This window comes from Cervus elaphus, chromosome 10 (genome assembly GCF_910594005.1).
Source record: "Cervus elaphus chromosome 10, mCerEla1.1, whole genome shotgun sequence".
Classification (NCBI taxonomy): Eukaryota; Metazoa; Chordata; class Mammalia; order Artiodactyla; family Cervidae; genus Cervus; species Cervus elaphus.
This window is the reverse complement of record NC_057824.1, coordinates 40903568-41179118: the sequence shown is the minus strand read 5'-3', so window position 1 is coordinate 41179118 and position 275551 is coordinate 40903568. Positions and strand designations below refer to the sequence as shown.

Below are 275551 nucleotides of genomic sequence, written 5' to 3'. Positions count from 1 at the left end.
AAGCACTGCAGCCATGAAATTAAAAGATGCTTGCTCCTTGGAAGAAAAGCTATGACTAACCTAGACAGCATGTTAAAAAGCACAGACATTACTTTACCAACAATGGTCCTTCTAATCAAAGCTATGATTTTTCCAGAAGTCATGTATGGATGTGAGAGTTGGACTATAAAGAAAACTGAGCATCAAAGAATTGATGCTTTTGAACTATGGTGTTGGAGGAGACTCTTAAGAGTCCCTTGGACTGCAAGGAGATACAACCAGTCCATCCTAAAGGAGATCAGTCCTGAATATTCATTGGAAGGACTGATGTGCTGAAGCTGAAACTCCAATACTTTGGCCACCTGATGTGGCCAAAGAAGAAGTGACTCGTTGGAAAAGACCCTGATGCTGGGAAAGATGAAGGCAGGAGGAGAAGGGGATGACAGAGAATGAGATGGTTGGAAGGCATCACTGACTTGATGCACATGAGTTTGAGCAAGCTTCAGGTGTTAGCGATGGACAGGGAAGCCTGCTGTGCTGCAGTCCATGGGTTTGCAAGGAGTCAGACATGACTGAACAACTGAACTGAACTGAAAAGAGAATAATGTTCCCATGTGGGAGTCACGGGTGAATGCCAAAGCTGTCTCATTTAAACCATCAAGTTATCGTTGGAGGACATCCTTTCCAGAGACGAAATTTACTTCATGGCCTTGAGGTGTAAAGTAGCTGTGAGTCAGACAGACTCTGCTTTGCCCCTTCCTACTTGTGTTACCTTCTCTGAGCGTCAGTATCCCCACTGGTTTGGAAAAGAAAACCTAACCTAACAGAGCACTAACAGAGCTCTGCACCTATCAGAGCACTTGGATGTGGTCCCCTGAGCCAGCTCTGACTCCTCTTCCTTCCACCTTGCAGAGACCTAGATGACACCTGCTCACTAACAAAAATGGGAAGACGGCAGAGAAATATAAAGAAGAAAAGTTAAATCACCAGGAATCCTGTCGGTGACATGTTTTGATGTTACTTTTGTCTGTTTGTTTTTGGAGATTTTAAGTGGTTTTTTTAAAATTCTTTAAATATGCTTCCTGCATTGGGAAGTTGCTCTATAACACAGGGAGCTCAACCTGGTGCTCTGTAACAACCTAAAGGGTGTGATGACCTGATTGGGTGGGGTGGGAGGGAGACTCAAGAGGAAGGGGACATAGGTATACTTATGGCTGATTCACGTTGTTGGATGGTAGAAACCAACAGAGCATTGTAAAGCAGTGTTCCTCCAATTAAAATTTTCTTTCAAAATATGGAACTCAATGAATTTGCTCATCATCCTTGGGCAGGGACCATGAAAATCTTCTCTGTATCCTCCCAACTTTAGTGTATGTACAGTAGAAGCGAGCGCTGCTTTTGTCTTCTTTTCAGAGAAATTTTTTTCTCACAATTACAGCCATGGTGGATCTAGAGTTTGATATGATGCTTTGCTTGTTGTCTCTCACTTAGATCATGAGTATGTCCCACTTCATTCAAAACTCCCTGACATTATATCTCATCTCTTTCATTCACAGTGTTTCATGATGGTTTGAAGGAAAGGAACATACATTTGCACTGAGGGAACTGTTTCTCTCTATTCATCCAGGCCTTGGGCAACCGAACAGGGGGTCTCCTGGCTCTCGAGTTCTTTGCTGAAACCTCCAGCTCCACCCAGCCTTGTTAAATTCTTTGCTCAGACTCTATTCTCAGAAAAAAGCCCCAAAACCAGTAGCAACAATTTAGGTTGGCTATGATTACCTTCACACCTACACATTACCTATACACCTTCCTTCCACGGATCTCAAAGTACCTGTCACAGGCGCCCAAAGTCTTCTTCAGATGTTTTATAAGATGAGGATTAAATAAGGACTATATAGGATTAAATATATAGGACTTAATTTAATATATATATAGGATTAAATGAGGACTATATAGGGTACCAAGTCAAAAACGGCCAAGATCTGGAGAGAAAGACAGGCTCCAAGTCTGGCCTATCAATCAGCTGCCATCAGGAATGATTGAGAAGCTCAGTTTTCCCCAATAAGATATAGACATAGTTTCAGTCACCCCTAACCCTCCAAGAGGATCAGATAAGATAATAGATTCAAAAATACTCTACAGTCCTAAAACACTAACTAGTTATGGTGTGGTTGCACTGAAATCAGGAGGTTCTAAACAAGGTCAATAAACACATGCAATGAGAAATACATAAGTTAAAATAAAAATAAAATAAGTGGGATACTATTTATTTGGGGGGTTTTGTTGTTTTTACTGGTTGGCAGTGCTGCAGAGTGTGTGGGATCTTAGCTCCCCAACCAGGAATCAAACCTGCATCCTCTGTATTGAAAGCTCAGAGCCTTAACCTCTGGACCTCCAGGGAAGTCCCAGGATGCCATTTATTTATTTCTTACCACACTGGCTAAAGAAAAAAGAATTTGAGTTTGATAATATTGAGTGCAGGAGAAGATTTAGGGAAACTCTATTCTCGTATTGGTGCTGTTTGGAGCATAAACTGATGGAGACAATTTTTGTTTAAAGTCCCAACACTCAAGACAGTACATGATCTCGATCAGTATTCTGCCCCGTATTTTAAAGAGAGCTGCAGAGACACTCTTTAGAACTTCCTAGTGAGAGATCAGGTCCGGCCCTGCTAATTCCACCCTCGTCTCCCACCTGAATGGACTAGAGAGCTGTGGGATTTTTCCCACTTGTCTTCCAAAGAGGGCTCCTCACACCTGAAGGAGTGGAGGTGTTGCATCAAAAGAACCCTTCACAGAGAGGTACCTCTCCTGCCCGGGACTGCAGGAACTAGAAGGATGAAGGCTGGCAAGAAGTTCTTAGGAGAACCTGGGCTTGGAGACCTACGTGAACATGAAAGCTGATGCTGGCTTCTCACCTGGAGTGTCCCAAAGGAGGGACAGAGTATACTGGAGCAGCCCAAGACGGCCAGGCAAGGAGAGAGATAGGATCACACCCTTATCTTTATGTGAGAAGCCCTAGGCCAAGTGAATGCTGGGCTCAAGTTTTGACAGGCCCGTGCCCAGGACAACTACCTACCTGCCTTGGCAGAGGGACCCAGCAATAATATAATCACGGCAGGAGTGTAACTCCAGGACGGTGACGTGAGCTGTTGGGACAAGAAGGCCTGCCTACATCACCTCTAAAGAAGCCAACAATGCCTCCTGTGAAAGCAATAGTATCTGGATTCCAGTCACAACAGGGTTCCCACACTAGAGTCACCAGCAGTCCTATGTCACTTTCTTCTCCTCTAAGTGACCTAACCCGAAGGAGCCAGCAGAGCAGGGGTGGGGAGGGATTGGGGGAAAGAGGAGGAATGAAAGGAGAGTGAAAAACCAGATCCTCACCCCCTTTTCCACTTCAGATCACTTTATTTTTTTATAAAAGTAATACATTGTTTCACTGGGTTTTTTTATTTTTTATTTTTTTCATGGAGGAGAAAGAAAGAGTGGCTTTAGTACTTTGCCAGGCAAAGGGGGAACACTATAGGCTAGTGCCTCAAGAATTATGCCCCCAGTTGTTTTTTTATTTTTATTTATTTACTTATTTTTGGCTGCACTGGGTCTTCATTGCTGTGTGCAGGCTTTCTCGAGTTGTAGCATGCAGGTTCTAGAGCGAGAGCTCAGTAGTTCTGGCACACGGGCTTAGTTGCCCAAGGCTTGTGGGATCTTCCCAGACCAGGGATCAAACCCGTGTCCCCTGCATTAGCAGGTGAATTCTCAACCACTGGACCACCAGGGAAGTTCCCAGGTCACTTTAAATTGGCAGTGATGTTGAAATTTTGAATCATGCTGGACTGGACATTTTCATACTTGAAAATGAGACTGTTCTAATAGCTGAGAATGACCCCAAAGCTATACAATCCTCCAGAACATGGCTGAAATTGGTGATAAAAGATGGTTTCCTGATGTAATTCTTCAAGTCCAGCCTCTGGAATTTTAACCACTTCACACCCATGTAACCTTTCTAGTCCACCCCTTTTTCAAGTCCACAGTTTAATGGCATCACCATTAAACTGTTTAAGGTGCCCATGCTAGGGGTTTCCCAGGTGGTGCTAGGGGTAAAGAATCCACCTGCAAATATAGGAGACACAAGAGAAGCAAGTTCAATCCCTGGGTCGGGAAGATCCCCTGGAGTCAAAAATGGCAACCCACTCCAGTATTCTTACTTGGAAAAGCCCATGGACAGAGGAGCCTGGTGGACTACAATCCATAGGGTCACAAAGAGTCAGACACGACTGAGCACACACACATGCTAAGTCTTAGGATCTCCACTACTCAGTACCTACCCTAGAGAAGCCCTTGCACGTACGTGTGCACACAGAGACACATCCACAGATGTTCACAGCAGCATCGTTTGTGATAACAAAGGTTAAAGATAAAATACCAGTTAATCAGGGAATGATGAAGTAAGCTGTCACATTCACACGGTGAAATACTACATAGCAATCAAAAAAGAGAAGGTTCTTTCTGCCTAGTAACGTGGACAAATCTCCTGACTCTGTGACTGAACTGAAAAAAAAAAGACATTGCAGAATATGCAGAATAATGTGTCATATTCATGTAGAGTATGACATCATTTATATAGAAAGAAAAACACTATATTATATATTATCTGTGGGACACATAAATGCACAGAAAGTCCTGGAAAACGACTCATCAAACTGACAACAGGGATCATTTCTGATGAGCAGGCTAGTGAGATGCTAGTTGTTGTGAGCCCTAGGGTTATGAGGATAAATTAGATAAAGGAAATACTGAATATAAAATTACTGAGGGGCTTCCCTGGTGGCTCAGTGTTAAAGAATCCACCTGCCAATGCGGGTGACATGGGTTAAATCCCTGATGTGGGACAATCCCATATGCCACAGAGCAGCCAAGCCTGGGCACCCTGACTATTGAGCCTGTGCTCTAGAGCCCGGGAGCTGCAGCTACTGACGCCCGCATGCCCTAGAGCCTGTGCTCCACAACAAGAGAAGCCACTGCTATGAGAAGCCTGCACACCCCAACTAGAGAGTAGCCCCTGCTCACCCCAACTACAGAAAAGCCTACACAGCAACGAAGACCCAGCACAGTCAAAAATAAAGAAAATTTTTTAAAAATAAAAATAAAGTTCTTGACACATAATAAGCTCTCAATAAATGCTTTTACCCGCAGTTTAGCATGGCCCTGGCAGGTGCTAGTTTTCTTGGACACTCAGGAGTCAGGAGGCACCGGAAACCTCTCTGCAGCCAGTTGTGATGGGTTCCCAGGGTCTCCACGAAGGGGAAGAACTCAGGGAGGAGGTTCTGGTCCTTTTCTGGAGGAATCCATCTCTGTGTCCCCATTTCACCTTCCTCCAGCCCCAGGGAGATTCTGGCTGAACCAGGCGGCCCCCAACCAACAAGGAACACCCAGATGAGGCAGGGTTTCCCATAAACTTGCCCCTTGCTGACTGCCTTTGGCTCAGGGACTCCATCTGTCACAATCAGCCAAGGGCAAGGTCACCGGGTCATTCCCCTCAAGGCACACAGCCCAAGCCAGGATAACTTTCCATAGAAAGAACCTGTGAAGATTGTGAAAAGAAAGTTCCCTGCTGTAACTGCAACTCATGGAACAATGGCTGAGGGCAGCAGCAGAAGAGTGGCGAGACCCTTCCCCGACCTTCTGTGCAAAGCCCAGTTCCCAGCCAACAACCACGCGTGGGAGGGGCACAAAGGTGGGCTCGCGGACACCCAGGGCTCCTCTCAGGGGCAGCTCTCTGGAGGAGTCCCCACAACAGTCCCTCCAAACTTCCCTCTCTCCCTCACTCCGGGTCAGACAGGCACCATGATCTATGGCCCCATTTTCTCTTTCACAGGAGTCTTCCCTCAAAACAATCAGGCACATTGAATCCTGTCTTGGCCTCTGCTTCTCACAGTCCCTTCTTCCTAGAAAGGGCCTGGGACCACTTGGGTACCAGCCGCCCTCTGCAGACACCCACGACGGGGATTCAGTCCAGTGGTTGCACATTGTACGGAGGTGCTGGAGTCGAGAGAGAATAAGCATGGTGGTGCTGGGACTTCCCTGGTGGTTGAGAATCTGCCTCCCACTGCAGAGGACACAGGTTTGATCCCTAGTTGGGGAGCTAAGATCCCACAGGCTGCCGAGCACCTAAGCCCACGCGCCACAAGTACTGAGCCCGAGTACCACAAATAAACACCCCATTTGCCACAACTAAGATCAGATGCAGTCAAATAAACAAATGAATTTTTTTTAATGTGATATTTCTGGAGAGTATTGTAGGATGAGTAGGGAGGGCAGGGAAAAGCCATTCCTAGCAGAGAGTTGTGCAATGCGGGGGATACAGGGACCCCAAGAGTTCAGTAGGGTAGACGTATGTGTACAGAAGGCATAAGATGAAGCTGGAGGGGGACCTCCCTGGCAGTTCAGTGGTTAGGACTCGACTTTCACTGCTGAGGGCCTGGGGTTCAATCCCTGGTGGGCAAAATAAGATCCCACAAGCCTCCTGTAAGCAATCTTGGAATCCTTGGAAGTTTCGAGCAACTGAATCACGTGACCATATTTGGATTTTTAGAAAGATTTGATGGGTCCATCAAGACTGAAGGCTGCACAGGCAATGAGAAGATTGTTGTTGTTTACTTGCTCAGTCTTGTCCCACTCTTCGTGACACCATGGCATATAGCCCGCCAGGCTCCTCTGTCCATGGGATTTCCCTGGCAAGAATATTGGAGTGGGTTGCCATTTCCTTCTCCAGGGTATCTTCCTGACCCAGGGACTGAACTCACAACTCCTGCATTGGCAGGCAGATTCTTTACCCCTGAGCCACTGGAGAAGCCCACATGAAAGAAAGTGAAAGTGTAGTCGCTCAGTTGTGTCTGACTCTTTGTGACCCCATGGACTGTAGCCTGCCAGGCTCCTCTGTCCATGGAACTCTCCAGGTAAGAATACTGGAATAAGTTATCATTCCCTTCTCCAGGGGATCTTCCCGACCCAGGTATCAAACCCTGGTCTCTGGAACTGCAGACAGATTCTTTATCATCTGAGTCACCCATACTGCCTAGCAATAGATCAGTCATCTCTTGACACAGATTTAATACGGGAGTCAAACTATAATCGTGTTTATTCATGCTGCTGGATTTGACCACCAACGAATCCCTTCACTTAACGGTTTTATTTTCTAACAAGAAAGAGCTTCTCAGACGAATCCTCTCTTCTGTGTCCCGGAGCCAGGGCACAACAGGCCTTCCTCTGGGAGATGCGGCCAGAAGCACACCCCCAGCCAGATCCTGAGGCCTTTCTTACCCTACACCTTCCTCTCCCCTCCACCCCCAGAAAATTCCCACACTGGCGTCAGTTGCCAGGGGGCCCCAGACCTCACATAGCAGCAGCAGCAGCGACCCCACTGGTGACAGCAAATGGCCCCAGGTCTTCATCCTTCCTTAGGATGGGAGGGGCAGCAGTCCCACCTGCCTGAACCCCCAAAGCCTCTCCCTCCAAGGAAGAGGGGCTCCCACTCTTGGCTTCAGTGGTTATTTTAGGCCCAAAGGCCTAAAAAAAATGTTCACACGTAAGGAAGCAACTCGGGGAGGGAGGGTGATGAGATGGGGGCTTCCTCTCCTTCTCAAGCATCAGGCCCCTGGGGCAGGGCTCTTTCTCTTGGTTAGCAATTGGGGGGGGGGGGTGTCCTCCACGTCTGAGACATTCAGTCAACATAATCCAGAGGCAAAGGGCAATAAATGGGGGGGTCGGTTTATTCACCCAGCAGAGGCTCTGGCTTCCCAGGTGGCACTAGTGGTGAAGAATCCGCCTGCCAATGCAGGAGACGCGGGTCCGATCCATGGGTCTGGAAGATCCCCTGGAGGAGGGCATGGCAACCCACTCCAGTACTCTTGCCTGGAGAATCCCCATGGACAGAGGAGCCTGGCGGGCTACAGTCCACAGGGTTGCAAAGAGCCGGAGACAACTGAAGCGATTTTGCACACAGGCTCTGACAGTTTCTAAATGGCTGTGGCCTGGAGGAATGTATTTTGGGTTTTCTATGCCTCGTGGCTGACAGCTTCGTGATAACTCTGTGTAAGAGCGAGCTGACTGAACAGAAGTCCAGCTGAGTCAGCAACGCTTCAGGTGTGATCCAGCTTGTGAGAGGCAACGTCAGCTGTCCCTGAGGACTTGCTAGAAAGGCCCACTTTTGACCCACCCTTGACCTACTGAACCAGAAATTCTGCCATCTGGGCTTTAGCCAAAGCATTGCGAGGTGCTCTGAAAAGGTGATTTTGGTGCATATGCTCCAGTTGGAGAATCACCCCAGTGGAAGGCCCTTGCGGTGGTGAGACCAGAGCCGACTTCAGAGGCCCCGCAAGGCGGAAAGGAGCGGGAGGCTTCCGGGCCTCCTGACTCCCGCAGAGTTCTCCAGCTCCTCCCCTCCCACCTCCCCAAGCGCCCCCGACCCTTCCTCAATCTCAACTCTTCCCCGATCGTTGGGGCTTCCCGGTTCCCCAGCTAGAGTTTCTCCATTGACCTGACTTCAGGTCTTCCCTTCCCATCACCACCCCAACCCCTGGCTGGCGGTCCCCGGCACATGCCAACCCCCAACTTCTCAGAATGTTTGGAGTCCCGTCCCCAACCCCCTCCGCCCTGCCTGCAACCCCGGCGACCCCGACCAGCCCGGCAGGGCCCCTCACCCCTCCCCGAACCCAACGGGCAGCTTAAGCCTCCGAGCCGCCGCCGCTGCCGCCGCCGCTGCCACCGCCGCCGACGTCTGGCCCCACGAGCAGCAGCGGCTGCGCATTTTTGCCCTTGTCATGCCAACACACGTCGAAGAAGGGGTACACGGGCCCCGGCAGGCGCTCGTGGAAGGCGAAGAGCAGCTCCAGCGCGTCGGGGTCGCTGGCGTCGTAGAAGGAGAGGACGCCGTCGCCGAAGCTCAGGTAGATCCCGATGCGCGTGGGCCGCCTCTCCGGGGTGCGCAGCGCGCGCGGCTCCTTGGCTTCGACGTGAGCCTCCAGGATCTTGCCGTCGCGCAGCCCGAGCAGCCAGAGCCCCTGCGAGGGCACCGCGTGCAGCCGGCCGCGGCGACCGGCCTGAGCGCCGATCACGCCCAGCGCCCAGCGAGGCTTGTCGCCCACCTCCACCTCCCAGTAGTGCTCGCCCTCGGAGAGCAGCTGGTGCGTCACCACCGCCACCGCCTTGTCGAACTGGCGAGGGTCCTCTCCGGCCGGCGGCGCCTTCTGCTCCGAGCACTCCACGCGGCGGCCCGAGTTGGACAGCACCAGGCTCGGGTGGGCCGTGCTCGGGTCAAAGGTCAGCTCCTGCAGCGCTGCCACCGGAAGGAAGCGGGTCAGACCCTGCGGGTGGGCTTCCCTGCGAGCCTTCTCCCAACCCGCCTGTCGGGGGCGCAGCTCTTCTCATCCTCCCAGCATCTCTGGGCAGTGATCCCCGCCTCGGCTTACAGACTCGGGCCAAAGGCCACACCTCTCAAGGCTTCAGTTTGTTCAGCTGTAAAATGAGACCATAATTCCCTCCTTCCAGGGCTGTGGGGAGGACTAAGTGGATACAGGGCCGTGGCACTCACCATCTAAGGCCTTAGAGCAGGAGGTAGTCAGGAAGCCTGGTCCTAAGCTAGTCTCAACCTCACCCCGCTGTGTGACCAAGTCAGGTTTGACCAATCTCTGGGCCTTAGTCTTCTCTTGGCTAAAGCAGAGGTCCCTCCATTCCCCCCAGTGAGGCCGGGTATACATCTGCTGGAGCTCTAGCTCCCCAATGGGCTCTAGCTCTTGCGGAGAAGAGGATGAGTGAGCCCTTGGGTCTCCCCGGCCACAGGCCAGAGTCGGTGTCTGACCCCAGGGTTCCAGCTCCACAGGTCCTCAGCTCCCAGTTAGCAGCGGGTATCATCCCCACTGGCCAGCAGGGGCAGGGATGGTCCGTGGGTCATGCAGGGCTCAAACCCAGGCCCCAGCTTCACCTGCTGCCGGCAGTAGCATCCTTTCAGTAAGCAGGACTTACTGTCAGGACTTCCCTGGTGGTCCAGTGGCTAAGATTCTGCACTCCCAATGCAGGGCACCTGAGGTTTGAGCCCTGGTTGGAGAACTAAATGCCACAGCCAGGAAGTAAAGATTCCACATGCCACAGTGAAGATGGAAGAGCCTCCATGCCCCAGCTAATATCCAGTGGCACAGCCAAAAACAAAGCAATGCCCTCTCCATGTCAATCACCCACCTGAAAACCCCATGCCCTTTAAAGTCCTTCTCTGAGCACAGGTTACAAGGGTGCTAACCCCGAGGGAAAGGGGCAGTGGGCACCTTCTAGGGTGACCTCCCCATTTGGGATTGAGAGGCCTCTCTGTATGCGGCTGGGGCCTCCCATCAACCACACCATCACAAGCACAAACCCAGGGTGAGCCCCTCCCAGTACCTGGCATCAGAGCCCGGAACATCTTCCTCCACACCTGGAATTTGAAGTCATCTGAGATGATGGGCAGCTGGATGTCCAGACGGGCCGGTGGTGGTGACTCTGCCAGGATCTTCTGCAGCCTGGGGGTGGGGAGAAGGGAGGAAGGGTCGGTGGAGGGACTCCCTGGAAGAGGCACAGAGCTGGGGGAGGGCAGGGGCAGTGCCCAGAAGACAGGAGGAAGGAGCTGTGGTCAAGTTCCAGGATGTGCCCCCATCACACCCTGGTTTAAAGCCCTTCTGTTTTCATTAGTTTGGAAAGATGAAAAAGGTGTGAGATGGATGGTGCTGATAGTTACACAACAATGTGAATGTACTTAATGCCACTGTACTTAAAATGTACTCTTAAAAAAAAAAAAAAACCAGGGTAAGATTTCCTGACAGTCCAGTGGTTAGGACTCTACCCTTTCACTGCCGATCCCTGGTTGGGAAACTAAGATCCTGCAAGCCACGCGGTGAGGGAAAAAAAATTGGTTAAAATGGTAAATTTTATGTTATGTATATTTTGTTGTTTTTGTTATTTAGTCTCTAAGTCATGTCCAACTCTTTTGCGAGCCCATGGACTGTAGGAGATCAAACCAGCCAATCCTAAAGGAAATCAGTCCTGAATATTCATTTGGAAGGACTGATGCTGAAGCTGAAACTCCAATACTTTGGCCACCTGATGCGAAGAGCTGACTCATTGGAAAAAAACACTGATGCTGGGAAAGATTGAAGGCAGGAGGAGAAGGGGACGACAGAGGATGAGATGGTTGAATGGCATCACTGACTCTGTGGACATGAGTTTGAACAAGTTCCAGGAGCTGGTGATAGACAGGGAAGCCTGGCTTGCTGCAATCCCTGGAGTCACAAAGATGGACACAACTGAGCAACTGAACTGAACTGGACTGCAGCCCATCAGGCTCCTCTGTCCATGGGATTTTCCAGGCAAGAATACTGGAGTGGGTTGCCATTTCTTCCTCCAGGGGATCTTCCTGACCCAGGGATTAAACCCACTCCCCCTGCATTGGCCAGCAGATTCTTTACCACTAAGCCAGATTTTACCAAAATTTTGCCAAATTTTACCAGAATTTTTTCAAAGCCTTCTCTTGGGATAAGGTCCAGCTCCTACCCCCTTCACAGTTTGACCCCCTCCAGCCACACCAGCTTCATCTTCGCTTCTCTTAGCAGTCTGCACTTGCTGTTCCCTCTGCCTCCAACGCTCTTCCACCAACCCTCTACTTGCATGCTACGTCGCTTCAGTCATGTCTGACTCTTTGCAACTCTATGGACAGTAGCCCACCAGCCTCCTCTGTCCATGGGATTCTCCAGGCAAGAATATTGGAGTGCGTTGCCATGCCCTCCTCCAGGGGATCTTTCCAACCCGGGGATCAAACCCACGTCTCTTACGTCTCCTGCATCGGCAGGCAGGTTCTTTACCACCAGCACCACCTGGGAAGCCTGTTCACTCCTTCAGCATCCAGCTCTAACGTGCACACCTTTGGAAAGCCTGGCCCCGCCACCACCCCCCCGACAGCAGCACTGAGTGACGCCTGTGTCCCTGCCCGCATCTGTCTCCAGCGCTGGTCTGGGAGGTCCCTGAGGACAAAGACAGGTCAAGTTCATGTCCACACAAAGGGCAGGGGAATCCCCATCGACTGAACGGGAGGAGAGGGTGAACCAGCCGGTGTCCCTGGCAGACAAGGGCAAGGTGGGAAAGCGGGCAGGGCCAGGCTGATCTCACCTGCTGGTCACCAGGCAGTATTTCTGGAAAGAGAGAAAAAGAGAATGGAGATGAGCAGGCAGTGGGGACACTGGGGGCTTCTGAGGCTGGGGCAGAACACAGAAATGCTGGGTGCGGGGTCAGGAAAAGTCAGAAAAGGCAAAGGAAACCCAGAATTCAAGGCCACCCCTAGCCCTTTACTGTATGAATTAGAAAAAACTACCACCTTCCTCAAGAAACTAATTCTACCTGATAAAAAAGTATCCTAATAAATATGCAGATCTACAACCTCTATGATACAAATGATGCCCTCTTAGGTACAGCGTCCTTGTGCAGTGCCCCACCTAAACAAGCATAAAGGCCATCCTGGGGCGCACCCCTCCTCGGTGTGTGACCCTGGCTCATCCCTGCCTGTCTCTGGATCTCGGGGTCCCTATGTGACAACAGAATGAGGTCTCCAAAGCCTAAACCCTGGCTGAGGGCCAGAGGGAAGCCATCCAGTGCTCACCATGAGGAATTCTGTCTGTGGCTTGTCTGCCACCTCCTCCAGCACCTTCTCCATCTGCCGCAGCTGCTCCAGGTAAGAGTTCAGGCTCCCCAGCTCCCGCCGCAAGGCGACCCCCGCCTCACCCCGCACTCGCTCAGCTTCACGGTCCAAGGAGCCCTCCAGGGCAGCCAGGAACAAACGCATCTTGCCCAGCTGTTCCCCCACTGCCCCCCGGAACTGACGCACTGTCTCCTGGGGCGGGGGGCAGACAAGAAAGAGCATTTGACTGGGGGCCCCCAGCCTGGACCCCCAGTCCCCGGGCTCTGCTGGGACGAGTCCCTCACCTCCACTTCCAGCAGCTGATGCTCCAGCAGGGCCACGCTCTTCTCCTTCCGCATACATGCCTCCTGCAGCTGCATCTTCTGCTGTGGGAGCTGCGTCTGGTGGGGGGAGGGCAGATATAAAGAAGTGATGCTACCGCCCACCTCCCCCACCAAACCCACACCTCCCCGCCTTAACCCACCCTCTCTGGCTCAGCCTCAATGCCAGCTCCTCTTCCAGCCAGGCTGGCAACTTATCATCCCCCAAACACACTTGCTGGTCTCAGGCACTTGCCAGTACCGGTTCTGAGATCTGGAATGTCTCACCCTCCATTGTCTGTCTCTGTTAAGTCCTCCCCAGCCTTGTCTTCCCTGATTGCATCCCCCCAGCAGGCAGCCCCTCAGCATAGATCTTTGGGAAGACGATGATCACAGATGTAGTTGGGTCTCCTCCCCCGGAGAGGTAAGGGCTTGGCACAATAGCCGGTTTCAGGGGTTAGTGGAGGATGTGTACAGGAGACAGGCAGCCTCTTCCTATTCCTGCCTTCACCCTGTACCTAAAAGCAGAATCTTAGCAAAACCCTCTAACCAGCCTCCCTGCACACTTGTAGGCTCTGAGGATAGTAGTGTAGTATGAGTTGCTCAGTTGTGTCCAACTCTTTGTGACCTCATGGACTGTAGCCCACCAGGCTCCTCTGTCCATGGAATCCTCCAGGCAAGAATACTAGAGTGGGTAGCCATTCTCTTCTCCAGGGGATCTTCCCAACCCAGAGATTGAACCCCAGTCTCCTGCATTGCAGGTGGATCCCACGGCAGTGCATGGGATCAAGCATGGCCAAAAGCTTAAAAACAATGTCTTCTGCATGGACAAACCAAACAAACCTGTGGGCCAGCTCCTATTCTGTCAGTTTGGGATCCTGAAATGCAGGCATAGGGGAGTTCCTAACACATCCAGCCAAAGCCAGTTTGCTGGGAGGTGCACGGCCCTGGAATCAGACTGTTCCAGTCCTGTCGCCCTTACTTCCAGCCTCAATTTTCCTCTTTTGCAGAATGGGAACGGTTATCCCCCACCTACCTTATCTGTGGTCTTGGGGACAAATTGGCAGCCTCTTCCCCACCTCCTCTAAAGGAAACTAGGAGACCCTCTAGGCACTGTTTGCTATGAGTCCTCCCTGAAATTGGACCATGGGCTACTGTGGCCAGCTGCCAGGTCAGTCTCCATCCCCAGACATCTTCCAGGGCCACAACCCTGTCTGCTGCAGGGCAGCGTGGCCTTGGAGGCTCTCAGCCGTCTGATGTTCATGGGTGACAGGGCTGAGCCATGGGGACAAGCATGATGGCACCCTAGAGGCTGGGGGCTGAACAAAGAAGGCTCTTGGAGCATCCCCTGGTGAGGAGGTGTGGGGAACAGTGCTCAACACAGTGCATGATGGGTCTCACCAAGAGGCTAGTGTCCTTCTACTCCGAGGCAAGCAGGGGGAGGCCGCATGACTTTGGGGGTTGTGAGTCCCTGGTTGCCCAGCAGATCCCATTCAACCACTCTTGAGTCTTGGCACGTGGTCTCTGGACCTCTTCCTCCCCAAGGACCCAGGTGTTCTGCCCTACCCCAGGTTTCTTGTCCCCCATGTGGCTCAGATAGTAAAGAATCTGCCTGCAATGTGGAAGTCATGGGTTCGATCCCTAGGTTGGGAAGATTCCCCGGAGAAGGAAATGGCAACCCACTCCAGTATTCTTGCCTGGAGAATTCCATGGACAGAGCAGCCTGGTAGGGTACAGTTCATGGGGTCACAAAGAGTCAGACACACTTTCAGTTTTCCCCCTCCTTCCAGGGATCTTTACTTCAAACCTCCAGCTACCCCCTCCCTGGGGCTTAGGGTGGACTGATGCAGACTCTGAAAGACTGTATCCCAACCCGCCTGCCCCTTTGAGGCTCCTGGGCTTCCTGGTGCCCCGTTCCACTTCATGGACTCTCTTCTCTTTTTGCAGGTAAAGATGGATGAGGATAGGAGTTCTAGGGTCACCAGCAGAGGGGAGTCTGGGTTGGGTGGGCTCCTGGGAGGTGGAGCCTCCTGCAGTTGCCTAGGAGACTACCAGAGAGCACCCCGAGGGACTGGCAATGCTGGAGCGGGAGGGACGGTGAGGCTGGGCCCCTGGAGGATTTGATGGGCTTAAGGGCGGGGTCTACCCCATCTAGAAGTCTGGAGACCAAAGAGAAGTGTCTTGCAACGCTGACGTTTATGGGCAAAGATTACCACCACCACCACCACCCTCAACAGCCGCCTGGAGAAGAGAGTGGCAGCTTCTCCATCGCAGAGATCGTGGACTGCTCCAAGCCTCCGGACCCCGCCTCCCCCAGGCCCTGCACCTGTCGTTTATTCTTCCAACAACCCTATAAATGGCTTCATGACATATCTCCCTGGGCCTGTGTATACACATACACTCCTGTAGCTCTACACGAGTGTGATCTACCACACGTACGCCAGGCGAGCCAGCGTGTGCCTGCGTCTGCATTTGCCAGTGTCTGGGCATCCGCGGAGATGGCAAACCTCGGGGCGCGCACAACCGTGTGTGGAGTCTGGAGGCGTTCAGAACCTCCAGCGCCAACCACAAAAACAGCCTGCACCTGGGTCTCGGTACCACCCCGGGGCTGTGCACAGAGTTGCGTGCACAGGCTTGCCTTGGCCTCCCAGGTCCCTTTGGGTGAAGCTCCATCTGGTAACTGTCAGGCCATTACAAGTTTGGCAGCTCCAGGGGCGCGGGAGCGTGGCGGTCCCGGCCAACGAGGCCCCTCTTATCCAGGGCTACGCCCAGCACCAAGCCTGTTCGCGTGGGCCGCGGGCACCTACCCTGTCCTCCGCTCGGGCCCCAGCAAGGCAGACTCCGCTCTGCCGCTGCGCTCCTCCCGCATCCCCGCGTGCGCTCCAGCGGCCGCGCTCGTCTCGCCGAGGCCAGTCTCGGAGCGCTTCTTCCAGGCTCTGGTCTCCGCCAGGCTCCGCCTTCAGCTCATCTTCCCTAGCCGCCCCGCCCCGCCCGCGTCCCTGGCACCTCCAGGCGCCCCGGGCCCTGAAGCTCCGAGGCCGGATCGGCCCGACCCCGACCCGTCCAACCATCCCATCCGACCCGGATCCCCGCTGGAGGGGCCCGCACCTTGAGGCGCGCGTGGGCTTCGGCGGCCGGCAGCAGGCGGTGGCCGCGGTGAGAGCCGAGCGAGGCGCACACGCCGCACACGAGCGCGCGGTCCTGCTCGCAGTAGATGCTCAGCGGGTCCAGGTGCTCCTCGCAGTGGCCCTGCGGCACCTGCGCCAGCCCCTCCACCAGGCGCGCCAGCTGCAGGTTGGTGCTGAGCGCCTGCGGCCGCGTGGGGGCCTGGCAGCTCGGGCAGAGCACCGTGCCGTCCGCCGCCGGCTCTCCGGCCACGCGGCTCAGGCAGGCGCGACAGAAGCTGTGGCCGCACTCGGCCGTCACGGGCGCGTCGAACAGCTGCAGACATAGCGGGCAGGACAGCTCCTGGTGCAGGAGGCCGGGCGCGGCCGACATGGCGGGCCTGCGTGGAGGAGGGGTCTGTCAGGGAGACTCGGTCGGGGGCCGCGCCCCGGGCCCAACCTCTAGAGGCCTCTCATCTCACACACAGAGGGACCCTGGCTCAGGCCAAAGGAGAAAGGGAAACTCCCTTTCAGGCCCAAAGGCAGTCTCAACCGCAGTTCTCAGCCCCAGCCCCTGTCAGGGACCTGGCTCAACCCCCACCGTTCCTAAACTTGAGGCTGGCTTTCCAACACCGTCCTACCCCCAAGTGTCTTTCCCCTGACTTGGCCCCTGGCCTCAGCCCCAACCCCAAATTCTCCAGAGTCCCCGCCCTCTCCTCTTCTCTCATGCCTCCAGGACTCGCAGCAAGCCCCTGTCCCCCTGTCCCCCCCCTTCCCCTTCTCCCCAGCCACCATCCCCCACCAGGACCCCAGGACTCACAGGTCTGGTTGGAGGTCTTGGCTAAAAAGAGACTCCCAAGAGGCCCAGTTAAGGTCAAGCCTAACTGTAGGCGGCTCAGAGCTGTGTCTGAAGAGAAGCAAGTACCAAGCTCAGAGCAAGGATGGTGATGGGTGCACGGTGAAGAGCAGACAGACAGACCCTCCCAGGCTGAGCCCCAGGACTATATATAGCTTGCCTGGCCCATCCCCTCTCATCACTTCTGGAAACCGCTCTAAAAGTGAGGACTGAGCGGTCAGCGGACAAGCGTCACATGGTAGGGCCACCTGTCCTGGCCCATCACACTCTGCTGTCCCCGGCCCAGCCTGGAGCCAGAACTCAGAGCTAGCAGAGAGACAGGGCCTCTGAAACCACAGAAAAGACAAACATGATTGGAAGGAGTCTCCGCTTGCTCCCCAACTTCACCATTTCCAGCCTCCCCTCTTCCCTGCCTGTGGCCCCCTCCCCAGCTTATCACCCACTTATTCCCCAAAGTTAAGGCATGGAGTGGCACAGGACAGAATCTCCTCCAACCCCTAAAGCTTTCCTTCCTGCAGGACTGAGGGGAGGGTCTTTCCCCATTTGGAGTCTCCAGTGCTCAGCACAAGCCCTGGGGCCACGTGGGCCTCCCTAAGTGCTCAGGAAAGGAATGACAGAGGGACAGTTGAATTAATGAATGAACAGAATCCAGAGCCGGAGGTCAAAACTCAACCCTGCTCTGGGAGCCTCAAGGCTTATCCTTCAGATCTCAGTGTAAATTGCATTCAGCATAAAAACCAAAGTCCTCTTAACCTGTTCATCGCTCACCTCTCCCCCTGCTCACTCCAGCCTTGCCCTTTGCACTTCTAACCCCTCTGCATGGAACATTCTTGAAAACCCTGTTATTGGAAGCTGCTGCATAGCAAGGGAGCTCAGCTTGATATTTTGTGAAGACCTGGAGGGGTAGGATGAGGGGATGGGAGGGCAGCTCAAGAGAGAGGGGATGTATGTATAGTTAGAGCTGATAAACTTTGTTGTACAGCAGAAACTAACACATTAAAATATAAATAAAACACAGTTATGGCGTGACCACCTCCCCCCCGCCCCGATCATTCCCCCATGTCACCATTTTCAGTGGGGCTTTTCCTAACTCCCTGATTTTAAATCTCACATCTTCCTTCCTCAATTTATTTTTCTCCATAACATTTATCACAATCTGACACATACATATTTCATTTGTTAGTTTCTTGTCTTGTCTTCTCCTACCAGAAGATAATTTTTGTTCACTGCTCCTCTCCAACTTCCAACAAAGTCTGGGGCACACAGCAGTTGCTCAGTAAACACTCAATGAATGAATAATCACAAGGACTCACTCTGTCCTTCTCTTCTGACCTCTCAGCCTTTTCCTGGACTTATTTCCCCCTCGACCACTCTCTGTCTCTGTTAGTCTGAGTTTCCATAACAGTCAGATCAATTGTCCCACGAGAGTAACCAGACACCCCCACCATAGGTGAGAAACAAGGTGGAATTATTTCCCCTGATTATAAAGGAGGAGGCAGCTGTCCCCTGCTCCCCTTCTTCAAGGTCATCACACTTCAACTTTTTGGCAAGTAAATAAATCTCCACAGAAGCCAGAGAGCTCCTAGCACACCTTCTCTTTTGTGACTCACCTCTTAAGTTCTGCGGCTCATTCCTTCTATTTTTTTAGTTAATTATTTGGCTACATCGGGTCTTGGCTGCTGCATGCCAGAATCTTCCGTTGCATCATTTGGAATCTTAAATTATGGCGCACTTTAGATGTGGTGCTTGGACTTAGTTGCTTCGCAGCATGTGGGATCTTTCTCCTGGAGGAGGAAATCGCAACCCACTTCATTATTGTGCCAGGAAAATCCCATGGACAGAGGAGCCTGGGGTGGGGGGGGGGGGCGGGTGGTGGGTACAGTCCACGGGGTCGCTAAGAGTTGGACACGACTGAGTGACTGAACACACACACAGATGGGATCTTAACTCCCCAACTAGGAATCAAACCCATGCCCCCCGCACTGTGAGACAGTTTCTTAACCACTGGACCACCAGGGAAGTCCCTCATTCCTTAAACACTTGCATGTTAAGTTCTTGCATGTTGCATGCTGGCCATCTTAGGAAGCTGCTCCAGGCTTCCTGGTACCTTGGGGGATTAATCTGGGAACTTTGTTCAGGCTGTAATCATTTGGGTGTCTCAGGAAGAGATAAGTGAGGTTTTATGATTCTTTTGGATCAGAGCAATTAACTATATTAATAGCTGTATTATATAGCACCATCCTTATGGCAGAAAGTGAAGAGGAACTAAAGAGCCTCTTGATGAAAGTGAAAGAAGAGAGTGAAAAAGTTGGCTTCAAACTCAACATTCAAAAAACTAAGATCATGGCGCTGGTCCCATCACTTCATGGCAAATAGATGGGGAAACAATGGAAACAGTGAGAGACTTTATTTTCTTGGGCTCTTAAAATCACTGCAGATGGTGGTTGCAGCCACGAAATTAAAAGATGCTTGCTTCTTGGAAGAAAAGCTATGACCAACCTAGACAGCATATTAAAAAGCAGAGACATTACTTTGCCAACAAAGGTCCATCTAGTTGAGTAGTTATATATGGATGTGAGAGCTGGACCATAAACAAAGCTGAGCGTCAAAGAATTGATGGTTTTGAACTGTGGTGTTGGAAAAGACTCTTGAGAGTCCGTTGGACTGCAAGGAGATCCAACCAAGTCCATCCTAAAGGAAATCAGTCCTGAATATTCATTGGAAAGACTGATGCTGAAGCTGAAACTCCAATACTTTGGCCACCTCATTCGAAGAACTGACTCATTGGAAAAGCCCCTGATGCTGGGAAAGATTGAAGGCAGGAGGAGACAGGGATGACAGAGGATAAGATGGTTGGATGGCCTCACTGACTTGATGGACATGAGTTTGAGCAAGCTCTGGGAGTTGGTGATGGACAGGGAAGCCTGGCGTGCTGCAGTCCATGGGGTTGCAAAGAGTCGGACACGACTGAGCAAATGAACTGAACTGAACTCAATTAACTATATACATGACTACAGATTTAATTCTCCTGGTTATGTGAGTAGCCATAGGGAAATAGGGTGGTAGGGCTTTTTCCCAGAACCCTGAGAAATCCAAGAAAGTTCCACTTCTCCAAACAGGAAGCAGGTGGAGATGAGTGCATACCTGCAGCATCTTTCAGCTACAATATAAGGATAAGTAGGATAATAAACCCTCATGCCTGGAAGTTTGTTATGAGGATGAAATTATTATCTAGATGAATAAAAAACTAAATAGGTAGTAAACTGAATGAACACCGAGGAGAGTGTTCTGGCACCAAGGATTTAGGAAGCTATGACTGCCACTCTGTGTGTGTGTGTGTTCAGTGATGTCCAACTCTTTGGGACCCCATGGGTTGTAGCCCGTCAGGCTTCTCTGTCCATGGGATTTCCCAGACAAGAATACTGGATGGACTAGGTTGCCATTTCCTCCTCCAGGGGATCTGCTCGACCCAGGGATTGAACCCTCATCTTTTGCATCTCCTACATTGGCAAGCAGATTCTTTACCACTAAGCCACCTGGGAAGCCCCCTGACGACTGTCCCTACAACATTCAAATCTTGACTGCTCTTTCCTCATTGTGTGACCTTGGGCAAGTCATTCAACCTGATTTTCTTATCTGTAAAATAGGGATCACATCAGGATTACTATCAAGACTATTGGATTGTTATGAAGATTCAACAGGCCAATTCATAGAAAAGTTTTTGAACAATGTCAGGCCCATACAAAATGTTCAATATTGTTGACATTGATATTATTACAATTATTACTATTAATTTTTCCAATGTATCTTCCTTACACTCCAGTAGGGTCAGTAACACCATCCCCACATCACTGATTGGGAAACTGAAGCTAAAAAACTGTAACAATGACAAAAGCACAGACTCTGTACTAGCCCTGTTCCAAGAAGTACACAATTCTTAATCCATTTATAACCTCATAACAATCCCATCATTGCTCCTATCTTAACTGAAGCCATGAGGCACAAAAAGATTAAATGCCTTGCCCCATGTCTTGGCAGTCTGTGGTCCTTCTGGCCCCAGGGGTGCAATCTGGCTCCAGCAATCAAAGAATTACTTCTGTTGGGGGCAAAGGGGGTCAGGTCACACCCAGGAAACATCTTACCAACCCCAGCTGGTCTGGCTTAGTGCAGGGGGCAAGAAGCTTGGCCTGAGGTGAGACCTGGTGGTTCTTTCCTGCCAGGAGTCAAAGCTCAGAACTCTGAGTACTTCCCCCAGAAAAGGAGGGTCAAGGGAGCAGGGATTCCCATGGCTTCCCAGAGAGTTGCCCAGGACTCCTATCCCCCATCCCCACAAGGGAAAGCCACCCTCCAATCTCCAAGAACAAGCCCGCTCTGGGTCTACCTCCTGGGGGTTCCCTAGAGAAGTCACTGTTCTCAGAGCACCAATACCTGTGGCCTGGTGAGTGCAGACTCCAGAGAAGGGCTGTGACCACAGAGTCACACAGAGAAGAGGCAGAGGACTTGGGAGCCAAATCTGAAAGGGTCTGATACCCCTTGTCACTTGTTTTTCCCACTATTCCAGGGTCTTCTGAATGTGCTCTCTAAGTTTCTGGAGCATTCTGCCAAGTGGAGAATAGTAACATTATCCTTTCTAGTATTGCAACATCTGCCCTCCTAAGGGCGTGTCGGACAGTGTAGAGGAGGCTTATGTTCCCAGATGCATTATCTCTCTAAGCAATCTATCATTTTTTGTCATAAACATACAATTTTTTTTTCCTTTTTTATTGGAGTATAGTTGCTTTACAATGTTGTGTTAGCTTCTGCCATACAGCGAAGTGAATCAGCTGTATGTATACAAACATCTTTTCGGATTTTTGGATTTTCTTGCCATTTAGGTCACCACAGAACACTGGGTAGGGCTCCCTCTGCTATACAGTAGGTTTTCGTTAGTTGTCTATTTTATACATAGTAGTGATTATATGTCAATCCCAATCTCCCAATCCACCTCACCATCCCTTCCCACTTAGTATCCATACTTTCATTCTCTACGCCTGGGTCTCTATTTCTGCTTTGCAAATAAGTTTATCTATACCATTTTTCTAGATTCCACATATATGCGTTAAGATATACTTGTTTTTCTCTTTCTGACTTACTTCATTCTGGGTGACCATCTCTTGGTCCATCCACATCTCAGCAAATGGCACGATTTTGTTCCTTTTATGGTTGAGTAATATTCCATTGTATATATGTACCACCTCTTCTTTATCCATCCCTCTGTTGGTGTACGTTGAGGTTGCATTGCAATTTGTCAGTTTTTGAAAACAAAAGTGGTACTTTTAGGACGTAGTTTGGAATTTGAGCCCAGGAGTCAGGTGGCTCCATCTGTATTCCCTCATGTTACCACCAGGGCAGGCTTCCAGAGGGCTTTCTGAAAACTTGTTTCCTCCTCTGTGTAGGGGGATAGACACACATACCTCATGGGGCTGTTGGGAGGATTAAATGAGGTTATGCATGTTAATTGTTTAGCACATGCCTGGAATATAGTAAATTTGAAAAATGGAACCTACTGTTACTTAATCTTCTACAGCACCTACCATGAGGTTGAGTATATAGGAGATCTTTAATACTATTTTTTTCTTAATTTTTAAAGTTTTTATTTTTTACTGACGTATAGTTGATTTACAATGTTTCAGATGTACAGCAAAGTGATTCAGTTACACGTGTGTGTGTGTGCATGTGCATGCATTTGTGCTCAGTCGTGTCTGACTCTTTCGACCCCCTGGATGAAGAATAGGCGTCTATGATTCTAGACTCTCGGATTTGTTTGTCATTTCATGAAGTCTCATTGAGGTGGAATCTGTTCAAAGTCTTGTGCTGCCTGCTGTGGACCTGAAAGAATGTTCAAGGAGCCCGCCGTCTGGTGAGGAAAGCAGAGAGACCAGACACTGTACGACAAACAGTGAGAAAGGGGTCATGGGGTCGCCAGCCAGTGTGGCCAAGGAATAATTCATTTCGCACAGAGAGGACAGAAAAGCCAACTGGGAATAGCAGACAGAGGCCAGGCCCAGAAGCCAGCCAGCCAACCTGCATGATCCCTCAGTTATGTGACCTTGGGCAAGTCCTCCAACCTCTCTGAGCCTCTTCTCACTTGTACAATAGGGCCACTGTTCCCTATCCCAAGGGGACTGTTGGAAGGCTGAGAAATACTGCATATGAAGGATCACAGACTATATATAGGGCTCATTTTTTTTTTTATTATTTCTTAGACAAAGTGACTCCTGATGCATGTTGGAGGAGAGCAGGAACATATCACGCAGACCAGGAGGGAAAAGAGGCCAAGCAGAGAGCAACTGCTGCACATGCAGAGGTCCAGAGGCCAACGGTGCTGCTGAGGCCGTTAGCGAGAGTCGTAAAGGCCAAGCCAGAGAGCTTGGACTTGATTCTGGGGGCACTGAGGAGGTCATAGGAGGTTTTCAAGCAGAGGAGGGACACGATCAATACGTGGACTAGGAAGATGTAGCCTTCTGGCCACAGTGCACAAAAATCAGTGAAGCGGCTCAGGGAACACTGGCTTCTGGACCATAAGTGCCACCCATGGTGAGGATATTGGTACATAGTACTCCCCAGTCCAGCCCATGGAGGGCAGCATGCACAGGGATGGGGAGCAGGCCCTGCTACTCTGCCGGAAGCTCTTGAATACAACGTGTTGCACATAAACACAGCCTCAGTCATTTCTTCGTTCAGCACATCTTCACTGAGCATCTGCTGTCTCAGGCACTCTTTTTTTAAATCAAACTCTATTTTATTTTTAATTCATATTTGGCTGTGCTGGGTGTTTGTTGCTGCTCGTGGGCTTTCTCTAGTTGTGGCAAGCAGGGGCTAGTCTCTAGTTGTGGCCAGCAGGGGCTATTCTCTAGTTGCTGTGCGTGGGCTTCTCCTTGCAGTGGCTTCTCTTGTTGCAGAGCCCAGGCCTGAGAGCACATGGGCTAGCTGCCTGCAGCACGTGGAATCTTCCCAGACCAGGGATGGAACCGTGTCCCCTGAATTGGCAAGTGGATTCACCACGGGACCCCCAGGAAGTCCTCCCAGGCACTCTCTTGATGCTGAAGATTCATCAGTGAACCAGGCAAGGTCCCTGCTCTCCTAGAACTCATGTTTTGGTGGGGAGATGGGTCCCCATTAAGTGAATAAATGTCTAATAATGTCAGGATCACAGCACTAGGAGGAATGGCAATCGTTACAACCCAGCTGAGAGGGGGAAATGTAGGATTCCCATACCCACCTAGGAAAGACAGCCAGGATTAAAACTGGAGACTGTATGGCTTCAAGCCCACAGCAGTGAAAGCGTCAAGTCCTAACCACTGGACTGCCAGGGAATTCCCAAAACTGCCTCTTTTTGAAGAGCTTGTGTGTAAGGTAGGGCTTCCCTTGTGGCTCAGCTAGTAAAGAATGCACCTGCAATACAGAAGACCTGGGTTCGATCCCTGGGTTGGGAAGATCCCCTGGAGAAGGGAACGTCTCCTCACTCCAGTATTCTGGCCTGGAGAATTCCATGGACTGTATAGTCCATGGGTGTCACAGAGTCAGACACGACTGAGTGACTTTCACTTTCACTCTGTGGAAGGTACACCTTTAGTTACTGGTATCTCCCTTGAGCCATGAGGCCTATTCCACTCACTACTGATCCCACAAAAAAATTATTGAGCTCCTATAGGCCCAGCACTGTTCTGGATGCTGCATATTATAACAATGAGCTGGACAAGCACATTTACAGCCTATCAGGGAAGTCTGATACTAAACAAATACACAGAGCTAGTTGCAATTTAGTCACAATTGTTATAAGAGTTACAAATAAGTAGCAGGTGTTTTGAATTGGAGAGCGTCTGAACTTGGTCTCCAGAGAAAGTAACATTTACCTTAAGACCTAAAATCTGAAAGTTTGTTAGACAAAGAGTGAGGGAAGAGAGTTTCGGGTGAAGGGAATAGCATATGCCAAGGCTTGGAGAAGCAAAGGACCCTGGTACATTTGCGGAACTGAAAGGACAATGTAGCCGGAACTCAGAGACGGAATTGGGGCAGGATGTGGTACAAGACAGGCTGGTGTGGTCCACAGGGGCAGGGGAGCAGGGCCCTCCCAGCCACGTGAAAGGCAAGTGAACGGTTCCAGCCTCGGCTTGGCCTCCAATGCCAGCCCGCACCACCTTGCATGTACTCTTCTGGGTCAAGTCGACCCCAGAATGACTCTCTACCCATGACTTTCCCTTCAGTAAAGAATTTTCTCAACCATTACAAGTGTCTCTTGTCATCAATCCCCAAGAAATTCAGTTTCTGGGGGACCAAATCCTAGCTCTCCCAGGAAGTATTTGGCAAGGTTTCAGACACCATCAGGCTTCCCTGGTGTCTCAGATGGTAAAGAATCTCCCCTCAATGTGGGAGACCCGAGTTCATTCCCTGGGTCAGGAAGATCCCCTGGAGAAGGGAATGGCTGCCGGGTGGGCTACAGTCCATGGGGTCGTAAAGTGTTGGACACAAATGAGCAACTAACACACTTTTTTCAGGCACCATCAGGTAGCCCATGTTATGTTGGAATATTTACAAAGTGGACAAAGGAGTGTTATCATCCCCATTTTGTAGATCAGGAAACTGAGGCTCAAAGAGAGAAAACACAGTTACCTCTGCCCTCTTTTTGACACGTCATTTCTGCCCAATTTGTGGAATTTGGGAAGCTACCTGGTTCTGGCTGTTAGGGTTCTGATTCTATGACATTTGAGTGGGGATGCTAAGATTTAGGGAAACAGGGAGATTTCAGGGCTCTAAAATTCCATGATTCAAAGCCCTGATGCCCCAGTAAACCAGGTTCCTGATCTGGCTAGCTAGTCCAAGCCTAGAGAGGCAGGCACCACCCATGAGCCCTTTTCCACTGGTCTCCTGGGTCACTCCTCAGAGATCAGCCAAATAACGCGATCTGGGCACCCCCCCCCCCGCCCCGCCCCCCCATAGATCAGCCAAAGGATGCGATCTGGGCGCCCCCCGATGGCCAGGAGAGGATGGGAAGGCGCAGGGTAGTCGGAAGTCAACCCAGGGCAACGTTCTGGGGCAGAGACAGGAATTGGGAGAAGGCGGGGAGTTTCTGGTCCCGCCCCAGAGCAGGCTTTCCAAACTGCAGACACCCGGAGTGAGCGGAAGTGGCGGCTGCAGCGGAGGACCCCGGAGACATGGGGTGCACGCGCGATGCCATCCTGGATGCGCTAGAGAACCTGACCGCAGACGAGTTCAAAAAGTTCAAGATGAAGCTGCTTTCAGTGCCGCTGCGGGAAGGCTTTGGACGCATCCCCCGGGGGACCCTGCTGCCCCTGGACGCCGTGGACCTCACCGACAAGCTCGTCAGTTACTACCTGGAGGCTTACGGCGCCGAACTTACGGCGCTTGTGCTTCGCGACATGGGCATGCAGGAGGTGGCAGAGCAGCTGCAGGAGGCCATGAGCAAGGGTAAGCGTGCCCCGCCACACTCCCCGAGGTCTAGGCCACTCTCCCCTCATCTGCACCCTCCTCCCAGCCCCAACTTTTGCCTCTCCTGGCGCTTTCACTTCCTGTTCCTCCTACCCCTTCATAAAAGCTTCTGCGAGGGAGGCTTCCTGCCCTGGGTACTGACCTTGGCTTCCGGGCCGAGACTTCAGAAAGACTTGGAGACACCATTGAACATTTTCTTACAGGCCCTAGAAACGTGCCAGCTGAGGTCAGGGCCCCTCTCCAGAAGACAGCCAAGCCAGGTAAGGCCTTCAATCCCTGACCTCACCTACCTGGGCACCTCACCAGCCCCGCCCCACCACACCCCTGCACAGCCTCAATCTGTTGTCAAGGCCAAGAGCATTCAGGGCGTGCAGTTAGGCCAACTCTTCCCACTCACCTACTCACACTCCTGGGGCCAAGTCTGGCTGAAAAGGAGGTAAGGTTAAGCGCATCCCACTCTATGTAGGTCCTGTTGAGCCCTGCCCCTTAGGGTTGCATTCAGGGCAATTTGAAGGAAAAGTGTTCAAGAGGGACAGACAGGCTCCAGTGCCCACCCTGGGTGCCAGCTTTGCCCCTCTCCTCCCTCTCACCCCAGGACTACACTTTGTGGACCAGCATCGGGCAGCCCTCATTGCACGGGTCACAGTTGTGGATGGGGTGCTGGATGCCCTGTACGGGAAGATCCTGACAGAGGATCAGTACCAGGCAGTGCGGGCGGAGCGCACCAGTTCGGACAAGATGAGGAAGCTCTTCAGCTTTGCTCCAGCCTGGAACCTGGCCTGCAAGGATCTGCTCCTCCAGGCCCTGAGGGACAACCACCCCTACCTGGTGGACGACCTGGAGCAGAGCTAAGGCGCCTTCTCCAGCAATGGCTCCCACATACCACCCCTGGCTGTTCCAGCCAACTTATCTGGAGTCTCTGATTTTCTCATACACAATACATGAAAATCCCACTTGTATGTGGTGTGTTTTCCTACTTGCAGCCTGGAAGCACATGTGGGCCTGAGCTACATATCCAAGCGCAGGACAGCAAGCTCCCCAAACACTTCACCCTTCCCGCCTCAGTCACATGGAATAGTCCCTCACTCACCATTTGGTGGCTCCTTCGATGCCACCCTAAAGGGTCTGCCCTTGAGACGTGTGAACTGTGAGTCAACCTTGTGGCCAAGGTCTAAAAATTAAAATAGGTATGAACAAAGGGCCTGGAATTGTGGGGGGCTGGATTTGACAAGGAAGTCTGGCATCCTGAAGTCCATGGGGTCACCAAGAGTCAGACACAACTAGGGACTGAACAAGATCTGACAGATGCATTTAGAAACAGACTGGTCTACAAAGCTTCTCTTTCATTTTTCATAGGGAAAAAACTGCAAAATTAGAGCCATTTTCAGGAGAAATGATGAGTATCGTCTAAACAGAACACAAAGCAAGTATTCCTAGGGTTCCTTCAGGCATAGACACCAGTGGGCTTGGCTGCTCCCTCCCACCCCATGCCAAAAGGGATTATAGGTTACACTTTGCCCAGAAAACAAGCCAAACACAAAAGCAAAACTTCAGGAAATGACTTCCAGCAGCTGTTTCTTCTCTTGATGGAATTGTGTCAGCAAAAGAAAATAGTATTTACTTCTAGAAAACAGCACCTTAAGGAGTCTTTCCAGAGGCTGTTACGGAACCAGCATCCTAAGACCACATCCTGGGTACACTTTGCACCCCAATTCTTTCTGGCTTGGAGGGGTGGATGCAAAGCAACAGGCAGACACCAAAGTCAGATAGTCCATACACAGGAGTCAGATCATCAGACTTGGGGATCCAGGTATGACAGTCCAGGGTGTGCCATTCACAATGATACACCAGTGCAGAATGAACAAAGCCATATGAAGGCTTCACTTGGAATACCCTCCCTAGACACAAGAACTAGTAAATGCAGTGTTTATTCTCCAAGCCCACCCCACCCCCACCACACACACACACACACAGTCTGTGAAACACAGTCTGTTTCCCTACTCTGATTGCCGAATCACTACAGCAACAGGAGAAAACAAGTGGTTTGCTATAGGAGGACGCTACCAAGAAGCTAAGCTAATGACCACTGTCAAGGCTATGCAGTCACGTGAGATTGCTCCTAATGCTATTTAGGACTCCAAGAGGAAAGCCGAGCTTCCCCCAGTGTCCCCCTCAGTCCCAACACTCAGGACCCCATGGACTCATCTTCTGTCGCTAGCCACCCCATAAAATGAATGCAGGTGCTCCCCATTCCACCTCAGCCCATTTCTGCCAAGTCTTCTTAAATCTATAAACCAAGCTTTATTCAACCTGAGACGTGTGTTCACTTATGTTCTACAAGGACCTTACCATTTCCCAAACCGGAAGTTGTCTTCCTTTTACTATGCCTGTACCCTGACATATGCCAACAGCCGCAGCCTAACCAGAAAACAAGAAACCCTACCACGTTCCGTAAGGCCCAGATGTAGTCATTCTTCCAGCTTACATCCAAACACCTTCCTTTTCAACTTCACTGCCCCCATCTGGTTTATTCCTTCATGTCTTACCCACAACAGGCCTCCTGACCTCCCTGCTTCTAGTCAAACACCGTCAAGGGCCTGAGTGATCAAAACTGATGATGGAAATGGACTCCCTCCTAACACTAGGACACCCGAGCCCGCCCTCCAGCCTGACCCTGAGTGACCCCATCCAAGCTCTCCTTTGTCACACACCCCCGAATCCCAACACTGCTTCCTCACACTCCATGCCCTACCTAGCACACGCTGGTCCCTTAGACCTGGACACCTTGAAACCAGCCCCCGGTCCTAGCGTGCCCACAGGCGGCCTTCCTCTGGGCTCCAGTGGCGCTCCCACCTAGTGTCCCTGTGGTAAAGCGAACCAGTCATATTTCTACACTGGACTCCCCCGTTACAGTCAGCTTCCCCCAAAAGACATCTTTTCAACCTGTGTCTTGCTTTGAATTTGAAAAATAATAAACAGCTGTTACTGTGTATGTCTAGTAACTAATAGGTAGTTTTTTTTTAAAGACTTCATAGAAACTTAATGTTTCAGAGATGGAGCCATAGCTAACACTTCCCTGCACAGCAGATGCTCAGAGCAGCTACAAAATCCAGTGCAGGCCTGAGGCAAGACAAGGTTCTAAGAAATGGCTCCCCTAAGTTGAAAGATTTCTTGGGGGCTTTATTTTTCCTTTTTATTGGGGTGGGGACGGAGAGCAGGGTGAGGCTCAGAGTTCTACCAGCCACAGCATACTAGTTAAGGACACTTCTACAGCCAAACAATATTCAAATCTCTGGTCCACCTCACTCACCAGTTATGAAACTTAAGGTCAGTTTGTACCTCAGCATCTCCAGCTATAAAGTAAGGCTAACAGGACATAATTCATCACCTAGCAGCAACTGGCCCACAAAGAGTACCCATTAGTGTCAACAGGGATCTCCAGGATACTTTTGTTCCTAGTTCATGGCTTCAACAAGCACCTGAAAAAATGGACATTTTCTGCCCAACCTCTAAGCATCACAAGACTGAAAAAAGAGCAAACGGAACAAATAGTCTATGTTCGCTGGGCCTGTGCTAACTAGAAAAACCCATTTGCAGGGCCCAGCCTTCCCTGAGTGACCTTTTTCTTGGGTCCTGGCTCAAACTGTCCACAGAGAAGTTTTATACAAAATCAAGTTCCCCTTCACAGAGAAGGTGGGGAGGAGGGTGGGATGAGCAGATGAGTCCCTGCAGAACTTCAGAGTCTGGCTCTAAGGGTGTGCTGCTCAAACAGCACCATCAACATTGCTAGAGAACTTGTGCCCCACGGGGGCCTACAAGCTGAATCAGAACCCACTGCCAAGTGATTCAGGTGCATATCCAACTTAAGACACACATAGCCAGAGAGGATTTTGCTTTGCCACCTTGGTCAGACTGCCAAGGTTTGCAGAAGCAAGCCTTCCTCGTGGCTCCGATGGTAAAGAATCTGTTTGCAACAGAGGAGACCCGGGTTTGATCCCTCGGTCAGGAAGATTCCCTGGATAAGGAAACGGCAACCCACTCCACAATTCTTGGCTGGAGAATCCCAATGGACAGAGGAGCCTAGCTGGCTACAGTCCATGGGGTTGCAGAGTCACAAACTACTGAGCAACTACACGGTCACTTTTTTCCTCCCCATGTAGGGATTTGGCTTGCTGGTGGCTCAGACAGCAAAAAATCTGCCTGCAATGTGGGAGACCTGGGTTTGATACCTGGGTCGGGAAGATCCCCTGGAGAATGGCTACCCACTCCAGTGGGCTTCCCTGGTAGCTCAGCTGATAAAAAAAATCCACCTGCACTGGAGACCCCGGTTCAATTCCTGGGTTGGGAAGATGACCTGGAGGACGGAACAGCTACCCACTCCGGTATTCTTGCCTGGAGAATAGCCATGGGCAGAGGAGCCTGGCGGGCTACAGTCCATGGGGTCGCCAAGAGTCGAGACATGACTGAACAACTAAGCATACATACACCCATTCCAATCTTGCCTGGAGAAGTCCACGGACAGAGGAGCCTGGTGGGTTACACCCCATGGAGTCAGAGTCTGACAGGACTGACAGACTAACACTTTTCACTTTCATTCAGGCAGAGAGCACACAGGATGGGGCCACTCCCCTTCTAATTCGGGGAAACAAAACAAAATACCCATTGCTGATGTATGGCAAAAACCATTACAATATTGTAATAATCCTCCAATTAAATTAATTTTTTAAAAAATAGCCACCAGGCTAACTCTAAGACAAGTTCTTAACGCTGAGCGGGCTGCACTGCAGAGCCCCAAGGACCCTGCGGGAACAACTACAGGGAAGCAGCACGGATGCAATACTACCGCGCCCCCCCCCCCCCCCCCCATGGCACGGCAGCAGGGCGCGGTCTGGACAGCCTGGCTCCCTGCTCCCCTTCCCTCTTCTCCCCACTTGGCAGTCTCCATCCAGAACCACCTGAGCCTGGCTCCCCGCTACACACAGGAATCTCCAATCAGACCCCATAGTCCCAGCTCCTCCTCTGTTTCCAATCTCCATGTTGGTGGCTCTCAATCGTCCTTCCTGTTCAAAGAACCCTCCTCACTAGCACCATTACCCCGATTTAAGGTTAAGACCACAATCCAGCAAAGAACACAATCCATCCAGAGCACTGTTCCCAGACCCAATCTCATGACACTTCTGTTCCTGCCTCTAGAGTGTTAAGTTTTTAACCAACAAGGACCGACCTATGTATAGTAAAGGGAACTCTGCTCAGTGATGCCCCAGCCTGGATAAGAGGGAAGTTTACGGGAGAATGGATACGTGCACCTAAAATTGAAGCTACACTTCAATATTTAAAAAAATATATATAGAAGCCAATTTAAAAAAAAAAAAAAAAAGAAGCAATTTTAGATTCAATGGTCTCCTAAAACTCTAACAGCCAACACCATAAGGATTAGGAGCCAAACAACTTCTACAAGCCCAGAAGTCAAACCTGATGGGAGTTCCACCTGACACTACTTCCTCAGCTTATATACCCAGCAGCTCGAAGATCACTGCACGGGGGAGGTGAACGAGATTTTTGTGGAAACCTGTTGTCTAAAATGATTAACAACACAAAAAGTTAAAGATGGAGAGTCAAAGTTTTGAGGGCCCAAAGGTAGGAGAAGTATGAGTTCTAGAAAGGCTGGAGTGGAATGGCTGCGATGGACCTACACTGAGCCTGAGACTACAGGCAGCTAAGACCTGGTAGGAAACCCCTGGTAGGGAACTCCCGGGCAGTCCAGTGGTTAAGACTCCATGCTTCCACTGCAGGAGGCACATGTTCGATTACAGGTCAGGGAACTAAAATCCTGCACAACTCATGGTGCAGCCAGATAAATTCACTTAAAAAATGTTTATTAAACCGATGGATGATTGATTCAATGACCTAACCTCTGCACTATTAGCTACTGAAATCCAGTGCGTGATGTGGGGCAAAGGTGAAAAAGATTGAGAAATCAGGCGGTGGCAATCAGACCTCCAGCACACTTCTCCCCACCCACCCATAACATTCTCCCCTTTCTTCTTCCTAAGTTAGCCTGTCCCAATTCAAAAACGCCAGATGCCTAGTGCTTCAAGACTGCAGGACATTTTTAGTAACTCAGTTAATAATCTATTCTTTAGAACTCAAAAGACCAGCCTACAATCCTCATCAGATAAACATGACTGGCTATCACTAGCCAGGTGCTGCTTACAGGGGAATACAGCAAAGAGCAGAGGATCCAAAGTCCAAACCCCTCAGGGTCTATTTTTTCAACAAAGGATGAAAGGATGAACTGGCCCCGGAATCAACCACCAAAACATTCCCTCAGTTGCTTGTCTTCACCCACCTCTACCCAGCCTCCTGAAAGTCCCCCAAACTAATCTACCCACTAGACACTTGGGACTCTTTTTTATTTGACCACGTCAGGTCGTAGTTGTGGCACATAGGACCTTCGTTGTCACATGTGGATCTTAGTTCCTGACCAGGGATCAAACTCAAGCCCCTTGCACCGGGAATGCAGTCCTTAACCACTGGACCACCATAGTCGTCCCAGTACCTTATTTTCTTACTGAAGGGTGAGGCCAATCACTGAAGCCTTTTTAGGACAAGAACTAAATGCTAATAATCCCACTTACTCCCAGAGCCTGGGTGAGACCCCTAACAGCAGGGATAAAGGAACCACAATCTAACCCTAACACCAGAACCCTTCCAGGTGAAGCACCCATAAACCTCTCAGACGTGGTTTGTGCCATTCAAACCAAACATCATTTTAAGATAGATCAAAAGCAGAAGAGGGCAGAACCACCACTGCCATTTCCTTGGCTCTAAATCTGAGGGCTTCTGATAAGTACCAAGTTCCACAAGCCAAATAAAAGCACTGCCTGGAGAACCTCAGCCATTCTCCACCTCCTCTTGACAGAACACCTCCCCTCAGCAGGGAGGGTAGCTATTCCTTTGGACAAAGCCACAGCCTCCGTCTCCAATCACCAGAGGTTTGAGGATGTATCAACTCTTTTTTTTTTTTTTTTAATCAACTCTTAAACGGAACAATTTCAGAAAAAGAAAAGCACTTCCCACAAGGGGTCCCAGGCACTCTGATGAGCTGTGCTTCTAACAAACACCACTGTTTACTGTTGGTTATGATTTTAAGTTCTATGTAACCAAAATTCAACTGCTTGGCAAGAATGGGCAAGTTTCCTAAATTCAAGTTTTGAGTTGAAAGGGTAGTTTTCTGGGGTCAGGAAAGGTATGTCAGGTTAAGGGGCACTATTGAGATGGCAACTCATCGGCCCAACCCCTTCCCTTTCTCAAAACACCAAAGACTTTTGAGTACTGGCAGATGTGAATGTGACCTAATTACACCACTGTCTCAGCAGACAATACCCAGAGCCCCACCTTCAGGAAAACTAGTGTTGTGGGGAGGGAGCCCACTCACTGAAATATCAAAAGAATTGCCTTACCTTACTTTTCCAGCTAACCTTTCCCTTTTACCATCTTATCTCATTCCCAAGTGTTTTTCCCTAAAATCCAGCATCCTCTTAAGTCAGGCCTAAGCAAATAAATGTTTAGGATACGAATTTGTTTCAGAAAGAAATGCCAAGAAATGAAAATCAAGTTGGAAGATGACAGGGACTGCATCCTGGCATTGACCATTTCCTGACTGTGAGAGCCACAGAACCCAGGCACTTCGTTCTCCACCTATGAAAACTTCTGAGCAAGGCCACAGCATATCTGCCATTCGTTAGGTGCTCAGCTTCTCCCCTTCCTGGAAAAAAAAACCCAACTGGTTAACTACATGATCTAATCAGGGTCAATCAAGCTTGAATAGTCCCCTGGAAGTTTAATTTGTTTGAGCCCCACCCTTAGAAAAGTGCCAGAACTCCTTGAAAGGAACAAAACTGCTACAAATAAGCCCACAAAATTCAGCACATCAGGGTAGAAGAAAAATTTCCACATGGCTGGACAAAAACCGGGGGCAACACACGATCTTTTTCATTTACCCCTTTCATTCATCCAATTTTTACTGTGACAGAGGAAGTTTAATCTCAAGTAGTACTTTCAAGGATACACTTGACCTTTGCTCCCCTGAACCAAGTATCAAACACTTTATTCTAGTTCCTGCTGAGCGGGAACAAATTATTCCAGTTCCCACAAGGCAGGTTAGGTTGGTTGATCTGAATAGAGGAAAAACTCCCCACGTTCTTGACCTGGACATCCACGCTCCAGGAGAGTGAAGAGGGGGAAAAGGAAGAAAATTTAACTAAAATGATGGTTTTTAATGGGAACCAGAGGTATGGTTACAGTTACATAGTCCAACACAAAAAACCCGTGGGTGATCAGGAGGTGGAAGGTTACAAAATAATGAGGGTAGTAACACTGGGTACAGGAAGAAAGCTGCTCCAAGGCCTCAGGAGCCAGGCTAGTACGGCCTCTCCCTGCGATCCTGTCTGTGCTCACCCCTGCAAGAAAGAGCATCCATGAGGTCTGGGTTCCAACCTCTCTACCCACCCACCCCCAAAACCCAATCTGCCCTGCTACCCACCCCAAGAGACAGCTCGTCTCCCTAGGCACAGAGTGCATGTGGGCATCCACAGACTAGCTCCCCCAGATAATTTTCCTTCCCTCATTTCCTATTAGTCTCAGCTTTCCAATCCCGCCCTCAAAATGAAACCACATTCCCCAAACCCTGCAATCCCATGGAATCTGGTCAACCGCTCTAGTTCCCTTTCAATTTAGTCTTACTTACCTGGAGTCCATCTTGCCAGGGCCGAAACCACCTCTGTCCCCACCACCCCGGCCCCCTCGGAAGCCCCCACGGTCCCCTCCTCGGCCTCGGTAGCCGCCCCGATCATAGCCTCCTCTGCCACCACGACGATCATCTCCGTAGTTACCCCCTAGAAAACAAGAAACATGATTCAGCCCTCTATCACATCCCCCAGACTCCTCCTCCCTCCCCTTGTCTAGCCTCCCTGCAGATCCCAGCACCAGCTCTGCCTCTTCCTTACCCATATGAGAACCTCCTGGTCCCCCTCCTGGGCCATCTGGTTTAGGGGCCTTACACTGGTTACATTCATTCCTCCAAGAGAAGTTCATGTTCTCACAGGTACTGAGGAAAATAAGACAATTAATGTGTTGGGGGGGTGGAGAGGAGGTGTGGAAATGGCCAAGACCTAGAATTATGAAGATTCCAGTGACCCTAGGGATACGTGAGGAGAATGAGGCCTCGGAAAAGCGAAGAGGCCTGTTTCTCAGGAGCAGAGACAAAGACTGAAGGTTACTGAGCCCAGTCTAGATGACTCCTGGCCAAGCCTGTCCCTGTTAGCGTAGCTTTGACATTAGTCAGAAACTACAAACTCTTGTCGTTAACATCAAGGTGGTGCTAGTGGTAAAGAACCTGCCTGCTAATGCAAGAGACAGAAGTAGTTTGGGTTTGATCCCTGGGGAAGGGAATGGCAAGCCACTCCAGCATTCTTGCCTAGAGAACCCCCATGGACAGAGGAGCCTGGCAATCTACAGTCCATGGGGTTGCAGACAGTCAGACAGGACTGAAGCAACTTGGCACATACTTTAACATCAAAGGGCACACGTACTAGAGGGTGGAGAAAAAAATGAAGCCGTTCCACTCACGGATTAGGACACTTCCAATCCCCTGCTCGCTGCTGTCCTCCGCCACCGCCGCCGCCACTGGGGAATCCTCCTCGGCCACCGCCGCCGCTGCCACCTCCTCCATAGCCTCCACGGCCCATGGGTCCTAGAACAGAGCCAAGAACAGGTCTGCTCCCCTTCCAAGTGTGGCCAACCTGTCCTTCCCAAACAAGCCCATACCATCCTCCTCCCCCCTTCTCTCCCCATCACTTCTTTATAGCAGTAGAAATAGCTCCTCACCTCCTCGCCCTCGGCCTCCACGACCATTGCCACCACCCCGATTGAAGTCTGCTCGCCGAGTAGCAAATGAGACCTTGATAGGATTCCCAGAGAATTCTTTACCTAAAGAAATAGAGGAGGTATAAAAGAGACTTATTAAGACCTATGGCCTGTGGGTCCAAAAGTATACCTGGTACAATCAAGAGAAGACTGCCTTCTTACGAATGTTTACACTCTCATGAAACGTAAGCAAATATAAGACTACACCAACAGTGTAGTGCTGTTAAGTCTTCGAAGACTCAAAGAAATCCTCAAAATGCAGCCTGTTTCCCCAAGCTAGCTGCCTTCTCCCCCAGCCTCCTCAGACTTACCATCAAACCAGTCAATAGCTGCTTTGGCGGAAGGTGGGTCATCAAATGATACCGTGGCCTCTCCCTTCAGTTTGCCTGTTTCCCTGTCTGTGTACAGATTAATCATGGGCTGTCCTGTTTTCTTATTTGTCTGAAGAAAGCAACATGAGATCACATCAGTCTTAAGAGAATACAGCACTATCAAAACCATACCTTCCTATTTCACACATAACTTGAAAGAAAGCCATTGATTGTTAACTGCTTCTCCCTTCAATATTAAATGATAAAGATTACAGACTACAAATTCAAAAGTCTTAATCACTTTTTTAACCAATTGTGCCTCTTTGTGTTAAAATGTGATTCCCTTTGGAATGGCAACAGTTAATGCTTTTTCCTCAACAAATGAAGCAGGCAACCATTAAGACTTCTATTTCCACTAAGGTATGAAATCCCAAAGCCTGCAGCACCGATAAAAAGCACCCACTCTGCTTCAGAAGTACCTTTCCTTTGGGGATGGGGGGACACACAGTGCAGCATGTGGGATCTTAGTTCCCCAATGAGGAATCAAACCCGTGCCCTTGCAGTGGACGCAAGACAAGTTCCCGTAAGTACCTTAATGATACCAATCTGCTTGAAGTAATCAGCTACAGACTCAATTGTAACATTCTCGCCCAGCCCTTGCACGAAGATGGTGTTGTTGTCTGAATTATCCTGTTCTGCTTGCCAAACACAGCAGCAAAAGTGGAGAGGAAACAACCAAAGATAAAACAAGTCAGTGACACTTAATAACCTGAACTTGAATACTTGACAGTTAGCTTTCAAAGAAAAAAGATTTCTAAACCAATTAAGATAAAGTACTGGTGGTGTAGGTCCGACAGATCTCCAACTCTACTTCATTATCTGAGTGCCTGTATGCTAGCTGCTTCACAAATTAAAATTAGGTTTTACAACTACCCCTTGAAACATGTTGATATTCATAAAAGAAACCAGGGCTCAGGAGTTAATTGCCTAAGACCACACCAGTGTTTGTCAACTTTCAGTTGAAGACCCCCCAAGAAACGAATTTTACACTAAGATGCAGCATACAAACATAATCAAAACGAGCAGCACACTAAGTGCTTCCCTGTGTCTTTTTTGTTAAATACACTGTCAAACACAGCTACACCTGAACTCTCTTCCCCACATCTTCCTTCTCTAGCCCCGCTCTTCTTCAGATTCCCTTAAGTTTGAACAATATCCAAGAAAAAGTCCTGCTACCACTTTAGCCTTTCTTTCCTGCCACTGTGGACTTACCAGAGTCATGACGTGATCCTTGGTCCCGAGGGCCTTAAGTGACATAGAAAAAAAAAAAAAGAAACAAAAACAAAAAAACAAGGAAAGAGGAGCCGTTAGTTAAGAGGCTGAGAAAGACCAGGAAAAAAATTAACACCAAATTCAAACTTTTGCAAAACATCAGGTAAGTGCTCACAGCCAGCCTCACTCCAAACCCTGGTTCTGGGTTGCCTGCCCAGAGAAAACCCTAGGCAGGTCTGGGAAAGACACAGGCCCCTTTACTTAAGGTCTGCATGTAACTTGAGTCCCCACAGGGACAACTCCACACTTCAGAAAATGCTGCCTCCCCCAGCTCAGGCTGGGAAATGTCCTCAGCACAGACTGGGAGGGCTAGGAGGGAGACCCATTGAAGTTAACAAACCAACTCATAGCTTGGCCCTCTTCTCTCGCCCCAGAGAGAAATGGGCTCATCACCAGCAATGTGATATGCATCCATACAGTTTCTCCAAACTTTAGCACCAAAGACACTTATCCTTTGTGGAACAATTTTTAATGTCATCTTTCGAAACCAGTCTTAAAACCATGTTGTTTCCCCAAAAACCACATGAAAATAAAAATCATACGTAATAGCTATTGTATGTTTTAAGCATGTCCAGGGAACAGACCAGAAATCTCATTTCCATAATGCAGCCTCTATTTTCTTTTTTTCCAGAGACCATCTTTGCCCAAAGTTTATCTGAATTCACCATATATAAATGTTGTACCCACACTCAATGACACCTAAATCATGAACCCAAGCCTTTGGCTTTACATGTTGAGACAAATCAAGAAACCTTTTGTTAGTTAACCAGACCAGAAAAGTTCCAGCTTACTGGGAGACTTCTCAAATTTGCCATTTTTCCATGAATTCAGTTTGTGCTGTTATTAAGACCTGAGAATTTCCCATGAGAGCCACACATGCTCCCAACCTTTCTTGGAAGCAGTTCACACCTTCCTGCCCAGAACTAGTTGCTATTTAGCCCATCTGAGTTGAGTTTAAATACGTGTATGTAGGATTGCATTGACACCATTCAGTATTTAATACATAAATATAAACCAACTTCACCATCCTCAGGGCAGGGCAATACTTCATCCCTCGTCCAGAATTAAAACGTTTGGAGATTGTTAAACACACTCACACACACACACACACAAAGCCTCGGACACACTGATCAAAGGATCGATCCTAAAGCCAAGTTGGCATCACGTGTTCCAGCACACACTCTCCATTTTCTCATAACGGTGGTCACTAAGTGCCGGGTGTGGTGAAACTCCTGTCAAGAGGCCTCCTAAACACCTCTTATTAACCTGGGTCAAACCAATTTGGTACCAGACGACTGCTGAGTCTTACTCCCTGCCTGCCTCCAGGTTAGCACACATCTGGCAGCAGGTGGCATTCCACCCCACCCCTTTCTGGAGGTGGTTATGGACACTCCAAAACTTTTGACACTTAAAACACGCTAAGACAACTGCAAATGAACAATCAGACAAAGCATTGCTGGGAGTTGGGAATTTTGGAAACTCTGTTCACTTACCACCAAATTTATTGAAGCCACCACGGTCACTTCCGCTGGAGAAGACAAGTTAGAAGAAAGGACATGAAGCTTCCAACGGCTACAAAAGGGCGGTTTTTGGTTTTGTTCAACATTCCCCAAACATAGGTAGGTGTTTTGGGAAAATGATAATGCAAGTGGCTACTAAAATACATTCCCCTTCCTGACCACCCCTTGTCTGACCTGTGAGCATGTCACACACACGTGTGCAATTTCTCAGACACAACTGTTAAGGATTTTGCTTAAAAGGTTATATATCTATTTCCTCTAGGAAAAAAAAAAAAAAAGACCCATTTTCCTTGGTCGTTCTTCCGATGTAGCAGATGTTTTTTCCTCTTGTCGCAAGCAGTTGACAACCCAGTAGTTGGTTTAAAAAACCCTACCCCCAATTTACCCAGAAGACATTTCACACCAGGCTGGGGTAGCCCTGAACACATTTTTGTGATTTTTTTTGCTTTGAAAGCAGCAAGCAGACCCAACCCCATTCCATAAAAAGTCAAAACCAAAGGCAATTTCCCCTTAAAGCGAGACAAAACTTAGCTAAGCCCTACCCTAACTACTGAGCTGGTTTTGATCTCTCCCCACCCCCGGGGTCACCCCTTCTACACTGCGAGAAGAGCGGAGTATTTTGCAATGTCACCTTTCATACCTGTGGCACATAAAATGCAGAGCAAGTTAACAGTCACATAACAGTTGCTTTTCTTTTTTCAAAGTTTTGCATTAAACACACGCACACAACAGAGTTTTCCTTATTTCTGTAAGGTTTTTGGCACTGCCCCCACCCCCCCTCTGAATACTTACCATACACAAACTCTTTTTATAAAACTTACTTTTTCCCCAAAAGGAGTAACACACTGACATTCCTCCCCTTCTCGAGAGAGACAGAGAAGGGTCCCTCCAATGGTTATTTACCAACAGACAAATGCTCTAACATCAAATCTAAGGTTTTGCTTCAGCAGGAAGGGGAGGAAAGAAGGTCCAGCTGGACAAGTAACCGGAGGAAGGGGGACAGTGGAGCAAGTGGGGGGAGACCACTGTCAAGTGTACTGTACTTTGTCCAAAAGGTCTGCACACTTCAGAGAGCCCCAAGAACCAAGTCACACAAGAAATCATTACAGTCCGTCAGATTAGTACAAGTCAAGCTCGTGGATTCAAGTGGCTATAGAATACAGGAAGAGAAAGTAGCCAATTCCTGGAAGCTCAAGTCAGGTTAACCATTGACAACTCCTTTAGAGGACACATGGGAATACAAGTAATAAGTTTCCCTATCACCAGGAGTGGGATCATCGGTTTCCCTTGCAGAGAAAGAAGCCTTTACTTCCATGTTTCTTGTCTAGGATATCAATGACTCCAATCCACATATACCCCTACATTTCTCCTTTTTCTTTACAGATGGAAGTTGTCAGTACTCAAATCTCTGTACAGAGGTGTGGGTAGAAGTTCAGGCTTCAAAGTTCTCACAAAAATAAAATGGGGATGGATGTACGAAAAAGAAACAGTCAAGATCCCAAATCAAAGTCCTCACAAATTCCCAGAATCAGACTAACCATGCACTACAGGACTAGGCTTCAAGGGAGACTCATGCAACCCTCCACCCTTCCCACTGATGGTACTCCCTGGCTCACAAGACACCTACCCCATGCCGCCTCTGCCTCCACGGCCACCTCCACGACCTCTGGGTTCATAGCCACCACTGCTGCGGTTGTAACCACCGCCACCGCCCCGGCCACGGCCCCCACGGTCCTGCTGGCCTCCCCCGTAGCCACCACTCTGGTCCTGATTGCCATAACCACCGCCGCCGCCGCCACCACCGCTCATGGAGGACTGATCTTGGCCATAGCCACCTGTCAGGAAAGAAAAGCATGCCTTTATACAGGACAAAACAGACTGTGAGGTGGCATAAAACAGTTCAGGAGTGCCAGGGAATAAGTGTCACTACAAATACTGATAAAGCTAGGACACAAAAATGCAAGGTTTTTAAGAACCCTTTCAGGGTAAGGGCCTAAGAGAATACAATTTCTTGCGAAAAGCAGGCATGAGACAGAGCAGAAGAAAACCTCTAACCTCCGCCACCCCCTCCACCACCTCCACTGCCACTGTTGTACTGGTTCTGCTGTCCGTAGCCCTGAGGGGGGTTATAGCTTTGCTGCTGTCCATAGCTTTGCTGCTGTCCACCATAGCCAGACTGCTGGCCATAGCCTCCACTCTGGGGCTGCCCATAACCGCTGCTTTGAGAACTGCCACCGTAACTAGGGGAAAAGAAAAAAGACAAGAGTCACAATGCCAGTGTGTCCAGGACTTCACTTCTGGTACATCCCGTTCTCTGTCCCCAGCAGAGACCACCTCTGCCCCATTACCCCTCATAGTTACTCCCACTGCTGATCACATTATCATTCCTTAAGATTCACCCCTAATCTTTTCAGTCCTCTCCACACCCACTCCTTACCTTCCTGAGGTGCTGCTAGGAGCTGGCTGCTGGCCATAGCCAGGGTACGAGGACTGTTGCCCGTAAGACGACTGAGAACTCTGGCTACTGCCATAGCCACCAGCTGAGCCATATCCCTGGGGAGCTGACTGCGTGCTGTAGCCTGCTACAAGGAAAGGAAAAGTGAAGTCACAAAAGCTATGAGGAAAGACAACAGGCAGCAAATGCATTGAGAACACCACTGTATACCACTTAATGCTTCCCATACGTGATAAGTCAACATCTTATAAGATGCTTGGCAATCTTGCAACTCATAGCTAAAGAGATTACCTTTCTACCTGAAAGCTGTGTTTCAACTTCTACTCAAGTTCTGAGTTCTAATCCCATCCCACACACCCCCAAAGCCAGCCTCCAGGACCACCACTAGTCACGGCCCAAGAGATCTCTGTTTACTAACAGCACTTTAACCTCCCCAACCATGTGCACAACAAATAAAGACAACGCGTTACTATTTACACTTCAGGGATCTCAGGGCAAAATTCCACCTCCTGGTGTATCATGTGATGCCATCTGACTTCAAACATCTTCAAGCAAGTCATTTTCCCTCTTTAAAAACCTAAAGCATTTCTGCCTCTAGAGAATATTCCTCCCGCCTTTATTTCACTTTCATGCTTAGGAGAAATTGGGAAAATAACAGCATAAACAGAAAAGTAAAAAGTCACAGAAAATAAAAGGAAACAAGATTACAAACTAATTAAGTCTTTAAAACGAAAAGGACTCAAAACATCAAAGAGCTTTAAGGGTCCAAGACTGGTAAGGGGAACTTTTCAGCACTGTTTAGGTTTAAGAAAAGCAACATTCACAAAGAGCTGAAGAGGTGGGGTGACCCACTAAGACTCACTGTTCTGGGTCTGTCCATAAGAACTACCGTAGCTGCTCTGGCCATAGCCCGAAGTGTCCGCAGACTGGCCGTAGCCACCGTAACTCTGCTGCCCGTAGGGCTGACTGCTCTGCTGGGAGTAGCCCTGCCCAGGCTGAGATGGGTAGGCCCCGTAGCTGGAGAAAAAAACAATGCTCTCAGGAAAAGAAACCTTAGCCACCCTCTCCCTCTACAAACTCTGGAAGCCCAGAAGGGACACTCACCTTTGGGTTGCTTGTTGGGTATAGTCTGCAAAAGAAAAACACGATTATATTACCTTCAGCCATTCCTCAGAATAGCCTAGAGCGAAATGACTTAAGCTTCCTATCCTCAGATAAGAAAATCAACAAAGGAGGCATAAATCCCCTCATGAAACTCTACTGGCAAAGGGCAGTCAGTGAGACCCCAGTCAAGTTTTCTTACAATAAAAAACACAAAGAGGAAGCGCATTTCCACAAAACCAAGAAAGCAGCCTTAAGTAGTTGAAAAAGCAAGAGTGCTAACGGACAGCAGCAACTGTCCGCAACTTCAATCGATGTCAGGAACTGCAAAGATTTACACATTTCTTTCTCACGCCCCCTCGAGGAGGAACACATCGCCAAGAGTTAGGCTGAAATCACACAGCTGTTTCAGCAAGACAGGTTTTTAATTCAAGCCAGAGGCAGAGTTGTTCCGAAAGGAGCCTCCGCTTTCTCAATCCAAAGAACAAGAGTATCTCACAAAAGGCCACGCTTCACCCTTTGCCCCATCTTGGAGCCTGGAAATGGGAGCTTTTGGTGCAAAGCCAGCTAACCAAGGGAAGAGAGCACTCTGATCAGCACGTTGGCTGGTACTCAAGCCCCCAGCCCTGCGGCTCCCAAAGGAGTGCGTTTTCCTATCCCCCTTGCCTAACTCGGGGCTGCGGGAAGACTAGGCGAATCCAAAGAAGCCAAAGTGCTTTTTTAAAACGCCACATGGAAGACGCACGGGCCTGATCGGCTCATCTTCTCGATACAGGAAACGAGGCGCTTCCCCCGCAGGAAAGAGCCAGAGCACCGAGAGAGGGTGTGGCCTCAGGCGGCCGTTCTTTTCAGTTCCCACCTCGGTAAGAGGAAATTTAGGCGGGAAAGGCCTCGGTCCCGGTCCTCAAGACCGTTGGATCACTCCCCAGCCCCCCACCCACAGCCGTTAAGCGGGCGCGCGGCCCCGACCCCGAGCCTCCGCCCCCGGCCGCGTGGCAAGCGAGGCGGGAACGAGGCGGTCCCGCCCCTTCCCGAGGGACCCCGGGGGCGCGGCCCACACCGGACGCGCGCCGCGGAGCCTCCAGTCGAGGGTCTCGCGACAAAAAGCAGGGCCGAAATGAGACCGGAGGGGGGGGCGGTTCGCGCCGCCAGAAAGGGGGGAGGGGCTACCAGAGCGCGTGCGCGCTCCTCCGAGTGCCCGGATGCAGCACTGCGACAAAGCGGGCCCGAGCGCGCGGCTGGGGACGTGGGGGAGAAGCGGGTACGGCGACCGAGCATTTCCATCCGTGCCTCCCATTCCCAATCAATAAGCCGCGTCCCTCCCAATCCTCACCTCAAGGAAGGGGGCAGCGAAGGGACGACCTCCCGCCCCACGCGAGGAGCCAGAGGAGCAAAACAAAATGGCGACATCGGCCTCCCCCTTCCACCCCTCTCCGCTGCTTCCAGCCACTGGTGCGAGGAAAAGATCCTGCACTCGATAGCCGCTCGGGTCCCACAGAAAAACAAAAGCCGGACTGGGAGGGAATGAGGTCTGAGGCCGGCGCGCCACGACCGCCTCGCGCCCTTACATACCGTTTGAGGCCATGTCCGCGCACGCGCGCACAGGCCGACAAGCAACAAGGTTCCAACACTACAGAGCACCGACGCCTCGAGGACTGAGCAGCCCCGCCTCCTGCGTCGAGGTTTATGTACGCCTCCCCGCCTACGTCTCCCGGGGGAATGTACCAACTACGTAAAGGAAAGGGGGAATCATGGACGGACTCCTGGCATGCTTCAGGGAGTATAGAGGATCCTAGCAGGCAGAAAGGAAATGTATTAACTAAGAACCGTTCAGATCATATAGATAATCCTGTTTTTTCTGACAAAGAACTATTTGCTTTGCAAGACTAGCCCACGTTTCACCTCCGCCCCTATGATGGCATAATGGTACGATCCGATTAACCCCTGGGGGCGGGGCAAGGGGCCCAGGGCTTCTGCGGGCGGAACTGTAGTCAAAGCCGGGAGTCGTAGGGCGGGAACCGAAATTCCTCAGGCTGACCCCTTTCACTGGGCCTCACTTTCACTCGGGGTGTGGAGTTCCTGCGTTCCGTTCCCCTTCCACTCTTTCAGACGCGAACTCCCTCCGGCACATCCTCCCTCTCTGGCTCTGATGTTCCTCCCAAGACAACACACACACACCCTCTCTCTGAGTCTCGGTTTTCACTCATCGTCTTTCTGGCTTACATCTCCTGAGTCCTTATCAGGGTTTGTAGATTGTGACTTTTGACATGAAAGAAATAAAGCAGGGAGTTTAGCCCGGACCCTTCAGTCCTAGTCTGATCAAGCACTGATCGCCAACCCAGCGTCCTCAAGGCTTGGCCCCTGAATAGCAGTTGGACGGGAAAGTCCAAACCCTCCGGATCTCAAAGAGAGTTGAGATTAGATCAGGTATCTCCCACCCTTTCACAGATATTTTCCTGAAACTCTATCAAGAAACCAATGTGGAGATCCAGTAATAACTGATATTTGTATAGAGCTGAAGTGGTTTCAAAATGCACATAAATGCTTTCCCAGCACAGTCTTATGAAGAAAGTAAGCTATCCCCGTTTTATAGATAAGAAAAATAAGACTCGGGCCAAGTACAATCCGTGATTATAGAACAGGGATCCTGATTCGATTCCAGGTCTGTGCAGCTGCAAAACACTCCTTTTGTTGGTTATATAAACACTTTGCAGTGTTCTGAAGTCTTTTCACTCTGTATAAGAACAAGGACAAAACGTGAAATTCAAATTAACTTGCAACTTGCACTCTAGTCAGCCTTGCCTAGAGAAGGAAATTTGAAAGTATCTACTAAAACAAGACAAAGGAGGTTATTCCTGGTACATGTGCCATACAGATTTTCCCTCCCAATTTACCTTTGACCTGAGTTACCAGAACTTCATTTGTAGGTTAGACACGTTTTCCTAGAGAAATACTTGTGGACTATGCCCACAAACTTCTAAATTTCTGATTTAGGCCCTAATGGCACTTGAACACCCTGTCACCCACCCCACCCTTACTGGAAGGCACTGTAACACTAGAATGAGGACAAACAGAGGGAATTCCATCATTCATTCACTCATTCATTCTGCAAATACTTAAAAAGTATCTACAGAGTTCCAGGGACTGTTCTGAGTAACAAGGATGCTTTAGGGTACAAAATAGATGTAGCAATTTAAGAAAGATAACATCTAATAATAATAATATTTATAGGGTTTCCAAATCCACCTGCCAAGGAGAAGATACGGATTTGATCCCTGATCTGGGAAGATTCCACGTGCATCGGAGCAGCCAACCCTGTGTGCCACAACTATTGAGCCTATGCTCTAGAGCCAGGAGCCCTAACTACTGAAGCCGTGCGCCCTAGAGCCCATGCTCCACAGCAAGAGAAGCCACTGTTGTGAGAAGCCCATGCACCATAACTAGAGAGCAGCCTCCACTCGCCACAACTAGAGAAAAGCCTGGGCACAGCCAAAAATAAATAAATACTAATAATAGTTATATATAGAACATATTTATAATAACATAGCACTTTGATAAGACTTTTTGAGTATTAAGCACTGTTCTGAGTGCTGAGTATAGCTTGTTTAATTTTCTTCTTCACAATAAAATGCTGACCTGAGGATTACATTTTACAGATGAACAAATAGGAATGGAAAGGTTAAAAACTGTGCCCAGGGCTACACAAAAAGTGGAAAAGCTAGGTTCCTAGCCCAAGCAACCTGGCTCAGAATTTCTGCCCTTAACTCCTGTGCTTCAGCAAACATCGCCTGAGCACTGCATAGTATGTATGTACCAAGCCTGGGGCAGACCTAGAGAGGGAAGGATAAAAAAGGACCTTATAGCCTGTGGGTGAGATGCGGGTGAGACCCACCGAATCCAAAGTGTACTTGGACCAAATGTGGTAAGTGATGTGACGTGAAATCAAGGACTGTGGAGACTTCCCGAAGAGTGAGTTATCCATCAAGTAGACAACCACAGAAGAGGAAAGAAAGGTGGAAACACTGGAGCCAGGGTAAGGGGGAGTTCACGAATCAGCCAAGGAAGTGCTGGAACAGGCAGAAGGGATGGTGGGGAACAGCCCTCAGAGCAGCACGCTAGGGAGTAGCAGGCTCAAACTGTGACTTCTGAAACGCTCCCTGCTCCCTCGTGTGACTCTTTCTCCAGGCTTATCTCTCTCCGTGAACCTCTTCTGAAACAAAGGGGCCTCTCACTTCTTCTTAAAAGCCTCCTTACTGGCCATCCCTGCTCCCGCTCCAACCTTTCCCTTTGGCCATTTAGCTTCTTCCCTGCCTTCTCCTCCTCTGCTTGCCCTGCAGATAGCAGTGAACCCCAGTACTTCAGAGTTCTGTCTTTTTTTGCTTCTCCCTAAAAGCCCCAAATGCAGTCTGGTGGTGTGAAATGCAGGAGCTCTCAGACCGGTTCTCTGTAGCCTACATGTTGCTTTTAATTTTTTAAATACTTACTTATTTGGCTGCACAGGGTCTTAGTTGCAGCACTCGGGATCTTCGATCTTAGTTATGGCAGGTAGGATCTAGTTCCCTGACCAGTGGCCTTCTGCATTGGGAGTGAGGAGTCAGCCACTGGACCACCAGGGAAGTCCCTCAAGCTTGAACTGTTAACTTTTTCAAAAATGTTGTTACCCCCATGATAATCCCTTTCTGCTTAAACTAAAATAAATCATATTATCTGCAACTAAGAACTCCAATTTATACCATTGTCACTGCAGCAGGGTCTATATATTAAAATATTAGAAACCACCTAAATGCTTATCAACAGAAAATCTGGTTAACTGAGTTATTATGCAGCAAAATTTCTCAGTCTCAGCACTATTGGCAATTGAGGCCAGAAATTCTTTGTTGTGGGGACTGTCCTGATATTGTTTCAGTTCAATTCAGTTCAGTCACTCAGTCGTGTCCAACTCCTTGCGACCCCATGGACTGCAGCACGCCAGGCTTCTCTGTCCATCACCAACTCCCAGAGCTTGCTCAAACTCATATCCATCAAATTGGTGATGCCATCCAACCATCTTATCCTCTGTTGTCCTCTTCTCCTCCTGCCTTCAATCTTTCCCAGCATCAGTGTTTTTTCCAACGAGTCAGTTCTTTGCATCAGGTGGCCAAAGTATTGGAGTTTCAGCTTCAGCATCAGTCCTTCCAATGAATATTCAGGACTGATTTCCTTTAGGATGGACTGGTTGGGTCTCCTTGCTGTCCAAGGGACTCTCAAGAGTCTTCTCTAACACCACAGTTCAAAAGCATCAATTTTTCAGCACTCAGCTTGCTTTATAGTCCAACTCTCACATCCATGACTACTGGAAAAACCATAGCTTTGACTAGATGAACCTTTGTTGGCAAAGTAATGTCTCTGATTTTTAATATTGTTTGTTGTTGTTTACTGTGTATTGTTTATTGTTGTTTAAATCCTAAGTCATGTCCAACTCTAGCCTACCAGGCTCCTCCGTCCATGGGATTTCCCAGGCAAGAATACTGGAGCGGAAAAAAAAAAAAAAAAGAATACTGGAGCGGATTGCCATTTCCTTCTCCAAAGGATCTTCCCAACCCAGGGATCGAACCCGGGTCTCCTGCATTGCAGGCAGACTCCTTACCATCTGAACTACCAGGGAAATCCTGTGTTTGGTATGATATTTAGCAGCATTCCTGGCCTTTACCCGCATTGGATGTTTGTAAAAACCCCAGTCCTAATAACCAAAGTCTTCTCTTGACTGGAGAGGGTGGGATACAGAGTCACCCTAGATTGGGAACCACTGTGATATAGCTATACCATGAGATTAAGAGAATGAGGTGAGGGACTTCTCTGCTGGTCCAGTGGTTAAGATTCCATGCTTCCATTGCAGGGGGCGCAGGTTTGATCACTAGTCAGGGAACTAACTGAGGTCCCGCATACCTCGCATCGTGGTATGGCCAAAATTTTAAAAAAAGAAAGAAAGATGGATCTACGTGTACCAGACACCACACCTTGAGACTATTTTCTAAATGAGGTGGATCTAAACCCACAGATATAAAGACTATTTAATCTCCATTATTAATGGGAAGGGAGGAGCAAGTACTAAACAATATATCTGTAATATATTATTTAGGTTTTAAAGTAAGCGTTACTGATGTACATGTTTGTTTATGCATAAAATATCTCTGGAAGAAGAAAAACAAACTAGTAACAGTGGTTATTTCTGGGAAAAGAAACTTGGGATTGAACGTATGAAGAAAACTCACTTTTCCCTGGATCTTCCTTTACCTTTTAATTAAAAAAAAATTTGTTAATGTATTTATTTGGTTGCACCAAGTCTTAGGGCATGTGAGATCTAGTTCCCTGACCAGGGATGGAACCCAGGCCTCCTGCCTTGGCAGTACAGAGTCTCAGCCGCTAGACCATCAGGGAAATGTATATTGACCAAAAAAGAGATTGACTCTTACAAAGTGACATAGCAGTAAGTGGTAAGAGGATATTGTAGGGTGAGACCAGTGGTGGGTAGTAAAAGGGTATTATAGGAGGATTAGTTTGGCAGTGGTGTGGAATGGATAGGCCTTCTGTGATGACTTTTCAATTGGGAGTTTACCAGATGAACAAGCCCAAGAATGACAGGAACAGAGGAAGGGGGAGGAGCCAACTTGACTGAGAGACTGTCTTCTGGGCACTGTGATGGGGTCCCTGTCCATAGGGCCCCAGCAGAAGAACAGGCAACATCTGTCTTCTTAGGGACTTTGACAGGCATGGAGTGGGGCTGTGAGCCAAACCTCGGCACTTCTTACCTGCAGTGCATCTTTGTGTGAGTTGAGAAGGCATTCCTTCCTCCAGGCCAGTACAGGCCTTCTGGGTCCAAGGCTTAAGTAGTAAAGTAGGAGCTGAACTTCACTCAGGGTGGGACAAAACCCTCACCAGTCTAAGCAGAAACCCTGAGGTGTGAGAAGACCCCACTACTTCCTATAACCCAAGATAAGAATGAAAGAAAACGACATGGTAGGTCTAATGTCAATATCAAATGATATTTCCACCTGCAAATCACCTGTGCCTCGGCCTAGAACATAATTGCATAAATAAATATTCTTTTTCTCTCTCATATGTCCTTCAAGATGCCTAGCTTCAAGGCTTCCCTGGTGGTCCCGTGGCTAAGACTCCAGGCTTCCAATGCAGGGGGCCTGAGTTCCATCCCTGGTCAGGGACCTAGATCCCACATGCTGCCGTGAAGATGGAAGATCCCACATGCCACAACTAAGAAATAAGAAATAATTGCTTTATTATTTCCTTGGGCAATGCCCAGGATAGGGAGTATCTCTGTTGGCTACTCTGGTTTTGTATCTCCATCGGAAGTTGTCATGGTAAACAGTTGTTGTTCTTCAGTGGCTAAGTCAGGTATGACTCTTTGCAACCAGCTAGAAAAGGGCCACGTGGTTCACTGGCTCTGAGCAAGAATGGCAGAAGGCCTCCAAGGAGGCAGAGCCAGGAGACAGAAGGGACACGGGGTGAGAATTTTGGTGGTTCTGGTGGCATGAAAGGGCAAAGCTGTCCCACTGGAGCAGTACATCCACTTCCAGATGGGTTAGCGGCCCCGGGGGAACAAGCCAAACCCGAATACTGCTCCCCAGTTCATGAAAGTGAAACATGAAAGGCTCTGGTGGCATTTCCGCATCATTGCCTGTCAGGAGGGTCTCTCGCTCTGAAGACAAGGGAGAAAAGAGAAGGGCCAAGAAAAGGCAGCAGTACAGGGGCTTCCGGAGAAACAAGCAGAAACTCTAAAGAAACTTGTTTTTGCTTGACTTGTTTGTGCAAAGACCTGAACCCTGACATGCCAAATATATTTTTTTTCCGATTCATTTGCATGTTTTGACAGGAAGTAAATACAAGTAAAAGTTCTCCTTACTTTCTTTGTAGGGCAACTGAAATGAAAACTACACATATAAAAATACATCTCTAATGAATGTGCAAAGGAACTATCTACAGCCTTAAGATCCACTTCTGTACTTTAAAATTTTCTAGGCCATATTTTAAGAAGTAAAGCGAATCAGTGAGATATGCTGCACTATTATTTTTTCATCCTGTCTTCAGACCTAGTGGGTTACCACTAGAACCTAGGCAAACTGCACTTACCAAGAATGTACAAACCGTCAGACACACACACACACACCTAGAAGGGCCTCTGTTATAATTTCCACAAGGAATTCTATTTCCTACTAAACAGCTTTTCTTTAAAATTCTTTTTAAGAATTTTGCTCTAAGGCTCTCTCCTCTTAGCTGTCTAGAAACCAGAGAACTTAGCATCTCCTTTCTTTAGTGAAAGCTTCATATGAAATAACTTAGGAAAGTCTTACTTAAAAAAAAAATGTGGGGACTTCCTGGTAGTCCGGTGGCTAAGACTCTTTGTTCCTGTGCAGGAAGCCCAGGTTCAATCTCTGGTCAGGGAACTAGACCCTACATGCTGCAACTAAGACACAGCCTAGCCAAATAAATACATATCTATTTTTAAAGTGTGAAAAAAAAAAAAAACATGGCATAATAGAATTAGATTTGCTTCTCATTTCAGGGTGTTTCCATTTTTAACATTATCTGTTTATTTCTTGGCTGCATCGGCTCTTAGGTGTGGTAAGTAGGCAAGCTCTTTGTTGGGGCGCTTGGGCTCAGTAGTGGTGTGCAGGCTCAGTCCCCACCTCCATCCCCCCACCCCAACACGTGGGATCTTAGTTCCTCAACCAGGGATTGAGCTGGCATCCCTTGCATTGGGAAGCAGGTTCTTAACCACTGGACCACAGGGAAGTCCCTCAAGGGTATTCTTACCTACTGCTCCCTACTGAAATAAGAAGACATTTCTATGGGTAAATTTTTTTTTAGGTTTTTTTTTTAAATTTTTGTACATTACATTTTGGTTTTTTTTGGCTACACTGGATCTTCATTGTGGTGCCTAGGCTCTCTAGTTGTCCAGCTTAGTTGCTCCGTGGTATGTGGGATTTTAGTTCCCTGATGCAATGGAACCTGCACCGTCTGCATTGCAAGGTGAATTCTTAACCACTAGACCACCACGGAAGTCCCTCTGTGGGTAAATTTGGCTTTAGCAGTTTTTCAGTGGAGCTGTATTTCTTCTCTGCAGTGGAAGAAACACATCATTCCATCACCCAGAAACCTAACCACCATGGTATGTAAAATTGGAGATAACAAGCATGGTCACCCAACTGTATTTAATTGAGGCTTCTGTTACTTTTTTTTTTTTTTTTTTAACAGTTTCTCCTTTTGACCAAGTTGTTTCTCTGAATGCATTGCCGGTCAAGAGTCAGGTTTTCTAGTTTCAGCAGTTTTTGTCATGAAACACCAGGAAGGACCTTTCCTGGGTATAGTGTCTCTTGTCAGAGGGTACACAGATTGGAAACCTGTTGAGGTCACATTTGGGTGACAAGAAGAGGAAGGAGGGAGAACGCCCAGACACTTTTAATCTAAAGTCCACATGTCATGCCTCGGAGCAGCTAAGCCCATGGCCCACAGCTGCTGAAGCCCACCCATGCCCCAGGACAAGAGAAGCCACTGCAATAAGAAGCCTGTGCATTGCAACTACAGAGCAGCCCCCGCTCACCATAACTAAGAAAACCCTCTGCAACAAAGACCCGAAGAGCCTTCAGGGGTCTTCCCTGGTCTCTGTATGGGCCACCAAAACGTTGACCTAAAATAAACCCACTGCCAGATATTTTTGCAGCAAAGATGGGTTTATTTAGGATCAATGGCAAATTGCAGTTGAGGGTCCGCAACCACTGGGAGCCACATACAAGTCCCGGTACAGCAGGGGAAGGAGAACTCTTTTTCTAGAGGGGAAAAGGAAGTTGGGAGGGCTGTAGTAATCAAAGAATCCGTGGCTTTTCATTGACTAAGTCTTTGCCAGAAAAGAAGAGGGGTCTTTCATCTTTCTGATGGGCTCTCTTTCCTGTTGCAGACTCTTCTGGTCTCCCAACTCTATTTAATTGAGGTTTCTGTTTATTTTTTTAAAACCTGAAATAATGTGCTTGTTCTTTATTAATATAGTCTGAATGGGTTTCTGTTCCCTACAGCGTCTCCCCTCATACACACTCTCATTTTGTATGTTTAGAATTCAGAAAACCCAAAGAATACACAGGGAAACATCTGCTCTGGTATGATTACCCAAGGTCCCACCTTGCTTCATCCCTCATCTTTACAGAAGGGTCCAGTGAGCTTTCAAACTCAGACCTCCAAGTCAAGGCCTTGTTGCCATGGTTGTTTCTCAAAAACCTTGCCCTCGGCACCTCCCCCATCATCTCCTGGCCTCCTCTCTATCCTCAAGGGCTAAACCCCGCTCAGCCACACCCATCCAGTTTGGAGAGCCTCACAGCTGCTCTCCTCAGAGGCGGAGGATCTCTCTCCCAGACCCCAACCCAGATCTTTTCCTCTCTCTCAAAAACCACCCTACATGTGGCATATAGCGCATCTCACTGAAACAAGTACTCTTGAATTAGGACTGCTTGTTTGAGACCAAAGTACTGAGTCCTGGGACAATTTCTGTCTCCAGTACTCCTCGGCTGCTTGGGGGCTATATTGGAGACAAGGATGGGAGACTGTGGTGGTGACTTTGTGTCAGCGTGGTCCCTGGAGACCAGGTGATAGAGGCAGAGGTGGGAGGGAGGGTGTCTGGCAGAGTGAAATGGAAAGCAGAGGGGTTATGCTTTCCTGCCACAAGGGGGAGCTTCAGGAGACTTCTTGACCACACTGTCAACTGGGCTTCTGCTGCAGATTGAAGTCAACCGATCAGACTTGATTAATGATCTTTCAAATATTCCCACTCAGAGGAACACTCCCTCCAGTAATATGGCATATGCATTTTAGAACCCACCTCAAGTTATTTTGGAGCACACTCCAGAAAGTCTCATTCTTCCGAGTAGAGAGGCAATAACACAGTAACTTAGCCAGACAATGTTATAGCCAAGGGAACAGGATTGCCAAATTTAGCAAATAAAATTGCAGGACGCCTAATTAAACCTGAATTTCAGATAAACACAAATAAGAATTTCCCAATATTGTATGGGACATAATTATACAAGAAATTACTCATTGATTATCTGAAATTCACATTTAACTGAACATCCTCTATTTAATCTAACAGTCTCACCAGGGGTTACATCTACTTTTAACAGTTTTCCAAACTACAAAATGTTTGCAGCCTTGCTCTGTGATGGCATTCTTCTGGTGTGCATTAGAGCAGACACACCAGATTCTTTTCCAATTTTTGCACTTCATCTTTTCACAAGATGGCTTAGTCACAGTGTACATGGCCCTATCCTTAACCTGTTGAAACAATCTCCTGCTCCTTCTGCTCAGTTCAGTTCAGTCACTCAGTAGGGTCCAACTCTTTGCAAGCCCACGGACTGCAGCACGCCAGGCCTCCCTGTCCATCACCAACTCTCAGAGCTTACTCAAACTCAGGTCCATCGAGTCGGTGATGCCATCCAACCGTCTCATCCTCTGTCATCCCTTTCTCTTCCTGCCTTCAATCTTTCCCAGCATCAGTGTTTTTTCCAGTTCTTCACATCAGATGGCCAGAGTATTGGAGTTTCAGCTTCAGCATCAGTCCTTCCAATGAATATTCAGGACATATTTCCTTTAGAATTGACTGGTTTGATCTCCTTGCAGTCTTCTCCAACACCACAGTTCAAAAGCATCAGTTCTTTGGCACTCAGCTTTCTTCTCAGCACCTTTCAAAAGCTTGGCTGAGAGAAACAATATTTTTTAAAAGATTATCTCAAGAATGTCTTTTTTTTTCTAGGTCAGTGATTATCAAGTTTTTTAGTGAGAACACTGATTCAGAAAAACAGTAACTTGTTACCAAAATTTTTAAAAAGAAGCTATCCTCTTTACCAGGAATGGAATATCAACAACTTTGTTTTTGTGTGCTTTTATTCTTTCTCCAATCACTACAGGGCTTCATTCTTTTGGTTAAACTTTCAGAAACTGCATAGTATGCCAGCTCTGGTGTATCTGATGGAATGCGCCACCTTTTACCAAATTCCATGATCTAGGCAAGAATTTTTGGAGCTGACTCGGTTGTTTTTCCTTAACTGACCCTGGAATCCACTTAATTGTCAAATGTGTTTTGTCATTGTTTATTCAGGCTAAATGACCATACAGTAAAAGTGCATAAAGTATGCTAAGTTTAAATCTCGATGAAACTCTACATTTGTATACATCTGAGTCACCACCACCTAGATCACGATATAGACCTTTCCTGCACTCCAGCAAGTACTTTTGTGCTCTTCCTGGTCAATACTTCCACCAGAGGTCACCACTCTTCTGACTTCTATAATCATTGATAAGTTGTGTTTCTTCTGAAATTGAATATCATTGGATTCATACAGTATGATACTGATAGTCACTGAACATGGTTTCTGTGAGATCCATTCATGTGGGCGCACGTATTAGTAATCCATCCTTTTTATTGCTGCATAGTATTCCGTTGTATGACAATATCACAGTTGATTTACCAGTTTTCCTGTCACTGGGCATTTATTTTGGTTCTCAGGTTTTGCTGTTATGAATACAGCTTCTACAGACACTCTACTATGCTCACATCTCTTGGTGTACTCATCTCTTAAATCTAATTATCTAATTATAAGAGTATTCTTATTGGGTCGTGATAGAGGTATACATTCAGCTTTACTGAATACTACCAAACAATTTTCTACCCACCCTCCCCACCCCACAGCAATGTATGAGAATTATACTCAGTCTGCATCTTTTTTTTTTTTTTTTCCAATTTATTTGGCTGCACTGATCTTAGTTGTGGCACATAGGATCTTCAGTCTAACTTGGGGCATGTGGGATCTTTAGTTATGGCATGCTAACTCTTAGTTGCAGAATGTGGGATCTAGTTACCTGACCAGGGATTGAACCAGGGCCCCCTGCATTGGGAGTCTTAGCCACTGGACACCAAGGAAGTCCCTATTTATTTAATTGAAGTATTTTGCCTCCCAGGTGGCACAGCGGTAAAGAATCTGCCTGCCAATGCAGGAGATGCAAGATTGTTTCAGGGTTCAATCCATGAGTGGACAAGATCCCCTGGAGTTGGAAATGGCAACCTACTCCAGTATTCTTGCCTGGAAAATTCCATGGACAGAGGAACCTGGCAGGCTACAGTCCATGGGTCAGAAAGAGTCAGATACAACTGAGCACATGAACGTGAGAGCACACAGCTGATTTACAGTGTTGTGTTAGTTTCAGATGTACAGCAAAGTGATTCATTATATAATATATATATAACATATATATATTATATAATATATTAATGTATGTGTTATATATTATATACAATATAAATAGTATAAATAATATATATTGTATAATTATATTATATCATATGTATATAATAGTAATAATATATTACTATATAAACAATATGATTATAATTATAACAATATATAATATAATATCAGTTCAGTCATTCAGTTGTGTCCGACTCTGCGATCCCATGAATCGCAGCACGCCAGGCCTCCATATCCATCACAAACTCCCAGAGTTTACTCAAACTCATGCCCATCGAGTCGGTGATGCCATCCAGCCATCTCATCCTCTGTCGTCCCCTTCTCCTCCTGCCCCCAATCTCTCCCAGCATCAGGGTCTTTTCCAATGAGTCAACTCTTCGCATGAGGTGGCCAAGTATTGGAGTTTCAGCTTCAGCATCAGTCCTTCCAATGAACACCCAGGACTGATCTCCTTCAGGATGGACTGGTTGGATCTCCTTGCAGTCCAAAGGACTCTCAAGAGTCTCCTCCAACACCACAGTTAAAAAGCATCGATTTTTCGGCACTCAGCTTTCTTCACAGTCCAACTGTCACATCCATACATGACCACTGGAAAAACCATAGCCTTGACCAGACAGACCTTTGTTGGCAAAGTAATGTCTCTGCTTTTTAATATGTTATCTAGGTTGGTCATAACTTTCCTTCCAAGGAGTAAGCGTCTTTTAATTTCATGGCTACAGTCACCATCTGCAGTGATTTTGGAGCCCCAAAAAATAAAGTCTGACACTGTTTCCACTGTCTCCCCATCTATTTCCCATGAGGTGATGGGACCAGATGCCATGATCTTAGTTTTCTGAATGTTAAGCTTTAAGCCAACTTTTTCACTCTCCTCTTTCCCATCTATTTCCCCATCTATTTCCGATTCTTTAAAACAAGAGTTTTTCCACTGCAAATAAGACACACAGTCATATCATAAAAATCAATACCCTTGGGACCTCCCTGGTGGTCCAATGGCTAAGACAAGGGGCCCAAGTTCAATCCCTCATCAGGGAACTAGATCCCACATGTTACAACTAAGAGTTCATGTGCTACAACTAAAGCCCCGGTGCAGTAAAAAGTAAAAAGATAAATACAGTTTCCCACATGTGTGCATTAGCTGTTTCATAAGCCATCCTCCCAACCTCCGAAATGCCTGGAATGAGTCAGTATGTTTTCATAGCCTGCATGGTCAAGAAGTGCAAAATTAGGCTAATATTGGTGCCATGTGAGTCTCAATTTCCCCATTGAATATCTGGGACTTCCTAATATTTGATCTTGGAATACATTGGAAAGACAAGTGACATAGTGGTCACCACTTCTCTGGCTGTGATAGTCAGGATGATGGACCCCAAAGAGGTTCACACTCTAATACCCCAGAAGCTAAATATTGTACATTACATGGCAAGAGAGGCTTTATAGATATGATTAAGAGTGAGGCTTTGAGGACTTCCCTTGCGGTTCCGTGGTTAAGACTCCACACTTCCACTGCAGGGGGCACAGTTTCGATTCCTGGTTGGGGAAATTCCACATGCAATATAGTGCAGCCAAAAAAAAGAGAGAGAGTATGGCCTTTGTGACAGGGAAATGGTCTTGTATAGTGCAGGTGGGGCCAGTGTAATCACGTGAATCTTTTTTTCTTCCAGTTTTATTGAGATATAACTGGCATATAGCACTGTATAAATTAAAGGTGTACAGCATAATGTACACATGAAACAGTTATCACAATAAGCTTAGTGAACATATCCATCATCTCATATAGTAAAGAAATAGAAAAAAATACTTTTCCTTGGGATAGGAACTCAGGATTTACTCTCTTAAATTTCATATGTAATACAGGGCACTGTTAATTATATTTATCATGTTGTATGTTACATCCCTTGTACTTATTTATCTTATAAGTGGAAGTTTATACCTTTTGACTACCTTCATTCAACTCTCCCCACCTCCACCCAATCTCTGGTCACCACAAACCTGATCTCTTCTTCTATGAGAAGTTTTGTTTTTGAAGTATAATTTACCTACAACACTATTTTAGTTCCTACTACACAGAATAGCTGGACTTCCCTGATGGCTCAGATGATAAAGAATCTGCCTGAGATCAGGAGACCTGGGCTCGATCCCTGGGTCAGGAAGAGCCCCTGGAGACGAGAATGACTACCCACTCCAGTAGTCTCACCTGGAGAATTGCATGGACAGAGGAGCCTGGCAGGCTACAGTTCATGGGGTCAGAAAGAGTCAGATATGACTTAAATGACTAACACATTTCAGAGGCAGCCTACATGAATTCATAAGGTACTTGTCTTTCTCCGTCTGGCTTATTTTACTAAGCATAATGTCTTCTAGGTCCATCCATGTTGTAAATGGCAAGTTTTCATTCATTTTTATAGCAGAGTAATATTCCACTGTGTATAATTACATTATATATATATATATATATACATTTTCTTTATCTGTTCATCTACTGATGGGCACTTGGGTTGCTTGCATATCTTGGCTATTGTAAATAATGCTGCAGTGAACATAGAAGTGCATATGACTTTTCTTTTTTACTTATTTCTTTACTTATTTTGACTGCCCTGGGTCTTTGTTGCTGCATTCAGGCTTTCTCTAGTTGCGGTGTTCGGGATTCTCATCATGGTGGCTTCTCTTGTTGCAGAGCACAGGCTCCAGAGCACAGACTCAGTAGTTGCAGCGCAGGGGCTTTGTTGCCCCGAGACATGTGGAATCTTTCCAGACCGAGGTTGAACCCATGTCCTGTCCACTGGACCACCAGGGAAGTCTGCATATACCTTTTCTAATTAGTGTTTTCACTTTCTTTGAATGAATACCAGGAGGAGAATTGACAGATCATATGGTAGTTCTGGGCTGCCCCAGCAGCTCAGTTGTTCTATTTTTAATTCTTTGAGGAACCTCCATACTGTTTTCTATACTGGCTGCAACAATTTTAATTCCCACCAACAGGGCACAAGGGTTTGAGTTCCCCTTTCTTTACATCCTCCCAAATCACATAAATCCTTAAACTCAGAGAACCTTTCCTGGTTTTGGTCAGAGAGAAAGATGTGAAGACAGAAAAAGGGTCAGAGAGATGCTACAGTGCTAATTCTGAAGATGGAAGAGGGGAGCCATGAGCTGTGAATACAGCCTCTGGAAGCTGGAAAATGCAAGGAAATGGGTTTTCCCTTAGAGCCTCCGGGAAGGAACTCAGTCCTGATGACCTGGTGATTTTAGCCCAGAGAGACCCCTGTCAGACTTCTAACCCTCAAAACTGTAAGATAGCAAATTTGTGTTGTTTTAAGCAACTAAATGTATGGTATTGTGCTACATCAGTAGTAGAAAACTAACACACTAGTTGATCTGTACTTTCCCCGTCCACCAAACACATCAGCAGTGAACCATGTGTCCATCCACTGCCTCTCTTACCAGAGGCATCCCCGTATAATTATTTTATTGATGATATTTGATCACGGTGCTATTGACTGACATTCTGCAGTAGTATAAAAGTCAACCTTCTGAAACTCCTTGCTGTTTTTGCCAGAATGATACTGTTGAGGGAGATTTCCTTACACCAAAGTGTCCTCTCCATGAGGACCTACAGGAGAAATTTATATTCTGTCCTAGTCGCTTGGGTTTCCCTCTCTGTATTGGCTACTAGGAAACTTAGAGCAGTGATTCTCAAGCTAGGGCATATTGGGGTGGAGGAACTATCAGAATCATCAGGGTAGCTTTTGCAAACTGCACGTGCACTCCCAGAAATTCTAATCTGTCTCCCTAGAGAAAAATGTTCCCTCTACTTCCCACGATATACGTTGCTTTGGTGAGTTCCTGTCCTATTTAGAGAGGTAAGTTCTATTCCTTGGGCCTTTTGGGTTGGGGAAAGGGTAAGAATTATTGTCTTTTGGAGGGGGTACATCCTGTGTCAGGGAATTTTAGTTCTGCGCCCAGGGATTGAACCCACACCCCCTGCATTGGAAGCATGGAGTCTTAAACATTGGACTGCCAGGGAAGCCCAAGAATTAGTCTTTTTTTTTTTTAAGAATTATTGTCTTTAAGCAACATTTCTGAAGTATTCTTGGTAACCCCTGGAGAGACCCCAAGACCGTTTCAAGGGGTGCCCAAGAGCAGAACTATTTTCATGACATCAAGTATACAGTGTAGGTTTCCAAAGGATTCTTGACAATGATAAACCAATAGACGGGATGCAGAAGCAGATATGGGGATCCAGCTGTATCCTATTAATGGAGACACTAAGGGGAATTCCACGCAGTCCAGTGGTTAGGAGTCTGCACTCTCACTGTTGAGAGCCGGGTTCCGTCCCTGGTCAGCCAACTAAAATCTCACAAACTGCCCAGCGTGACACTCTTATTAAAATCAACTCTCACTGGTTGAGCTGTTGCAGGGAGAAAATCTTTCTTCCTCTTGCTGGGGGTAGGAAAGTAGGGTCCCCTTCTGCTGGAGATACAAAGTACTCTGGTATCTCTTCTGGTTGGGACCTGTATAGACATCAAGGAGTGTTTGCATGGGGCTTCCCCGGTGGCTCAGATCATAAAGAATCTGCCTGCAATGCAGGAGACCCGAGTTCAATCCTTCGGTCAGGAAGATCACCTGGAGAAGGAAATGGCAAGTCACTCCGGTATTCTTGCCTGGGGAATCCCACGGACAGAGGAGCCTGGTGGGCTACAGTCCTTGGGGTGGCCAAGAGTCGGACATGACTGAGTGACTGGAAAACAGTAACAAAGTATGTGCGTGAGAGCTCCCCCTTCTGGCCTCCCAACTCCATTTCAGTGAGGTTTCCCTTTATTAATTTTCACACCACCTCATTTACCTTCATTGCCAACCATGGATTAGCTAAATTTAGCAAATTATCAGTTGAATCCAGTCAATTGTTAGGTCTCTGTATTTGCATTTCCTCTCCCTGATCACTTCTCATTTTCCCTAACTCTTGCCACCCTGGGATTGTACCTCCCAAAAAATCAAAAGTACTTAGGCTTTGCCTAGACCTCCCAAAGAAAGTCAATGCCAAAGAATGTTCAAACTACTGCACAATTGCACTCATCTCACACACCAGTAAAGTAATGCTCAAAATTCTCCAAGCCAGTCTTCAGCAATATGTGAACCATGAACTTCCCGATGCTCAAACTGGTTTTAGAAAAGACAGAGGAACCAGAGATCAAATTGCCAACATCCGCTGGATCATTGAAAAAGCAAGAGAGTTCCAAAAAAAAATCTATTTATGCTTTATTGATTATGCCAAAGCCTTCAACTATACGAATCACAGCAAACTATGGAAAATTCTGAAAGAGATGGGACTATCAGACCACCTGACCTGCCTCTTGAGAAACCTGTATGCAGGTCAGGAAGCAACAGTTAGAACTGGACATGGAACCACAGACTGGTTCCAAATAGGAAAAGGAGTACATCAAGGCTGTATATTGTCACCCTGCTTATTTAACTTATATGCAAAGTACATCATACTTTGTATGAGAAATGCTGGGCTGGATGAAGCACAAGCTGGAATAAAGATTGCTGGGAGAAATATCAATAATCTCAGATATGCAGATGACACCATCCTTATGGCAGAAAGTGAAGAACTAAAGAGCCTCTTGATGAAAGTGAAGGAGGAGAGTGAAAAAGTTGGCTTAAAGCTCAACACTCAGAAAAGTAAGATCATGGCATCTGGTCCCATCACTTCATGGGAAATAGATGGGGAAACAGTCGAAACAGTAGCTGACTTTATTTTTTTGGGCTCCAGAATCACTGCAGATGGTGATTGCAGCCATGAAATTAAAAGACACTCCTTGGAAAGAAAGTTATGACCAACCTACACGGCATATTAAAAAGCTGAGACATTACTTTGTCAACAAGGTCTGTCTAGTCAAGGCTGTGGTTTTTCCAGTAGTCATGTATGGATGTGAGAGTTGGCCTATAAAGAAAGCTGAGTGCCAAAGAATTGACGCTTTTTTTTTTTTTTTAAGAATTGATGCTTTTGAACTGTGGTGTTGGAGAAGACTCTTGAGAGTCCCTTGGACTGCAAGGAGATCCAACCAGTCCATCCTAAAGGAGATCAGTCCTGAGTGTTTATCGGAAGGACTGATGTTGAAGCTGAAACTTCAATACTTTGGCCACCTGATGCGAAGAGCTGACTCATTTGAAAAGACCCTGATGCTGGGAAAGATTGAGGGCAGGAGGAGAAGTGGACGACAGAGGATGAGATGGTTGGATAGCATCACCGACTCAATGGACATGAGTTTGGGTAGACTCCAGGAGTTGGTGATGGACAGGGAGGCCTGGCGTGCTGCGGTTCATGGGGTCGCAAAGAGTCAGACACAACTGAGCGACTGAACTGGACTGAACCGAAGACCTCTGTTTTCTAGGAAAATTGGACAAATTGAGTATCTTTTTTAATATCTATTTATTTGACTGCACTGGGTCTTAGTTGCGGCACATAGCATCTTTTAGCTGCATCATGAGAACTCTTTGCAGAATCCACACTCAGAGTTGGGGTTATGTGGGATCTAGTTCCCTGCACAGGGTTCGAACCTGGTTGAACTTTGGGAGTGCAGAGTCTTAGCCCCTGGACCACCAGGGAAGTCCCTGGACAAAGAGAGTATTGTTAGTTGTATTATTAGTTTATATTATTGATAAGAAAATAGATGTATGTGTGTGGGTACTGTTTGTGTGACCCTCCATTTCCACTCCCCATACTTCCCCATCCTGATCTGTCCCCCCAGAGGGTGACCTTTCTGGGCCACATCATGGGCCGTCTTGCACTCTGACTTCCAGTAGGTTTCAGGTAATGGGAGGAGCCGGCAGGTGACCAGAGGATAGGAGAAGAGTGAGGTGGGGACTTTCCTTCCTCAGCTCCCTCCCTGCTGAGCCACTGGTTGATAAAAGTTTTTGTTCCTCCCCTGAGGCACTCCTATTGGCTGGTCCTCTCCTACAGACCAGCTCTCTCTTTCCCGGGTCTAACATCTGCTCCCTCTCTCTGCCTCTTCAGGAGGGGCTCTCCAATATTACTGGCCCCCAGGTGCTTCACCATCCCTGATGGTTGCCCAGTTCCCTGCCTACGCATCTATAAATTAGTTCCTTCCTTAAACTGTCCTTGATTCCTCTTTGAAGCATCGTATTTCTTAAGTCGACTCCTACTGTACCTGGGTTGAGTGACTTTCCTAAGGTCATACGAAGTAAGTGGCACAACACCCGAGAGTACTTACGCTAACACAAAGAAAGTTAGAGTCTTTTTCGGGCCCTACCAGCCTGCCCAGCCCCCTCCCAGAATCCTCTGCCCTGCCCCAAGCTGCCTGAATCTGTGATCCTTTTGTTGGGATGGGATTGAATTCCCTAGGGCTCCCGTCCCAGACCTGGCCAGCAACTCCAGTAACCAGAGCTGTGTGAGAATAAAAGGCCAAGCCATTGGGGTAGCCGCACCCCAAAGAGAGATGAAGTCTCAGGTGAGTCACACCACTGAGGGGCCACCTTCCCTCTCCCAAGGGCCACTGCTGACCTGCAGTCCTACCTCACCAGGGACCCAGAACTTTGGCCTCCCAGCCTCTGGCCGTCCTCCCCTTCCCCCCTGGGGGGTTCTCTGCTCCTCCCTCCCCCACCCAGTAGGTGTCCAGAGCTAGGACCTCTGCCTGCCACCCCCACCCCGGGCCTCTAGAGATGTGAGATGCACACAGGACTCTGGGTGGGGCCTTCAGGCTCCCTACTTCCTCCTTCCAGCCCCAGATCCACTCAGATTCCCAGAGATGGGCTCCAGCCAGGGAGGGCGGGGCTCTTTCTGGACCCTCAGGAGTCACGGGGTGCCGAGGCAGAGACGGAGCTGTGTGGCAGGGAGTGGATCTTCACCCATCGCCGTGCCTCCAGCTGACTCAAACGGACCATGTCCCAGCACCTGCTTCTCCGGCTTGTGATCCTTGGTAAGCTCAGGGGACCGGGCATGGCTGCAAAGGGCCTGGGTCATAGCCTCTGGGGAGCTGGAAAGCAGGACTCCAGGGGTCCACCAGGGGAGTAGGGTGTCAGAGGAGGACACCAGAAGAAGATGGGAGTGAGGTGTCGGGAGGGGCAGGAGGAATAGCCTATGAGAAGAGGGGGAATGGAGGTCTGGGTGCTGTCGGGGGATGGAGTACTTGCAAAGTTTGTGGGGAGGGAGCCAGGGAGGGCACATCATCGTAACTGTAGGTCTCCAGCCTCTTCCTGCCTCCATCTCTCCAGCCATCAGCCCCATCCCGGGAGCCTTCCAGGACTCAGGTAAGGCAGTACGACTGGGGGAACATCACCAGCAGAGGCAGAAAAGATAGGACGGGTAGCCTGGGTGCTGGCAGGGTGGCTGAGAGAGCAAGGAATTGGGGAAGAAGAAAGCAGGAAGGTGGGAGCTGGGCATTGTCAAGAGCTGGAGGTCACCAGTATTTTGCTCTCTTTGCCCCTCTGACTCCCAGCTCTCAGTCCTACTCAAGAAGAACCTGAAGATCTGGGTAAGGAATGGGGGTGGGGAGGAACCTCAGATCTTAAAGGAAGTTAAGGTTGGCTAGGCAATGAGGTTAGAGAGCATCACCAACTCAGTGGACATGAATCTGAGCAAACTCTGGGAGATAATGGAGGACAGGGGAGCCTGGAGTGCTGCAATCCATAGGGTCGCAAAGAATCAGACAGGACTTAAGAGACTGAACAACAACGAAAGGTGATAGAGAGGTGGAAGTGATCAGAAACTTAGAAGTGCAGAACTTCTGGGGTTTTTTTTCTGCGAGGGACAGGGGACAAACTTAGGGGAGTGGGCGATGGGGCTTTGTCCTGAGTTACCTGGGCCTCCGGCGTGGGGGACAGGGGCGGGCGATGATCTCCACCCTACCCCCTCGCAGACTGCGGTCGCCCCGAGCCCTCTGCCCGAATCGTGGGGGGCTCAGACTCTCAGCCGGGCACCTGGCCGTGGCAGGTGAGCCTGCATCATGGCGGGGGCCACATCTGCGGGGGCTCCCTCATCGCCCCTTCCTGGGTCCTCTCGGCTGCTCACTGTTTCGTGACGTGAGTATTCGCGCACGTCCAGTCCCTCTCCTTCAAAAAGCCGAGCCTGACCAGCAGCTGAACCCCGCGGACTCAAGGTTAACTTGAAGTTCGGCCGCCCCTGCCTCCCCACCCTCCTGAAGCGAAGTGCTCTGAGGGGTATCTGGGTTCTGAGTATCTGGCAAGGCAGCCAGCGGACTCGCCAACTATCCCCACCAGCTATCCGAGTCTGAATTCCATCTTTCCAGTTACCCGCCCCAACACCTCCAAACCGCATTCGCTCCTCCCCCTTTTAGGAAGTTAGCTCAACCCCGATCGCCCCAGCCCTAAATCTAGATGGGACGTCAGCCCTCCCGGGGTGGCTGACCCCACCTTTTCCTTGACTCCGAGCCCCCATCCCCACGAGGGTCTGCCCGCTCCCTCGGGTCCACCTGACCCCCTTCCCGCCACGGCGCAGGAACGGGACCTTGGAGCCCGCGGCCGAGTGGTCGGTGGTGCTGGGCGTGCACTCGCAGGACGGGCCCCTGGACGGCGCGCACGTCCGCGCGGTGGCCGCCATCCTGGTGCCGGACAACTACAGCAGCGTGGAACGGGGCGCCGACGTGGCCCTGCTGCGCCTGGCCTCCCCCGCCAGGCTGGGCCCCTCCGTGCGGCCCGTCTGCCTGCCCCGCTCCTCGCACCGCTTTGCTCACGGCACCGCCTGCTGGGCCACCGGCTGGGGGGACGTCCAGGAGGAGGGTGAGTGGAAAAGGGGGGGTGTCTCGGGAGGTGGGTGATTGGGGGTGGAGCCTACCAGGTGGGTCCCTCCCCTTGATGGGGCCATTTCTGCGATGACGATGTCGGAAGAAGAGCAGAGAAGGGCGGGAGGGGACATTGATTTTGGATATGGTGGGTTTAAATGCCATGGCGCAAGGAGACAGCGATGTCCTGGAGGCAGTCGGCGGGGACCTAGCCATTATTGTTGCTCAGACGCTTAGTCGTGTCCAACTCTTTGGGACCCCGTGGACTGCAGCACGACAGGCTTCCCTGTCCTTCACCAACTCCCGGAGTTTGCTCAGACTCATGTGCATTGAGTCGTGCCATGGCGCATGGGGACAGACATGTCCAGGAGAGCCCCGGAGGGAACCAGGCTAAGCCCTGGGGAAGAGGGGGCTGCATCCCTGCCTCACTGCTTTCTTCTCTGGTTCTGCCCACAGACCCCCTGCCTCTCCCCTGGGTGCTACAAGAAGTGGAGCTCAGGTTGCTGGGAGAGGCTGCCTGTCAGTGTCTCTACAGCCGGCCTGGCCCCTTCAATCTGACGTTCCAGCTACTGCCGGGGATGCTCTGTGCCGGCTACCCGGAAGGCCGCAGGGACACCTGCCAGGTGAGGGGAGGTGCCTGCACCTGTCTGCAGGACCAGGCAGAGCCCTAACCCATAGGAAGCAGCATGAGGAATAGCCTACTCCTCCCTCTCTCATACGTCTGAACCTCATCCTCAAAAAGAGGGCAGGCTTGCCAGCGGGTGGGATCGATGTGAGGAATACAAATGGACGGAACTTGGGGCTCAACAAATGGACACTCTTATTGATGGGCAGTATAGTGCAGTGGATGTCCAGTTAGAAGCTTAGCACCATTGCTTATGAGCTGTATGGCCTTGACCAAGTTATTTAACCTCTCTGTGCAGACGTTCTCATCAGAAAGATGGGGATGATAACGTTACCTACTTCGTCAGGAGGTTATGATGATTAAATAAATTTGTACATGTAAAAAGTATTTTGGGGATCCCTGGTGGCTCAGTGGTAAAGAATTTGCTTGCAGTGCAGGAGACTGCCTGCAATAGGACACACTGATTCGATCCCTGGGTCAGAAAGATCCCTTGGAGAAGGAAATGGCAAGCCACTCCAGTATTCTTGTCTGGGAAATCCCATGGACAGAGGAGTCTGGAGGACTATAGCCCATGGGATCTTTAGAGCTGGACCCCACTTAGCAACTAAACCACCACCGAAAAGGATTTAGAACAAGGTCTGGTCCTTGTGCATGCGTGCTAAGTCGCTTTAGTCATGTCTGACTCTTTGCACCCCTATGGACAGTAGCCAGCCAGGCTTCTCTGTCCAAGGGGTTCTCCAGGCAATTATCCCATACCGTAGCCTAGGGCACAGCACCTGTTACTTAGTAGATACTCAACAAATAGTTCTTTTTAAAAGTGAATTAATCCTTCACAAAAGGGAGTTTTCTGGATAAGGGGCTAAAGGCCAAAACATGCTATATTTTAACCATTTTCCCCAGAAATGCCCCTCAAATGGCACACATTTTTGAGGGCACTCAAACATGCATGGTGGTGATGGGAATTCAGGCTTGATGATTTTCAGGGCCTCTCCCAATTATGCAAAAAGGGGTTTCATGGTATAATGGTGAGCACTCTGGACTCTGAATCCAGTGATCCAAGTTCACGTCCCGGTGGGACCTTTCTGTTCGGGCTTCCCTGGTAACTCAGCTGGTAAAGAATCCACCTGTAATGCAGGAGAACCCGGTTCAATCCTGGGTCAGGAATTCCCCTGGAGAAGGGATAGGTTACCCACTCCAATATTCTTGGGCTTCCCTAGTGGCTCAGTCAGTAAAGAATCTGCCTGCAATGTGGGATCCCTGGGTTGGGAAGATTGCCTAGAGGAAGGCATGGCAATCCACTCCAGTATTCTTGCCTAGAGAATTCCATGGACAGAGAAGTCTGGCGGGCTACAGTCCATGGGGTTGCAAAGAGTCAGCATAAGTGGGCTACTAAGCACGGCACAGAAGCCAATTATGAAGTTCCAGGGCCTATGGACATAATCCCTGCCTCTTGAACAGGGTTGCCAACAACTCAACTTCCTCTAGACCAGTGCTGCTGTTCAATAAAACTTATGATGATAGAAATGTTTTTCTATCTGTACTGTCCAGCATTATAGTCACTAGCCACACTAGCTATTGAACATTTCAAAAAATTTATTTATTTTTAATTGAAAGATAGTTGCTTTACAATATTGTCTTGGTTTCTCCCATACATTATTGAACGTTTGAAAGGTGGCTAGTGTGATTGAGGAACTGAATTTTTAATTTTATTAAATGTTAATTTATTCAAATAGCCACAGGGACTAACACATGTATCATATTGGACAGTACAGATCTGGATAATTCTGAGCTTTCTTTGTATCCCTCCTCAGGTCACAGAGATGCCTGACCTGGAGTATAGTCATATCTTAGGGACAATGCTCCAGCAGTAAATGGTCCCAGAACCCTTGTTTTAATGTCTGTTTCTTGTAGTTCTTCCTCCTTACTTACCTACAAATCATCCTTTCTAACAGCCTCTTCCTCCTGAATGCTGACATCTCTGATTTACTTTTTTTTTTTTTTGGCTGCGCGAGTTCTTAGTTCACTTGGGATCTTCAATCTAGTTCCCTGTCCAGGGATTGAACCTGGGTCCCCTGCATTGGGAGCAAGGACTCTTAGTCACTGGACTGCCAGGGAAGTGCCTGATTTCCTTTAACAGTTTAACAAGGAATTCTAACAGCTTAGAAACCAAAGACAGGCTTTAACTATTTATTGAGGAATCATTTGTCTCTGAATGAGACCGGCAGGCTTCTCAGGCATAGCCTTTACTGCATTAGCTTGGTGCTCTTGGCTTTGGTTCCTCATCAGCCTTTCTGTTCTACAAGGCTTTCCCCTGCTTAGAGCTGTAGGGATCACAGAGGACAAGGCTCAGTCAATGTAGGTTTCCAGGAGAAGGTGGCTGTGTGTAGGACCAAAAAGAAGAGGTGTAGAACCTTTGTGAGGTGGTCCAGGATAAGCTGGTAGGTCCCTGGGCTGATCCAGTGACACTGAGTCATCTGTCATCAGGGAGACTCTGGGGGACCCCTGGTCTGCGAGGAAGGTGGCCGATGGTTCCAGGCAGGAATCACCAGCTTTGGCTTTGGCTGTGGACGGAGGAACCGCCCCGGAGTCTTCACTGCTGTGGCTCCCTATGAGGCATGGATAAGGGAACAGGTGTCAGGCTCAGAGCCTGGGCCTGCCTTCCCCACCCAGCCCCCGGAGGCCCAGTCAGGCCTTCCCGAGCCCATGAATGAGAACTGCACCATCGCCCTGCCAGGTGAGGAAGGCAGGACCCCTAGATGTCAGCTGGATCTGGGAGATTTGAGTTCAGGTGGAAACTGCCTGGGGTTCAGGAGGTCCTCTGACTCAGGCCTCTCACCCCCCAGAGTGTGGGAAAGCCCGGAGGCCAGGGGCCTGGCCCTGGGAAGCCCAGGTGATGGTCCCAGGATCCAGACCCTGCTATGGGGCACTGGTGTCTGAAAGCTGGGTCTTGGCACCTGCCAGTTGCTTTCCAGGGTGAGTGAAAACCCAGTCTTGGGCAGATTCTTGCTCAGTCTTAGACACTATCTAACTGGCCCCAGCCATTCCCTTGGGTAGGATAGGGGTAGGGGTGTGGGGTCCTATTGGCGGTGTATGATCCAGCTCAAAAATCGGGGTCCTAGTCTCTCTGGGGCAAATAAAGGGGCAATAAAAATTCGACCCAAGATTGGGCGGAGGGGTGGGGGAGGGAGGCCGAGTGCACAGTTCTCAGGTCAGGGATGCAGAATCTTGCCTGGAGACCCAGACTCTAAGCCAAGGGTGGAGGTTTAGAGCTGAGCTTGCAGGATCCAGCCCATGTCCCCAGTCTCCCCATCCCGCAGTCACATCAGCTCAGACCGCCCGCCCAGCGACCTGGACTACTGGCGCGTGCAACTGCCCTCGCGCCCGCGCGCGGAGCAGGTGGCGCGCCTCGTGCCGCACGAGAACGCCTCGTGGGACGATGCCTCGAACCTGGCGCTGCTGCAGCTGCGCGCGCCCGTGAACCTGAGCGCGGCCCCGCGGCCAGTGTGTCTACCCCACCCAGAACACTATTTCCTGCCAGGGAGCCGCTGCCGCCTGGCTCGCTGGGGCCGCGGGGGTGAGCTGGGGCTCGGCTCGGGCCGGGCGGGGCGGACCCGGGACCGGACGCGGCGGGAGCGCTGGCTCCCTCCCTTTCTCTCGCAGAACCCGCGCCCGGAGCCAGCTCGCTGCTTGAGGCGGAGCTGTTGGGTGCCTGGTGGTGTCACTGCCTGTATGGCCGCCAGGGGGCGTCAGTGCCGCCGCCGGGAGAGCCGCCTCAGGCGCTCTGCCCTGCCTACCAGGAGGAGGAGGTGGAGGGGAGCTGCTGGGTGAGCGGCGGGGGCGGGGTCTAAGAGTTGGAGTAAGACGGAGGGGTGGGCTATGGGCGGGGCCTTGGAGGGGCGGTGAACCGGGAGCCGCGCTCTGGGGGTGGAGACGGGGTTAAGGAAGGGCTAGGACGCGCTGGGGGCGGAGCCTGGTCCTGGAAGCCTTCTGGGGAGCGGCCAAGACCCGCCAAGACGGCGGGACTTTTAAACTCTTGGGTTTAAAGAGAATCCTAAAGTGAGGGCAGCCTTCTTACTCAGATTAGTGTTGGAGCCTGGCTTGGAGATAGGTGGGATTTCTTATGTCCGAATACGGGACAGTTTCGAGTCCAGGGAAGCTCCAGGACTTTTGATGTCCCCTCATCAACTGACACGCGCATAAAGGCTGTTAACACATACACCCTCTTGCCGCAGAACTACTCTCATTGGAGCCTGCTGTGCCGGGAAGAGGGGACCTGGTTCCTGGCTGGAATCAGAGACTTCCCCAGTGACTGCCTGCGTCCCAGAGTTTTCTACCCGCTGCAGACCCACGGTCCATGGATCAGCCATGTGACTCGGGGGGCCTACCTGGAGGACCAGCTGGCCTGGGACTGGGGCCCTGAGGGAGAAGAGACTGAGGCACAAACTTGTCCCCCTCACACAGAGAATGGTGGTGAGGAGGGGCCTTTAGGGCTTCGGGGCTCCTGGGAGTGCTTAGATCCATGGTAGGGGCTTTGAGGGTCGGCTGTGGGGTCCCCACTGAGGGGGTCATCTCCTCTCCCTAGCCTGTGGCCTGCGGCCAGAGCCAGCTCTGATGGGGGTCCTGTGGCCCTGGCTGGCAGAGGTGCATGTCGCTGGAGAGCGCGTCTGTGCTGGCATCCTCGTGGCCCCAGGCTGGGTTCTGGCAGCCACTCACTGTGTCCTCAGGTGGGTGTTACCCGTCTTCCTGGCAAGAGGGAGACATTGGGAGAGGGGCCAAAGGACAGTATCAGGCTGTTCTCCGTTTAGGGCTTTTATTGCACCAGGAAATTGTTCGAAGTGTTTTGAGACAGAAGAGAGATTTCAAAGGAGGACTAATGAAGGAGTTAGTGGAGTGACCCTGGACATTTGTTCCACCCCTTCACCTGGGCTGGGCTTCCCTGGTGGCTCAGAGGTTAAAGCGTCTGCCTGCAATGCGAGAGACCTGGGTTTGATCCCTAGGTCGGGAAGATCCCCTGGAGAAGGAAATGGCAACCCACTCCAGTATTCTTCTTGCCTGGAGAATCCCATGGACGGAGGAGCCTGGTGGGCTACAGTCCACGGGGTCACAAAGAGTTGGACACGACTGAGCGACTTCACTTTTTTCCCCTGGGCTGGGAAGGATTTATCAGCAATGAGGGGATCAGGAAGTGACCCTGGACATTGTTTCTGCAGGCCAGGCTCTACAACGGTGCCTTATATTGAAGTGTACCTGGGCCGGGCGGGGGCCAGCCCTCTCCCCCAGAGCCACCAGGTGTCCCGGTTGGTCATCAGCATCCGCTTGCCCCGGCACCTGGGGCTGCGGCCCCCCCTGGCCCTCCTGGAGCTGAGCTCCCGAGTGGAGCCCTCCCCATCAGCCTTGCCCATCTGCCTTCACCCAGGGGGTACCCCCCTGGGGGCCAGTTGCTGGGTACTGGGCTGGAAGGACCCCCAAGACAGAGGTGAGAGCCCTGGGTCCTGGGGACGAGAAGGGACAGGATGTCACAATGCCTGGGACAACCTTCCTTCCTGTCTCTAGTCCCTGTGGCTGCTGCTGTCTCCATCTTGACGCCACGACTCTGTCACTGCCTCTATCAAGGCCTTCTGCCTCCTGGGACTCTATGTGTCCTGTATGCAGAGGGGCAAGAGGACAGGTGTGAGGTACGGGGCCTGGGTATCCTGGCCCGGTCAGGTCAGAGGCTGTGCTGGGCAGCCGGATGCCAGGGAGAGAGCAGGGTGGGGATTCGTAGGTGCTGGGTTTCAGATCGGAAGAGGCAGTGCTTTTTGACTGGACCTTGGGAGAGACCAGGGGCCAAGATGCCTGAGGATGGAGAGGAACAGTAGTTTGTGACTGGGTCCTAGGAGGCGCAGGGGACCGGAAGGAAGAGTAAGGGCCCCTGTTGGTCTTGGCCCTGTTGCTGCAGGTGACCTCAGCACCTCCGCTCCTGTGCCAGACTGAGGGCGGCTCCTGGGTCCTCGTGGGCATGGCTGTTCGAGGCAGCCGGGAGCTGTTTGCTGCCACTGGCCCTGAAGAGGCCTGGATCTCCCAGACTGTGGGGGAGGCACCTTTCCTGCCCCCCAGCGGCTTCCCCCACTGGCTCACTGAAGGCAGTGACCTCTGTCCCCCCGACATGGCCAGGGCCTCAGGTTCCCCGCGGGCTGCTCTTTTCCTGCTGCTTCTGACCCCCCTGATCCAGGGCTGAGGGCTGACCCCTCCCGGCCCGGGGCCCTGGGCTACCTCCCCTTCACCTCCCCACCCGCTTCCACCCTCCACTTCCCGCCCAGTGAGGCTGGAATGTAGCCCAACTGGCTCCCCTTCCCTTACCCAGAACCTCTGGAGCGCTCCACCCACCTAGACTGCAGCGGCTTCGGTTAATTGGGCCTCAGTGCCCAGCTATTTCGGGCTCTGGCATTCTTGAGGGCAGCGGGAGCCAGCGGACAATAAACATGTAAACACAGACACGTGGCCTTGTGGCACGGCTGGAGGCAGGCTGAGGGGGCCAAGGGGGGGCCCCAGGGCTGGGCCTCTCCCTCCTGGGCCTCTGAGTCAGGCTGTGGGCAACCAGGAAATGTGTCTCCGATAAGGTGGCAGCTGTCCCTCATTCCTGCCCCAGGGCGGGGGAGGTTGCGTGGCCAGCTGGGTGTGTGTCACGTCCCCAGTGGAATCAGCGTCCCCGACACCTGCTGGCCACCTCAGCCTTGGCCTTGCCGCCCCTCCCCCTCGAGAGCAAGAAGGACTGAGGGTGAGGGTCAGCGGGAGAGTCCGGGGGTCTGGGAGTCCAGGGTCTGTCTGTCATATTCTGCACCCACAGGGAGCCTCCCCCATATACACACCCTGATGAATGGTGTCCCAGAGTGTATGCCTCTGGAGTCCTCGTGCACACACCACGCTTGTACCCTTCAAGGGCCCACCACGTCCTGCCCAAAGCCCCCAGGGTCTGGACCCCATCATGAGTCCCTCATCTGTACATCTCACAGCCTCTTCCCATAACTAACCAGTGTGTGTGTGTGTGTGTGTGTGTGTCTGTGTGTGTTAGTCGCTCAGTCGTATCTGACTCTGCCACCCCATGGACTATAGCCCACCAGGCTCCTCTGTCCATGGGATTCTCCAGGCAAGAATACTGGAGTGGGTTGCCATTTCCTCCTCCAGGGGAATCTTCCGAACCCAGGGATCCAACCCCAGTCTCCCGAATTACAGGTAGATTCTTTACTGTCTTAAACCACCAGGGAAGCCACAGCCAGTGTAGCTCCCTATATTAATTCAACCACGTTTCCTGCTAACTACTGACTCCTGGCTAACTCCAGCTAACTCAGGACTCTGTGCTTCCACTGCAGGGGGTGTGGGTTCTATCCCTGATCACGGAACTATGATCCCCGCACTCCATGGAGCAACATGGCTGGGACCTTGACAAGCCCATGAAATGCTCCCAGCATGGTGGGGAACACATGGTCTGGGGGTCAGGAGAAAGCCCTAGTGGAGATGATGTTCTAGCACAGAATAAAAGCAAAAGAAGACCCATATGGGGCAGGAGGGTTGCTTGGGGTGGAAACCAGCCGCTAAGGTTAGCAATGGGGGCTACCCCCAGTGAGGGCACCTCTGCGGCTGGAGTCACCGTTTGCAGATGGCTGAGTCACTCACATGCAGCAGAGGGCTGACTAGGCAGAGGGTAGGGGGAGACCTACAGGAAAGCTGGAAGTTAATCCCCTTTCCCAATCAAGGAATTCCCTGCCCTCCAGCCTGGGCCCTAAAGTCCTGGCTCAGAGAGCCAGATGCCTGTCTCAGGGAAGGAAGGTGGGCAAGTGGGGCTCTCTTTTTCTAAAGCTTGAAGTCAACATACATTCCCAGTTGCCTGAATTTCTACAGTCACAGAGGAAGCACCTGATTCCCCAGGCCAGGCACATGGGCCCCCTGCACCCTCCACTTGAGGACCCTTCACCTGGACCACCCTTCCCCATCTTTGCCTTGTTAACACCTTCTCAAAACCCTTTGAGGTCTCAGTTCGAAAGGCACCTTCTTGAGGAGCCCTTCTTGATGCCAGCCTAGGTTGGGCTCCTGTCAATGGCCTCCAGGGCAACCCCCCCCCCCAGCCCCCTGCTTCTTTCTCCATCTCCAGCCTCGCCTGAAGTTATTCTGTAATTGCTTGTGTCATCCTGTGATTCAGGTCTGTCACCTCAACTTCACCATGAGCTCAGGGAAGGCAGGACGATGTCCACTTTGTCTCCTGTACCTGGAACACATTAGGCTCTCAATAAATATGTATGGAATGATGAGCATCCCCGGACATGTCACCACACCTCACCACATGCAGATGAGGTTGCAGGCTCCACAGTAGGGCCTGAAAGAGCCCTAGCCCCGGGGCAGAACCGGGTGTCCTGCGGCTCAGACACGAGGCTTCAGGAGGGGAGGGAAGGAGGGAGCAATGGCCTAAAATAACAGAGGCCAGGCCGGGCCCTGAGGGGGCTTAACAGGTATGGGAGACTTGAAAGACCCGGGCCCAAGAGCAGTTGGGTCAGGAATCCAGACATCCAGGTTTCCAGCCCTGCCTGGGGCTGCTTAAGCAACAGCTCCCCCACCTTCCCGCCTACCACACACACAGCCTAGGGGTCTCTCTCTCTCTCTCACACACACACACACAGCCTAGTTTGGTGAGAGAGGCCGGCGGAGCTGAGCAGGGGGGCGGGGCCAGGGGCGGGGCAGACAGGTAGGCACCCTTTCCTGGGAGCTGCCACTCCGGAAGGAAGGTCGGTGCGTACCCAGGGCGGTCTGGAGACCGGTCCTCACCGCCTGGCTGCAGAGACCCCAACATTTCCCTTGTGCCCACTTCCTGCCTTCGAAGCCAGCCTTGGACACCTGTTTCTCCTGCCTTCCGCGATCCCGACACCTGGAGCTCGCCTTTGACCCCCCACCTCTGGCCTGTGAGGACCCTTCCCCTGGGTGCTCAGGGCACCTGGTCCTCGGCCATGGCCGGGAGGGCTGTGGTCACTGTGCTTTTGCTTGGATTATTCCAGAATGGGATAGGTGAGTGTGGGCACGGGCGGGGAGCAGGGGGCAGGGGAGGGTGGGAAGGAGAGGAGGGGAGTCCACTGGGGCCAAGGGTATAACCCTTTTCGGGGGTACATCCCTTATTGTGGGCTCAAGAACCCCCGTCTTCAGCCTCACTGGCTCTTGGCCTGTCTCCCCAGCTTTGGTCTCCTGGGGCTGGGGTAGAGGATGGGGAAGCCTCCAGAAGAAGCTGCAGACTGGGGGGGTGGGGCCTGGGGTCTGAGCTCTAGAGGCTTCCCTGCTTACCCCTCCCTCTTTCTCTCTCCCTCCAGGAGCCGTTGGAGCTGAAGGTGAGGCTCACCCGGGAGGAATGGGGGAGGGGAAGGTGAGGGGTGGGGCCAAGGGTTCAGATTTCCATGGAGCGTTGGAGCACCTGACCCTCTGCAAAGCTGTTTCGTCCACTCCCCTGGTCTTATTTAGGTCCCTGGTAGCACTTGAGGTGGGGACGATAGCCTCAATCTTTAAGACAGTGAGGGGCAGAGAAGTGACTTGCCCAACGGCACACAGCCAGTGTGTGTCAGCGCTGGGATTTAAAGTCAGGTCTGAGCCCAAAGGTGGGTTGTTTTGAGGGGAACAAACCAAGGGTCAGTCTCGTTGGCAGTCCCAGCTTCACCATGTACCGGCTATGTCTCACGCGGTCAGTCCCCTCACCTCTAAAATGAACTTGAAGGAATATCCTGGTGGTCCGGTGGTTAGCACACTGTGGTTTCACTGTCAAGGGCCCGGTTTGATCCCTGGTTGGGGAACTAGGATCCCACAGACCATGCAGCGCAGGCCAAAATAAAATGAAGTCAGTTCTGTCTACCTCCTGGGGCTGCTTGAGGAGTCAGGAAGATAAAGGAAGTGAAAGCCCCTTCAGGGCCTGGCATTGCTTGAACTGTTGGTCTCTAAATGGTATCTATTGTCCTTTTTATGAGGAGACGAGGAGGAGCCTACCTGGGTGGTTTTCCCTGCACCTGAGAAGGTGACTTTGTGAAGGGCATTTGGGTCCTGCTCCAAACAGTGGCCTTCACAGGGGTGGGGCTGCCCTGGAAATGAGATGCTCACACCCTGGGCTCCAGGATGTCCTGTTCATTTGTTCAACACATCCACGACTCCATTTGTGCACCCAGTCCTGTGCCCAGCACTGGGGACGTGTGAGTCTGCCCTCGTCTCTGCCCCTAGGGAACGCCCAAGTTGATTGGCTGAAGTAGACAGTGAGAATGCAAACAGCCCTGTCCAGGAAGCATAGACCCTGGGACCTCTGAGGCATCACCTATCCCAGCCAGCAGGGTGACGGCAGACTTCAGAGGGACTGGTATTTGAACCACCTCCATAGGCAAATAGAATTTGTTGTTGTTGTATTCAGTTGCTAAGTTTTGTCCAACTCTTTGCAACCCCATGCTGCCCTTTGCAGCACGCCCAGCTGCTCTAGCTACTATCTCCCGGAATTTGCTCAAATTCACGTCCATTGAGTCGGTGATACTGTCTAACCATCTCATCCTCCGCTGCCCCCTTCTCCTTTTGCCTTCAGTCTTTCCCAGCGTCAGGGTCTTTTCCAATGAGTCGGCTTTTCATATCAGGGGGCCAAAGTATCACCATTTCACATTTCAAATAGAAGTGGGGATGAGGAAGACTACCCTAGGTGGAGTGATCTGAGTAAGCAAAAGTCTGGAGGTCTAGTGTGTGGCCCGACGTGAGTGTCCAGATGGATGGCTGGAGTGGATGGCAGTGCCATGAGAGGTCTGAAATCTCTCTTAAGGGCAGAGTGGAGCCAGGGAAGGATTTAAGCAGTGGTGTGAACTGGCCAGATATGTAAGGAGTAGATCAGATGGAAGGCAGGAAGGCCCGAGAGGACAGAAGCTGAGTGAGACCTTTAATGAGCCACTTGGCCAAGGACAGCAGGTGACTGGTGAGCTGAGGGCTGGGGACAAAGCCTGACTGGCTTCTGTGAACTCACGTCTGAAGCTCCAAACCAGACTTCCTGGGCTGTATCGGGTTAGGAAGTGGTCTGGTGGCTCCAGAGGTCCTGACCCCCTCCCGTTCCTCTCCCGGCAGCCTCTTGTGGTATGGTCCCTCAAGCACGTATCACAGGTGGTACCGATGCAGCTCGCGGCCAGTGGCCCTGGCAGGTCAGCATCAACCACCACGGCACCCACGTGTGTGGCGGCTCTCTCGTGTCCGAGCAGTGGGTGCTGTCGGCTGCTCACTGCTTCCCAAGGTACCCATGGGGTGGGGGGCAGGGTGGAGAAGTGGGGCGGGGCGGGGGTCAAGATTCGAGGATCAATGTAGGTCAGAGACTGGGGGTTCTTGGGTTGGATCTAGGGGGTATCAATAAAGCCTGTTAAAGATCTGTCGGGAGTGAAGGCCAGAGGTCACAGATCACAGGATAAAACTAGGATACAGAGTGGGACCCAAAAGGTCAGCTGCTCTGCCTTCACCCCTCTGTCTGCAGGGACAACAAGATAGAAGAATATGAGGTCAAGCTGGGCGCCCACCAGCTGGACTACTACAGCACTGACACCCAGGTCCGCGGGGTGGCCCAGGTCATTTCCCACGAGACCTATTCCCACGAGGGCTCCATGGGGGACATTGCGCTCCTCCAGCTCAGCAGCCCCGTTACCTTCTCCCGCTACATCCGGCCCATCTGCCTCCCCGCAGCCAACACCTCCTTCCCCAATGGCCTCCAGTGCATTGTCACTGGCTGGGGCCATGTGGCCCCCTCAGGTAAGGGACGGGACTGACGTCTAGAGACACAGAGGGGAGCTGACTCAGGCCAGGAGACCCTGGGTAAGCATCTTTTGCCCCCCACAGTGAGCCTCCCGAACCCCCGGCCACTGCAGCAACTTGAGGTACCTCTGATCAGTCGTGAGACCTGTAACTGCCTGTACAATATCAATGCCAAGCCCGGGGAGCCCCACCTAATCAACCAGGACATGCTGTGTGCTGGCTACGTGAACGGGAGCAAGGATGCCTGCCAGGTAAATGCAGGGGGTCCAGGTGAACGGAGGAGACAGGCGTGTCTTGGGAGATGAGGGCTTAAGGGGGCTTGGCCTGGATGGGTGAAGGCCTGGGGTCCCGTCCTGACAGCTGTTGTGTGGATTTTCTTTTCAGGGTGACTCTGGAGGCCCACTTTCCTGCCCAGTGGCAGGCCGCTGGTACCTGGCAGGCATCGTAAGCTGGGGTGATGCCTGTGGGGCCCCTAACAGGCCCGGTGTTTATACCCTGACCTCCGTTTATGCCTCCTGGATTCACTACAAAGTGGCAAATCTCCAGCCTCAGGTGGTGCCCCAAATGAAGGAGTCCCAGCCCGATGGCCACCTCTGCAGCCACTACACGGGTTTCAGCTCTGCCCCAGCCCAGGGCTTGGTGGGACCCATCCTTCTGCTGCCACTTGGCCTGACCCTGAGGCTCCTCCGCCCACTGCGTGAGGATTGAGCTACTCACGCCTGGGAGCTGCTCTGCTTCCGAGACCTCCACATCACACCCAAGGATGGACACTGTTCCCGTGTTAGGCCCCACCCGGGACACTCTGGGCCCAGGGCCTGACTTGAGTCACTCCCTCCTCCCAGGACCCTGTGGGAGTTCAAGGAACCATCCTGAACTCTGAGCTCACTCTTCTGGATTGTTCTTTGGGATGGTAACCTCCACTGCAGGAGTTGATTGCCTGTGGTACTGGCTAGAACCTCTGGTCACTTCCATCTGCTGCCCACAAGCCTATCTGTGGACTCCTATGGAGCCCCCAAGGACCCTCAGCTATGAAAATGGGCCCTGGCTCCCTACCCATTTCTAGAAGACTGGCCAACTTGACGGCTACTGAAGAAGGACTGGCTCAGCACCTCACCTGCTCTGTCTGATGAGCCCCATCACTTCACCCTCTGGGCCAGGGCTGCCTCTGAAGTGTGTCAGTCGCTTAGCTGTGTCTGACTCTTTGTGACCCCATGGATTGTAGCCCGTCAGGTTCCTCTGTCCATGGGATTCTCCAGGCAATAACACGGGAGTGAATGGCCATTCCCTTCTCCAGGGGATCTTCCTGACTCAGGAATCAAACCCTTATCTCCTGCATTGCAGGTGGATTCTTTACCATCTGAGCTACCAGGGAAGCCTGGGGCTGCCTCTGGGCAACAGGTTTTCAAGGACAAAAAAGGCCCCAATCTTGCCTCATTGGCTGCCATGCCACCCCTTGAGCCCTGACTTCTGGACTCCGGAGGACTGAGCCCCCACCGGAACTGGGCTCCAACATGCGTCTGGGGTCGGGGGTTAGAAGGAGTAAAATGTTCTGAGCACAACCGGCTGTGTGTGTGTGAGACATGAAATGAATGAAGTCCGTCAGCTCTGGGACAACAGCAGCACTTTATTTAAAAAAGTGATGAAACAGGTCTGTACATATTTACAGGCTGGGGAGCAAGGAGGCATGGGTCCAGGAGCAGAGGCACAGGTCACTCACTTCTTGGAGAGTTTGACTTGCTTGTGCTTGGGGGGTGCCCACTTGAGGCAGACAGAGTCCACTGTGGGGAGAAAAGATGGATGAGAAGCAGGACGCCCCCCCCCCCCGACCCCCTCCCCCGACTGGGCTGGTCACCCTAGCTGCTCTGCCCTGGGCCCAGGCCAGGTTTCACCTGCAGATGGGAACAAGGGCAGACTGATTCCTGGGGTGGGGGTGGGGGGGGTGGGGAGGGAAGCCCAGGAATGAGTGGCCTGCCGCAGGCTTAGTCCTGGAGCTGGTCAGACTGGTTTGGGATCAGGTGACAGCAAAAAGGAGGCCTTGGCTCCTGGAGGTCCTTACACCTAACCCCCACCACTCACACACCCCTAGGGCAGCCCCTTTACCCACCTGTGATGGGTGGTTTCTTATACTGAGCGCTTTTGAGGTGTTCCTCCACCAGCTTGGGTGTGACACAGATCACGTGCTGGCCCTTCCAGTACTTGACCATGTTGAGGGACTGGAGAGTGCTGATGATGTCATTCTGAGTGATGCTCGTCATCTGGCTACACAAACAGATTAGAGCAGATGCTGGAGAGAGGTCTACTTGAGGGGTTTGACTGGAAGAGGCCAAGGAGAGGGGATCACGGGCAATCGGAGGAGAGTCCTTCCCTTTGGAAGGACTTACCTAAGGTCCTTGATGGACAGGGTACCCCGGAAGTCTCGCAGGATCTCTAGCAGGACCCAGGACCAGTAGCTTCGGTAGCTGAGCTTGCCCAGGTCAGACAGTGGCTTCTCAGGGGAGCCGACCGTGCTCTCCAGCTTCGAGAGCTCATAGCCTGGTGGTGGCAGAAACGAGGAAACTGAGGTCCCATCCCACCCTGGCACCCCTCACCATCATTGCCCTTCCTGCAGGAATCAACTCACTGAAAGCAATGAGGAACTTCCCGTAGCCACGGCGCTGGTAGGGGGGCAGCGTCAGGATGCAGGCCACGTTGTTCCCATCTGGGGACTCCTTCTCCTGCGGGGGTGGGTGGTCAGGGCCTCTGGGGAGACTCAGCCCCTACTCGGGTTCATCCATCCCCCACCCCCTGCCTCCCTCAACCTGGGCTTCCCAGCACCTTTGAGAAGTAGCCAACAATGTGGGCTCCCTGCCTGTCCACCTCGGTCAAGATGTAAAAGACGAACGGCTCCACATCAAAGTACAGCGTCTTATGGTCCAGGAAGAGCTTGGCCAGCAGACACAGGTTCTGACAGTAAATCTGAGGGGTTGGGGAGTAGGCTCAGGGGTCAGGCAGAACGCCTCCACCTAGCTCCATCAAGGTCTGGGCAGGTGCTGCCACCCTGCCTGGTGCAAGTGCCAGGCTCGAGTAGGCAGTGCCAGTCCGGTGAAAAGTGGGATCCTCACCAGAACGGCTGTGTTCAGCATTGCAAGGAGTCTTAGAGTCACTTTCTGATGGACGAGGATATGGAAAATCAGATAGGAACGCGCACTCAAGGAGGTCACAGCAGAGCCGGGCTAATCACGGCTACTGCTGCTGAGCGCTCAAGGGGAGTTTGATCTTCAGAGACACAGACTCTTCTATTTCAGCTCAGGAAACAGGGTCAGAGGAGACAGCGGCTCGCCCAAGGTCCCTCAGCTGATGAGCACCAGGGCAGGACTCAAGCTGGTGTGTGAGTTCTGTCTGTTCATAGCCGTGCCCTCAGACCTAGCACATGGCGAAGGGTGAACCTGGGGGGTTGGTAAGTGTCTGCAGACGAACAACCCTTGAGCCTGACTCCACAGTCCAAGCTACCTACCCCTTCGGCCATGCCAGGCCAGAGACCAATGTCAGGAGGGCCGGCGGGACTCTCATTTGACCCAACGGTTGTGTAAGCCCCAGCACTGTTGACCCATTTTGCTTAAGAGGAAACTGAGGATCTGTAAGGGTGAGGGACTGCCTGAGGCCTCAAAGCTGGACAGGGTGGAGCTGGAAAGAACATCCATGTCTGCTCTGTCTCTTTCTGCCCCTCCAACCCCACCACCCACCCCACTGATGTTCAGGAAGGCAGAGCAGGGGGCTCACGTGAGACTATTTAGCAAGCTATTCATCACAAGGCTGGCAAAAACCCGTGTTTACTAAGTCCCTGCTCAGTGCCAAGAACTGGGCTAAGTACTTGACTTTGCTGCTTCATTTATTCCATTAACAAGTCTCGCAGGTAAATATTAGCATGACTCCTGTCTTAAAGAGGAGAAAAGAGGAACAGAAGACCTTAAGTAACTTGTCCAAGGTCAGCGAGGAAGTGACAAGGTGATTTGAAGCCCGGAGCCACTCAGAAGCCAGCCCCCTGCATCTTACACTCTGCTGTCCTTGCACGGGAATCGGGGACCCTCGGGGAGACCCTCCCAGACTGACCAGGCAAAGGCCAAGTTGTCCATGACAGCAAAGCAGGCCCCAGAGACCACACACCACCCCACTGAAGTCCTTCAGGAACAAGGAACTTGGCTTCAGAGCCACAGAGCTCTCGGGCAGGAAACCTCACACAGAGCAGTTCCCATCCAGGAAAAACAAACACCAGAATTCAGGCAGAAAGAGAAAGCAGGTTTGAACAATACCCTGAGGCCGGACAATCTCCACTCTGGGTTCCAGAATCACCTGAGCCTAAGCCACCCCCAGCAAGTCCCTCAGGGACAGAAGGAAAACCCAGAATCCGAGGGTGGCACCTTAGGGAGCTTGCTTTGCACCGAACACAGGCTGGGTGCCAGGCCGAGCACAAGCCCACAGGCCTCTTCTCACGCTAAGGCTGGCCTCTGCCCTTTATCGACGGTGAGGATCGTCAGGAAGTGCCTGGCTTGTCCCCCATCTCCATAGTAACTCTGCCCAAGGGCTCACCTTGTGGTCTTTGCCATCCACTTCATACACAGAGATGTTGCTCTTGCGGTAGATCTCCTTTCCCGGGGGTTGCCGCCACTGGCACTGGCCCTGGGTGGGGGGTGAGAGGGGGGAAGCACAGATGTGGGGTCCCAAAGTTCCCCGCTGGGCGCCCCATCCCACCCTGTGTGGCTTACAGCAGGCCTCCGCTTCTCTCCACTTCCCCAGTTGGAGACTCTGGGGCTCTACCCTTTACCTATATCAAGTAAGCCACCAACCATCTGAGGAGACGAATCCTATTTTGCAGATGGAGAGACAGAGGCCCCGTAAAAGGCCAGGTAACTGGCATGACATCACACAGCAGGATAATTACAAGTCCAGCTCAGCCTGGCTCTGGAGGGCCAGCACCCATGACACGGTTGTTTTCTAAACCACACACATCTGCCTAAGAATCCACCCTGTGGGAAACACACCACCATGCCAGCCAGGTGGCTCCTGTGTGTGGCCAAGCATTCCAACCGTCCAGGTGTCGTGGTCCCATGGCTCGGAGCTGTGCTGACTTCCTCTTTGGCACAGAGGAACCTGGCACTGGACTGGCCTTGATAAATATGTGGTGAAGGTCCCCACTCCACAGAAAAGGAACCTGAGTGGGGAGGCTCCAGCCAAGGCAGAGTCAGGCCTGGAAGCCAGGTCTCTCCACCCGGGCCAGCTTTTCCTACGGCTCTGGGCCTGTCTCTCCTGCCCCTGGCCACTGTCTCAGGCGGCCCTCAGCCTTGACGCCCACCCACTGCACGCACCAGACCCAGCCCAGCCTCACCAAGTGGAAGCGATAGCTCTTCTCATATTTCATATACTTGAGACAGTACTCGCAGAGCCAGAGCTTGGGCTGTTTCCCATAGTCTTCGGGGAATGGGGAGAAGTACCAAGCATCGATTTCGTAGTTCCCAATGTGGATCTTGTCCACGTACTTCACCTTGGTGATCTGTGGGCGAGGTGGGAGTGGAGGGAAGGAGGGCTTGGTCGGGGCAAGAGAAGCAACAGGGAAGGGGCACCTCCGCTTAGGACCCCTCCCCCTACTTACCGCCTCATGTTCCTTCTCCAAGGCTGCTGTTGTGGGGTCCATCTCTGCATAGGTCTGAGTGAGAAAGAGCAGTGGACAGAGGTGAATAGAAGGGGTCAGGCCACCCCTCCCGTTTCCCAGACCTCATCCCTTGAACTACAATAACTGGAGATCGAGCAAGCTTATTTTACCTGGTTTCGGAGCTGGCTGGTCCAAGTTCCTCTCCCATCTGCCCACCCACCCACACATCCCAGAGCCCCCTGATGCTCAAGTCTGGACCGTTTGCCTGATGAACAGGGCTAGGATCAGAAGGCCTGGCTCCACTCCTTAGGTTGCGAAGAGCTTCGGTGTTTACAATCGGATCAATTCAGTTCTGCCATAGTTGTTGGGAGAGAAAGGAAATAATAGGTCTGGTCTTCTGCGCCCATATCAGGAGCCGGTAGGGACACCCCAATGCGCCTGGACCTCTTTCCTGCAAGTGGGACTGCTCCCAGAGGCCCCTCCCACAGGCACAGCGGGCCCTAGGTGTCCCAAAAGGAATTCGGCCTTTCCTCCTGCAAACCTGTTCATCCTCCTGGGTGCCTCAACTCACTGGGAAGCATCATCCTTGGGCCAACTGCCCCAGACCAATAATGAGCCTGCTCACAAGGCTCCTCCTCCTCCTCTCTCAGCCTGGCATTCGAATAATGGCCACGTCCTGTCAGCTCTGCCTCCTTGTCATCTCTGGAATTGGCTCCTTTGGCCGCACCCCGAAGAGCCACTGCCACCATGTCAGGTCTGGACAGCTGCTGACAAGGCCTCTGGGGATCCCCAGACCTCCGTCTCAGCTCAACCCTGCTCTGCTGTTGACACTCCTGTTTCTGGTCTTCATGCCTTTGAGCATGCAGTTCCCCCCAGCCTCCACGTCCTTCCCTCTTCTACAGCTGCCAGAAAACGCTTACTCAGCCCGGTACCAAGCATGAGCCAGAGAGTGCCTGACGAGGCAGAGCTTGGCGAGTGAGCACGTGTCATTGCTTTTACTGTGCTTCCTGTCTTTGAAGGCCCAGCACACTCCCCAACCCCATCCAGGAGGTCTGACTGGATTCTTCTGAGGCAGAATACATTCCTTCCCAGGTCAGGACTGCCTCACTCAACAACAGTACCCACTGTCTCCCCCCTTGGTTTCCCTATTTTCCAAGTCTTTGGAAGGCAGGGATATAACTCATGTGGCAATCACAGCCTGCCCAGTTTCTAGGCCAGAGGCTGAAGGGGGAACCAAGGCCAGCCTGACAAGTGACCCAGGAAGGCCTGGGACCTACACCAGAGAAAATGGCAGCCTTGCCCTGTGGTTCAGAAGGGACACAGGAGCCAGTGTCTTACCCAGAACCCTCTCCACCAAGCACTTCACCTGGATGGCCTCATTTAACCCTCTGGCAATGTGGAGCCACAATGTTCTTACTTCTACTTTACAGAGAAGTAAACAGGGCGAAGTGAGTTCATTCGCCCCTGGGGACTAGCCAGCTGCCATTTATTCCAAGTACCAAGTGCTCACATCACAGGCGTTACTCAGCTCGAGCCTGAGATGGGAGTGCTCACTATCCACACCACATAGGAGAAACTGAGGCACGGAGAAGTGGGCTCCCAGAGCCGGGACCCAGCAGAGTGGGGCATGGGCCTCCGGTCTGCCCAACACCAAAGCCAAACCCCTGCACAGATGAGGGGAGGGAGCTTTTCCTCCTCATGTGCCTCTCTAAAACACATCTCCCAATTCACAAAAGCAGTCCTCCTCTGCAAATGGGTTAAAGAACTACAAAAACACTACTTTTCATAAATGCTGTAAATTTATTTAGAATTAAACATTAATGAGGCCCAGGAGAACCTTGCTGATCGTTAACTCCTGATTATTCATTCTTTGGTTAACTTGCTGATTATTCATTCTTTGAGTAACTCGCTGGTTATTCATTCTTTGACCACCACCGGTCCACGGTCATTCACCATGCTGACTGCCAGCTTAGAGGGACATCTTTGACACTTAATTTACCAGGGCAACCTGGCTGGGGAGCTGAGCAAACAGACTGTGCTGTGGGATAAAGTAGCCACTAGCCACAAGCAACTACTTAAACTTAAGTTCATTACATTCAAAATAAAATTCAATTCTCAGTACATTTCAAGTACTCAATAGCCACACGTGGGTAGTGGCTACTGTATCACAACACAGACATAGCACATTTCTATTTCCATCGCAGGATGTTCAGTAGGACAGTGCTGCCTTAGATGACGCTTTAGAGACATCTTTCGGGTTTTCTTCTCGCCACATGGCATGTGGAATCTTAGTTCCCTGACCAGGGACTGAATCTGGGCCATGGCAGTGAAGACGCCGAGTCCTAACCACTGGACCACCGGGAATCCCCGGTGAGAGATCTTTCTAATTCAAAGCATGTAAAAATAATTTTTTTTTTAAATGACAGCACCAGTTAACCAGTTGGCAGTTAACCAGTTAACCAGCAGTTAACCAGTTGGCAGTCTGTGTATACACACATGTATATTCGTAGTGAAATAAGAGCTTCTCAACTTACCTTTATTAAAGGACAATACACTTTGATAGTTTGTACCTTGTCCTGGTTCTTCCATTTTTGAAATTTAAATGACCACAACCCACTGAACTCATCTGGCAATCTACTACTAGCTGTGCCCCACAGTCTGCAAACCATTGCTGCAAAACCCAAAAGGAGTGCTCGGGATGCAACTGCACTGGGTGAAAACAACAAAAATCTGAGTGCCTTGAGAGTTCCATAAAGCCTCTCCTCATCTGCACACTCCATTTCACAAATCAAGGAACTGAGGCTCAGGGTGGGAGAAAAGAAACCCCCCAGGGGCAGGCTGACTTCAAGAAAAGAACCCAAATTTTGTTTCTATTTTTTTAGCCCAGAGGCATGAGGGATCTCAGTTCCCCAACCAGGGATTGAACTCACACGCCCTGCATTGGAAGGACAGAGTTTTAATCACTGGACCACTAGGGAAGTCCCCAAATCCAAGCTTTGGAAATAAATGGCAGGAGTTTCTAGGATATTTCCAAGTCAAGGCTAAGGGCTTGTGCCCCAAACTAGAACAATCTAATTGGCATATCTAATTCCTGACTGGGTTCCTAAAACTACCTGCACCTCCCTTATAAACTGGGGATATAAAGCTTACCTCACAGAGTTGCTGTGAAACTTCAATGAGATCATGTTCTAGAATACTTAGCCTAATACTGTGGCTCACAAGCCAATAAATGTGCCATTATTACTCTAATTTCAGCCTACCCTTTTATATACTAACTGTGTGACCTTGGGCAAGTTACTTAACCTCTCTGAGTCTGCTTCCTGCTTTCCTCAAAAAGAATTAATTAGCTCTGTGGCATTAAGTTGTTACAGAGGACCTGATGAGCTTATCCAGGCACAGCACTCAGCACAAGGGTTGGCGATTGCAACTACCCCCAAATCACTCATTCTCTTCCTTCCCTTGGAACTTTCAGGTCCGTTTGTCAATGTGGCACAGCCAAGAGGGGCATAAAAGCGGCAAGAGGCCTGAGTTCCGGTCCCAGCTGTGTCAGTTCTTTGCCACAAGACTACGGCCAAGCTCTCACCCTCTCTGAGCCTCAGTTTTCTCATCTGTGAAGAATACCTGGGAGGAGGTAGATAGTCCCCCATATACTGCAGGAGCTTAAGCAATGGGATCTGCTGTGGGTGTGGCACCAGGACCCAAGGAAGTCCAGAGAAGACGCTGAGCCTCTGGGAGCCCAGGAGAAGGGGAGGGTTCAAGGGAAGGGGAGGGACCGGGGAAGGGGCGGGACCCGGGAAAGGGGAGGGCACTGGGGAAGGGAAGGGATCCGGACCTTCTGCACGTGGTTGATCTCATCATGCTTGCGTTTTTGGTTGCGAGTGATCTTGCGCTCCGGCTGCTCGGCCAGCTCGCTCAGGTACTTCTCTGAGTTCTTCTGCACAGCATCTTTCACTGTTTTGGTCAGCGCCAGTCGGTTCTTGTCAACCCATTCATCCAATCGCCGGTTAACTGTGAGGATAGGTCATGAGGGTGCTGCCCCTGCGCGTTCTCCCCCACCCCCGCACCCGGACCTAAATACCCTAAGTCACTCACAGCCCACGTAGTGTACATAGAATTCCTCTCGGCCCTCTTGATCGTTCACTCGAGACTGGATCACTTCAGCAGAATCTGTGAAGGGAAAAGGCTAGGATCACCGAGAAAGAAAACGGGCCTGGAACGAGTGACACTGAGGCGAAGGTTGCCAGATTCTGAGGCCAGATTCCGAAGCTAACCTCATCTGTTCACCTCTGCCACTCCCTTCAATCACTGTCTTGAGGTGGGCCAGATTGGGGTTCTTATTCTTATACTAGAGACAAGGAAACTGACGCTTACCTATGTTCACCTATTTGAAAAGTAATAAGCACTAATATTTAAGCAATTAATATTTAATATTTAATTCGTCTGGCTCCAAATTCAAGGTCTGTATTACTATACTCAGTCGTTCATTTGTTCCGAAGCCATGAGAGCTAGTTGTGGACTCACACAGCCTCACTTCCTAGCTATATTTAACTGAACAAGTTATTTTGGCTTTCTGAGCCTCAGCGCTTTCATCTGTAAATAAGGATAACAGTACCTCCCTCAAATGGTGATAAGCTTTCAGTACAGCACCAAATGGCAGACCATTCAACAAATGAGTAAGGCAACCACTGCAAGTCTGGCCCTGAGCTGGGTTGCTGCTGGGTACAGAAGATACACTGATGAATCATTAGCGGTCCTGCCCTCCAGAAGTTCACACTTTGATAGAAGACAGACAATGACAACACAACGGTACATATACTGTAGCTCAGGTATGAAGAAAATGTTGCAGGAATATACAGAAGAGAACGACTCACTCTGCCTGAAGGGAGTCAAGAATGGCATCACAGGGGATATGATGCTAAAAGGATGAGTGGGGCTAGCCAGCGGTAAAAGGCATATGGTCTTAAGAGCGTGGTCTGGTCCGTCAATGGCCTTTGCTAGGGGTGCTAAAAAACAGAAAGGTGACAAAGACGAAGGCCATTCTAAGGTATTTGGGGCTTATTCTGGAAATGACGCCAAAAAAAAAATAGAAGGGAGGGGAAGCTCGTTTTTGTGTTCCGGGAGGTCCTCTCCGCTGGCGGCTGTAGGGGATGGATAGAAGAGGAAGTCACAGACACAAAGGAGACCAGTGAGGAAGCAGGTTAACAAAAAACGGGAATAAAGCCTAAAACTGGGCAAGAAAGTGGAAAGGGAGCTCTAAAACACAGAATGAAGAATTTGGCTAAAGCCCAGCCGGTGGGGATTGTAGGCGGCGCCCGGGCAAGTCCAAAAGACCGAGTTCTTACCCCCTCAGGCCCCGCCCCGCCCTTAGGCCCCGCCCCGTGGCCTTGGGCCCCCGCCCTCACGCCAGGTGCTATCGGGCCGCCGGCACAGGTATGTTTCTCCGATCTCCACGGTGACTTCCGGCTCGCCGCGCGCCGGGGTCGGCGGAGAGATGCGGCCTGGGGACGGAGCGGTCCCCTCGACCGCCGCATTCTCCCCGGGTCCGGGCTCGCCCTCCCCCGCGACCCCTGAAGTCGCCGCCGCAACCGCCGCAGCTGCTCCCTGGGCCGCCATCCTTGTAGTGGAAGTGACGTCAGAATATAGCGCCGCGTAGCGCCTTTAGATCCGGGTCAGCGACGCAAGGCGGAGTCCGCAGCAAGCTGGAGGGCGGGGTCTGTGACGTGGCAGGAACTCGTTGGCGAGTGTGACTGTCTCCGCGGCGCCGGGCCAGATTGACGTTGACTCTGCCGGTAACCCTGGAGTTGTTTTCCGTTTGGAATTATGGCTGCACCCTAGAGTTAAAAGAGAGGAGAAAGGCTTTCCTGATGTGATGTCTCAGCTCTATCTTTTTAAGACTTCTGGTGCCTGAGGAAGCCAAGATGTGCCAGTTATCGGGCGGTGCTGCCCCCAGTTTATCGGGGCGGAGCCAGAGCAGCCTCCCTGGACGCCTGGCTTTAGGGCGGTGAGCCTGGGGTTAACACCCATCCCATGCACTTCCACCAGCCAAATACTGGTCTCCCGTTTTTAAAGACTGAAGAAACTGCGTTCCTTGTTCAGGATGGGAAAAGGAGATCGGATTGGGGAAGCAGGTCCAATAAATCACTCGCACAGAATCAAGCCTTTGTAAAGAAATGACCAAGTTCCCTAAACAGAAACTAGCCAAAGGCCCTGGACATAATGGAGAGCGTCTTGGGCTTAATGAGTGAGGAATCCTGGGTTCTGACCATCAACGGGGAGTGTCAATTCCCAGAATGTCGTTAAATGTCACACTGTATAAGCCATATAACCATAAAGATTGAACCATATATTTATGTCTTACGTATATAAAACAAGTGCGTGTTGCACAATGCCAGACATTGTAGGTGCTCAATAAACATTCCCTTTGGCCACGTTGAGTCATACCTGACTTGTAATTTGGCTATTGGGCTTAGAAACAATTCCAAGAGGAGTGGAATGCTCAAGGCCTAAGGATGAGGTTACAGATTAGGAAACATCTAAGTATCTGTGAGAAATGGCAGTGGGAAGAGCTGGTAACTTGGCTTTGGGGAAATAAAGGAGTTTAGAGGGAGAAGTAAATGCCCTATCTGGCAGCATATGAAACAAGAAATAAGTCAGGCAAGAAAAAAATTTAAAATTAACACTGTAGTACTTGTTCCCTCTCCACCCACCCCTAGAACTATGTTGATGATTCACACCAATCCCACAGAATCATTTTTTGTTGCTTCCTTGTGCTCATATTACCTTTTATGTGCTTTCAGAAGCCAGCACCAGAGGCTTGTTTGGTGAAAAGTCTCTCAAGTTAATGGAACTGTTTTGCTTTGAAAGAGCTGAAAATGGAAGTTCTCAGTCTGGGAGTTTTAAGTACCTGCCCAATCAAATATGGACAATAAACAAATGATCATCCAGCAGAGGAGTCCATCAATGACTGTGCCGCTTACCTCTCTTGCCTGGCCTTCTGCCCTTCCCTTTCCTGCCTCCCCTACTCCCTTCTGGAAGCACTTTTTCAACAAATGGTTTGGATACAAATCTTTGTAAGATGTGCTTCTAGGGAATCCAGGGCTTCCCTGGTGGCTCAGCTGGTAAAGAATCCATCTGCAATGCGGGAGACATGGGTTCGATCCCTGGGTTGGAAAGATCCCCTGGAGAAGGGAAAGGCTACCCACTCCAGTATTCTGGCCTGGAGAATTCCATGGACTGTATAGTCCATGAGGTTGCAAAGAGTCAGACATGACTGAACAACTCACTCTAGGAAATCCAACCTCCCTTCCTAGCTTCAAACCCTTCCATGGATCCCTGCTACCTCCAGGATAAAACCCACACTTCTTGGGCTGTAATTTCAAGGTCTTTCACCCTGACTACCACCTGCCTCTCCAGCCTCCCCCTCCCTGCAGCACTGCAGCAGCAAGATTTTCAGCCTGGCAAATCACTAGGGTTTCCCACCACCAGATACAATTCCTGTCTCCCCTCAGTCCCCCACTTCCATCACCAGTCCCACCAAGCAGGCTTTAGGCCTTCTTCCTTCCTGGCAAGATGGGTGGGAGGGGGGTCACCACCACTTGCTCCTTGGAGCCCTTTGCCCTCCCTACCCGGGCTCCCCTGTCCTCTGGGGCCTGCCAGGGCACAATCCTGTGTGTTCTTTTACTTGGTAATAGCAGGCACAGCTCGCAGACAGTATTTTTAACCTTCCTTACTCAGGTTTAGGTATCAGGTGGCTCAGAAGAGTGCCCAGTCAGGTCACCTTCACCTCTATAACCTGTGACTTGCTGGGAAGAATCGGAACTGAGGCCTGAAGCTGGGCCAACCTGGGCCTTCCATATTGTCTGGGAGGCAGAAACATTTGGGAAATGAAATGAATGAGAGGTCTTTGCACAAACTGCCCAACTCATCCCCACTCCTGTTAAATTTACTGTGCAGGAGACTCAGGGCCAATTCTGTTCCTGGTCTGCCAGGCAGTGAGGATGGTTAAGAGACCAGGACATGACCTAGTTAAACCCAGGGTCCAGGGGACCTGAAAGAGGGCAGAAACAAAGGCTCACCTGCCCTCCTCACACACGGGGCCTGAGAGGGCATTCAAAATGTGAACTTTAATAACAAACAGCAGGTCAAAGTGGGGTTCCCCAGGAACGAGAATGACGGAGCTGGTGCGGGAGACCTCGAGGGTCCCCACTTCCTCCCCTCTAAGGCCTGGAGGCAGGGAAGCAGTGGACCCTATGGAAGAGGGCCGGTGCCTGGCTCCATGTAAGTCCACCTGTTTGGGGTGCTAAGACCCGAGATGTAGCAGTGTGGAACAGGGTGGTACCCTGCCCAGCCTGGGAGGTCCTGGCAGGGAGTGTGGCCCAGCCTGGGCAGGCCAGCCGGCCTAGGGCTGCGAGGTCAGATGCGGAAGCTTTCTTCCCGGCCATCGATGTGACGGAGCCGCAGGTAGACATCTGTGCCAATGCCCTGAAGTGACTGCAGCCGAAGGGAACCACCGAGGTACTCTGCGTAGGCCCGCGATGTGGGCAGCCCGAAGCCAAAGCTGGGGGTGGGCAGGGGGACAGGACACGGGCTTCAGAGGCTTGAGTCTCCTGGGTCCCCCCACCCCTCCATTCTGGCCAAATGGGGCCTCACCCGTGCATGGGTCCCGACTGGCCACCACTGTGCATGTCCAGGTGGCCGAAGAGGGGGCTGATCCGGGGGTCCTGGGTGCTGGCCTCAGCTGTAGTGAAGTGGTAGTCCATCACCCGATCCAGGTCTTTGTGAGCAATTCCCCCGCCCCGGTCTGAAATCCTGGCAGATGACGGCAGTGGGGGTTTGGCTCAGCTTTGGTGGGGGTTCACTACCTCCCGAGCAGACAGTGAGTGCTAAGTTGGCCTTCCTGTCTCTTCCACCCACCCAAACATGGAATGTAGTCACCTGGACTCTTGGGCCTTGCTTTTTGTAAGCTACTTTTCTCCACCCTCACTTCTGCCACTGACTGCTTAAACCTTCTCACCGGACTTGACATTTATTCTCCGCCCAGCACCATATTTCTGACTCTTTCACTGCTCTGGGCCCCTCAGTTTCTGACAAAGACAAGCCCCTGGGGCCTGCAGCTAGCCCCAGATCCACTCATGTCCAGCTCACGGCAATCTCAGGACTGGAGATTGTCCTGAAACACTAAGTCTCACTAAGCTTGAGGTCATTCAGCAGATCAGGAATAGTGCCCAGAAACCCGCATCCATACCACCCAACTCGCACCCAGGGCAAACCTGATGACGAGATCGATATCATTGTTGGCAATGGTGATGACGACGTCTGGGACATTGTAGGGAGTGTCGAGGTGACTCTCCATTGTGGCTCTGTGCAAGGGGCCAAATACCAATAGGTGGTGGTGCCCCCGCCTCACCTCAGTTCCCATCTGCCCCCTTCCAATACATCCAGCGGCCCACCTCATGGCGTTCTTGAGCAGCTCAGGTAGGATGTAGTCCAGTGGCATCGGGATGAAGGGGAAACGGGCTGCCACATGTCCGTTGATGCGGACTCGGGGTGCATTGCCATACTTGTGCTCACACAGGCGTCTGTGGATAGGAGCAAGGGATTCAGACTCCAACCAGTGGGTCTCAACTGGAGCCGATTCTGTCCCCACCCTCCCAAGGACATTTTGCAATCCCTAGCAACATTTTTGTTTGCTACAACTGGGGAGTATTACTGGCATCAAATGAGTAGAAGCCAGGGATCCTTCTGAACATCCTAACAAGCACAGGCCAGCCCCTTACAGAAAAGAATGATCTGGCCCAAAACATGAACAGTACCACAGTTGAAAAATCCTGCCCTGGACCACATCCTGGGCAAGTGCTCAGACCCAGACCTTCCCTGCCCGATGATGTCCACTTCCTTACCCATTCTAGCCTCACCTGGCAAAGTCCACCCACTTTTCAATAATCTTCTTCGGTGACAGGCGAGTGCAGATGATGCCAACAAAGTCAGGCTGGTAGGAGAAAGAAGGTCAGGACCAGAGATCACCTCTACCCACACCTTGGGCAACAAAAGCTTGTAAACTCTAGACTACGGAAGCAGCCCCAGGGCTCTCCCCAGGCCCGCGGACCAGGTCCCCAGTCCAAGGGGGCTTCTGGCTCAGTTCCCTCTGGTCCACTTGACAGTCTTAGGTCCCGGCGCCCCACCTTGTCTTCATGTAGTGCCAGATGGTGGGTGGCCAACATACGGATCCCAAGCCTTGAAGTCAACGTCTTGTCTAAGAAGTAGCGGACAAGCTTCTCATCCTATAAAGAGCAGGACCTCAGAAACCCTGTGCTTTTCCCAGGCACACCCCCCCACCACGTCTGGGCCCCTATTGCGCTACCCTGACCTCTATGTGCTTCCGGCTCTCACGCAGGCCTTCCGCCAAGAGGGTCACCACATCCTTGTGGTCATCCAACAGCTGTCGCACCAGTTGGCAGTATCGGGCCTCATCCGCCTGGTCCTTGATCTGCAAGCCACAGAGTTGTGAGCGTGGATGGTCCAGCCCTGACCTCTCAGCCCCTCACCCAGCCCTGGCCCAGCCCTCACCGGAGGGAAGTCTGTCAGCTTCTGGAAGGCACGGATGTACAGCTCGTGCTGCAAGGAAGAGGTGTGGGAATTCACAAGGATGCTCTGGGCACAGGTAGAGAACAGTCAGCCGTGACCACCTATGGGGACTGCCATCCATCCCAGTTCATTGGGTTCTGACCCCATCACGGTCTTTTAAGTCTCCATGAAAGCTTGGGGCCAAGTCCTCTAGAACTCAGAAAACTTTAGGCAGATAGGTCTCTACCACTCTGGTTCCCTCTCCCCATCTGCCCCATGGGTGGTGGGCACACTGATTTAAGGTCCTCTCTACGCCCCCTTGAGGCCACCTCACCACGTGCAGTATAGTGGGGTTGCAGCCAATGATGAAAGGAAGGCTGCGGAAGCCCTTGATGCGGTGAGCGATCCTCACTGGCAACTCCTGCTGCAAGTAGCGGGCACTTTTCTTGAAGAAAGAGAAGAGGGAAGTTAAGGCCTGGGGCTGGGGGGCTGGGTCAGAGCTCCAGGGCCCAAGAGCAAAACAAGAGGCAGGAATCTTACCAGAAGGTGACTGCCATCCTGAGAGCGGCCTGAATAGAGCATCATGGTTGGAGTGAGACGGACTGAGGGCTGGAGGGGCAGAGGGCCTTTGAGCATGGCATCTCCAACACCCTGCCCCGGCCATATTAGCATCACCCCTTCCCTGGACTCCCACTCCAGCTCCAGACCCAAGCCTCACCGCCCTAGCTGCACACCTTCTCCGCTGCCACGTCGATGGCTGACTGGTTGTAAAAGGAGGTGACGGTCTTAGAGCGCTCCCGTGCCATCTCCACGTGGTGGGTATCGGTGGCTGATGTGGAGCGGGCCCGGAGCGAGAGTGCGGGCCCCAAGAGAGGCCGGAGGGGTGACCCGCCCCGGGGTCCGCTCCCCAGCACCGAAGCCAGTATCATCGTTCTGTTCCTTTGAACTGGACTGGGTGGCCACTAGGGCTGAGGACCCGACAGACGGAGGCGACCCCAAAACTGGGCAAGAAGGGTGTGGGTGGGCAGGGGCTCTTCTCTGACTTCAGGGGTGAGCGCCGGTTGAGGATGCTGACCAGCTCAGCCTCCGGGGAGCAGCTGCCATCTACCAAGGTGGGGAAAGGGGGAGTTGTACGGATCTGAATCCAGAGGTGCCATCTCTCTACGTGAGCACAGGTATAATCAGATTTGACCATCTCTGCCCAACCCCTTCAACCACCTCCCCAAACACACACACGGGGAGAGCCTGGATCACCTTGCTTTCTGTAGTTACTATTCTCCAACCTAAGGCTCTATCTGGTAGCTTGGAGGGGAGGGGATCCTTAAACCAGTCCAGCCCGAAAGCCTTGCCCCTGATCTCGCGGATCCGCTGCACCCTCGTTCAGGGGGCGGGGCTGACCCCTAATCCGGCGCCTTCAGACCCCGGCTGGGGTCTGGCCTGCATACGTGTGGCACAAAGAATTGTGCACCGAAGGTCGGCTGCGCGGAAGCAGCGGCTCGGGAGTCCCCGTCCGGGTCCCTCCCTCCGCAGGGTCACTTGGTTTGGCCCGGATTCCCCCATATGGTAGATGCTGGCCCCCACCCCACCCCCGCCCTCCACGCGCGCTCCAACGATCCAGCGCAAAGGCGGAGGCTGCGGTCGCGTGATGCGAAGCCTTAGCGGGCATGGTCTTCGCGGGTCGCTCCCCTTACCGCTGGGCCAGAGCCAGGGCCGGGGTCCGAGCGGAACAGCCCAACAGTCGACGGGGCCGGGCGAGCCTCGCCGCCTGCGCCCTCTGCCGCCGTGACGTCGCGTGGGCTATGGGCGCCCGGTGCCTCCTGGGAGTTGTAGTTTGGAGCAGAGGACTCACACCCACGCGCCCAGCCCATGGCGGTTATGTCCCTGCTCCTAGACCCCCCAAATAACCCCAGAGTTACCTAGTCTCTCTGGGAAGCGGGCCCTCGGGAAAGAAATGGGACAGGGTGAGAATACCCTGAGATGCAACGTGCACAGACCAAACGCTATCTGGATTCCCCCTCTGAGGTCCGGTCCTTCTGCTCAAGGTCTTGACTCATTTGTAGAAAACCAGAGTACCTGGTTCAAAACCCAGCTCAGTCACTCACTGTCTGGGGCAAGTTACTTAAACTTCTCAATACTTCAATTCCTGTCTTGCTAAAATGAGGTTGTATCAACCTTGGGGTTGTGTGGTTACATGAATTTATACATGTAAAGTGCCTAGAATAGTGCTGGGCATGGAATTAACACTGCATTAGCTATTGTTATTAATATTATTACTAATTAATATCAGCAACAAACACTGATTAGGTGACATTTCTGTGCTAGGAGAGATTTGGTCTTGAATTAATATACCCTTCTGAACCCTGTAGAGGAAGACAGACAATTGATGGACAAAAGATAGACAACTGATACACTTGCAGTGTGAGTAGGACACAGCCACGCCTGGGAGCTGGAATGGGAAGGACATATCAAGACAGAGAAGAGCCTGGAGCCAAGTGGAGTCTGGGAGGAGAGGGGCTGAATGAGGTGACCAGACCTGTGTTTGTCCTGAAGTAGTAAGAAGTCATTGAGGGATTTTAACGGAATCGGTCTGCGCCTTAGAACCCTTGGGCTACAGTGATTAGGATAAGTGAGATCAAACGCAGAGAGACTAGTGAAAAGACATTTTTTTTCCAAGCAGGAGACGATGGGAGAGACACTTTTCAGTGTGTTTGTGTGTACTTAAACTGCCTGGATTCTAAATATTTTAAAAATTTAAACTAAAGAAGAAAGTAAAGCGGGAGATGTCTTTGAAGCTATCTTTTTTTTTTCCCCCCTTTTTCGGCTGCAACCTATGGCTTGCGGAATCTTGGTTCCGTGACTAGGGATTAAACCTGGGCCCTCTGCAGTGAAAGCTGGACCCTTTACCACCAGCTGGCCTGCCTGAGAAATTGGCTGGAAAGTCTGCACAGATCATGAGGAAGAGTCTCTGGATTTCCTCTTCGCCCCTCATCCCCACACCATTCCCACTCTCTTTTCCCGCATCCTGGCGCTATCCTGGAGTGAAGCCGGAGGAGGCTGGAGGCAGGCAGGGCTTGAGCCAGCGGATGAATGGAGAGGGAAGGATGCTCCCGGTGGGAGGCCGGCGTGCCCATAGAGGCAGAGAAGTGCGTGCAGTGTGCCAGAACTCTGCGCTCACGTGGCCGCGGCGTGGCCGGGAATGCCAGAGACGGCTGCTGTCAGAGAGTCTGCAGACTTCCGGGAAGGGCCTCACCTCGTCCGACCCTGCACGCTGGCCCAGAGCCCGGCCGGGACTCGCTGCTGCCTCCCGGCGGTGGAAGTTGGACATGCACCTCCACGAGTGCCACCGCCAGTCAGGCCCCTGTTTAAGAGATTGACATGTGTTCGTTTCGTCTTCATAACAGTACCTCTGAGGTAGGTACTATTTTTTGTTTTGTTTTGTTTTTGTTTTTTTTGTAGGTACTATTAATATCCTCATTTTTCACAGGACGGAATAGAGGCCCGGAAAGATTAAACGGGAGATTTCCCTGATGATCAGTGGTTAAGACTACTTGCTCCAGATGCATGGGGCCCAAGTTCAATCCCTGGTCAGGGAAAGAGATCCCACATGCCAGCAAGGAAGATTCCACCGTGCCCTGCTGGGGTCCAGCCTCGGCAGGATCCAGGGGATACCCTCAGGATGAACGGCGTCGGCAAGAGAGAGAGAGAAGACATGTGAGACCAGCCTTGATAGGGCCAAGTCTGAGAGGGAGAGAGAGAGAAAGAGAAAGAGAGAGAGAGAGAGAGTGACCAGACGGGGGGGGTGCAGCAGAGTCTGGCAGAGTCTGGCCGTGCTTTATTTTTTACCGTGGCTTTTATACCCTAAATTAGTACATTTCCAAGGGGAAGATAGTTTAACATTACATCAGGTTGTTCTTCACGAAACCAGGGTGTTTTCTGCATACTTCTTTGTTTATGAGGGTCTTGTACATTATCTTCTGGCCTTGGGGCCTATTAACATTTTATGCAAGTCAGGTGAATGTAAACCTATTTTCTGTATCTATGGTGACCTTAACTGAAAGGTAGCAGTCTTATAGGGCAACAGTACAGAGTAGAAGTATAACCTTGTTAACACAAAAATTAATCCTTCTGCAGAAGTTGTCAGTTGTGTTTATCTAAGAAGTTTACCCCAGACTGACTCTGCGACTTTGGTGAGGCAGCCTCTGCCTAGCACTCCTGGCTGACAATTAACAACCATCTCATTGTTACCACACTAGGACTAAGCTCTTATTTCTCTAGATCTTTAACTATATTAACAATGGTTTCTATAACACAACCTTAGCACATTAAAAGCAAAAACACAGCAAGCAAATGTTAACCCAATAGCTACTTTTAGAATAATTTTTCTTGTGTTTTCTAATAGGGCTTCCTCACTCCCCGAAGGGCTCTATGTCTGTTAGGGCCGTTATATGATCAGGTTCTTTATGTTATTTTATGATTAGGGTATTATAAGCAATCATGCATATTAGTACCAAGGGCATAAATGATTTGCCAAACAAACTAAAATACCAGCAAAGGAGTTTAAATTAAAATACTCCTTTCACCCCGGATAATCTCATAAAATACCACCACCTGGGAAACTTATTGATTAAAGTTCTAAATTGATTCTTTTTTGGGAAGAGATCAGGGAAGGCCTTCTGCCTGTGTCACAGAAATTAGGGAGTAGTCTATTGAGGCAGGCATCAGAAAGACAGATATCGTCTTTAAGATGAGCGCCGGGGGCAGCTTTTCGAAATTCCTGAAAACCTGATCTGCCTGGCCTTTCAGGCTTTCTCCTCGTGACCTTGTCATGGGTGGGATCTCGTGAGCTGGCCTTTTCAAAACCCCTGAAAACCTGATCCGCCTTGCCCGTCAGGTTTTCTCCCTCGTGACCTTGTCATGGGTGGGATCTCGTGTGCCAGCTCCGGCAGTGCCCCAACTAAAACCCGGTGCAGCCAAATAAATTTTTTAAAAAGAGATTAAATAACTTTCCCCCTTCTTCCTCTCTGTCTTCACCTCCCATTACACTGGCCCACCCATTTTCCCCTAAACATACTTAGGCACATTCCACCTCTCATGAGCTGTTCCCTCTGTTTAGAACACCCTTCCCCTCCACATAGCTTACTCTTTCACCTCCTCTAAGCTTTTGCTCAAATGTCAGTTGAACAAAGCCCAACTTGATAATCCGATTTAAAATTGCAATCGCCCCCATTCCCCTCTAGTTAGTATGGCTTCCTAGGTGGGGCTAGTGGTAAAGAGCCTGCCTGCCAATGCAGGAGACCTAAGAGATGTGGGTTTGATCCCTGGGTCGGGAAGATCCCCTGGAGAAGGAAATGACAACCCACACCAGTATTCTTACCTGGAAAATCCCATGGACAGAGGAGCCTGGCGGACTACAGTCTATAAAGTCCCACAGAGTCGGACACGACTGAGCAACTTAGCAGGAGTAGCAGCCATTCCCCTCACACTGCTTTACTCAGTTATTTATTTATTTGGCCGGACTTCAAGGTTTTGGGGCTCTTAGTGCTGGGACCAGGGACTGAACCCTGACCCCTTTCAGTGAAAAATGCTGAGTTCTAAACACTGGACTGCCTGGGAATTTCTTCTGCTCTACGCTTTATTTCATCCATAGCATTTATCACCAACAACATATTATATGAATTTCCTATATTAATTACTCAATTTTTTCCCTAAAATGTAAGACCAATGTATGAATATTTGCCTGCTATACTGATTTATCTTGTGCTCCTAACACAGTCTCCGGTACGTAACAGGTTCTCAATAAACATTTGTTAAATCAATGAAAGAAATATTGGGCTTTCTTCTCTGAGCTGATGAGAGGCAGAGTGACAAAGCTACTGAAGAAGAAATTCATAGGGCCTGGACTCCATCTCAGGTTTGTCCGTGCTGGTCGTGCTAGGCCGCCTCTCCAGTGGACTCTGAACTCTGTGCTTAGCGCCTGTGCAAATGACAATGGAAGGATAAGACCCCCTCTGGGCAGGGGTCTTGAAGATCCTAAGAGAAAACAGACACTAATCACCCCTACTTCATGTTAAAGCCTGGCTGAAACACTACATCTTTATTTTATTTTTATTTTTAGAGGATCACTTTGATTGTTACATGGAGAATGTATGTTGGGGTGAGGGACCAGAGACTACTACATTTATGTAGGTAGGAGCTGATGATAGTTTGGGTCAAGGTAGTGGTCTGCATAAATTCCCGGGAGTGCGGATGCCTCTGCTTCGCAGCGCTCTCCTGGCAGGGCACAGGGAAGCAGCAGGTGGCCATGCGCTCGGTTTGCTCCTGGACTGGCTCCCCTGTGATTACTTCTCCGTGTCACCTTCAGTGTGGAAGCCTCCTCAGCTTTCCTCTAAGCTGAGGTTCACCTCTCTGAAAGAGGAGCTTGGGCATTGCTGACCTATGTTGATCTCTGCAAAAGCAAGATGCATTTTCTCCTGAGGTCTGTGGCAGTCAGCTCCCAAATGAAGCTTATTTAATAAAGGAATTAGTTCCAATTGAAAAAAAAAAAAAAATTCCCGGGAGTGAGAGAGACGTCAGGAGGAGTGGTTTGGGTGGATTGGGCAGGGGGGCATGGTTAAAATGGGAAACCCTAGAGAAGAGCCAGATTTGGAGAAGGTAAAGAGCTCAGTTTGCTTTTTGTAAACCATTCAGATTTTATGTATCTTTTTAAACTAATTTTTATTGGAGTATAATTGCTTTACAATGTCGTTAGTTTCTACTATACAGCAAAGTAAATCAGCTATAGGTATACATACATCTCCTCTTTTGGGGATTTCCTTCCCATTTAGGTCACCATAGAGTACTGAATAGAATTCCCTGAGCTATACAGTAGGTTTTCATTAATTATCTATGTTATGTGCATGAGTGCTCAGTCGTGTCCAACTCTTTGTGACCCCATGGACTGCAGTCCATCAGTCATCTCTCCGTGGGATTTCCCAGGCAAGAATACTGGAGTGGGTTGCCATTTCCTCCTCCAGCAGATCTTCCCAACTCAGGGATCAAACTAGGATCTCCCATGTCTCCTGCATTGCAGGCGGGTTCTTTACCACTGAGCCAGCTGGGACTCTATTTTATACACAGTATCAGTAGTGTGGGGCTTCCCTTGTGGCTCAGTTGGTAAAGAATCTATCTGCAATGCTGGAGACCTGGGTTAGATCTCTGGATCGGGAAGATCCCCTGGAGAAGGAAATGGCAACCCACTCCAGTAGTCTTGCCTGGAGAATTCCGTGGACAGAGGAGCTGGGCAGGCTATAGTCCATGGGATCGCAAAGAGTCGGACACGACTGTGCGACTAACTTTCACTTTTTCATCAGTAGTGTATACAGTCAATCCCCAAGTCCCAATTCTTCCCACCACACCCCCTTTCCCCTCTTGGTGTTCATATATTTATTCTCTATATCTATGTCTCTATTTTTGTTTTTATGTGTGGGTGGGGGTGGTTGTTGAAGTTTTTTGAGTTGTGCTGTCTTCATGATGGCACATGGGCTTTTTGTTACACTGACTTCTGTTGCAGGGTTCGGGCTCTCTAATTGAGGCATTAGGGCTTAGTTACCCCACAGCATGTGGAATCTTAGTTCCCTGACTAGGGATCAACCTGGGTCCCCTACCTTGGAAGACAGATTCTTAAACTCTAAACCACTATATCTGCTTTGCAAATAAGATCATCTATACCATTTTCTAGTTTCCACACATATGCGTTAATAAATGATATGTTTTACTCTTTCTGACTTACTTCACTCTGTAAGACAGTCTCTGGATCCATCCATGTCTCCACAAATGACCCAATATCATTTCTTTTTATAGCTGACTAACATAGGAGCTCAGTTTTGAGTGTGTTGCATTGCATCTGATTGACCTGTGAGAATATCCAGATGGTGAGGTCCTAGAAGTCCTAGAAGCCTATGGGCTTTGGAGCCCAGGAGCAAGATCTGGGCTCAGACAGAGCTCAGAAGCTGTAATCTGTATGGAGTAAGAGAAGACGTGGGTGGAAAAAAAAAGTTGCCTCATGTGGCAGTTTGTATTTCCCAAAGATGCTGCACCCCACATGCCCACATGAACTTCTCTTTTTTAAAAAATTAATTAATTATATATTTATGGCTGCACTGGGTCTTCACTACTGCGCACGGGCTTTCTCCAGGTGAGGTGAGCGGGGGCTACTCTTTGTTTCCGTGTTCTGGCTTCTCGTTGCTGTGGCTTCTCTTGTTGCAGAGTACGGGCTCTAGGGTGTGTGGGCTTCAGTGGTTGCAGCATGTGGATTGCAGAGCTCAGGCTCAGTAGTTGTGGTGCCTGCGCTTAGTTGCCCCATGGTATGTGGAATCTTCCCAGACCAGGGATCAAACCTGTGTCCCTGACATTGGCAGGTGGATTCCTATCTACTTGCATCACCAGGAAAGTCCCTGAACTTCTTAGTTTATGATTTTGACACTTCTCCTATCAAGAGGTGAAGTTCTGGTTTCCTTCCCATTGGTTCTAAGCAGATTTGTGATTACAATGGAAGGGATACTAAATGATGATATATTAAGCTAGATCATAAAAGATGATACAGGTTCTACTTGGTTCCCTGGAGAACCTTTCCTGGGGACCTGAGTCGTCACATAAACAATCTGATTGCCCTGTATTTTTTAATTATTTATTTTTTTGTAGTTATTATTTTGGCCATGTAGGACCCTAGTTCCCCAACCAGAGATCGAACCCATGCCCCCTGCATTGGAAGCACAGAGTCCTAACCATTGGACTACCACAGGAGTCCCTGATTGCCTTGTATTAATTATCTGTTGTTGTATGACAGATTACCCTCACAATATAGCAGTTCAAAACAATAAATATTTATTATCTTACACGGTTTCTTTGGGTCAGGAATCTCGGAGAAGCTGAGTTAGCTGGTTCCGGTTCAGGGTTGCTTATGTAGTTGTGGTCAAGACATTGCCCAGTGGTCCGGTGGTCAGGCACCGCGCTTTCACTGGCAAGGACTTAGTTTCAATCCCTGGTCAGGGTACTAAGACCTCAAAAGCTGCATGGTATGGACATAAAAAAAAAAAAAAAAAATGTTGCCTGAAACTACAGTCATACGAAGTCTTGACTAATGCTGGAGACTCCACTTCCAGGGTGGCTGTCTTGCATGCCTGGCAAGTTAGTGCGGGGTGTTAATAGGAAGTCTCAGTTTCTCACGAAGAGGACCCCTCCCTCGGGCTGCTTGGGTGTCTTCATAACATGGCAGCTGACTTCACCCAGAGTCAATGATCTAAGAGGGAGCAAAATGGAAGCCACAATATGCTAATGACAGCCTCCAGAGTCATAAACCATCATATCTTCATTATCCCATTGGGCCAGGTCAGCCCTATTTAGGGTGGGAAGAAATTACACAACATTATGTATACCAGGAGGTGGAAATCCTGGAAGACAGTTTTGGAAACTGGTTGCTGTGGCCTGGAGTCTGCCATGCTGTGAGGAAGCCCAAACTAGCCCCTGTGGAGGTGTGGCTACATGCATTCACGGAGAGTCCCTGAGGCGACACGAAGGGGAAGGGGCGTAATTCTTCAGGGGCTCCGTGCTAAAGAATCCCCCTGCCAGTGCAGGGAACACGGGCCAGGAAGATGGATCCCACATGCCGCAGAGCAACTAAGCCCTTGCACCAGAACTACTCAGCCTGTGTTCTAGAGCCCTCGCATCACAATTACTGAAGCCTGTGAGCCTAGAGCCCATGCAACAAGAGAAGCCGCCATGAGAACCCCTCACACTGCAACTAGAGAGTGTAGGGTATAGTTCGGGCGAGGCAGAAAAGGAAAGACGACCTCAACAGAAGTAGGTTACCTTTATTCAGGCAAGGAGGGGCGACAGACGGCCTAACGACCAGGCTGAGCTCCGAGACGGATCAGGGAGGCTTCATACTTATAGGGAGGTTTGTGCAAGCAATAAGGGAAATGTCAATCAGGCGGGATATTTTGAGTATTCTTTTGTTGAGATGACATTTGTAGTTGGGCAGGGGGTGATAAGTCTTCTGGGCGGGTGTAGAGGGTGGAAGGTTTCCAGACAGGGGGTGATAAGTCCCAGATAGATGCAACCGGCCTGGAGCATCAGGGTGGAACTAAAGTTATGCTCTGTTTTCTCTGAAGTTAGATGATTCAGCAAGGGGCCTTTGAGACTGTTGTTCTCTTTCCTAGGCCCAAAAGACTCCTTCAGAGGGTAGCCTCCATTTGCCGCAACTAGATGGAAAGCCCACACGCAGTAACAAAGACCCAGCACAGCCAAAAACAAAGAAGAGAGAGAGAAGTCAAGTTATCAGCCTCCCATTGCTCCAATATTAGTCATCATCTGACTGCAGTTATGTGAACCAGTACTGCCAAGGCAAAATTCTCATATCAAATTCCTAACCCTTAAAAACTGAGAGAAACCCTGGAGAAGGAAATGGCAACCCACTCCAGTATTCTTGCCTAGAGAACCCCATTGACAAAAGGGCCTGGGGGTCTATGATCCATGGGGTCACAACTTAGTGACTACACCACAACAACCATAACAACAAACACACAATCAGGCAGATTATGATTCAGGGAAATACCTTTACATGAAAATGTGGCATAAAATGGAGAATGAAGAGACCTAGCAATGTGGAATGTAGAGTTTTGTAAGAAATTAAAATGTGAGTATAGAATAATAGTTGTTAATATTCAAACAATAAAGTCCATGGCTAAAGGAAAAAAAAAAACTGAGAGAAAATAAAAAGGTTGTTTTTTCTTCAGTCATTATTTTTGTGGTAATTTGTTGAACAGCATTAAGCCCTCAATGAGTCCTAACTTCCTGTATTTATATCCTTCTGGAGTCTCTTCCCACATTGAACAGAGCTGACCTGACCCAATAAGATAAATGACAACATGTGACTTTCAAGGCTGAGTCATAAAGATACTGTGGTTTCTACCTTACTCCCTCTTAGATCACTCATTTGGGAAGAAGTCAGCCATGAATAATAGGAACACGCCAGAAAAATGTGGAAAGAGCTGAGAAACTGGCCTAAGTCATAGTGTTCTGTACTAGATTCCTGTTGCTGCTGTAACAAATTACCACACACTTAGTAGCTTAAAACTACATGAACTTATTATCTTACAGTCCTGGAGTTCAGGAGTCTGGCATGGGTCTCATTGAGCTAAAATCAGGATGGCAATAGTTCCTTTCTGGGGAAGTCCCTGCAGGACCAGTGATTAGGACTCTGCCAGTGGTTAGGACTCTGCACTTCCACTTTGGGAGCAGGGGTTTGGTCCCTGGTTAGGGAACTAGGATCCTGCAAGCCATATTGTGAAGCCAAAAAAAAAAAAAAAGAAAAAAAACTTCCTCTCTGCAGGCTCTAGGGGAGAATCCATTTCTTTAATTTTTCCTGCTACTAGAGACCACCCACATTCCCTAGCTCACTACCCCTTTCCTCCATCTTCAAGGCCAGCAACATCGCATCTCTTTTTGCTTTTCTTCAGTAATCACACCTCCTTCTGACTCTTCTGCTGCTCTCACTTTTAAGGACCCTTGTGATGACATTGGACCCATAGGATAATCTGTTTTAAAATCAGCAGATTAGTAGCCTTCATTCCATCTGCATCCTTAATTCCCATTTGCCATGTAAACTAACATGTCCACAAGTCCCAGGAATTAGGGCACTGACATCTTTGGGAGCCTGGAGAAGGGACTAGCAACCCATTCCAGTATTCTTGCCTGGAGAATTCCATGGACAGAAGAGCCTGAAGAGCTACAGTCAATGGGATCACATAGAGTCAGACATGATCGAGTAACTAATACACACACCACACACACACACACACACACACACACACACACACACACATATCTTTAAGAGCCATTATTCCACTGACCACATTGTCTGAAAGAGAAGTGGTCCTGAGAAGCAACAGCCAGGGAGGGAGGAGGGCGGTTTAGAAGAGTGAAATATAACAAAAGCCAGAGGAAGACAGGGTTCCCAGGAAGGATTAATATTGTTGGGAAGTCAAGCATGATAAGAACTGAAAAATATTCGTTGAATTTAGCTTCCTGATGATACCAGTTATCAGGGGAGTACTGAGGGCAGGAGCTAGTTTATGTTGTGTTGGGCAGCAAGGAAGATGGAAGGAAGTAAAGGCTAAGAGTGTAAAATCTTCTGAAAAAAAAAAAAAAACACACCAAAAACTTGTTGTAAAGGGGTATTTATTGCAGCTTCTAAAATGGGGGGAAAGTTTCAATGCAAATGGAAGGAAAGGGAGGTATAGGTGAGGGGGGGGTGTGTGTGTGTGTGTGCGCGCGCGCGCGCGCGCTCAGTCGTGTCCAACTCTTTGCGACCTGTAGCCTGGTAGGCTCCTCTATCCTATGGAATTTTCCAGGTAATGATACTGGAACAGGGTGCCATTTCCTACTCCAGAGGATCTTCCCGACCCAGGGATGGAATCCGCGTCTTTTGCACCTCCTGCATCTGCAGGCAGATTGTTTACCACTGCGCCACCCGGAAAGCCTATCCCGGGTGAGATGGCTCGTCAATAAACGCTGTGTGTGAAAGGGAGAGGTCAGCTAGCCCATCAAAGGGTTCGAATGGAGGGACTGTTGGGTTGATCTGGGCTCAGGTTTCGCCAGGTGGCGCCACAATAGAACAGAGGTTAGGATACTGTCCAGGATATGGCGAAGCTGATGGAGCTGGGAATATAGGAGAGAGACGTAGAGATCGGCCAGCAGGAGGCGCTGGTGCAGCAGGAGGGAATGGCTGGGCAAACTAGGCGGATTGGAGGCTATACTGTCTTGAGGTAATTTTAGGGAAAACGCTTGGTTCTTGATCAGATCGCAGTATGCCCTGGATTCCCTGATCCGCTGGTCTCTAGTTCCAGGATTCTCCAAAGTTAAAACAGGGCTTGGACTAGAGTAAACGCTATATATTGTTAGCCCGATTAATATTATTTGTCAAACTCCGGAGATTCCATTACCCTTGAGGCACTGCAGCCGCCCGTACTACAATTCCCATCATGCCTGGCAGGCCGTCAAATCCATAAATACCCAGGTCCCTTAATCGGTTTTCCAGTCCCAGCATTCCTCAACTGTTTTCCTACCGCGGCAGCACGCTTGCCAAATCATAGGAACAACCAATTAAATCAGGGAGTGCGAGAGCAGCAGGCCAATCGTTCAGTTAGAGGGGCGGGAGCGGGCGAGGTCAAATCTGGCCCCGCCCCTGCCCCGTGGCCGGTTCGTTTCCGGCTGAGGCTTCGGGCGGGACCAGAAGACATGGGTACTACCTGGCGGAGTCCGGGGTGGGTGCGGCTCGCGCTCTGCCTCGCGGGCTTAGTGCTATCTCTCTACGCGCTGCACGTGAAGGCGGCGCGCGCCCGGGACCGGGATTACCGCGCGCTCTGCGACGTGGGCACCGCCATCAGCTGTTCGCGCGTCTTCTCCTCCAGGTGCACGGAGAGTGGAGGGCTTGGGGGACCGCTGCTCGTAAGAGCGGTGCATGGGGTCCAGGTGTGCATGGCAGCCAGGCTGCCAGATCAATCGGGGGTTGGGGTTCCCGAGGAGCGGACGCGCGGGACCAGGCTGCTCAAGGGAGCGTTGCCTGGAGAAACGAGTGTGTCCAAGATAGGAGTGTGGAGCTAAGGGGGCAGATAGTGCTGGGGACTGGGATTATTCGAGGGGATGCATGTGAATCCTGATGACAAGGAATAACAGTGACCGGGCAGGACACAGGGAGATGGGGTCGAGTGTGGGAACTGATTATGGTCTTAAGGATGGGCGTGCCTGGCGACTAGGTGGCCAGGTCTGGTTATGCTTGAGGATACAGAGTTTGTGGGATGACCTGAGACAGAAGACGGGGGAGGGTGGCGGGGGCACTGGAGATTTAGGGGTCCAAGGCAGAGAGATTCTGTCCTGGTTTCCCAGTCTCTGGTAACTCTGTAGAATAAGATGAAGGGTTATACGCACCTTACCATCATAGGATTTATTGAAAGTCTAGGATGAAAAGAAGAGCCTATGGGACAGCCATGGCCAGGCCTGATCTGGGGATGGGGGAGGATGGGGCAGTGACATGGAATCCTGCCTTGGCCAAAGAAAGGCTATGCTCGGAGGTCACTGACCCTTGGACTCATGTAGGGGTTGGGGGGAGGGTGAGATGGGGAAGGACAGCCCAGCTGGCTTCTTGGAAACAACCCTCCCAGGATAGGGCTCAGGGCACTGGGTTGACACTCCTAACTTAGGCCCCCCCCGCACCAGGTGGGGCCGTGGCTTCGGACTGGTGGAACATGTGCTGGGCAAAGACAGTGTCCTCAATCAATCCAACAGCATATTTGGTTGCATCTTCTACACACTGCAGTTGTTGTTAGGTGAGTGGCCTTATCCTCTCGTGACAGTCCCCTTCCCCTCTTGGCCAGCCCAGCCTGAACTCTTGCAGTCTTGGTGACCCAGATGGCCAACTAAATGCGCATCACTGAGCACCAAGGAGGTGGGAACTTACAGGAGTCTTTACTGTCAGAACCAGAGGGCCCTTAGAGACTTCCCAGGAGCCCGGTTTACTAGAACAGACTCCTTTCTGGGGGAAACCCAAGGGTTGCTGTCTCTCATCTCATGTAGAGCTCAGCAGGAAAATTCACTGTTTGGTCCCAGGGATCATTGAACACATAGGAGAACCAGGGTCTTGGTGGGGCCTGTCTGAGCTGCTCATTTTAGAGGCTCTTTCCCCAGTAGCCCCTGCTGTCTGGGTGGCACCATGGAGTCATGGCATGTTCTAGTAGTGGCCAGTTCCCAAAGGCTACGTCTGCCCCTTTTCTGCCTTACAGGTTGCCTGCAGAGCCGCTGGGCATCTGTTCTACTGAAGTTGAGTTCCTTGGTGTCTCTAGCTGGTTCTGTGTACCTGGCCTGGATCCTGTTCTTCGTGCTCTACGATTTCTGCATTGTTTGCATTACTACTTATGCCATCAATGTGGGCCTGATGGTGCTCAGTTTCCGGGAGGTCCAGGGACCCCAGAGCAAGGTCAAGGAGCACTGAGCCCTCACCCCAAGCCAGAGTGACCTTTGCCCAAGAAGGCCACATCTGGGTTCTTGGAAGAGTCTGCAAGTTGCCCCCACCATACTCCCCACACAGGACAATGGACCAAACATGCCACATTGTTTCCTCCACCTTAGTGCCTCTGTTTCTGTTCCCAATGGCTGATTTCCAAAGCTCCTGCTGTTGCTCAAGGAGGGAAGGTTCAGAGCAATAAAATTTTTTAAATAAATTGGCCAAATCTGAGCCATCTGTCTGCCAGGGACCTTAGTGTTGGGCTTCCCCTGATCTTTCCTCCTCTGGGACTGGAAGATATGAGTCAGAGGGAGAGTGGAGGGCCTGCCTGGGAAGGGTGGTTAGTCCCTTCTCCAGTATGTGGAGTCAGCAAAACCTGGGGTGCCATCAGCCCCCACCCCCAGGAAACAGGCTGGTAGTCTTCTGTGCCTGCTACCCACAGAAGACAGGCCTCATCTTCTGGGGCAGCCAGGTATGTGCTTGCAAGGGCGAGCTGACTTTCTGGTTCTGTGCAGACGTGCCTGGAAGTTCTTCCTGTAGTCTAACCTTAACCCCTCCAGCTGCCTTATCTACCACTAGAAGCCAGTCTTGATAGCCCTGGAAGGAAAGGGACAGGCTGTGTTTTTGTTTTGTTTTTCCTAATGTATCCTAAGTACTTATCCACATGCAAAGCACTGTTTAAGAACATGCCATCTGTCAACTCATTTAATCCCTATAGCAATTGTATGAGGTAGGTATTATTACAGTCATCCCTTGGTATCCATAGGAGATTGGTTCCAAGACCCACCCCACTTCCCAAACCAAAATCCAAGGTTGCTCAAGTTCCTTATAGTAAATGGCGTAGGGAATTCCCCGGCGGTCAGTGATTAGGACTCCAGGCCTTCACTGCTGTGGGCCAGGGTTCAATCTCTATAGTCAGGGAACTAATTAAGATCCAAGAAGCCATACAGTACACCAAAAAAATAAATAAAATGGTGTAGTATTTGCACATAACATATACACATCTTCCCATATACTTTAAGATATACTTTTAAGTCATTTCTAGATTACTTATAACATCTAATATAATGTAAATAGTTGTAAATACAATGTAAATGCTAGATAACTAGTTACTGGTAAGCAGTACACTCAAGTTCTGTTCTTTGGAAATTTCTGGATTTTTTTTTTTTTTTTTTGATCTTCATTCAGTCGACTCTGCAGATGTGGAACCTGTGGATACAGAGAGCTGACTGTATGTCTTGAGGAGGAGACTTGAGGTTCAGAGAGGCTAAGTAATTTGCCTAAGATCACACAGCTAGTTTGGGGGAGGGGTTAGGAAGCCCTCAGGATTTGAATCTACCAGGTCCATATTAGCTCCAGTGTCTGTTTTTAACCCAAGCCACAGCTGCCTCTGAGTTGGAGCCACGGTTCCTAAAGAGTCTGGGCTGGTCTGAGTTAGAAGTCAGAGAGAAAAAGGATTCACCCTGAGTATTTTTGCCTCCTGATTGAGTTTTCCAAAATCCAAGGATGCTCAAGCCCCTTAAATGTTCTAGGGAATTCCCTGGTGGTTCAGTGGTTAGGACTCCACACCTTCACTGCCGTGGGCCAGGGTTCGATCCCCTGGTTGGAGAGCTAAGACCCCACAAGCTGCACAACGCAGTCAAAAAATAAAAATAAAATGGTGGGGGAGGTGGGCCCCACATAACCCTTGTTTCCCAGGAAGGTCTTGAGGCAGAAGGCATTGCAGAAAGGCATTGCAATTTGCTAGCTTCAGCCAGCAAGAAGCAGAGAGCCTGACCTCTTGATACCCAGTCCAGCACATGCTGCCTCTGAAGCAAGATGGGAGAAGGTATGTGAAACCCACTTGGATCCAGGCCTAGGAGAGAGGTGGGAAAGGCCTGCCTACTGTGCTCTTCACCTGTACCAGCTCCCCTGCTGGGAGCAAGTTCACTCTGCCAGGCTGCGGTAAAGGCATTTTTACATCCAACAGCTCTGAGCTTTTCAGACAAGGCAGGAGGAGCTAACTGTCCAAAATCATTCACGTGTTAGGGGGATCTGGGATGTGAACCCAGGCAGCAAGACCACGGCTGAGGCCCAGGGAGAGGTGGTGAATAGCCCAGGGTCACACAGCCACAGCCCCAGAGCTAGAAACTGCTGGCCCCCTTCCAGCCCAGCAAAAGCAATGACACCTGACTCCTAGCAAATTGGGGGTGGAGCAGAGGTGGAGCTAGGGAGACCCAGGTGGCCTCTCTTGAGAACCAGAGCACAGGCGGCAGATTGACCTGGAGCAGCATGAAGCAGAGCTGGGGACTGAAGCTGTTCATCCTGGGAGCCGTGGTCCACATAGAGGGTGAGTCACCTGGGTTTGGGTGGGGGGGTTACAGTGATGGTTTGGGGGCTGTCCTCTGCCGGAGCAGCCCCTGAAGCTGGGTGTGTGGGAGGGAGCCTGCCTGGGGGGGTGACAGTCAGCCTGTGGCAACGTAACTATGTCCGGGTGTGTGTGTAGGGGGGACACGTATGTGGCCGCCTGTGTCCAAATGGGTGTGATTTCCTTGGACTGGATTATAATCTGTGTCTGCAGGAACTGTCATTATGCCTGTGTGTGTACCCTGTGCCCTCGTTGGCCTCTCTCCTTCCACAATAGCTTTAGGCAAGTTCTGGGGCCCTTTGGTCTCAGCCTCCCTGTCTTTACATACATCCCATCTCTCCCATGTTCAATGGGTGTGTTTGTGTGTGCCTGTGATGGGGAAAGAGGCAGGGCAGGGGACCCTTTGGTAGCGTCTCTTTCTAGAAAGACGGGGGAGGCCAAGTCGTCAGAAGAGGGGTGGGGTGAGTCTCAACTCCTGACGCCCTCCGCAACTTGGACATGACGCAGGCCTCTAATCCTTCCTCTTAGGCCTCCACAGCCCAGGGCACAATTAAGCTAATGCTCTCCACAGGCACAGGCTGCTCCCTGACTCAGCGGTAGGGGCAGGAGTTGGGGGTTCTGAAGCCTGGAGGAGGGTTGGCCTGGTCCCAAGCTGAACCCCAGGCCCTGCCACTCAATGCCCAGGAGTGCTGAGCACAGCACTGGGAGAGGAGAATTAATGACTGAGTGTACACTCTGAATAGCTTCCAATAAAAGCTGTTTCTTGACCTCATATAAATATTTTCATTCTGGGAGGGGCCGGTGTGGTAGCCACAGATGGAGTCATAGCAAGGACCCCAGGCCAGTCCCCCCAAAACCTGTCCCCTCCACCAAGGCTGGGCTGGGCAGGTCCCCTCCACCAAGGCTGGGCTGGGCAGGTCCCCTCCCCCAAGGCTCACCTGCGTCTTTCTCTTCCCAGGTCTTCAAGCAGCTCAGCGTGGTAAGTTCTGGGGCTGTGGGGCCTGGGCCTTACTTGGGTCTGGGTCGTGCTGGGGGTGAGGGCAAGCCAGGGGCCTGCTGTCAGCCTGATTCATGTCTCTCCACAGCATGCGGGCAGCGAGGCCCTGGTCCCCCTGAGCCTCAGGAGGGCAACACGGTGCCTGGCGAGTGGCCATGGCAGGCCAGCGTGAGGAGGCAGGGCATCCACGTCTGCAGCGGGTCCCTGGTGGCAGACAGCTGGGTCCTCACTGCAGCCCACTGCTTTGAAAAGTGAGTCATGGCTGCAGTCAAAAGATTTCTGGCTTTGGGGTGGGTGATTTGTCCCCAAGCCCTGCAAGACTGAGCCCTTCCCCTAGAGTAACAACCTACCATTTAAAATGTGCCACATGCCGGGAACACACTATCAGATTAATGTCAAACTTTCGTGGTAGAAGTCTTACAAATGTGACAGCCGAGGTTGGGAGGATGGCCCTTGTGCAAAGCCACAGTTTGGGCCATCTGTCACCTCCTTGTGCTATCTCCTATGGTGTCATTGTCTCTGTTGGCACTCAACGTTTGGGTCTTATCCCCTCTCCCCCTTCCAGGGAGGCAATGACAGAACTGAACGCCTGGTCAGTTGTCCTTGGTTCTCTGCAGCACGAAGGTCTGAGCCCAGGGGCTGAGGAGGTGGGGGTAACAGCTCTGCAGCTGCCCAGGGCTTACAACCACTACAGCCAGGGCTCAGACCTGGCCCTGCTCCGGCTCGCCCACCCCGTGGCCCACACACCTCTCTGCTTGCCCCGACCTGCCCATCGCTTCCCCTTTGGGACTTCCTGCTGGGCCACTGGCTGGGATCAGGACACCAATGATGGTAAGTGCTGGCCTGAAGCCCAGAGAGGTACTTGGCTTGCCCAAGGTCACACAGCCTCAGCTGCTAACTATTCCCATTCCCCATCTCCCTTGCTCCTCTGGGCCCAGAATTTGGCCCCAACCCCCTCTCTTTTGCCAGCTCCCAGGACCCTACGGAATCTGCGCCTGCGTCTAATCAGCCGCCCCACGTGTAACTGTCTCTACAACCGCCTACACCAGCGGTCACTGGCCAGTCCGGCCAGGCCCGGGATGCTGTGTGGGGGTCCCCAGCCTGGGATGCAGGGGCCCTGTCAGGTCTGAAGGGGAGGATAGGGGAAGGGAAAAAAAAGAGGAGGGGGCCTGCCATAGGCTGGACACTCAATCCACAGGGATGGGTGGAAGGGTGGCCCACAGCAGGTGTCTACCCAGGGCTGGGGCTCAGATGTCTGTCTCTGACAACACTGCCCATTTCAGGGAGATTCCGGGGGTCCTGTGCTGTGCCGCGAACCCGATGGACACTGGGTTCAAGCTGGGATCATCAGTTTTGCATCAAGCTGTGCCCGGGAAGACACTCCTGTGCTGCTGACCAATATGGCTGCTCACAGCTCCTGGCTGCAGGCTCGAGCTCAGGGGGCAGCCTTCCTAACCCAGAACCCGGAGACCCCGGAGATCAGTGATGAGGACAGCTGTGTAGGTATGAGCAGCGGGTGTCAGGAGTGGGATGTGGGGGAGCCTCCCCCTGGGCTGCATGAGGACTTCTGGGCAGCAGCAGGTGGGAGCCACAGTGGAATAAATTTCAGTTCAGAATAGAAAACTGATTAACGAGGCATCCACACACTGCCACGGGGTAACAAGGGGATTTAAAGGACCCTTTCAGACCAGGATGGGAACAGCTCCATTTATGTCTGAGAGACTTAGACACTTCAGAACTTTATGCATTTGGGTTCAGGTAAGAAGAGGAATTTCTGGTACCTGGCTGAAGGTCTGGGGGGTAAGATGCAAATTTCCAAGCAGAGACTCCACAAGATTGGAGAGGGCAGGGTTCCCACTCAGTAGGGCGTGAATTCTGGCGTTAAGTGACTAACATGCAAATAGCATGCAAAATAATTCCTGGGATGGAAGCTCTATCTTGATGGGAAGAGAAGCATCAGTGAGCCAGGAGTTCTGGGGCCATTCCAAGCCCAGAGGGGTGCAGACAGGCGGGGTAGAGGAATGATGAGCAGGCCACTCCCATGATGCTGGACCATCAGGGTTAAAAGCTTAGACCCTGGGTTTTGAATCCCAAGTTGGCTACTTGCCTGTGGTTACTGAGCTAGAAAGTCACTAAACCTCTGGAATGTTGGTTACTTCAGTAGAGAAAATAACAAAGATTCAGCTTAAAAGGATAATGTAAGGATATTCGATAGCACACAGGAAGCTCTTAGCGCAGGGCCTGGCATGCAGTGAGTGCTTAGAGAAGGCAGATGATGTAATGCATCTGTTTCAGCCTGTGGATCTCTGAGGAGAGAAGGCCCTCAGGCGGGAGCTCCCTCCCCGTGGCCCTGGGACGCTAGGCTGAAGCACCAAGGGAAGCTAGCTTGCGGTGGAGCCCTGGTGTCAGAGGAGGTGGTGCTGACTGCGGCCCACTGCTTCATTGGGTGAGCCCTGACTCCCTCGCCCTTGTGCCCCAACCTCTGACGGTGGCTCTGCCACCCAGTGCTGTCACTGCTGTCCTTGCACAGGCGCCAGATCCCAGAGGAATGGACAGTAGGCCTGGGGGTCGGCCCAGAGGAGTCGGGCCTGAAGCAAGTCATCCTGCATGGGGCGTATACCCACCCGGAGGGGGGCTATGACGTGGCCCTCCTGCTGTTGGCCCAGCCTGTAACCCTGGGCCCCAGCCTGCGGCCCCTCTGCCTGCCCTATTCGGACCACCGCCTGCCTGATGGGGAACGTGGCTGGGTCCTAGGGCTGGCCCGCCAAGGAGCAGGTGTGTGGACAGGAGAGGGCACCCAGCAGCTGGGCATGCAGCCTGGAGGCTGAGGTAGCAGCTGGGTCTTCTCCCTTACCCTGCAGACACCAGCTCCCCTCAGACAGTGCCTGTGACCCTCCTGGGGCCCAGGGCCTGTAGCCGCCTGCATGGAGCCCTCGGGAGCAATAGCATTCTGCCGGGGATGGTGTGTACCAGTGTTGTGGGCGAGCCGCCCGGCTGTGAGGTGAGCCCCACTCCCCTAACGTCACCCCACAGGCCCCTCGCCCTCCCACTCACAGCCTGACCTCTCACCTGTAACCTTTCTGCCAACTGACTCCCAAAGAGCCAGACCCCCAGCCCCGGCCCCTCCTGCCCCATGCAGCTGCCTAGGAAGAAGTCACAAAGCAGAGTCCCCTGACCTGACCCCTTTCAGGGCCTGTCGGGGGCACCGCTGGTGCACGAAGTGAGGGGCACATGGTTCCTGGCTGGGCTGCACAGCTTCGGAGATGCCTGCCAAGGCCCCGCAAGACCTGCTGTCTTTGCAGCGCTCCCCACCTACGAGAACTGGGTCAGCAGTTTGGACTGGCAGGTCTACTTCGCTGAGGAGCCTGAGCCCGAGCCCGAGCCCGAGCCCAGAAGCTGCGCGGCTAACACAAGTACGTGGCCGTGGGGCCTCCTGCCAACACCTGCCTCCGCAGACTCCTTCTCTGCCGGCCTGGGGCCGTCTGTCCCCAGCCACCTCCAGCTGCGAAGGGTGGAGCCGTGGACGGAGTCATGGGGATTCAAGTACTAGCTCTTGTCATTGACTGGTTAGGAGCACGCCTCTCAACCTGTGCAGCCCTCACGTTTCTCATCTGTCATAGGGGCTCAGGGGCACCTCCTTCCTCTTCCTTGAGGGAGGGAGGGAAGCTGTGAGCTCGAGACCAACCCCACCCTCCTTCCTCTCCCTGACAGGCCAGCCAGCCAACTGCTGACAGGTGGCTCTGGGACGCTGCAGTCACAGCAAGGCAACTCCCACAAAATTGCTTCTCTCCCATCCAGCCCCCTGCCTTTCCCAGGCAGGTCCGACAGCGCAAAGGGCTCTGGGAAGGAACCTGCCCTGAAAGCTCCACCCTGCAGGACAGGGAGATGTCGCCCGTGGATGCCCCCCACCCCGCTCTGCAGTCCAACACAGGCGTCCCAAGCTTTTCCTATTCTTCATCCCTTCAGATCCAATGACACCAGCCAAGTACTTTGAAAATTTCTTTTTTGGGGGGAGCAATTTTCCTGTTTTTTTAAACTTAAATAAATTGTTACAAAATAGACTTTAGAAAATAAGTTACAAATTGTAGTAAAAGGCTCCCCATCCACAGGCAACATTTCCACCTGTGGGGGTGCTCTCTGAATCTGCCTCTCCCTGGTGTTGCAATCTGGCTGGTAAGGGCGGCCCAGCATCGTGGCCACGCCGGGCACTGGGTTTCTTGGTGGGGCTGGTCATAGGAAAGAACCTGGTGACAAAAGCTGGGGCAAAGGAGGTCCCTCAAGGACAGGACAGAAGGAACATCTCACCCCCTCCTTGGGAAAGAAGCCAGATCTGGGTCCTCTTCGAAGGAGAGGAGAAAAGAGCTGGGGACGCCCAAACTACTCCTGAGCAAAACAAGATCAAGCCTTTCCCTGCAACTCGCCCTGCACCCACCCACCCCCCCGCCCCATATTCTGATCTTTGGAGACTGGAACTTCAGAGGGAGAAGCTGAGGTCTGCAGGCCACTGGGGTGAAGGGTCCAGGAGTGGGGCCGTGGGGGTGGGTGGAGGAGGCAATGACAAGTCCCCTCTGCCCGCCGCTGGTGCCTTTGGGGTTCCTGGGGAGAGAGAGAGGAGGTGACTGAGGGGGCAAACCCCACACAGCATGTACCCTGCTCCCTACCCCGAAGGCCATACCCCACAGTCCTGTATGCAAATTCCCAATTATTTTCCCAAACCTGGCTAATTAGCTCCTTGCTCATTCCCTTGGGGGCCACAAAAAAATCTTTTATTCTAGTATGTGCTGCCGAAGCGAGCACATGAAATCTTTTAAAAGCACACTGTCAGCACTCTCAGGGGAATCTCACCGCTGTCCCCTCCTACCCTGATGATCCCTGGTCAAGGGGATCATCCACTCTCTCAGGGACACCCATGCACTAGATGGAAGGGGTCTTGGGATAAGGGCTACAGGCTCCTAGAGGAGGTGGAGAGTGAGCCTGTGACTTGCAGAGACAACCGACCCTCCCATTCCTCCACAAGTCTGGGCGGAGGTGACTTTCCATGAAGATTCCCCTGATAAAGGACGGGAGATAGAGGCTAATGACTGTTGTTGCCACAGCTGGGCCTGGCTTCAAAGAAACAATTATCTGTGACTCAGTCCTCCAGTTAAAGGTGTGCTGGCGGGGACGGGGGTGTGCAGGTGGAAAGGGTGGTTTGGTTGGATCCCAAAAAGGAAATGCACAGCACAGAGAGAAGGAAGAATAAAGGGAAGAAGAGACGCGGACCAACATGGGTGGGCAAGGGCCAAGGGTCTAGTTTCCAAGAAAAGAGGAGGGGGAGCAGAAACAAGATATGGGGAAAGAGGGACAGGGTGCTGAGTGCCAACAAGTGACCTGGTTTCCCAGAACAAGTCAGCATGGAAGCCACAAAGCAGTCCAGTCCAGGGGTGCCTCCTATGCCCCGTTCCTCATTCCCGGGATCCTGGCCTACTCTAAGAAAGAGCAGAACTGAGACTATCTTTTTCTCCGGAAATCATTACTTAACTGGCTGGATCAGAAGGGTTTCCAGAGGTATTTATAGTAGCCAGATGGTAGCTGGCTACCAGTCCTCCCCAGAGAGAAAGACCATTTCTCTTTGGTTCTGACACAGCCGGAGGCTGTGAGCCCTAGCACACAGGGGAGCCCTAGCAGCTGCCCTGGCTCTGACCCTGCCACCCCTGCACTGAACCAACCCACGATGCTCCCTACTTACCTGACTCATGTGGTCAGATCTCAGCCGCTCTAAAGGCAGCATCCTCAACCTAGCTTTCTCCCTATCCCAGCCTGGGCCGCCTCCTGGAGTCCCCATGATCCTCTCACTCCTTGCTTTCCTGCCCACCACGGGGCCAGTGTTTACCCTCCACTGTGTGCCCACCTCCTCCAAGACCCTTCGGCCCTCTGCCCAAGCCTGTTGGTGCCCCCGTACCAGAGCTGGCCACTGTCCACTCTTCCTGGTGCTGCTGTTCATGCTGCAGGAAGCTGATGCGACGGCGGAAATGGCGGGGACAGTGGGGGCAGGAGAAGGGCCCCTCCCGGGGCGCGTGGACCCGCCCGTGGCCCTCCAGCCGGGCCGCTGTCCGAAAGGCCTTGCCACAGATGCTGCAGCGATGGCGCTTGGGGTCCGTGTGGGTCCTGCCATGGTTCTTAAGGGACAGCAGGTTGGGAAGAAGTTTGGGACAGAGGGAGCAGGGGTAGAGTCCCGTAGTGTGAGCCTTCTGGTGGTTCAACAGGCTCCCGGCATGGCGGTAGGAACGCCCACACTGGGCACAGCGGAAGGGCCGCTCCTCGTGCTCAGCCACCGCGGACTCGACACCCTGGCCTCCATTAGCTCTCCCCACATTCTCACCTGGGGCCGTGGGGAGTTCTGATGGGGCTTTCCCTTGACCAGGGAATTCCACCTCCTCCTCCTGAGCCCCCACTTTGGGACTTCTGGCCTCCACCTGGGGTGACACCTGACTGAGGCCCCTGGTATGAGTCTGCAGGTGGCTGGCGAGTTCATGGTGGGACTCAAAGGCCTTGCCACAATCAGGGCAGGAGAAGGTCTGGGCAGCTATGTGGTTGCGGCTGTGGCTCTTAGGGGCCTCAGGATTCAAGAACTCCTTGGAGCAGAGCAGGCAATAGTGACGGTCAGTCTTGTGGGTGCTGTGGTGGTTCAAGGGGCCCTCTGACTGGCAGGAGATCTTGCCACAATGGCTGCAGGAAAAGGAGTGGCTCTCTGGCTGGGGCTGAGGGCCACAGTCTCCACTGTCCCAGCTGTCCACCGGAGTCAGACTAGGTCCATTGGGCTGGGTGTTGCCAAGGGGACAAGGACTTCTGGGGACATTGTCCCCTGGCTCGTCTTCTGGCTTGGTCAGTACGTGGCGCCCAGGAACCCAATCTCCATCATGATTCTCCGGTCCCTGGTCTCCTCGCCACCCATCTGCTTCCCCCATGCCCCAGGATGCTGGCTCTGTGGCTTCTAAACCCGCTGCCCTGATGGGGCTCTGTCTTGGCTCTGCTGGCCTTGTGGCTCCATCCTCCAGCTGAGGTCCCGACTCAGTACCGCCCGATCTGTCCTCCAGTCCCTGGTTGTCAGCCAGGTTCCCCTGACCACCCTCTGTGCCGTCTGGGCCTCCTTGACCACCTCTCGTCTCTTCCTCGTGCTCTCGCAGGTGCCGTTCCAGGGACCCCCGGCCAGGGAAGCCCCGACCGCAGAGGGCACAGCGCACAGCTACCCGCCGGGACAGCCCGGCCCGCCGCCGCCGGCTCTCCGAGTGCAGCCTCTGGTGGTCCCTCAGGGCCATGCGGTTGGAGTAGGTCTTGGGGCAGGTGGGACAGCTGTACTGGCCTGTCTCATGGCTGCGCCGGTGGTTCAGGAGGCTGCCCGCGTGACGGTAGGTCCGCCCGCACTGCCCGCAGCGAAAGGGCCGATCTTCCCGGGACAGCTTGTGGGAGCCACCACCCCCACCACGCTCCAGGTGGACCCGCTGGTGGCTGGCCAGCTGCTTCCGCAGGCGGAAGGCCTTCCCGCACTCAGCACAGCGGAAACGCCGGGGATCGGCGTGGATGCGCCGGTGGTTCTTGAGGGACATGAGATTGGAGAAGCCTTTGGAGCAGGCCTGGCAGCCAAAGTGGCCGGTCTGGTGGCTCTGCCGGTGATTGATGAGGCTGCCGGCGTGCTTGTAGGAGCGGCCACACACCTCGCAGCTGAAGGGCCGCTCAGAGCTAGCTTCTGTCTGGCAGCCCTTCTCTGCCGTCTCCAACCTCGGCTCCATCTCCTCCCCCTTCACAGTCGTCTCCTCCCAGGCCTCTTCTTTCACTCTTGCCCCCTCCTCCAGGGGCTCGACTTTAAGTTCTTTCTGGAACCTCTCCACTTCAGCCTGCTCGAGGCCCTCTTCTGCCAGAGTTTGGGCTTCACTGTTGCTTTTTGCCTCTGGGACGGGCCCCACCTGGGGCTCTGAGCCTTTGCAGCGTGGGTGGTTTCGCAGGTGATTGCGGTAGGCAGCCAGGTTGGGGTAGCAGCGGGAGCAGACAGGGCAGACGAATTCCCCAGTCTGGTGGATCTTGCGGTGGTTCACCAGGCTGCCCCCATGCCGATAGGTCTTGCCACACTGGTTGCAGCGGAAGGGGCGGGGCTGGGTCTCCAGAGAACTTTCCTCACCCTGCCGGCAAAGGCTGTCAGCAAGCGTGTCACCTACACCCTCACCCGGCTTTGTGTCCCCACCCTCTGCAGGGAGAGAGGTCACCGTGCCCTCAAAGACACCATCTGCCACCACCACCGTGGCATCACCTGACTCTGCTGGGTGATGCATGAGACTGGGAACCTCATCAGTGGCGTTCCCGGAATTCCGGCTTTGGTGGTGACGCTCCAGGCTCCCCAGGTCATCGTAGGTCTGACCGCAGCAGCCACAAATATGGCCATACCCAGCGCCGTCCAGCGCTTCCACCTCCCGCTGCAGCTGATTCAGCAGCTCGGCTTCTGAGAGCTGCAGTGGGGGGCTGTGGGTGGAGATTGCCCCTGCAGCTCCTTCCTCCTCCCCCTCCTCTTCCGAGCCCTCAGTCACGCCAGAGTCATGAGCCTGGCGCCGGTGAAGCCTGTAGCCAGCCCGCCCAGGGAAGATCATGCCACAGAGGCAACAGAGGAAAGGCTGGGTTGAGACGGCCTCCCCGGGCCCGTGGTTCTGGAAGTGGCTGCGAAGGGCAGGCAGGGAGTCAAATTCCTTTGGGCAGAGGGAGCACTGATAGATGCCCGGTGGGTGGCAGGGCCGGTGGCTCAGCAGGCCGGTGGCATGGGGGAAAGAATGTCCACAGTCAGAACACGTGTGGGAGACTTCAGCCGGCCAGCCCACAGAGCTGGCAGCGCGGGAAGGGGAGCTGGGCTGGCCAGGGGCTGGTTTCTGGTCTTCCTCCACCCCAGGGAGGCCATCGCAGAAGCGAGTTCCGTTGCTTTCCTCAGTGCCTGGGATGTCCACGTTGTCAAGGAAACAGGCCTCCATCCTTTCCAGTCCTTCCTCGGCACCTCGGCTCTCTTTATCACCCTGGAAACAGGCCTCATTCCTCTCAAGCCCACAGTTGTCCCTTTCGGCTGCAGCCTGCAAACAGCCCCCACTGCTTTCCATGTTGCCTTTGGCTCCACTCGGACTTGCCCTGGAAGAGTCTCGGGGACAGCCCAGGCCCACACTGTCCACTGGTTCCGGGGCCCAGTTCCCATCTGATGGGGGTTTGGCTTCCCCACCGCCGGCACTGCCAGCCCGCCTCCGGTGCCGCCTGCTCCGTCGTCGACTGTGGCGACGCAAGTGGTTCTTCATGGCAGCCATGGTGTGGAAATGTTTGGCACAGGCCCCACAACTAAAGTCTCCCGTTTGGTGGGTCTGCCGGTGGTTGATAAGGCTGCCTGAGTGGCGATAGCTCTTGCCACAGTCTCGGCAAGCAAATACCCGAGGAGGCGACTCTCTGGCCTCGGTCCTGCTCTGTGCCCCTTCCCCATGGGTCCGGCTGTGATGTTCAAGGCTCTCAGAGTCTTCAAAGAGCATCCCACACATGCTACATATCTGTGGTGCGGTCCGATCTGCTGCTGGGGGGACAGCAGGGGCCCCCTCTTCATGTTTGCACCCAGGCCCTTGATCGGAAAGTAGAGCTGTCTCTGGCCCCACTGGGTCAGGTGGGACCTCCACCTTGAGGTGGCTGGGGGGACCCTCAGCCCCTGGGCCCGTGCTGCGGCGAGCAGCCTTGCAGTGTACCCGCACGTGGTTGCGCAGGGCCATGAGGTTGGGGTACTTGCGGGGACAGAGAGAGCACTGATACTCTCCTGTCCGATGGCTGTGGCGGTGGTTCACTAGGCTCCCCCGGTGCCGGTAAGCCCGACCACACTCATTGCATTTATAGGGGCGGTGGTCTAAGGTGGTGGTGGGGGCCTCTGCTTCTTTGCGGGTGGACTCAGCCAGAGGCAGGGGAGCTGGCAACACTGATGGCTGCCCATCCTCTCCGGCTCCTTGCCGGGGCCTGTGATGAGCCCGCACATGGTTTTTGAGGGCAGCTGCATTGAACAGCTGCTTCGAACAGATGGAGCAGGGGTAGACACCTGTCTGGTGGCTCTTGCGATGGTTGATGAGGCTCCCAGCATGGCGGTAGGTACGGCCACAGTCTCCACAGCGGAAAGGCCGGTACTCCTCCAGGCCGATGTCTTCCAGCTCCCCAGATGTGCTCAGCTCCCCTGAGCCATTCAGCATCTGTGTCCCAGGGAGCTGGTCCTGGCTGCTCTCATCTGTGTGTCCATTGGTGGTGGGCATCCCTTTCTCTTCCCACGGCTGCTCCTGACTTTCACCCTCATGGGACTGCTGGTGTTCCAGCAGCTCTCGGGGGAGCCGGAAGGCACGGGGGCAGTGGGGACACTGGTAAGGCCGATACTGGGCATGGAGTCTGGAGTGATTCTTCAAAGCCATGAGATTAGAGAACTCCTTGAAGCAGATGGCACAAGGGTAGACGCCCAGGGTGTGGCTCTGGCGGTGGTTGGTAAGGCTCCCAGCATGCTTGTACGTCTTGCCACACTGACTGCACTTGTACCGCCGCTCCTCCTCAGCAGGAGCAGACTGGGTGGGCTCCTGGCCCCCGGTAAAATTCACTACTGATTCAGCCAGATATTGTTCCAAATTGCTAAGGAGACTGCTGGCTGGGGTGGGAAGTGGAGTGTCTCTGGCAGAGTTGGTGGTAGGACCCCAGCCCTCTACACCCTCCTCAGGGTCAGGCTGACTCTCCCAGCCTTCTCTTTGTCTGGTGGGTGGATCTTCCCATGTGCCCAGAGCTGCCCTAGGGTCTGGCCCAGACTCACAACCAGATGTCTCTTCAATATGTTTTTTCTGATTTTCCCAGCCTTCCCCAGGGTCAAGCCTCTGGGCCCAGGAGTCAGTGGACACTGTCTCCCCCTGGAGACGTGGAGTGGCTTCCTTGGGGCGGGGAGGCCTGCGCCTCCGACGGCCTTCAGGAGCATGAGTCCTCATGTGGCTCTTGAGCGCCATGGGGTTGGTGAAGTCCTTGCCACAGGTGGTACAGGGGAAAAGGCCAGTCTCGTGGGTCCTGCGGTGATTGACCAGGCTCCCTGGGTGACGATAGCCCCGCCCACACTGCTGACAGCGGTAGGGCCGAGGGATGCTGTCGGCCTCGCTGCCCTGGCTGGAAGATGGATGGAGCAGTTCTCGGTGCCGTAACAGTTCTGGGAGGCTAGGAAAGTGGCGCTGACAGTCAGAGCAGCTGAGTGAGGTGGGCGTGTCCTCCATGGGGCAGTGTGGCAGAAACCTGGAGGTTCAGGAAGAGCAGGCAAATGGCAGCAGCATCTTCCTCTGATGGAGGGTCCAAGGCCTAGGAAAAGGGGGCAGTGGTCAGAAGGAAGGCTTGAATTAACTTTGCCTCTTGATTTTATGAGCAACAAGTTCACCAGAGGTCACAGTTACCCCCAAGTAGCAATGCCCAGGGACCTGCTCTCTACTAGATCTATTCTGGAAATACCATTTAAAATTTCTCTGAATACAGGCTCCCCAAATATGGAAACTCTCCTAGGCCTAAGTCATGTCTAGAAGTACATATAAGGAAACTAACATCTAAAGGACTGCATCCCATCTCTAATCACAAACATACTATCCTGTCTTCAGATCAAGTCCCAAAAATCTTACTGTCCCTAACCCTCTGCTCTCTATAATTTTGAAACAAACAACCTATCTTACGTGACATCTTAAAAGGAAACTTGTACCTCTCCTAGGACCTTCAATAAGATAAGTCCAATCCTCCATCTTTCACTCCTCAGCTAAATAGAGTAGCTTAGAGGCACTGAAAGGGGCTTCCCTGGTGGCTCAGACAGTAAAGAGTCTGCCTGCAATGCAGGAGACCCAGGTTCAATTCCTAGGTCAGGAAGATCCCTGGAGAAGAGAATGGCAACCCACTCCAGTATTCCTGCCTGAAGAATCCCATGCAGAGAAGCATGGTTGGCTACCGTCCATGGAGTCACAAAGTCGGACAAAACTGAGCAACTCTCATAGAGACGCACTGAAAAAGCAGCCTTTCTCCAATAGACAGCCTAGGACCTGAGAGGTGAGGTTAGAGGCCTCCTACAGGGAAAAGGGCTGATTTGTTCCCCCTTCTGCCCTATTCCTTTCAGGGTCACAAAATCTCCTTTCTGAAAGACTCTCTTGGGTTCCCCGGATTCCAAACCATCTTCCTTCTTGGAAATTCCATCTCCTTTCTGGTACTTCGCCCCTTACCTTTTTCTTTCCCATTATTCATCACTTTTCTCCCTCCATCTCTTCTCGTTTTTCCCTCTACCTTCTCTAATATTGATGACAACAGCCACCCGTGCTACCTAAGCATTACCATGTGCTAGGCCCTGTGCTAAATAAAGAAAATTCATTGTGTCACCTAGTTCTCACAACTCATTGCACTGCCTCTATTATTCCAGTTGACACACGAGGAAGCCCATTCACTCAATCTTCCTTCCAAAGCCCTTACTCCATAGCAGGCCCCCATGCCTCCTACATCACCTTGGCCTTCTCTTGACTCGGACTCTTACCCCCCTGGGGGCCCCAATACAACTCCTATCTCCGACTTTAAACCTCCTTGCTGAACCTGCTCCCAGAATTCTCACTTCTCACAAAGCCCCTTCGCTCAAGAGTCTCCTCTCCGAATCAACTACCAAAGAGGTCCTCTCGCCTCATTCATCTCCTCAGCCAGTTTTCTCTTAGGACCCCTACCTCACACCGGTGGCCCCTTCTCGTTCCCGCCGCGGGTGCGTCCGTTGGGGACCGCGAACGGGAGTGCGCCTGCGCAATGGGACCCTCACCCTAACTGCAGCCGCGCGCCCCAAAGGGTGGTTGTGCGGGGGCTCTCGCCCTCCCACACACGCACACTCTGCAAAGGCTCAAGGAAGTGGAAGAGGAGGGAAAGAGGGAAAGGAGAGGGGGAAAAGGAGAGAGGTAGAGGAAAAAGGGCGCAGCTGGCACAAACCAGCCGTCTATCGCCCAGCTCCGCGGACACTTCCTATTGTTACTAGGAAACAGGAAGTGTCCTAGCGTCAAAATCTTCCCCGCGAAACTTCCGCCTTAAAAATGCTTCTGTCCCGCCTCCAAGCAGCGGTTATACACAGACACATTTCCGGTGCTAGGAGAGAAGCAACTAACGCGCGACTCCGACCCCGCCCACGTAGGTCAAAGAGCTCGTTGTTCTGCACTAACCTTAGCCACACTTCCGGGAAGATCCGCTAAAATCGTTCCGGTGCAAATTGACTGAGCGCAGAAGAGGGGGAAAAAGCCTTCTGCAGCCCTGGCCTCAGTACTTGGGCGACACTTATTGTGGGGTTCCCTGAAAAACTTCTCAAGCCAGATGGAGGGAGCGTCACTTACTGCTTTCTATTAAGGCAAATGTTGTGGGATATAGGCAGATTTAGGTACTACAAATCTTGGACATGGCCTTTTTGTCCTCCCACCTTCTAGTTTACGGTGATCTAGCGCCACGCTAGCAATAGTCGGTGCATCCCGTAAACCTATTCCCGTATCCCTTGTCATTAGCGCCCAGAGAGACCCCTTGCAAGGTGTTTCTCCGCCACCTTCTCTTGGGGCTGCTCCGGCGAACTTTGTCTTCCTCCCTTGCCGGGAAAGCTCTCTTCCACTTCCGCTCGCCGGCCCCGCCTCCTGTCCCTCCCCTTCTTCCCTCCCCCCACCCCCCACCCCCCCGCTGGGTCCTAGCGCCTGCCCCTCCCTGGCAGAGTCCCGGGCTCTGTCGGTGAGAGGAGCTGCAGCTGACGCCACGGAACCAGCCCAACTCTCTTCAGGTAGGAAACGCCGGCGGGAAGATGCAGAGATCCTCGGGCAGCCCCAATGCAGACGCAGTCCGAGCAGGCCTCAGTTTCCCTTTGGGTGCCTAGGGCGGATGGGGTTGGCCTGGCGCGAGCGGTGCGGGCGGGGCGGGAGGAGTGCGGCCCCGGGAGGGCGCGGGCGGGCTCCAGGCCCAGCGGGTCCTAGAACCCGCCGGCTGTCCCGGCGGGCCGGCAGCGGCAGACGCCTGGGCTTAGGCGGCACGGCTGCCCGCGTAGTGCCGTGCGGACCCGAGGGTCCTAGAGCCCGCCATGTTGCGGGCTTTTGTCCCCGGCGCGCAGCCCGCCTAGCATGGTCCCTGGCGCTGGCGGCCCCCCCGCCCCGGTCGAGGTCCTGGCCGCCCCTCCCGCGGTCCTAGAGAACGCCATCTTGCAGGCCTTTGTCCAAGGTCTGGCCTTCGGTCCATTCATTTGTTCATTCTGTCATTCTTCGTTCACCTTTTTGCTGTGTTCTCCGAGGCCACGTTTTCCCAGGGCATTTCCTGAGAAGAGCCAGCCCAGGGCCCTCCCATGTGGGGTTGTCTGTCTGGCAGAAGCGCCGACACGTAGACAGTTGCAGGGAGCAAGATGCGCAGGGTTTCCGCAGCTCTTGGGTCTAACGCCATTAAAACTCCCACATGCCTTAGAGACCCCATTTTACTGATGAGGAAACTGAGACCCAGAGCGCCATGGCGCTCTTACCTCTACTGCCTGTTAAGTCTTCCTGAGGACATTGGGGAAGCAGGTAGTTGAAGAATGCAAAAAGAGTTTTCCCACTGGAGAAAGCAGAGGGAACTGCATATGGAGATGGATTTAGGTGGGGAAGTTTGAGAATTGTAGCTGGAGCTGAGGTCGTTGTCGGGCGGGGGTGGGGGGCCACACTGCCACTAGAGGCGAGGCCGGAAAAGTGAGTTGGGATTACGTTGTGGACTGACCAGATTGGATGCCTAGGAGACGATTAGCTCTCATCTCTGCGTGGTTCACAGTTCCCCATCTGCCATCTCACCGGATCCCTCATGGCCTGTGAGGCCTTTTCGTGACTATTTCTTTAGACGTGTGGAGAGACTGAGGTCTGAGAACATTAAAAAAGTGGCTCTTTACTGTCCCTGCCCGCAGGGTTCTAGCTTAAACTGGGAATTAAATATCTGGATCCCTGGAGATAAGAGTCTTCAGACAGCAGGAAGTCATCCCCCTCCTAAATCCAGTAGTAAACAAAGATAAGGCTCCCACACGAGAGCAGTGAATCCACTGGGATATTTGGACCTTGTGAACTTAGAAAGGCAAAGAAATTCAGTACAAACTCCTGTTATGGGGGAGGTGGAAGCTAGAGACCTGGGTTCAGATACTGTCTCAGAGGTTCATCTGTTCAGTTTATTTTGGGGCACCAAGCGTGGTTCTATTTGTAGAGGGTACAAAATAAAGGTAACTGGCTCTGTGCCAGCCTAAGCGCTTGCACTGGAGACAGAGAATTAACAACTGAACCATAAGATATGTAAGTGCTAGCAAAGCAATAATCAGGGGACAGAGAGCTGAAGTTTGGGAGGCAGACCACCTGGCTTTGAGTATGGGTTGTGACCATGACTTATTGCTTCCCTTCTGTGTGCCTCAGTATCCTTGTCTGTAAAATGGGGGAAATGGGGAAGACACTACTTAACATAGTCTGTTCAGTCTATAATAAGTCTGTTATATAACAGACTCTACCAAGTCTGACTGTAACCAAAACAAACAAACAAATGATAGCAGACTGGGAGCACAATGGAAGTTTATTTCTCATGGTTCTGGAGGTTTAGGTGTCCAAGATCAGGTGCTGGCTGATTCAGATCCTGGTGAGACCTCCCTTCTAGGAATATATATGTGACCACCTTCTAAGTTCTCACATGACCCTTTCTTCCATGCCTGCACATACTCATTCATAACAAACTCCTAGAAAGTCGTGAAGCTTAGCTTGAGTAGTACACATAAAATGCTTACGATGATACCTGGCCCTTGGTATATTTGCAAGAAATGTTATCCAGATGAACAACATGAAGGAGATTAAAGAGGAGGGGAACAAAGAGTGATTAGCAGGGATGCAGATAGCACTAAGAAAGGTGGTCAGGGGCTTCCCTGGTGGTCTAGTGGCTAAGACTGTCCTCCCAATGCAGGGGACCCAGGTTCGATCCCTGGTCAGGGAACTAGATTCCACATGCCACAGCTAAGAGTTCGAATGCCACAACTAAAGATCCTGCATGCCACATACAACACCTGGTGCAGCCAAGTAAACTTAAAAAAAATTTTTTTAAGTGTCAGGAAAACCCTCTTTAAGGAGCTGAGACCCAAATGGAATCAAAGAGATAGCTACACAAAGATCCTTGGGGAATAGTGTTTCTAGCAGTGGACACGGTTAGTGTGAAATCCCTGAGATTGGAAGGAATTTAGGTCTTTGAGGGTGGAAAGGGGGGAACCTGTGTGGGTGGAGCCTAGTGAGCCAAGGAGAGGAAAGTGGGAGATGGGATAGGCAGGAGTTAGGTAGTTCAGGGCCTTGCTGGCCATGGTCTTTGTCTTGGGAGCCCTGGAAGGTCTCATGGTTTGGCTAATAAACCTTAAGTAAATGAAGAACAGTAGAGAAAGAGCCCAGCCCAGTTCAGTTCAGTTGCTCAGTCGTGTCTGACTTTGCGACCCCATGGACTGCAGCCCACCAGGCCTCCCTGTCCATCACCAACTCCCGGAGTTTACTCAGACTCATGTCCATTGAGTTGGATGCCATCCCACCATCTCATCCTCTGTCGTCCCCTTCTCCTCCTGACTTCGATCTTTCCCAGCATCAGGGTCTTTTCAAATGAGTCAGCTCTTCGAATCAGGTGCAAAGAACAGTAGAGAAAGAGCCCAGCCCAGGGACTTGCAGATTTGGGTTTGAGTCTGGGCCCCTTGACTAGCTATGTATCCTTGGGTAAGTTTTTTCGCTTATTGAGGCCTTAATCTCCACATCTGAAGAAAAAAAAAAAAGTTAAAAATGCCTCTCTCCTGGAAGCTTCTGAAGATCCATGGATGTGTCTTTGGTTCTTAAATGTTAAATGTTGGTTGGGATGACCCAGAAAACATGTTTAGAATAGGTTTATGAATCCTACCCCATGCTCCCTGGATGATTATTCTCATGCCAGGAGCTCATAGAGTCATCACTGTAAGGAGTGGTGGGTGGAAGAGTCCTCTGTGAACAGGGAAGTGAGGAGCTGATAGTGGGGTTTCAGACAGGGCCTAGGCTACCTGGCCCTCCACTGCTGCTGGAGCTGATATCTTCTGGGACCAGCCTGGTGCTCCCCTCCCATTTTCCCTGGGAAGTGCTTTAGGACAGGTTTACCCCTCCAGCTATCTGCTTTCTGGCTTAGAGGGGGAGGTTGAGGCTCAAAGCTCAGAACCCCCAGGTCCAGCCCTCTGAGAGGGAGACAGAAACATAATGGGGGCTGGCTCTGGTCTCCAGGCAATTCTACAGGGATGTGAAAAGACCAAGGTGTAACCTGAGCTCAAGAGTTCTGGTCCCCACGGGGCTAGCCCAAGCAGCAAAGTCTGGGAGGGCCCAACAACCCAAGGCAAATTAAACACCTGGATTTCAAGTCTGCTGCATGAGTTATTAGCTATGTGATCATGGGTTAATCACTAACCTTCTTGGAACCTCAGTTTTGTTTTTAATAAATTTTATTTATTTATTATTTTTGGCTGTGCTGGGTCTTTGTGGCTGTGCACTGGCTTTCTCCAGTTGTGGCAACTGGGGGCTACTCTCTAGTTGCGGTGCTCAGGCTTCTCATTGAGGTGGCTTCTCTTGTTGTGGGGCACAAGCTCAATAGCTGTGGCACACAGGCTTAGTTGATCTGAGCATGTGGGATCTTCCCAGGCTGGGGATCGAACTCATGTGCCCTGCATTGGCAGGTGGATTCTTAACCACTGGACCACAGGGAAGTCTAGAACCTCAGTTTATTCATCTATAAAATGAGAATAAATAATCCTGATCTCAGAAAGCTATGAGAGAAAAAAAAGGTAGCACATGCAGCAAAGTGTCTGGCTCTGATAAGATTCAGTAATTGAGGGCAGTGATTATTATCTCATTCAGCCCTGCCCAACCCTGAGAAGTAAGTCCTGTTATTACCTCCCTTTTTTCAGATGAGAAAAATCGAGGTCCTGGAGCAGGAAGTACATTTCTCGGAGTCAATGTACAGCTAGGAAGCGAGCAAGCTAAGATTCAAAGCCAGGCAGTTTGACTTCAGAGACTGCACTTAACCACAAAGCTACCTTGTTTCTCTGGGCCTCAATCCCTTATCTGAGAAAGAAGGTTAATGATAAGAACTTATCTCCTGGTGCCCATGTGAAGTTCAAGTGAGTTAATGCATGTAAAGAGCTTAGGATATTGTCTGTTATTTAGCAGGCACTCTGTACATATGAGCTCTTATTTTTATTAAGGAGACTGTCAGACTGTCCAGAGATGATCTGGAAGGGAGGTTGTGAGAGCCTCATCCAGGGATAAGCAGATCCCTTGGAAACTGTAGGTGGAATTCAGCCCTGGGGAAGGTGGGGCCTCAAGCCCTTAACTCACCCTCCAGTCCTAGGATTTAGTCGGAAAAGTACCAAAACCAAGCTGGGGGTGGAACAGAGCTGTGTAGGATGGGGGTCAAAAACCAAAGGGAGATGCAGGATGAGCTTCCTTTGGGAAGTAAGGCTCCAAAAGGAAGGATTGGTGAGATCCGTAACAGCCAGGAAGGATCTGGGAACTTGTGTGATGTGATGGAAGCCATGGGAAGTTCCTGAGTAGGGGACCGAGCATTACATGGCACCTTAGGGAGAAGACTCCAGCTGCCTGTGCACACTAGACTGTATAGGTAGGGAACAGGAACCGAGGCAGGGCCACTAGGCAGAAGGATGCTGATTCTAAAGATGCACGCCTTGCCACTCGCCCTCAGAGACTCCTGTATCCTCCCTGGGTCATAAATTAAAGCCACCAATCCCTGAGGTATACGGATGAGGAAACAGGCCCAGAAAGGAGAATCCTGACCTCTCACCTCCCAGTCCACCTTCTGGGCACACCTGGCTCCCCTCCCCTCTCCATAGTATTGTCCTCGCCCCCCATCCCTGGCTGCCCCCAGCAGCTGCTGCAAGCACTCCTTAAGTGGATCTGCTATAATCCTCTTCCCTTCATCCCCCAGGGAGGATGAGCTGGTGTTAAGACTAATGTAGCCATTAATCCTATTTCCTACCAGCCATGATCCCCAGGAGCAGCTGGGTGGAGGGTGTCTGGACTCTGAATGGAAAAAGAAGGGGCCATGGCTATAGCCGGATGTCCCAGGAGGCCAGGCCAGAGTAGATACATTGAGTAGGAGACAGAGGCTTCTAAGTTCTGCTAGCAATGGCTCAAGCCGCTTGGAGAGTGACTGAACTCCCCATTACCAGAGTTATGGGAGCAAGAACCAAAGGGCCATTCCAGAACAGAGGGTGGACCAGGATTCCTATCTGGGGTGGAGTATCTTACAGCTGTGCGAGGCCAGAATTCTGTGTGAACAGTTGCTGCCTCTGACAGCTAACCAACCAGAAGGGAAAGACAAGATACACATGCTGCGGACCTACCCTTCCAGACAGATGATGCCAGTCACCACATTTAGCCTGCTGGCTCTGCCCTCCTCTGGACCCATGTCGGTCTTTCCTGAGCACTTAGAGACCTTCAGGCCAGACTCACATCTGGGTAGCCTCCGTGCCTGCAGCCTGGCACAGGTCTTGGACGCTGAGGTTAAGAACATGAAGATGGTGAGATGGACCGAGCCTGGGCCTTCTGGGAATGCCACAGGGCTTGGAGAAGCCCAAAGGCTGGGGAGAGAAGTGCCAGTGAACATTTGGATGATCCCAGCCTCCCCTGTCAGCTCCTCTGAGGTCACCTAGTCCAGCTCCTTTCATCAGTGAACGGACCAGAGGGGCAACAGGAGCACAGACAGGACATGCACCCGGGTGGGACATGCAGATAAGTTAAGAGTTCCTTCTGAGGCCTCCGAGGTCTTTGGTGAGGAGAGAGTCCTTGGAGAAATCGGAAAGGGGTGTGGCTCCTAACTTTGATTCTCTTGCAGAGAAGATCCGCCCATCGAGGCCATGGAGGTAGAGTCTCCGGAAGACCGGTCCCCAGCCCCCGGCTACAAGCGCTCTGGCCGCCGCTATAAGTGCCTGTCCTGTACCAAGACATTTCCAAATGCACCCCGGGCAGCACGCCATGCTGCCACGCATGGGCCTGCAGACTGCACTGAGGAGATGGCCGAGGCAAAGCTGAAGCCAGAGACAGACCCCAAAGCGGAAGATGCCAGCGGGGACAAGGTGTCAGGTGCAGCAGCCAAGCCTCGGCCCTATGCTTGCCCACTGTGCCCCAAGGCCTACAAAACAGCACCAGAGCTGCGCAGCCATGGGCGCAGCCACACGGGCGAGAAGCCCTTCCCTTGCCCCGAGTGCGGCCGCCGCTTCATGCAACCCGTGTGCCTGCGTGTGCACCTGGCCTCGCACGCTGGCGAGCTGCCCTTCCGCTGCGCGCACTGCCCCAAGGCCTACGGCGCGCTCTCCAAGCTAAAGATCCACCAGCGCGGTCACACGGGCGAGAGGCCCTACACCTGCGCCGACTGTGGCAAGAGCTTCGCTGACCCCTCGGTGTTCCGCAAGCACCGGCGCACGCACGCAGGCTTGCGACCCTACAGCTGCGAGCGCTGTGGCAAGGCCTATGCAGAGCTCAAGGACCTTCGCAACCATGAACGGTGAGGGAGGTGGACTGGGTGGGGGCCTCTGAAGGGGTTGGGAAGAGTGCACCAATAGGGTAAAGGCGTTGAGTCCCAGAGAGTGGAAGGAACCAATGGGAAGGTGAGTGGGATCTAGCGGAAGGATCTATGGGAGCTGGAGGGGGATCTGGCATATGATTGGCCTGGGTTCCTAGCACACAGAGAAAGGGACGCGGCTTTAATTTGGGCTGCTTCTAGGGTCTTTGGTCCACTGCAAGAGGTGCGAGTCGGGCCCGGGTCTGGGGCATGCAGGGATGGATCTGGACCCTACACCTGTCCTGAAGGCTTTTTAGTCTGGGGTACAGCGCTGTGGCCCGTAGACCAAGGCCCCAGAGAGGTTAGAGGGCCCTAACTAACAGTGCAGACAGGCAGCGGGGGTCAGGCAATGGGCTGCCACCTTCACACCCGGTCTCCGCACTCCCACAGGTCCCACACCGGCGAGCGCCCCTTCCTCTGCTCAGAGTGCGGGAAGAGCTTCTCCCGCTCTTCCTCGCTGACGTGCCACCAGCGCATCCACGCGGCGCAGAAGCCCTACCGCTGTCCAGCCTGTGGCAAGGGCTTTACGCAGCTCAGTTCCTACCAGAGCCACGAGCGCACACACTCGGGCGAGAAGCCCTTCCTCTGCCCGCGCTGTGGCCGCATGTTCTCCGACCCCTCAAGCTTCCGGCGCCACCAGCGGGCACACGAGGGCGTGAAGCCCTACCGCTGCGAGAAGTGCGGTAAGGACTTTCGGCAGCCGGCTGACCTGGCCATGCATCGGCGGGTGCACACGGGCGACCGGCCGTTCAAGTGCCTGCAGTGTGACAAGACATTCGTGGCGTCCTGGGACCTCAAGCGGCACGCGCTGGTGCACTCGGGCCAGCGGCCATTCCGCTGCGAGGAGTGCGGGCGAGCCTTCGCCGAGCGAGCCAGCCTTACTAAGCACAGCCGGGTGCACTCGGGTGAGCGCCCCTTCCACTGCAATGCCTGCGGAAAGTCCTTCGTGGTCTCGTCCAGCCTGAGGAAGCACGAACGGACCCATAGAAGCAGCGAGGCCACAGGGGCTCCCCCGCCACAGGAGCTGGTGGTGGGGCTGGCACTGCCGGTCAGCATGGCTGGCGAGGGCTCCGCCGCCCCGGCATCAGGGGCGGCGCTCGGAGACCCTCCAGCTGGGCTGCTGGGGCTGCCCCCGGAATCGGGTGGTGTGATGGCTACCCAGTGGCAAGTGGTGGGCATGACGGTGGAGCACGTGGAGTGCCAAGATGCAGGGGTTGGGGAGGCTCCTGGTCCCTTGGGGGCGGCAGGTGAGGTGGGGGGTGAGGAGGTGGATGAGAAACCACCCCAGTTTGTGTGCCGGGAGTGCAAGGAGACGTTCTCCACGCTGACATTGCTGCGACGGCATGAGCGCTCCCACCCAGAGCTCCGGCCCTTCCCCTGCACCCAGTGCGGCAAGAGCTTCTCAGACCGGGCTGGGCTGCGCAAGCATAGTCGCACCCACAGCTCTGTGCGCCCCTACACCTGCCCCCACTGCCCCAAGGCCTTCTTGAGTGCCAGCGACCTGCGCAAGCACGAACGCACCCACCCTGTGCCCATTGGCGCCCCCACGCCCCTCGAGCCCCTCGTGGCTTTGCTAGGAATGCCTGAAGAGGGACCAGCCTGAGGTCCAGGTCCCCTCTGCCACACTCCTGGGAACCCTGCCCCTATGAGGTGCTTCCCAAACCCCCCTTTGCCCCAGCTCACTCTTAGACTTCAGATCCATCTCTGCGCCCAGGCAGCTAGCTCATCTTCCTGACAAAGCTGGGGACAGTGGTGGCTGGTAGCAGTTGGTGGGAGACCTGGCTCCCTCTGAGCACCACTCATTAAAGCATTCACTTGACACTGGGTTGTCTTCTGTGTTCTGGTTGTGGGTAAGTAACAGAGGAGTTTGGGCACCTGATAAGGTTTAGTGGAGATCCCTGGACTGACAAGTTAGAAATTAGAAGGGTCTTTGGGTGCATTGTTTTCTCTAAATATGTTTTCAGAATATCTTGTGATGAAGGGTTCCATGGTCAAGTAAGTACCGGGAATTCCTGTACCTTCTTGGGAATTCTTGGTGATCAAAGTATATTAAAGTCATTGATAAATCCTGCAATGAACAAATCTGTTGAGCTTTCTTTAGCCCATACTTATTTAACCTTTTACTGAGAGTTCTACTTCTGTCTTTTTACAGATAATAAACCAAGGCCAAAGTTATTATATTTCCTGTAAATTACAATAACAGACTAGAAAATATACTTGGAGTCCCATTTTCAATAACAACAAAACCCATAAACTACAAAGGAATAAAGCTCACACAAAAAACATACCAATCCTACATGAAGAAAATGGTATCTCTATCCTGAAGGATATAAGACCTAACTGAATGAAGACATAACCATGTACCTGAATGGAAAGATACTATTAAAAGCTGTTGATTCTCAGTTTAATCTTTAAGTTCATTGCCATTCAAAAGGATATTTTTAACAGAACTTGAAAATCCTAAATTCCTGTGCAATATATATTTTTAAAAACAGTGGAGGTGATATATTTGACACTAAAGTAATTTTTCAAAGACCAAAAATGGAAAAACAAAAATGAGGCCCTACAGTGTAAATTGGTACAACCTCTTGGAAAGACAATTTGATGTTTATCAAAAGTTAAATGCCTTGTGATGTACGTGATCATTATGCTGTACACATTAAACACAGTATGTCATATCTCAGTAAAACTGGAAGAGGAAAAAAGAAGCAAGCAAACAGATTTTTTAAAAAGTAAAAGGACTTCCCTGTCGGTCCAGTGGTTAAGACCCCTCACTTCCAATGCAGAGGGCATGGGTTTGATCCCTGACTGGAGAACTAAGATCCCACAAGCCATGCAGCACAGCCAAAAAAAAAAAAAAAAATGCATACACTTTTCGACTCAGCAAATACACCTCAAAGAACTTACACCACAAGTTTCTTTTTCCAATTCTGTGACAAAACTGAAAATGAAACATTGTTCAGTGCAGCAAAATATGTGATGACTGGGAACACCCTCTGTGTCCATTACAAAGGACTAAAAGCCACTGTAAGATATATTATGCAACAGTTTTCAAAAAAATTAGGCTTATCAATCTATGTCATTGAATAATATCCCAAAAAATGTCAAATGAAAAAGTGCAAAGCAGTGTGGTTAGAATCCTCCCATTTAGGCCAAATTACTCTTAAGTGCTCAAATGCAAGCTATAGAGTATTTCTAGAAGGATCCTCAGGAACTGATTCTGAACTACAAATTCCAACTACTAGGGCCTTTCACAATTATAAGACAAAGCCAAAGGTCACAGTGAACCAGATCCTCCTTTCCACACTGGCACCTGTAGACTTGGGGGCCACCAAGGTGGCAGCCTTAGGAAGTGTCTGGTGTTCAGCCCCCCTCCAGCCTATGCGGTAGCACCTGAAGCAGAAGTAGTAGGTATCACCTTAGTGTCAGGGACCTCACGTCCATTCTCCATAGCAGAACAAGGGGGGCACATGGCAACAGCAGGGACCAGGCTATAATGGCTGCAGAAAGAGGGCACCAGTTTGACCAAGGACCCTCACTGGCCATACTCACACCCAGAGCAGGATAAGCACTGTCCCCAGGCCTCCTTCCTGTCCAGGCTGGGATCAAAATCTAAGGGACCAGGAAAGAAACTGACATCAGATTGGGAGACTGAAAGTAGGAGAACTTTTGTTTACTACTGACTTGATTTTTGGCCTTGAACAAGATGATTTATCTTGGGGGTTGGGGTGGCACCTTTTAAAAATATATTCGTGTAAAGATACCATATGGACTTCCCAGGTGGCACAGTGGTAAAAAATCATCTATCAAACAGGAGACTCAAGAGATGCAGTTTCCATCCCTGGGTGGGGAAGACCCCCCGGAGTAGGAAATGGCAACCCACTCTAGCATTCGTGCCTGGAAAATCCTGTGGACAGAGGAGACTGGCAGGCTCCAGTTCATGGGGTCACAAAGAGTATTTGGGCACAATTGAGCGTGTATACATACACATACACAAAGATACCATATACACTAATCGATAGATCTCCCTGGCTATCTATCTACAATGAAGGATGGAGTGGGTTCCCTGAATGTTCAGAAGAGATCCACAACTCCTGCTCCCTTTCTGGGCCCAGACAATCCTCCCATCCCTTGGTCCCCCTTCTCTGACACCCCCAGCATCCTATACCCAAGTTCCTGCCCCCTGAGGACTCAGTCTGACTTTCAAAAAAATTAACAGTGTTATTAAAATAAAATTCATGGAGAAGAAAATGGCAATCCACTCCAATATTCTTGCCTGGAAAAGCCCATGGGCAGAGGAGCCTGGGGGGCTGCAGTCTATGGGGTTACATGACTGAGCATGGGCACACATGAGGAGGGTGGAGGGAGATGGGTTGGTAGCAATAAACTGGCAAAACTAAACAAAAATTAATATACCCTACAATTAATCTATCTGAAGTATATAATTAAGGGGTTTTAGTATATTCACAGAGTTATGCAATCATGATCTAATTTTACAATATTTTCATACCCCCTAGAAGAAACTCCATACCCCATAGCTGTCACTTCCTATTGATCCCAAGCCCCATTCCCTGACAATCCTTTACCCTCAGCTCTAGGCAATGGATAATTTGCTTTCAGTCTCTCTAGATTTGCCTGTTGTGGACATTTCATGTAAATGGAGTCATATAATATGTGGTCTTTTGTGACCAATTCTTTTACTTAGCATAACATTCTCAAGGCTCATCCATGTTGTATTAACAGTTTGATCAGTTCTTTCCTTCTTATTGTCAATATTCCATTGTATGGATATACTACTCTGTTTATCCATTCATCAGCCGAAGGTCATTTGGGCTTCCATTTTGGTCTATTATGATCATATTTGATCATATGGTAACTCTATGTTTAACCATTTGAGCAACTGTCAGGCAGTTTTCCAAAGTGACTGCACCATTTGATATTCCCACCAACAAGGTATGAATGTTCCAATTTCTCCACATCTTCATCAACAGTTGTTATTATCTGTCTTTTTTATTACAGCCATCCTAGTAGGTGTAAATTCGTGGTTTTGATGTGTATTTCCCTGGTGGAAAATGATGTTGAGGATCTCTTCATGCACTTATGGGGCATCTATATATCATCTTTGGATAAATGTCTGTTTAAGTCCTTGGCCCATTGTCTTCACTGGATTGACTCTGTTGAGTGAAAAGACTTATGTATTCCAGATACAAATTCTTTATGATTTGCAAAAATTCCTTTCCATTGGGTGGGTTGTCTTTTTACTTTCTTAATGGTACCCTTTGAAGCACATTTTTAATTTTGATGATGTCCAAATTATCTATTCTTTTTCTTATTGCCTGTGCTTTGAGAGGGACTTCCCATGTGGCATTAGTGGTAAAGAACCCGCTTGCCAGTGCAGGAGATTTCGGAGACATGGGTTCGATCCCTGGGTCGGGAAGATCCCCCAGAGGAGGGCACAGCAACCCACTCCAGTATTCTTGCCTGGAGTATCCCATGGACAGACGTAACTGTCCATGGGGTCATAAAGAGTCAGAGACGACTAAAGCCACTTAGCACCACGCACTCACACATGTGTTTTGAGAGCCATATCTAATAACCCATTTTCTAATTCAAGGTCATGAAGATTTATGCCTATGTTTTCATCTTAGAGTTTTATAAACATTTACAAAGTTTATAACTTAGTTATAAACTTAAAAGTTTAAAATGCATAAAAGTTTTTTTTAAAATAAATTTTAAGTTTTTATAGCTAAAAGCTCTTCCATTCAGATTTCTGATCCACTTTGAGTTAATTTTTGTATATGGTTTGAAGTAAAGGTCCAACTTCATTCTTCTGCATATGGATATCCAACTATCCCAGCTCTATTTGTTGAAAAGACTATTCTTTCTCCATTGAGCTGTCTTGACTTTCTTGCTGAAAGTAAACTGACTATAAATATGAGGGTTTATTTCTAGACTCTCAATTTTATTCCCTGGGTATATATCATTCTTTATGCCAGTATCACACTGTTTTGCTCACTGTCGCTTGGTAGTAAAATTTTAAATCAGGACTTGTGAGTCCTCCAACTTGTTCTTCTTTCAAGATTATTTTTGTTTTTCTAGATCCCTTGCATTTCCATATGAATTTTAGGATCAACTTGTCAACTTTCGCATAAAAGAAAAGGAAACTGGCTGGGATTCTGATAGGGATTGCACTGCCTCCGTAGATCAATTTGAGGAGTATTGTCATCTTGACAATATCAAATCTTTTGACCCATGAACATTTGGGTGTTTTAAATTTTATTTAGATTTTAATTACTCTCAACAGTGTTTTATAGTTTTCAAGAGTATAAGCCTTACATTTCTTTTGTTAAATTTATATAGAAGTATTTTTTCTTTTTGTTGCTATTGTGAATGGAATTATTTTCTTTCTTTTTTGGATTGTTCATTGCTAGTGATGAGAAATACAATAGATTTCTGTACACTGTTCTTATATTCTACAACCTTGCTGAGCCGGTTTATTAGCTGTAATCTTTTTGTGTATATGAATTCCTAAGGACTTTTTATATACGAAATCATGTCATCTGTAAAATGTAGTTGTTTAGTTCTTCTTTTCCAATCTGGATACCTTTTATTTATTTTTGTTGTGTTTATTTTTACAGTGTTAAACAGACATGATGGGCGCAGACATCCTGAGTCTGAAGAGGGGAAAACATCCAGTCTATCATCATTTAAGTATGATGTTAGCTGTGACTTTTTCATAGATGCCTTTTGATAATTAGCAAGTTAAAGGAATTCCCTCTTATTCCTAGTTTCTTAAGCTTTTTTATTTATTTTTTTAAGCTTTTTTAAAAATCAAAGTTGTTGGATTTTGTCAAATGTATTTTCTGTGTCTGTTGAGATGATCAAAAGGTTTTTGTCCTTTATTCTATTAATAGTCTTTATTATTACTACATTAACTGATATTCAGGTGTTAAACCAATCTCACATTCTTGAGATAAATCTCACTTGTAGAGTCATTTTTACATATTGCTGGATTTTGTTTGCCAGTATTTTGTTGAGGACTTTTATATCTATGTTCATAAGCAATAGTGAGCTGAAGTTTTCTTTTCTTGTGATGTCTTTGTCCTCATTTTGTTATCTGGATAATTCCAGACAGTCTGACTTCCAGCCCTCACTTTTCTTCTGTCCCAACTTCCTTTAATTCCCTGGCTCTGCCAGGACTGTTCCAGGTAGTGAATGCATCTTTGGAATGCAAAATCATAGCCCCCACTGCTAGGGCAACAGCTGACATCACTCCTTATCATGGATTGAAGTCATCATCCCCTCCCCAGCCAAGTGGCTGGATACATTAGAATTCCTCACAGCAGAAAACTAGCACCAGGGACGGAGCAGGGGTACGGGAAGGCAGCAGGCTTTGTAGGTGGGGCAGTGATTCTGGATTCAACCAAGGAAATTTGGTGACTTGTTCTCAGTTACTTATGCATAGCCGACTCTCAGGCTTCCCAAATGGTGCTAGTGGTAAAGAACCCGCCTGCTAATGCAGGAAACTGTAAGAGTCTTGGGTTTGATCCCTGGAGGAGAGTATGGCAGCCCACTCCAGTATTCTTGCCTGGACAATCCCATGGACAGAGGAGCCTGGCGGGCTACAGTTCATAGCGTCTCAAAGAATCGGACACAACTGAAGTAACTTAACACAGACACAGACAGCCCACTTCAACAAAAATCCCTCTCCCTGGGGCCTGCCTTCCATTCAAGTCCTATCCCTGTTCTGACTAATCTCTTACCTGTTCCTTACACTCAGCAGGCTCCAGCCATGCTGGCCTTCTGTTGATTTGTTTCTTCTCTGTCTTGGAATCTTTGCACTTTCTCTTTCCTGGGGATGGAACCCATCACCCTAGATTTGCCCATGATGTTTTCTGTTCTTTCACATCTCAGCTCAAATCTTGCTATTTCTACTGCTGCATAATAAACTACCACAAACTTAACATCTTAAAAACAACATCTATTTCTTATACTATGGTTCTGTAGGTTCAGAAGTCCAGGCTCTGACTGGGCTTCTACCTAGTGTCTCACAAGGCTGAAGTCAAGGTCTTGCCCAATGTGAACTTTTATCTGGAGGCTCTGGCATAGAATCCACTTCCAGACACACCTGGGGGTATTAACGGAATTCAGTTCCGTTTGGCTGTAGTACTGAGGTCCCTGTTTGTTTGTTGGCTGTCAGCCAGAGGTTTGTTCTGTTTCTATAGGCTGTCTTTCTTCCCTGGCTAGGAGCTCCTCCCTCTTCAAGGTCAGCAATGGTGTATAAAGTCCTCCTGCTTCAAATTTCTCTGACTTCTGTCTTTCTCTTCTGTAGCTAGCTGGAGAAGCTTCTCAGCTTTTAAGAGCTCATATGATTAAATTTGGCCCATGTGAATAATTCAGGACAATCTCCCTGTCTCAACTGATTGGTGAACTTAATTACATCTGCAAAGTCCTTTTTGGCACATAACATTCATAGAGATTAGGGCATGGAATCTTTGGGGGCCATTATTCTCCTTACCACAGTTCACCCTCTAGGCCTCAAAGGTGCATATCTGTCCCACAAGCAAAATGCATTTACTTCCTCCCAAGGTCCCTAAAAGTCTCATCCCATGGCAGCATCAAGTCAGAGTTAAAAAAAAATTTTTTTCATAAATTTCATCAAACCAAAAGTCCCAAATCTCATTATCTAAATTAGATGCAGATGTGGCTCTGGGTATAATCCATTCTGGAGCACAATTCCTCCCATCTGTGGACCTATGAATCTAAAAAAACAAGTCAGTGGGAACTTCCATGGCAGTCCAGTGCTTAAGACTCTGCGCTTCCAATGCAGGGGGCTTAGGTTCAATCCCTGATTGAGAAATGAAGATCTCACATGCTGTGCCATGCCACCAAAAAAGAAAAAGAATGAAACAAGTCATGTATTCCAACATGCAATGCTGAGACATGCATTTTTTGTTGTTTAGTCTCTAAGTTGTGTCTACTCTCTTTCAACCCCATGGACTGTACCCTGCCAGGCTCCTGTCCATGAGATTTCCCAGACAAGAGTACTGGAGTGTGCTGCCATTTCCTTCTCCAGGGGATCTTTCTGACCCAGGGATTGAACCTGTGTCTCCTGCACTGGCAGGCAAGTTCTTTACCACTGAGCCACCAGGGAAGCCTGGGACATGCATCAGGTAATAGTAATAGACATTCTGGTTAAAAAAGAGGAGAAATGGAAAGCAAAAAGGAGTCACTGACAAAGCAATTTCAAAAACCAGCTGAGCAAATTTCTTTAGCTTTTGAAGCCTAAAAACAATCCTCCATGGTTTTATTCTGCCTTCTGAGCTGTCAGTTCTGCCCTTTGAATTAGTCACCTTCCCTAAGAAGCCATTCCTGACTATCTTTTAGAACAGCCCCCCAAATTTTTTGTCACAACACACTGATTAATTTCTTTTTTTTTTTTTGATTAATTTCTTAATACAACATATCCTGGTTTGGGGATGTCCTGGCTATTTGTTTATTTTTAATATTTCTTTATTTGTTCATTTTATTTGGCTGAGCCGGGTCTTAGTTGTGGCCCAAGGGACTTTCCTTGCATCATTTGTAATCTTTCTTTGCTAGGGATTAGCTCCAGAGCACGTGGGCACAGTAGTTGTGGCTTGCAGGCTTAGTTGCTCTCAGGCATGTAGAATTTTAGTTCCTTGATCAGGGATTGAACTCACGTCCCCTGCCTTGGAATTGCAGTCTTAACCACTGGACCACCCAGGAAGTCCCACAAAGATGAGTTTTAATGAAACTTTGTGGGTTAAGGGTCTTGTCAGTTGCATCTTTCACTGGTTAAAAATTTGGATGAGGGAATTCCCGGGGACTCTTCACTCGCACTGCAGGGAGCACAGGTTCAATCCCTGGTCGGGGAACTAAGATCCTATATGCTGCACAGCACAACCAAAAATGCATTTTTTTTTTTTTATCATTTACCTGGAGTTTCTATATTCTCTTCCATTTCTGCTTTAAAAGTGGCCAATTATTTTCTGAGTCATCTTTCTTACAGTAACTTGTCAGATGCACCCAACAGCAACCAGGGCATGCTACTAATATTCTCTTTCCCCAATTTTTCCCCTAAATCTCTAAACTCAGTTGGACATTATTTGTACTCTTAGTTCTATTTCCGGCTTACAGTTTAAACAAATGCTTCACCATTACATAACACACATCACCATCTTTCCAACTTCCAATGCTAGTTTCCTCACCAGCCCCTCTCCAGATCCAAAGTTAATGACACACAACTCAGGTTTTTCTTTTTATTGTAGCAACACCTCACTTCTGGGTACTAGTTCTGTAACAGCTGAACTAGACTTATGAAAATGTGGTAAAAACCAACCTCCAAATATCAGTGGCTCCCAGCAGAAGTTTCTCATTTACATTACACCTCACTTTACAGGTGGGCTACAGCTCAGCTTGATGTCCTGTTAATGCTGGGTTCCAGGCTGAAAGAGTCTTCATCGGGCAATTGACAGGTTCGTGGCAGAGGTAAAAGAGATGGGAAGCTGCCAGACTACTCATTGGTGCTTAAAGCTTCTACTTGGTGGTGTCTTAATATCTACTCAGATTCCAAAGCATGTTATATAGCCAAGCCTATTGTAAGTGAGCATGAATGTATAATCCTCCTAACATGAGGGGCCCAAAAGGAAGAACAGCATGTATTTGGAACAATAATATAATCTACTACAGGGCTGTACCAGAAACATCAATCACTGAATTCGTCCATTCTTCCTTCATACACACTGTGCTGACGCATTTTGCACCTTGTAACATCTCTCATACATCTTGTGTATGCGCTTAGTCACTTCAGTTGTGTTCAACTCTTTGTGACCCCATGGACTGTAGCCCACCAGGTTCCTCTGTCCCTGGGATTCTCCTGGCATACACCTTGGTCAAAGGTAAAATCTTGACTCAAGGTAGACAATTCTCAAGTAAGTCAATGTAGCCTGACCTAAACCAATCAGGTCCCTTTTCTTAAGAATCTGAACCATGACATATTCAGTGGGTGAGGAATAAGTGGAGAAGGCTGCAGCTGAAAGGCTGTGATACAAGATGGATTTGGAAAAGCCACAACTCATGCAGACCGTGTTCCTTAAAAGTTGGGCTGACAGCACCCAAGCCAGGATTTCAGTGAAAAAACCTTCCCATGGCCCTCACTCAGGTTGGTTTCCCTCACAGAAGGGGTATACACAAGGAAACTTGTAAAATCTCCAGTGCCTGGGTCCACTTGCCTACTAGGTCTGCTCCAAACCTGCCACTCACCTGTTCAGAAACCTTCCATGGGTCCCCACAGCCCATCGGAAAAGTTCAAATTATGGAACCCGCCATCCGAGCCCTTGCTTGGCCGTCTAGCCAACTCTTCTGGGAAGTTCTGGATGGCGTCCTGAGACAAGTAAGCAGCCTTTCGGGGGTGGCGCTGTCCAGCACTGCCAAGCAGAAGGCACATGCTCTACGTGGACACCCAGCTGCGTAGACGTGGCAATCTCCGCGTCGGTTTGACAGTCTCTGTCAGATCCCGGTAGGTGCCATGGGTTGTCAACTTCAGTTGATTCTGAAGGCAGAAAAGTGAGAGAGTGGATAAAGGCGACCAACAGGACAGGATTCCGCTGAAGAAGCAGGCCGTAGGGGAAGAGACGGAGAGTGGAGAATCAGGGAAGCCCAGAGTCCAAATCAGTCTTCCACTGGGGCAGGATCCATCCGGTCTCGGTTTCCCCATTGGGTGGACATCCAGAGTGTTTGCACGCTGCTAAAAACGAGGGGCTTCCTCCTGCAGGCGTCTAGTTTCTTCTGTACACGGTACACAGGACCTCAAGCAGGACTAAAGTGTGGGTACACTCCCGGACTCTCTAGGACCCGCAATATCCGGCTGCTAGGGGGCGGGACCCGGCCACGCCTTCTCGCTTGAGGTCCCGAGCCCCTACCCTCACGGGTCTCTCCCAGGCCAGCCCCCTTCCGCCTTATTAGGCTTTTGATCACGCCCCTTGCGCTCTGTGATCCAATAGCTTTTCGGTGCGACCGCGGTCTCGCTCTGAGGCCCCGCCCACATCTAATTGCAGTTTAATTCCGGATGCTCACTCCTTCAGGACGCCCTGCGGACCAATCCTGATGCTCTTCAGGAACAACATTTGCCAATCCGAGCGGTCCGTTTTCCAAGTGTCTGCCCAGCCACCCCCTCAGCCATGCCCCGTACGTTCGGTGCCAAGTGTAACCCTCGGACCTGCCGCAGGCCCCGCGCAGCCGCCGCTCCCGGGCTACCGGGAGGTGCTGCAGGCGGGCGCCCAGCCTCCAGTGGAGGCGGGGCAGGTCCGGTCGCACGTCACTGCGGCCCAATCCCGCCCCCTGGTCCCTCCCAGCCGGGTGCGAGTCTGCACCAACTTCCACTGGCCCATTCCTTCCTTGGCTCGCGTCGCCCCGGCGCCCACGTGTGTACCCCATACTTGGCGGCCGAAGCAAGCGGTACAGCTGGGCAGCCAGGAGCAGCGGCGGCGACCAATGGGATCGAAGGTGGGATGGGACAAGGCGGCTGGAGCCCCGCCCCCCAGACCTTGGTCAGGGGTCAGGCCCTGCCCCATTCCTACCAGGCTTCGGAGGCAGGAGCTCTGAAACCAAGTGTCTGGGGACAGGCGCTACATCCAGCTCCAGAAACCAGGCAGGGCGCTTGGAACTCTTAGAAATTTCGAGCTGGAGTCTGGAACTCAGGTGAGTCATAGAAACTCAGCTCCTCGGCCTCTTCTACCCGCTTCAGCCACAAGACCCCTGAGAAACAAGGTGTGGGCTGATTCAGAGTGCCTCCCTCTCTAATCTGAACTCTTATATAAAAGGCAATGCCACGCCAAGTGGGGAGAGGGAGCGGTGGGCGGATGACTGGGAGATTGGCATTGACAAATATACGCTATTGCTTTGGGTTTTTGTTCAGTTGCTCAGTCCTGTCTAACTCTTTGCATCCCATGGACTGCAGCGCCAGGCTTCCCTGTCACTATTGTTACACTATTGTTACTATGTATAAAATAACTAAGAGAACCTACTGCATAGCTCAGGAAACCCTATTCTTTGCTCTGTGGTGACTTTAAATGGGAAGGAAATCCAAAACAGAGGGGATAAATGTATACATACAGCTGATTCACTTTTGCTGTACAGTAGAACATTGTAAAGCAACTATACTCCAATAAAAATTAATTTAAAAAAATAAATAAATAGGGACTTCCCTTGGTCCAGTGGTTAAGAAACCGCCTGCCAATGCAGGAAACGTGGGTTTGATCCCTGGTCTGGGAAGATCCCACATGCCTTGGGGCAACTAAGCCCCGGCAGCCTGGAGCCTGTGCTCCATAAGAGAAGCCCCAGATAGGAGAAGCCTGTCCACCAAAACTAGAGAGTAACCCCCGCTCACCGCAACTAGAGAAAACCTGAGCGCAGCAACAAAGACCCAGAACAGTCACAAATAAGTAAATTAAATAAATAAATAAATAAAAAGAAAAAAAAAAGGCAATGCTTTTTTCTGAGCACAAGGCCTGGCCTGTTGAACCCTCTGCCTGGCAACCTCTTCACTGATTCTTCCCATAACCAGCCATTGGACTCCTCGCTTCCCACTGGACTCAAATATAGTCACCTCTGAGACAGGCCCTTCCTTGTCCACTGTATCCAAAGTAACAGACTCAGTTCCTTTTTCACAGTGCCTCTTCTTCTTGGCCTCAGGAATGCCCATAGATGCCACACACGCATCCCTGTGTCCCAGCCTGGCCTGGCTCAGCCTCACTGATTTGGGCTTAGGTCCTCACAATGCTCTTTCCCCAGGGACAGTACTGAGCCACATGTGGGTGTCACCTCCTCCAGGCCCCACCCATTCTCATGGGAGAGTAGAAGGGCGCTGCCAGCCTGGCGTGGTCACCTGAGACAGTCTGATTTGAGTCTGCCTGGGCTGGGTCTGTCCCCCAGGGTGGCCGGGAGGTGGGGAGGCTGGATACCTGAAGGCCCTGGACCAGACTTTTCAAGGACACACGTGCACAGGGGAATCTCCAAGCTTTTTTTTTTTTTTCCTTTAATTTCTTACAAAACCACATGTCCCTGCCAAACAGGACACTGCAGGCCTGCCCCCAAGCACTGTGACCCAGGGGGGGAGGCCCCCATGGATGAGTGGCTGCCGACCCCAGAAGAACTGTCTGCCCCTCTGCACAAGGCCACTGTGAGGAAAGAGTCTGGCTGGAGGCTCTGTCCTGCCCACCCTCAGCTGCTGGGAGAGAAGGCAGACCCTGGGTCCCTGGTGCTCTTAGTGTCTGCAAGGGAAGGCGGGAGAAGAGGGTCTGAGGGGAGGAGAAAAGGCTGGGGTCGGGGATGGGGCAGGCCAGGGAGCAGGCCCACGGTATCTCACCAAGAATATGCGGCGCTGTCAAACCAACGTGGAGATGACAATGACGACCACCAGAATGAGGACAATGATGGACACACAGATGGCAATAAAGACTTTCTTCTGTGGGAGAGGAAGCGGGGTGGGGGGCCTGGGTGTCAGGGGAACTCAGGAGTGGAGGGAGGGCCAACCAGGGGGGAGGGGTGGCAGGGGGAAGGGCGGAGGCTCACCTTGCGCGCCTTCTTCTGGTTCTCCAGGGCCACCTTGACATGTTCCTGCCCACGTTCCACATAGTCGGCTGAGCTCAGAATGTTCTTCTCAATTCGGTTGATCATCTCCCCCTGCTCGGAAGAGGAGGCGGTTCAGGCAGGAAGGAATGACTGGGGGCGGAAGGCCCAGCAGCTCCTCTGCCCACCCCAACCACAGAGGACTGAAGGACACTCCTGGCAGAAAACGGTGCACTAAGGAAGAGGTGGGGACAGGACCGCATCTGACAGAAGTCCCCACGCCTGGGGATGGCTTCCAGGCTCCCTCCTACCGCATGCTCCCTTCTGTCCTGAGCCCTCGCCCCATACAATTTCTACTCGCAGTGCCGGCTGGGAGCCGAGCACCTTGAACGGCTCATATGTTTTCACAGAGGGTGAACTTTTGTCCCCTCGCAAATCTGTCTGAAGTCCCTTGTTCTTCAGGCCTGTCTCCCAGCTGCTGGGAAGCCCTCCCTGTCGCTGCCTCCTCACGGTACCACCAGCCTTCAGATCCTGATCTCCTACCATGTGAAATCTCTCCCCCAGGACTCCCAGCTGCAGAAGGGCATTGGAGTCAGCTCCTCCCAGATGGGGCTGGAAGCTCCCCTTATCATGAGATAAGGGCCGGGGGAAGAATACCACCTCCTACCCCATCCTTGTCTACATTTTAGGAGGCAGGCCCCTCTAGGGGGAAACTGAAGAGCTCTTAGGTGTATAAGAATGGATTCTGCTGCTGGAGGAGGAGCCAGGGTGGGGGCCATACCTGGTGTGGGCTCCGGCTCAAGGGATGGGGTACAAGGCATAGGGCAGTAGTCATCTGAGTAGCTACTGAGGAGGATGAAATCTGGGGACACAGCTAAGGATGGAACTCAGGGCCAGTCTGGAGGGTAACAAAAGCCTCGGTGCAAGAGGCTAAGGGTGGACGCAGGCTGACTGTCATGACACGCTCTCACATCTGGGGGCTGGATCGAGCCCAGCCAGTGGCCTCGGGCACCCACCTGTATCTCCACTTCAGTGGCCAAAAAAGTGAAAATCTCATGAAGTTCACGGATACTGCGCTCCAGCTGCTGGATCTCGCTGTGCCGGGCCGAGATCTCATTTAGGGCCTGTCGAGTCACTTGTGTGTCCTTCAGTATCTGCAGAGTGGACAGGAGCCATGGGACAGGTCACAAAGAAATCAGCAGCACGTTTAGAAGTTCCTGTTCAGCTTCGGGGCAGCTCTCGGGCCTAGAACTAGGGCCCAGGCCCTAATGAGGGATGCCAGGCAGGCTAATATGTTCCCTCCTGGGCCTCAGGATTCCCTCCACGAAAAAGGGCCAGGAGGGCTTCCCTGGTGGCTCAGTGGTAAAGAATCTGCCTGCTAATGCATGAGACACCAGTTCGATCCCTGATCGGAGAAGATCCCACCTGCTGAGAAGCAGCTAGGCCCATGCACCACAACTACTACGCCTGTGCTCTAGAGCCCCAGAACCACAACTGTCTGAGCCCACGGGCTGTAGCGCCTGTGCTCCACAACAAGAGAAGCCACTGCAAGGAGAAGTCCACACACCGCAACTGGAGAATAGCCCCTGCTCGCTGCAACTAGAGAAAAGCCCGCACAGCAACGAGGACCCAGCACAGCCAAAAATAAATAAATAAATAATTCTTTTTGAAAAAGGGGTCAGGACTCATAGAGGACAGGGTGGGCCCAGCAGAGAGAGGCTGGCGGCGGCCACTCACATTGGACACAAACACCTCGCTCTGCCCGCTGTCCAGCATCTGCTCCAGCTCCTCGTCAGACACCATTCCAGCATTTGCTGTGAAGGAAAAGGCCAGGCTCAGAGCCGGTTGGGTCAGCTGACCCTGTGTGCCGGGCACCACAACTCACTGATCTTCAGCTGCCTCCGAATCCGCTCCACGTTCTTCTCTCGGTATTCAGACTGCATTGAGTTGCACTTGTTGATGAGTTCCACGAATTGCTGGGACAGGATCCCGTGCTAAGGAGGGAGAAGAGAAGCTGGGGACCCCTGGGAGGATCCCTGCCTGGTCTGGGCTTCAGCATCCCCTTGGGTACAGTGAGCAAACAGCATGAGCTCAGAGGTGCCTGTGGCCTTGACCTCCTTGAAAGGCTCCCCTGGTCTCTCAAAATAAAAGCCAAAGCCAAAGCCCTTCCCTGGGCGTACGAGGCCCTACAGGACCCGCCCCTTTCCATATTCCCTCTTTCATCTTACCTCCCCACACTGTTTGCCTCACTCCTTCCCTCCAACCACAGTGGGCTCCTGACTCCTCCCTGATCAGTACACAACCCCACCTCAGGCCTCTGCAGTTGCCATTTCTTCAGCCCAGAATGTTCAGGCCCCACAGAAGCCTAGAAGTCTTTGTTCCAGTGTCACCTTCAGAAGTTTTCTCCACCTTGTTGGAACCTGCCTTCTCCCACTATTCTCAATCCCTCTTCTCTTTTCCCTTCATACTTCTATGTTCTACAATAATTGACTGATTTATTATGGTGACTGTCTCTCCCTATTGGAATGAAATCTGCATGAGGATAGAGATCATTTGTTGACAGCTGTTTCCCTTAAACAGCTAGAAAAGGGTCTGGCCCTCAAAGAATATTAGTGGAATGCTTGCTGAACACCAGCGTCCCTGCTTAGACTAAAGGTGTGCCAGGATACCTGGGGGTCAGCTGATTGCCCAGATTTTGCAGGCCCACCTGGGCACTCAGCCTCTCACACAATGACTACCACAAGCCCCCCACCCCCTATCCCCAGAAATGCCTTCCCTGCTTGTCCATTTTCCTGATGTCTAAAATCTGCTCATTCCTTGGAGTTCCTTTCTCCAAGACACATCTGCTGTCCTGGGTTCAGCTGCATCCTTTCAAGATGCCCAAATTGCAGGGGGTGCAGTTCTTGAGGCCCTAGCCTACTGTGTTCCTCCTTTGTTTGGCAAAGTAATAAAGATACTCTTTCCTTCTCTTCCATTAAAAAAAAAAAAAATGCCCAAATTGTTCAATCTTCAATCTGGGGTCTTTGCTGAGCTCTGGGCCCACCTACTCCAACTCTGATCTCCAAGAACACCAAACCATGCCTCTCTGGGCACCCAGAGGACGCTGCTCAGACCATCTCAAATCTCCTTATTAAGATGATGATTCTGAAATAGAACTGCCATATTACCTAGCAATCCCACTTCCGGGCATACACACCAAGGAAACCAGATCTGAAAGAGACACATGCACCCCAATGTTCATCGCAGCACTGTTTATAATAGCCAGGACATGGAAGCAACCTAGATGCCCATCAGCAGACGAATGGATAAGGAAGCTGTGGTACATATACACCATGGAATATTACTCAGCGGTTAAAAAGAATTCATTTGAATCAGTTCTAATGAGATAGATGAAACTGGAGCCCATTATACAGAGTGAAGTAAGCCAGAAAGATAAAGACCAATACAGTATACTAATGCATATATATGGAATTTAGAAAGATGGTAGCGATAACCCTATATGCAAAACAGAAAAAGAGACACAGATGTACAGAACAGACTTTTGGACTCTGTGGGAGAAGGCGAGGGTGGGATGTTTTGAGAGAACAGCATCGAAACATGTATATTATCAAGGGTGAAACAGATCACCAGCCCAGGTTGGATGCATGAGACAAGTGCTGGGGGCTGGTGCACTGGGAAGACCCAGAGGGATGGGGTGGGGAGGGAGGTGGGAGCAGGGATCGTGATGGGGAACACATGTAAATCCATGGCTGATTCATGTCAATGTATGGCAAAAACCACTACAATATTGTAAAGTAATTAGCCTCCAACTAATAAAAATAAATGGAAAAAAAAAAAAAGATGATGATTCAGTAACCTTCCCTCCCCCCGCCCCTCCTGCCCCACCAGGGAAGTTCCTCTTCCTGACTTCTTGAATTCTGTCCCTAGGGCAGAGGATGTCCCCATCACATGGGTAGGGAACCACCCGGTCACTTGACTGCACCCTCTTCTTCCCGGGCAGAGCCATTAACTACCAAATCCTACCTGAGTAATGTCTTTGTCATCTATGCAAGCTTAACTCCCCATCTTGGCTTCTAGAAAGTATATCTCCTACAGCCGAGCCCAGATCATGTCTGGGGTCTCAGCAACTTCTCACTGAATGGAGGAGAAGAAGGCAAGGTGTTATAATGATTGGAAGTCAGGAGACCTGGGTTCTTGACCTTGGGGTGAATCCTTTTTTATCTCTGAGCCTCAGTTTCCTCATTTGGAAAATCATCAGGTTGGATTTAATGACCTCCAAGAGCCCTGCCTTCTTACATCTGCCATCTAATGATCTATTGAACACTTGCTAAAATGTCCTACTTCTGGGAATAATGAACCCACCTGGGTTTTTCTCATTCTTGTGTTGACGGAGTTATAATTCTCATCAGCTTCCTCCTTCTGGGGCTCTATGGCTGTGGAAAGACACAAGAGTATTGGTAGAGGAGGGGGTTTGACCTCTGGCTTCTGAAATTCATTTGGGGACTGGGACCCAGCCACCCAGCCATACAATAGAGAGAGATACAATATCTCCACAGGGCTTTTTTTTTTTTTTGGAAATAAAATTCATCATAAAATGACTACTTCTGAGCCTCTGACAGGCAAAAGTATATTTTTCTTTGCAATAAATACACCAGAGAATTCCCACATGTTTGGAGAAGGTTCCTAACAAAACCCACATCTTCCCGCCCAAAGAATACACACTGGGCAGCAAGAATTGTAGGAGTACAGATGATCCTTGCACAACTGTGTGGGTCCACTTATACCTGAATTTTTAGAAAATAAATGCATACTACAGTACTACACAATGCACAGTTGCATGAATCCACCCATGCAGAACCTGGGATGTGGAAGGCAGACTATACAGTTATATGTAGATAACGACCTGAAGGTGGGGGTGGCAACACTAACCTCTGCCTTGGACAAAGGTCAACTGGAAATGGTTTCATTATAAATAAGGGAACCTGAGAGGCAGGCATATGCTGTGGAAAGAACTTTGAACTGGAAGCTAGGAGATGGAGATTCTAGACGTTGGCCTGCTGTGTGACCTGGATATATATCACTGGCCTCTCTGGACCACACACTCCCTAGATATACCAGGAGTTGGGCAGGATCAGAGGAAAGTATCTGGCTGATGTCCTAGGAGCTCACCCTTCAGCTGCGCGCGGATGTCCCTCCCTAGCTGTTTGATCTCGTCGCGCAGGTTCTGCAGGTCCTGCTTCATGCCTAAACAAGAGAAAGCCATGATGCCCAAATAGCAACCTCTACCTCAACAAATCTCCCTGGCCTCCACCTGTGCGGAACTACAACCCCCACAAGCCCGCCGGTTGAGCATGCGTTCTGCACCCAGGGTTTCACTCACTCTCCTCGGGAAGGGGCGTGGCCAGGATGGTGACCTGCTGCTTCTCCAACTCTCGGACTTTATTCTCTAGCTTGACGATAGTCTGCCGAATTGTCCCAACCTGGGGAGTATGACCGAGAAGGCTGAGGGAGATACGGGGGGTGCTCCAGGCTGCTCTGCTCCTCGGGCCCTCCAGCCCCCTCGTGAATCCAGACCGAGACTCCAGCCTCTTACCTTCTGGAAGAACTCATCGTCCGGGCTCCCCAGCCGTGCAGTACCCGGGTGTACCACCAGCGCGACTCGCTCCTTGTCTTCATCGTCCGAACTGTCATCCCCCTGCCAGGGCCGGGGTCACTGGCATCACTTCCTTGCTGCTGCTCTCCCCCAGTAGAACTCATGGGTTTCCGGGACTGTCCTTCCTAGCCCACAGTCATCCCTCCCGGCCCCGAGGACCAGGAGTCCTGCATTCCGGCAGACCCCATCCCGTCCACCCATCCCCAACCCTGCTGCGCCAAATTCTCACCTGCCTCAGCTCGTGGGTCCTGTCCCGCATGGCGGCCCGAGATCCCTCTCGCCGGCGCCGGAGCCCGGCGGGCCTCAAGATTCTAAGTTTGGAACTCCCGTACCAAACTCACACTCTGACACTCCCCTCCGCCCTCACCCTGAAGACCCCAAATCCCCCCCAAGAGTCACTAGAGGCTCTGTCCCTGGCACCATTCAGTTTCAAAGGGAAGGAGCCGACCTCGGGGACCCCCAAGATTCCACAGGTTGGAATTCCCTTTTCTTTCCCCCCCGCCCTCTCCTGTAGCCTCGGCCCCGCCCCCTCTGGAAAGACTGGAGCATGCGCACCGGATCTCGTCCCTTCCCCACCCCAGGGAAAGGCCGAGGTCGGAAGCCGCAGCGCCCCGAACGGAAGCGAAATTGCCAGGACGTGAGAACCCGCCCCCTTTGCCGGAACTATCGCATCTTCCAGCGGAAATCTTGTTGCCAAAAGGGGTGGGAATGCGTCATTGGTACGTGATCTGAGAGGCCCCTCATCTCGCATCACCCCATAGTGCAAACCGCCCCCCCCCCCCCGCGCACGTCACGTGACTTGCCTGGTCCCAGCGTCTCAGACCATAGAACGTGACGCTTCGACTGTCACGTGTCTCGGCCCTGTCAACTCCATCTCTGGAACACCTATCTCCCCACGACGTCCTCAGCACCCCGCGCCCAAGTTACCTCCCTTCAGAACCCCCGCGAGGCGGGGAGGGGGCGCTGACTATCCCCAGAGACAGTGGGTGGTAGGACCCAGGCTGAATCCGGCTTTCTTTCTTTTGGGTCCGCGAGTGTGGGCAGACTGACGACTTAGAATTTGGAGCTGTCAACATCATGAGACCTTGAAATTCAGAAAAGAATAAGATCCAGCGTCAGAGAATTGCAGGGTTTTGTAGGCAGAGCATCTGGGGGTGGGAAGTGACCTCACCCGAGGCGGAACTGTCTTCTCCCGCATACTCCTGGCACATTTTCTGACAGGTGGGCGGCTGGCTGGCGCCCGGCTTGAACACTGCAGTCCCGCTGCACTCACCACCTTCGAGCAGGGCATTTCAGGGCAGCTCGCGCTGAGAAAAGAGTCTTACATTGAGCAGCATGTCACTTAGACAACCCCCTCCCCAGACCCCCACCTTGCACTGGGGTCTGCCCTCTGGAGCCCACAAAAATATGCCATATTATCGTGGCCTGTGAGTTGCTAAAGTGAGGGCATGACTGTGGACAGGGGAGCGTGGTGGGCTACAGTCCATGGGGTCACAAAGAGTCGGACACGACTGAGTGACTAACACACACAAACTGTAGCCCACCAGGCTTCTCTGTCCATACAATTTTCCAGGCAAGAATACCAGATCGGGTTGCCATTTCCTCCTCCAGAGGACCTTCCCAACCCAGGGATCAAACCAAGCATCTCTTGTGTCTCCTTCCTTGTCAGATTCTTTACCACTGAACCAACTGGGAAACCCAGCACATGTTAGGCCCTCAGTAGATATTTGTTTATAGAATCTTAGCCTCTCATATAACTGAAGATGAAGCTTATGGTTCCCTGGTCTTCTCTTTTATGCTTCAGGCTGTTGGTGACACTTCCCTAACCCTGACCCTGTAGACATTCATTCATTCAGTGAATTTTTATTGTATGGGCCAGACCCTGTTTTAGGGCCAGAGATATATCAGGGCAGACAAGAATGCCTTGCCCTTTTGGAACCCACCTTCTATAGAAGGATGCCCCAAGGTCACTCGGTGAGTCTCAGAATAGCTGAGAAGAATATTAGTTCTCCTGGATCACAGGATGTCAACAGCCCGGGTGTCTCTGCCAGGGATTCCATGCTGCTACTACTCCTCCAGGGTCTTTCTTCCCCTTTTCATCTCCTGAGCCCCACCGTGCACCAGATCCTTGCCAACTCCTGCCCATCTCTCATGTCTTCACTTGGATGTGACATACCATGTATTTTGCTAATTTGTGTTATCTATTGTCTGCCTCCACCCCTCCTCTCTACCCCACTAGAAAGTAAGCTCCAAGAGGACAGGGATTTTCACCTTAATTATTCACTGCCGTGTCTCCAGCACCTGCAACACTGCCTGGCACATTGTAGCTGGTTAATAAATACTCATGAAGGAATGAATTTTTTTTTCAACCACACCATGCAGCTTGAGGTATCTTAGTTCCTCAACCAGAGATGGAATCCAGATCCTTGGCAGTGAAGCACAGAGTCCTGACCACTGGACCGCCAGGGAATTCCCAACTTCTTTTGTTTTTTTTAATTAATTTATTTGACTGCATCAGGTGTTAGTTGCAGCACTCGAGATCTTCGCTGTGTCATGGAGGATCTTCTGTTGTGGTGCATGGACTCTCTAGTTGTAGCATTTGGGCTTCTTGTCTGGTTGTTTGGAGGGCTCCAGAGTTTGCGGGCTTAGAAGTTGCCCGACGTGGGCTTAGTTGCCCCCCAGCATGTGGGTTCTTAAGCCCCCAGTTAGGGTTTGAACCTGTGTCCCCTGCATGGCAGGTGGATTCTTAACCACTTGACGACCAGGGAAGTCTGCCCAATTTCTTTTTAATTGACATTTCCTTAGCATTTACTGTGTGCCAGGCACTGATATACGTACTTAATAAAAATTTACTCATTTCATCCTTATGTACATTCTGTGAGATTAGTACTATATTACTGTCTTCATTTTACAGAGGAGGAGGCTAAGACACAGAGGCAGTAAGTAACTTGCCCAAAGTTACACACTAGCAAATATGAGAGTCAGGATTTGGAACCAGAGAGGAAGCTCCAGACTCTATGCTCTTAACCAGTACACCATGATCCAAGAAAAACACCAGCCAGGAGTGGCTCCCTGTGTCCTACTCACCCTTGGGGGACTTGCTGCCACCTATTAATGCTCTACTTTGGATCATCTGGTGGTGAGGTGGGGGCCAATGGCAAAACGAGTCTCTTCCCTTCCCCCGTCATAGGGTCTCTCTTCCACATCTGTTGGGTGGGAACAGACTGCTGGGGAGGTTGTTGGTCCTCCTCTCATTCCTTGTTTGCTGTCTTCCCAAGAGCCAAGGGCTTTCCTGGTGGCTCAGATAGTAAAAAATCTGCCTGCAATGCAGGAGACCTGGGTTCAATCCCTGGGTTGGGAAGATTCCCTGGAGAAGGATATGATTACCTGGTTCAGTGTTCTTGCTGGGAATATTCCATGGACAGAGGAGCCTGGCGGGCTACAGTTCATGGGGTTGCAAAAAGTTGGACATGACTAAAAGACTAAGTCCACATACACACCGAGAACCAAAGATATCCATGCATGGGTCACATAAAGGGCTTCTGTGCACCCTCCAATGTCTCTGAGGCTGGTTTTGTGCTGAAACCCCAAGGGCTACAGAGGTGAAGCGCCCCCCCCCCCACTCTCTCCTCATGATGTGTCCTGAGCCTGACCTTAATCATGCCCTAGAGTGCCACCTGGGAACCTCTTGTCTCTCATGGCTTTAATCAACATCCATATTTGGCCCCCAAATCCATATCTCCAGCCCCCAATTTTCTCTGAAGCTCTAGAACTCTGAATCCACTTGCCTTCTGGACATCCCCTCCTGGAGTTCCATGAATGCCTTAAACTCACCATGTTCCAAACACCACGCATCATCTCCCCCAAGAATCTCCTAAATTAACTTCTTGTACTTCCTATTTCCTTTCCGTGGGGATGACACCAGGTCACCTGTGCCATAACCTTGGCCTGGAGCTTCATTCTGAAGGTGATGCATCACACAGCTGGTTTGGATAACCCCCATAAAAATGCTAGGGAAAAAAATGGACAAAATTCTTTATAACTCATAATGAGAAAGACCTTCCTAACTACAGCTCAAAATTCAGAAACTACACTCAATAGTTTATAATAACCTGTAAGGAAGGAGAATCTGGAAAAAACAGACATATACATGTATAATTGAATCACTTTGTTGTACAGCTGAAACTAACACAACATTGTAAATCAAACTTCAATTAAAAAATAAAAGCACATTAGAAAGTGAAAGTTGCTCAGTTGTGTCCAACTCTTCTAGACCTCATGGACTATACAGTCCATGGAATTCTCCAGGCCAGAATACTGGAATGGCTAGCCTTTTCCTTCTCCAGGGGATCTTCCCAACCCAGGGATCGAAGCCAGGTCTCCCACATTGCAGGCAGATTCTTTACCAGCTGAGCCACAATGGATATTAAAAAAATCAGAAAATGTAAAATAGAAGATTAGTATATTTGTCTACATGAGAAAGTTTTCATGGCAAAAAAAATGAAAGCACAATCAAAAGACAAATTGGGAAAATAATATTTGCAATTCTTATCATACACAAAGGGCTAATCTCCCTACTATTTAAAGAGCTCCATGTAGTGATAAGAAAGACCAACAGTTCAATAAAAAACAATGGCCAGAGAACATGACAGATCACAAAAAAAGACAATAAAGACTTAAATAGGCAGATGTTCATTTTTGCATGTAAGAGAAGTGAAAATTAAGATAATACTGAGATATATTGTATTAGCAACATTTTCTTTTCTTTTTTGGCTGGAATGCCAAAGTTTGTGGGATCCCAGTTCCCTAACCAGGAATGGAACCCATGCCCCCTGCAGAGGAAGCACAGAGTCTTAACCACTGGACCACCAGGGAAGTCTAACAAAGTTCATGTTTGGCAACCCAGTCTTTTGGCAAAACTGTGGGGAAACAGGGACTTTCACTTGTCCATGGGGCCTGCAAAATGATACAACCTAGACCATATGTGTCAAAATTCTGAGTGCATATACTGTTTCTTTTTTTAAATATTTGTTTATTTGGCTGTGGACGGTCTTCATTGGGGCATGCAAAATTATTTGTGTCATGTGGGATGTAATTCCCTGACCAGGGATCAAACCTGGGCCCCCTGCGTTGGAAGTGCAGAGTCTTAGCCACTGGACCACCAGGGAAGTCCCCATATACTGTTTCTGAATTCTGAATGCATGTATTGTTTCTCCAGATTCTAAGGACAGCTGGGTGGTTTTTCTGCTGGTCTCATTTTATTCAAGTAGCAACAATCAACTTGTACCTTGGCTGGAGTTGGGTGGCCCATGATGACCTTTCTTACATTTACATGTCTGGGACCTAAGCTCTGATGGTCCAGTTGACCAACAGGGTTGAACCACACACACTCTCTCTCCATGGTGTTTCAACCTGGGTTTCTTCAGAGTATAGTGGCCTCAGCATTCCAAGAGGGTGGGAGGAGAAGCTGCAAGGTCTCTTGAGGCCCTACTCAAAAGCTGCACACTACTTGCACCATATTCTATTAGTCAAAGCAAGTTATAAGTCCATAAGGGCTGCAAAGGGTGAGGAAAAGGAATTTTAAGTCACCAGATCTGCATATGTGTGAAATAACACATACATACATCAATACTACTCACTGGGTATTGTTTGCAATACATCAGAAATGTGTCCATTAGTGGGTATGCAGCCATCAAAAAGAATGAAGGCATTCATTATGTATAAATGTGAAAATGTTTCAAAACATGTTTTTAGTTAAAATGTTATAATGAATGTATCATGCTACTGTTGTATAAGAGAAAAAGTGTATGTGTGAGCATGTGTGTGTGTGCATGTGCCCATAGGTATTTTTCCTGTAACCTCATAAAGAAATCTTGGAATGTTGCATAAACCAAAAAAAGTGGCTCCTATGGGTGGTGAGTACAATTGTTAGAGTAAGAATTTTTTCAGTAAAACTTTGATATAATTTAATTAGAGTTTTGAACCATGTGAAAGTATTTATTTTAAACAATTATATCAAAGAAAGAATGGTAAAGGGATACCTGTGAGTAATTATAAGCAAAGGAATATGTCTTATTAGCTTGGGCTGCTCCAACAAAGTTCCATGTACCCAGTGGCTTAAACAATAGATATTTCTCACAGCTGTGGAGGCTGGAAAGTCCACGGTCAAGGTGCCAACAGATTCAGTCCTTGGTAAGGGCTCTCTTCCTGGCTTGTCCTCACTGTATCTTCACGTGGCAGAAACAGAAAGTTCTGCTGTCTCTTCCTTTTCTTATAAGGTCACTAATCCTATCATAGGCTCCACTCTCATCACCTGATCTAAATCTGCTTACCTCCCAAAGGCCTCACCTCCTGCTATCATTACATTAGGAATTAGGGCTTCAGCATATGATTTTGGAGAATAGTGGGACACAGACATCCAGCCCACCATAGAATACCATGATCAAACTTTCATTTTATGGAGATATCCTCTGGTGGCCAGGTGTAAGGCCATCACAGATGACTGTGCCAGTACACACTACACAAGGTACCCCACGAAAGGGCTAGCAACATGCAGACACCATGTATTCAATATTGGGATATTTATTACAATAATGATCTTACAGAAGGAGGTAGAGTGTTGTGAGGAAGGGACACCTTTTTCTAACTGCAAAGGGTGCAGTAAGTGTTGACTATAGCCCTCCCTGTGTGAAGGCTGATTGGGAGATCAGTTATGAGTCAGGCCCAAAATAGTGAGGCCTACACTGAAGCCTGAAGATAGGAATGGAGCATTTACTAAAGAGACAGAATCCAGAGGGACTTCCCTGGTGGTCCAGTGGCCAAGACTCCAGGTTCCCAATGCAGCGGAGCTGGGTTTGATCCCTGGTCAGGGAACTAGGTCTCACATGCTGCAACTAGGACCCCAGTGCTGCCAAATAAATAAATAAAAATAAATATTTAAAAAACAGAAAGAATCCATCAGATTTGAAGGGAAGGTGAGAGAGGAGGAGGGTCCTACATCACTCCTGAGTCTCTGGCTCTGGCTGAATGTGGAGGCAAGTTGGAGGAAATAAGAGAAACACCTTAAAATAAACTGCCATTATACATCATAGCAACAAACTGTTAGGAAATGTAAAAACACCATTTGCAGAAATATATGATGCCTAAAAATAATCTTTTAAAAATATGTTAATGGCCTTGGAACTTCCCTGGCAGTCCAGTGGTTTAAAAATTTGCCTTTAGAGGGAGGTGGGAGCTGGGATCGGGATGGGGAATACGTGTAAATCCATGGCTGATTCATATCAATGTATGACAAAACCCACTGAAATGTTGTGAAGTGATTGGCCTCCAACTAATAAAAAAAAAGAAAAAAAAAATTTGCCTTTAACAGAGGATGTGGGTTCGACCCCTGGTCTTGGAGCTCAGAGCCCACATGCCTTGAAGCAAAAACCAAAACATGAAATAGAAGCAATATTGTAACAAATTCAATAAAGACTTTAAAAATGGTCCACATCAAAAAAATCTTTAAAAAAAAGAATATATTAAGGGCCTTTATGAGAGAAAATTTTTTAATTTTATTGAAAGACTTTAAAGAAGTCCTAAACTAATGGCTAGATATACCATGTACCAGGATAGGAGGAGACTCAATATTGTAATGGAGAAGGCAATGGCAACCCAGTCCAGTACTCTTGCCTGGAGAATCCCAGGGACGGGGGAGCCTAGTGGGCTGCCGTCTATGGGATCGCACAGAGTTGGACACGACTGAAGCGACTTAGCAGCAGCAGCAGCAATATTATAATGCCATCAGTTCTCCCAAAATACATCTACAAAGTCAGTACCATGCTCTAGTCTCTACTGATGATGTGGACTCTGGTTTTGATGGCGAGAGAGGCTAGAAAGAGCCCCCTGGGGGGCACTGACCAGTTGATTAGAAGAATGCTTCAATACTCCACAATTTCTGCCTGGATTGAATCCCTGCTCCTGTCTCGAGTAAGTTACTTAAACTTTTTGCTTCAGTTTCCTTATCTGTAAATAGAAACAATATTAACAGTAACTCCAGATGGTTATCCATGAAGATTAAATGAATTAACACATATGAGACACTTAAACAGGGACTTTCCTGGTGGCCCAGTGGTTAACACTCCACACTTCCAATGCAGGGAGCATGAGTATGATCCTTGGTTAAGGATGCACAGTGCAGCCAAAAAATTAAAAAACAAAACCACTTAAACTTAGCTTGACACACGATAAGGACTATGTCAGTGATCAACATTATATTCACTTTCAGATTCAGGATGATTTGAACAGGTAGTGTAAACAGCATGTAGAGGGATGTGGACCAAATTCCTGAGGCCTAATGAACATAAGGGCTTCCCAGGCGGCTCAGCAGTAAAGAATCCGCCTGCAATGCGGGAGGTGCAGGAGATGCAGATTTGATCCCTGGGAAAGTTCTCCCAGAGTAGAGCATGGCAACCCACTCCGCTGTTCTTGCCTGGAGAATCCCATGGACAGAGGAGCCTGGCACGGGTTGGTTGCAAAGCCAGTCCATAGGGTCGCAAAGAGTCAGACACAACTGAACCGACAGCATGCGGGCAATGAATATAACCTGAGCACTGGATTTGAAGGGGTGGAGGAACAGGGAGGGGCACACACCAGAATAACAGTGCTCTTCCACATCTGCTTGAGTTGAGATTTTTCAAATTTACAAATGGCTTCCACGCTCATTTTCTCAGTAAATCCTCATGTTGTGCCTAGAGGGTGAGGATTGGAACCCATTTTACAGATCTGGAAAATAGGGCTTAGAGAAATTAGGTAACCAGCTCCATGTGGACCGGTCGATGTTTGTTTTGCCCTCCTCTGTCTTTAGCCACAGAGCATAGACCTGGCACCAACAGCAGTGAAAGTGGAAGTTTTTCAGTCGTGTCCAACTCTTTTCAACCCCATGGACTATACAGTCCATGGAAGTCTCCAGGCCAGACTACGGGAGTGGGTAGCTGTTCCCTTTTCCAGGGGATCTTCCCAACTCAGGGACTGAATCCAGGTCTCCCACATTGCAGGTGGATTCTTTACCAGCTGCACCACAGGGAAGCCCAAGAATACTGGAGTGGGTAGCCTATCCCTTCTCCAGTGGATCTTCCTGAGCCAGGAATCGAACTGGGGTCTCCTGCATTGCAGGCGGATTCTTTACCAACTGAGCTATCAGGGAAGCTCTTGGCACAAACAGCAGGGTCTCAATTAACAATGGTTAATGTATGAGTAGGTCAAATGGGTATTTCTTCTTCTGTTCCTGAGCAAGCAGTTGCGTTATGTCCTATGCCAGGTACCATCAGGAGGCAGAGATTAATCAGATGGAGTCCTTCAATATGAGGTACCCAGAGCCCAGTGGGCTGATAAGTCTCTGAGTCTCCCTTGAAGGACAGGTGCTCTGGGAAGTAACTCAAGCCCATGGCAAAAATAAACCTTTGTTGTATTATATCATTCAGATTTGGGAGATGTTTGTTGTGTAGCATAACCTAGCCTTAACCTTGCTTATCTGATATACCATGGTTCCCAAACTTGACTGAAAATAAAAATTGCCAGAGGTCTGTGCTAAAAACCCTGATCTACTGACTCTGAATTTCCGAGGAAGAGACCTGGTCATCTGTATATGTAACAAGCTGCTCTCTGGCTTCAGGAGGGTCAAGAAAGACTCCTGCAGCTAAACATGGAAGGAAGAGTAGGAATTAGAACTAGGGATGGGAGAGGGAAGGGTATTCCAAGAGTCATGAATAACATGAAGAAAGGTATAGAGGTGGGGAGACATGGGGACTAGCTTGAGACTGGAATCAGGTACATGGGGGGATGCTAAAGTGGAAAGTAAGGTGAGGAAGTCTGGATTTTATCTCATCAGCAATGGGGAACTGGGGAGGTTTTCAGAGCAGGCGGTGACCTGGTGATGCTGATGCTCTAGAAAGGCCACTTAGGCAGAGAGGCTGGTGTGTGGTCCAGGCAACCCACCTCACCGGGTAATTGAGTAGACTTTAAGTGTTCATGGATATGTTGAGGTCACAATCACTGACCCATGATGGAGACTATCATTGTCATTATATTGTGTGTGCCTGTGTCCATCCTTAGAGCCGCAGCCAGGTTGAGTTGTGTATCTTTCATGCATTCACTCATTTAATCAATATTTAGTTTATTTTTAAAAATTCTGACTGCAGCACACAGCATGTGAGATCTTAGTTCTCCGACCCGGGATCGAACCTGCATTGTACACCCGCTGCATTGTAAGTGCAGAGTCTTAACCACTGGACTGCCAAGAAAGTCCCTGTTGGTTTTCTTTTTTCACTTAGTGAGTATTTATTGAGCACCTACTATGTGCCAGGTGCCATAGTGTCATTAGAGAACCAGCAATGGACAAAACAAGCAAAAATCCCTGCCTTGAAGACCTAAATAGGTATTTTTCCAAAAAGGATACATAAATGGCCAACAGATACATGAAAAGGTGCTCAATGCCGTTAGTCATCAGGGAAAATGCAAATCAAAACCACCATGAGAAATCATCTCACACCACTCAGAATGGCTGTCATCAAAAAGAACACAAATGATAGCCGTTGGTAAGGATGTGGAGAAAAGGGAATCCTCGTACACCGTTGATAGGAATGAAAATTGTTGCAGCCACTAAGGAAAACATTATGGAGGTGTCTCAAAAAACTAAAAATAGAACTACCTTATGACCCAGCAATTCCACTCCCTGGTATGTATCTAAAAAAAAAAAAAGAAAAACTAATTCAAAAAGATATATGCACCCCAATGTTAATAGCAGCATTTTTTATATTACAGTTACAGTTATATAGAAGCAACCTTAGTGCACTTCAACAAATGAACAAATGAAGAAGGTGTGGTGTACACACACACACACACACACACACACACAAAATGGAATACTACTCAGCCATAAAAAAGAAAAAATTTGTCACCTGCAACAATATGGATGGACTTGGAGGGTATTAGGCTAAGTAAAATAAGTCAGACAAAGAAAGATAAATACTGTATGATGTCACTTATATGTAGAATCCAGAAAATACCATAAACTAGTGAATATAACAAAAAAGAAGCAGAGTCACAGATACAGAGGACAAACTAGCGGTTAACAATGGGAAGAGGGTAGGAGAGAAGCAATATAGGGGAAGAGGATTAAGAGATACAAACTTTTATGCATAAAATGACTAAGCTATGAGCATATATTATATACCATAGGGAATATAGCCAATGTTTTATGACTACAAATGGAATATAACCTTTAAAAATTGTGAAACACTATAGTGTACACCTATAAGTTATACTGTATATCAGTTATATTTCAATTTTAAAAATCCTTGCTCATGGAACTTATTTCCGTTGTCTTTATGCTGGGATAATGGTATGAGGGAATATGCTATTCATTCATCTCTCCATTCAGATTTTTAGTGAACATGTACCTTGTGCCTCACATCATGTTGATTGCTGGGGAGAAGCAGAAATGAGTCAGGCCCAGGCTGGTCTAAGGTGGAAGCAGACTCGGCCCACACCTCATGAGGCTGTCTGCCTGGATGGCTGGGAGAGGCTGGAACTGGGTCTTGAAGGATGAGAAGTCTGACCGTCAATGAAGGGACAAAACAGCATACCTGGTGGGGGAAGCCACACAGCCAAAGACTCCAAGGTGTCTGGGGTCCTTGGTGTCATTAAGGCCGGGGGTCCATGCAGCAGGGAAAGAAGTAGTAGGAGAGATGAGGTTGTGGGATGGGGACCAAATGAGACAGCAGCTATTGAGCGCAATCCGGGAAGCTGTGGGGGGGCATTGACTTTGCTAATGTTGGGGATTGACATTATCTCATTTATTTGGGGAGCACTAGCATCTGAGGACGTGAAGGGAAAGGGTTGCAGGTGGGAAGAGCAGAAAGAAGGGTGTTCTTTTTTTGGTCACGCTGCATGGGTTTACACTTCCCTGGTAGCTCATCTGGTAAAGAATTCACCTGCAATGTGAGAGACCTGGGTTCGTTCCCTGGGTTGGGAAGATCCCCTGGAGAAGGGAAAGGCTACCTCCTCCAGTATTCTTGCCTGGAGAATTCCATGGACTGTATAGTCCATGGGATCGCAAAGAGTCGGACATGACTGAACGACTTTCATGTTCACTTTGCACAATTTACATAGTCTTAGTTCCCTGACCAGGGATTGAACCCTGATCCCTGGCAGTGAAAGTGTTGAGTCCTAACCACTGGACCACCAGGCAAGTCCCCAAGAGGAGGCTGTTCTGATGGTCCAAATAAAAACCAGTGAGGGCCTAGACTGACAAGGGTGGTGGGGATGGACGGAATCCAGAAGACAGCTCTGGATTTGACAGTGGAGGGAGGGGCTGGAATCTTGCTGTTTTACAGGAATGGGCTTTGTCATCAAAAGGTGCAGGCAAAGACTTCCCTGATGGTCCAGCAGTTTAAACTCTGGACCATTAAACTCTGTTAATGTTAACAACATTAACAAAGCAACACTTCCAAAGCAGGGGGTGGGAGTTCAATCCCTGGTTGGGGAGCTAAGATTCCGTATGTGGCATGTAGGCAGAAAATAAAATTTTAAAATAAAAAAGTTGCAGGCAAGAGCCCCAGCCCTGCCCTTTGCTGTTATGTAAGCATTTCAAGCCTGCTTCCTGATGTGGACACACCAGGGACTTGGCAGATGCTTGGAACATGGCAGCATTCTTTGGATGGGGGAGGGAGCCAAGAAGAGGCTTTCTATCTGCTTTGAGGGACTGACGGACAGAGATGCCCTCTCTGATGGCGAGCACAGGAAGGGGCTCACTGGGAGAAGGGGAGGCCGCCCTAGTCTTGGTGGTCAGTGCCAAAGCCCTGGCCTCACTCAAAATAGTTACGGATGCCCACATCTGAGACTGCAGTTTTGGTTCCTGGTCTTGGTGTTCACTCGGTGCTCAGGCACATAGTAGGTGCTGCCCTGAGGACCTGGCATGCAGGTATAGCGTGGATATTGTAGTCATGTCGGCGTGGCTGAACCTGGGGAGGTGAGGGGGTAAAGAAAGAGGAGACCCTGGGAGGAGGCCCAGGAAATCCTGCTGCTGAGGGGAGGTGGAAGAAGCTGGGGGTCTGGATGGAGGCTGGGAAACAACCTCCAGAGTTTGGAGGGGAAGGCGTGGAAGGCAGGAGGCAGGTGGGAGCCAAGGAGGGCAGGGTGTCAAGAAGAGAGGGGTCCTCGGGGTCATGCATCGCTGAAAGATCACGGAGGATAAAGCCTGGTGAGCAACTGATGGGTCTGGCATTGAGGAGGTCACTGGGGACCTTCGAAAAAGCAGGTTTGAGGCCTTTTGGTGGCCAAGGCCCCATTGCAGGGGTAGAGAAGTTGATATGATGTTAAGACGTGAAGATCGAGAGAGGAAAGGTGGCCATGAATGAACAGGACTGGGTTCTTGGACCCTTGGGGTTACCAGAAATCCCCTCCCAACAAGCACCAATTTTGTTTTGACGGAGCCACCTAAAGATATGCCAGGTCTCCGGAGGTGGTGAGCTCCCTGTCCCTGGAGGTAGACAAGCAGAGCTCTGAGACCCACGCTGTCTGGGGACTCTCACACAGAGTGGGGAAGGTCGTGCAAAAAAAGAAAAACAAGCCCCATGTCCTTCTCAGCTAGGCTTGGCTGATTCCTTGCATCACAAAAGCCACCTAGAGGGTCACTTTCGCTATTTCTAGTGTCCAGAAAGCTCCCCGCAGGGACACACACAGAGGTGGTCGTGCACAGACTCAAGGGATACTCCCAAACACAAAATATAAAATCTATCTACATCTCTTGATGTAAAGGCATCCACAGCACTGCTCCCCAGGATGTTCCTTAATTCATTCCCTGACCCCTTCTTTCTGCCATTCCAACCGCCACCCCCACCCCACACCAGCATCTCTGCGCCTCCAGCCGCATCTCCTGCCTCTCCGCATCTCTCCCTGCTTCTGTGCCTCTGCCCTTCCCCACCCCCCTCTAGGCCTCTCCCGTCTCCCTCCCTCCAGGGTCCCCCTCCCCGGACTACAACCCCCAGGCGCCCCCAGCCCCCGGCGCTGCGCATGCCCCCTGCTCCCCGCCCCCTCCTGGTTCCCCCCTCCCTCCCTTCCTCCTTACCTCCCTCCGCCCCCCTCCCCCGCGCTCCAGCTCTCCCGCATCCCTCCATCCGAGCCTGTGCCGCAGCCGCATCGCCACCGCAGCCCCGGCAGAGCCGAGCCCGGCCCAGGCCCCTGCCTCTGCTCAGCCCTCAGCCAGCCGCCCCCGACCCCGCCCCCGCCCGCGGGCCCCAGCCAGTGGCCCCGGTGCCCCCCCGGCGCCCCCAGACTCCGGCCTCCCGAACCGAGGCAGGAGACAGGGAGCAGAAGCTGAGACAGGAGAACGAGAAGGAAGAGGAGGAGGAGGAGGAGCCGTCGCAGGATGAAGGATCGGACTCAGGAGCTGCGGAGTGTGAGCCTGGGGGTGGGGAGAATGGGGGGCGGGACCCCAATATTGGGGGACGCGTGGGGGTGGAGTGGAGGAGGTGCTGGGACGTGGGGGCAAATGATGAGGCGGGAGGTTGGTGGCAGGGGCGCCCCAAGATGTGGAGGCACCTGCTGTCACCAATGAACCTGCATTTTAGGGCCAGTGGCTAGAAGGGGTTGAGGCCATTAAGACAAGCGGGGGGCAGGAGAGGTCTCAGGGACCCTGGACACCCCAGTCCGTAGGAGGGCCCCGGGGTCTCATCTGAGGATGGGAGAGTGAGTGTGGGGAGAGAACTGGAGGGTGCTATTATCTTCTGGGCAGATTTGCTGAATGAGAGGATGTGGGCAGTTCCTGGGCCAGGCTGAGCCTAGCGGGACCCAGATTTGGGGGCAGCCAGGGGGGAAGGACACAGGTTGGGACTGAGATGCTAACTGAGCAGTGAATGGAATGTGTGTGTGTGTTGCTGTCCATGGGGAGGGGGCACCTCTCAGAGACAGGAGGGAAGGGGTGGCCTCAGGAGATGGCCAGAGGCCAGGGCCGGACAGAGAGTGATCCTAGAGGTGGGAGAAGGGGGCTGCAGGGGAGACCGGAAGGAGGGTCCGTGCACAGGGCCCTGGAACTGAGTTGTGGCCCATGGACTGTGCCCCACTGGGGGGAACTGGGGCATCCTGAACGGTCAGGCGTGAGCTGACCGTGGGCCCCTGGTCTGCAGGCCTGAAGAGGCCCGGCTCCAGGAGTCCCGCCAGGCAGTGAGTTGGATTTGGGTGACGGGGGAGGAGGGTGGTACTGATGTCTGCAGTGAACGCTGCCATTTGGAAGAGGCTGGGGAGTGGGGGTTCTGGGACTGGGAAGAGGCGAGGGGCATTGGAGAAATGACCTGGGGCCCAAGGAGGCAGAGCTGACAGCCTGCGGTGTGCTCAGGGCCCGGGGGGTTATGCTAATAAAGTACTGGACCCAACTGATGTAGCCTGATGCACTTGACTAGGAGCCTATTGGCTGTTCCCCCTGGGTTATTATCCCATTTGACAGATGAGGAGATCGAGGTTTGGTGATGGGTAGGAATTTGCCCAAGGTCACCAAGCAAGTGGGTGGGAAGATCAGGCAGAAATCTGGGTTTCCCGTCTGCCAAGTTGACATGTGTCTCTGCTTTTTTAGCCTTTGAAAGAGAAGTGTCAAAACTGGAGGTAAAAAGCTCTGTCTTTGGAGGGCCCCCTGGATTTGGGGATGGGGAACCAGGTTATAGGAAGACAAAAGGAAGGAGCTTGGAGGCAAGTGACTGCTGCCTCTAAGAGAAATGGGTTGGCAGGTGGGACGGAAGGAGAAACTGGTGGTTGAGAGAGGGAATTTTGAAGGTTGGTGTTTTTGTTTTGTTTTTTTTTTCAATTAAACTTTGAATTATACACTCAGGCATCAGGAAACTGGGAGTGATTAAATAGCCAATATTCATGTGCCAGACACCGTTCTAAGTATTGTATATGTATTAACTCATTTTGATCCTTGTAGCAACCCTAGAGACTGGTGCTAGCATTATTCCATTTTACAGATGAGGAAGCTGAAGCCCAGAGAAGTTAAGTAACTTGACCAAATTCACATAGCTATTTAAAGGCAGGCTGGCTCCAGCACTGATGCTCTTAATTCCCCTTCTCTCCCCATTTTCATCCAAAGCAGGTTGTCATCCGTAATCTCATTAGACCTTCACCTGGTAAGGTAGGCAGACTGAGAGACTGCTTCATTTTATGGCGAAGAAATCTGAGGCCTAGAGTGGTTAAAACTTGCCCAAGGTCACAGCACTAGCAAGTGAGGAGTCTGGATTTGAACCCAGCTCTGCTGTTGCCAAGACTGTGCCATGACTCCAAAACCCAGAGAGATGGAAAGCAGGTGGGGGTGAGGTGATAGTGGAATCATGGTGTGATTAGAGAGGGGGAGGGAAAAGGCAAAGCAAGATACAGTGAAGGCAGTGATGAGTGTCCTCATCTGAGTGGGTCAGGGACCCACTGCCCCAAGGGAAGGCATCCAGTTTGCTGGGGCTGCTGGGGGCAGCCGGTGTGGAGGTGGGACAGGGGCGGAGGGGTGAAGGGGGCTGACGGAATCCTGATGGCTCTGGTGTTAGTCGTGGCTCCAGGAAACTGGAGATTTGGGAGGGCACATGTCGGGTGGGAAAAAGCTTCCAGATGCAAGGAGTGTGGGGGTCTCCCCACCAGAATTGAGAATGAGGAGGCTGGAAGCCTGGAGAAACCAGGCAGGGTGTGGGAGGCCTGGGAAAGGGGCCTCTGAGAGGCTGAGAGGGATCAGAAAGTCAGTGATCAGAGGGGAGGTCAGCCTGGGGGTCCTGATTGTCTTTTTCCAATAGCACTTTAAGAGGTCCCAAGGGGTTTATCACATAGCACTCAAGGGCACAGGTTTGGGAGTCCGACTCTCTGGGTTCAAATCCTAGCTTTGCTACTCCTGTGTGACCTTGGGTAAATTGCTTAACCTCTCTGGTCCTCACTTCCTTCATGAGTGAATTGGGAGTAGCAATGGGACCTGCTTCGGAAGGCTAGCCTGAGGATTGAAATTATGCCAGAGGCTCCTAGAAGGAGTCCTGGGCTCAGCATTGCTCCACGAGTGTATGTTGTTCTACAGCTGACTCGTTTATTTCTCTGGAGTCTCCCGTCAGCCCCCTGGGATGGGCAAGATGTGGCCCCTAATTTATTTTGGAGTACATCGAGGGCCAGAGCAGTAACCTGACTTGCCCAAGGTCATACAGCTGTTGATGGCGGAGCCAGGGTTGAATTAGAGTTTTCTGTTTCCACATCACCAGGCACCTTTGGTTGGCAACTGGGAGGTGCTGAGCTGGAGTGGAGGCTGCAGGAGGGAGTCAGTTGGCTGGATGGGTGTCCCAGGGTCCAAGGAGTGGGGCCAGGGATGAGCTGAAAAGGAGAGGAAGAGAGCAAGTGAGGTGGAGAGAAAGGTTACAGGGCGAAGCCACAAGGGGATGCGTTGTGGGCAGAGCCCGTGGGCAGAGCCTGCGAGGAAGCTCTGGAGTGGGAAGGCGGGTGTAGGGGTGGTTGGGGAGACTGGGAAATGGGGGAGGGGAGCCTGAGGTGAGCAATTTGAGGGCCCTCAGCAATGGGATAGGCACAGTAGACGCTTTAGAAATGTAGACCTGATGCAGCAGAAGGAAAGAGTGGCCCCACATTCTCGATCAGGGACCAGGAGAACCCTGGGTGATGGGTTGATAGCCCCCCGCAGCACAGGGCTTGTTTTCTGCCGTTCAGACACACAAGCTCCCCCCGGCTTGAGGGCCTTTGCACCTGCTGGTCCCTCTGTGTGAATGCTGTTCCTTCTGCCTGAACACTGTTCCCTCTGCCTTGAATTCAGTGTCCTCCAGGTTGTGGTGCAGTTAATTCCCTGGGCCTTAGCTCGGATGTCAAACCTCCCCCGCAGCCATTTCTATCACACCTCCCGCTTTATCTCCTTCCTGCTATGTACCGGAGCCCGGTCTGAAATTGTCTTGCTTCTTTTGCACAGTCTGTCTCCCTCCCCTGGAGTGTCAGCTACCTGGAGGCAGGCCACCTTCCTGGCTTGTTCTCCGCAGCACCCAGGAGAGAAGTGGACACTGATCAGACACATTTGTTAGATGAATGACGACTCTGTGGGGCAGAGGGAGAGTGAAGAAGGAGTTGGTGGAGAAGGTGGAAGAGAGAGGTAGGGGTGGGAAGGCTGGGCTAGATGCTGGAATCGAGCAGAGGCCCGGGTCAGGGAAACAGATGGACCGAAGCAGGGGGTGCAGTGGAGAGAGGCTGGTGCCTCTAGATCAAAGGATGCGTGTGCCCCTGAGAAGCAGGTGTGAGCACGTGTGCATTGTGTGTGTGTGGGCATGCATACGTGTTTACCCACACACATACCCACTCTATGACTTCTTTTTTTATTTTTTTGGCCACACCATGCAGCATGCAGGAATCTTAGTTCCCCAACCAGGGATCGAACCCGCGGCCCCTGTAGTGGAAGCTTGGAGTCTTAACCACTGGACTGCTGGGGAAGTCCCCACTCTATGACTTTTGTATCACCCAGTTCCAGTCTCTTTCCACCTCTGGTTTAGTCACCCTCTTGTCTGTCTCCGTGCTGGACTCGCTGGCTCACACTGTCCCACTCTCTCTGTCCATGCATCTGTGTTGTCTCCACCCCACTGACACACCCATGAGGGCCCCGGGTGTCTCTGATCAGGAAGGGCTGAACCCAGAGGCTTGGATCTGATGTCCCCTGTCACCAGGGCAGTTCCAGAAGGTGCTCAGGGCTTCCACACTCTCCCATTTCATCCTCCTGGGCGCTTGAGGAGTCATCAGGCGATAAAGAGCAGACTGCCGGGGTTCCAATCCCGGCCCCACCCTGTCGGCTCCCCACCAGCTGTATGGTCTTAGGCAAATTACTTAATCTCTCTCTGCCTCATTGGTCAGATGGGAATAAAAAAAGTATCTACTTCATGGAGTGGCTGTAAGGATTAAATTCATTCAGGCAAAGCACTTGTAACTGAGCCCAATGCCTCGTTATTAACACCTATGTGTCTGATGTATATAATTCTTATCTTCATTTCACCCAGGAGGAAACTGAGGCTTCAATTGTCCATAAGGTGGATAAGGGCATATGTGATCACCTTTTCTGAGGTATTCTCGTTTGCCTACAGCCTGTTTTCTTTTAGGCTGGTTAGCACTTCTTCCAGACATGTAGGCTGTGCTCATGATGAAGTATGCACACCTCAGAGCGAGGAGGGCCCATCCATTGCATAGATAAGCCAGGGCCCAGAGAGGGGCCGCAAATTGCCTAGAATCACCCCGCAGGTTGAATGGAGGCTAGAACACCTCACTTCCTGTCTGGGCTCTTCCTGCAGCCTGGCACCTCTTCCTGGTTTTCTGTCCCAGCCATGGGAGTTCAGCAGTGCTGAGGACACAGCAGAGACAGCTCTTTAGGGGCCAGGAAGAAACAGAGGGACAGGAAGGGAAGAGCCTGAGATTAAGTACCAGACAGTTCAAGGGCTAAATTCACTTCAGTTCACCTCTGACCTTATTTGCTGTGAAGTCTTAGGCAGGGTCAGGCAACCTCTCTGAGCCTGTTTCCTCATCTGCAACAGGGGAAGGGCAATGGGGACCAGCCAACCCTCCCTGAGCAGTAATTATTTCTGGCAGCATCTGGCGTTTTTTTCCTGCCTGGAGGAGGTCTCATTGCCTCCTCCAGACCACCATTAAGGGAGGACTTGGGCTTCCCCAGTGGCTCAGATGGTAAAGAATCTGCCTTTAGTGCAGGAGACCCGAGTTCCATCCCTGGGGCAGGAAGATCCCCTGGAGAAGGGAATGGCAACCCACTCCAGTATTCTTGCCTGGAGAATCCCCATGGACAGAGGAGCCTGACGGGCTACAGTCCATGGGGTCGCAGAGTTGGACACGACCAAATGATTAACACTTTTACTTTCTTGACTTTATTGCCATTCAGCAAATGCAGGGACTGAAGCTCAGAGGGAAGAAGGCATGTAGCCCTCCAGCTGCTTACCTGGGCAAGCTCGTTCACCTCTCTGTGACTCAGTTTCCCCACCTATAAAAGGGGGCTATTGTGAGAACAAAATGGATAAATAAAGGCAGTGCGCTTAGAACAGTGCTTAGCACATCATCAAATGCTGTGTAAGCATTTGCCATAACTGGGCTTCCCTGGTGGCTCAGATGGTAAAGAATCTGCCTGAAATGCAGGAGACTTGGGTTCCATCCTTGGGTCGGGAAGAATCCCTGGAGAAGGGAATGGCTCCCCATTCCAGTATTCTTGCCTGGAGAATCCCATGGACAGAGGAGTCTGGCAGGCTACAGTCCATGGGTTTGCAAAGAGTCGGGCACGACTGAGCGACTAACACTTTCATGAGCTTTCACTGACCAATGGTCAACTGAAGAGTTTCAGTGAAGATTAAATGAGATAACAAGAATGCAAGACCAAGGCCAAAGGCACTCTCAGATGCTGATATTTTGCTAGGCTTTCAGGGCACAGAGCTTTGCCCAGATTGGGCCTTGTCAGGAGGGGACCTGAGAAGGGAACCCTCTGGTGGTGGAGTGGCTGGCAGGAGGCAGCGTGGCCTTGAGCCACAGAAGAGGCTCTGGGAGGAGGCATGTCTTAGATTATGCCTCTGGTTTCCCAGCCCTTCAGCCTGGGTGCCTTGAGCAAGTCCATTTTCTCTTCCCCCACTGCCTCCTGTTCCCTCATCTGTGAAATGGGGAGAGCTTTTTCGAGGGCTATGGTGGTAAGGATCAGACGAGATTATAGATGGAGAAGTGTCTGGAAACTGGAGAGGATTTTAGCTCTCAGTTGCCTGTAATTAGTGCACCAACTAAGCCATCCTTGGGCCCTGCACCTTTCCTCCTCTCTCAAGGGCAAGTAAACAGGCTGCCAAGGATGCCCCGGGGCAGAATCAAGGACCTGTCCCCTGTCCCTGGGGACTACAGGAGAGAAGGAGAGAATGAGACTTGAGGAAGTCTAAAGTCAGCGTTGGGTTTCCCTGGTGGGGACCTAAGATGCACAGAAAGTCAACCTGGGAGGGGAAAAAGACAGAACAGGAAAATTTCCAGACACCCGCGCCGGTGAGACTTGTGGGCAGCCAGGCTGCAGGCCAAGTGCTTGAAGGCAGAGAAGGAACATGCCGTCGCGGGGCAGCCAGCTTTTTGAGGCTAGCACCTCATGGGAAGCCGGTGAGTCCTCAGAGATGAGCCAGGCAGCTCAAAGCCTCTTGGGGCCAAGGTCTGCGGGTGTGGTTCCGGGTCAGCTGGAGACTTGAGGAGCCAGAAGTTCCCTGGGGGTCCCCAAGCCCCACCAGGTACCACCCCTCCTTCTGGGGGCAGCTGTGGGCCAAGAAGAGGAGCCCCCCTTTCTCGGGAGATATTTGGAGATGAAATGGAAGCCAAACCCATTCTATGACATGGCATGGGGAGGATCCCTGGGGACCACCGGGCTTTGGTGGAAAGCTGGGGTGCCTTTGAGAGGGTCTAGCTGGACCTCTCCATCATTCTCTTCCTTGTGCTGTCGGGGCTCTCCGATTCCAAGTTAACTGGCTGTCTAGATCGCATCTAGCTCCCATCTGCCTGTGTCTAGGTTCGATCTCAGCTGTCTGCGATCTGTCTGCGTGAGTCTGGTTGGGTCTGAGCTGTCTGGTTTCTGTCGGGTCCTGTCTGCGGTCTGCTGGGACCCTGTCGAGGTTCTGGGCGAGCTCTCCTCTCTCTATCTCATCTGGCAACATCCCCTGCTAGACACTTTTGGCTCCTGTCTTGATTTCATTCAGGCTGTGGTCGTGAGATTCTGTCTGAGTCTTGGCTTGTTTTTTTCTTTCTTTCTGGAAATCAGAGTGAACTCTGTTTAAATTTCCATGGAGGCTGGAGCCCTAGCTCCAGATGTAATTAAGTTTAATGGGCCCTCAGACTTCTGTCCCGAGCAGGGTCTTGAGTCGGGAGTGTGGAGCACTGGGGAGCCCTCCCTGCCCCCCTTTCCTCCTTCCTAGATCTGAGTGAGCATGCGAAGCTGAGGCTCAGAGAGGCTGGGAGCACAGCCCCAGGGGGCCCTCCCCAATGTCCCAGGGGGCGTGGGGGTGGTGAGCGCTGCACGTCTGCGTGTCCACATGTTCAGAAGGCAGCTCTGCTGTGGGCCCGTGTGCGGGTGAACGTCAGCGCGTCAGCGCAGTGTGGGTGTCAGGGGGCCTATTTCTGTGTGCCTTGTTTGTCAGCCCTTCTGTCTATGTCACTGGCCTGTCTGGTGGCCGCGGTGGCGGTGTGGGAGGGTGAATCCCTTTGTGTCTCTGAGCCCTGGGGGTGGAGGGCTGAGCAGCTGCAGGTTGCAACTGGGAAATCCAAGCAAGGGAGAGTAGGTGGGTGTGAAGTTGGAAGAGGCTGGATGAAAGCAAGTGACTGCGCGGAGGAAAGTCGGGGAGGGGTGAGAGTGGGGGAGGAGGAAGGTCGGGGTGCTCTCTGTGTCTCGCATCCAGCCCCCCCCCCGGGCCTGACTGTGCTTGCTTAACTTGATGCCCGCCGCTGGCAGTGAAGTGACCTTGCATAGGGGACGTGGCTGGTCGCGTTGGAGGCTGGAGGGGAAGAGAAGGGAACAAAGTGAAGCCTGGCGGGAGCGGCTGGGGGCATGGTGGAGGGGGTCAGGCTGCCGGGACTCCACGTCAGACCCCTTCTCGCGGCCCAGAGCCAGTTACTGCCAGGATGACATTTGGCTGGTTGTTACAATATGGAAATGCTTCCACACTGGTTGGATAAAGCATCTGTCCAGAGCACCACCCGCCTCCAGGGGGACAGCACTCCCAGGACCATTTCTACCCCATAAGGGTGCCTTTGGCTAATCCCCTCCCAGGTGTCCTTTGGGCTGTCAGCTACCCGACCTCCGGGACCCTGGGCCACAAGACCCTCGCTATTTGTTATGACTTCTGGGCCCCCTTCATGTGACCCTTCCCAGGACCCCCACTCTGAGCCTAGAGCTTGGGGCATCAGGACTGCTCACAGACTCTGCCTTTCTTTGTCTCCCAGGCAAAAGACAGCGATGATGAGGAAGAAGTGGTCCATGTGGACCGAGACCACTTCATGGATGAGTTCTTTGAACAGGTAACAGAACCTGACCGCCAGCCCACAACTGCCTTCTTCCTGGCCCTCCGCACCCCCATCCCTCTCTCTACTCCTCCATCCCCTTGGCCTTTTACCAACCCCTCTGGGTCTGGCCCATTTCCCTGAGCCCTGACTGAGCCCCCCCGCCCCCCCGAATCCCTTTGTCCGGCCCGATGACTTGGCTGTGTATAGCCAATTTGCTGCCCCAGGTGGAAGAGATCCGGGGCTGCATTGAGAAGCTGTCAGAGGATGTGGAACAAGTGAAAAAACAGCACAGTGCTATCCTGGCCGCCCCCAACCCGGATGAGAGTAAGTGCTACTGCTGGGTGGTTGGGAGCTGGGGGCAGAAGGAGGCTGGAGTCCCACCCAGACGTCTCACCTCTCCCTCTCTTCCCCTCGCCTCCCCCTCAGAGACCAAACAGGAGCTGGAGGACCTCACTACAGACATCAAGAAGACGGCCAACAAGGTTCGATCCAAGTTGAAAGGTGAGAAATGCCCTCCCCTGACCAAGGAGGGAAACAAGTCAGGCTTCCATTGAACTAAACCATGACAAATGTCTACAAACTTCCAGGAGTCAAATTCCTAAACAGTGAGAAGGCATAAAATCCCAGATTTTCTAATTTGCTCCAGATTCTACAGAGAATGATACAGACTGGACAGGGAAATGAGAGAGAGGAGGGTTTCTATCCAAATTGCATCTGAGCTCTGCTGGTTCCATCGGCAGGAAGGTCTGCTGAGAAAACACAGTCTTCCAGGTGGCTTTCGTTTCATGGAGGCCTCATTTCTCCCGAACAGGTGCCGGACATAGCGCTCAGCACCCAGTAGGTGGGCTCAGCAAATGCTTCTGAATTGGTATCCTTAGCTCAGGACAGATTGGACTGTGTGGCTGACACCAGGGGGCTGGCAGGCTTGCAGGAGGGACTTGCCAAATGCTCATGTATTCACTCTAATTTAAGGACTTGGGTGCTGGTAATAACCACCTTCCCCCAAAGCATTGTGGGTTGGGAACCTCCTTGTCTGTTGGTGCCAGGGGAATTCAGCAGCGTTACCATGATGTTAATTTGTATGCTCCTGGTAATTCAGCATCAGAAAACATTTGCCAAGCACTCCTCTGTCTGAGGCAAGGTTTCTGGGCTCTGGGGGGAAAGGAGTCATGTTAGATGTCTGGCCCTGAGCACAATGACCTTGGTCCAGGGAGATGAGGACAGGGACTCCATGCTTTCCTGGATTCAACAGGAGGTCATATGTGAGCCTCTGGTGCTGATCTGTAAGCTCTTTGCTCTCAGGAGTGTGTGCTGGAAAGCAGAATGATCCAAACTGGGAGCTCACTGATAGCAAATCCAGACATAGGGATCCCACTTCCATCATTAACTCATTCTGGACAAGTACCCTACCCTCAGCTTCCTCATCAATACAGTAAGAACTACTGAAGCAATTTCAAAGCTGGGTGGGGGAAAGTTTGCTCATTTTTCTTTCTCTTTTTGGGGGGGTAGCAAAATCTTTTTTTTCTAGGTGAAATCTTACCCCAAATTCCATTATATACAACACATAAATGTCAGACTGTTCTGACTGATCTGGGGTTGGGAGTCCCAGAGACCTATGCACCTGGCTTCCCATCACTCCCAGCAACAGCACCCTCTGAGGTTCCTTCTCAGAAGCAGGGATCTATGGAACACAGTTTAAAAATCCTTGTGGCAATGATTTCATTGAGCCCATGGAACTCTTGACATTAACACGCTCTATAAGACCATGACATGGGTTTGATCCCTGGGTTGGGAAGATCCCCTGGAGAAGGGTGTGGCAGCCCGCTCCAGTATTCTTGGCTGGAAAATCCCATGGACGGAGGAGCCTGGCAGGCTACAGTCCATAGGGTTGCAAAGAGTTGAACATGACTGAAGTGACCTAACACACATGAGACCATGAGGAGGGCTGTATGGTTTAGGTTTAGGACTTCAGCCGAGAAAGAAGCTAGGAAAAGTGGCAGTGCCTTAGAGAAGCTGACCTTTCAGAGCTCCAGAAAAAGAGAGATAGTCTTCTCCATCTTTCTCCAGCTCTGTGGTGCCATGACCTCTGGCTTTGTCTGTGACTTCGAATGAGTTGTTTTCTCCATCTCAACCTCAGTTTCTAGTCTGAAATCTGGACTGCTATCACTGAACTCCCAGGATTGCTGGAAGAAGTCATTGAGACCTTATTAAAGGATCCCTTCCTCCGGGGTTTGGTCCCAGCCCCAAGTCTGACAATAGGGTCCGAGTCTGGGGCCAGCGATTCCGACATCCTTGGGTGTGTGTTTCTGGACTTTTCCCGTAGCAGCTGGAACAGAAATGTCACTCATTTGCTGGCCCGCCATGGCTGGCAAGGAAGCGTTGGGGTGCCATCCAGCCTCATACCTCCACCGCTGCCAGGAACAGGGAAGCAATGTTCTTAGGAATGGCCTGGAGGCTTTTCCCCGTTTGAGAGGGCCTGTGTTTCATTCAGGCTGCATTTCCGGAGCCCAGCTGATCTTACTCACAAGCTCTTTTATAGAAAATCTGAATAAGTGTGGGGAGTGCATGATCTAGAAGCAGCAATCCCAGTTAATCTGTGTGCTTGTCCAGAACATCCTTTAGCAGTGGGGATTCCTGGGACAGGGGTCATTTTCTAAGGCAGTGTGTGTGCGTGTGCTCAGTCATGTCCATTTCTTTCATCATATCCGACTCTTTGTGACCCTATGGACTGTATCCCACGGGTTTCCTCTGTCCATGGAATTCTCTAGGCAAAATACTGGAGTGGGTTGCCATGCCCTCATCCAGGGGATCTTCCTGACCCAGGGATCAAACCCACATCTCTTATGTCTCCTACATCTATAGGTGGGTTCTTTACCACTAGTGCCACCTGGGAAGGAGGAGAGCTGTTTTCTCTGTTGAAACATGCATCTGCTTACCCTGGAATTTTCCACGGAAAGGGCAGCCACTAGAACCTGACCAGTCTGAAACTCCTTGCAGTCCACCAGAAAGTCCCTCGATGGGTTCCTGACCCTTTGCTGAGATTGCAAAAAGTGGAGAGTACCCTCCACTCCCATTCATACAGAGGATGTCGACTGGGAGGCTGGGCAGGAGTTAGACTTTCAAAGACCCAGTCTCTCCATCAGAACAAATAGCTCCCCTCTGTCTGGTGACCAACTGATAGTCAATCTCTCCTCCTACTTGGGCCTGGAAGGCCCCCTCAAACCTTGGTCCCTTTATTTGCCGGCCTCCTGCCTCGCCACCCTGCAGTCTTTACTGCCTGCCCTCGCCTGGGTGTGACCTCTGATCACAGGCCTGTGGCCTGCCTCAGGGTGTCAACCCCTTCATATGTCCCAAGCCTCCGCCCCACACGCCCCGGGTCTCCCGCCCACCAGTCACTGCGTCTTCTGTCCCACAGCGATCGAGCAAAGCATTGAACAGGAGGAGGGACTGAACCGTTCCTCCGCGGACCTGCGCATCCGCAAGACCCAGGTAGGAGGCAGCGGCCAGGCACGGTCAGGGTCAGGGCCAGGACCAAAGCAGAAGGGACCTGGCAGGGGAGGAGTCCAGGCTGGAGCCCCGCCTCTTGGGGTGGGCGGCCCAGAGCAGGCATAGGTATGGGGGCGTGGCCGAGGAGGAGACTGGGCGGGGCGGGGCGGGGCTACGGCGGAGGGCGGTTTGCGCTACAATTCCGTGCCCTCACGGTCTCTGCTCCCTGCCTCCTGCCTCCTACTGTGTCTGTACCCCACAGCACTCCACACTCTCCCGGAAGTTCGTGGAAGTAATGACTGAATATAACGCGACCCAGTCCAAGTACCGGGACCGCTGCAAGGACCGGATCCAGCGGCAGCTGGAGATCAGTGCGTGTGACACCCCTGCCCCTAACCTCCCACCCCTGCTGTCGCGTACTCCTTCCAGGCAGGCCCTTTCCCTCGGTGGGCCTTAGGCCAGGTGGGAGGGTGGGCTCCGGGGTCCCATCACCTTAGGGCCCCCAGGCTGGCCCAGTCACTGAACAGAGAGCCCTTTCTCCCCACAGCCGGAAGGACCACAACCAACGAAGAACTGGAAGACATGCTGGAGAGTGGAAAATTGGCCATCTTCACGGACGATGTGAGCCCCGCGCAGGGGTGGGGTCTGTACTTGCAGAGCATTCATCATTCCTCCCCAGGCTTAGGCTGAACTCAAGGTCCTAAGTCAACCCTGAAATCGCAAGCATCGGGAAGTCTGAATCTGGAACTGGGGAATTCCATGGGGGCTGAGCAGGAAGGCACCCTCAATAAAAATGGCAGAAGGGAGTGGGCACTGTTGTAGGCACCGTACATATTTACATTTACCTACTAAACTCCTTTACTCCTCACCACAAGCCTCTGAAGCAGCTGTATTTCACACATGAGGAAATCTGACCCAAATTTAAACAAAGAGCTTAAATGATTTGCTGAGGTCACACAACTAGAGGCAGAGCAAGGATGCAGTCCAGTCATGACTCTTCAGCACTAGGATACACTTCTCCCTAATGACACAGGTCATTTCACCCAGTGACTAATTTGCCTATGTTTTAAAGATTAAAAAAAAAACAAAAACTAGTTTTAGTTTTGCTGAAGTTTTGCCCTTGTCATCTTATATGTGAAATAGATGGACTTTCCCCAGCTTTACCTCTACCACTGTAGTTCTTCTTTCTCTTTCTTGATTTTTGCCCTGGCTGACAGGTTCTGGCTCTCTTTCTGCTTCTGGTGGGTGGCAGAATGACTCTGGTTTAGGTTTCTAGACCAGAATTAAAGTCTGTTCACTGATTGTCTAGCAGTTTTCAGCAAATTGTTATTTAGAGAATTGATCTTTGTTAAATTAGCTTTGAGAAAATCGCTCGTAGGCCAGTTAGCCTGGAGCCCTCCCAAACAGTTCTGCCCAGGATGCCTGTCAGTCTGCCTGAAGAGTAGAGGGAAAACTGATGAGTGGTTCTCAGGATATAGAGCTGATCCCTGCCAATTGACCCGCCATCATTGCGGTGCAGGGTTGTCGGTACCTTGCCTGAAGGCTGAACAGGATGCAAATGGGCTCTAAAATAGTATTCATTTCTAGGGTCAGGGAAGGCTTCCTGGGGGAAGTGGCATTGAGCTGTGTGCCTTAAGAGACAAAGATCATTTGGACAGGGGAAGATGGGCAAACAACATTCCAGACAAAGAGGACAGACTGAACAAAGACAGGGAGAGTGGACTAGTTGCCAAAGAGCCATTGTGTGGGCTGTTATGATTTGGGAGATAAGGACAGAAAGGAAGATGGGATCTTGATTGCTAAAGTAAAAGGTGTGTAGACTGTGGGTAGTGGGAAGCCCTGGAGGGTTTTAGAGCAGAAGAGTGGCTTTCTAAACTGAGTGGTCTGGCTTTAGTAGGGAGGCAGTATACCTGATTGTGTTACCGTGTCCACCATTGACCAGATGGTGGCCCCCAATCTTGGTGGGGGTCCAGGACCCCCATCTCCCTTCCTGGTGTGTGCTTAGAGGCTTTTTGAAAATATACTCATTTATTTGGTTGTGCTGGGTCTTTAGTTGTGGCACACAGGATCTTTCAGTTATAGCCTATGGGATCCAGTTCCCTGACCAGGGATCGAACCTGGGACCCCTGCATTGGGAGCACAGAATCTTAGCCACTGGACCACTAGGGAAGTCCCCAAGTTTTACTTTTTGTAATTTAACACATGTCTCTTTAGTGCTTTCTGTGTGCCAGGTACTATTCTAATCAATATACACATGGTCACTCAATCTTCACACAGCCATGTGAGGCAGGCACTGTTAGTATCACTTTTCTAGGTGAGGAAACTGAAACTCCGTGAAGTTAAGCAGTTTATCCACAGTTACAGCTAGTGAACACCAGCCAGATTTGAACCCAGACGCTCTGACTACAGAATCCAAGCTCTCCTGGGAGTGAAAGGGTTGCAGCTCACCTCCCACGCCCCAGACTCACCCTTCCTGCCCCCATCACCCTAGATCAAAATGGACTCGCAGATGACAAAGCAGGCGCTGAACGAAATCGAGACGAGGCACAACGAGATCATCAAGCTGGAAACCAGCATCCGTGAGCTGCATGACATGTTTGTGGACATGGCCATGCTGGTGGAGAGCCAGGTACTGCCTCAGGACCTAGCCCAGGTCCCCGGGAGTCCCCTCTTCCAGCCCCAGTTCCCACCCCGTCCCATGCACGTCTCCTCCGCAGGGCGAAATGATTGACCGCATTGAGTACAATGTGGAACATTCCGTGGACTACGTGGAGCGAGCCGTGTCTGACACCAAGAAAGCTGTGAAATATCAGAGCAAGGCCCGGAGGGTGAGCCGGGGTGGGTGGGCCTGTGGAGCAGGTGGGCTGAAGCCGAGCGGGCGGGGCTGGGCTCAGGCCGGGGCTGAGGTGAGTGATGAAGTGAGGCCTTATCTCAGGTTCTGACCTCTTCCTTTTTTTTCTGTTTTCTCTCCCTTCTTCTTTTCCCTCACACCGTCCTCCCCATCCGTTTGTCGGTTTGTCTGTCTCTTTATCTCTCGGCTCTCCCTGTCCCCTCCCTCCCCCTCGGCCTTCCTGCCTGCAGAAGAAAATCATGATAATCATTTGCTGTGTGGTGCTGGGGGTGGTCTTGGCGTCATCCATTGGGGGGACGCTGGGCTTGTAGGCCTCCCCCACCCTACCCCTCCCAGACCTTTCCCCCACCACATCGGGAGCAATACCCCCACCGCCCCTTCACTCCATCCCCTGCTCCAGGCTCACCCTCAACACAGGCAGCCCCCCTTAACCTTTACCGCCCGTCAGACCCTGGAGTCCCTGGACCTCCCCCGACCATGGACCACCCTCGCCCCCGCACGTAGATAGCAGCAGGCGTGATGACACATGCACACCAACATGCATGCCGCCGGCACATGCTCGAGACGTGTGGACACCCCAGCGTGTGTGCGTGTGTGTACGTGTGTAGCTGCGTGTACAAGCACCCGATCACCCTTCTTGCCCCCTCACCTCAAGTCTGTGTGTTGTCTGAGTTTTCCCCCTTCACCTGGGTTGTTGTGTGGACTGTGGCCGGGTGTGACACAGCAGCCCACTGAGCCCCACTCTTCTGTCTTCTGTAAACAGGGTTTTGTGTGTGTGTGTGTGGGTGTGTGTGTGTGTGTGTGTGGGTGTGGTCACAGATCCATGGATACACAGTTTGTGTCTGTGGAATTTTGTGTTTGAGTGTTTCGATCCAATGTAACAGCACCGCCTCCCTTGACACGACCCCTTCCCCCAAGTCTGCTACAAATGGGGCAGGTTGTATGTATGCAAAGGTTCACACTCATCCCCTGAGGATCCAGGTTGGCCCAAATACACACAGGTTGTGGCAGACACCCCAGCATGGTGTGGAGCCAACCCTCCTGGCTTAGTCACCCCCGGGGCTGGCCTGTGTCCTAGGGAGCACATGTGTGCGTATGGGGTTCAGCTGAGGCAAGCGAGTGGACGCATACACGTGTAAATAATCTAGCTTAGCCTGTGTATCTGTGTGCATTTCCCCCGGCAAGTGATGTGAGGGACATGTGTGTGTGTGTGTGTGCGTGTGTGCATATCTAGGCTGTGTCTAAAGTGTTGGTAGGTGTTCTCTTGAGATAGAACCCTCAACATTTTGCATGGGACACCTGTTTTGGGTGGGCACAGAAATCTATATTTCTACGCTATCTAGAGTACGTCTGCAAGTGTGTGTGCGTATATGTGTGTAGAGGATTTCTATGTAGTGTGTTTCTGCCCCCCTCATGTATGATACCCACATCCATTCACCTGCAAAGACCTGTGCCCCATCCAAGTTTGTGGATCCAAGTTATTTGCTCACTCCCTCTCTCCCCAGAGCTGCTGGCCGCTGTCAGGTGTGGCCACTCATGACTCCATCAACATTGTGCAATGGCCACTTCCTGCCCTGAGTGGTCCAAGCCCCTGTGCACACAAGCCCACATGCTTATCTTTCTCTGTCACGTAGGCCTGGATGTGTAGAAGCTGGGACACCTCAGTGTTCTCCTACCTGCCACGGGGATGAGGCCACACCCAGGCACACACACGTGCACACAGGAGCCCAGTGCATGCTGACACCAGCACGAAGCCTGTAGAGGTTGGCACCAGGGCACACCAGTGTCTCCTGGAAAGGTTATTGGTGGGAAATGCTACTGATCAGGGGAATGGCAGGGGCTGCCCCAGGCTGTCAGAATGAGAACATTCTTGAGAATTACCTCAGAACCGAAAGGAGGCCGGCGATGGTCCCTACCACCCCGTCTGATGCGCTGGCCTTTGGGGTTTAGGGAACTGCTTATTTCAGACGTACTGGAGTGGGCTGAGTCATGGGACCCATTCCCTGGACGTGACTCCTGCTGCAGTGTCACCAATAGCTGTTGCCCCACAGGGTGAGTCTGAGAGTGGGACACAAGTCTGGGTTTGTGATGGTGAGGAAGGGGCCCGCTCGTCCCTTGCTGCGCAGACAACACATGCATGCATGGGTGGATTTGTGCAATGGGTGGCAGGTGGGGGAGGGGTACATGGGCAGAGAGCAGTGTCTGAAGCCTCCCACTCCATTGGCCCAGGAACACAGACCCACACATACAGGACTGAACACACAAGTACAGGAATGCCCTTCCTTGGGGTCTGGCGTACGTGTGCACAGGGCGGAGGACTTTGGTGTGTGTACACACGGTTTCCTGGAGGCCCCCTTCATGTGAAGCATGTGTGCGTGAGACAATGCAGTTGTGACCTTCTGGGACGTAGTACCCCACCCCGGCCCAGCCCCAGCTCAGATAGCCTGTCCCCTCCCTACCTGGCTGGGCCCTGTCTGTGTGTATGGCCCATGGATACACGGGACCCCTAAGGTGGACTGTCCCCAGGAGGGGCGCCTGCCTGGCCATTCCCACAGGGCCCTTCATCAAGACAGGAAGTCTGCCCCCGGATCTGACTGTAGCTCCCTTGCTCCCACTCAGGCTTCTTTGGGGACGTCAGAGCAGGCCCCAGCACCCCCCACCCCACCCTTTTTCCTTCCGGCCGCCCAGCCAGGATACCCTCTCAGCCCAGGTGTTTCCGGAATTCCCACGGCCTTGGGGCCACAAGGAGAAGGGTGGAGCCATGGCTGGAGAGATGCTGCTGCCTCCTTGAGTGGCATTAAGCCTGTGACTGCCCATCTCTGGGCCTCAGATGGACCAAAGGATCCCTGAGGGTCTGCTTCTCCAAGTCCCACCCACCGCAGGGTGTGTTTGCTTGTCGGCTGCTGTGTCCGTGCGTGTCCTGCAATTGTTGTCTGGGGGCTGGTGTCTCTTGCATGTTCCGAGATGAGTGTGTGCTGCCCACCTTCTCGCCAAGCCCCTACCACCATCAAGCCCCTGTGTGCCCCGTGGGTGGTCCTGGGCCTGGCCAGGGCTCGCTGCTTCCCCTCCCCCCTTCTCCCTAGCCCTGCCTTTCACGAAGCACACTGCGTGTCCATCCCATGTGCCTGTGGGTTGATGCACGCTCTTGCCACGCCTCGAGCGTGTGTACATGATGTGTTCTATGCATTCACCCTGCCCCACCCCCAGCCTGCCCCGCAGAGGACAAGATGGGTGGCCCCCGGCTCCCTCCCCCGCCCGCCCCCCCTTGCCTGCTGTGCAACCGTGTGCGTTGGCGTGTGTTTCTGTGTCGCTGGCGTGTCACGTGATGTAGCCGTGTTTGCTGACATGAGCCCCTGCCCCTTCTGTTTCTCCGTTGGTTTCTAGAGCTCTTTCCCTCTCCTCCCTGGAGGGGACAGGACTCCTGGGGCCTGGCTGGGGGCCCAGAGCCAGGCCATCCTCTCCTGTTAGCCCTCAGAGTCCCACTTCTCTCTATTGGTGACCAAGTTGCAAATGGATAAAATACAGGAAAATTCTGCCCCCCGCCCCTGCCCTGCATGTCCTGTCCCCAGAGCCCCCCACCCCCACCCCGGGCCGGGTCGGGCCCCGTGGGACGGGAGAAATAGCAACCAATCCAACAGCGGGCGTGCTGTGTGCTCACTTCCTTCTGTCCCCACCCGGGACGGGCGCCGTGGGGGTGGCAGAGACATGGTGGGAGGTGGGGGGGGGGCGCTGGCCGGGCGGATGGGCACAGGCTCGGAGGAGTTTTAATCCAGGGCTTGGACAGGTATGCATTACTGGGGCAACCTCAGGCAGAGTGGGGGGCAAGAAGGGACAATATGCAGACTTCCTCAGCCTTTATTGACGAGTATTAAGAAATAAATGTCTAAAGGTAATACATGTTTAAAATCATGGGACTGTGACCCCCCAAGCAGGGACCAAGGTGGTGGGAAGAGTTAAGAGAGCGTCTTCACGCTGAAATCAGGCCTGAGGATCACAAAGGACATCCAAGGGCCCGCCATGAGGGCCTGCGGGACTTCCGCCCACTTCTGCTCGGAATGCCAGAAATGGGATGGCGTCATTGAGAGCATCAGGGCGGTCAGATCCTCACTAATTAGCCATGAGGCCTGAGTTGAGAGTGAAGACACAGACACGCCTGCCCACAAACCCTGCCCTAGAACTTAGGGACATTAAGATACAGGCTCCAGGCTCCTGGATTCCAAGGTGGAGGGCTCTGGAACCGTCAGTCTGGCATCAGCCCCCTCCTCTGGCTCAGCCTGCCCTCCCCACCAGGGTCTGAGGGCTCTGGGACCCGACGATGCCGCGCCACGCCAGGCTCCAGGCCCAGCTGCACCGTCACTAGCCTGAGCCCTCCGTGGTCTGCACCCAGCGGATAGTGCGGGTCCGGCTCTCCTCCCAGGAGAACAGGGGCTCGTAGCCGAAGTGGCGCCGAGCCTTGTCAGTGCTGACGGTGAAGGTGGTGTTGGCCACGGCCAGAGTGTAAGGGTTGAGCAGGGGCGCGTAGAGCAGCAGCGGTCGCAGCAGCCACTGCAGCAGGGTGTTGAGGGCGGCCAGGAGCACCAGCAGCCAGTAGGGCATCAGTGGGCGGGTGCCCACGAGCCGCAGTCCGCAGGGACCCAGGAACTCCATGTTGAAGTCCTCGTAGCTCTTGTAGGGCGAGTTGTCGTAGCAGAAGTACACCTGGCCGCCCATGAGGGCAGCTCGGTGTTCAAGCTCCCGGGCCACCAGCACGTGCATCCAGGCCACGTTACCTGTGGGGGTGGGGGTAGGCGTGCCGAGGAGAGAATGGGGGGGAATATGTCCTTGAGTGCCCTGGCAACCACATAGATGCTGCTGTCTTCTGGGCCAGTGCATGAACAAGCCACCCCCTCCTTGCATCCGCGTAGATATCGCCCACATAACTACCGCCCTGCTGAAGGCTGCTTTCTTGCAGGCACCTTAGCCAGATGCTCCCCCAGGCCAGCCTGTATGGGTACAATTCCTTCTTCTCTTGGTCCTGGGGAGATGCTCCCCCTTCTTCTCTCCTGAGGAGATGCTACCCTCAAAACTGCAACACTTTCAGCCTATGACTTGGTGTTTATGTCAGCCTTCCCCACTCATAAGGATACTGTTTCCCCTATGGCCCGTGAAGACGATGCCCACATATCAGAGTCTGCTCTGGCCCATGTATAAACTGTCCTTTTTTAGCTAGAGTATATAACACCCCCCACCCCTGAGAACCACACAAGTCCTGCCCTGTTTTTTTTTAGCCTCCCCCACCACCCAGCCCGGGCCTCACCCACATAGACCCGGCCATGCTCCACGGAGGCTGGAATGGCCCGGAAGAGCCGGCCCCCCAGGCGCAGGCCCTGGTGGTAGAAGTCCTTCATGATCTGGTGGCCTTCGCCGTAGATGCCAGTGGGACGCAGGGCACATGTCACTAGGGGCAACCCCCCCAGGACCTGGGGGCAAAAAAGGCATGCCCTGCTCAGACCAAGGATCTGGCGCTTTGTCCTCCGCCCTGGTCCCTTCGGGTTGGAGAGGGAAGGAAACCAGGGCAGGATGCAAAGAAGCCCACGGTGAGAAAAACAAAAACAAAAACCAAACCAAACCAAAAACCCCAGGGGTTTCCCTGGAGGTCTAGTGGTTAAGACTCCACCCTTCCACTGCAGGGGGTGAGGGTTCAATTCCCTGGTTGTGGAAATAAGATCCCACGTGCCATGCAGTGTGGCCAGATGGAAAAAAAAGAAGCCCACAGACTCTGGTTCTGCCTCTGCCAGGCAGCCCCATCTCCCACATCTCATCTTTTCGAGTCTCACCTCCCTGCCATTGGCTTCCAGGACGAGCCGCTCAGCTAGGGCCTTGCTGCAAGGATAGGGATGTCGGTGTACGGCTTCATAGGGGGTGTTCTCATTGCCCCTAGTAGGGGGAGAGGGGAAGATTCTTAATGCTGAGGGGAGGTGGGACCCTGGAAGGACTGGGGGGACCTCAGCTCACCTGTAGAAGGGCTGGCCTTTGATGTTGGGCCCCACAACTTCCATGCTGCTTGTGTAGATCAGGAAGCGTGTTCCAGTCTGCACACAAGCCTCAATCACATTCTGTGTGCCTGAGGGAGGTAGGGGGCTGTGTGTCCAAACTGAAACTTCCTCCCCATCCGCCTTTTCCCCTCCCCATCCCAACACTGGACGAGGACACATGCCCGCCTTCCCCAGGCCTGGGGAGAACATAGAGGTCAGCGAGGACCGGCCTGCCACCACAGGGGCAGAAGGGACAGATCGTCACAGGGTGATCACAGAGGTCAGGGTCACAAAGGGAGCAGGGAACAAACAGCCAAGATCAGGCCGTGGGCCAGCGAGTACTGAGGACACGGTCAGAACAGGGAGGGAGCAGCTCACCCTGGACGTTGACCTCGTGGATGGTCTCAGGACTGGTTTTCCCAAACACATCCACCAGCCCAGCTGTGTGGATGACCACGTGGGCTCCGGCCACGGCCGCTGCCACCTCATGGGCCTGGGTCACGTCCCCCTGGATGGCAGTCACCTGCACAGGCCCTGGGAGCGGGTAGGGGCAGCCGGAGGCAATGTCAGAGCTGAGACCATCAGCCAGCTGCTGGGCTCAGCCCACACCCTCAGGAGCCACATTTTCCTAATGACTCATTCATCCTATCCGCTCCCGGAGAGACACAACAGGCATCATCTTTTCCGCCACTCGGAAGGGAGTCCACACCCTCCCCACCCTCTGCTGCCCCTCCCCCACCCCTCCCTCCAGTCACCTGTCTTCAGCTCCTCCAGCCAAGGACCCAGGTGTAGGTCAAAGATGCGCAGCTCACGGAGCCGGGGTTCCCGCTGCAGCAGCATTCGGACCACATGTTCCCCCAGGAAGCCACAGCCACCTGTGACCAGGTACACCAGCTCCTGGGTTTGGGCAGAATTGGCCATACCTGGCTGGGGAAAGACAACCTGCCTCACCTGGGTGGCCTGCTGCCGACTGCCCCAGCACGGTCTGCCCCTTTCCTCCTAGAAGGGGCTTCTGCATCAGAGCAGTGGCCCAGAGCAGTGATCCAGGGGCCGGAGCGTTTTCTGGAGGCTGTGGCTGTGGGTGCCAGTGGCCAGGCTACCTGCCCTCTGACCCTGCCAGCTGCAGTTCCCGAGATAAGGGGGCGGGCTTGGCACAAAGGAAGGGGTCAGGGTTTGAGGGAGAGGTTTGAGGAAGGGGGGCCAAAAACGAAGGGTGGTTGGCAGGGAGCTGGGGCAGCGGGGTAGAGGAAGGCGGGAAGGGTGGAGCTGGGGGAAGGGACCTACCTGCAGCCAGAGTCCTAGGGCGCCCAAACTAGGCACCGAGGCAGTCCTGTGTGTCTCCTGGGCCAGCGCCACACAGTTCCCTTCCGCTTGCTCCTCCTCCCTCCTGGCCCATTCCAGGAACAGAGACCAGCCCAGCCTCCACCTCTCCACCTCCCAGCCTTGCCACAGGGCACCCTCTGGTGGCCACTCTGTGCTGCACGGGCTTCTGGTTCCAGCAGAGCTTGTGGAATGGGGATGGGGGAGCAGAACCTGCTGGGTGGGTGCTGAGTAGGGGTTTTTTGGCAGCTGCAGAACTGGGCAGGCAGGGTGACCTCACTCCCGGCGCATGACATCAGTGTTTCCCTCTTGGTGGACCTCCCAGGAGAACCAGCAGCTGTGGCTCTGGGAAGGGAAGGGAGGCCTGACCTTGGCCCGGCTCTGGCTGGCCTTGGCGGGGATTTCTGGATGGTTGGTCCAGCCTATCAGATGGCCCAAAGTGATGAGGGCTGAGTCTGCAGGTCTGGGCTCTGGCCCCAAAGCCCCTCTACCCACCCCAAACTGCAGGCCACCTGTTCCCCCACGATCTTTGCTTGTCCCGCCCTCTGTCCTCAATCCCCATCCCACCCTTTTCCCAAAGATACTGACCAAGCACTTTTGTACAATAAAGTTTAATCACAATTATAAAAATGTGGCGTCGGGTTTGCGCTATTAACATATGTACAGTCCAGCCCAACAGGAAGGGCCTGCCCCCCACCATCCCGGCCTGGCAAAGCCAGAGCTTCCAGACACCAGGTGGGAGGGTGACCCACGGGTCTGGCAGGAACAGAAGATGAGGCAGGGTTCCAGGCACGGAGTCCCCAGGACTGGGGGCGCAGGGCCCCCCTCCAGGGGGAGAACATGGCCACTGCCCCCTAGAGACCCCTAAACTGGGGAGGGGTGCACGCAGGGCACAGAGGGGGAGTCCCCATTAACACAAAGCATGGGGGCTGGGCGGCCCCCCAAGAACAGGATCTGTACAGGCCGGCACCCCAGGTTTCCACAGGAAACAGCTGCTGGCAGCTACAAAACATTTACAGCTTCTTCTCCGCAAAGAAAAAAAAAATTGGGGGGTATGGGAGGGAGGGCAGGGGCAAGAGGGGTCCCGCAGAAGGTGCCTCAAGGGACTCAGGCCCCCTCGCTGGGCTCAGAGCCCCCAAGCCCGCATTCCAAGAGGGGGCAGGTGGGCCCCCCTGAGCCCACTAAGGCTGGGAGCGCTGCGAGCTCAGGGTGGCGAGGGGGAATAAATAGGGGTGAGGGCACCAGTCCTGCCCCACCTCAGTTGAGGGAGCCGCGGCAGCTCTCCGTGCCGCACAGACACGGGATCTTGTTGTCTTCCAGCGGGAACTTGTAGTCGTAGGTGATCTCCTCATCCACGCCGATCGGCTGCTTTGAGTAGATCACGATCTTCTTCTGGGACTCGATGGTGATCACCTTGGCATAGCAGTTGGGCTGCAGGCCGAGGGCAGCGTCAGTGGCGGCTGCCCCCCACCCCCCCCAGCTCCTGCCCTGTCCCCTCCCCCCGCGCCCTGCCCGGCCCCCGTCCGCGCACCGTGCAGCAGTGGTTGATGAACCTCGCCAGGTTGCCGCACTTGGTGGCATCGATGATGGTGTCGTGATCTACCCGGAACAGGTAGCTGCTGCCAATGCCCTCCTGCACATAGCGCTTCTCCCGCATGTCGGCCACCATCTAATGGGACAGGGGGTGATGGTCAGGGGGCTGCCCCTCAGCTTCCTGCCAGGCCAGGCTGGACTCCACTGGCCCCTGCGATCAGGGGTCTGGACGGTCCCCCAGCTGCCAGCCCGGGAGCCACGCCGGCCTGTCCTGAATCCACAAATCTCCCTCCAGCACCCGCTACCCCAAGGCGCTGACTTCTGACTTTGCTTCCAGGACTTCCTCTGATGAACACCTCCCAATACCTTTGGCTGCTGTCATGACAGAGGCACCCAGAGGAAGGACCCAGGGAAGTATGAACTGGCCACGGGGCAGAAGCAGCCACTGGCTCCTCCCAGGGGGGGTCTGCCTGATCCATGGGGGAGCCCCCAGACTCTCAGGGGCTGGGATGGTTCCTGAAATGACAGTGCCTATTTCACGGACTGAACCCTACTCATCTCTTCTCCCAGGACCCTCTTTTCACATCGGGACCTACGGCTGCTGCTGTCCGCATCAGGGCCCACATTCTCATGTGAGGAGTAACTCCTTTCCCAGTGAACAGCCCGACAAACCCTCACCCTCTGCACTCTCCCTCTGGGCAAACTCACTCTCTTCCAGACCTTCGACAGCCAGTTAAGTGGGGGGACTCCTCCCAAACTCCTATCTCCAGCCAAAATCCACCTCAGTGGAACTGCTGGGCGTCACCCATGAGACATCCCCTGGGCACTGTCCTGACCAGAGGCCTCTGACCACACACCCGCTCCTCCTCCTCGCTGGCAGCCTTTCCTACTCCCAGCTGCTAAAGGCAGTGCCTGGAGAAACTGTCTTGCCTCAGCCCTTGCCCTCCATCTTCAGAACCAACTGGTTGCCTGGTTCTGCCAGCTACCTGAAACCCACTGCCTGTCCAGGCCACCCCCACCTTCGGCCTGGATCTCTGCAATAGCCCCACCTAGTTTTCTCTTCACACAGCAGTCAGATGGAGCTTACTAACCTCCAAATCCTCTCCTGCTTACTGCTTCACGGCAACTTTTCTCACCATCGGCCCAATCTCATTAACATGGCTCCCAAGCTCTGTGGCGTCTGGCCTCCACTGGCCCCTTGGCCTCACTTTGCTGCCACTGGCCCGAGTTTTCCAAGTGACCATACTGACCTCCTTGCGCTCCTAAGACCATCCTGCCTCCAGGCCTTTGCATATGCCTCCTACATCAGGGAGCATCCTTTCCTCTTACTCAGGCCTGGGAATGCCTCAGCATCCTTCAGCTTCTGCTTTAAACGTCACTCTACTGCTCTTGCCTCCCTGAACATCTCCTTTCATATCAACCGAGCACCAGTCTTTATTGGAGTTACTTGTTCAGTACCTGTCTTGCCCACTAAACTGTGACGTTCTTTAAGAGAGACATAATATTCGTCTTATTTCGTGCTGGATCACTAACATCTAGTTTACTAGCGTTGTTTAATTGCTCAGTCGTGTCTCTTTGTGACCCCAGCCTGCCAGGCTCATCTGTCCATGAGATTTCCCAGGCAAGAACACTGGAGTGGGTTGCCATTTCCTTCTCCAGGTGATCTTCCCAACTCAGGAATGGAACCTACGTCTCCTGCACTGCAGGCAGACTCTTTACTGCTGAGCCACCAGGGAAGCTAGTTTACTAGGATCCATGACCAGTTGTTGAAGGAAGGAAGGGGAACAAGACAGGCAGCTGTCACTGGCTAAGTCTGGGAGCCAGGTGAGAGCATGGGCTTTCACCCAAAGGCTGGGTGGTTCTCGCGTCAGGTCAGGGGCGAGGGGTGGAGCCTCACCTGGCGAATGTTCTGACCCACGTATTCGATGACCATCTCATCAGCGGCGATGGGTTCCATGGCAAACAGTCCCCACTCATGGATCCGGCTCCGGCCGAATCGAAGCTTCTTCTTCCGGAACTAGAGGGCAGAAGGCAGACTGTGCCACTGGGCATCCCCTTCAACCCAGCCACTGGCCACTCCTCAGACCTCCGGGCCAGAAGTGCTCTGGCCACTCGTGCCCGGACCACCCCAGGGGTCTCCGTGATGACACCTTCCCACAGTGCCCCTGCCCTCCTCAGCTCCCACTCCTCCCTCACCTTGAGCTGGTTTAACTTCAGCAGATCGCTGTCCATGATGGCAGAGGTGCCGATGGCACTCAGCAGCCGCCGCTGCTCTGACCGGCGCTCCGAAAGCACACGGTTAGTCCCCTACGAGGAGCAGGCCAGGGAGGAGGTAAGTGACATGAGAACTCATGGAAAGAAGATGCTGCCACTGGGCAGGTGCCCAGGCAGAGCCTCACCTGAGTATCCGCTCCTTCTAGCTGCCGGGCCGAGACGGGGCACACGTCCAGATACCGGTCCTTCTCCTTCTTGCTGATGGGGTAGTAGCCTTCGCTGCGGGCTGAGCCTGTCTGGTGCTCCCGGGGCCCATCTTGGGGCCGCCGCTTGCGTTTTGGAGTGCTCAGGTTGGTGAGTGCAGGGTGTCAAGGAAGAGAACGGGGTGCTCCCCAGTCAGATCCCTGGGGCTCTGCTCCCCTCTGTCCCCCTCCCAGTCCCAGCCCATGGAAAGGATGACTGGCCTTAGCTGGAAGTCCTGAGCTTACTCACTGTTAAGACAGAAAAACAGACAGAAATGTCTCAGACTCCACCTTTTCTGCCACCAAAACTTCAGAAGGCAGAAAACAGGCATGAAGCAGAGAGAAATGGTTACTTGGTAGCCAGAGGAGAAATACCCAAGCTGAACATGGCAGAGAATGGGACAGGGAAGGAGGTAAACACAGGCCCAGGAATGATCGCAGGACAGTGCCTGGCCAGCGACCCCAGGGAGGACCCCCACCTCCACCCCCAGGCCCGTCTCCCTGTCCCGAGGAGACCAGCCTCTGGGGCTCAGGATATTGGTGTGTTGGACCCAGTGGGTGTCGTTCAGCCAGTCGGCCCCGCTAGTCTGCTGCAGAAGCCGTTCGTACGTCAGCCGCAGGTAGCTCATGTCCTCCAAGTCCAGGCCCGAGTTCCAAATGTCATAGAGGATGGTCATCTGCTCAAACTCGCTGCGGGGATCGAAGGTGGGGGGCGGCGGCGGGGGGCGGCGGGGGGGGGCGGCCGCCGGCGCCGGGTGTGCGAGCGGAGGCTGCGCCGCCGGGTGGCGCCCTCGCCGTCGCTGCTGCTGCTGCTGCTGCTCTCGGACGACTCCGACTCCTCTTCCTCTTCCTCCTCCTCCTCCCCGTCCTCCTGCTGCTGTGGCGGCTGCTTTGGCTCCTCCACCTCGGCCACCACCACCTCCGGGGCCTCGAGGACCTCGTCTGCCGGGGAGCTGAAGAGGGCCGCAGGGGCCGGAACAGGTTCCAGGGGCCGAGGGGCAGGCGTGGAGGGTGGCGGCGGGGGCGGCGGCGGCGGCCTGACGGCCAGGGCGTAGTTGTGCTCCAGGAGGATGTGGCTGAGCAGGGGGCCTGGGCGCTCTGCCTCGTCCAGTGTCTCCGTGGCCTCCGAGTCGTCGGCGGTGGGCAGAGCGGGCAGGCTGCGCCGTGCTGGGGTCAGGGCCAGGTCAGCCAGCACGGCCAGGTCCACTTCTGTGGCCGGTTCAGCCTCCTCTTCCTCGGCGGGGCGGCCTCGGCCTCCGGCCCGGTTCCGGCCTCCTCGGGACACCTCCTCTGGCCAACTCTTGACCAGAGAGGCGTGGTCGAGCGGCAGGTTGCGAATGGTCCGCTCCACAGCCCGGGGGGCTTTGCGGGAGGCAGGGCCGGGAGACTTGACCTGTAGTGGGGCGGCAGGGGGAGGCTCTGGGGCCGGTGCCTCCTCCACCGCAGAGAAGGAGACAGTTTTCCGCCGTTTCTTGGGTGGGGGCAGGAGAGGGATGGGAGAGGAGGGGCGCTCGTCGGGGCGGGGGGTGGGGGCCGGGGGTCCAGGTGGTGGCTCTAGTGGAGGCTGGGGCACACTGGGAGGCGGCTCCTCGGTGGAACCTGGCGAGGAAAGCACAAGGAAGGGCAAGTGTCAGCTTCTCGGCCAAAGTGATCAGATGGATTTGATGATGGAAATTCGCTGGGGGCAGGCAACCCGCCAGCCTCCCCTGGGAGCTCACACCCCAGCCGCCCTCGCTCCTCACCTTCCACCAGACACTCCAGCCTCTCCCACCTGCCGTGTCCTCATTACGAGGGGTTCCCCTGATGGGATGGGATTTTGCATCTGCTCATTCATACCTTCTGCAGACACTTCCTGAGCACTATGGGAAAGTCTTTGTGTGGATCACAACAAACTGTGGAAAATTCTTAAAGAGATGGGAATACCAGACCACCTGACTTGCCTCCTGAGAAATCTGTATGCAAGTCAGGAAACAACAGTTAGAACTGAACATGGAACAGACTGGTTCCAAATCGGGAAAGGAGTATGTCAAGGCTGTATATTGTCACCCTGCTTATTTATCTTATATGCAGAGTACATCATGAGAAATGGCGGGCTGGATGAAGCACAAGCTGGAATCAAAACAGCTGGGAGAAATATCAGTAACTTCACATATGCAGATGACACCACCTTCATAGCAGAAAGCGAAGAACTAAAGAGCCTCTTGATGTAAGTGAAAGAGGAGAGTGGAAAAGTTGGCTTAAAACTCAACATTCAGAACACTAAGGTCATAGCATCTGGTCCCATCACTTCATGGCAAATAGGTGGGAAAGCAATGGAAACAGTTACAGACTTCATTTTTGGGGGCTCCAAAATCACTGCAGATGGTGACTGCAGCCATGAAGTTAAAAGACGCTTGCTCCTTGAAAGAAAAGTTATGACCAACCTAGATAGCATATTGAAAAGCAGAGACATTACTTTGCCAACAAAGGTCAGCTATGTATGGTTTTTTCAGTGGTCCTGTAGGGATGTGAGAGTTGGGCTATTAAGAAAGCTGAGCGCTGAAGAACTGATGCTTTTGAACTGTGATGTTGGAGAAGACTCTTGAGAGTCCCTTGGACTGCAAGGAGATCCAACCAGTCCATCCTAAAGAAAATCAGTCCTGAATATTCATTGGAAGGACTGATGCTGAAGCTCCAATACTCTGGCCACCTGATATGAAGAACCGACTCACTGGAAAAGACCCTGATGCTGGGAAAGATTGAAGGCGGGAGGAGAAGGGGACGAAAGAGAATGAGATGGTTGGATGGCATTATCAACTCAATGGACATGAGTTTGAGTAAACTCCAGGAGTTGGTGACGGACAGGGAGGCCTGGCATGCTGCAGTCCATGGGGTCACAAAGAGTCAGACACGACTGAGCTACTGAACTGAACTGAACTATGGGAAGGCTTCCCTGGTGGCTCAGATGGTAAAGTATCTGCCTGCAATGTGGGAGACCTGGGTTCGATCCCTAGGTCAGGAGAATCCCCTGGAGAAGGAAATGACAACCCACTCCAGTATTCTTGTCTGGAAAATCCCATGGACGGAGGAGCCTGGTAAGACGTGACTGAGTGACTTTACTTTTAACTATGTCAGGTATGAGGAAAACACCTTTTGAAGCCCTTCTAGAACTTCTAGTCCAAGGAGACAATCACATGAAACACAGGGCAGCCCAAACTCTGAAGGGCAGGGGTGGCGCTCTGAGGAAACTTAACTCTTGGACTCTAGTCTTTTTTTTTTTTCAACCAAGACTGGTGGTGACAGAACCTCATCCAACAATCAGACAGACATCAGACAACTTTTTTTGCCAACTGCATTTTGTAATCAGGATGCAACTGCCCAGATCTGCCCAGAATTAAAGTATCCATGATTTTGACTACAAACAATATTCTTTGTTCTGTGAGGTTAAAATATATACAATGTAAGAAATTGAATCTTGTATTAAAAGGCTTTATAAAATTGCACTGGAGTCTCACCCCAATGAGAAAGGGTCAGGAAGTCCCCCTCAAGAAGCTAAGGTGGTACTTTATTTGGGCTTTTCCTTCATGTCAATGAAATTACACTTTTTTGGCTTTGGGAACCTTTTCTAAATGTACATATACAAATGTGTATGCCGTTGCAAAAGTCAAGAAGGGCACCTTCAGCACTGGCGGAAGTTACCACTAGAGGACACTGGGACAGAGACTGGGGCAGGCAGGGGTGGTAGGGTTGTGCCAAATGGGGTGGGGCTTTTGTTTTTTCTGTATTCTCTGATTTTTTTTTTTAACATGAGAGAGCTCATGTATTACTTGTGCAGGTTTTTAAAATAAACAGGTATTAACCTCCTCCAACCTGCAACTTCTTTGTCTAAAATAAAATAGTAATACAATGTTACGTGTCAATTACATAAATATAAAATAGAAAAACAAAGTTATATTAACAGGGAATTACAGCCATTCTCTTATAATAACTTTTAATAATCTGTGAAAATGCTAAATCACTATGCTGTACACCTGAAACTAATATAATACTCTAAGTGAAGTATACTTCAATTAAAAAATAAATACATTAAAAAAAAAAGAGGCTGAGAGTGGACTAAGGTCCTCAGGATGAGGGGGTGAGTGAACGAGCAGGTGGTGCCGTCTCTCCTGGCTAACAGGACAGGAAGCACATCCTCCCTCGGTGGGGACCCCCCCACTGTGTGTTCAGGCACAGCCCTCTCCTGGGGGCTGTCCTGCAGACCTGATCCATCCCTGTGAGGCCAATCCATGGCCTTGCCCTTTGAACCTAGGCTGAAGCCACTCAAAGAGGCACGGACTTTCAGGCCCCTGGCCCTTTGCTCACATGGCTCCCTTTGTTCAGAATACCTCACTCCTTTCGCCCATCCAGAAAGCCTGCACACAGCTTTTGAATCCAGCTCAAGGCCACTACCGTTGTGAAGACTTACCCAGTTTCCTCAGGTAGTGCTAGTGTCTTCCTCTCAGAACCAGAAGGCTGGTGGCTCTCAATTGTCAGCTTCAAATTTGCTGCACTAGATTAATAGCTGGAATTTTGTGTCAAGCAGTAATTCAAGCCTTTCACTATACTAAATACTCACTTCATTTTCCCAACAACCCAATGATGTGAGTACTATTATTAAAACCATCTTACAGATACAAAGTCAAGGCAGAGAGAGGTTGATAATCTGCCCAATCACACAGCTAGCAAGTGGCAGCACAAGGCCTATGCCCCAGGGCAGCCTGGGATCTGAGTTTGGGATCTTATCTCCTGCCCCATGCCGCTCTGCACCTCCTGGCCTGCAACTCCGTGGCTGCACATCTGGCTCTACCATCCACAGAGCTCAAGGGCAGCCGACACCAGGTCTGGCCTGAGCAGGCAGTGATCAACATGTCTCCACTGCCTCAACCAACATGCCCCCAGCCTCCTGTCTGTCGAGGCTCCAGACACCCCCGGGCTGTCAGCCAGGAGCAACCCACACTCTGAAGCTAGCGAGGCCCTGGGTGCTGGTCTCTAGTCCCCTAGTTCCTACAAGTCCTCTCCGTCTAATCCTTTCCCATGCTCCAGGGCAGCCCTCTCCTCTGCCCCAACCTCCCACCCTAGCCTACTGTGCCCCTGGCAGCCTGGTTCTAGAGAAAACCCAATCCCTCCCCCAATGCAGCTTCTTCCAGAGACTTCCCTTCTGCTCCCCATCCTGAAGGAAAGCTGGCCATGCCTTTCAGAATTCTGGGAGACAACTTTCGGGGTACCTGCCCACTCGATACAACTCCCAGAAGCCACTGTTTCCACTGTATGACCTACCCCATTTCCTGCCCCCAGGCCATCATTAACTGATGGCTGTGTGACCCAAGCCAACCCAACGAGAAACTTCCCGGGGGATAAGGATTCAAGATAGGAGGGGGTCTGTCTGTGGGGCAGACATATTCTGCTGGAATGGATAGGAGAGAACAACCATGTGCAGCAGAGAATGAACCAGATGGGAAGACAAGAAAGTCAAGATCTAAAGGTGTCAAGGCCCCTGTCCTTGGGATCCACCAGACCAGTCCTCTCCAGGCTCCGGCCATCAGACCACACAGGACTCTATCCAGTCGTGTCCCTGGTAGCTCAGATTCTCCTACCATTCTCTAAAGGCCTTCATCTTCCTCTCCTCTCTCTCCTCTGCCATCTATCTACCTAGAGGGCTCTGACAGCCCACCTATTCACCAGATTCTCAGTCACTCATCCTCAGTTACCCTCCACCAGTCCCACACCTGACCTCATCACCCCCCTCCACCTCAGACTGTGACTCTGACCCCTACCCTCTGGCCACAGTTCTCCAGGTCCTTTCAGTTCACCCCATCATACCTGTTCTATCATCCTCCAGCCCATCACTTTCCCCCTAAATTAACTTCACTCTTGGTCGTTTCAGATCATAGGGGCCCTCGCTTTGTCCTCTCCTATCACGCTCCTTTCTGAAGCCTTCCACTACCTCTACCTAACCTGGAATCCACCCAACCATCTCTCCTCCTTCACCTCAACATTCCAGGCTCCACCCGTGCCCCCTCACGCTCAGAAATGTCCTGCCTGGGACTTCCCTGGTGGTCCAGTGGCTAAGACTCTGTGCTGCCTAGGCAAGGGGCCAGATTCGATCCCTGGCCAGGGAACTAGATCCCACATGCCGCAACTGAGTTCACATGCCACAGCTAAAGATCCCCAGTGCTGCAACTAAGACCCAGCAGAGCCAAATAAATAAATTACACACACACACATAAAGTAAAAAGAAATGTCCTGCCTTCCTACTAAAGAGAGGAAAAGGTGGCCTTCAGGCTAAGACCCCACAACTTCCCGTCTCCCTATTTACAGAGAGATCTGCATCTGACCTACAGAGTCCATCCTCCGCCTCCCCAGGTGGGCCGCTCCAGCAAGTATTCCTCTCTCTCTTGGTCCCTCCACTTGCTCTCTCTTCCCTTCAATGTATGAACACACTCAAGTCTCACCTACTTTGAAAAACTAACCCTCCATCAACCCTGCACTTTCTTGTCATCTCTTCAATACCAGCTGGGAAGCCTTGACCATCTCACGAAGCCTCACATTCCTCATCTGTAAAATGGGAGGAGCAGGGATGCTGTGAGGAGTAAATGAGAAGGTGATATTTGCAGTGCACTAGGCCTAGAGCCTGGCACACGGGACCTACTCGAGAAATGTTCACTAACGTTAGGTACCACCCCCCCCCCAACTCTCTTCTTCCACAAGCATAGCTTACCCTTACCAAAAGAATGGTTATCTGTCACTTGCCCTCACTCCTTAATACCCTCTAACTTGAGCCACACTACTGAAATTGATAAGGTAACCTTATCAATTTCATAAGTTGGTGACCTCCTAACTGACAAATCCAACACTCGCTTTTCCTTTCGAGGCCTTCCAAAAATACAGGCCACACTCTCCTTTTGATACCCTGAGCTTTCTGGTTTCCTTCCCACCTCTCTGGTCATTCCTTTTCAGTATCCTCTGGCTCCACTCTGCCCACTATCTCTTATAAAACAGTTAGGCTCTGGCCCCTTTCTCTCATTCCATACATCCTTCCAAGGTATACACATGTACTCACACCCATACTTACACATACCTATTGCACTTCCCACCTACTGTTTTCTAGAGCCTCAGATCTATTCTTTTTTAACGTTTTATTTTATACTGGAGTATAGTTGATTAACAAGGTTGTGACAGTTTCAGGTGTAGAGCTTCAGATCTATTGATCCAACTGCCCATTGAATGTTCCTACCTGGAGGTCCCAGAGGCACATGAAACTTGACCCCAATTAAATGCATCACACTTCTCCCTAGTTCTGGTTTTCCTTGAGTTTCCTTTCCTGGTAAGGAGTTTAACAGAGAGGTTCTAGCTCCTAAATTTCTCTCAAACCCTCGTCCCCACTTCCGCCCCCTGCACCCCATCCTCACTGTAACCACCCTGCTCTGGTTCAGGCCCTTCACTTACCCGCATCCCTTCAAACCTTCTCAGGAGCTGTCCCACTTCCTTCTTCACCTCTTAGAAATCCTCCCACTTCTGCCAAAATGATCCTCCTGACATGCAGATCTGATCACATCCACTTTTTCTTCCTACCCTCCCAAAGAGTACTACGATTAATACCCCCTGACCTGCGACCCCATCAGCTCTTCTGCCACCCAAGGACTTCAAGAGGCTGAAAGGTGTCTTAGGGTTAGTCAGTGCCTCGATTCCTCCTCTCACGGGATCTGGACAAGAACAGAGTGCACCAATGCTGAAAGGTCTTCCTGTGCTCACTGCCTGTCTCAGACCACAAATTCCCAACAAGGTTCGAACGAGATCTCTGGAAGGCCACACACATCTCTAAAGCGGAACTTGAAAACTGAGTTAATTCCGTCATGAGAGCAACCCAAATTACCACCACTGCTTACCTTACTTACTGCAATAGCCTCTTAATCTCCCTGCATACACTCTGGCCCCTCTCCAAGTTTTCCCTGCCCTGCATCTTTTCAAAACATGGATATAATCACGTAAGTCTTCTGATGGCATTCCACTGCCCTCAACATCAAGCCCAAATTCCTAGAGAGGCTTATTTATTTCCCATGACTCAGCCCTTGCTCATCTCTTCAGTTTAGACTACCCTAGCTCCCCCTTACTCTCACTCTCCAGGTTAGCTTTCCTTTTTATCTTCAAGCACACCATTTCCTCTGCTTCAGGGCCTTTGCACACGCTCTCCTGCCTGCCTTGGCTTGATTCTAGCCCAGTGGTGCTTCAGCAGGGAAGACTTCCTCACAGATGTGCTCAGGTTCTCTAAGTACCCAGACTTTCTTTCATTGCTCTTACAGTTTGTAGTCACAGAGTTTCTTAATTATTTTTTTAAGGAGAGACTAAATGTCTCTTCCTACAGATGGTAAGTTTCACGAGGGTGAAAACAGGGCCTGTTGTGCACACTATCCCATCCCTCACCCCCATTCAATAAATAAGTATCTACTACCTAAAGCAACAGTTCACTCAGCAAGATATATTACAACTGAACGTATATGACAACTGAACGTACAAATCCACAAAGAAAAGCAAAGATAGAATTAAATTCTGAGTTCACTTGTTAATAGTTATCACCTATCCAATCTGTCCATTTAAACCCAGGTATATACTGCACAGTAAGGAAGAGGCTTAAGAAAAAATGAGAAGGAGAAATTGGCTAAATTAGGAATTCTCTCCTTAACTTATTTGAGAAGAGACCGTTCTGTTTTTAGTAGCCAAACACCTGGTCCAGCTAAGAAAACGGTTTCTGGCAGTGTGATCTGAGCGTGTCAGGCCATAAATGTCTCCAAGGGAGGAGTGACAGGAGAAGGTGACTCCTGGCCAACTTTGCATGTTTTCCAATGAAGTCACACGTATGCATACAATTAATAAATGTCAACCCCACCGTTCCCATGAAGACAGACACACACATACACAAAGACTCTGACAGCAGCTCCCCACCACCTACCTGCAGGTCTCGCAGGAGATTTCTCCTGTTCGGGGAGAGGTGTGACTGGGGAGTCTTCAACCCTCTCTGGCTCGGGCTCCTCTGCAGGTGCTGACAGGGGCGTGGGGACATCTCTGGGGGGCGACGATGCTGCGGGTATGGTTGCTGGCTGCTCCTCTTCCTCTTCTTCTTCCGAGGAGGACTCAGATGAGGAGGAGGAGGACGAGGATGAAGACGAAGAGGATGAAGACGACGAGGAGCTGGAGGAACTGCTGCTCTCAGAGTCCGACGTGCTATCATTCTCACCATCTGAGTCAGCATACAGAGAACATTTGGAGGACGAATCGCTTTCCTCGTCCTCGCCTGGAAATCCAGAAGGGGGAGTCAGGCGAGGTGAGAAGACCCCTCACTTAGTCAAGCTGTGGGTTCATTCACTGAGTCACTACTAGGACTATGTGAGGCTCTGTGCTAGGTGCTGGGGACTCCTAGCCACAAGGAGTTGGAGAGGCACACAATTTGCCTACAGTGTGATAAATTCCAGTATGAAGGGTTGGTTGCGGGGGGGGGGGGGGTCACGGCTGCACCGTGGGAAGGTGCAATGGGAAGGCCTGGATTCTGCCTGGTGGATCAAATCAGGGAAGGCATCTTTGCGAAGGAAATGCTGACATCAAGAAGGACAAGGAGGAGTTCGCCCAGCAGACCCGGGGGCTGAGTGGGGTGTCATAAGTAAGAGACGATGGTGCCCTTGGAAGAGATACTGAGGCAGTAAGACTGACAGGAACTGGTGACCACGTGGATGTGAACGGGTCTGCACCCCTCACTCTTAGCAGACGACTCTGCCCTCTACTCTCCTCAGAGGGAGGCTCTCAGACCATCGTTCTTACAATTCTGGCCTCTGAAATGGCACCACTCGGAGGCATCTCTTCACCATCAGCTATAACAGAGCCCATCTTTCCCCCGTTCCCTGAGCCTGTTCCTCCTGACCCCACTAATCTAGTTCATTTTCTTCAAAGCAAGTCTCTCCACTGCAACTGCTGCTATTTGTCCACTTGTTTGTCAAGTGCCCGCCTCCCCTCAGGCTAATCGCCAGCTTCAGGAAAGTAGGAAGCACCTCTGCCTTGGTCATTGCTATGTCCCTAATACCTAGAACGGTGCCTGGCTCAGAACAGGGGCTCAGCATCTATTTCTGAAGAAAGGAATGAAGAGAAAGACTGAACCATGTACCCAGGTCTCAGTAAATGCGGAAGAACAGACACGTGTTCAACTGAGGGACAGAGTTGGGTTCAATGACAGCAGCTGCAGGCAGGGGAAGAAGCTGACAGAGCTCGGTGGCCCGGCCTTAAGGGAAGAGCAGTGCTCAAAGAGGGAAAGGCATGGTGTGGCAGCAGCAGGGGCAGCAGGAGAAGGCAGCCCCTTTATCTTGGGAAGAGAAATAGGCTGTGCTAGGTTGTCTTCATGAGAGGGCCTGTTTCAGAGGAAAGCAGGAGGGAGTATTCTGGGTGTTGTTTGCAGTGGCCCAAGGGTTCCAAAGAATGAGGCCAAAAGGCAGTTGTTGTGGGGAAGGCAATGACGGCCAGTCCATCAGTGGGTGGGTCACACGGCATGGGAAGGGCTGGAAGGGTGGATGAATCTCTCCTTTCCCAGAATTCACCTGCACACCCTGGATGCTTACCGTCTGATGCTTCTGTCTCCTTCTTTGCAGCATCCATGGCTTCCTCACGCTCTTCATCTTCTTCATCTTCCTCTTCATCCTCCTCATCCTTAGGGAAAGGGATAATTGGGAATTAATAGGAGAAGGACAACTGGTCCTCTAGGAAGCGTGGCCACCGGGGCTCCAGTGCAGAGAGAAGCTGGCTATGGCGGCAGGAACTCAGAATGCCGGCTCCTCACCTTCTCTGAGGAGGACTCCTGGGATGCCTCCTCCCCCTCGCTGTCCAGAGCAAAGGACTTGCGGTGCTTGCCCTGGCTCTTGCTTCGCTCTTCATCTCGTTTTGGGGGCTTGGTCCCCGGACGGCCTGGCTCTCCAACCTCCTTCTCTCGCTCAGCATCTAGGCCCAGAAGAGGGGTAGGCAGTGCAATTTACCACCAGCAGTAACAGCCCCATCTGGTGAAAGGAACTCTGCACAAACCTCCACTGGCCTTTCTTACAGTCCCACCACACAGACCTTGTTTATAGACAAGAAGCTGAGGCTCAGCAGAGAAACACGCAAACTGCAGAGTTCCTTCACACTTCACACAGTTTTAGACATACCAGACCCATTTATCTTTCATCCTTTTCTGGGCTGGGTGAAAGAGGGAGGTGATTTCTTTCAATATCTGGCCCAATAAAGTCTCGGGGCAGCACCCCCTACTAAAGTCAACAGGTCTCCAGGGAAGCAGATCAGATTTAGTAAGGAAGTTTCCCAGCCACTGAAGCTGTCAAGCTATATATCTCAGACTTAGACAGATGGGTAAGAAGGGTGCAAGCATGCTTAAGCATTAGATGGTAACTTTGGATGGACAGCCTATCTAAATTCACATCTCAAACAGCTACTTTATTATAACTTTGTTTCAAATCTTCACTTGGCTTCTTGCCCTCAAGACACCTTCACCCCTGCCTCTTGCTTTTCTATCAGAATCTACAGCCTGCCAGGCTCCTCTGTCCATGGAATTCTTCAGGCAAGAATGCTGGACTGGGTAGCCATTCCGTTCTTCAGGGAATCTTCCTGATCCAGGGATCAGACCCAGGTCTCCTGCATTGTAGGCAGATTCTTTATCATCTGAGCCACCAGGGAAGGCCATCAGAATCTAAGCAGACTGTTTCCCCCTTTTTCCTTTACCTGACCTACTCACCATCTTCATCTTCCTCAGCTGGAGTAGAAGGCCGGGGCCTCTTTTCCTCACTGGCCTCTGAAATTTCTGAAGGCTCTTTTCGCTTTACCTACAAGATGAAAAGAGATGGGGCCGTTTAAAGCCCAAACACTCATGGTTCCCAACCACCCTTATTCTAAGGAAGGGAACTCCGCTTTCAACTCTCTCCCCACCCAACGAGGCAAGATCATAGTTCTGGGTACCTTGAAAGAAGGGAGCCGCAGGGCCCCTCGCAGTCCTGATCCAAAGGCGAAAGCTTCGATGCCGGTGGTACCGCCACTCTTGGCCCAGTCTACAAGGGACAGCAGGCCTGGCTCTTTGAGCTTTGTCTTCTCTTTATCCTCCTCCTTGGCTTGCTGTTTAGCTGCATTCTGGAATGGCTGCAAGCAGAAGGGGGACTGAGCCCCAGAACCCAGGCGCTCCCTCCTGCCTCCTGCCTGAGAACTACTCCCAGGCCCCAGGAATACAGAAAGGCGTCCATTCATTTCTCCATTTGACACACATCTATGCCACACCTCCCTCCACCAGACCCTGTACAGGCACCTTCTCAAAAGTCCACTCACTCCGTCTATCAATCTTACAAAGCTGCTGCTATTACTCCCACTCTACAAATGGAGACACTGCAGAGTGAAGCCCAGAGAGATTTAAGGGCTTTGTCTACCACAAGGCAGTGGTGGAACCAGGACAAAGCTCTTCTGATTCCTGCCTTTTCTACTGTTATGTGTACCCTCCAACTCCCCTGTGCTCAGCTCTATGGACCACTGAGCGCCTAGTCTCTCCACTCGCCCTGATCACCTCTCTTTTCTAAGCTGTGAAGCCTGAAGCCGCCAGAGGTCTATTTCCACCAACGGAGCCCTGGTCTCTCCAGTCCCAGGCAGTGGCCCTCACCTTGGCCTTCTCTTCCTTGCTCTCCCACCACTGGTCAAAGGCTCCAAAGGCCACGTTCTCCACCATCTTGCGGTTGAGGTCTCGCTGCATGATGCTCTTCATCTCCTGGACCAGGGTGGCCAGTACACGGCCCACGGTGCCTGCCGATGGTAGGGCCTTGCCCTCGGCCAGCTCTCCTTCCTCCCGGGGGGGCAGCCTTGCCTCTTCTCCTGAGACTGAGGAGGGCAGGGGCTCGGCTGCCATGGGCAAAGGCAGGTGGTAGGCCTCCCGGGAGTATGCCCCTCGGCCTTCTTGCCCTTGAGCGTACAGAGCATATGGTAGGCCATAGGCTGCCTCTTGGTGGGGTGGGAATGGGAGGAAGGCCTCCCCAAAGGCCCCACCGGGGGGACCCGCTGAAGCTGCGGTCAATCCTTTGCCCTGCCGCAGCTGGTGGAGCCGAGTTAACATCTGGGTCTGCATCTGGAAGGACATGGGCATTCCTCCCCACTGAGCCCCGAGTCGATCCATGAGCTCTAAAGAGTTCACAAAGTCATAGATGTGGGGGGGTGGTGGAGGAGGAGGGGGGTACTCGGGAGGCGGCGGCCCATCAGGTCGCGGGGGGAGGAGGTAGGCAGGCTGGTGGGGAGGATAACCAAGGGGAAGGGAAGCCAGGTAGGGAGGGGGCGGGGGAGGCGGCGGCGGCGGCGGCGGAGGTTGCTGGGGCGGTGTTGGGGCCGGAGGGGGTGAGCCGCCCCTGTCGTCGTCGGAGATTTCCATGTCCTCTCCAGAAGAGCATGGAGAAGCCTGTGGGGCGCAGAGGACAGTCACAGGAGGCTACCGCCGGTTCCGTGGACTTTCCCCAAATCTCTGTTCCCTTGCCCAGTTCCCATCCTTCACCCCTGGGCCCAAGCCTGCTCGCCCAGATCCCAGGCACTTCGGTGGGCAGACCCCAAACTCACCTGGCTCTGTCCATTGGCCTTGGGCGACTCCCGGGTAGCTCCTGGTTCCCCACTCCCTGTAGGTGCCACATCCTCAAAACTCGCCGGGGCCGGAGGGGGTGTGCAGGGCCCGTGACCTGGCCCAGAAGGGGCCTCGCTCCCTGTGTCCCGAGCCCCTGGGCCCATGCTGCTGTTCTCTTCCTCTTCCTCGGTGTCAGAGGCCAGGAAGGAAAACTTGGAACGCTGCTCCTTCAACAACATCTCAATGCGGGAGTCCAGGCTGCTGTGCTGAGCAAAGGGCACGCTCTCGTTGGTGGTCTCTGGGGCTGGGGAGCCGGAACGGGCAGGTGAGGCTGGGCGCGGGGAGGTTCGAGCTTCTTCTCTCTCGGGGCTGGGCCCCCCGCCGCCTCCCCCTCCACCAGGTTCTGGAGGCTCTGGGGGCGGAGCTTCGGAGGCAGGAGGCCGGTAGTCCTGGTCAGCAGGCCGGTTGGGCTCAGGGGGCAAGTAGGAGGTGTAGGATGGCGTGAAGCGCTCAGCGGTATTTTCAGCAAAAGAGGCCCCAGGGGGCTCGTCCCGAGTTGCCCGGCGGGGTGGGTAGGAAGCATGGCGTTGGTAGCGATTCCAGCTTTCGTAATACGCTGGGTAGTTTGAGTCAGAACTGCGAAAGTGAGAGGATGAGGAAGAAGAGGACGACGAAGAGGATGAAGACAACGAGGAGGAAGAAGAGGAGGCGGCGGCGGCGGTGGCTGCAGTGGTGGCGGAGATGGCGGCAGAGGTGGTCGTGGGGGCCGAAGAGGCGGAGAAATGGCGGCGGGAGAAGGAATCTTGGTAGCTGTTCTCCGACCGCCGGGGCTTGAAGGAGGTTGAAGTGGTGCTGGAGGAAACGTGCAGCGGTGAGTGGAGTCAGCTCTGTGTGACCAAACCCCACCGCCCCGGCCATCAGGACCCAAAGCCCTCTACACTGCCCTCAAAGGGAGATCTAATGGCTGTTGGGTTCCTAGTCACAGAGTAAATTCCCCGAGGACGGGGTGTGTTGGCTGAATCCACAAGGAACCAAGACCAATTATTCCCAACTCCCTCTTTGAGACTTTGGGTTCCTTCTTCCCTACATCTGAGGGTCCCAGAGGGGCTTTCCGCTGCACCTGCTGGAGTAGGCAGAGTCCTGAGAGTAGGGGGTGCTGCCCCGAGACGTGTAGGGGGTTCCTTGGGAGGACTGAGGGGTGAACTGGCCGAAGGAAGACGGGGTGTCCTGTCGGCTGCTGGAGAAGCTTGTGTCCTGGGAGCAGGGGGTGCCGTTGCCAGGAGTGCCCACCACAGCCGAGCCCGCCGAGAAGGCAGCTGTGTCGGACGAGGAGCGGCGGCGGGAGTCGGTCTGGGGGGAGAGAGTGCGGCAGGGAGAAACGAGAAGAGATCAAGCACCATTTGACAACATGACCTTCACCAAACCAGGAACCCCAACCCCCTGCTTTGGAAAGCAGTGAGGCGTCCTTTCTTTGGCTCTTCTAATACTTTAACAGTGAACTGTTAAAGTTCACTTTAACAGAACTGCCCAAAGCCTGCCCCCAGCATCTAAGTACCAAGCCCGTAGAGCAAGGGCATCACCAACTATGAGCCTCTCACCGTCTCCGTGGCTGCACCAGAGCCTTGGAACTTCTCACTCAGGGCCTTGCCCCCAGTGGGCACCGTCTGAGGGGTGTAGGAGCCGTTGACTATCAGTTCATAGTATTTCATTCGTTGTTGACCTGGATGGAAGAGAATGGGAACGGACGGAGTCAGATGGAGGAAACAACTCGTTTCAGATTTTGTATTCCCACTTTTTTCTCAGGCCTCAATTTGCTAAGATTTCCTGGAGTCTAGGGCCTTTAAGTTCTGCTACCTAGTCTCTACTTGGTAGCTACTACGAACAACGTATCAAGTGACCCTTAATAGTTTACAAAAATACTTCTAATGTCTGTTACTATGTTTGACAATCACCAGCAGAGAAAAGCATCCATAACTCTGTTGTACAAGCTTAAAGAAAACTGACCTGCACAGAATGGTGAAACCTGAATTCAAACCCAGTCATCTCAAGCTGGACCCCACCATCCTCTTCATCCTATTAACTACAGCAGTACGATGGCAGCCTGAAGGTTAAACTCAGCCCACCGTTGTGATTTATTTGCCCTACACAATCACTTAACGTATTGGGAAGGGTAAGGGAGAAACCCACTAGTTTGGGACTTCCCCAGTGGTCCAGTGGCTAAGACTATGCACTCCCAAGGCAGGGGGCCCAGGTTTGGTCCCTGGTCAGGGAATTAGATCCCACGTGCTGCAACTAAGAGTTTGTATGCCACAACTAAAGATCCTGCATGCTGCAACTAAGACCCGGGTACAGCCAAATAAATAAATATTTTAAACAAAAACAAAATCCAGGAGATTTCACACAAAAAACTAGATTTTGGGCTTAAAAAAAAATCTGCTAGTCTTCAGCCCCATGTACAAATTGGCTAGTGTCAGCTAATAGCTAGCACCTTCAGATGCCACAGCTGCCAGTCCCCACCCCCCTACCGCTACTTAGCACAGAAGTCCAGGCTGCTTCATTCACCTAAGCTGCTGCTGCTTAGTCCCTCGGTCGTGTCTGACTCTTTAGGACCCTATGGACTGTGGTCTACTAGGCTCCTTTGCCCATTCTGCCTGGGGCAGAATGCTGGAGTGGGTTGCCATTTGCTTCTCCAAGGGATCTTCCCAATCCAGGGATCAAAACCGGATCTCCCACATTGCAAGCAGATTCTTTACCATCTGAGCTACCAAGGAAGCCCATCACTCACCTATATATGTCCCTAATTCTCCATCTAAAATTTGAAAACCAGAAAAACTCAAAACCCAGTGTTTTTTAGAACTTGGTGCCCAAACCTGACCTGAGGCTATTTATCATCGTTTTTATTCACCCTACGCAGTGTGACTCTTCAGATTGTTTCTCACAAAATACAGTCATACACTAAACCATAGCTGCCCCAACCCTGCCAGAGACAACACGCAAAGGCCCGTACCTGTACCATAATCTCTCTATAAAATTCTGACATAAGAAACATGTGGGAAAAAAATTTAAAAAAAAAAAAAAAAAAGAAACACATGGCCCAAGAGTTTCAGAGGAGAAATCACAGACCTGACTACTTGCCGGACCCCAAGAGTCATTTGTGCATACCATCTCCGTCAGAACCCAACCCTGGGCAGCAGGTGAGGGAGCCCTCACCTTTGATGTCGAGCTGGGCATGGATGATGTTGCCCATGACGGAGGTAAGGTGGAGGTTTTTTACTGTTTCCTTGGCTCCCCGAGTGCTGGTGAAAAGCACACGGGCCAGGCCCAGGTGCTTGCGAGTACGGGGGTGGAGAAGAATCTCCACCTCTTCCACCTCACCATACTTTCGGCACATGTCCTTCAGGAAGGTCTCCCGCACGTTGTCATTCAGCCTTGCAAATGTTACTTCTTTCAGTGGGATCTGTCCGATATAGAACTCATCCAGCTGTGGAGGGGACAGGAGTTAAGTCTGGGGTCTCACTACTGATCACCACGCCTTGCCCCATTGGGAAACTTTATTGAGATCCATGAGGCTAAGAGGGAGAGAATGGGGAAATCAAGAGGCAAGGGGATGGGGAAGGGGGTCCCAACAAAGGATACATCTGTCCTGACCCCTCTCTTCCCTGAATTCTCTGCACAGAATGATGGCAAGAACCAGAAAAAGAAATGTACAAAGTGAGAACTAAACATTCATAGAAGGAACCAGTTATATGGAAATAATTCACTAGCTCAGCTTTCACTAAGTGATTCCCAAGGACGGGGCACTAGGAATACAAAGATGGAGAAAACAGAGAGTTTTATGCAGAAAAGTAGACAGGACAAACAGACATGCACAATCACAACCTGACACAAGTGTCAACAAAGGCGTAGGACAGGGTGTTTGGGAGCCCAGAGAACGAAACCTTTGCTCAGAGAGGAGGCAGGAAAAAATTCATAAAGGTGGTGTCATTCATACTGGACTTTTCGGATAAACAGGAGTTCACCATAATGACAGGACCTGTAGGGAACATGACTATAAAATAACTTGGCATTGCCTAGAAACTCCAAAGCACACAGTATGAGAGAACACAGGTATGCACTATCGAGGCAAGAGATGAGGCTGGCCAGACTAGTAATCATACATGTCAATGCACAAACAATGTGGACTTACCAACAAAAATAAGATGACAGTAAAACCAAAGAGACAAATGACAGCAATAAATGGAGAAGAGAACAGAGGCAGGGAAATCAGGGGAAATGAACATAAGACTCTATATTAAAGGAATGGGAACAGAAATAGAAAAATTAATGTTAAAAAAAAAGAGATGTGTTTAGAAAGAGTCAGCACGACTTGGTAACAGATTAAGGACAGAAGAATCATAGGATGACACCCAGGTTTCTAGCTTGTGCAGCTGAGTACACGGTGTTGCCATTCAACAGCAAAAGGAAAATGGAAAGAAAAGCAGGATGAAGCAGGTGAAGATAATTATTTTACATCTCCTGAGCTTGAAATTTTTGTGGGGCCTCCAGATGGAGCTGTCCCTCCACCAGGCAAATAAGTCTGGAGTTTCAAGAGATCTGGAAGTCATCAACACTTCAGTAATAGTCAAAGTTGTGGATGGGAAAGACATTGTCCAGGAAAAGTATACAAAGTGAAAAAAGAGGGATGCGGGAACCCCACAAGTGACTTATTAAAAAGGAAGAATAAAGAGCTAACAAAGGAGATTAAGAACCACCAGTTTTCTAGACCCAGTCCTCCAAGGACTGATGAGTACCCTGCCTGGACAGAGACATGGGAATCCTCTGAGGAAAAAAGAGTAAGCAAGAGGAACAGAGGACTCCAGGGATGGAGTCCCTGGTGCTGTCACTCCCCTTAACTGAGAAATTAGGGTAACACACAGGATACTATTTTACTATGGACAGTCTAGAAGTACACAGTGATTGGTGTAGCAGCTGGACCTGTCTTCACCCTTCAAAAAGTTAACACCCTTTTTGAAACACCTAACCTATACCTTTCTAGAAAATAAACACACCTCCTGTCCACAACAACTCAGTCTCACAGCCTCAGAGATTATTAAATCTATTATTACTCTTTCACTAGGAAAACCCCCTTTCCCTATGCTACATTAAGACTAGACTACCAGGATGGATCCTCCACACCCTCCAAGGGCCACCACACCAGGAGACTAGCAGAAACGTACCTTAAACTTAGGGACTGGGAGGGAAAAGTCTCTGTTTTTGGACCTGACGTGGCAACGGGGGTCTTGGAGGTCCTCCACTGGTATATACTTTGAGTCCTAGGAAAATAATCAGGAACAGAGAGACAGCTCAAGGTGAAACCACAGTGTTGATCTCTACAGCCCCTCTGGAGTCCCACGAGCAAAAGAGCTGGGTTCTGGTTGTCCACTTTAAAGAAGGCAAGTTCTAGGTGATGAGCAGAGGTAACACAGAAGATCGGGTTTGAGTTCCCTAGATCTGGGGAAGGCCTGAGACACTCACGTTGACACTAAAGTGGATTCCATCGTATCTGTACACCTTTTGAGAAGGCCTGCGTAGGGCAGGGTCCAAGGCAGGATCCACGATGAGCTTGTAGTTCCGCCACTGGAAGCTCGGGGCCTTCTGCCCATCTCCCCCACCTTCCTGATCCATCTTTGCTCATTTACACTGCGAGGAAAGAGGGATAAGCAAAGGGGTTCACGACTTAGGCCCAACTCCCTTGCTGCCCCTCACTGACTAGCCCCGACTCCAGGTAACTCTCATTACCTCAGCTTCCATACCTCACTCACCATGACCGGAGGCTCCCCCAGATTTTCTCCCAAGTACCTTCTTTCACCATAACACCCCATCCTCTCTCCACCTCCCAACTCTCCCCTCTGGCCCCCAGGCCCATCTCGCGCCCCCTTACCTTCCCGCTCTCCCTAGCGCGCGCCCCACTTGGCCTCGGCGCAAGACCCCTCCCCCGCCCCCTGGCAGGCCCCGCCCCCTCCCGCCTCCTCACCGGCCAGCGGCCCAGGCCAAGCCCGGCTCCCGCTCCCACACACCCGCTCCCGTCCCCGCGCCCCGATCCTCTGGTCAAGAAGTGGCACCTCTTCGGGGCGTTGGAAACACCGCGAGACCGAGCCCGAGACCCGGCTTCGGCCCTGAATCCGGGCGGGGGGTGGGGGAAACGCGCGCCGCTGCCCTCTCCTCCCGCCCCGGCGCGTTCTGCCCCCCCCCCCCCCATCTCCGCGCACGCGCGGCGCGGCCCCACTCACCCGCTCGCGGCGAGCGGCTCCCCCTCCCCCCACCCCGCGCGGCACCTCAGCGGCGCGAGGCGGCGGCGGCGGCGGCGACAGCGCGAGACCCGGCCCCGCAGCGGTGGCGGCGGCGGCGCCCCCCCACCACCACCTCCCCGGCGCGCGCACCAAACACCACCGCCACCTGCGCGAGGCCCAGCGGGCACAGCTTCTACATTCGCACTTTCGCCACGGGCGACTCCGGGAGACCCACGGGGCCGAGGATAGCGGCTTCGCCTCGGCCGGCGGCCTATGAAGCTCAAGAGTTGCGGCCCAGTGAGCCTGGAGTTTGGCCGCATCCCCCGGAGAGTGGACTTCACCACGACTATCCAGCTGCTCTGGCCTGGGATCCTTGACGAATCGGCGGCGTTGAAAGCAGCGACTAATCCCAGAGGAAAAGGGGGCGGGGCGAAGGGGAGGAGGCCAGCCAGAGCTGGGGAGATTTGAGTGGCGCGTTGAACAGGCGCAGATTCGTCAGGCGGGCGGGGCGAATCGGTAGACAGGATGCGCGCTCCTTTGCTCCTCTTTCCTGCCCCTTCCTTAAGCGACCAAAGGTCTGAAAGGCTGCAGATTCGCCACAAGTCCTGGCCTCAGCTGTTGCCTCCCTTCACCAGCCTTGGTGGAGTCAAGAAAATAATGCCTGGTTAGCCAAGCCCTGTTGGCAGAGTCGGCCACTTTTCCTGGATCTTTCTTACTATCACAATTCAGAGGACTGCTCAGTTCCGACCTGGGGGAAATGGTTACGGAGTCCGATGAGAATTTTCAGCCGAGTATGGAGGGGCCGGAGAAAATCGGAGGAGGAGCCAGCCTAGCGAATCTGCGAATTCTTTAGTGGGCGGGGCCAAGGCTCCGCGCACAGAGGGCGTGGTCAGCGTGCGGAGCCCGGCGTCGCCGGGGCGCTTCCTGTAGGACCCTCGGAAACCCGGGCGGGGTAGGAGGGGCGCCCAGGAGATGGAAAAATACCACCAATAACGGTGACTCAGGCTGTTTGGCGCCGCACGTATTGCAGGGGACGTTTTCCTCCCATTATCCTCTTTGGGCAGCTCATTAAGATGCCCATTTGACAGATGGGGGACACTGAGGCCGGCAGAGGGTGCCGCACTTTGCCTATACTGGCCCGCCATTAGTGATTAAATCTTAGTCTGTGTCAAAGTTGTGTGATAAAGGTGGGTCCTAAAGGATCTTGAACCGGTCCTGTAAAAAACGGTAAATTCGGTCGTACTTGAACTAGTGTGGGCTGGTCGATTTCCCAGGTTATCATGGTCCCAGTGCCCGCCGTTTTCAATTGTGCAAACCTCTGCCCCGCCTCGCTTACGCAGTCCCGCCGCTCGAGGGCAGCACCAGACCAGGCTTAAACCTGAGACGTAGGCTGAGGTCGCCCTGATGCTGGGCACCCACTTAAGCTTGGGACGCAGGTATCTTGGTCTCAGGGTAATGGCACTCCCAGGCACTGTCAGAGCTGAGGGGATGCCCTAAGTTCCAGACTTCTTGATGTATGACCTTGCGCAAGTCATTAACTTCATAAAGCTTCAGATTCTTCCTCTGAAAATAGATGTTAATTACTGTTATGCAGAACTATTGTAGGCATTAAAACAGTGCAGGAAAGGCCCCTGAGGCCTGGTTCATGTAAATTCACCATTTTAAGGAATAGGAAAAGCGATTTGTCCAAAATCTCAACACCAAAAGAATCCTTCTGGGAGAGGCTTAGGACCCTTTACAAATTTAAGGAAAATGAGGCTGAAGAAATAAATTTACAGTGGAAACAGGGGTGATGAAGTCAGATTCTTTCTCTGGTCCTAGTTGAAATATACTCCTTTTCTCAAGCGAAAGATTCCCCTTGTGATAGTAAAGGTGGTCCAAGTTTTCCCTGACTGGCTGTGTGGCTTTTGGAAAGATCCTCAACCTTCTTAGGTTGAGGCCTCCTTATCTCTGAAATAGCAGCCATAAAGACTTGTCTCTTGAGGTAATAAATCAGTTAAATAGGCTAAATAAGATGACCTATGAGAAGCCCCTAGTATGTAGTAGTTACTCAAGAAAGAAACTTAAAGGAACTTATGTTGTTGTTCAGTTGCTAAGTTGTGTCTGACTCTTTGCAACCCCATGGACTCCAGCATGCCATGCTTCCCTATCCTTCACAATCTCCCGGAGTTTGCTCAAATTCACATCCATTGAGTTGGTGATGCTCTCTAACCATCTCGTCCTCTGCTGCCCCTTTTTCTGTTGCCTTCAATCTTTCCCAGCATCAGGGCCTTTTCCACTGCCCTTCACGTCAGGTGGCCAAGAACTGAAGCTTCAGCTTCAGCATCAGTCCTTCCAATAAATAAATATTCAGGGTTGATTTCCTTAGGATTGATTGATTTGATCTACTTGCAGTCCAAGGGATTCTCAGGAATCTTCTTCAGCACCACAATTCGAAGGCGTCAGTTCTTCAGCACTTAGCTTTCAACTCTTGCATCCACACGTGGCAACTGGAAAAACCATAGCTTTGACTATACGGACCTCTGTTGACAAAATGATGACTCTACTTTTTAATATGCTGTCTAGGTTTGTCATAGCTTTCCTTCTAAGGGGCAAGTTTCTTTTAATTTCGTGGCTGCAGTCACTGTCCGCAGTGATTTTGGAGCCCAAGGAAAGAAAATCTATCACTGTTTCCACTTTTCCTCCTTCTGTTTGCCATGAAATGATGGGGCTGGATGCCATGATCTTAGTTTTTTAAATGTTGAGTTTTAAAACAGCTTTTTCACTCCCATGTTCAATGGAAGAGATAGAGACCCTGGACTCAGTAGCAAGATTGCAAAACCTTTAGCCTAACTCAGTCTCCACATTCAGAAGCTACTGGGCCCTGTCAGCACTAGAAGGGAGTCAAGCCTGGAACCTTCTCCACCCCTACCCTGCCCCCAGGGACACTTGCCTCCACTTGGCTCATAAGAACAAGTCCCTGTTCCCGAGGAGGCCTCCTCTTCACTCCATTCACAGCCACAGCGACATGTGTAAAACACAATTTATTATACAAAACTAGGTGCATCAAAAATTCAGTGTCAGAATAGTTCTGTATTCTAAGGGCTATGGAATGGACCTTCTCCCTTACCACCCCAATCCTTGCTAGGGAGTCAGGCTGGCGCACGGCCCCCCAGCACTGGACCAGGAGAGTAGGAATCAGTTATAGAAGCATGAGTGTGTGTCTAGGGCAGTGAGGCAGGCATTTGAACCTCCTCCAAATAGGGAGACTTGGAAAGGCTGTACCTGTGCCTGGGGGAGAAACACCTAAATCCCTCTCTACCCAAATGCCAAAGCGAGAGCATGGAAATCAAAATCTGAGGATGGGGGAAAACTTCAAAAAAGAAAAAAAAGCCAACCATAAAACAGATTCTACAAAAGTAAAATAAGGTTTGGCTGCCTTCTGGGGCAACTGGGTGGGCATGTATCCTTCTGACGTTCTCATTCTGTATGGGGGCAAGTGGCTAAGAGCACCGAAGGTCTGACCAGGGTCTCGCTGCCTCCCCTCTCCTACCGCAGGAGCTTGGACCGAGGACCTTCCAATTAACTCTCATGCTCCTCCCAGCCCCATGGGTGTAGAGTAGAGCTGCTAAAACGCATGGGACAGACTAGACAGGGACAGTCCCTGGGAACGTGGGAGCTGCCCCAAGGTCCAGCCCGAAGGACCCTGAAGGCAGGAATCTGTTCTCTACCTGAGAGTGGCCACAGGAAGTGGCTGCAGGCAGGGCCACAGAATGGGGTTGGTAGATCCAGGGCCTCTGACTGAGCTCTGGGGGAGGCAGTGCTCTCAGCCTTGGGCTAACACCAGCCTCACACAGCCTGAAGCTCCCCCTGCAGGCGACTCAGCTCCTCTAGCTCTTGCTTGTGGCGGTCGGTCTTGTGAGCCACCAAGGAGCGGTAGAAATGCAGGGCGAAGGCCACAAACACTAGTCCTACAGGTACCATGATTGCCGTGGAGGCCATGGCGGCTTGCCAGCCTGGTCCATGGGCCGCACCACCGTCACACGCTTGCCGTGGGGGGCAGGCCTCAGGGGGCTCAGCCTGTGACGGGGCTACAGAAGTGGACGATGGCTTGGAAGCTGGACTAAGGGAGGTGGCCACTGGCGGCAGAGTCTCAGGCAGCTGGGAGGCAGGTCCCATTGAGCCTGATGTGCCCAAGGGGGCCCCGATGGGCACAAACTTGACCCAGCCAACTAGGACAACTTCGGCCAGAAAAAGGAAGGTGCCCAAGGCAGTGGAGAAGCCCCAGGCCAGCTCCACGTAGCGGTGGAGTCGCTGGTGTGGAGACTGGTGGACTGAGTTGAGGTTGTGGATGTTGCTAACAGCTTCAATGTGAGGCAGCAGACAGGTGGAGACCATGAGTGCAAAGAGGTGCACAGCCACCAGCACGGTGGTGCAGGCACTGAAGGCCACCAGGAGGCCCGGCGGGTATTCGTGGTTTCTCTCCAGCTGTACCTCAACCATGGCCACCTGTGGGGACAAGAGGGGATGGGTTGAGTGGCCGTAACCTCAACAGCAAAGGGTTTTTTGGCCTGTACATCACTGATGTATCCCTAAGACCCACAACAGTTCTTGGTACAAAGAAGGCCCCCATGCTTTAAGTGAATAGATGGACAACCTTGGCAAGGCTCTGTCCTGTTCCAGACCTTGGTCTCCCCGCCTGGGGGGAAACTAGAGGGTTGGATGGCATGTTTCTGACCATCTTATCTTTTATAACATAGGGGCCCGGGACTTCCCTGATGGTCCAGTGGTTAAGAATCTGCCTTGCAATGCAGGGGACATGGGCTCAATCCCTGGAGGGAGAACTAAGATCCCTCATGCCTTGGAACAACTAAGCCCACGAATTGCAAATGGAGAGTCTGTGGGCAGCAATATGTCCAGTGTGCTATAACTAAGACCCAATGCAGCCAAATAAATAGGTTTAAGATAATTTTTTAAAAGATGCACATAATTTTCACTTTAAAAAAATAGAGGTTAAAAAAAGCACAGATTCTGGAGTGGGGCTGCCTAGGTTCATTTTCAGTTGTACAAACTGTAATCTTGAGCAAGTGGTTTAGCTCTCTGTGCTTCCCTTTCCTCATCTGGAAAATAGGGATTGATAACAGCACCTGCCTGCCTTATAGGGTTATTGTGAAAATTTAATGATACATTTAGAGATAGGTCAAGTGATAAGAATAGTGTGAGGTACATAGTATGCTCAAGTAAATGTTTGCTGTTATTATTAGAGTTAACACTGAAGTCCAAGGCCAGAGTTTGCAAACTGGCACACCACAACCCAAGCCAGCTTGCAAACATGTTTTGCTTGGCTCAGACAGTGCATTTTTTTTTTTTAAGAATTGTTGCCAACTTCTAAAACTCAAGAGATTTCATGTAAATATCCCTATTTCCAGATCCTCCTGGAAATTTGGAGGATCTGATTACACCAGGCCCATATTCCTCCATGGCAACTATCAGTCAGAGTTGAGTCATGGCTGCTCCCTTGGCACAGGTAATGAGGGTCTCTTGAAAGCCACAGTCCCCACCCAGCCAACTTGATATCCATTACCACCTGTGTGGTCTTTGCTCATATTTGAGTGGATGATCTTGTTCTAGGGTTGTATAAATTTGGATTCTAGAGCTAAACTGACTAGATTCAAATCCTGCCACTTACTTGCGGCAGGTCTTAATATTTCTGACCCTCAGTTTTCTCATTTATAAAATAGTCTTAGTAGTAGTACCTAATTTGTAGGGTGATAGGAAGATGATACACATTAAAGCCTTAAGCATAGTGCCTGGTAGTGATGGTTCAATACAATTTATATAATGTTATTCTAACCCAGGTCACCTGAATTCCAGGATCAGGTTCTTTCCCCAGGCCTGGTTCTTGCAGGATCCATTAGATGGCTCTGGGCTGGGGCAAGGAAGAAACTGCAGAGCCAGGAGGGTGGCAGTAGGAAGGCAAGACTGAGTATTTTGGGAAATTGGGCCATGGCGGATGTTAGCAGGAGTTTTCCACAGACAGCAATCTGGGCCAGGCCCGGTCTTGGTCTCTCCCGGAGCTTGATTCAACCTTGCTCACCCCTGACAGCACTGGGGCCAGTCTAGCCCCCAGAACCTACTCATCTGGCCTCTTGATCCTGCAGAGAAGGTCTTGTCCCTTAAGCTGTCACCTCAGCAACCTGCAAGTTCAGCAGCAGGTGGGATTGTCTCCTTGGGAACATGCTGGACCATGGGGGCATGGGGGTGGGGCAACTCCCTCAGCTGGGTCCCCAGGGCTGCTCCCCTTTCTCTGTAGTCTGTACAGGTAGGTGAAGGGGAGCATTCCCTGGCCCGAGATGACCCCACATCGGGCAGGGTGAGCTGGCCTGTGGATCCAGGACCCTCACATAGAAAACCATAGACCTAAGGATGACCCTTAGGGATAGAAATGTTCCCACCAGTCATCCAAATACAGAGGCTGTGACACAGAGAGGGGCAGGGACTAACTCAAATCACCCAGGGCTATGGCCCCTTTTTATCCCCATCTTGATATCCCCCTTATGTTTCCCCTCTCCAGCCCATTTTCTCCTTTTTCCTGTCATGATGATAGGACATCCTGGATGAACAGTCCAGTGACCCCGGGTCTCAGTTCCTCCTGTACCCTTCAGCTGGTGAGAGCTCTGGCAGGGCCACCGCCCCCCTCTGGGCCTCAGTTTCCATCAACAGGGAGTCTCAGCCATTCTGATTCGAGTCTTGCTCTGACGTGCCTGGATCCAGGATCTGATGACAAGAATCAGCTCATCTTGGGGTGGCTCCCTGGCAAGCTACAGAGGGCACGCCCTTCCATGATCTCACAATTTCCCACTGGCCAGCGATGGTGGCGGGGGGCAGTGCGGAGGCCTGTCCAGGGTCATACAGCTGGCCACAGGCAGGAAGGAGCTAGGACCTGTGTCTGCTGACGTCTCCTCACCCTGGGACCTCCCTCAGCCTGCTTCCTGTGAGGCCTCTGCTGGACCGTTAGCTGATTAGCATCTGCCCACACTTGGAGTTTATCATCTCCAGAATCGTGCATCAGGCTTCCTAGACAGCTTTCTCCTGAGACTCCCTCACAGGTATCTTCTCTTCTCAGAGCTTTCCCAGGCCACCACTAAGCACCCTTCATGTCTGCTAGGGCCTGGCCACCCTCTTTCTGTTGGGTGCCGCTCCATCCAGTTTATTCTCACCCCCTGCATCCTTGAGGTCATCCTTCAGACCCCCAACTAGCTCTGATTTGCTGTTGAGCCTGTGGTGGAGACCCAGAAACCACTTCTGCCGGATTCTGTCCCTTCGGGGAGCTCTGTGCTCTGTCCTTGCATATGTATCCCCCGTGATGTGTGTCCCCAGTGACACGTTTAGAATTTGCTTATCCTCCCCGGGCCCAGCTTATGCTAGGAGCCACCCCCACACCCATTAAGAGACTTGTGTAGTCCCTTGGGACCTTGTTTGCGCCCCCCCACTTTTCCCTTTGAAAGACCGGTCTTTCCCACTCCTCGCCCCTGTCTCCCTTAGGTACCTATTCACCTTGCCTCCTACCCCCGTTCCCCGCCATGGGCTACACCCCCACCCTGTGCGCGCCTTCCCTCCCCTCACCATGGCGAAGCCCGAGAGCAGGGCAGACGTGCGGCTGGAGGCTTTGAGCTTGGCCCGGCTGAGGTAGAGGCGGCGCCAGCTGAGCGCCCGCAGCGAATGCTGACTGGCCCCCATGAGGTCCAGGTAGCCGCGATGCACGAACTCCCGGTACGTGGCCGAGCCCGCGGGGCTCTCGGCCTCCGGGTTCAGCGGGGCCTGTTCGCCCGGGTCCCCCTCGCCGCCCTTCATCCTGGGGCCGCGGCACCAAGCGGGCTGGTCCGTCAAGGCGGGGCCGAGTCGCCTCTGGAGCCCCAGCAGGGCGGGCCCAGGTCTGGGGAAGGCCCCATGCCCCGGCGGGACGAGCGGGGATGCGGGCGGCGAGCTCCCAGGAAGACGTGGCCCGGGCGGAGCAGGAAGAGCAGGCGACTGTGGGGAGCCCTAGGGGCTGAAGCCGAGGCCGAAACAGGAACTGGGGCGGAGGCGGAGCTGAGGCGGCCACATGATGGGGTGGAGCCGGGGGACCGTGGACAGAGATCCCAAGGGACCCCGAGACCCCAGTCCACCTAGGATGTCCTCTGGGTGCCTCAACCCCGCTGTGATGAACGCCGAGCCCCAGTGACTGGCAGTTCCGGATCCTGGACCACTCCAGGTACACCCGCACACCTCGAACGTCCAGACTCCTCACTCTCACCTGAACGGTGAACTCAGGGGAAGTGACACCCCTTCTCACCCTGAAGACTGCAGGAGGCCCTGCAGCCTCAATTTCTGGAGGTCCACTTAGACCTTAGGTCCCCCAGACCCATCCAATGAGCCTCGTCCTCCCAGACCCTCAAAGAATACTCGGTTCATCTCCCCTAACCCCCACCCCCTGCATCCCCAACGCCGCAGACAACCACACGCGAACTCGGCGGCCCCGCCTGGAAGATTTTGAGTTTTATAGCAAACCATATAGTACAGACCCGGGGCCCAGGGGCCCAGCCCGGCTGGGTCCCCCACTTATCCCTCGCTGGGCTGCCTCCTCCCCCTCCCCCAAGCGGCCCCATCCTCAAGCCTTCTGCGAATCCCCAGGACCCCCTCCCCTCCGGCCTTTGGTCCACCCAGTCCCTCCCCCCCACCCGCGAACCTCCCTGTTACCTGAGGTATGTGGATATTCCCCCCTCCCCAACATGGTCCAGTCTGGCTCCCCAGGGAGACCTGGGCTGAGGGGCGGGAGCTGGCCCCGGCCCCTACCCCTGGCTCCCAAAGCCCCGCCCCGGCAGAGGAAGGGGCGCGAGAGGGCCAAGAGTCGTTACTAAGTTCCCATGGCAACTAAGAGGGGCCATTTCCAGCCTTAGCACTGGCTTTGGGAGGTGTCCATTGGCTGCTAATTCCATGGCAACCAGGAGTGGCAGTTCCCTGGGCAAATGGGATACAAGGTTCCATGACGATGAAAGAGTGGGAAGAGCCAAGCTGGAGGAGTCCCATCTTCCCCATCACTGGGCCGGCCCGCCGCCCCCTACCCTCACCTCAGGGTCAGGAGGGGTGGAGCTGCTCAATACAGTAAAGCAAGAGAGCCTGGGCTGGTCCAGTCCGAACTCGGTGGTCCACCAGTCCAGTCTCAGTCCAAGCTGGTCCAGTCCCCTTAAGCTCTGGCTCCCCCAGGTCCGAGGTTCCCCCGGTTCAAGTAACACTTCAGTACAGATGAATGTTCAAGTATAGTGCGGGGAGGCAGGTAGGGGGCTGGGGTACCCCTCACCACTCCCCAGGGCGCGCTGAACAGCGGGCAGGCCCGCGGGCCCCACTCCTCAAGATAGCTGCCATTGTCAGTGACTTTCAAGGAGTCAGGGTTGGGGAGAAGGAACTGAAATCCGGGGAGGGAGGAAGGAGAGGGGTGACCCCGAGGGGCTACTACCACCCTCCCTGCACCTGCTCTTGCCCCCCGCCCCTCACTCAGTCCTGTTGCTTTCCCCCTGGTTCCCCGAGTCCCCTCATCTCTGACACCTGGATCCCCAATTGCTCCTCTGGTTTCCCTTTTTGGCCCCCCCACCCTACCCCCCCAACTCCAAGTATCTGGTCTTTGTTCCCTGAACCCCTGATGGTCTGCTCTCTGCCCACCCCCCACCCCCCAGCCCATCCTCCACCTCCCCCAGCCCCCTGCTCCCAACATCCTGTGTGCAGATACTCTCCCCATTCATCCCCCCCTCAAACTGCACCTCAACCCCCCTCCCACCAGCCCTTTGGCTCAGCGCCCCCCAGTACCTCTGACCCGCTTCCCCCAGGGGATGGTCGATGAAGCAGGTGGAAGGGGGAGGGGATGGGAAGAAGAGACCCCCAGAGATATCAGTGCAGGGGGTAGAGAGTGGGGGAGGCTGGCTCGAGTCCCTGGGCAGGAACCCCAAGTCGTAAAACTCAGGAATCCCAAGTCATGAGGTGGGTGACCTGGCCTCCTGGCAGGGGTGAAATGAAGGCCTGAGGTCCAGGCTCCTGATGAGTCCTGGGGGAGGGTGGGGGGCACCCAACTAGCTGTCCTTGAGAAGCAGCTTCTCTTCTGGGCAGCGGAAGGGGCCAGGGGGCCCGGCGGCTGCCAGCCGGGCACAAGCTTCCGGGGAGAGCTGGCGGCAGGAGCGCAGGTCGAGACGGCGGAGGCGCGGGCAGCGGCGGAACAGCGGGAGGCAGTGGTCCGTGAGGCGGTGACAACCTGGGGGTGGGGCGACGGCAGCTGAGACCAGAAGGTGAGCAGGGGGTCCACCCGGACCACAGGGCCCAGGAGGCTGGAAGGATGGAGAGATAAGGGACGGCGCTTACCGGCGAGATTGAGGTGTACCAGGGTCTCTCGGAGCGGGGAGGTGGGGGCCGTGAGGAGGTGGACACTGGGATCCCCAACGTGGGCGCAGTGGCTCAGGTCCAGGGCGCTCAGCTGGGGTGCGTGGCGCAGCAGGAGCCGCAAGGAGGCGTCCGTCAGCTCCAGGCCGGCCAGGCGCAGCTCTGCTACCCCCTGCAGCCGGCCTCGGCTCTCCGTTTGCCCTGCGGTAGGCAGAGAAGAGGTCACCACTGTGGACCGCTCCCATCCGTGCACCGGCTATGTCTCCACCCTCCTCCCTCACCAACCCCTGACCTGCTCCCAATCTAAGGGAACCTCAACTTGCATTTTCTGCGTGGCTCGTGGCTTGCTCTTCTCCCCCAAACCACACAAGCCGCCATCATTTCATCTGTCTCCTCACACTGCCTCCTCAGGGAGGCCTCCACGATTATGCCATTCGGAACCATAACATTCCACGTACTCCAACTCCTTCCCTGCACCTTCTCCTCTTTTTCTCACTGACATATTTTTTCCTCTCCCACTAGAACAGCAGTCCCCAATCTTTTTTGCACCGGGGACTGGTTTCATGGAAGACAATTTTTCCACGGACAGGGCTGGGGGGGTGGGGGTGGGGGACGGTTCAGGTGGTCATGGGAGCGACCGGGAGCCATGGGGAGTGATACTGGCGGTTGGGGACCCTTGCACCAGAATGCCCCTTCCAGGAAGGCAGGAGTTTTTGTCTGTCTTGTTCTTGATCTGTGCACAGGACCTGGGACATAGATGCTTGTCAATATATAGTCACTCATCCAACAAATGACATCCCCAACAGGACGGCCCCCTGTCCCACTTCCTCACTTATCAAAAGACAGAGATTCTCACAAGGGAGAAAGGGGGGCGGGGTGACAACTGGGAGAGGGGGCTTGACGCAGACACACTACTGATACTGTGTATCAAACACGTAAGCAATGGGAACCCACTCTACCGCTCATGGAACCTCCCTCCTCAGTGCTCTCCTGCCACCTAAAGGGGAAGGAAATCCCCAAAAGAGGGGATGTATGTTTGTATACATATCGCTGACTCACTCTGTTGTGCAGCAGAAACTAACACAACATTGGAGAGCAACTATACTCCAATAAAAATTAATTTAAAAAAAGAGCAGTTCTCAAATATGTGAGACCACATCCCTCTTCTGCTGAAAACTCTCCAAGGGCACCTCAGAGAAGTCTAATCTACTTGGGAGAACATTCGAGTTCCTACAAGGTCTCACCCCTGTCTCGGCTCCAAATTCCTCTCCCTCCTTCAGAAACACTTGAGCCAAACTCCACAGGGGACCCTGTTCAAGGCCACCTGTGTTCAGTCCCCTGCCTGGCCAGGGTCCCTGGCTTTCCCATCTGAGCTCAGAGGCCTCTCCTTCCTCCAGCTCTGGGGTAGAAGAGCTCCTACCCTTCATCTCTGCCCCCAAAGCTTTCCTTTATATTGTATCTACCATGATCCTGCATTTCCATTTTTTTTATCTATGCTTGACCACACACTGTAGGCCAGGCAGCGGCTAAGTGGCAGCCTGCCCCTAGCCCAGTGGCTCTCCAATTAGAGAGAGAGAGAGAAAGAAAAAACGAGAGGGAGACAGACAGACAGAGACTAACTAATCTCCCTGGGCTGCTGGGTAAAACCAATTGCTGGCCCCGCCCCCAGGCAGTCTAACAAGTTCTCCTGGGACTTCCCTGGAGGTCCAGGTTAAGACTCTGTGCTTCTACTGCATGGGGCATAGGTTCACTCTGGTTGGGAAACTAAGATCCTGCATGCCACATGGCATGGTCAAAAAAAAAATCCAGACAAAGGAAAAACCAAGTTCTCCAGCAACGCTGAGCTGCTGGTCCCAAGACCACGCTTTAAGAACCACAGCCTCGGGAGACAAGTTTTCTGATCATCATTCCTGTTTATAGATGAGAACACTCAGGCTTACATCCAGCTACACAAGCCAGCTACACAAGGTCACATGATTATGGATGAACAGAGCCAAGACACCAGGCCTTGTGACTCGGGAGTCCTAACTCTTAACCACAATGCTATCAGCTTTCCAGGCCCCGGCCTCACCCTGAGATAAATAAACTAGATCATACAACACCAAGTCAGGGAACTAGCCTGCACGAGTGTTCTATGGATCTGCAAAGTGTTCACATTTTTCTTAATGACTGATGCTACATAAGAGGTATGTGTGAGTCGCTCACTCCTGTCTGATCCCATGGGTTGTAACCTACCAGGCTGCTCTGTCCATGGACTTCTCCAGGCAAGAATACTGGAGTGGGTAGCCATTCCCTTCTCTAGGGGATCCTTCTGACTCAGGGGTCAAACTCGGGTCTCCCACATTGCGGGCAGATTCTTTACCATCTGAGCTACCAGGGATGCTACATAGAGGGCCATTTTTATAAAGAAACTTTGACATGGAGCTTTTCCCTGAAAAATTGTAAGATCGAGCATCACTGGGCTACCCCATTCACCCCACAACGATGCTGAAGCTGGGTGGCAAGGTGTAGTCCCTAACATCCTGCACCAAGCTCACCACTTCTGTAACCTGCCAGGCCACCTCTGGGCACCTACTTGGCAAGCTCTGAATTCTCTCCTTTTCACTTTGAGGAGCTGACAGCCTGGAGCGGAGATATACCTGCTGATGCCCTCACCCTCAGGCCACAGCTAAAGGCCAACAGAGGGAAGCGGATGAGAGAGGTCTTGTGTGGCTGGGGCAAGGCAAGTGGGCTCAAGGAGGATTTCACTGAGGTGGGCCTTCAGGGATTTATTTGAACAAGAAGGAATGGGGGAGGGAAGCGTAGCCAGGCAGAGAACAGCAGGGGCAAAAGCAAGGAAGTAGGGATGCCACACGAGGACAGGAAGCCAAGGGGATAGACGTGGGCGTAGAGGACTTCCATGGTGCTCCAGCAGTTAAGAATCCACCTGCCGAATCAGGGGACATGGATTCAATCCCTGGTGCAGAAAGATCCCACATGCAAGGAGCAACTGAGCCTGTGAGCCACTACTGAGTCCAAGCACCAAAACTACTGAAGCCCGTGTGCCCTAGAGCCCCTGCTCTACAAGATAAGCCACTGCAATGAGAAGCCTATGCATTGCAACAAAGAGTAGCTCCCGCTTGCTGCAACTAGAGAAAGCCGGAGTGAAGCAACAAAGACCTAGTGTAGCCAAGGGGGGGTGGGTAAAAATGTGGGGAGAGTCTCAAGGAGCATATTAGGCTTGGGGGGCCTGGACGGCTCACCTTTGCGAGCTCCTGCTAAAGGGGCTTAGACTGAAGTCAATTCAAGCAGGAGGAGATGGAGTTGGTCTGCCAGGCAACCGGCATGTTCTCACCTCACGGAACGCACTGTTCTCAACGCTCAGTCCAGCTCCAGGAAGAGAGGGCCACGGGTGGATGCTCAGATTTGGCCTGGCCTGTGTAACTTGCAGCTGTCACTCAAGCCCTCTGGGGCCTCACCCAGAAATCCTAGTTCCTTCTCTACTCCCCTTCCAAGACTGCTGTGAGGGGGATGGGGTGGCAAGAAGGGAGCCATGAGAGAGAGCAGCCAAAGCAAGGTGCTGGGGTGAGTTGACAGTCCTTGACCTCATGGAGCTTAAGAACCTTGTAGAAGGAGACAGATTTTAACCAAATCAGTATGCTAGGAGGGGACTGCTCTCTGGAAGAAGGACTCTCATCTCAATGGAGGAGGAGATCTTGGAGGGCTTCTAGGAGGAAGTAACATTGATGCTGAGGCCTAAAAAGCGGTTGGGTATCAGGTGAAGGAGGATAAAGCATTCTAGGCAAAGAGGAGTAGGCAAAGGCCCTGGAGCTGGAGGAAACTTGGCAAGGAGGCTGAGGTGGCTGAAATGTGAGGATAGCATAGGTCAGTGGGAGCCAGACCAGTGGCCTTATTGACCATGGTAAAATACTGATCTGCATCCAAAGAGCACCAGGGAACAATAAGAACGAGTGGAGAGCATGGGGTGACGTGGACAGACCAGATCTTCTGGGTGGTTCCCCGGCTTCATTATGGAGAACAGACTGGTGGGGACCTGGGAAAATGCTGAGTATCCCAGCTCCTTGCTAGAACTAGACAAAGAGCCCCAGGCCTCAGCACTCCCACCTCACACCTCAATAGGACCCCCAAAGTGACCAGGTTGGTGCTTACCAGACCAGCCCCAGTTCCCAGCATCCCCTCTTTGCCAATATGGCTCCCAGGCCTCACAAAACTGCTTATTCCTTCACACTCCCTGGGAAAATCCTGTCTCTTTCAGGACTCAATTCAAATAGCACCTCCTTAAGGAGGGCTTTTCTCATGCCCTCCTTCCCCACCCCCGCCACCCTCTCACCGACCACAGCCATTAGCACGTCATGCCCTTCTATGTCTGCATGACTGGGGTTCTACCAGTGTGGGGAATGGGGCTCACTCAGTTTGAGGTCTCCAGGGCCCTACCCAGGGCCGGGCCCAGAGGTTACGTGCCATGAAGCTGACTTTACCTGGTGGCAGGGGCCGGGGCCAGAGCAGGGTGAAGAGGTGGCTGGGGTCTGACTCAGGAAATGAAACCGCCACCTCCACACAACCGTGCAAGTCAGCTGGCTCCCTCATTTCTGCTCTGCTCCCTCAGAAAAGTCCTCATCATTTCACTTCAGGGCAAGAAGATCTAGGGTCCAGTTCTACTGCTCAATCATATCTTTGCTGGGCCAACACATGAATTTTAAAAAGAATCTGAATTACGCGCCATCATTTAAAAACCGGGATATTTCACAGAAGATCCTTTGTCTGGCTCCTCTTGACAAATGGAACTGACCAGCCACCCCAGGCCTGCGTTCTTCCACAGCAGTCCCACTGTTCCCCCTGGGAGAAGTCTCCCCTAATAGTGCCCACCACACCCAGAGATTTTGCTCACAATCCCCTGGCTTCTCCTAGAATTCTGTGTCATCCTCCTGTCCCACACTGCGTTTCATCCCCTAATTATCTTCCCCTCTGGAAGTCAATCCCATCCCCTCAGCTCTGATCACAGGGCCCAGCACACAGCAGGAAAGTGAATGAATGAACATGGGCCAAGCAGGGTCTGTCTCCTCAACCTCACAAGCTCTATCCGTTCTCCAAATCCTTTTAACACCCAGCAGGAATCGGAAGAGACCGTGGAAGCCTCACCCCCCAGCCTGTCCAAACCCTCCTACAAAGGAGCCAAGAGAGGCCACACCTGGCTTGGTGTCTGGCGGAGGCAGCAGCAGCTCGCGGAGCTGGGAGTCTTTAACATCCTCAATCCAGCGGAGGTCCAGGAGCCGCAGGGCCGGCAGTGGGGCTGAGCCCAGGGCAGAGACAGAGAGCCAGGAGCAGCCAGACAGCACTAGCTCCTGCAGGCCTGGGGGAGCAGGGAGGTCCCCGGAAACAGGTGCTAGGAGGGGTCCGTCCCAGGTCTGTTCCCTTCCCTCACCCCACCCCACCTCACCACGTGGCACTACCTTGCAGTCGGTTCAGAAGCCACATGAGCTGCTTCTTGGAGACACCTGTCCAGCTGAGGTCCAGGGCTCGAGGCTGGCGGCGAACCACACCACTAAGCATGGGCGGGGTCAGTGACTTCCTCCGGCTCAGGTCCATCCGAGGCCACAGACGCTTGTCGTAGCACCTGTTGGCCACAAGGGGGAGACAGAGACCTCAGTCCTCAGCTCACAGTCTCAGGGAACCTACAATCCCCACCCTGGTTCACCCCAGCTCTCTCCTGGTCCATACCAAACAGCAAGGGTGGGCAGGAAGCCCCAGGTCCCAGGCCAAGAACACTACGTTTGGGGTTCAACTCCATCACTAATTGGATGTGAGTCTTAGGCAAGCCCATTCCTCTCCCTGGGCCTCAGGCCTTGTTTATAACACAAAAGATGATAGTCAACAGGTGGGCCTTGCCCACGAGGTGGTTTTAAGATTAAACGGGGTTATTACAGTTAGTGGACCTTACAGGGACTTTCCTGGTGGTTCAGTGGTTAAGAATCTGCCTTCCAATGCAGAGGACATGGGTTTGATCCTTGGTTGGGGCACTAAGATCCCACATGATGCCGTGGGATACCTAAGCCCATGTACTGCCATTAGAGAGCCAGCAGGGGGCACCTGGATAAGCTGCGTGCTGCAACTACTGAGGCTGTGTGCTCTAGAGCCCGAGCATCACAACTAAAGAAGGCCTCACCCTGCAGTGAAGATCTAGCCCAACCAAAAAAAAAAAAAAAAAAAATCTATAGTGAGTGGGCCTAAAGCTTCCAAAGCATTGTGCCAAAGACACACGCACTCTACACACTGTATTTGATGGAGACCCAAAGAGATCCAGCAGCAGCCCCCATCCTCTGCCTCGGGCTTCTCACCAGTTATGGTGGCTGTGGGTACTTCTCAACCTCTACTAATTCCTGCCCGTGATCCGCGTCTGCTCATCCTGAGGACCAGCTGCCCAGGGCTTGACTTACTAGTCTGTGACTACTGTGAGCCTCCAGCCAGAATGGAGACTTCACCAGGGCAGCCCTGGCTTCTTCCTCTTAGCACCCCTAGTGCCCAGCACTGGGCCAGGTGTAGGTTACCTGCTGTACATCTGTTGCATGAATGGATGATCCCAAGCCGAGTGTGGACCACCCAAAGCTCCCACGGAGCACCCCTACCACACACTTCATTCATGGCTTCCCAGTGATTCGGTCAGTGTTTATGGAAGGCCTAGTAGGTCCCAGTTGTTGAAACTACAAAGATGAATGAGGCCTGCATCAAGTGAAACAGGTTGGTCCCCAGCAACTCTGACAGCCTTGATGAGACCAACATGCAGGGAACTGGAGAAGGGCTTCCCAAACTGATGTTACCAGGGAACCCTTCCCCATCTCTGCCAAAGTCATCTACCAACACACTGTAGTATTGGGTTGGCCAAAAAGTTCATTCAGGTTTCCCTCCACGTAAGCTGTTATGGAAAATTGAACAAATTTTTTTTTGGCCAACCCAATACACTAAAGTTCCTTGAGATGTGGTTTGAAAAGTTTCTTTCAGTACAGTAGTTCAAAGCCATGTCATAAAAGTTCCCACTGGGTAAGATGAACTGTATCAGAAGCAGCAGGGGTGGGGAGGGGAACCAGGAAGCTGTCTCTTATCTCTCTCCCAGCCCCGCTTCTGGAGGCTTTCCTTTCAGGAAGCCCTGGGCTGGGGCAGAGATGCCCAAACTCCAGTCATTCAGTATCCACTTATCTGCAGAACGTAAATTTATCTTTAAATCAATTCTTAAAACCAGCATTTGCACTGAAAACCAGTATAGTTTCACACACATATGTTACACTTAGACATAAACACCACAAAAACAGACTAGGATTATTAAATTCTAGCTAGGTGTTGCTATGGCTTTTGGCTGCCATCTAAAGACTATTTTTGTTAAACAGGGAGGTAAGTATTAGAAAAGTTGTCAAGTGTTTAAGAATCCGCTGGCCAATGCAGGAGATGTATGAGACGCAGCTTCGATCCCTGGGTCAGGAAGATGCCCTGGAGGAGGAAATGGCAACCCACTCCAGGATTCTTGCTGGGAAAATTCCATGAACAGTGGAGTCTGGTGGACTACAGTCCATAGGGTTCCAAAGAGTTGGACACAACTGAGCATGCACGCATCCAAAAGATATAATAGCACCCAATGGAGGAACTTTCTTTTCAAAACTATTAATAATAGAAAGATCAAGCCAAATTTTTGTGCCACTTGCAACTCTCAGGCAAACTTGGGAACCCTTGGGTGACATTTTAGGGAAAGCTGGAAACACATACACCAAGGCTTTGATCCAAAAAACTCCACCCTCTGTCCCACCTCCCACCTCCTACCATTTCCCTTCCTCTTCTAGCATTCTAGCCTCTCCCTCTCCTGGTTCCACCCACTCAAACAATAAACACTTGCAAATCTCTCTGATTCTAAACAGGAAAAGAAAAGAAAAGAAAAAAAAACTACCCACCTTCAATCCAGCTTCTGCCCCTAGGTTCTGTCCCTTATCTCCTTCCACTCCGTGAAATCCTGTTCCATCCAAAACTTCTCTCTGCTCACTCTGACCCAGTCATGAGTTCCAACTCAACTGTCACCACCAACTTGAAGCCCTCCTGGATCTTACGTGGCTAGGAGGGAACCCTTGTCCCCCAAGGGCACACACAGGCCGCCAGCTGTATCTGTATACTGCACTCCACAAGAGCCAGGCCAAACCACCTGCTTACCAACAGACACCTGCTATCTGGTGCCAACCCATTTTGGCACGTGTTTGTCTTTGATGGAACTGCCAACCAACCCGGATCCCTCAGGGCTCAGCTCCAGTGCTTCCTCTTCCAGGAAGTCTCTCCTGATTTTTCTTGGCTGCAGCTAATTTGTCCCTTTGCCCTTGGATGACCAGAACACTGGGTTTAAAATCTCAGAGTGGCAGCCAACAGTCACTGAGGGCCCCCTACTGATACTAAGTGTCGAGACACTGAACAGTAAGGAAACGGGGGAGGCAGCCGAGTCTTACAGTAACTGGGGCAACAAGGGACATGATAAGAGCCGGTGAGAAACTGGGACGGGGAGGTTCCCAGGGAGGCAGTGCCAGATCTGAGACTTGAAGGAAGGCAACAGTTGGGGCTTCCCTAGCGGTCCAGTGGTTAGGACTCTGTGCTTCCACTGCAGGGGGCACAGGTTTGATACCTGCTTAGGGAACTAAGATCCTGCATGATGCACAGCAGTAGTTAATTCTAGTGAGGGGAGGAGGAAGAAGATTTGAGTTCAGATAAGGAAGAACCAGCGTCCTGGCCAAGTACACAGGGAAAAAAAAAAAAAAAACAGGAGAGCTCTGAGAACCTTAGGCAGTAGGAACAAAAGGCGATTCATCATCTCACCTTAACAATGAGGATGACGAAGACGATGACTCCAGCACGAATACCTCATGTTCACCCATGAAAACCCATGTTCACCAAGGGTTTACTGCGTTCTACGCCTTACACATTTAACCTCACAACAGCCCTAGGAGGTGAATACTATAATCGCCATCTCCTTTTTAGAGGTCAGGAAAATGAGGTCCAGGGAGGTTAGGAGACTGATTTCAAGGTCCCACTTTGATTACATGGTAGCAAAGCCAGGTGGAAGAGCAAGCTGGTCTGGATCGAGAGCTCCAACATGGAGAAGAGGCAGGGGCGAGGCTACGGAGGACGGCCAGCCCAGGGTAGGGGTGTCTTGGCCAGGAAGGTTGGAATGCCAGGCTGGATGAACATGGGCACAGAGCTCCAAGGTGCGGAGTGTGAGCGGTGGGGACTGAAGCCCCAGCTCTGCCGCCTCTGTGCTCGGAGTGACCTTAGGCAAGTCACTTGCTCTCTCTGGGCCTCCATTTGCCAAACCATAAAATGGCGTAAAAGCAGTACTGATTTCACAAGTTTGCTGCAAAAATGAAGGGAGAGTAAATTAACTCTAGTTTCATTTTTTTTAAAAGTGATTTAAAATAATTAAATGAAAAATGTTTTTAAAAAAAGGTGGGGGGAGACGATGCAGAGGAAGTGTTTAGTGCAGTCACTGTTCTTGTCCAAATGTCCAACAGGACCATGGAAGCTTGTTGCGAGGGTGACAGGGGGCCATAGACAGGTTCTTCCTAGACTAGGGTATGCACGCTCAGTCACTAAGTCGTGTCTGACTCTTTGTGACCCTATGAACCAGGTTCTTCTGTCCATGGAATTTTCCAAGGAAGAATACTGGAGCAGGCTGCCATTTCCTTCTCCTGGGGATCTTCCTGATCTAGGGAATCGAACCCACATCTCCTGCACTGGTAGGCACATTCTTTACCACTGAGTCACCTGGGAAGCCCTCTTTCTAGACTAGAGAATGACACTTAGGTAATAGGTTGGAAGAAGTCCAAGGCCAAGGCATCCATCACCCAGGGGAGGCCAAGCCTGATGGCCAAATGCCCTACCCCACTCCCTTTCCCCTTGACTCCAGACACCCCTGACCAACTCAGCCCACCTCCAAAGTTGAGTCCAAAACCTCCCTCTTGCAGAGGCCCTCTGGAGCCACAGAGCTAGACCAGCCCAAACTGCTACCCGTAAGGACTTCACAGCTTCCCAGGCTCCAACCCAAGCCACTTCTTCCTTATCAGCTCTCTGGGCTCCTTGCTGGCATTGAGGTCCTTCCATCCATCCATCAGTGTTTAGTCCCAAATCCAGCTGACTTGACCAGGCAGTGTAGTCCCTTCCTTGCTCATTTCCAGTGAAGTCTCCACCCTCTTCCCTGGGACTCTGCAACTCCCCCAGGCTTCGCCTCCCCCCACCACCCCACCTCCCTCCCCTGACCTGGGCAGATCACTGTGCCTCCCATTTTCAAGAGAAGATGGAAGCCATCTGACGGGAATGCCTGCAACTTCCTGCTCTCCCACCTACAAATTTCTATCCAGTTCCACCTTCGCTGCCTCTTTTTCACACTCCATCCTGATTTCCTCACTTTCATTCATTCGACAAGTGTTTTTTCAGTACCTCCTGTAAGCCAGGTATCCTAGAAACTAGGGACATGGCAGAGAACAAACAGATCAAGTCCAACCTCAATTCTAGACGACCTGGTTCCAGTGCCCTCACCCCCACACAACACAGCAGAAGATAGCCAGGCCTACTTGGAGCAAAATCCAACTGACACTTCTGGTCCTTGATCTCCCATGACCTCTCGCCAACACCCAACCCTGTTCTCTCCTCAATCTCTCCTTCGGGACACACTCGGCTCGCAATCCCCTCCAAGTCTCTTGCAGTCCTTTCTCTAACTCACAAGTGCTGACATTCTGATTTCTGTCCTCTTCCTTGAAGTTGCTATCTATAGGTTAAAAACTCCCGAACTTGGATCTTTCTTTTTAGCAACAGACCTGTACCTCCAGGTGCTCTTCTGTTAGTTCCTGATGGGCCCAAAGGCCTTTCAGACCAAACCTGGCAAATGTGAGCACTTGGCTTGACCCGGGAACCTGCCCCGGCTAAGTATTCCCAAGCTTGGGCCATGATCTTGCTGCCCATCCAGGCTCATGGACCAGAAACCCAGTTGCTTGTCACTCTACTGCCACCAAATCCAAGTCATCCTGCTTCTTAAGTTCTCAACTCCAGTCCCTCCTCTTCATCCCCCCAGGCCCTGCCTCTGTGCCCAGGTTGACAGAGCCTTTGGACTAGTCCCACTGTGCCCCCCTCAGGCCCTTGTTCAGCCCTACCCTCATTCTGCTCATCCAAAACCACCATTTTGTTGAGCATTTAGCACCCTTTAGCGATTGTGCTAAATATTTTCCAAGAATTACCTCATTTCATCCCTACTAGGTATTGATATGAACCCAGACTACAGATAAGAAAACTGAGGCCCTGACAGGTATAGCAATCGACCTGTGGCCACTCATCCAAGAAGTACAGGAGTCACAGGTGACGAAACCCATGGGTTTTAAAAAAACGCCTAGGCCCAAGCAGAAAACCACCATCCAGTCCAGCTTCTCTGCTTCATCCACCTGCAGTCATGAGTCTCCCCTTGCGACAGAAATTGGGTCTTCATCAGTTCTGGGTCCCATGTACCAAGCACAGAGCTGGCCCTGACCAAGAGGCCTTGGCAAACCTCTAGAGGTGGAGGAGGTGATCCCAGCAACTGCTGTAACTACTTGTTTCTACTATGTTGCAGGTTGACTGAAAACTCTTCCAAGGGCACAGATCTGAGTTCCCAGAATGTTAAAAGTCTGTGCTTTCAGTAAATATTTGTAGCTGAACCAGTGATAATGATTGCTGTTAAGGCACTAAGAAGTTTCTATTTCCTAGGTACTGTCCTCAATTCTTTATTGTATCAGCTCACAAAAACACTCATGAAGTAAATGCCTTGGTTCCTGTTTTAACAGATGAAGAAACTGATGCACAAACTGATGCGCAGAGAAGGAAATAGGCTGATAGCATACAGCTCAGCAAAGATTCTACTATGGAGGACTTTTCCTGGGGGTCCAGGTTCAAACCCTGGTCAGAGAACTAGATCCCACATGCCCCAGCTAAGAGCTCACAACTAAAATCTGGTGAAGCCAAACAAACAAACAAACAAAAAAAGAATGTTAAAAAAAAAGATTCAACTATGGGTAATTTCTCTCCAGAGCCTGCCTTCCCCTCCACGTAGCTCTGTAGCCTCCACAGACCAGCAAGTGTGAACAAGTACACCAGAATCCTAAGGAAAAGGACTGGGGTTTAAGGTCAGCCACTGCCTGCACTGATTTCTAGTGTCCCTCACAACCCGCCTCACAGGGCTGCTGTTAGTATGAGGAACATATCAACTAATGTGTGCACATCCCAACCGGATGCCCGGGCCACAGGAAGGGTCTGGGGAAAAAACCTGGATTTATTCACTTAATAAAATTGTTTTGAGCACCTACATTACCCTTTGGGCTTCCCTGGTAGCTCAAACAGGAAAGAATCTGCCTGCAATCCAAGACACGGGGGTTCAGTCCCTGGGTTGGGAAGATCCCCTGGAGAAGGAAATGGCAACCCACTCCAATTTGCTTGCCTGGAGAATTCTATGGACAGGAGCCTGGCGGCCTATAGTCCATGGGGTTGGCAAAGAGTCGGACACGACTGAGCGACTAACACACATTACCTTTTGTCCTGTGCTGAGAACATGAAGATAAAACAGATATGGCATTTGCCCCAAATACTCACATGGGAACATGAAAATGAATGAAGGCTGTCAATGCAGAAAGCCTCTATGTGCTCTTTTGGGGTGTGGGGGGGAGTGTTGGAGGAGAGCTGGGGGTGGGGGGTGTCAGGGACAGGACGGAAGAGTAAGACCAGGGGTTGGAGAGGCTGACCCACGTTCCTATAGAAACAAGACTCAGGAGGCAGTGGGGAGATGGGAGGAGGGTAAGTGGAAGGTGCTGGTGGTGGCTCCAGGCCACAAAGAAGTTCCAAGCATAATGAGGAGGCCCAAATATGCCTGCCACTTGGGGAGCAGGGGCCGCTCAGCAAAAGGCTTTCTGCTTTTTTAGTTGTGCCACATGGCTTGCAGAATCTTCGTTTCCCCACCAGGGATTGAATTCATGCCCTCTGCAGTGGGAAGTAAGGAAGCCCCGTAAAGGGCTTCCTTAGGTGTGCATGCACGTGTGCTAAGTTGCTTCCATCGTGTCCCACTCTCTGCGACCCCACGGACTGTAGCCCACCAGGCTCCTCCATCCATGGGATTCTCCAGGCAAGAATACTGGAGTGGGTTGCCATGCCCTCCTCCAGGGGATCTTCCCCATCCAGGGATCGAATTTGAGTCTCCTGCACTGGCAGGCAGATTCTTTACTGCTGAGCCGCCTGGGAAGCCCCTTCTTCTGTGTTAGTGGGATCAATTTAAGACTGTCCTCAGAAGAGAGAGGTGAAAAGCAAGTGAGAGGATGCGGGTACAGCAGTCAGCACTATACTTGGCACATATTAAACACTCATAAGTAACAATTTTAAGGAGAAAGGTTCTGGAGCCAGAAGGACCAGGTTCAAATTCCTGGTTCTACTGTTTCCTCTCCACGTGACCTTGACCTCAGCTTCCTCTGAAAATGAGGATAACAATACCCACCTCACAGAGTTGTTGTGAGGGTTCAGTGAGCAAATAAATCAAAAGCAGCCTGGGCACAGTCAATACAGAAGTACCAACTACAGTATGTACATCCTATAGAAGCATCATCAGTACAAGCACCCGGCCCAGAGAGGCTCAGGGACCTGTTGCAGGTCACCCAGCGAGTGAGGAGCGTGTGGGCAATGGAACCTAGGCCTATCCAGGCCACTCACCAGCGGCTCCAAGTCCGGCACACTCGCATGCAAATGCATAGCTCTCGGGGCCCGAGGTGCTGGAAGACACGCAGCCAGGCGGCGCGGGGCAGGGGGTGGTCGGATCCAGCAGCCAAAGGCAGCGTGTCAGGCTCAGGGCTTCGAGGCGGGGGCCGCACCACGTGCCGCTCCAGCTGTGGGGGCCGGGGCGGGGGTGCGGGGCCCAGGGGCCAGCTGAGGAGGGGCCCTCCGCCGCCAGGGCGCACAGCCCGCCGCCCCCCGCGGTTCTCCTTCTCGCCCGAGCTGCCCCGGGCTGGCCGTCGCCCATTCCGGGCCTCGCCAGGAGCCTCATCCTCACTCAGCGATGTGCCTGACGAGTCGGAGTCTGAGTCGGAGTCCGAGGAGGATGAGGATGTGTCGGGCACCCGCTCCAGCAGCTGGCACATCCGCTTGAAGCGCTCGAGCTTCTCCCGCTGGGGTGACGGGGAAGGCACCGCCGGGCCCTCAGCAGAGGCCAAAGGCGGCTTTGGTTTCTGCAGGGAGAGATGGAGGCTGTTCTAGGGCCTGGCACCTGCCTTCCCACCCCCCGACCCCTGAGGAGTCACCGGCGGAATGAATAGCCGGAGGGACAGTCCCGAGTTCCTGCCCTGTGGAGCCTCAGTCAGGTCATGCCCCTCTCTGGACTTCTCACTTTCCTCATCTGTCACAGGAAGGTGCTGATGCAAAGAATGCAAAGACTTATGGGTCTTGATAGCTTAGGAGTTTCCAAAAGCAGTGAGGTGTGGAGAACAGTTACAGATCTAGTTTTGCATATTGACCTGGCTATCAATTCTCTCGGTGACCTTGGGAAGCCCCTTTCTCATCATCTACAACACTGAAGGCTGTACCAAACAACTTCGAGTGTCTCTGCACTGAGACGAGAGTAACAACGATCATCTGGCCCTGGGCGGAGCCTCCCACCCTCGCTGACTCATGACATCCTCACAGGGCTGGGATGCAGTGGCTACTTGGCCCACTCTTTCCAGATATGAGGAAATGTAGGCTCCGAGAGATTATGGAACTTGCCCAAGGTGACAACCTGACAAATGGCAGAGGAAGAATTTGAACGCAGTCAAGCAGACCCTGGCATTTGATGTGTCAGTGCAAAGTGACAGCTGAATGCTAGCTTTCCTGTGTGACCTTGGACAGGTCTTCAAACCTCTCTGGGCCTTACTTCCCTCAAATCTAGTCCCTTTGTAGTTTACAAAACTCAGTTAATGTCATTAAACAGCTTTGTGGCATAGACCGGGTAAGGAAAGTGGTATCATGTCTATTTCACTGATGAGGAAACTGAAGCCCAGAGCAGCTGATAAGCTGCCAAGACCAATCAGCAAGTCAATGGTTGAACAGGGATTTGAACTCAGTTCTTCCCCCTTAAAGGTTTGGAAAGATGAGGCAAATGGGTCAAACGATACCCCAAGGGTTCTTGGCAAGTCTAGGGCTCTTGTGGCCTGGCCCCAACCCACTCTTCCCCTCTACTCTTCCTAGGGGCCCAACTGCCTGCCCATCATGGCCAAGAAGGGGTGGGGTAGGACAAGGTAGGCAGGAAAGGACAGATTTCTGTCTCTAGGATAGAGGGTGGGGCAAAGGAAAGTGGGAAGGGGAGGGAGGAGGTCCCCGGCACACCTCCCAGTTCTCGGGAGGGAGACCAGGGTGGCAGGACGAGAAAGCCTGGCTCGGATTCAGAACCCTGGGGGGCAGAAGGCCGGGGCCGCCTGGGTCCGATCCTCGGAGGAGGCAGGCGTCTCCACCCACCTTCTTCAGGTGCCTCTCTCGGCCTCCTTTCACCTACCAGAGCAAGAAGGAGACAGGGGGCAAGGGAGAAATGACATTAGCCCCTGGTTGGCCACAAAACTAAGATCTATGCTCGCCTCTTAAAACTACAAATCCCAGAAGCCCCCACCTCAGAGAGAACTCTGAGCATGCTCATCTGGTAACCAGTGTCTTGGCTCACTGAGCATGCTCTCATCTCCGCTTTCTTCCCCCTCAGGCCCTTTCTAGCCCCTCCTTCCTCCTCTGCAGCAGCTAATTTGAGCATGCTCTCTCCCTCCTCCCTAAAGCACTCAAAGCTTCCCTATCCAGCGCCAGTAGCTTCTCACCTGTACCTCTCCTCCACACTGAACGTGCACCGTCCTCCCACCTGAAATTCCGAACTACATCTCCCAACAACCCCTGGGGGGAACCCATGAAGCTGAATGTCCCAGGTTCCCCCCAAAAGCAACAGATTACAGCTCCCAAAATCCCTTAGGCTGGATCGAGTGAGCATGCTCCCTGGCTCACCTTTTTCCTTGGGGTAGGGGGCTCATTCCCTGCCTCCCTCTCCTTTCTTTTGGGGGGCCCAGGCACGTCCTCTGGGGGGGGCCCAGCAGGTAAGGGACCTTTGCGCCTGGGTGGAAGTGGTGGAAGTGGCGGCTCCTCCGTCAGCTTCCATCCACTCCCCAGGCTGGCGCCCTCCTCGCCGTTGTCAGCCCTGCGGCGGCCTGGTCCCTCACCTGAATCCTGGAGAGATGGAAGCTGAGGGTGAGGTTCTGCACCAACCCCCGACCTTCTGCCTACCCAGAGCCTGGCACCCACCCAAGCCCCAGCCTCTACCTTGCTGGTCCGGCCTTCCTGGGTGCAGCGAGGGCACTCCCAGCAGTTGGGGATCTCTGCATTGATGACACCCTCAGCCTTCCCCATCTGTAGACAGAGGCAGGGAGTGGATGTCAGGTGTCAAAAAACTCAAGAGGCATCCCACCCCAGCTCCGTACTCCCTGACATTCCGAGCCCCACCCCGGCCTCCAGGGTCGCCAGGACCATCACCTTCAGGCAGCCAGGGTGGACGATCTCATTGCAGATTGTACACTCCATGAGGCTCAAACCAAATTTCTCTTCCTCTCCCTCCACTGTGTCCTCCTTCCCAGCCTCCCCACACAAGAGGCATACAGCTGTGTGTGGGAGCACGGGCTGTTGGGGGAAAGGGGGGTGTCAGGGACCCCAAAAGCAAGCCACAGGAGTAAGACCGTTCTTTCTGGGGACCCCGGCCAGCTGCGAGATGAGGTCTAGAACCCAGGGGGGCAAGCTGGGTCAAATCCTGAATTTGTTCCTTTTTGGCAGTAGGACCTTGAACTGATTTAACCCCCTTATGTCTTTCTCCATCTGTCAAATGGGGCTAGGAAGTTTTTCCTTGCAGGACTGTCATAAAAATGAGATAATGCAGAAAAGGTAGTAGATACACAGTTGTCACTGTTGATGGCTGCATCTGGATCCAGGGCCTGGGTAACCTGATGTGGTAGCTGGCTTTGGGAAAGGAGGGAAGACTATATGCCAAGGTGACAGCAAACTCAGAGAGAGCTGGAGGGAACATGGAGACAGCTTAGGGTGAGTCTCAGTTTGCTCAATGAGCCGTATGGGGGTTGCCCTGGACCCCACAATGAACCCGGTTTTGGCAAGACCCCTGGGAACACTAAGGGCAGCTGGCTGATCTTAGGGAAGGGACTTTAGGAAAAAAATGACTTTAGGAAAAAAATCAGGGGTAATACTGAGTCATATCAAGAAAGTTGTGAGGCAGGCTCAGGGAGGCAGCAGGTGGGGAAGAAGAAAAGTGAGGCAAGAGTCAGGGGACAAAGGAAAACAGGAGGGGCTGTGGGGCAAGGAGACCAGGAAGGGTGACGGCAGGGAAAAAGGGAGGTGGGGTCACGGGGAGCACAGGATGCCGCCGGTCCTATGGCTACTGGGAAAGGACCACTCTCGGGAGCCCTGGGAAGCGCTAAGGTTGAGGAAGGCGGGCACAGCCCCGTGGTTCTTGGATACCTACTGTGGGCTGCTCCTGGCAGCAGGTACATTCTTATCCATGCTGTCTGACCTTTACAACTCAGCAAAGGAAACATTTCACGGAGGAGGTACCTTGAGGGTCACAGTGATTTGCTCAAGGTCAAAGAGTGGGTAAGACAAGCTTCAAATCCGAGACCACTCTCACAGATGAAAAGGAGGCCAAAGAAGGCAAAGACCTATTCCCGGCTCTGGGGAGGGGGTCCAAGGGGGCCCGAGCTTTCTGTGGGTCTCTGCCTCTTAAAGTTGGGAAAAGCCTGAAGGTAGGGAGTGGGAGGGATTCTTCAGTGGACCCTAACATTGGCCCCAGCTTGAAGCTGAGGACAGAAATGGGCCTGGCAGATATGTGAACCAGCCAGTGAATGAATGAGCAAACCTATGGCAACTTTCCATGACCCTCGACGGAGTCACCCCCAGCCCCCCAGATAGGTGCTAGGTCAGCTGGGGAAGGGTGCCCCCTGCAGTGGGGGCAGCACTCACGGCGGTGCACTGCCGCAGCAGGCACGACTGCTTCATGCGCCCGGGCCCCCCGAACTTCTTCATGTCTCGGCAGAAGTGGCAGTCCCCGCACTCAGTTCGCACACAGGCCCGGCAGCGGCGGCAGCGGGTTCGGCGTCGGCGCGCTCCGGCCCCCGGCCCCCGGCTGCTCGACGACATTGGGGGCGTCAGCAACGCCGAGGGCTGTGTGTGGAGGGTGGCAAGGTCAGGGGGGCCCACAGGGACCCTGGCCGGCAAGACTCCTGGCAGCTTTGCCCCCACTCCTAGGCAGCCAGAGCTTGGCTTCCTACCCAGGGAGACAAGGAACAAGGAGGTGCCCCTCCTGCGGAAGGTCAGAGGAACCCCCCTCCCTCTAGGCAAGGCCACCCTCTTCCTGAAGCAGCTCACTTGGCTCCTCCGGGAGCCCTGAGAACTAGCTTCCTGACCTCACTCCTACTCTAACACTTCTTCCATACTCCCGCGCCTGACCCAGGGAGGACGAAGGGACACCGAGAGGGACAAGGGCCTTTCCACGGACATCCTCACAGCGAAGCTCCTGGAAAAACCAGGGGCTCCTTGTCTGTGGAGTCACCTGAGACAGGTCCTAACTCTTCCCCTGTTCTCCAAATGTGCTCCATCCCAGGCTCTCTCCAAGCTGAAACACCCCAAATTTACCTCCTAGATCCCCACAGATTCCTGATCACCAAATCCAGACCTCTCATTTCCATCAGAAACAACTAACCCCCAACTCCTCTTCCCCTAAAGCCTAGATTTCCTCCTCAGATTCAATGGGAACCTGCTCACACAATCTAACCCCTAAAGATCCACCGGGCTGCCCAACTTCCCAGCGCTCACAGACCTTCTTTGAGACGCGGCTGCAGAACTCCTCCATGGCCCCAAATGTCAACTCTGTTCCACACAGAATGCCCTCTGCTCCAACACAGCCTCCTTATGGGTCTCCAGGTAAACCTGGGCAATCTCCCAGATTCCCTGGGATTCTAGAATCCAGCCTGACATCTCCATAGAACTCAAGATGGGCTCATGTGCACCGCCCCCTGCCTCCCAGCTTCCCAAGCTGCTTTCCATCCCTAATTGTCTGGAATCCCTTGGGCTCCTCTTCCCAGGGAAACCAGATCCTCCAAGATCCCACACAGATTCAGCAGGCCTGGAGGGTCTCTTCATATCCAGAGTCTTACCCCAGCTTCCCCCTTTTCAGACCCATCCATGGGGGGAGAGGAGCCCTCCAGCGCTCCAGGGGAGGGGCCTTGGAGGGCTGCAACCGCAGGCGGGGATGAGGGTCTGCAAGGCGAAGCAGGGTCGAGGAAGGAAGGCCAGTTCCCCAGGGTTGAGAGGTAACAGGAAAGAGGGCTGGAGATGAGGAGTTTGGCGCAAAGAGAGGGTGAGGCTGGGGGCGGGCAAGGTAGAGAGAGGCCGGGCTGAGGATGAATGGACTGGGAGCTGCCCAGGTCTGGGGGTGAGGAGGAGCCGCATGAACCCACCTCACACGTGTCCCGGGAGCCATCTCTCCCTTCTCGGCAGCTCCCGGCGGGTCGGCGGCCATCGGCGGCGGGGGGGCCGGGCGGCGCGGGGCGCGGAACGCTCAGAACGCCGGGGTCCACGGCCCCCCGAGGGCGCTCGGCCCCTCCCTCCGGCGGAGGCCGGGACGGCGGCGAGTGCAGATGGGGGGCGCCGGGGGCGAGGCCCTCCCACGGGCTGCGGCGCGGCCCTTCCAGGGGGAGGTCCTGCTCTGGGGGGCTCAGTCCCTCAGTCCCCCCAGGCCAACGGGGGCTCCTCGGGCGCAGGGTGCACAGCTTCTGCCCGGGCCCCACTCAGTGCGGGGGTCCGAGTCCCAGCTCCCCTCCCCCCACCCCGCCCCGCCTCTCCCCAGCGCCCCCGGCCCTTTAACTGGCCCCTTCCCGATGCCCACTGGCCAGGGGTCCAGGACCAGGCCTAGGACCCCCTACCGTTTCCGGGGTTCAAGCCCCGCCCACCGCCGGTTCCCGGGGAGGGGGGGGTCCCTGTAACCTGCCCCCCTCCCCTGGGCCCGCCCCTGGTCTGCGGCCCCCTGCGCTACTGCTACGGGGCGAGCAAAGGGGGGTGAAGGAAGCTGCTGGGCCCCGCCCCCCCAGCCTGCGCGCGCCCCCGCCCTCTCCCCCTCCCCCCTGCGCGCGACCCTCGGGAGATAGAGATTTAAATAAAATTTGAATAAATCCCCTTCCTCAAGCTGGAGGGTGGATGGAAAGGATGGAAGGGGACAGGAAAAGGGGGATGGGGCAATAGGCGTGCCTCAGCCACCCTGGTCCCCCGGCCCCGCGCTGCTTCGGCTCGGGGCCCTGGCCGCCTCTCTCATCCCTCCTGAGCTCCTTCCTCCTTCCTCCTCTCTTCCCCCTCCCCTCCCCTCCCCTCCCTCCTCCTTCCCTCCTCCTCCTCCTCTTTACTCCCTCCTTCTCCCAGAGGAACCCCGCCCCCTGCCCCTCCTTCCCCCACCACCTCCACTTTTCAGGACTAACAAGCGCAAGGCACGACGGAAGTAGTAGTCCGGCGGCCACAGGGGCTACCGTGGGATCAATAGGATGCTGTGGTCAGCGGGAACTACAAACAAGATGGCGGAGGACGTGTAAAGCTCGGAGTGGAGGGTGCCGGGAGTTATAGTCCGGTTGCCCCAAGGCTCCGGCTCGCAGAGTACAGAGGAATGGGAACGATGACTACAAACAAGATGGCTTTCTACCCCAGTCCGACCTCCTTCCCAGGCACTCACACGCCCTCCTGTCCACAACCCTCCGCGTCTGTGATACCTGACGGGAGTCGCAGTCCGTTTGCTGCCTTCCCGCTGCCATTTCTACTCTTCAGGAACAATGGAAAGGTGAAAAGGAACGAGGACTACAAGCAAGATGGCGGAAGAGGGGCGGACACCTGACTAGTAGTCCTTCTTATGAGGTGCGATGGGACTAGTAGTTTCCTAGCCTTCTAGAGTTCCTTAAGAATGGCAGGACCCAGACGATAAGGAGACTACCATAAAAATGGCAGGCGGTGGCCTCACTCTACCACCTTGGAACCTCGCCCTCCTGTAATATCGAAATTCCCCTCCTCTTGGCGCAAAGCTTAACGGGAGTTGCAGTCTTCCCGGCTCCCTTCTATTATCTTCGTTCAGACAATGGAAGGGGAAAGGGGCGGGGTCTACCAGCAAAGATGGCCGCTGGAGGAATGGGGAGACGGTAACCTGGGATATGTAGTTCATTCGCTAAGGCTACTCCCTGTGGAAACAGGAGAAAGGACTACAATAAAGATGGCGGCCTAGCACATCCTCTGCGCCAGTGCCTGCTGGGGGACGTAGTCCCTTCCTTGGCTCAACGGAGAAAGGACGTGGGCTGGTGAAATGTGCATCACTGCCGACAGTCCAAATTGAGAGCGGGCGAAAACGAGACTCTCTCCTTCTCTCCTCGCCACCCTCTTCTGACGACCTGCCGGGACATGTAGTCTCATACCTTCACTCGCTGGTGGAGGGGAAGTATTTCTCTCGCCAGTGGGGATCAATGCGGGTAGGGGAGAAAAGACTTCCTAGAGATCCAGGAGTATATAATATCCGCCTCCCCGTGTGGAGGGGTTGTCATCTTTCAGGGGAAGGCTCTTAAAGGAAAGCAACAGTAATCAGTTTGGTCGCGACAAGGGAGGCGTGGTTCTTGCCGACAGTGCTGTCACGCTGTTGTCCCTTGGAAAGCTTCGGCTTCTCACACCTGATGCTTGTTCCCCCAAACCTCAGAGAATTGGTAGCTTCCAAGTCGGGAGAGCTCCAGGGAAAAGGCTCTGGAGTCATACAAAATCTCCACCCCTCCTTGGGAAGTCACCAAACCTCGATTTTTCTCATCTGAAAAATGGGGATAATGATACCTACCTCGAAGCAGAGTGTTATGACAATGTTCACGAAAATGCCCACATTCAGAGCCTGACATAGGGCACGTGTTGGTAGTTCCTTTGTTGGGGCTCTTCCAGCCCAGCTGTTTTGGGATCGCAGGTGTCCGTCATGCCAGAAGGAGTTAGCTCCTGGGAGAAGAAAACTGTGCCAGGCAGTCTACCCCATCTTGAGCTGCACCCCCTCCTCCCCCGCCCATCTGGGTCCTTCGGTGTCCACTACCGATTACTGCTCCTAGGGGGCGCCCATTCTCCGTTTGACTGAGGTCCAGCAACCTGATCAGATTCCTCAACCTGAAGTTGTGGGCGCTGCAAATTGCCCAACCAGTCTTGGAGGCACCCCCGCCCCCTCGCCGCGCCCCGCTCCCCGACCCCGCTAGACACCTCAGCTGCCAGGCAAACCGGCCTGCTTCCTCCCACTGCACCTTCTGACCTGCCTTCTTAATCTTCCTCCTCTGCCTGCAAAACGATTCACTTTTGAGCCCTGTGGTTCGAGGGCCCTGCGGAAGATTTGGTGAGTGTGGTTTTTCTGGCAGAGAATTGAACGCAGGCTGGCTGGTGTGATGGGAAGTCCTAAATTTGCAGGGACTGGCCTCAGGCGGAACTGAAAGGCTCCTTCTAGCTCACAGTGTGTTTAGGAAATCCTTGCCTCCCGGAAGATTGTTTGCTCTTTGGCCTCACTGCTTTAGTTTGGGCTTGCATGAATGCCCAGGGATTTTTCTGGAGCCAGTCCCTCTACCGATTAGCTTCTTCCCTTCCACCCTTCTCACCGCTGCACCCAGTTAACTGTTCATCTTTCAGGTTTGTGTCCCAAAGAAGCCTTCATGTGTGTAACTCCCAGATGAGATTCATTTGACTCTTCCCCTGGATATAAGCTGTATGAAGAGTCCGCCTCTTATGTACTTTCAGCATCTCATTTGATCTTCATGAGAGTCCTGTTGACGATCTCATTTTATAGATGAGGAAACTGGGAATGACTGAGTGATAAATATAGGATTCAGAGCTTCTCTGGGGGTGTGTCTAGTGGTAAAGAATTCGCCAGCTAATGCAAGAGACCCAGGTTTGAACCCTGGTCTGGGAAGATCCCCCATAATGCAGAGAAACAAAGCCTGAGTGCCTACCTGTGCTCCCGACCAAAAGAAGCTATCCCAACGAGAAGCCTGCACACCCCAACAAACAGTAGCCCGCGCCACAGCTGGAGAAAGCCTCCATGCAGCAATAACGGCCCAGCACAGCCAAAAATAAATACATAAATAAATGAATAAAGTTTAGAAAGGAATATAAAATCATAAAGAAAAATAATTAGTATCATAAAATAATTTTTTCTAAAAAAGCTAGTTTTCCCAAGGCCTCAGAGCCCATCTTCAGAACTATAGCATCTGCCAGTTGATCAGGTCCAGCCTCTGTGTGTTAAGTTTGGCAGAGGAACCACACATTTCTTTCACTTGGAATCCAGAAACAGTGAGTCTGCATTCTTTGTTTCCTTCAACAAGAAACAGCTGGTGCAGAACTGTGGCTGCCCCTTTGGGATGAGACAAGTACTCCCTAGATCCACAAAGTCGCCATCCAGCTTGCTTCAGTCCCAGCAGAAGCACTCCTGGCCCTGCTTCATTAACTGAGACCTGAACATAAGCCTACTGAAAGTCAAGGCCATTTCTCACACTCTATAGAGCACCTCAGGGCCAGATGGTGTGCCTGCACCCCTAGCTGGCTGGATAGAGAGATGGCTGAGTGTGACTGCATACAGAGATAGAGGAGAACTTTTGGTTTTCACTATAACCTACTCTGCACTTTGACATTTTTACCTTGAACATTTATACTTAAAACAGGCTTCCCCAGTAGCTCAGCGGTAAAGAATCTGCCTGTAATGCAGGACACACAGGTTCAACCCCTGGTTGGGGAAGATCTGCTGGAGGAGGGCATGACAACCCACTCCAGTATTCCTGCCTAGACAACCCATGGACTGAGGAGCCTGGCAGCCTACAGTCCATAGGGTCATAGGGAGTTGGACAGGGCTGAAAGGACTGAGCAGGCCTACTCAAAATATGAATTGCAAATACTGCAATCCAGCCACGTTGACATTAAAATATAAAAACATCAGTCAGACCTTCTCAGCCATAAGTGAACTCAGGGTTTACGCACACACAAGTCCCTGTTCATTTGCACAAAAAATGTCTGTCTTCTGCCCACCTTATTTACACATTTTGTCTAAGAACCATCGGAAAGATGGCTTATGGCACTCAGGGTGGTGGTTTCCTATATGAGGGACTGGGGCTGCAGACCACATTGAGAAACAGGTGCACCATTCAGTCTCCTGTGGGGAGCTGCTGAAAAGGGATGCAGGGCTCCTGCCGGCTCTCAGAACCATCCACAGCCTTGGATTGAGCTCACTGAATTCAGGAGCTGGAGCAGCCCATTCATCATGAAGTTCCTTTTCAGCAGTGAGTGCTCTTCTAGAAGATCCAGGTCTCTCCTGGATTTGTGTAGAGGGTCATAGATTCTGTATCAGTCAGAGTAGGTGAAGTTATGCTGCAGTAACAAAGAACACCCAGGTTTGGGTGGCTACAGCAGCTAAGGTCTGTTTCGGGCTCATGCTGTGTGTCTCGTGTTGGTCAGTGGGGAGAGGTCTGCTCACTGTAGTTCCGCAGGGATTAAGGCCAAGGGAAGAGGCTCCATCTGGATATGAGCTTCCATAATCACCATCCAATCACCGATGAATAGAGGGAGGAGGACTTGGTGAAACATGGCCTGGCTTCTATAGCTTCTGCCCAGAGGTGACACAGGACAGTTGTACTCACAGTGTATTGACTAATCCATAGCTTTCCATAATTTCACAGTGGGCGGAGACAGGAACTCTTTCCACTTTCAGCCTGGAAGGAAAAGAACTGGAATGCCTATGAGTGCCTGCTAAGTAACTTCACTCTTGTCCGAGTCTTTGCAACTATGGACTGTAGCCCTCCAGGCTCCTCTGTCAATGGGATTCTCCAGGCAAGAACACTGGAATTGGTTGCCATGTCCTCCTCCAGGAGCTCTTCCTGACCCAGGGATCAAATCCACATTTCTTACCTCCCCTGTGTTGGTAGTCGGATTCTTTACCACTAGCACTCCCTGGGAATGCCTGTAAACAGCCCTAATGACAAACACAGCTTTGGTGTCTTCTAGTGGAAGGTACAAATGTCATGTACAGGATATCTGGGCAAGCGCCCACTGTAAGTCATGCACTGAGGGAGCTCTTTTGTTGGTCACATGGGACACTACACAGAAAGCAGAGAGGAGGGCCTTCCTGGTGGTCCGTTGGTTAAGAATCGGCCTTCCAATGCAGGTGAAGTGGTTGGATCGGGGGACTAACATCCCACATGCCACAGAGCAACTAAGTTCACACTATTATTCAGTCCATGCTAACATGTTTTAGTAGAATCCACATCTCTTATATCTCCTGCATTCGCAGGTAGGTTCTTTACCACTAGCGCCATCTGGGAAACCCAGGGCAGCGCCCTAAACTCTTAACTGGTCGTACACAGATATTAGGAAGCCCTGAGGGGTTAGATCTCAGCTGCCTGAAGCTCTCTCTTCCATTAGAATGATCTGAATTACACTTGATTTTGTTAAGCAAGGGTCAGGCTAACTCTTTTTTTTTTTTTTTTCAGTCTAACTCTTACATCTATACATGACTACTGGAAAAACCATAGCTTTGCCTATACGGACTTTAGTCAGAAAAGTGATGTCTTTGCTTTTTAATATGCTGTCTAGGTTTGTCACAGTTTTCCTTCCAAAGAACAAGCATCTTTTATTTTTTATTTATTTATTTTTTGGAACAAGCATCTTTTTTTTTTTTTCCAACTGTCATTTTATTGTTAAGATGGCTGAACTAATTACAAATTTTAACTACAACTTTGAAAATTCTTAGCCAGGTACCAAATTTTATTCAAAGAAACTGCTTATTTAAAAGTGATCACAGGACAACTCAAAATGTACAGCAAGATGGGTTAGAGAAAGATCTTACTGGCCAACAGATTGTTTTAATTCTCTCATTATATCAGACTCACAACTTTTCATTTATAGTAAAGGTAAACTGTAACTTCAGTAGATAGCAATATAGAAAGATTTTATCACATTGACTAATTTCCATTTAGTCAGTTAACTGTTTCTAGCTGTCTTAATGGGGATAGATGTGTTTACAGAACTGGCTGAGCTTGAGCCTTCTTTGTGAGCAGCTTTAGATCCGCAATGCACTTGGCGATTGTTTCCTTCTCCTGATGTGCAGAGATGCTCTGCACCACACGCTTCTCCACCCAGCTTATCATGTGCTCTTGTTCCTTCTGACGCATCATATTCTGCGCAGAGATGTGGTAGTCCAGGCGATTCTTTACCTCCCTGTATGCTCTATGCAGCCGTTCCCGGTAAGTAACCTCCAGCGCCATAGCAATGTTATTCCTTTGGACATCAAAAAGGTAATGGCGTTTTTGAACCAGTGCCTGCTGTGACTTCTCCACATCAATAGCATCCTGGATTTGTTTGATGGACGCCTGTTTCACCTCTTCCAGTTGAGCAATTTTTTGCTCATTGAGTTTATCAGCAAATTCCCCAACAGAGGCACCATATTTTTTAACCACGTAGACAAGGAACACTATTGTTGATATGGCAGAAAAGGTCTCTGGAGTTATCACATATATTTCTTTGGAGAGTAAATATAAGATAAGCCCGGTTCCAAGCACATAGGGTCCTGTTACACCAGTTTTAGGATAAAGGAACTGGAAGAACTCCTCAGGGATCAGCCCAAAACCAACTTTTCCACCACGTTCAGGAAGAGGTGGTACAGGTGCAAGACTTGGCTGCCCTGTGTGCAAGATCCTCGCTGCCTGCAATGCCCCTGGACCGAGGAGGGCTGCGTTCCTCAGAGAGGGGGCTGCTGCGGCGGCGGCAGAAAGTACCACCCAGGACAGCATTCTCAGGTAGCGTCCAAAAGCAATCCACCCGCCACAGTGACCCCGACTGGAACAAGCATCTTTTAATGTCATGGCTGCGGTCACCATCCACAGTGATTTTGGAGCCCAAGGAGATAAAATCTGTCACTGCTCCCAATTTTTCCCTATCTACTTGCCATGAAGTGATGGGACCAGATGCCGTGATCTTAGTGTTTTGAATGTTGAGTTTTAAGCCAGCTTTTTCTCTCTCCTCTTTCACCCTCATCAAGAGGCTCTTTAGTTCCTCTTCATTTTCTTCCAGTACGGTGGTATAATCTGCTTATCTGAGGTTTGTGATATTCCTCCTGGCGATACTGATTCCAGCTTGTGAGTCCTGCAGCCTGCATTTTGCATGATGTACTCTGCATAAAGTGAAATAAACAGAGGAACAGTATATAGCCTTGTTGTGCTCCTTTCCCAATTTTGAACCAGCGGGTTGTTCGTTATTGAGCCTCATACATGTTTCTCAGGAAACGGGTAAGTTGGTGTGGTATTCCCATCTCTAAGAATTTTCCATGGTTTGCTGTGATCCACACAGTCAGAGGCTTTCCAGTAATCAGTGAAGCAGAAAGCGATTTTTTCTCTGGAATTCCCTTACTTTCGCTATGATCCAGCTAATGTTGGCAATTTGACCTCTGGTTCCTCTGCCTTTTCTAAACCCAGTTTATACATCTGGAAGTTCTCAGTTCATAGACTGCTGAAGCCTAGCTTGAAGGATTTTGAGCATAACTTTTGCTAGCATATGAAATGAATGCAATTGTACTGTAATCTGAAATGTCTTTGGCACTGCCCTTCTTTGGGATGGGAATGAAAACTGACCCTTTCCAGTTCTGGGGCCACTGCTGAGTTTTCTACATTTGCTGACATATTGAGTGCAGCACTTTAACAGCATCATCTTTTACAATTTTCAATAGCTCCATCTAGAGTTCTGTCTCCTCTGCTAGCTTTGTTCATAGGCATGCTTGCTAAGGCCCACTTGACTTCATGCTCCGGGATGTCTGGCTCTAGGTTATTGACCACACCATCGTGGTTACCTGGGTCATTAAACCTTTTTTGTAGTTCGACTGTGTATTCTTGCCACCTCTTCTTAATCTCTTCTGCTTATGTTAGGTCCTTACATTTTCTGTCCTTGTTCGTGCCCATCTTTGCATGAAATGTTCCCCTGATCTCTCCAGTTTTCTTCAAGAGATCTCTATAGTCTTTCCCATTCTATTGTTTTCGGATTTCTCTACATTGTTCATTTGAGAAGGGCTTCTTATCTCTCCTTGCAGATCTCTGGAACTCTGCAATCAGTTGGGTATATCTTTCCTTCTCTTCTCCCTTGCTTTTCACCTCTTTTCTTTCCTCAGCTAATTGTAAAGCTTCCTCAGGCAACCACTTTGCCTTCTTGCATTCCTTTTTTAGGGATGGTTTTGGTCACTGCCCCTTGTACAATGTTAGAAACCTCTGTCCATAGTTCTTCAGGCAGTCTGTCTATCAGATCTAATTCCTTAAATCTATTTGTCACCTCCACTGTATAATCACTGATAGCTCAGCTGGGAAAGAATCCATGTGCCTTGCGGGAGACCTGGATTCGTTCCCTGTGTTGAGACGATACCCTGGAGAAGGGAAAGGCTACCCATTCCAGTATTATTCCATGGACTGTATAGTCTATGGGGTCACAAACAGTCAAACACAACTGAGCGACTTTCACTTTCACTGTATAATCATAAGGGATTTGATTTAGGTCACACCTGAATGGCCTAGTGGTTTCCCCTACTTTCTTTAATTTAAGCCTGAATTTTGCAATAAGGAGCCAATGATCTGAACCACAGTCAGCTCCAGGACTTGTTTTTACTGACAGTATAGAACTTCTCCATTTTTGGCTGAGAAGAAGAAAATCAATCTGATCTCAGTACTGACCGTCTGGTGATGTCCGTGTGTAGAGTTGTCTCTTGTGTTGTTGGAAGAGAGTGTTTGCTATGACCAGTGTGTTCTCTTGACAAAACTCTGTTACTTTTGCCCTGCTGCATTTTGTACTCCAAGGCCAAACTTCCTGTTACTCCAGATATCTTTTGACTTCCTATTTTGCATTCCAATTCACAATGATGTAAAGGACATCTTTACATCTGGTTTTTGTTTTTTTTTTTTCTTTTGCCGTTACTCCTAGAAAATCTTGTGGATCTTTATAGAACAGTCAACTTCAGCTTCTTCGACATTAGTGGTTGGGGCATGTTTGCTAAGTCACTTCAATTGTGTCCAACTCTTTTCAACCCTACGGACTGCAACCCACTGGACTCCTCCATCCATGGGATTCTCCAGGCAAGAATACTGGAGTGGGTTGCTGTGCCTCCCGCCAGGGGATCTTTCTGACCCAGGGATCAAATCCACATCTCTTAAGTCTCCTGCACTGGCAGGTGGATTCATTAGTACTAGTGGCTCCTTAGGACCTGTAGAATGTCTGAGTGGGAATCAGGAATCTCTATTTGTAAGAGTAACCAGGGGATTCTTTTTTCCACTGAAATCTAGAATGAGACTCAGTGTGGAGATCTGGCCTTTCCTCGGTCCAGGGCCCTGTGGGGCTCCTGGACACAAGGACTTTTTGTCCTCCCTTTTTCTTTTCTTTAAATATTTATTTAGTTGGCTGCACTGGATTGAAGCTTGTGGGATCTAGTTCCCTGACCAGGGATCAAACCCGGGCCCCCGGCACTGGGACCATGGGGTCCCAGCCACTGGACCAGGAGGGAAGTCCCCTCCTCCATTTCTTTGATTATAAGAAACGGCCTTCATTCAGGCTCCACGGCCTTCCCTGAGTGCTAATGGGCAGACTCAAGCAGTTGTTCATTAGAGCAGGGCAGGGATGCAAAACCAGGGAGAAGCCAAGAAAATTAAGAGTAGCCTTGGGGCAAGAGCCTGATGCCCCATCAAGGGATGCACCCAATATCTTGGAGTTATTTTGCAGATATCTAGGTGGGAGAATTTGATGATTAACAATGGTATCCTGCCCACAAGCATGTAGACACCTGAACAGTTGGACCTGAAGTTTGAGACCATGGACCCCTACTTACCTCACCACCAACCTATCAGAAGAATGCTCATGCTATTGGTATATGGCTAACAGAATATCACAATGCAATGAAAGAAAAAGAGAAGAAGAATGTTAAGTTGATCATGCCCTCTCTGACCAATTGCTAGAAAACTCTTCACTATCTTCCCCAAATGGGGAACAGATGGTTTGGAGGGTATTAACCCACTGTGTCCCCCTTTGCCTGGCAAAGCAATAAAGCACTCCTTTTCTACTTTACCCAAAACTCTGTCTCTGAGATTTTATTCTACACTGATGTACAAAGAAGCTGAGCTTTCGGCATCATCTCTAGCTTTGGGGCACTGTTTAACATCACCTCTTAGAAACTCAATTTTCTCACCTGTATGAAATGACTCTTATTGTATTTTTTAAATAATGGATATTTGTTTATTTATGGCTGTGAGAGCAGAGTTGGTCCTCAGCATGTGGAATCTTCCTGGACTAGGGATTGAACCCAAGTCCCCTGCACTGGCAGGCGGATTCTTATCCACTGCACCACCAGGGAAGTCCCCTCCTTTTCATTTTATTTTCTCTTGTCTTTTTGTTGTTGCTGTTGCTATTAGGTTGACTAAGTTCTTTACATTTTTAGATATTAATCCCCGTTGATATATGCTTTTCAAACTTTTTCCTTCCTTTCCATAGGCTGTCTTTTCATTTTAATTGTTTCTTCTGCCTTGCACAAGCTTTTCAGTTTGATGTAGTCCAAGATAGAAATTCTGGATCAAGTGACTGGGGAAATGTGCTCAGAAGGAGAATAGGGTTATCATGGTACGTCAGTGATAGAAAGCTGAGCAAGAATGTGGTCTCAACTGACCACATTTGATCTAGAGAAAGTTCTGGAGCCAAAATTGTATCACCAAGTTAATTCCACCACTGGCCAAATTCTTCCAGGAGGAGAGGTGCTGGGCAGTTCTCCAGAGGTGGGGGACATGGGAGATGGGTGTAGTGTTGGCAAAAGAGTCTGGGTGGGGCACCAACAATGTCCTGCAGTCCACTTTGGCACAGTTCAGATCTACTTACTTCTCCTGTTAAGTTCTCTTCATCCCAATACAACTTCCCCAGGATTCTGCTTGATCACAATTTCTGGGTAAACTTAGTGAAGGAAGATTAGTTCTAGAGACACAACTGGTATCTCTCAGCTCTTTCCCCTACATCCACTCATTCTAGCCCACCCCTTCCCTTCTGCTCCTGGCTTCAGCTAGTGTTTCTGCTGCTCTCTACACTTTGTCTGGGGATGGAGCCTGGCCCTCACTCCTGAAGGGTATGAGTCCCCAGTTAGCATGCTTTATGAGCCCGTGCCAGTGGTACTTGCTCACTTACAAATAAAACTTAGCATGGGGGCTTCCCTGGTGGTCTAGTGGTTAAGAATCTACCTGGTAATGCAGGGGTGACCAGATCGATCCCTGGTCCGGGAAGATCCCACATGCCTCTGTACACCTAAAGCCTGTGCTCTGCAACAAGAGAAGCTACCAGAATAAGAAGCCCTCAAACCTCAACAGGAAAATATCCTCCACTCTCTGAAACTAGAAAAAGCCTCCACACAGCAATGAAGACCTAGCACAGCCAAAAATAAAAAATACAATTTTTAAACAAACAAACAAACACCTAAGCATGGGTAGCTGGAGATATTAGAATGGATCACCTGAATGCTAAGAACATCCTGCTGTCCCCAATTAGATATTGTTGGTACTACTTCCTGTTCTGACCATAGTCTCTTACCCTATGCCCATCCTTGTTGTTAGGGAAAAGACACTGACCGAAATCGCCTACCCTAGCCAGACACCATAGTAACCATTTGCGTGAGTTATTTTACAATAGGAAGTCCTAGAAAGGAAGATGGAACTAAGACGCCAGCACCAACTGGAAGAGTTCAGGAAAGGTCAGAAGGAGATGCCATGCATTCTACCACCTCCCAGAATCCTTCTTACTGGCTTCCATCTTGGCTGAGCCATGCGTGCACCACCAGGAAGGATGCTGAATCAGAATGATTGGCCAAAGAAAATCTTGAAACTAATCCCATCACCATAAAACCCAAGACTGGGAGCCACGTGGCAGATCCGTTCTCCTGGGTTCTCTTGAACTTCTGCTCCCTGACTGGGCATCCCTTCCCAATACAGTCTGTTGCTTTGTCAGCTCGTGTGTCTCCTTAGACAACTCATTCACGAATGTTAGACAAGAGCCCACTCTTGGATTCTGGAAGGAGTCCCCCTTCCTGCAACAGTATGGCATGTCCTTTTGTTGCCTGCTGGTCTATTGGCAGGAGGAGACCCAAGTGACCAGATGGCAGATGTGTCTCTAAATTTAAAGGGATTCTGGCTGTGTCCTCCGGTAGAAAGGTCTCTCTCCAATCTAGGAATTAGACTCTGTAGACTCACAGGACCTAAAGTTGGGAGACTGTGAGCACAAATTACCCAAGGAAGTCACTGGGGATAATACAAAGTGGGGGTATTTTTTTTTTTTTTTGTCTGAGCCTCATAACTTATGGGATCTCTGTTCCCCGACCAGGGGTTGAACCTGGGCCACAGTAACGAAAGCCCTGCATCCCAACCACTAGACCACCAGGAAACTTCCATTTTCTTCTCATTTTGAAACGACACCCTAGTTTCCCATCTGTGCTCTTCCACTTCCTCTGGCCCTCCTCATCAAGCCCAGAGCTGCTCCAGAAGCAGAGGTGAAACTTAGCTGGATTCCAGGGGGTGCCAAGGACCTGATTGGGACTGGGTTAGACCCTGGACACAGAGCAGTGCTGACTGCATGCCTCCCATTCTCACTGTCGTATCCAACCATGTGTCCTCCGAATGGGACATGAAAAGAACTATGGGATGACAGGGACCAGCCCAGACATCGAAGCCTGTCCTGAGTCCAAGGGCTCTACAATTTATTCTGTGTGATCTTGACAAGTCATTGAACCTCATCTGTAAAAGTGGGAATAAAAACCATGAGACCTACTTCCCAGGGTCATTACAAGGATTAAATGAGGTAATATCTATGTATCAAGTGACCAGTGACATAATTGAGGCTAAAAAATGGGATTCATGTCCTTCCTCTGCACCTCATCTATGAAATGTAGTCTCCTGAGTTTTCTGAAGAGAACCCAGGGGACAAGGACTGTGGAAAGTCTCCCAGATTGGAAAGCATCAGGCCTGGCGGCTAGAGATGGTGATAATGGTAAAGAGCTCTAACTTAGGAGCCCAATTCAAATCCTAGCTGTGTGACTCAGAACTAATCACGTAACCTTGCTGTTCCTCAATTTTCCACATCTGTGAAATGGGGAAACAGTGCTAGCCACTCCATTGCGTTTTGTAAAGGAAATGTTATTATATGGAAAGAGCTTAGAACAGGCCATCAGTCAGTGCCCAATGTGAGTGATGGGACTTCCCTGGTGGTCCAGTAATGAGGACTCCATGCTTTCACTGCTGAGGACCTGGGTTCAATCCCTGGTCAGAGAACTAAGATTCCACAAGCCATGTGGCACAGCTGGAAAAGAAAAAAAAGTATTAGAGATGATGATGATGACGACGGTTGAGCCACAAGACTGTGCCTTCCAAGAAGGCAGGATGCTCTTGGGACTTGCTCACCCCCATCCAGTCTCTGTAACAGTGCTGTAAGGCTCACAGATTCAATGAATGGACTGGACTGTGCTGCTCCTTCTGATGGTCCCTGCCTCGGGCCCCCATGGCCTCACTGCACGATGGCCCATCACTCTATCAAGACAAGGCACTGACATAGGCACTCCTGGAGATCAGGTGCAGACCAGACTCCTTGGCCTGGTTTGGCAGAACCCCCCAGTTGGAACCAGTATGTTCCTGCCTTCCTTCACCCATTGCTTGTGGAGGTGTCTCCTTTTTGCGTGGCATGCTGCTGGGGGTAAGGAGAACACCCTGCCTCCTGCCACAGAGAGAGAGAGACCAAGAGATGGAGAACAACAGTGCATGGTGATCAGTGAGTGGACGAGGGGAGGATGGGGGCTCTGGGAACCCTCAAGGGGCAGAGGAGACAGAGAAAGCTTCCCTGAGAGGTGAAACCCAAGTTGAAGGTTAAATTATGAGAAGGATTGTCAAGTGAAGGAGGAGCAGGCTCACTCTCTATGCAGGGACAGTCACAAGAGAGGGTAGTTCTGAGCAGGCATGCAGAGTAGGACACATGGGTGATGCAGAAGGTAGGGAAAAGCAAGAAGGAAAGTTCAAGGCTGCACAGGGACTAGGGGACTGAAGGCCTTAAAAGCCAGACTACGGAGTTGGGGTTTTGTCCTGTGGGCAGTGGGGAGTCAAGGAAAGGTAAGGGGGTGGTGGGAGGGGGCAAGGTGCCCTTGCTCTTTCCTCTCCTGTCATATGTCACCAACAACCCATCTCTGTGCTCTATCTAGCAGCTTTGTTTGTCCCTGAAACCTGCCAAGGATATTCCCAAACTCAGGGCCTTTGCACTGGCTTTTCTCTTTGCCTAGAGATGTAGCATGAAGATTTGCTCGAGATTGGGCTCCACATTGGAGTCAGAGGCTCTGGCTTGAATTCCTGTTTATTTGTTCTGAATGGGCCTCATGATGGAATCTGCTGGATGACATAGGGTCATGACTGAGCAACCTTGTGGATAGACAGACAGATCTCTTGGGAACACTGTTGCCAAAATCTTGGCTCTCTGTGCACCAATATCAAAAAGAAATATGGAGACAGAGCTATGGAGGAGAAAGAAAGAGTAGCTTTATACCTGATCCAGGCACAGCAGGCTAGTGCTTCAAAAAATGTGCCCCACCCCCTCCCTGGTGTGTAGGGCAAGGGTACCTAGTCAGGCAGGAGTATGTGATAAGGATCAAGGCAGCAACAGTGTTGTATTTTTCCTTCTGCAGTGTCAACAGGATCGGGACAAGATTATGGTGTGTGCAGGGTCCTAGGAGGTCTGTCTCTCATCTTAATAAGCTTCAGCCTCACCTGCTGCTTCTCCTTTGATTAACAACTGTTCTGCCCTTTGGGCTTTCCTCATAGCTCAGTTGGTAAAGAATCCACCTCCAATGCAGGAGACCCTGTTTCAATTCCTGGGTCGGGAGGATCCCCTAGAGAAAGGATAGGATATCCACTCCAGCATTCTTGGGCTTCCCTGGTGGCTCAGCTGGTAAAGAATCCTCCTGCAATGTGGAGACCTGGTTTGGATGCCTGGGTTGTGAAGATTCCCTGGAGAAGGGAAAGGCTACCCACTCCAGTATTCTGGCCTGGAGACTTCCATGGACTGTATAGTCCATGGGGTCGAAAAGAGTCAGACACAACTGAGCGACTTTCACTTATTTACTTACTCTGCCCTTTGGATCTCAGAGAAGGTCATGGAGGCCGGAGGCCTGCCTACAAGGAATGGTGGACAAAAAGGCCTCCGCACCCTGGAGTCCCACAGGGCCCTGCTTAGCATTAGCATTAGTGTGGCTGGTGGGGATTGGGCTCCAAGCCTGAGATAGTGGGACACTGAGGCTTTTGTCACTGGTTGGAGGCGTTACATTGGAGGCAAGGAGCTCAAACAAGTGAAATATAAAGGAAACCAGTCATGAATATTCATGGGAAAGACTGATGCTGAAGCCGAATCTCCAATACTTTGGCCAACTGATGGGAAGTACTGACTCATTGGAAACGACCCTGATGCTGGGAAAGATTGAAGGCAGGAGGAGAAAGGGAGGATAGAGGACGAGATGGTTGGATGGCATCACCAACTCAATGGACATGAGTTTGAGCAAGCTCTGGGAGCTGCTGATGGACCGGGAAGCCTGGTGTACTGTAGTCCATTGGGTCACAAAGAGTCCAACAGGACTGAGTGACTGAACTGAACTGGAGGTATTACGTACCATAGCAGCAACTCTTCAGGGGCTCAGGAGAGGGTCTCATAGCAGCGGTCAAGGCACCTGGTGGGTGAAGTTAGTGAGATCCTAAGACGCCAAGATAATTTTTGTGGTCCTCAGATGAGGAAACAAACTGAGGCTCAGAGAGGTTTAAGGAACTTGCCTAAGCCAGTGATGGACAAAGGTAGGATTTTTACCCAAGTCTGAAAGAAAAGTGAGTGCTGGTCGCTCAGTCCTGTTTGACTCTTTGCACCCCAATGGACCGTAGCCTCCCAGGCTCCTCTGTCCATGGCGTTCTCCAGGCAAGAATACTGGAATGGGTTGCCATGCCCTCCTCCAGGGGATCTTCCCCACCCAGGGACTGCTGACTCTTAAATTGCTAGGATTTCCTAGGCATTAGCTTCCGCTGAGACTGAAACAGAGATGGAGATATGTGAGGTACAAGGCGGGGCAGGACGAGGCGGGAGAGCTTCTGACATCTGCCTAGACAAATGCCTTGGAAAAACGGAACTGGGCCTGGGATAGGGGGGGAAATACTTCAGTTGTGAAGGGTCCCTGAAGGGTCCAGAGAGAAAGTGAAGTCACCAAGAGGAGCAGGAGATGGTGGGGTTGGGTCAGGGTGAGCCTGCCCTCTGGGGTGAGGCTCGGCCCACGTACGCTGCCCACATGTGAATAGCACGAGATCGCGTGTCTTGCTCCCTCCTCCCCTCCTGCCCTCCTCTTCTTCCTCCTCCTCCTCCTCCACTACCTGGCCTGGCCCACGCCTCAGTGCACCCACTCAGTGGGCCTAGTCTAATCCTCTGACATCACCGCCTGCCCAGCACAGGCCCTCCCTGGCAGCTTGACAGCCCCCTCGCTCAGAGACCCAATTTAGGATCTCCCACCTCAGAACTTATCTCTTCTCTCAGCCTCTTCCCTCCATCAGCTCACAGTTCAAATTGGGCACACCCTAGAGTCAGTCCCAAACTGGGGGGCCGAGCCTACGATCTGTCCTGGCCTTGCTGTGTGACTCCCGGTAAGTAGCTGGCCCTCTCTGGGCCTCAGTCTCCTTGTCTAAATCTCCTCTACCCTCAGTTAATCACATCAACCTGTTTTGGCTTCCTCTCAGCACCTTGTAGCTTTAGGAAATTTTTTTTTTTTTATGAGTTCACAGGTTGGTTGTTGGGGGACCACTGGACTGTGTGGCCCTTATTCACCCCAGTGCCAGCACGCAGGAGGGGATCCACCGACAGCTGCTGACTAAAGGTCTACGTGGGTGAATGAAGGAACAGATGCAGCTCCTGCCTTATGGTGGGGCTCTGGATATGACTGTGTGTTCATAAGCGCGGACACATGTGCACTCCTGTGTTTGGCGCTCCCTGGCAGGGTGTGTGGTATAACACAGTTGTGGGCATGTCCACTAGGGTGTCAGCTTCACAGGGGCAGGGATTTGTGTCTAAATTGTTCCCTGCTCTATCCCAGCTCTATCTGGAACCAGGATAATACATGGCTAGAGTCAATACCTCCTTGACTTTAAAAATGTATGAAAGTGTATACACACATCTGGTGTGTGTCCACGTGCCAACCTGTGCATATAGTACAGTACGGTGTTAGTCACTCAGTCATGTCTGACTCTGAGACCCCATGGACTTAACCCATCAGGCTCCTCTGTCCATGCAATTTCCAGGCAAGCATACTGGAGTATCTCTTCTCCAGGGGATCTTCTGCACCCAGGGATCGAACCCGGGTCTCCTACATTGCAGGCAGACTCTTTACCGTCTGAGCCACTGGAGAAGCCCAAGACATGTACATGGTGATGCCAAAAGCTTAGCTTCTCTGTACACTGGTGCCCGATCAAACCTCAAATAAAAGATTGGGGTGAAGTAGAAAGGGAGAGCTTTACTGTTTTGCCAGGCTAAGGGGGATACAGCAGGCTCATGCTCTCAAAACTCTGTCGCCCCTGGGGAAGATACTGAGAAGTTTTCTAGTAAAAGATGATGTAATCCGCCCATGAATATTTTCCAGATGCGTTGGTGGTGTCAGGTAGAAATTAACATATTCAACCTTCAGGTCCAACTGCCCTGGGGTCTACATTTTGAGGGCAGCATACCACAATTTCTTCCTCCCGGAGGGGGTTTCAGTACCTGAAAAATCCTTCAAAGATATTGTTGTATGTATCTCATGATCTGGGAATCAGCATCTTGCCCCAAGGCTGCTCTTGATTTTATTTCTCCCTGGTACTACAATCCCTCCCTTCCGTAATTAACAGCTGCCCATATCAATTCAGGGCAGATCTTAGAGGCTGAATGAAGGCTGCTACCTGCAATATCAGAGAAATGGATGGTGGGTGGGAGCTTCCCTGGTGCCTCAGTGGTAAAGAATCCACCTGCCAATGTGGGAGACATGGGTTCACTTCTTCATCCGGGCAGATCCCACAGGCCTCAGAGCAACTGAGTCTGTGTGCACAACTGCTGAGCCCTCACTCTAGAGCCCGGGGTCTAGAGGAACAAGAGAAGCCACTGCAGTGAGAAGCCTGCGCCCTGCAACGAAGAGTAGCCCCCACTCGCTGCAACTAGAGAAAAAGCGCACGCAGCCACAAAGATCCAGCACAGATAAAAATAAATAAATAAATTATATTAAAAATACATTTAGAAAAATGTGTTAAAAAAAAAAAAAAGAAATGAAGGACACAAAGGCCTTGAAACAAGGAGCCCACAGGGCCCTGCACGGTATCACATGCTCCCGTGTCTAAGGGTGTGGGTGATGTTGCTTACACACCACCCCATGTTCCTTTTCCGAACTCCTCCAGTCCAGGGCCCAAAGGCTGGGTCCCAGTGGGGCGGAGCAGGGGGCTGCCTACTCATGGGAAACTGGATCCCAGGACCTGCAGAACTGCAGGGAGCAGGGCGGCCCCTTTGTCCCCCCAGATAATCCCCTCCCTGCCTGGCTCCCTTTCTCCCAGGAACCGGAGAGTAAGGTCAGATTTGGGGGCTGAGGGGACTAGGGTGTCACCACAATGCCCCCTTCCCTAGTTGTCCCCTGCCTCAGGGGCTTCTGCACCTCCCCCCACAACCCCCAAGGGATGACTTTCCCTCCCTCATGGGTGGCCTGAGGGCTCCGACCCAAGTATAAAGCCACCTCAGGGGCAAGAGGACAGGTGTCGCAGAACCACCAAGAGACTGCAGAGGGGAAGGATCCGGGAGAGACCATGACTTCTCATCTGATGGGTGAGTGAGGGAGACAGGGCGCGAGGGTCCTGAGACCAGGAGGGAGGGGTACGGCCTGGGCCCTCTGGCCCATCTGACTCAGGGACCTGGCTGCTCTTGCATCTGCTGGGAACTTCCAAAGCCTTACACACAGAGGACTTCATTCATCATTCATTCATTCAAGACTTACTTCTGGAGTGCCTATTAGATGCTAGGTAGTAGGCTAAGTGGGCTTCCCAGGGGGTGCTAGTGATAAAGAATCTGCCTGCAATGCAGGAAACTTAAGAGACCTGGGTTTGATCTGTGAGTTGGAAAGATCCCTTGGAGGAGGCATGGCAACCCACTCCAGTATTCTTGCCTGGAGAGTCTCATGAACAGAGGCTCCTGGTGGGCTACAGTCCACAGGGTAGCAGAGAGTTGGACACAACTGAGGTGACTAGGCACACACGCACAGTAGTCTAAGTACTGGGGCTATTGTTGCTGTTTAGTTGCGAAGTCGTGTCCAACTCTTTTGTGACCCCATGGACTGGAGACCTCCAGGGCCCTCTGTCCGTGGTATTTCCCAGACAAGAATACTGGAGTGGATTGCCATTTCCTTCTCCAGGTGAACTGCCCATTCAGGGATCAAACCCATGTTTCCCGCATTGGCAGGCAAATTCTTTACCCCTGAGCTGTCAGTGAAACCCAAGCGTTGGGGACACAGCAGTAAAAAAGCAGACAAAATGAGATTTCTTTCTGCAGAGACACAGTAGATGTGATCATAGGTAAATTATCATGCCAGTGTGACTTCCCAGTTAGCACTATTGGTAAAGAATCTGCATGCCAATTAGAAGACATGATACATGGGTTCGATTCCTGGTTTGGGAAGAACCGCTGGAGAAGGAAATGGCAACCCACTCCAATATTCTTGCCTGGAAAATTCCATGGACAGACAAGCCTAGCGGGCTACACTCCATGGGGTCACAAAGAGTTGGACACGACTGAGCACCCATACAGATGTGACAGAATTTGTATACAGTGATCCAAGTTTGTTGAATGAATGAATGAACAGGGCTTCACCTCAGGCCATCCCTTAAGTTCTGAACTTCTGGGAGTTCAGGAATGTAGACAGGGAAGCTAAGGAAGCTGTCCTGGTCAGCCTCTCATCTCCATCACTGCTGGTGACTCTAAGTTTTCTTTTTCTTTTTTTTTTTTTTTGGCTACACCAGGTCTTAGTTGGGGCAGGTGGGATCTAGTTTCCTGACCAAAGATTGAATCTGAGCGCCCTGCATTGGCAGTGCAGTTTTAGGCCTTGGACCGCTGGGGACGTACCCCAGAGGGGCTTTTGAGTTGAGCCCTGAAGACTCAGGAGAAGCCCTGGGTGGGTTTGTAAGGTGCTCCTGGCAGGGCCCAGCAAGGGCAAAGTCTGAGTAGGGGATGCTGAGGAAAAGAGAGGCCAGGCGTTGTAGTCCACAGTGAGGACTTTAATAGTCACTGTGTTAGGTGGGAGCCATGGGAAGGTTTGGACAAAGGAGGGATCTAGCTGGACTTGAAGAGCTTACAGGTAGCAGAGGGAGACAAGGGTAGAGGCAGAGACAGCAGCGGGGAGAGAAATATCTTCTAGAAACACCTTTCATTTATTTATGGCTGTGCTGGCTCTTCGTTGCTGTGCTCAAGCTTTCTCTAGTTGCAGTGAGTGGGGGATACTCTCGAGCTGAGATGCGTGGACTTCTCATTGCAGTGGTTTCTCTTGTTGCAGGCTCCAGGCACACAGGCTTCAGTAGTTGTGGCTCCCGGCCTTTAGGGCACAGGCTCAGTAGTTGTGCCAGGGCTAATGATTACCTCATGGTGTGTGAGATCTTCCAAGACCAGGGATCAAACATGTGTCTCCTGCGTTGGCAGGTGATTTCTTTACTGCTTACCCAGCAGGGAAATCCACATGTTAGAAAACTTTGTATTGAAAATAGCACATAGGCATAAGGAAACATGCACAAGTCCTAAGTATATAGCTCAATGAGCTTTCACAGAGTCTAGGTATATTTGTCATAAGTGCTCGGATCCAGAAACACAGACCTAGGGAGTTCGCTGGTGGTCTGGTGCTTAGGATTCTGGGCTTTCACTGCCCAGGTTCAGTCCGTGGTCAGGGAGCTGAGATCCTGCAAGCTTCATGGTGTGACCAAACACAAACACCATAACCCACAGACCTCGTGGCCACCTTTTAAGGACAGAGCCAACAGGATTTAGTGTGGATTGAACATAGGAAGGAGAGAATGAGGCATCCGAGAGGACCCCGTGACTTTGACCTGACCACCTGGAAGCATGGACATGCACTTTTCTGAGATGGGGAAGACCAGGGAAGGAGAGGAACAGGGCAGCTAGAGCTGGGCAGTGGATATTGTGACTTGAGATGCTTATTAACATCCAAGGGAAAATGTCAAGTGGGAAGTTGAATACCTGGGTCTGGAGGTCAGTGGAATTTTTTCTTTGTTTTTAATATTTATTTATATAAAATTGCATTTAAAAAGAAAAAATAAAAATTTATCTTATTTGGCTGTGCTGGTTCTTAGTCGTTGCAGCATGCAAATTCTCAGTTGTGGCATGTGGGATTAGTACCCTGACCAGGGAATGAACCCGGGGCCTCTTGCGATGGGAGCTGAGGTCATTAGCCACTGGACCATCAGGGAAGTCCCAGGGGAATATTCTGGGCTAGAAATAAGCTGCTTACAGGGTGGTCCTGCCCTGAGTCGCACACACAAGGCCGTTGTAACCACAAGGGTTGTATCCATGTGAGGGGCTGCTATGATGAATGAGTGAACCAGCAGGTGAGGTCAGGGACCTGGTGCTGACCTCTGATTTCTTCCTGCCAGCCCCCTTCTGCCTGCTGACCCTGCTGCTGCCACCTCTCAGTTTGGGAGCCCCCATGTCCACAGCTGAGTCTATCACCCAAGCCTATAACCTGGCGCTCGACATGCAGTTGCAGACTTCAGCCCTGCTGCAGACTTATGTGAGTGACAGGGCATGAGCAGGGGGTGAGGGGAGGAGGCTGTCCCCCTCCTGGCCCAGCCCTGGGGAAGGGAGGCAGAACAAGGCTGGAAGAAGCCTCCTCCGTGGGTCCTGGGGTACAGAGGCTCTGCCAGCTAGAGACACGCCCACAGGAATGAGGTCACTGATGGCTGGGTGACCTTGGGCAGGTCATTCCTTCTCTCCCTGTCTTAGCTTCCTCATCTGCCAAATGGGATGGTGATCGTGCCTTGGCTGACCTCTCAAGACTGTTAGAAGATTGGAAGGAAGCACCTAGAGGGAAGTTTTTTCCAGGCTCATGAGTCTTTCCATAGTCACCTCCTGCCCTATGCTTTCCTGAGCCTATGCCATGCTGGGAGATTTAGCCTCATGATCCTACTGGCTCCTCAGAGAGCCCTAAGAGGTAGAATTATGACCTGTTTTACAGATAAGAGAACTGAGGGGGCTTTTTTTTAAATTTAATTTAAAATTTTTAATTTAAAAATTAAATTCTTTTTAATTTTTATAATTTTATTTATTTTTGGCTGTGCTGGATCTTTGTAATTTAGTTTGGGTTCTTCTCTAGTTTTGGAGAAGGAAATGGCAACTTTTTCCAATACTCTTGCCTGGAAAATCACATGGACGGAGGAGCAATTATGCTATAGACCATGGGGTGGCAAAGAGTCGGACAGGACTGAGCAACTTCACTTCACTCACTTCACACTCTATCACTGGAGAAGGAAACAGCAACCCACTGCAGTATTCTTGCCTGGAGAATCCCATGGACAGAGGAGCCTGGCGGGCCATGGTCTATGGGGTCACAGAGAGTCAGACACGACTGGTGACTGAGCACTGAGCGCCTCTCTGGTTGTGGCGAGTGGCGGCTACTCTCGAGTTGCCGTGTGCAGGCTCCTCACTGCGGCGGCTTCCCTCGTTGCTCAGCACAGGCTCTAGGGCTCGCAAGGCTTCAGGAGTTGGTGCGCATGGGCTCAGTAGTTGCAACTCTCTGGCTCTAGAGCACAGGCTCAGAGGTTATGGCCCACGGGCTTAGCTGATCTAGAACGTGGGATCTTCCTGGATCAGGAACCCGTGTCTCCTGCATTGGCAGGAGGATTCTTACCCACCGAGCCATCAGGGAAGCCCTCTTTTTGATTTTCTGATGTGGACCATGTTTAAACGTCCTTATTGACTTTGTCACAATATAGCTTCTGTTTTATCTGTTGGGTTTCTTGGCTGCGAGGCATGTGAGATCTTAGCTCTTCAACCAGGGATTGAACCCACACCCCCTGCAATGGAGGGCAGAGTCTTAACCACTGGACCATGAGGGAAAGGCCAGGAAACTGAGCTTTAGAGGGGCAATAATTTACCTGAGGTCACAAAACTGTCTGGAAGTTCAAAGCAGCAGCCTGCTGGCTGGGTCTGACCCACAGATGCTTTGTTTAGGCCATGGATGCTTGTTCAAATTTTGCACATGAAAACCTGTCAGAAACAGGCACAGGGGTGCTGTTAGCCTCCAGTCACTGTGGCCCATCCCCACCCCATCTGCTTCTTCTCCAGGTGATGTGATCTACTGGCCCCTGGAGGCCCTGGAATTTGTGACTCTTCCACTGAACTATATTCTAGGTCCATGTGAAGTTACCTAACCTAGTTTCATTTTTCTTTTTTAAAGTCGAGTTTCTCTCTTGTGGGCTGTGCTGGGTCCCTGTCACTGTGCTCAGGCTTTCTGTAATTGTAGCGAGCGGCGGCTCCTCTTCTGTGCTGCGCTTGGGCTTATTGCGGTGGCTTCTCTTGTCACAAAGCCTGGGCTCTAGGGCTGAGGGCTGAGGAGTTGTGGTCCCTAGGCTTAGTTGCCCCACGGCATGTGGGATCATTCTGGAGCAGGGATCGAACCCATATCCCCTGCTTTGGCAGGCAGATTCTTAACCACTGAACCACCAAGGAGGTCCCTTCCTCTAATTTCTAGTCTCATATCTGCCACCATCCTCTGGGTAACTTTGAGGATCCTGAGTTTCCTCATTTGTAAAATGGGGATGTAGGACTAGGTGATCTATCAATTACAGAATTGATCAGTGTGGACTAAAATCCTGTGGGTCTAGGTTTGTGGAGGTGAGAAATTTAATGGAGAAAGCATTCACTAAATAATATAATTCAATATTAATAATTGCATATTAATGATTATTTAAAACTGAACAAATATTAACTACTGAAGAATGTGAGTAAAAAGGAAATACGGCTTTAACCACATTGTCACTAATATATTTAGCTTGCAAATACTGCAATAAGTAACATAATCATAGTGTTCATGATATTAATATAAATGTCATTAGTGAATGATATTAACACCCTAATCATAAGCCAAGTGCTAAGTGCTTTATGTTTATTACATCTTATCATCTTCCCCATTACAGTGCCATGTGGGAATTACTGAAGCTGTGATTCAAGGTTGCACAACTTGTATGTGGAGGAGGCTAAGTTGAAGCCTAACAGAACTGGGGCTCTGACATTTCATCAACTCCCTGAGAGGCAGGGAATGCTGACTCCCCTAGGAGGAGGCCAGTCTCATGGAAGGCAGATGTGAATTCAGGGGCACCCTAGGGCAGCGTTTGGGTCCCCTCACTCTCATCTGCCTCTGTCTCTCGTGCAGCTCGAGCACCAAGGCCGTCCGTTTAGTGGTCCCGGCTTCTCAATCCCCGGACTCTCACTCAGAACCCTGCCTTCAACCGACATGCCCTTCGAGAACTGGCATGGCCTGGAAGATGGAGAACGTCTGAGCCTCACCCAGCAGGCCTTCTGGTCCTTCAGTCAGCACCTTCGGCTTGCAGCACGTGACCAGGATGACATGAGCCCTAACAATTCCATCGTGGTGGATCAGCTCTGGGAAGCAAGACTCAAGGCCAAAGGCCTAGCAGGCAACTTGGCTGGCATCATGACTGCCCTGGGAGTGCCCACCCCCCCAGCAAACAGCCACCTCAGTAGTATCCCCTTAGGGGACTCGGTCTTTGAGAGGAAGTGTCAAGGGTATGTAATAATCCGGGACTACAGCTTTTGGACAGACCGAGCTGTGACTTTCTTGGGTGAGCTCAAGGCCAAATACTCTGAATAGAGGAGGTGGGACTTCCTGTTAGAGGCTGCAACCCTTTCCCCTTCAGTGGATTCTTCCTTTTTTTTTTTTTTTTCTCACAAGGGATTCTTTTCTGCCTTGCTCTTGGCTAGAAAGGAGACACATGCTGTCTAGCAGACAGGCCTTGTGTACAACATATTTGGGAACATTTCCTGGGGACCAGGCCTCTAGTCCTATGCCTGGGTCGTCCTGCCCAACCCTTCAGATCTGGGTGGGACTCCATGGACAGCATGTCATGATTTCCCCTTCCTGTGGTACTGGTTGCTCACTTCCTGGGTGGAAAGAAATACCTCTTTGAAGACGCTTCAGTTATAGTCCATGGGGTCACAAAGAGTCGGACGTGACTGAGTGACTAACACTTTTGACTTTCACTTCCCACTCTACAGGGGGGAGTACAGTTGGTCCCCTTCCTGTCATTTAGGGGAGGTCCAGGGACTGCCTTCTTGTCTCTATCTACCTTATTTCCTGTATGAAAATATGGAGTTTCTGAGCAACGAGGCCTCCCTTTTCCCTGGAGTTCATTTACTCCTCGAAACTACCTCTCTGACTGTGGCCACTGCTCCAAGTTCCCATCTTCAGGTGCTTCACTTCCTAGTCAATGGATGTCTGACTCTTGAAAAGCTAAGTCAGATCTGTTTCTTGCTCAGGAGACATCCACTTCGGGATGACAGATGGCATCCGTGGACTGGGGCTCTCCTGAACCTCCTCTTTATAGTGTGGCTTTTGCGGATGGCTGGGGGGACCAGGTCATACCCCAAGGATCTTATTCTCCTTAAATTGTCTCCCCATTTTCAACGACTATATATACTGGTAAATTCTAGGTTCTTTTTAAACATTTTATTTACAAAAAATTAATTTATTCTCGTAAATAAAACTCTTCAAAGGGGTGAGATTTTTCTTTTCTTTTGTCTCCAAAAACCTGATTTGAGGAGAAGGGAAGGTGTAGGATTAGGGCAGAGGGAGGGGAAGGGGTGGAGGGCATCAAAGGGAGAGGGTGGAGGGCCACAAGGGCTGGGATGGGGACAGGGAGAGCAGCAGGTGGAGTGACCCTGCGGGAAGGGGGCTGAAATGTGTCAGGAGGAGCCCTTCCACCATAGGGCCAGCAGGCATGTTCCTGGCCAGGAAACGACAGAGAGAAGGACAGAGGCAAACAGAGTGACAGGGGTCCCTTCCTTGAGATGAGGAGGACATATACACAGGCTCCCAGGGGGCCCAGAGGAAACAAGAGACCGGAAGACAAAGAGACGCTCAGAGAGGCAGACTGGAGCGATGGGGAAGCAAAGACATGACAGATACGGGAAGTCGTAGAGGGAGACAAGAAGGACCCAGAGAGAAAAAGATGGAGAAGCGTACAAAGAAAACAGAGAGATGGACACAGCTGGAGGACACAGAGACGCTGACAGAGATGGGGAGATGGAGACGGCCAGGGAGGGGACTGCGAGCTGGGCCGCGTGCCTGGCGCTCAGGCTGGGCCCCCAGACGCCAGTTGGCCCAGGTCGGCCTCATGCAGCTCGAGGTAGAGGCCCCACACAGGGAACCCCAGCACCTTGGCCAGGAAAACGCCCGCGGAGGCAGTGGTGGCAGTGACGGCGGCGGCCGCGGGTTTGGGACGGGGCTAGCGGCTCTTGCCCCCCAGTGTGGCCAGCGTGGCCTCTAACGTGGCGCCCAGAGCCGGGACCTGGCCCGCCGCGTCCTCCAAGCGCTGCAGCGCACACGGGTTCAGGAAGGACTGGAGGCGGCGCACCAGCACAGGAGGGGCTGTGGGGCAAAGAGACCAACCAGGAAAGGGTGACGGCAGGGAAAAAGAGAGGTGGGGTCACATGGGGAGCACAGGATGCAGCTGGTCCTATGTCTCCTGGGAAAGGACCACTCTCGGGAGCCCTGTGGAGTGCTACGGTTGAGGAACGTGGGCACAACCTCATGGTTCTTGGATACCTACTGTGGGCTGCTCCTGGCAGTAGGTACATTCTTTTTTTTTTTTTTTTTAGCAGGTACATTCTTATCCATGCTGTCTGACCTTTACAACTCAGCAATGGAAACATTTCACGGAGGAGGTACCTTGAGGGTCACAGTGATTTGCCCAAGGTCACACAGTGGGTAAGACTAGCTTCAAATCCGAGACCACCCTCACAGGTGAAACAGAGGCCAAAGAAGGCAAAGACCCATTCCTGGCTCTGGGGAGGGGGTCCAAGGGGGCCCGAGCTTTCTGTGGGTCTCTGCCTCTTAAAGTTGGGAAAAGCCTGAAGGTAGGAAGTGGGAGGGATTCTTCAGTGGACCCTAACATTGGCCCCAGCTTGAAGCTGAGGACAGAAATGGGTCTGGCGGATATGTGAACCAGCTAGTGAATGAATGAGAGAACCCATGGCAACTTTCCATGACCCTTGACAGAGTCACCCCCAGCCCCCCAGATAGGTGCTAGGTCAGCTGGGGAAGGGTGCCCCCCTGCAGTGGGGGCAGCACTCACGGCGGTGCACTGCCGCAGCAGGCACGACTGCTTCATGCGCCCGGGCCCCCCGAACTTCTTCATGTCTCGGCAGAAGTGGCAGTCCCCGCACTCAGTTCGCACAGAGGCCTGGCAGCGGCGGCAGCGGGTTCGGCGTCGGCGCGCTCCGGCCCCCGGCCCCCGGCTGCTCGACGACATTGGGGGCGTCAGCAACGCCGAGGGCTGTGTGTGGAGGGTGGCAAGGTCAGGGGGGCCCACAGGGACCCTGGCCGGCAAGACTCCTGGCAGCTTTGCCCCCACTCCTAGGCAGCCAGAGCTTGGCTTCCTACCCAGGGAGACAAGGAACAAGGAGGTGCCCCTCCTGCGGAAGGTCAGAGGAACCCCCCTCCCTCTAGGCAAGGCCACCCTCTTCCTGAAGCAGCTCACTTGGCTCCTCCGGGAGCCCTGAGAACTAGCTTCCTGACCTCACTCCTACTCTAACACTTCTTCCATACTCCCGCGCCTGACCCAGGGAGGACGAAGGGACACCAAGAGGGACAAGGGCCTTTCCACGGACATCCTCACAGCGAAGCTCCTGGAAAAACCAGGGGCTCCTTGTTTGTGGAGTCACCTGAGACAGGTCCTAACTCTTCCCCTGTTCTCCAAATGTGCTCCATCCCAGGCTCTCTCCAAGCTGAAACACCCCAAATTTACCTCCTAGATCCCCACAGATTCCTGATCACCAAATCCAGACCTCTCATTTCCATCAGAAACAACTAACCCCCAACTCCTCTTCCCCTAAAGCCTAGATTTCCTCCTCAGATTCAATGGGAACCTGCTCACACAATCTAACCCCTAAAGATCCACCAGGCTGCCCAACTTCCCAGCGCTCACAGACCTTCTTTGAGACGCTGCTTCAGAACGCCTCCGTGGCCCCAAATGTCAACTCTGTTCCCACAGAGCTCCCTCTGCTCCAACACAGACTTCTTATGGGTCTCTCAGGTCAACCTGGGCGATCTCCCAGATTCCCTGGGATTCTAGAATCCAGCCTGACATCTCCATAGAACTCAAGATGGGCTCATGTGCACCGCCCCCTGCCTCCCAGCTTCCCAAGCTGCTTTCCATCCCTAATTGTCTGGAATCCCTTGGGCTCCTCTTCCCAGGGAAACCAGATCCTCCAAGATCCCACACAGATTCAGCAGGCCTGGAGGGTCTCTTCATATCCAGAGTCTTACCCCAGCTTCCCCCTTTTCAGACCCATCCATGGGGGGAGAGGAGCCCTCCAGCGCTCCAGGGGAGGGGCCTTGGAGGGCTGCAACCGCAGGCGGGGATGGGGGTCTGCAAGGCGAAGCAGGGTGGAGGAAGGAAGGCCAGTTCCCCAGGGTTGAGAGGTAACAGGAAAGAGGGCTGGAGATGAGGAGCTCGGCGCAAAGAGAGGGTGAGGCTGGGGGCGGGCAAGGTAGAGAGAGGCTGGGCTGAGGATGAATGGACTGGGAGCTGCCCAGGTCTGGGGGTGAGGAGGAGCCGCATGAACCCACCTCACACGTGTCCCAGGAGCCATCTCTCCCTCTCGGCAGTTCCCGGCGGGTCGGCTGCCATCGGCGGCGGGGGGGCCGGCAGCGCGGGTCGCGGAACGCTCAGAACGCCGGGGTCCACGGCCCCCTGAGGGCGGAGGCCTGGACGGCGGCGAGTGCAGACAGGGGGCGCCGGGGGCGAGGCCCTTCCAGGGGAAGGTCCAGCTCTGGGGGCCTCAGTCCCTCAGTCCCCCCAGGCCAACAAGGGCTCTTGGGGCGCAGGGTGCACAGCTTCTGCCCGGGTCCCATTCAGTCAGGGGGTCCGAGTCCCAGCTCCCCTCCTCCCATCCCGCCCCGCCTCTCCCCAGCGCCCCCGGCCCTTTAACTGGCCCCTTCCCGATTTCCACAACCCAGGGATCCAGGGCCAGGCCTGGGACCCCTACCGTTTCCGGGGTTCAAGCCTCGCTCACCGCCGGTTCCCGGGGAGGGGGGGTTCCTGCAGCTTGGCCCCCTCCCCTGGGCCCGCCCCTGGACTGCGGCCCCCCGCGCTACTGCTAAGGGGTGAGCAGAGGAGAGTGAAGGAAGCTGCTGGGCCCCGCCCGCCCCCCCACCCCCCGCAGCCTGCGCGCGCCCCGGCCCTCTCCCTTCCCCCAGCGCGGGACCCTCGGGAGATAGAGTTAAATAAAACCTGAATAAATCCCCTTCCTCAAGCCGGATGGTGGAAAGAAATGATGGAAGGGGATATGAAAGCGGTGAAGGGGCAATCGGCGTGCCTCAGCCCCCCTGGTTCGCCGGCTCAGCCCTGCTTCCGCTCGGGGCCCCGGCCACCTCGCTCTTCCCTCAAGAGCTGCATCCTCCTTTCTCCTCTGTTCCCTTTCCCTCCCCTCCCCCCCGCTCCGATCCCCTCCCTCCTCCTTCCTTCCTCCTCCTCCTCTTTACTCCCTCCTCCTCGCAGAGGAAACCCGACTCCTGCCCCCTCCTTACCCCTCCACCTCCACTTTTCAGGAATAAAATGCGCAGGGCACGACGGAAGTAGTAGTCCTGCGGGCGACGGTGCTACCATAGGATTAAAGGGATGCTGGGGGTCAATGGGAACTACAAACTAGATGGCGTAGGACGTGCCAAACGGGGAGTGGTGGATGCCGGGAGTTACAGTCCGGTTGCCCCAAGGCTCCGGGTTGCAGAGGGTAGACGCGTGCGAACGATGACTACAAACAAGATGGCGGAAGAGGGGCGACACCTGACTAGAAGTCCATCTTACGAGGTGCGATGGGAATAGTAGTTTCCTAGTCTTCTACAGTTCCTTAAGCATGACAGGGCCAAGAGGATAACGAGACTACCATAAAAATGGCAGGTAACCTAGCTTCTCACGGTGGCCTCGCCCGGCTGTTATATCGAAATTCCCCTTCAGTTGGCGCAAAGCTTGACGGGAGTTGCAGTCTTCCAGGCTCCCTTCTATTATCTTCGACCAGACAATGGAAGGGAAAGGGGCGGGGTATAACCGCAAAGATGGCCGCTGGAGGAATGTGGAGACGGTGACCTGGGACTTGGTGTTCAATCGCTAAGGATACTCCCTGTGGAAAAAGGAGAAAGGACTACAA

The 275551-nt window shown here is 51.6% G+C and overlaps 18 protein-coding genes, 2 long non-coding RNA genes and 2 other non-coding genes across 42 annotated transcripts in view; 8 read left to right on the top strand and 14 right to left on the bottom strand.

The window, feature by feature from the left end:
* Nucleotides 1-1267: 1267 nt before the first annotated feature.
* Nucleotides 1268-1370, bottom strand: LOC122702339. The gene has a single exon (XR_006343214.1). It is a non-coding gene; the product is annotated as a U6 spliceosomal RNA (small nuclear RNA).
* Nucleotides 1371-7096: 5726 nt separating this feature from the next.
* TRIM72 (tripartite motif containing 72) lies at nt 7097-17131 on the bottom strand. Its single transcript, XM_043914819.1, has 7 exons — nt 16917-17131; nt 16101-16497; nt 12978-13073; nt 12655-12885; nt 12168-12190; nt 10410-10528; nt 7097-9315 (listed from the first exon to the last, which is right to left on the bottom strand). The coding sequence occupies exons 2-7, from the start codon at nt 16488-16490 to the stop codon at nt 8705-8707; spliced, it is 1470 nt and encodes a 489-aa protein (XP_043770754.1). The 5' UTR covers nt 16491-16497; nt 16917-17131; the 3' UTR covers nt 7097-8704.
* Nucleotides 17132-26039: 8908 nt separating this feature from the next.
* On the top strand, nt 26040-27400 carry LOC122701648 (apoptosis-associated speck-like protein containing a CARD). Its single transcript, XM_043914818.1, has 3 exons — nt 26040-26420; nt 26645-26701; nt 27037-27400. The coding sequence occupies exons 1-3, from the start codon at nt 26147-26149 to the stop codon at nt 27291-27293; spliced, it is 588 nt and encodes a 195-aa protein (XP_043770753.1). The 5' UTR covers nt 26040-26146; the 3' UTR covers nt 27294-27400.
* Nucleotides 27401-34699: 7299 nt separating this feature from the next.
* FUS (FUS RNA binding protein) lies at nt 34700-44781 on the bottom strand. Of its 3 annotated transcripts, none has more exons than XM_043914816.1 (15): nt 44660-44781; nt 43091-43115; nt 42849-43003; nt 41969-42110; nt 41587-41771; nt 41159-41366; nt 39505-39539; nt 37952-37984; nt 37271-37374; nt 36680-36809; nt 36330-36431; nt 36072-36195; nt 35450-35550; nt 35191-35338; nt 34700-34903 (listed from the first exon to the last, which is right to left on the bottom strand). In XM_043914816.1, the coding sequence occupies exons 1-15, from the start codon at nt 44670-44672 to the stop codon at nt 34864-34866; spliced, it is 1545 nt and encodes a 514-aa protein (XP_043770751.1). In that variant the 5' UTR covers nt 44673-44781; the 3' UTR covers nt 34700-34863. The 3 variants fall into 3 exon arrangements, with proteins under 3 accessions (XP_043770751.1, XP_043770750.1, XP_043770752.1); XM_043914815.1 differs by having other exon boundaries at nt 41969-42113; nt 44660-44780; XM_043914817.1 differs by having other exon boundaries at nt 41608-41771; nt 41969-42113; nt 44660-44780.
* A 19486-nt stretch (nt 44782-64267) lies between these two features.
* Nucleotides 64268-73832, top strand: PRSS36 (serine protease 36). Its single transcript, XM_043915536.1, has 14 exons — nt 64268-64304; nt 64600-64635; nt 65244-65406; nt 65792-66123; nt 66582-66748; nt 69235-69484; nt 69594-69723; nt 70068-70324; nt 70411-70574; nt 70983-71220; nt 71333-71474; nt 71961-72226; nt 72304-72425; nt 72689-73832. The coding sequence occupies exons 1-14, from the start codon at nt 64268-64270 to the stop codon at nt 72965-72967; spliced, it is 2583 nt and encodes an 860-aa protein (XP_043771471.1). The 3' UTR covers nt 72968-73832.
* A 1622-nt stretch (nt 73833-75454) lies between these two features.
* PRSS8 (serine protease 8) lies at nt 75455-80075 on the top strand. Its single transcript, XM_043914813.1, has 6 exons — nt 75455-75783; nt 76080-76097; nt 77845-78007; nt 78242-78513; nt 78601-78767; nt 78901-80075. The coding sequence occupies exons 1-6, from the start codon at nt 75726-75728 to the stop codon at nt 79222-79224; spliced, it is 1002 nt and encodes a 333-aa protein (XP_043770748.1). The 5' UTR covers nt 75455-75725; the 3' UTR covers nt 79225-80075.
* A 45-nt stretch (nt 80076-80120) lies between these two features.
* KAT8 (lysine acetyltransferase 8) lies at nt 80121-89910 on the bottom strand. 2 transcript variants are annotated; one of them, XM_043914807.1, is made up of 11 exons: nt 89545-89910; nt 88235-88309; nt 87975-88150; nt 84143-84196; nt 83879-84043; nt 83083-83172; nt 81331-81471; nt 81137-81230; nt 80898-81048; nt 80621-80775; nt 80121-80294 (listed from the first exon to the last, which is right to left on the bottom strand). In XM_043914807.1, the coding sequence occupies exons 1-11, from the start codon at nt 89753-89755 to the stop codon at nt 80230-80232; spliced, it is 1377 nt and encodes a 458-aa protein (XP_043770742.1). In that variant the 5' UTR covers nt 89756-89910; the 3' UTR covers nt 80121-80229. The 2 variants fall into 2 exon arrangements, with proteins under 2 accessions (XP_043770742.1, XP_043770743.1); XM_043914808.1 differs by having other exon boundaries at nt 84035-84043.
* A 98-nt stretch (nt 89911-90008) lies between these two features.
* LOC122701646 lies at nt 90009-91086 on the top strand. Its single transcript, XR_006343102.1, has 2 exons — nt 90009-90143; nt 90940-91086. It is a non-coding gene; the product is annotated as an uncharacterized LOC122701646 (long non-coding RNA).
* Nucleotides 91087-92246: 1160 nt separating this feature from the next.
* On the bottom strand, nt 92247-98063 carry BCKDK (branched chain keto acid dehydrogenase kinase). 4 transcript variants are annotated; one of them, XM_043914811.1, is made up of 12 exons: nt 97956-98063; nt 95440-95809; nt 95246-95314; nt 95040-95150; nt 94709-94756; nt 94509-94628; nt 94324-94422; nt 94057-94130; nt 93592-93720; nt 93412-93501; nt 92792-92950; nt 92247-92699 (listed from the first exon to the last, which is right to left on the bottom strand). In XM_043914811.1, the coding sequence occupies exons 2-12, from the start codon at nt 95632-95634 to the stop codon at nt 92555-92557; spliced, it is 1239 nt and encodes a 412-aa protein (XP_043770746.1). In that variant the 5' UTR covers nt 95635-95809; nt 97956-98063; the 3' UTR covers nt 92247-92554. The 4 variants fall into 4 exon arrangements, with proteins under 4 accessions (XP_043770746.1, XP_043770744.1, XP_043770745.1 ...); XM_043914809.1 differs by lacking the exon at nt 97956-98063 and adding an exon at nt 96397-96521; XM_043914810.1 differs by lacking the exon at nt 97956-98063 and adding an exon at nt 95960-96272.
* Nucleotides 98064-107917: 9854 nt separating this feature from the next.
* VKORC1 (vitamin K epoxide reductase complex subunit 1) lies at nt 107918-109959 on the top strand. The gene is made up of 3 exons (XM_043914806.1): nt 107918-108153; nt 108959-109068; nt 109522-109959. The coding sequence occupies exons 1-3, from the start codon at nt 107981-107983 to the stop codon at nt 109728-109730; spliced, it is 492 nt and encodes a 163-aa protein (XP_043770741.1). The 5' UTR covers nt 107918-107980; the 3' UTR covers nt 109731-109959.
* Nucleotides 109960-110087: 128 nt separating this feature from the next.
* PRSS53 (serine protease 53) lies at nt 110088-117164 on the top strand. 4 transcript variants are annotated; one of them, XM_043914799.1, is made up of 11 exons: nt 110088-112071; nt 113048-113068; nt 113175-113337; nt 113652-113917; nt 114056-114210; nt 114370-114589; nt 115382-115532; nt 115617-115861; nt 115948-116087; nt 116389-116499; nt 116885-117164. In XM_043914799.1, the coding sequence occupies exons 1-11, from the start codon at nt 112014-112016 to the stop codon at nt 117059-117061; spliced, it is 1707 nt and encodes a 568-aa protein (XP_043770734.1). In that variant the 5' UTR covers nt 110088-112013; the 3' UTR covers nt 117062-117164. The 4 variants fall into 4 exon arrangements, with proteins under 4 accessions (XP_043770734.1, XP_043770733.1, XP_043770735.1 ...); XM_043914798.1 differs by having other exon boundaries at nt 116798-117164; XM_043914800.1 differs by having other exon boundaries at nt 116277-116499.
* On the bottom strand, nt 117073-145134 carry ZNF646 (zinc finger protein 646). 4 transcript variants are annotated; one of them, XM_043914794.1, is made up of 3 exons: nt 145004-145134; nt 119028-124435; nt 117073-117682 (listed from the first exon to the last, which is right to left on the bottom strand). In XM_043914794.1, exons 2-3 carry the CDS (start codon nt 124351-124353, stop codon nt 117561-117563), a joined length of 5448 nt encoding a protein of 1815 aa, XP_043770729.1. In that variant the 5' UTR covers nt 124354-124435; nt 145004-145134; the 3' UTR covers nt 117073-117560. The 4 variants fall into 4 exon arrangements, with proteins under 4 accessions (XP_043770729.1, XP_043770728.1, XP_043770730.1 ...); XM_043914793.1 differs by lacking the exon at nt 145004-145134 and adding an exon at nt 126298-126773; XM_043914795.1 differs by lacking the exon at nt 145004-145134 and adding an exon at nt 126549-126773.
* Nucleotides 126781-136036, top strand: ZNF668 (zinc finger protein 668). The gene is made up of 3 exons (XM_043914797.1): nt 126781-126893; nt 132995-133663; nt 134111-136036. Exons 2-3 carry the CDS (start codon nt 133017-133019, stop codon nt 135321-135323), a joined length of 1860 nt encoding a protein of 619 aa, XP_043770732.1. The 5' UTR covers nt 126781-126893; nt 132995-133016; the 3' UTR covers nt 135324-136036.
* Nucleotides 143987-154486, bottom strand: STX4 (syntaxin 4). Of its 3 annotated transcripts, none has more exons than XM_043914804.1 (11): nt 154192-154486; nt 153903-154004; nt 153690-153789; nt 153479-153553; nt 152672-152742; nt 150195-150303; nt 150047-150123; nt 149326-149463; nt 148313-148423; nt 148107-148205; nt 143987-145292 (listed from the first exon to the last, which is right to left on the bottom strand). In XM_043914804.1, the coding sequence occupies exons 1-10, from the start codon at nt 154219-154221 to the stop codon at nt 148125-148127; spliced, it is 894 nt and encodes a 297-aa protein (XP_043770739.1). In that variant the 5' UTR covers nt 154222-154486; the 3' UTR covers nt 143987-145292; nt 148107-148124. The 3 variants fall into 3 exon arrangements, with proteins under 3 accessions (XP_043770739.1, XP_043770737.1, XP_043770738.1); XM_043914803.1 differs by lacking the exon at nt 143987-145292 and adding an exon at nt 147753-148011; XM_043914802.1 differs by lacking the exon at nt 148107-148205 and having other exon boundaries at nt 154192-154484.
* Nucleotides 154487-159057: 4571 nt separating this feature from the next.
* TRNAG-UCC lies at nt 159058-159130 on the bottom strand. Its single transcript has one exon. It is a non-coding gene; the product is annotated as a tRNA-Gly (tRNA).
* An 8938-nt stretch (nt 159131-168068) lies between these two features.
* On the top strand, nt 168069-186981 carry STX1B (syntaxin 1B). Its single transcript, XM_043914790.1, has 10 exons — nt 168069-168399; nt 176943-177017; nt 177227-177326; nt 177429-177503; nt 180418-180491; nt 180751-180859; nt 181036-181109; nt 182980-183117; nt 183206-183316; nt 183570-186981. The coding sequence occupies exons 1-10, from the start codon at nt 168370-168372 to the stop codon at nt 183648-183650; spliced, it is 867 nt and encodes a 288-aa protein (XP_043770725.1). The 5' UTR covers nt 168069-168369; the 3' UTR covers nt 183651-186981.
* A 197-nt stretch (nt 186982-187178) lies between these two features.
* On the bottom strand, nt 187179-190795 carry HSD3B7 (hydroxy-delta-5-steroid dehydrogenase, 3 beta- and steroid delta-isomerase 7). Of its 3 annotated transcripts, none has more exons than XM_043914786.1 (7): nt 190638-190795; nt 190109-190280; nt 189732-189887; nt 189334-189442; nt 189156-189255; nt 188636-188798; nt 187179-188108 (listed from the first exon to the last, which is right to left on the bottom strand). In XM_043914786.1, the coding sequence occupies exons 2-7, from the start codon at nt 190272-190274 to the stop codon at nt 187696-187698; spliced, it is 1107 nt and encodes a 368-aa protein (XP_043770721.1). In that variant the 5' UTR covers nt 190275-190280; nt 190638-190795; the 3' UTR covers nt 187179-187695. The 3 variants fall into 3 exon arrangements, with proteins under 3 accessions (XP_043770721.1, XP_043770723.1, XP_043770722.1); XM_043914788.1 differs by having other exon boundaries at nt 188640-188798; XM_043914787.1 differs by having other exon boundaries at nt 190109-190276; nt 190638-190753.
* A 473-nt stretch (nt 190796-191268) lies between these two features.
* Nucleotides 191269-216690, bottom strand: SETD1A (SET domain containing 1A, histone lysine methyltransferase). The gene is given in 20 exon segments (XM_043914779.1): nt 191269-192104; nt 192205-192342; nt 194104-194223; nt 194403-194513; nt 194606-194778; nt 195201-195387; nt 195390-196261; nt 203628-203969; nt 205279-205366; nt 205497-205654; nt 206439-206526; nt 206660-206836; nt 207345-208127; nt 208283-209135; nt 209404-209633; nt 209882-210003; nt 211494-211764; nt 213500-213595; nt 213798-213962; nt 214719-216690. Coding segments are annotated over 19 exon segments (5133 nt in total). The 5' UTR covers nt 213948-213962; nt 214719-216690; the 3' UTR covers nt 191269-191930.
* Nucleotides 216691-217560: 870 nt separating this feature from the next.
* ORAI3 (ORAI calcium release-activated calcium modulator 3) lies at nt 217561-222798 on the bottom strand. The gene is made up of 2 exons (XM_043914789.1): nt 222158-222798; nt 217561-219040 (listed from the first exon to the last, which is right to left on the bottom strand). Exons 1-2 carry the CDS (start codon nt 222383-222385, stop codon nt 218381-218383), a joined length of 888 nt encoding a protein of 295 aa, XP_043770724.1. The 5' UTR covers nt 222386-222798; the 3' UTR covers nt 217561-218380.
* A 250-nt stretch (nt 222799-223048) lies between these two features.
* FBXL19 (F-box and leucine rich repeat protein 19) lies at nt 223049-246413 on the bottom strand. Of its 5 annotated transcripts, none has more exons than XM_043914780.1 (11): nt 245773-246392; nt 242981-243181; nt 241493-241636; nt 241283-241369; nt 240971-241189; nt 240317-240478; nt 238673-239184; nt 230389-230552; nt 230127-230288; nt 224921-225139; nt 223049-224813 (listed from the first exon to the last, which is right to left on the bottom strand). In XM_043914780.1, the coding sequence occupies exons 1-11, from the start codon at nt 245812-245814 to the stop codon at nt 224635-224637; spliced, it is 2091 nt and encodes a 696-aa protein (XP_043770715.1). In that variant the 5' UTR covers nt 245815-246392; the 3' UTR covers nt 223049-224634. The 5 variants fall into 5 exon arrangements, with proteins under 5 accessions (XP_043770715.1, XP_043770716.1, XP_043770720.1 ...); XM_043914781.1 differs by having other exon boundaries at nt 240446-240478; nt 245773-246386; XM_043914785.1 differs by lacking the exon at nt 245773-246392 and adding an exon at nt 244477-244802.
* A 4376-nt stretch (nt 246414-250789) lies between these two features.
* On the bottom strand, nt 250790-251919 carry LOC122701635 (ATP synthase F(0) complex subunit B1, mitochondrial-like). Its single transcript, XM_043914791.1, has one exon. The coding sequence runs from the start codon at nt 251917-251919 to the stop codon at nt 251062-251064; it is 858 nt and encodes a 285-aa protein (XP_043770726.1). The 3' UTR covers nt 250790-251061.
* Nucleotides 251920-267724: 15805 nt separating this feature from the next.
* LOC122701637 overlaps nt 267725-275551 on the bottom strand; it is an 8720-nt gene continuing 893 nt past the window's right edge. Inside the window, exons 2-6 of the long non-coding RNA XR_006343101.1 lie at nt 273975-275524; nt 272479-272679; nt 269672-271772; nt 268261-268372; nt 267725-268179 (exon numbers count right to left, since the gene is read on the bottom strand). This is a non-coding gene — a long non-coding RNA (uncharacterized LOC122701637). The remainder of the gene's footprint in view (nt 268180-268260; nt 268373-269671; nt 271773-272478; nt 272680-273974; nt 275525-275551) is intronic.

Bases quoted from the DNA above. Each gene is read 5' to 3' on its own strand.
- LOC122701648 (XM_043914818.1), top strand. From the start codon at position 26,147: ATGGGGTGCACGCGCGATGCCATCCTGGATGCGCTAGAGAACCTGACC. The intron at 26,421-26,644 runs GTAAGCGTGCCC...ATTTTCTTACAG, and splicing joins GCAGGAGGCCATGAGCAAGG to GCCCTAGAAACGTGCCAGCT. The intron at 26,702-27,036 runs GTAAGGCCTTCA...CTCTCACCCCAG, and splicing joins CCAGAAGACAGCCAAGCCAG to GACTACACTTTGTGGACCAG.
- STX4 (XM_043914802.1), bottom strand. From the start codon at position 154,221: ATGCGGGACAGGACCCACGAGCTGAGGCAG. The intron at 150,304-152,671 runs GTGGGTTCATTA...CTCCCTCCTTAG, and splicing joins CAAGAATGAGAAAAACCCAG to CACGGGATCCTGTCCCAGCA. The intron at 145,293-148,312 runs GTGAGCCTCCGC...TTCTGCCTTCAG, and splicing joins ACCAGAAGAAGGCGCGCAAG to AATCAACTGAAGTTGACAAC.
- BCKDK (XM_043914811.1), bottom strand. From the start codon at position 95,634: ATGATACTGGCTTCGGTGCTGGGGAGCGGACCCCGGGGCGGGTCACCC. The intron at 93,502-93,591 runs GTGGGCCGCTGG...CCCCTTGCACAG, and splicing joins CTGCTCAAGAACGCCATGAG to AGCCACAATGGAGAGTCACC. The intron at 92,700-92,791 runs GTGAGGCCCCAT...GCCCACCCCCAG, and splicing joins CAGTCGGGACCCATGCACGG to CTTTGGCTTCGGGCTGCCCA.
- PRSS53 (XM_043914798.1), top strand. From the start codon at position 112,014: ATGAAGCAGAGCTGGGGACTGAAGCTGTTCATCCTGGGAGCCGTGGTC. The intron at 113,338-113,651 runs GTGAGTCATGGC...TCCCCCTTCCAG, and splicing joins GCAGCCCACTGCTTTGAAAA to GGAGGCAATGACAGAACTGA. The intron at 114,211-114,369 runs GTCTGAAGGGGA...TGCCCATTTCAG, and splicing joins GGATGCAGGGGCCCTGTCAG to GGAGATTCCGGGGGTCCTGT.
- LOC122701635 (XM_043914791.1), bottom strand. From the start codon at position 251,919: ATGGTGACCGCAGCCATGACATTAAAAGATGCTTGTTCCAGTCGGGGT.
- HSD3B7 (XM_043914786.1), bottom strand. From the start codon at position 190,274: ATGGCCAATTCTGCCCAAACCCAGGAGCTGGTGTACCTGGTCACAGGT. The intron at 188,799-189,155 runs GTGAGACTCGAA...TTTTGCCCCCAG, and splicing joins TGGAAGCCAATGGCAGGGAG to GTCCTGGGGGGGTTGCCCCT. The intron at 188,109-188,635 runs GTGAGGCCCGGG...CCACCCCCACAG, and splicing joins GCATGGCCGGGTCTATGTGG to GTAACGTGGCCTGGATGCAC.
- FUS (XM_043914815.1), bottom strand. The intron at 42,114-42,848 runs GTGAGTCTTAGT...CTTTCCTTGTAG, and splicing joins TTATGGACAGACCCAGAACA to CAGGCTACAGCACGCAGTCA. The intron at 35,551-36,071 runs GTGAGTGGAACG...TATTTTCCTCAG, and splicing joins GATTGGAAGTGTCCTAATCC to TACCTGTGAGAACATGAACT.
- PRSS8 (XM_043914813.1), top strand. From the start codon at position 75,726: ATGGCCGGGAGGGCTGTGGTCACTGTGCTTTTGCTTGGATTATTCCAG. The intron at 78,008-78,241 runs GTACCCATGGGG...CTCTGTCTGCAG, and splicing joins GCTGCTCACTGCTTCCCAAG to GGACAACAAGATAGAAGAAT. The intron at 78,768-78,900 runs GTAAATGCAGGG...TTTTCTTTTCAG, and splicing joins GGAGCAAGGATGCCTGCCAG to GGTGACTCTGGAGGCCCACT.
- FBXL19 (XM_043914780.1), bottom strand. From the start codon at position 245,814: ATGGCAGCGGGAAGGCAGCAAACGGACTGCGACTCCCGTCAG. The intron at 241,190-241,282 runs GTAGAGGCTGGG...CCATCTCTCCAG, and splicing joins AGGAAGGCCGGACCAGCAAG to GATTCAGGTGAGGGACCAGG. The intron at 239,185-240,316 runs GTGTGCCGGGGA...CTCTCCCTGCAG, and splicing joins TCCCTCCCGAGAACTGGGAG to AAACCAAAGCCGCCTTTGGC.
- STX1B (XM_043914790.1), top strand. From the start codon at position 168,370: ATGAAGGATCGGACTCAGGAGCTGCGGAGT. The intron at 168,400-176,942 runs GTGAGCCTGGGG...TTTGTCTCCCAG, and splicing joins GGACTCAGGAGCTGCGGAGT to GCAAAAGACAGCGATGATGA. The intron at 180,492-180,750 runs GTAGGAGGCAGC...TGTACCCCACAG, and splicing joins TGCGCATCCGCAAGACCCAG to CACTCCACACTCTCCCGGAA.
- ZNF646 (XM_043914794.1), bottom strand. From the start codon at position 124,353: ATGGAGGACACGCCCACCTCACTCAGCTGCTCTGACTGTCAGCGCCAC. The intron at 117,683-119,027 runs GTACGGGGGCAC...CTCTCTCCCCAG, and splicing joins GTGGACAGTGGCCAGCTCTG to GAACCCCAAAGGCACCAGCG.
- ORAI3 (XM_043914789.1), bottom strand. From the start codon at position 222,385: ATGAAGGGCGGCGAGGGGGACCCGGGCGAACAGGCCCCGCTGAACCCG. The intron at 219,041-222,157 runs GTGAGGGGAGGG...TTGTCCCCACAG, and splicing joins TGCTCTCGGGCTTCGCCATG to GTGGCCATGGTTGAGGTACA.
- VKORC1 (XM_043914806.1), top strand. From the start codon at position 107,981: ATGGGTACTACCTGGCGGAGTCCGGGGTGGGTGCGGCTCGCGCTCTGC. The intron at 108,154-108,958 runs GTGCACGGAGAG...CCCCCGCACCAG, and splicing joins TCGCGCGTCTTCTCCTCCAG to GTGGGGCCGTGGCTTCGGAC. The intron at 109,069-109,521 runs GTGAGTGGCCTT...TCTGCCTTACAG, and splicing joins CACACTGCAGTTGTTGTTAG to GTTGCCTGCAGAGCCGCTGG.
- TRIM72 (XM_043914819.1), bottom strand. From the start codon at position 16,490: ATGTCGGCCGCGCCCGGCCTCCTGCACCAGGAGCTGTCCTGCCCGCTA. The intron at 13,074-16,100 runs GTGCGGGCCCCT...TCCCCCCACCAG, and splicing joins AAGCCCACGCGCGCCTCAAG to ACGCAGCTCCCACAGCAGAA. The intron at 12,191-12,654 runs GTGAGCACTGGA...CTCTCTTTCCAG, and splicing joins CACAGACAGAATTCCTCATG to AAATACTGCCTGGTGACCAG.
- PRSS36 (XM_043915536.1), top strand. From the start codon at position 64,268: ATGTCCCAGCACCTGCTTCTCCGGCTTGTGATCCTTG. The intron at 70,325-70,410 runs GTGAGCTGGGGC...TTTCTCTCGCAG, and splicing joins GGCTCGCTGGGGCCGCGGGG to AACCCGCGCCCGGAGCCAGC. The intron at 72,227-72,303 runs GTGAGAGCCCTG...TCCTGTCTCTAG, and splicing joins GAAGGACCCCCAAGACAGAG to TCCCTGTGGCTGCTGCTGTC.
- KAT8 (XM_043914807.1), bottom strand. From the start codon at position 89,755: ATGGCGGCCCAGGGAGCAGCTGCGGCGGTTGCGGCGGCGACTTCAGGG. The intron at 84,197-87,974 runs GTCCGGATCCCT...TTTCTCACTCAG, and splicing joins AGATCAACCACGTGCAGAAG to ACCTATGCAGAGATGGACCC. The intron at 80,776-80,897 runs GTAAGTCCTTCC...CTGTTTGTGTAG, and splicing joins CTGTCCATCAAGGACCTTAG to CCAGATGACGAGCATCACTC.
- ZNF668 (XM_043914797.1), top strand. From the start codon at position 133,017: ATGGAGGTAGAGTCTCCGGAAGACCGGTCCCCAGCCCCCGGCTACAAG. The intron at 133,664-134,110 runs GTGAGGGAGGTG...GCACTCCCACAG, and splicing joins GACCTTCGCAACCATGAACG to GTCCCACACCGGCGAGCGCC.